Genomic DNA, 244,314 nt, shown 5'->3' on the forward strand with positions numbered 1-244,314 from the left:
TTCACATGATCCCAAAGTCACATTTACAAAACAAGATAAACTCAGATAAATCAGCTTTTAGCTTGTCCCTTTCATCCTGTTTCTTCCTTTTAAATGTTGAGGTTTATTCTTCCATTTTAAATATAAGTAAATATACATTCATCATCCCCCTTAGATAAATGATAGCCTATTACATGCACTTTTCTCCATCTTGCCCTTTGCACTTTATAACATACCTTGGAGATGACTCTGGTAATATAGAGCTTTTACTCATTGCTTTTTAAAAATATATATATTTTTTGGCTGCATCAGGTCTTAGTTGCGGCACGTGGGATCTTTTCGTTGGGGCGTGTGGGCTCCTCGTTGCAGCGCGTGGGTCTGTCTCTAGTTGTGGCGCACACGCTCACCAGTTGCAGCATGAGAGCTCTCTAGTTGTGGCGTGTAGGTTCAGTAGCCCCACAGCATGTGGGATCCCAGTTCCCTGACCAGGGATCGAACCGGCATTGCAAGATGGATTCCCAACCACTGGACCACCAGGGAAGTCCCATTACTCATTTCTTTTTACAGTGGTGTATTCCATTGGGTGGATGTATGGATAGTTCATCCCATCATCCCCTCTAGGTCATTTCCAGTCTCTGTTATTATCATGCATTTCCCACACATCTCTCTTTGGACAAGATTCCTAGAAGTAGAGTTGCTGGTTCAAAGGGCAAATGATCATGCAGATTTGCTACATACTTCCACCATGCCATTATACTATTCTACATTCTCACCAGAGGTGAATAAGAGTGCCTGTTTCTTCACAGCCTCACCAAGAATGAAGGGTCATATTCTATCTCCATGTATATTTTTCCCCAAGCAAAATGGAAGTTTATTTTCTGTCTTGTAAAAGTCCAGAGGTAGGTGGTCCAGGGCAGGCATGATGACTGCTCCACAAAGTCCTCTGGAATTCAGCCTTGTTTTCCCTGGTGGCCTCCATGCCCAATGTCTCACGGTTCAAGATGGCTGACTCAGCTCCAGCCATCACATCTGCATTCCAGGCATAGGAATGATGAAGGGATAGAGAAGGTAGCAAAGAGAGTGCCCTCCGTGTAGTTTTAATTTCCATTTCTCTTATTAGAGCAAGGTTGAGCATGTTTTCAGGGCTAGTGCACTTATTTAATGTGATCTCTTGTCCATTTTTAAATATAGGGTAGTTGATTTTCTTCTTTATTTTTGGGAACTCTATATTAGGTATATTAACCCTTTGTCTGTGATATATATTGCAAGTGTTTTGTCAGACTTGGAGACTGAGGCTTAGAGAGGCCTAGGGGAGTGGGGCTCAGACAGGGGATGGGGATCGCGGTCCCATTTCTCTGCAGAGGAGCTTAGGCCGGCAGCCCCCTCCCTTCCACAATGGACAACGTGGTCCTGCAGCTTCTCGCTGGAGCTGCCAGAGCAGACACCACAGTTCGAACACAACCATGGGTGGCTGGCCTGCCTAACCTTGCCCCCAGCATATTCTCAACCTCGTGCACGCTAATGCCCTTCCCCAGCCCCGCCCACCACGTGTGACTCCACCCCGCCTCTCCCACAAAATGGAACAATCCCACCCCCTCACTCCATGGTTCCACCCACCCGTTGTGAGTAGCCCCGCCCCACCAGCCCCGTTTAAGCCCATCCTCCCAGCTGCACACGACTTCTGCAGAGGTGCGTTCCAGCTGGCCCCACCTGATGGGGTAGCCCTGCCCCAACCCCTCTGGCAGCCAGATTCAAGTCTTCTCCTCGAAGCCCGCATCTATGTGTCCTCCAGCACCGTGCTGACCTCTGAGCCTCACCTTCCCCCTCTATACACTGAACGCAGGAATAGTGTCACCCCAAAACCTGCTCCGGCACGGCCTTGATGTGTGGCCTTAGGCGTGTCACTTCAGCTCTGTGACTTCAGTTTTCCTCTCTGTACAGTGGGTACATTGAGCTCCCTCCTCAAAACCCAGCCCCTCATTTCCCAGCTATGTCAACTTGGGCAAGGACCTTAACTGCTCTGTGCCTTAGTTTACCCACTCATAATGGGCTGTTGGGAGAACTTTGAGGAGGAAGATTGGACTCTCAGTATACAGCTGGCACTCAATAAATGTTTGGAGTTGTTCGCTTAGTTCCTCCAGGTAAGGAGATAAGGAAACAGGCAGTGATTGGAGGAGGTGGTGGCTGAGGGAAACGACAGCAAGTCGGGGGGCCCAGGGCCAGCACTGCAGACCCCAGGTGTTCCCATAGAAACCACGGCCCAGGCAAAGGCATGGAGGCTGGAATATGCTTGGTGCTTTTTTCTTTTCTTTTTTTTCTGCTATGGAGATTTTTTTTTTCTAATTTACTTATTTCATTTATTTTTTATTTTATTTTATTTTATTTTATTTTTATTATTATTTTTTTGCGATACGCGGGCCTCTCACTGCTGCGGCCTCTCCCGTTGTGGAGCACAGGCTCCGGACGCACAGGCCCAACATCCATGGCTCATGGGCCCAGCCGCTCCGCGGCACGTGGGATCTTCCCGGACCGGGGCACAAACCCGTGTCCCCTGCATTGACAGGCGGATTCTTAACCACTGCGCCGCCAGGGAAGACTGGCACTTTTTTCTTTTTACTATTTTTTTGGCTGCGCCGGGTCTTCGTTGTGGCACGTGGGATTTTTTTTTTTTTTTTAGTTGTGGCATGCAGGTTCTTAGTTGCAGCATGTGGGATCTAGTTCCCTGACCAGGGATTGAACCCGAGCACCCTGCATTGGAAGTGTGGAGTCTTAACCACTGGCCCACCAGGGAAGTCCCTGCTTGGGGCTTTTGAGGACGAGATTGTTGAGGCCAGCTGGAGTGGGGAGAGGGGCAGGTGCTAGGCAGCTAAAAGCCAAAGAGGTGTGTGGGCAGCGGGGAGCTAGCGCAGATCCTCCTGTTAGCAGGACACCCTCCCCATGTGGGCCAACCTGAATTGGGTCAGGGAGGAGAAGAATGCATTAAACCTGCAGTTTCATGGGGCACGTGGTGAGGGAGGGGCTGAGAAGCCAAGTCCAGAAGCCGAGTCCTGGCCTGGAGTCTGCCTGGCTCTCCTCACATCTGCCCCCCCAAATACACCTCACGCCAACTCACACCCCAAGCCCCATACAAATTAAGCCATTGGGGAGAGTTGGAAGGGTGGGAAGGGAGCCAGGCCCACGTTCAAACCCCTGCACTGTCCCGCCCCTCCTGGCCTGTGGGCCTGTGGCCATGGCCATTACAGTCCTTGGGCTCAGTTTCTGTATCTGTGGCATGGAGATGATCACGCTGAGCTTGGGAGGTCCAAATACCTCAGAGATGGGGAGGGTCTGGTCAGGTGTTGGTGGGTGTGGGGCGGGGAGGTCCTCTTTAAATGGCTGTAGAATGAGCAAATCCAGTCCACTCAATCTGGCCACTGTTCATTATCAGTAGTAGTTTGGGGATCCCAAAGGCTGACTCCACGTCGAAGACTTGAGGGCCCCTGGATTACTTGGGAGGTGACTTCAGGAAGACCTAGTTGCGGGGTAAAGACCTAAGGTGGGGGGAGTTCTGCAGGCAACGCGGTGGGCAACTGGGGCTCCATCCCACTGAGGACCTCGCGAGACAGGATAGCGCACACCGCAGAGTGGTCTCACCCCAGGGGTGAAGTCACAGTGGCTCGGGCTGCTCTAGTGTCACTGACCTGGCGCTTCCAGCCAGCCCCGCAGGCCCCACTAACACAGCATTCATGTAGTATTAGGTATTATAAGTAATCTAGAGATGATTGAAAGTATACAGGAGGATGTGCATAGCTTATATGCAAATACTATACCATTTTATATAAGGGACTTGAGCATCCACAAATTTTGGTATACAAGGGGGGTCCTGGAACTAATTCCCCCCGTGGATACCAAGGGACAACTGTAAGACATCTTCTCATCCCAAAGACATCCCTTGTCCCCCCACTTCTCTCCACCCCGATGCCCCCACTCAAGGTGCCCCAAGCTCTTCTCAGAGGTCTCAAGCCCTGCTTCCTCCTCCTCTCCCTACTTTGGCTGCAGCAGGCTTCTCCAAATCCTCCTGTGGCCTCCAGCCCACTAGGAATAAAACCCCAACTCCCCACCAAGACCCTGCTCCATCTTGCCCCTCCCAAAGGCCCCGCCCCCAAGTGAGTTCAGGCCACTCTCTGCCTGACTCTGGTTACACTGACATCCACCTCATCCCTACTGCTGGGCCGTTGCACATGCAGCACCCTCTATCAGAAACACCTTCTCCGGGGGACTTCCCTGATGGTCCAGTGGTAAAGAATCCCCCTTCCAATGCAGGGGATGCAGGTTCGATCCCTGGTCGGGGAACTGAGATCCCACATGCCACAGGGCAACTAAGCCAGCACACCACAACTACTGATCACACACACCTCAACTAGAGAGCCCACGCTCCCTGGAGCCCGCATGCCACAACTAGAGAGAAGCCCTCGTGCCGCAATGAAGAGCCTACACGCCGGCAATGAAAGAGTCCTGCATGCTGCAACGAAGACCCGATGCAGGCAAAAAAAAGAAAAGAAAAGATAAGAAACACCTTCTCCGGGACTTCCCTGGTGGTCCAGTGGTTAAGACTCCACGCTCCCGGGGCTTCCCTGGTGGCACAGTGGTTGAGAGTCCGCCTGCCGATGCAGGGGACACGGGTTCGTGCCCCGGTCTGGGAAGATCCCACAGGCCACGGAGCAGCTGGGCCTGTGAGCCATGGCCGCTGAGCCTGCGTGTCCGGAGCCTGTGCTCCGCAACAAGAGAGGCCGCGATAGTGAGAGGCCCGTGTACCGCAAAAAAAAAAAAAAAAAAAAAGACTCCATGCTCCCAATGCAGGGGCCCAGGTTCTATTCCTGGTCAGGGAACTAAGATCCCACATACCACAACTAAGCCCGCGTGCCGCAACTAGAGAATCTGCACGCTGCAGTGAAGACCCAGCACGGCCAAAATAAATAAACTAATTAAAAACAAAAAAAAGAAACACCTCCTGTGCCTGACCCTTTCACCAAGTTCTCCATCCCTTAGCTCCAGCCATCCTCCCAAAGCCTTCCCCAACTCCCCAGCCCAGGTTAGGCCCCCTGATAAAGCTCTCATAGAACTAGTTCCTTTCCTTCCAAATAGCTCCATTTAGAGTTAGACATTTATTTCTCTGACTATATCTTCTGCACTGGATCGTTACTCCATCAGGATAGGCCCAGGTCTCTACTTGTCCCCAGTGGCATCCCAGGCTTAACCCAAGGCTGGCACACGATAGGACTCAATGCATGCTGAATAAATCTCCCCCACCCTCCAGGCCTGGACCTCCCTGTGTATACAGCCCTCTCCATTCTTTCTCTCAGTAAATGTTTATTGAGTAGCGACTGTGTGCCCCACATGATCTGCAGGACTGCAGGCTGGGAAAGGACCTGCAGCCCAGAATCTCAGGCCAGAAGTTCCCTGAATCCCTCTCTCAATGCCATATGTCCCCAAAGCATCCTTTGTCTCAGACCCTCCTCCTTATCCACTCTAGGCCCCCGAGACTGAAGTCCCTGATGCCTCTCACTCCCAAACCCACATTCACTCAGACTTCTGGTCCTGACAATTCTCCTTCCTCAGTTCTCAGCTCCATCCTGCTGGCTGTCCCCACAGCCTCCCGGGTTCCTGCCCAGACCCGGCCCGGGCTCACCCTGGAGGGTCACATCTCCCCAGCACCCTCAAGTGCTAGAAGGGGGCTCTGTCTCAGCCCAGCCCGCCTCAAGGCTGTGCGCAGGCCAGAAGGCCCAGGACGAGGCCAGAGAAGAGGCTGCAGGTTCCTGTTCCACTTGCCCACCTCATCCTAGGGCTGCTTGGCCACAGAGGGAGCCTGTTTTTTGGAGGTCAGAGGCAGGCTGCAGCTCAGTGGTCCCCCAGTCCTGTCCCCCAAGGCCTCCAATTTGTGTCCTTACAGAGTGGAGTGGTGCAGCTTCCATTAGTGGCCTGAGGCTACTACCAGACTGAGTGCTGGCCCGAGTCCCCTCCCTACTGCTCCAGGGCCCTGCACTTTGCCCACGGCATCCCCCTGGCCTGGCCCCCCTCTCCTAGTTCTGGTTGGCCCACTGAGGCAGGGACAAAGGGCATTCCTCTCTCTCATTTCACAGGCAAGGGAATGGAGGCGTCACAGCACACTAGGATTTGAACCCTAAATTCAGGGTCTTCAGCTGTCTTAACCCCTCTATAAGCCCATCACGATAATTCACAAGTGTTGAGTGGCCTCAAAGCAAGGGATATCCTGTCTGTTTCAGGAGCAAGTGCTGAGTGTCCTCAAAGGCTGAGCATGGTTTTGCAAGGGGGGAAGGAGCAAAGGCATTCCACGCGGAGGGCGCTGCATGGGCAAAGGTGTGGTCAGGGAAGGAGCCGGAGGGGTTCTGAGGCCAGGAATTGGCCTGACTTCACTGCACTATAGGGAACAGCCAGAGAGAGAGCTGAGGTGGATTACGGAGGACTTCTGATACCTACAGGAACCATAACCGCTACCAGAATCCACTGAGCATCTACTGCACGCAGGCCGCCTGCTACTGTGCTGTGTGTGTGTGATGACTCCCCATGCTGCCCTTGGAAGCCTGTGCTCGTCCCCACTTTTCACACAGGCGAACCGAGGCTGGGGACACACCGTCCTGCAGCTGGCAAGGGCGGGATGGAGATGGGATCCCACCCCTCAGCCTGCTTCCTTCCTGGTTTTTTTTTTTGCTGGGGGAAGATGTTAATCCAAAGCAACCAGCAGGGAAGCATGTCTGGCTGTCCCCTGGCTGGTAGGGAGACACACAATGGAGAGACACCTCTGCTACCTCCATGCAAGTCCCACCAGGGCTTATGTTGGGTTTTTTAAAAAAAACTGTCCAGAGAATGTAAATGCTGACCAGGGACCAGGAAAAATAACCAAGGGACCCCAGGGCTTGGGTTTTGTGTTTGGGGACCGCGTAGGTATCATCTCAAGCCATGGGAGAGGGTGACTCTTTTCTCTCTGGCCACTGGCCCCTGCTGAGCCCTGCTGCCCAACCACTCAAGACCCAGAGGTCCCTCCCTTGGGCTGAGGCCCCCAACTTGTCACCAAGGACACCTTCTTTCCCTCCCCTTTAACCTTGGGGAGCCACTCCTGGAAAAATTTCTGCCCATCTCCCATACTCTGTGTGATTCAATGCCCACAATTCATTTGGCCTTTGGCCTTTCATAAAGATAGAAATGAGGAAAATACAGACAATCAGGGAGGGCTGAGAACTGTGTGCTCCATCCCCACTCCCTTGGGGTCCTCACCCCCACCCCTTAGCCGGGATGATTCTTTCTGGGTGGATTTTGCTTTTTCTTGCTTCTTGCCTGGCTGGGATTTCTCTCTTGTATATTGTGCCTGACCTTTTTGCTGGACAGGATAGCAACAATTGGGTTGTGACTATTGTTTCCTAAACACTGATTAACAAATCAGTGTTTTTTCGCTGAGGACCTACTGTGTGACCAGCACAGCTAGTGAATGAATGAATGAGTGAGTGAGTGAATGAATGAATGAATGCCAGGGAGTGATGAGAGCTGTGAAGACAAATAAAAGGACCGTTAGATGGGGCACAGGGGCTTGAGTGTGGTAGTGAGGAGAGGCTTACTGGAGGACATTTGAGCAGAGTTTTGGGGACTTCCTGGAAGCCAGAAACCCCAGGCTAGGGCCTTTATTTGTTGGTTGGTTGGTTGGTTGGTTTTGATGTAAAATTCACATAACATCAAATTAACCATTGTAAACTGTACAATCCTGTGGCATTTAGTACATTCATAATGTTGTGCAGCCGTCACCTCTATCCAGTTTCAGAACATTGATGAAAGCATCCCCCAAAAGGAAACCCCATACCTATTAAGCAGTCACTCCCCATGCCCCCTTGGACCCCACTGGGGGCCTCTGATTTTAAGCCACATTTTGCAAAGTAAATGCCTCTCATATTTATGTGCAAATGTCAGATGTTCAAAGAAATGGACACACTCATCCACTGCTGCTGGGAGCAGAGTGAGCTATGGGTATCCCATATGGAAATATAGAAGCTGGTGTGGACCTAAGTATACATAAGAAACCCTGAAAACGTGTGATTCCACTTTTAAGGCTATCTCCAAAAAGCATCCCTCAAGGAAGCAACCTGGATACCCAACCATAGGGGATGAGTTTAGTAAATCACGGAAGAGCCCCCAGCTGGACAATGATGAAGTCTTTCAACACCAGAGGATAGAATGGTACTGATCGGTATGGAAAGTGGGCCTTGACTGACAAATCATGTGTACCGTGTGATTCCATCGTGGCTGAGATAAATAAAGGAAAAAAAAAAGCTAGAGTGAAATAGACGATCATGTTAGCAACAGTGGTTTCTGGGCATTGATTTTAGTTTTAAAATTTCAGGGACTTCCCTGGTGGCGCAGTGGTTAAGAATCCGCCTGCCAATGCAGGGGACACGGGTTTGAGCCCTAGTCCGGGAAGGTCCCACATGCCGCGGAGCAACTAAGCCCATGCGCCACAACTACTGAGCCTGCTCTCTAGAGCCCACGAGCCACAACTACTGAGCCCATGTGCCACAAAGCCTGCGCACCTAGAACCCATGCTCTATAACAAGAGAAGCCAATGCAGTGAGAAACCCGCACACTGCAACGAAGGGTAACCCCACTTCGCCGCAACTAGAGAAAGCCTGCACGCAGCAACGAAGACCCAACACAGCCAAAAATAAATAAATAAATAATTTAATTAATTAAAAAATTTTTTTCATTCACTCTAGATATTTACTGAGTGCCTGGTGTGTGCCAGCCCTCCTTTGCCAGTGTTTTTGTTTTTTTTGTTTTTTTTTTTTGCGGTATGCAAGCATGTGGGATCTTCCTGGACCGGGGCACGAACCCATGTCCCCTGCATCGGCAGGCAGACTCTCAATCACTGCGCCGCCAGGGAAGCCCTGCCAGTGTTTTTTAACTTAACAGTGAGCACCTGGCACATCATAGGTGCATCATAAAAATTCACCCAGGAAATTAAATGCTATAACAAAGGACCTTATTTAGATGATTTATGTCATGCTTGTTTGTGTTTTCTGAAACTGTTTTTATACTGAGCATATTAATTTGGCAATCAGAAGAGAAAACACATAAAGCTAATTCCATTAGAAAACATATGCATGTATGTTTCATGCCCTCCCCCCACCCCTCATCATGGCTGTTTATCTTCCCAGCTGCCTCTCCTTTCCTCCAGTCTGGCTCCCCCTGACTTCTCATTGAGAGTGGAGTTGATACATCCCAGTTCCTAGGGTCTGGGGCTGGGCTGGGCTCCTGGAAAGTGCAATTAAGATGAGATGGAGAGGGAATTCCCTGGCGGTCCAGTGGTTAGGACTTGGCACTTTCGCTGCCGTGGCCTGCGTTCAATCCCTGGTTGGGGAACTAAGATCTGCAAGCCGCAGGATGAGCTGGAGAGATTTCCGGATGGGGGAACTGAGGCTCAGAGAGGTAAGTTGACCTGTTCAATGTCACATAACACATAAGTGTCAGTGGAAGCTGTCTGCCCCCAGAGCTCTTTCTGCTACCTGGAATGGACTCAGGCCAAGCCTGGATTCCTTCCTACCCTGCAGCCGTTTTATTAGGCTTATATGATGGTGGCTTTATTATTGATGGGGGGAGTTGCACCCCACATGGAGTTTGATTTCTCAATGGGCCACTGGCAGAAATCGCTGGTCTTTTCCTTCGTATACATCTCACACTGGTGCTCCTTGTTCCCCAAGAAGCCTCAGCCCCAGGCCTAGGGACACCAAATCAGATACATTTGCTCTCTGCTCCCTGGGATCAGGCCTGAGCCAGGTGCTCTGCCTGGAAAATCTGGAGGGCTGCATGGAGGAGGGGGCACAGAGTTGAGGCTCGGATGAGTAGAAGTGTGCTAGGTTGAGAAGTGGAGGAGGGACTTCCCTGGTGGTGCAGTGGGTAAGAATCTGCCTGCCAATGCAGGCAACACGGGTTCGATCCCTATTCCGGGAAGATCCCACATGCTGTGGAGCAACTAAGCCCGTGTACCACAACTACTGAAGCCCGCGCACCTAGAGCCCGTGCTCCACAACAAGAGAAGCCACCGCAACGAGAAGCCCGCGCACCGCAAGGAAGAGTAGCCCCCATTTGCCACAACTAGAGAAAGCCCGCACACAGCAACGAAGACCCACGCAGCCAAAAATAAATAAATAAAATTATTAAAAAAAAAAAAAGAAGAAGAAGAAGTGGAAGACTAGCTGGGTGGACGTAAGGATGGAGGAGCTGGGGGTGGATCGTGGATGATGCCTGCATCTCTAGGAGGGTAGGTAGATGGATGGGTAGGTGGGTGAATGGTGGGTGGATGGATTGATGGATGGGTGGCTGGATGGATGGACAATGGGGGGGGTGAGTGGATGGGTGGATGGGTGCATAAGACAGAGCAGGCCACTCGGGACCACTGACCACCTGGCCGACCCAGTGGGGGCCCCTCAGCCTCCCTCCCTCTTGCCTCTGCTCTTCTTCTCCCTGGAAGGTGCCCCCCCAGAACAGCAGAGACACCTCAGCCCAGCCACCAGACACATCCTGCCTGGGCCCCAAGGTGCAACGAGAGACCCCAAGATGTGATGAGACTGACACCCCTTCCCCAGACTCTGAGTTCCCCTGGTCTGTCCTCACTTTGGGATTTGTTATAACAAAGAATTAAACGATTTTGAGAAGCGGAGACCCAGAGTTCCAAGTTCCACAGTCCCCCTGCTGGGGTCCCCAAGATGTGACTAAGAGGCTGAGTCCTAGTTGTCCCCACTACACTTATCACACTTGCCACCATTTTGGGAGGTGGGAGGGTCCCCGTGTGTCCCTCTGCTCTTGGGCACGCCCCTTCCCTCTCTCAGACTCAGTCTCTCCAGCTGTAAAAGGTGTCCACGAAAGCTCCCAGCTGGGACCAGCTTCTAAGTTTACTGCTCTGATGTCACAGTCTTAAAGATCTGAATAATTTGCATCTTCCTTTCACGCTGGGTCCTGTAAATCACGCAGGCTACGCTGCTCCCACTGCATCAGTCAACAAGCATTTATGCTGCTCCAGGTGAATGCAAGCCAGGCCAAGCCATGATTCCCCTCTCTGGAAGTGTGTGGCCGCCACTCTCAGGCCTCCCGGCCAGAATAACACAGAGCAAAATTCGAACCCAGGCCTCTGATTGCAGCCTGGAGGTAGTCTCCCCTGTGTACGCGGTTGGTGTCCAACGTGTGACCCTTTCTCTGTCCCTTAGTGGGCCCCCTCCTCCAATCCAGCCCAGGGCAAAGCAGGCTCCTCTGTGACCTCCCTTGGGGCTACAGGATCCACGTGTTCCGGAAACCAGATGTTTCCGTCCTGTTGGAGGCCTGGGATTTCAGTGATAAGACCAGGGCCAGCATCAAGAGCTTTTGAGAGAGAGAAAGAGGAAGGCCAGACAAAGCAGAAAGAGAGTTACTGAGATGAGCTTTCTCCTGGAAGCCCTGGGAGGGATACGTGCTTAGAGCCTGGGACCGTCCCCAAAGATATAATGATAGCGCTAATAACAATGTCATTTGTTTATCAAGCACAGAGCAGGATACCCTCTGTTTCGTGATAAACGAAGAGGCAAGTATTAGAATCGCCCTCCTCAGTGCATTTGCCATGTGGTGTGCTGGTGAATCTTATCGCAACATGTAAAAGCAAATCCTGTCCCTCTCCTGCTCAAAAGCCTCCCATGGCTCCCCAGTTCACATTCTTCACTGGGGCCCAGAAGGTCCCTTCTGACCCAGTCTATGAAGCTCTCTGCCCACACGGCCCCCAACTGTGCCCCCGCACTCACCCTGCTCCAGCCACACCTGCCTCCTCGATGCCGCTCCAAGGGGCTGCGTGTGTTCCCACCTCAGGGCCTTTGCACATGCTGTTCCCCTGAATCCCCACCTCCTCAGAGCAGCCTTTGCCAGCCACCTGTCTTTGCCTGTGGCTCTGCTTGATTTTCTTTCCTTCGCATAATGCTGTCAGAAGCCAGCCTACTCTGTCCTCTGTCATCCATTTTGTCCACCAGGTAGTTGTGAGCGCCCTGAGGGCAGAGCCTCCCACAATGCTGGCACATAGTAGGTACTCAATAAACATGAGTTAACAAATGAAGAGCCCCATCTTAAAGAGGAGGAAACAGGGGATTCTCTGGCAGTCCGGTGGTTAGGACTCCGTGCTCTCTCTGTTGAGGGCCTGGTTTCAATCCCTGGTTGCAGAACAAAGATCCCATCAGCTGCGCGGCGCGACAGAACAAAAAAAAAAAAAAAAAAGGAGGAGGAAACAGAGGCCCCCAGTGCATCCATGGAGATGGGCCGTTGGAACATTTGAGTCTGAGCCCAGATTGTATCAAATCTACCTTCAGGGAAGTGAATGCCCCCCCACCCCCTCCAATGGGTAAATAAGGCTCCAAAGGCAGCACGGAGCAGGGCCTGGCCTGTCAGATCCAGGTTCGAGGCCAAGCTTTTCCACTCGGACATTTTTTAATTTGGGGAAGTGGCCTAATTCCCCTGATCCTCAGTTTCCTCTTCTATAAAAATGAAGTCAGAGGTCAGATCAAGGAGGCAGCCTGTGGGGCCCTGCCATGGGCTGCCACAGCAGGCATCTCTCTCCCTCTTTGTGCCCTCCCACACTGCGCGACAATGGGGCCCCTGAGAGGCCTTTGCCCAAGTCGGGACTCGGAGGGACTCCCAGTCTGGGGTGGCGGCAGAGCCAGACAGAGATACCCCCTCATCATGTAAGGTAAGGGTTGGGGTAGTGGAGGAAGTCTGGGAGGGCTTCCTGGAAGAGGAAGTGTTGGAGCTGGCATTCCATCCATAGGTGGGGTCAAGTGCAAAGGCTCAGAAATGAGGCCGAATGCATAGGTTCAGAGATGGGGTTTAGCAGCTTGGCTGATGGAAATGAGGCGCTTGATTCTCCCTCTGAAACCTAACAAGAGAGCCATAGAAGGTGCTGGAGTAGGAAAGCGAGCAATGCCACCAGTTAAGGGGTCCTGGGGGTGGGAATGCTGGTTTAGGGGCTGGCCAGAGGGGTGAATCCTGACTCTAGCCTGTGCCTGAGGACCAGCAACAACCTCCCCTGGCAGACTGAGGGAGGAGGATGCAGCATCTGAGTCACCCGGTTCCTGCAAGAACATTCGGCACCCAGCAGCCCCACATGGGCTGTCACGAAGCAGGAACACGGCCCCCGGAGCCCCTCCATGCAGACTTCCCCGAGACCTCCTGCTCTCTGTTCCCACAGCTCTTCCTTCAAGGCCACAGAAGGAGAGTAGTAGGAGGAGAGGGCAGGTGAAGGGAAGGCCATGTAGGTTGCTTGGCCAGAATTTGGGAGCTTGGGGGAAGGGGAGATTCCCTGGCTGAGGGTCCTGAGTGTCCTGGGGCTGCCAAAGCCTCTGGACTCTGTCTGGGATTGGGAAACTGAGGCTCAGAGAAAGTCAGGGTCTGCCCCTATTCTGCGCAGTGTATAGATATCTGGTTCTCTCCTAAGAGCTGAAACTCTGGGGAATTCCCTGGCGGTCCAGTGGTTAGGACTCCCCACTCTCAATGTTGAGGGCCTGGGTTCAATCCCTGCTCAGGAAACTAAGATCCCGCAAGCCGCACAGCGCAGCTGGCCCCCGCCAAAAAAAAAAAGAGTCGAAACCTTGTCTGGAGCCTGCAGTGTAAATCTGATCACATCCCTCCCTCTCTGGCTCCAAACTCTCCCACGGCTCCCCAGTACCCTCAATACTTCATTGCCATCCACGAGTTCCCACCTGGCTCCTTTAGCCCTCAGCATCCCCTTAGTCTCCTCCCTCACTCTGTTCTGACCACCCTGGCCTCCCTGCTGTTCCTCCAACACACCTAGCCCATCCCCACCTCGGGGCCTTTGCACATGCTGTGCCTCTGCCCAGAGCACTCTTTGTGACTTATTAACCTCATCTGATCCCCCAGCAAAGGTGCGGAGAGAGGGGATCATGTGCCCAGGAACACACATCAAGTTGGTGTGAGTCAGGATTTATACCCAGGCCTGTCTGACTACCCCCCAATCCAAGCCCTCTCCCACAGATGGTGTCACGTTCAAAACAGGCCTCCAGACCAGTCCACCGTAGAGATGAATGATTCTCAGTCTCTCCAGGTTTTGTCACCCCAGGTGGGTGCAAAGACTCTCAGTCCTTAGGCCCAAACCCGCTGCTCAGGGAGCTCCTGGGCCAACTTGACTCTCAAGTCTCCCACTGTCCCTCCTGATGTGGCCGTGATTTCTCTGCCCCACTTTCTGCCCTTCACATGAGTAGATGGTGGAGCCTTCAAGGGCAACACAGCCAAAAATAATCAGGCCCTGACCTACCTCCCAAAAGTGGGGCAGCCCCGCCCAGCCACCTGGTATCGGGAGGTAATTAGTACATGTGGCAAATGAGGGTAATTAGGTCTGTGGGAACTGAACCATGGATCCAGATTTGAAGTTTGGAGGGGGCTCAAGGGCCGCCTCCCTCAACCCCCAACCTGCCCTGGTCCTGGGAGGTTGAGTCCATAACCCAGTGCCAGACCCCCTGCACCAGCCCCTTCGTGTCTGGGCCTGAGGGGGTCTGGTTCCATTACTTCCTGAGAGCTGTTTGTTTAATGAATTAACCTTGGCCTTGGGGAGAAATTGAATTGGATCTGAATTTTAGGTGGGGTCACTTTCTAGGGAAGAAAAATCACCAATATTAAATCATCAAACTCTCCTCTGCCATGACCCCTATGCATCCACCCCATGCTGGGAGATGCCAAGCCCAAGAGAGGCCTCAGCCCAGCCCTTGAGATACCTTCAGGCTGGGGGAATCAGCGCTGGACACAGACACCCCCTGGGGTCAGTGTTGGGCTACAAGGAGGGAGGGTGTTGGGAAGGGTTCAGCAGAAGAGGAAAGAGGGCTTCTTAGAGAAGTGGGCATTGCGGGTGGGGGTTTGAGGAATGAATAGAAGTTTGCCAGGAGGATAAGGTCTAGTGGCTGGCCCAACTAGCCAGCCTGGGGCAAGAGGGAGTAGGAGAAGGAGAGTGGTTAGAGAGGCACATACAGGGCCCAGAGCTAAAGATTTAGAGGATATCATGCCGGGTTGGACCCATTTCTGTTCTCAAGAGCGCATGCCTGGTTGGGACCCTTCAAACCCTAAAAGAGAAAATCTTAAGAACTTGGCTCAGGGTCGAAACCACATGCCAAGAATAACTATAATGTTTATAACAGCAAGCATTTATTAAACTCCTAGGGTCATATCCTCTTCACGCCAGGACATGTTGGAGCCTTAGAGGAAACCTCAGAAGTGAGCACCATTCTTATGCACATTTTATAGATGGGGAAACTAAAGTGCAGGGAAGAAAAGTGACTTCTTTAAGGTCACCCTGCTGGTAGGAGGCAGGGCTGGGATTCACTCCCTGGCTCACGTGACTCTGGAGGCCACCAAGGACCAAGGTGGGGCCTTGGGACCCCTTCCTTCTGGAAGCATTTACAGAGTTCCTGCTGCAAGTCAGGCCTTGCTCTAGGTGCTGAGACAGAGCCATGGAAGTAGACAGTAACCAAATCATGACCTAAACAGATCTAAGTGGCCACTGTGACTCATGCCATGAGGTTGGGCATGTGGCTTTGGGGAAGAGTGACAGACCCCCCCTGCTCTGGTGGAACAGGAACCCTCCAGGGAGGAGAAACAATATAACTTCAGCCCAAAGGTTGGGTCAGATTTAATTAGGCAGAGGCCAGAGCCTGACCTTTAAGAGCCACTCTGTAAATGCGGCTGCCCTAGAGACGAAAAAGCTGTTCTATTTCTTGCTTGGTTCCTCCTGTGACAGGAAGCTTATTCCCTCATGTCCTTCCTCAGCCCCAAGAGAAAGCTGTTGTTACCAGTCAGCCACCTTGTGTTGGTGGCCTCTGTTCGCCCCTCAAGGACATTTCCAGTAAGACAGGCCCGAGAACCAGGCAGAAGAGGGCTCAGGCTGGGGTGGTAGTGGCAGCTCAGGGCAGCCCCCTACCCATCTATACCCAGGGGACAGTGAGAAGCTGCTGGTGTTGCCTGGATCCTTCCTGCCTCCTCCCACCACCTACAGCCCTGTAAGCATCAGCCCATTCTCCAGGCGAGAAAACTGAGGTCTACACTGGCAAAATCACTCCCTCAGTTTGAACTTGATTAAGACAACTTCAGGTCAGGGCTGCTCAAGGCCAGCCACATCCCTGTCCTTCCTGGAGACCTGAGAGGGGACCCCATTCTCCCTCATGCTGTTGCCTCCTGCCCTCATAAGGGGTAAAGTCTGCCCAGGCTCCTCGTCCAGCCGCCCCCACAGAACAGCCACATGGCCCCAGCTCTACAGCTAGCCAGCACTCAGCACACACCGAGCAGCTTCCAGAAGCCTTGACTCTGCCGGCACCTTTCCAGTTACTGTTTTTTTTAATTTTTAAATTTTCTTTTTTTTTTCGGTAATAAGGAAAAGTCATTCTTTGCACAGAACAGACGGTATTTTCTTTGTTCCCTACAGTGTTCAAGCGTTTTGTGGCTTCGCGCCTGAGAGCGAAGCCAAATCCTTTGCTTATGCAAATGCCGTATGAAGTTAAAGGCAACTGGGGAAACTGAGTCTGCAGCTCTGTTTTCCTAGCTGCAGTGATACTACCTCTCATGCTGAGTGAGCCTGGGCTCCAGGATGGGCCAGCTCTGGCCACAATCGAACAAATAAATAGATCAGGGATCCCACAGAAAGGGATGGGGTGGTGGAACAGGGGCGGGTGATATCCCTTCCGAAACCAGGATAGTTAGAGAAGCTTCCAGGAGGCGAGGGGGCAGTGGAGCTGAGCCTGGAAGGACAAAACAGAATATATGCCTTTGGGAAGGGCATTCTAGGTAGAAAAAACAGCTTGGGCAAAGGCCTGGAGGGAGGAAAACTCAGATCTTGGCCTGGGAGTAAGTTTCCGGAAATGACATGACCTGGGATTCACCTAAAGGTAATTTGAAGGAAGCTACCAGCTCAGATGTGCGATTCTTGTTGGCGGAAACAGACAGACAAGAACAGGGAAAGGACGTGAGGAGAGGAAAAGCAAAAACCTGGCATGTGTGTCAGAGCTTCAGGGAAGTGCAGGGCTTGGTTCTGAGGAGCCCCGGTGCCTCTGCCCATGAACCCGATGGCACTCTGTGACTTTGGAGACACTGTGTGTCTCCAGAGAAAGGGCAGATACAGGACTGAAAAGCGGGCTCCACAGGCAGGGTCAGAGGAGATCCTGGCTCGGCTCTAAAAGGACCCTCTCCCAGCAAGTGTAGGAAGGGGGTGGACTCCCTCTGACCAGAGGTGGCAAACCTGGGCCTGTGGACCTCCAGGCAATTCACCCGTTTGGTGGCAAGTGGACACTGACATTCCCTCCATCTGGATTTGGGGACCCTATAACACAGCAACGATGATCCTAATCCAACCTCATCGGCATTGTTACAGTTGTTTTAGGGGACACAGAAGCCCCGAGGTTGACAGAAGTCCCAACCTGGGGATCAGGGTGAGGTGGGAGAGCAGGCAGGAAGGATTCTGAGCAGGGGACCTGGGATCAAGCCCCATTAAGTGCCTACTGTTTGCCTCTCTCTCATCTACCAGCCCCCTCTCTGCTGAGGTCTCTTTCATTTTCTGGATACAGCCATTGAGAAGCTACTGTGTGCATGCGCCTGGGCCCACCAAGGCAGCAGATGTGCCCTGCCCCTGGACTCCCATCGGGTGAAGAGGAACCTGATTCCCCATCACGGGCAAAAGCAGCAGAGGCCCCGAGGGTCAGGGCCCCCCTTGAAGAGAGGATGAGGCCACATTCTCCTCTGTCCACCCAGGTCTGTCTGTCTGTCTGTCTCCTGTGTCTCTGCCTCTCTCCTCCATCTCTCTGTCTCTAGGTCTGGGTCTCTGTCTCCGCCCTATTCCCTGTCCGCTTCCGCCCCCTTCTTAACCTCTCTTCCCCAATCCTCCCCGCTTCCTCCCTGCTCGCGCCCCTCCTTCTCCCTCTCCCCCCACCTGCCGCCGGCAGGGGGTGCTGCGGTGCGGCCTCGGCGGCCCAGGGAGGCGGGGCGGGCGGCGGCCGCGTCGGGACTCGCCGCGATGGGACCGGAGACGGCGCGGGCGGCGGCGGCGACGGCGCAGACAAAGGCGCGGGCGGTGCGGAGGGCGGCGCGGAGGGCGCGGGCCCCGGAGCCAGCGAGCGAGCGGGGCGCCCGTCTGCGGGGATTCGGCGCCGCGGGGCCGCACCCGCCTAGCGCCCGGACACTTGCGGGGTGCAGAGCCGGCAGGGTGAGCCCGGCCAGCTGAGCCAGCGCTGGGAGCGCGGGGGGCCCCGAAGTTCCAGGGCCGGGGAGAGGGCGCTGGGGGTCCCGAAGTTCCGGATACAGAGGCTGGGGGCAGCTGGGGGATCCCCGAAGTTCCAGGGCTTGAGAGGGCGCGGGGACCCCGAAGTTCCGTTGTCGGGGTCGGGGAGGGGACAGTGCGAGCGGTTCCCGAAGTTCCGGACCCGTCATTGGAGGAGGCTGTGAAGATGTCTCCGATGTTTCGGACCTGGGGTGGAGGGAACCCCGAAATTCAGGACCCGGGGATGGAAGGGTGGCAGGGGCGTCCCCGAAGTTCAGGAGTCAGGAACAGCGCGCAGGATCCCCTAAGCTCTGGACCTGCGGTTGCAGGAGGTAGATAACGTGTCCCCGAAGTTCTGGACCCGGAGTGGGGCGGGGCGTCGCAGGGATCCTGGAAGTTCCAGGGTCGGGGGCGGCACTTCCCGAAGTTGGGGCGCGCATAGGGCACCCTGGTCCTGACCCTGGGAACTCGATCCTGACTGAATATCAGATCCCCTGCACTGGGGCTCCTGGGGTGGGGCTTCGCCCCCGCACGCGATTGTGGATCCCGGACACCGGGCGGAGTCGGGCTCCCCTTTGGAGCCCCGCGGCCGGCAGCGTCCGAGGCGCATGACTCTTGGTGAGTAACTTTTCCCAAAGCCGCAAGTCGCTGCAGGAACATCCGCTGCAGGAACGTCCGGGCAGGAGGGGCCTGAGTTTCTAGGATCCCTGCGCCCCGGAACCCTGGCTCGACCCAGGACTCACCCCCAACCCCGGCCGAAGTCTCTGCCCCTCCCCCACCCAGGGGCTCCGGTTTCAGACCCTGTGACCGGGACAGAAGCTGCCCAGGACAGAGTGGGGGGGCATTCCCCCCTCTGACCACGGAGGTTACCGAGTCCAGGCCTCCCTTCCCTTAGTTTGCCTCCCCCCCTCCCCCAGGTCTCTCGTGGACCTGGATCCCGCCCAGCCCCATGGTACTGGGATTGAGTGGTGATGGGTGGGCACCATGGTAGACCTGTTGAGCCATATCTTGTCTTTTTAACTAGGCTGGAGGCTCCCTGGGGATTTGGACTTTGACTCCAAGGTGTGCCTCTGCCCTACAGTGGAAGCTGAGGGGTCTCTTTGTGGGTCCAGTGGGGGACCCGTCTCCCAGTAGGCACCTGTCAATGCCCCACTTATCGATGGAGGCCCTGCTTTGAGGAGTGATGGACGAAAGTGTCAGGAAGTACTGAACAGGAGTTGGCCACCTTGGCCTCCTCCACCCAGCCCAGAGATTGAGAAGTCTTCACTGGGGGTCCAGTAACCGGGAAGATGTGAGGTATATGCTGGGCTGTTAGATGCCACCTGGCTCCTATCAGAGGCCGTCTCCTGCCCAGGGTGTTGCAAGAGTTTCCTCCCAATGGACAGAGTTGGGGTCTTTTTGCTGAGTGATTCCCTCACTTTTGGATTGAAGTTCTATGAATGGTGTACTTGGAAGTGGGTCCTGGGGCTGGACATGCTTGGCCTCCCACAGCCTGGTCTGGGGAGACACTCACAAACGTCCTGTCCCCCCAGAGGCCAAGCCAGCTGTTCCTACCATCCCCCTGGCTGTCCCTTGGAGCCCACCCAGACAAGCCTGACCAATGTCCACAGCCAGGTGAGCCCCTGCTTCTACCAAAGCTTGGCCTTGAGTCCCCTGGGGGGCCGGTGCCTGGCCCCCGCTGAACACCCTCTCCCCATGCAGGGAGCAGCCCATCTTCAGCACACGGGCGCACGTGTTCCAGATCGACCCGGCCACCAAGCGGAACTGGATCCCCGCGGGCAAACACGCACTCACTGTCTCCTACTTTTACGATGCCACCCGCAACGTCTACCGAATCATCAGCCTTGGGGGTGCCAAGGTCCTGGTGGGGCTTGGGTGGGGTGGCAGGTGCCAAGGATCCTAGGGACAAGCCTGGTTCAGTCGCTTCCTTGCTGTGTGCCTTGGGGGCCGGGCGAGTACCCTGAGTCTTTCTGGGTCTCAGTCTTCCTCCTGAAATGGCTCAGACCAAGGACTTCTGAGGTGCTAATACAAAGCTATATCCCTGGGGGTTTCACATTCACTATTACCAGTCCCATCACCCGGGAACTTTTCTCCCCATCGCCTTCCCCAGGCCATCATCAACAGCACTGTCACCCCCAACATGACATTTACCAAAACGTCCCAGAAGTTCGGGCAGTGGGCGGACGGCCGCGCCAACACCGTCTATGGCCTTGGCTTTGCCTCTGAGCACCATCTGACTCAGGTGGGCCTGCAGGGATGCATGGTGGGAGGAATGAGGCTGGGGCTGGGTCTCCTCTTGGGTGCACTGGGGGACCCTGGACAGATGCTGGGCCTCCATCTTCCCAGCTGCAGGATGGGCCTACAGAATTGGACAAGCCAGTAGCTCCTTCCCAATTTTCTGGTTCACATTCCAGCTCTGTCGGCCACCTGCTCCGATTTCGGACACAGCCTGCCCCTCTCTGGGTGCCTAGGATGGGCTGGGTGCTTCCCCGCACCCCTGGCATTACCTTCTTTATCGCCTTCCTCCACCCTCTGCTGTTTCTTGAGTTCAGTATTGTCTTATCCATTGTTTCCCTGTACGGTTCGTGCTCTCTGAATCCTGTTGAGTTCATGATGCTTTGCTTTGCTTTTCTTCTAGAAGCATTAGTTTTCCTTTCAAATTTAGATCATTGAATTAATTTCTACCGGAGGTTTAAAGTAGGAGTGTTTTTTTCCCACATGAGGATTCAGTTGCTCTTGGGCCATTTTTTGAAAACAACATCTACCCCCCCCAACCCCCAATGAACTGCACTGGCCCCTTTGCACAAATCAACTGGCTGTATGTCTGTAAATATGTTTCTTTAAAAAATTACTTTCAAGCTAAGGAAATTTATTTTAAAATGAAAAAAAAAAAAAGTGTATCCTACCCTAGCTGGAAATGAAAGACAGATTAGCACCCACCTGAGGCTCTCCTTGCTGAAATAAGCCTGACTGAGAGGGAAAGGGGGCCCCTTTCTCAAGGTGGCTCACTGTGATACACCTCCATGAACATCCCCCCCCCATCCTGATACCCACTCTGCTCATTGGGCATCGTTTTCCAAGCCTACTTCCCACTCTTCCAGTTCATGAGAGGAGGGGATGCACTCAATTCTAAAGTTCCTTCCAAAGCGACAGAGCTGCTACTGGGTGGAGCTAATGTGGTGGGACCCTGGGGGAGGGGGCTGGGGGTTTGTTGACTGTCTGTTCCTGCCCCCCATTCCTCAGTTTGCCGAGAAGTTCCAGGAAGTGAAGGAAGCAGCGAGGCTGGCACGGGAGAAATCTCAGGATGGGGGAGAGCTCACCAGTCCAGCCCTGGGGCTCACTGCCCACCAGGTCAGCACTCCCTGTCCCATGCGTGCCAGGAGCTCAACTGATATTGGGGGGGTCTAGGTGCTGTGCCGGTTCCCAGGACCAAATGCTCACAGATGAAGTAAAACTAGATCCATGGCAAGGACCATGGAAGAGGGCTGTGGGTGCCATGGGAGCGTGTCATAGGCTGTCCAAATGTTAGATCAAGGAAGGCCAGAAAACCAGCTCACAGGGCAGAGTTGAAATGTGGAAGTTGAAATGGCTAAGTAGAGCGGCAGAGTAAAAAACTGTCCCTGGGTGTTTTCTCCCACTAACTTATTCGTATCATTTATTTATTTAGTTTAAATATTTATTCTTTATTTTACTTATGTATTTTGGCGGCACCGGGTCTTAGTTGCGGCTCGTGGGATCTTTGCGGCGGCATGCGGGCTTCTTAGTTGCGGCATGCAGACTCTTAGTTGTGGCACGCATGCAGGATCTATTCCCTGACCAGGGATCAAACCCGGGCCCCCTGCGTTGGGAGCACGGAGTCCCACCCGCTGGACCACCAGGGAAGTCCCTCAGCATCATTTACTGACCGCATACTGTGTGCCAGGCCCAGGGCGGGGCACAGGGATTAAGGAGATGAAAAAGTAGGTTGGTCCAGGCAGCAGGTGGATTCATAATGAATTTAGCCTGATGGAGTGTATTTCCTGTAGGATTTTTAAATGGATGTTGAAATTTGGCCCCAGGGAAGGTCATTGCTCTGAGGGAACAGCATGGAGGTTTCAGATTGCTCCCCGCTTTGCAGATTATGAGTATCTCCCGGGGTTTAGGCTAGCCTGCATCAGGTTTGCTCCTGGGGGTTGGTGAGAGCCCAGCGGACAAGGTGGGGGGCAGGGCCCAGAAAGGGGCCATCGGGAGCCATTGGTGGTGGGTGAGGAGGGCAAAGGAGCAGTCAGATCCCAGTGCTGGGAAAGACCTCCTGCCCTCAGTCACGACCCACGTAGCATCAGCCCTCACTGTGCCCTCACTTCTGCCCATGCTCTTAGGTGCCCCCGAGCCCCCTCGTCAGCTCCAACGGCCCCGGCGACGAGAAGCTATTCCGCAGCCAGAGCGCGGACGCTCCCGGCCCCGCTGAGCGCGAGCGGCTCAGAAAGATGCTGTCCGAGGGGTGAGGGGGGTAGGGCGGGGCACAGGGGCGTGGCAGGACGAAGGGTTGGGGAAGAGGGGAGAGGAAGTTCTCAGAAACTATAGGGACTTGTTCAAGCGGCGGGATCTGACACTGGACCCAAGGCCAGTGTGGTAGGAGAGGAGACACCCAGACTATGCCCCTTCCAGAGCCGACCCCGCTCCTGCCTCATCCATTACTCGGGGCTAACTCTGGCCTGTCCACATCTCCCCCGGCTAATTCTAAACCCACGGGTGCCTCCCCACCCACTTTGTGCTGTCCACATCTCCTGGGCTGATCCTGCTTGGCCTTCCGACTGTGTCTCACTGAACTGACACCAAAGCGCCTACTTTGACCCCACCCCCGACAAGACTCCGCCTCCCCGGGACGTCCCCACCCCCTAGTCCCGAGGTACCTTGGCCCCAACCATAACCCCGCCCCCAGCCCGGCACCTCCCTCACCCTGCCTCAGGCCTAGTGAGGCCCCGCCCTGCCCTCTGCCGACTCCAGCGTCCCCGCAGCTCGGTGGGCGAGGTGCAGTGGGAGGCCGAGTTCTTCGCGCTTCAGGACAGTAACAACAAGTTGGCGGGCGCCCTGCGAGAGGCCAACGCCGCCGCCGCCCAGTGGAGGCAGCAGCTGGAGGCCCAGCGCGCAGAGGCCGAGAGGCTGCGACAGCGGGTGAGGAAGCCCCTCCCTCCCAGAGACCCCAAGTGGCCCGGACCACTGTGAAGCCCCGGCCTCCTATCTGTCCTGGGTTCCCTGGCTGGCTGTGTGATCTTGGCAAATCACTTCCCTGAGCCTTAGTTTCTTGTTCTGTAGTATGGGTCTGAAATAATGTCGGCCTCAGAGGGTTGTCAGACCCTAAAGACCCACCTGCCAGAGGCGGGGTGGTGGCCCCAAGCAGAAGGGGTTAGTGCCCAGTCATGGGCTTGGCTGGTCAGGCATATTCCCCAGGGATCAGGAGAGTACAGGCTGGGGCGTCAGGGGCTGACCTTCCTGTCTGCACAGGTGGCTGAGCTGGAGGCCCAGGCTGCCACCGCCGAGCCACCCGCGGTCAGTGAGAAGGAGGGACCGGGCCAGTCGCTGGAGCAGCTGGAGGCACTAGTGCAAACTAAGGACCAGGTGTGTGAGCGTGTCTGTATGCGTTTGTGTTTCCTTGGGCCCTGCCTTCCCTGATCTCCCATGGGGGAGCCAGGACTCTCAGAATGGATTCTGGGAACTTCTCCATTAGGAGATCCAGACGCTGAAGAGCCAGACTGGTGGTCCCCGTGAGGCCCCAGACAGCGCCGAGCGTGAGGAGACACAGCAGAAGGTGCAGGTGTGTGCGGTTGCTGTGAGGCGGGGTGGGGTGACCACCCAAGGCAGCCAGCCTCTGATGTAGGACAGACCTGGCATCTTCCCTACCTAGTGGGTTCTGGACAGCTATGTGCCTCCCTGAGTTTCAGTTTCTTCACCTATAAATGGAGTAGGAAGACATCTAAGGTTGTGAAGGATTTGGACGACCAGGTGCATGGAAGGACGGAATCAGTGGGTGGTTTATAAAACATGGTTATTAGTACAATGTTTCATCTCCTTCCATTCATTCAACAAGCAGTTTTTGAGTCTCTGTTGAATCTTCATTCTTGACCCCATCAAATCCTCACACATTCCCAGCCTGAGGTCAGGAGCTTGCATTTGTACCCAGGTGTGCTGGCCTGGCCCTCACTGTAGACTTTATCTGAGAAACCTTCAAGCATGTCCTGTGAGTCCAGCAGGAGGGAGAAGTTAAAGGAGCTGGTGCCCCCAAAGAGAGAGAGGTTGGGGGAATGCTCCCTGTTGTTTCCTGGGCAGAGTGCACAGCATATGCAAAGGCCCTGAGGTGGGGAGAAAGTACGTTCAAGGAACCACAAGGAAGCCAGCAAGCCTGGGTTGGAATGAGCGAGGAGGGGTATGGATTTCATTCCCAGCATGATGGGTGACGAGGGTCTTGAGCAGAAGAGGAATGTGGTCATTTCAGTGATGTTCCAATCAGGGGACCAGGGAGTGTCTTGGGTAGAGGTGGCAGGGAGGAGGCCAGGAGACAGAGAGGGCTTGGCCCAGAGTGGAGGCTGTGGGGATAGCATTCAGATGCTGGACCCTTGAGACTTGCTGGGGCCCCCAACCCTGCTTGCCCTCTCCCTGCAGGAACTGGAGACCCGAAACGCGGAGCTGGAGCACCAGCTGCGGGCAACAGAGCGCAGCCTGGAGGAGGCACGGGTAGAGCGGGAGCGGGCACGGGCCGAGGTGGGCCGGGCCGCGCAGCTGCTGGACGTCAGGCTGTTTGAGCTGAGCGAGCTGCGGGAGGGCCTGGCCCGCCTGGCCGAGGGCACGCCCTGAGTCCGGCCTCTGGGTCTACGTGGGAGCAGGGGCCTGCGGGAGCTAGTTTTACATGAACGATTCCCGCCTGGGGCACGGGCCAGGCCGCAGGCGGCACAGTGGGCCATTCCCCCGGCAGGGACTGGGGCCCGACTCAGCCTGGGGAGGGCCTGTCCACAGTACTCCAGCCGGCCCTGGCTGTTCACAGCTCACGGGCTGTTTTTGAGCTCTTCATCGTGTAGAATTTCTAGACTCCCCAGGGCATGTGCTGGTGCCCAAATTACATTTCTAAGCGTGGCTGTGTGTGGTGTGTGAGTAGCTAGGTACCTGGTCGCCGTCACTGGACCCGCTGCCCTTGGTCTGTGTAGGGTTTGGTGAGCCACTCAGAGATGAGAGGGAGGCTCAGAAAGCCTCAGGGGCACACCCAGGCCGCATGGCTCTGCTGCCCCATTTTCTTGGGCTCTGCCCATGTTGTCTGGACCAGTTTGGACTAAGGTGGACCCTGGTTAAGGACTCCTCCCACCACTTCACTCTGGCCACAAACCCCAAATACAAGCAGGTGGGCAGGAGGGGAAGGTCCTAGCCCATGGCTGTGTTCACTGGGCATGGGAGGGATCTCACCAAAACATCTGCATTTGCAGAGAAGAGCAGTTGCTATGCCCATTTTCCAGATGAAGAAACCAAGGCCCATATAAGGGGCTTCACCAACCCAAGGTCACTCGGCTGGAATGGTCAGCACTGCAGTTCAAAGCTTTGGGCCTGGCCCCACAGGAAAGGAGACCCGAGGGATGGGGGGGTGGTAAGTGGTGTTCTGGGAGACTTGAGAAGTATAGGCGGTCATACCCTCCTCCCTCTGCCCCTGCTCCCCGAGAGTCAGACTGGGGAAGTCAAAAGACTCATTTATTGAGCATCTCCTGCAACGACACACCTTCGCTCTGGGGCCCCACAGCACCCCCAGGGTGACCCTGGGCTGGGGTCACTGCACGTGGACTTGGGCCCAACCTCATAGCTTTCTTTCCTCCTCTGCAGCCTGCCTCTTGGCCAAGGTTCTGAGGAGGGGCCACCAGGGGCTGCAGGGTGGGGTGGAGGGCTGCGCACCGAACGTGGGTGTCCGTGGGCTCCACTGAGGGGGACTGGGCAGACTAGGAGGAGAGATTATCCTGAGGGGAGGACCCTCCAACCTTCAGCTGGATGAAGGCGTCCCAGGCTGGGCAGACGGGGGCCGTGTGGAACTCAGGCCGGGCCCTGAGCGGGTGCTGGGGACAAGCAGGCCTCAGGCTGGGCCCTGGATGGACACCCCCTGCGGCCAGCCCCGCTGGCCTTCTGCCGCTGCAGTGCCTGCTCCACTTTCTCCTTGAAGCGCCGGTTCTTCTGCTTGATTTTGGCCAGCTCGGCCTTGCGCTTGGCCTCCAGGTCGGGATCCTGGCATGGGGAGGACCGGAAGGTGGCTAAGCTGATCGTCCGTGGGGAAGCTTGTGCCCCACGCCTACGCCACCACCGGCTCAGCCCTCACCTTCCCCTCCAGGATCATCTGCTTCCGCTTATTAATCTCTTTCTTTTCATCAAAGTTGGCTGCCTCCAGTTTCTGGGGGGCGGGAGGGAGAGGCCGTCTTGGGGGTCACCATCTTCCAGGAAGCACCCTGGGCCCCAAGGACCAGCCCCTTCCCCGACACTCACAATCTCACACTCCCTCCGCACCACGTTGACCTGTGTGAGGATCTGTAGCACCTCAGGTTCCTCCACCGAGAACTCCTCCAGCTTCTTCTCTGTGGGGACAGCAGGGTCACAGGGGGGCAGGCACGACATGGAGAGGGATTTCAACTATGTAGTGAGTTCCCTGTGTAGCAGGGCATGCAAGGCCATCCAGGGCCGTAGCAGATAAGGATCAGGTGGGCAAGATCTAAGATTTCAGACCCAAGGAAGGTATAGACTGCTCTTTTTTTGTTGTTAGCAATACTATGAATTTGACTAGGGATTTTTTTTTTTTTCCTGGAAACAGTATCCTTTAAAGTCAAGACATTTCTGAATCTTAGGACAGTCTGTGCAGTGACTGGAGGTGCCCCAGAGGTTCTCAGTCTTGGCTACACATTAAACCACCCAAGGGGGTTTTTCAAACCTGCCCAGGCCCGAGCCCTGGGGCTTCTGACTCATCCACAGGGACCACCCACACACTCTGGTCTGAGAAACCAAAGTCCCTTCCCACCAGATGTGGCTTTCAGCTGCTGAAGGCCATTGCAGAGCTTGTTTCAACAACTGGGCAAAAGAAACTTCTTTGAGGGTTGCATAAGAAGGAAAGCGCAGTTTAAGCCTGCTCACGTGAGCAGGCTAGCGGGTGTCTGATAGGGTTGAGTGGCATCTCACCCAGAAGCACCCGCCTCCCCTCCCCTCTCCTCCTCTGCCCCTCCACTCACTGATCTGCTCCTCGATGGCGTGTACCAGGTGGATGTCATACTGCGTCACCAGCGTGATGGCCTGTCCCTGCCGCCCTGTGGGGACACACCCAGGCTGTGTGCTGGAGGCCAAGACAAAGGGCCAACAGAAGCAGGTCCTGACCAGCAGGCGGCTCAGGGCTCCTCTCAATCAAGGGGAACAGTACAGGAGCTCGGTGGGTGAGTGAGTGACTGGAGATGAATGACGCTCAGGGCGTCAGGGCTCAACCCCCTGCCTGACCTCTGCGTAGTAGGCAGGTCTGTCCCAGGGGAGCTGCAGGACTCCAGGGAGAGGCAGCTCTCCTGCCAGCTTGGCCTTATACAGATGATGTGGCTGATTTCCCATTTCGGTGTGGCCGCCAGGGAGCCCAGGCCACGTTCTGTCAGCAATAAGCCCAGACAGGCTTCAGCTCAGGTCTCTGCACACCACTTTCTCCATTCCCCGTTCCTGTGACAGTGACTAGTGCTGGAACAGCACTGGCAGCTGGCCAGGCCCATGGCCCTCGGAGCAGCCCCAAACAGGTGTCACCTTCTTATTACCCATTGTTGGATGAGGCAGTGGGGGCCCAGAGAGCTGATGTGACCTTCCTGAGGCCACAGGGGAGGAGAGAAGGGCCAGGCCCAGTCTGGCCCCAGAAACCGTCTCTCTGCCCACTCCAGGTGTGAGAAAATCTCCTGGACTCTGCGCCCCTCCTGGGTGGGGCTGGGGAGCAGACACAAGGATGCCTCCTTGGCTCCTAGCCAGAGTCACAGCGAGGGGTTGAACTTGGACACCAAATCCCACAGGGCAGCGTCATACCCACCAGGACTCGTACACCTATTTGCTGCTGGGCATGGATTGGCAGCCCTGACGGGTAAAGGGGCCTGGGGTGAGGCAACAGGGAGTGGTGGGGATGGGGCCAGTGTGTACTGTGTCCCCAGGGGACACTGCTAGTGCTGCTGGGGGTGAGAAGACAGAGCACCCCCACCTACGGTTTTGAAAGGCCGATTCCCCCAACTTGCAAGTGCTTCCTCTAGTGTCTTTCACCTGTGGCCTGTAGCCCTCCTGTGTCCCACCAGCTTGTGACTCTGGCTCCTCGTGGTGTGGGCAGGCAGAAGGGGCGGGTGCCAAAGGCTGCCCCACCCTGTGTGCTCACCTGCACGGGCTGTCCGGCCGACTCGGTGGATGTAGATCTTCGGGAGCCCGGGGGTGTTGTGGTTGATGACCACCTGTACCGTGGGAATGTCCAGGCCCCTGGAGAGAGAGGTCGGTCAGCACCTCTGTCCATGTGGGGAAACTGAGGTTGGGACTCACCCAAGGTCGTTCAGCAGTGAAGCTGAGGCTGCCTGACCCATGCCTGAAGCCAGTCCCTCCCTCTGGCCCTTTTGTGGGGGGCGTCATGGGGAAGGGAGTACCCTGGAGCTGCTCACCGGGAGGCCACATCTGTCGCGATCAGGATCCGGTAGATGCTGGACTTGAACTTGGACAGGGCGGCAAAGCGTTCTTTCTGTGCCGGATTGGGGAGAGAATTGGGGGTGGGGGGGCGGGGTGTGAGGTAGCATCTCAACAAACGTTTGAGCGCTTACTATGTGAGGCCTGGGGACAGGACAGAGGCCAGGACAGTCTCCGCCCTCAAGTGGCTCACAGTCCAGTGAGGGAGATGACCTTGAGGAGGCCAGACTGGGGCAGACAGGTGGCAGGAAGAGTGTTCCAGGCAGAGGAAAGGGCCTGGGCAAAAGCTGGGAGAAGTCCCCAGGGCAAGGCTGGCGGGTGAGGGGATCTGTGGGGCCGCCCAACGCCTCACCTGTTTCATCATGGAATGCAAAGCCACGGTGGGGAAGTTGAATTTGCGCAGCATCATACACAGAATCTGACAGGTCCTGGCAGGAAGGATGTGCTGTCAGCCCATCTAGCGCTAGGGTCCTGGAAAGGTGCTCCTGGCCCTCCCACCCCCCGAGTCCCCAAGTAGGTGGCCCTGCACAGCTGGGGAAGGAGAAGCCGGGCTGCAGTGTCCTGCCCACTGACCCCTCCCCTGGCCTAAGCCAACAAGAGTGGGCCCTACATCCAGACTTTTCTCTTCTGGTGGCCAAGAAATTCTTGGGGGGCAGCAGTCAGAAGGTCTCCTCCACGTGCTGTGGACTGCCCTTCTACGCTGGCTCAGGCTAGGCTACTCTACAGCTCCTTGACGCTCTCCCTGAATGCCTCAAAGGATTTTGAAATCCCTGGGTCTGCGGAGAGGACAGCCCCAGGTGTTGGTGCTGATGTGCCAGGCCTCACTGACATCCTGAGACCACAGCGAATAGGCTGCTCCAGGGCCTTCTCAGCTGCTGCAGGGGTCTCCTGGAGAGAGCCTGAGGCCCTCAGCCCTTCCGGTTAAAGGCAGGTCTGAGGAACCCCAAATCCTGGCTCTGCCTTCAGGAGGGGTGACCTTGGCAAACTGCTTGACCTCTCTGAGCCCCCTTGAGTGCATCCTCTGAAACTGCTGGTCTGAGCAGAGGCCCCGGAGTGCCGAGACCATCTGTATGCCTCATACCTCCAACCTTGGGCCACCTCTCAGGCCTCCGTGAAGGGCTATGGGAGGGGCGCCCGGGGGATGGGAGAGGCAGGCCTGCCCACACTCACTTGCATGTGTTGGTGAAGATAATGATGGACCAGTCCTCGTGCTCGTCCTGGAAGTTCTGGATCAGGTGGACCAGGTAGGCATCCTTGACCTTCTCAGGCACTAGCAGGTAGCGCTGGTCCAGCTGTTCTACTGTGCGCACACTGGGGACAGGCGGGCCTGTTTCCCCTTCTGTTGAATGAGGCCAATAGCCCACCCTGCCCATGGGTAGTAACCTCTGTTGGGTGTGACCCCCACTTGGACTCCCACCTGCCCTGCTCCCCCAGGAGTGTGGCTCTGGACTCACGGGGCCTGAGCCTCCCAGAAGAAGGGCTGATTGGTGGCCAGGCCCTGCAGCTCCCTCAGCGTGTCGGTCAGCGTGGCACTGAAGAGCAGCGTCTGCCTGCGGGCCGGCACAGCCGCCAGGATGGTCTCCAAGTCCATGGTGAAGTCAGTGCAGCCCTGCTCCAACAGCCGGTCCGCCTCATCCATCACCTGTAGTGCCGGCAGCAGGGGGTAGGGATCTAGGGTGAGGGTGCTGGCCGAGTCCTGACTACATGCCTGGGCTCGACCCACCTTCCCCATGGGCCTCCTTCCTGGTCTAAGATGTGGGCCCTAGAGCACTCTCCCTCTAGGTCTTGGAGGCCTTCTCCCTCACCCATCTCAGCTCCAATGTCACCTCCTCAGAGAGGCCCAGCCCCCAACTATCTTTACTAATACAGACCCCCTTTTGTTGGTTCCTGAGCTGTTCTTATCACCATTCCCAGCGTGGTACTGGATGGCCTGTGGGACACACATTTCCCACATGGATGTATCAGGGCCCCAGGCTGACTTACCAGGAAGCGAATCTTCTTTATGCTGAAGGTATTGGAGCTGCGGAGGTGGTCAGCCAGGCGCCCTGGTGTGGCGATGACCACATGTGGTTTCCGGGAGAGCTCCAAGGCCTGGGCCACCATGTCTGTGGGTGGAGGGCGAGAGGTGAGGCTGGGTGGATGGTCTGAGGCTGCAGAGGGTCCATGCCCAGAGCCTCCCTGGGCCCCCCATACCCATGCCGCCGACAATGATGCAGTCTTTCAAGCCCAGAGGCTTCCCCAGGACCCGGAACTGCTCTGCGATCTGGTAGGCCAGCTCCCTGTGGGCATGAAGGGGCCAGCCTGGGTCAGATAGCGGTTTTGTGCTTGCCTCTCATTCCCATCTCCACCCTACGGCCTCCTGCCTGGACCTCTCCTGTTCACACACCCTCCGAGGCTCCCAGTCCCCTTTGGACAAAGGTTCTGATACTGCGTGTTGGAGGCCCCTTGTGGCCCCTACCCTCTCACTAGGCTGGATCCCCAAACAGCCCATGGCTTGTCCCCTACCAGTCCTACCCACACTGGCCTTTCTTCTTCCCACGTCCTCAGCAATGGCCTCAACACCACAGTCATCAAAGCCTGAGACCCAAGTGTCAGTCCCCCCTCCCCCAGGGCTGGTCAGTGTCCAAGTCCTCTCCTCTCTGCCCCCAGCCCCAGCTCCGCCCAGGCCTTTTCTCTGCCTGTGTCCCTACTTCCCGGCCTTCCTGCTTGCCCCTGAGTCAAGCCCTGTGCTCAGAACTTTTCACACACTGTCTTGTTAATTCTTCAGCACCTCTAAGAGGTGGGCATAATTTCTGTCCCCATCTTGCACACATGGAAAGTGCGCTCAGAGAGGTAAAGGTGCTTGCCCGAGAGAACACAGCTGGTTAACTCACCCACGAGGCCTTTGGGGCGCTCACCTGGTGGGTGTCAGGACGAGGCAGAAGATGCCATAGGGATCCTCAGACAGCTTCTGCAAGATGGGCAGGACAAACGCTGCCGTCTTGCCACTGCCTGTCTTGGCACAGCCCAGGCAGTCCCGACCTGGGCAGAGGGCAAAGCAGTGTCACAGGTGTAGACAGGTGTTGTATTGGGCACAGTTTACAGCAGCTAACGTTTAATGAGCAATTACCGTATGCTCAGTACTGGCCTGTGCCCTTCCCGTTCCAGGCATTCTGACAACTTTCCATTTAGAGCAACTGACACATTTTAGAAGGGCGAAGCCATTATAATCTCCATTTAACATAAGGGGAAACAAAGTCTCAAAGATTTTCCCAGGATACACAGACAGTGAGTATCAGGCTGGACTGGAACCCACATCCATCTGACCTGAAATACCTGCTACTAACCACGACCTCGTTTTGACTCCTTCCGGGGTATCAGGGCGTGGGAAACCCAGAATGTCCTCCCCCCCAGTCTGCATCCTATGCTCCCTACTGACTCCTTCATCCTTGTTTATTTAATGCCTCAATTTGTCACATCCTAGGCTTCCTGAAGGCGTCCCTTTAATGGCAAAACTGGGTTGGACCAGAGGAGTGGGGAGAAGAGCAGTCTAGGGACCAGAGCCGTGGATTTACCAGTAATCTTGACAACCTCAGTTTCCATTTGTAAAATGGAGATAGTAATCCAAGCTCTACCGAATTTTCCCAGTGCTATCTATTAGTTTTTCATCAAACCCTCCCAGTGCTCTGAGGCTATAAAAGTTTCAGAGATTACATCACTTGAGTGCGGACACACAGCGAGTCAGCCGTACACCCTAAACGCCGACACTGCCTAGTCTGCCTCCGGAACCCAGGATCGCCCGTAAGGGCCAAGACTGCCCTTCGCCTCACGGGGCCGGCGTGGGCAAAAGCTGCGAGAAGGCAAAGTGAGGTGACAGGAGCGGGGACGCCTCCTGGAGAAGAGGCCTAGCCATACTCACCTTCCAGGATGGCGGGAATGCAGCCGAGCTGCACGGGCGTGGGCTGCTTCAAACCCAGCTGCCGACATTGTTCCACGAGCCAGGATGACAGCCCAAGCTCCGCAAAGCCAGCCATCCTCGCCGCCAGCCCAGTGTAAGCACCAGTGTGAGCCGTGCTTCCGGTGCGTGTTGATGACGTCAGGAAAGCCTTCCAGTTTATTGGGTCTGCCTCCTGCCTGGTCCCACCCTTTGCAGCTCACTGCCATTCCTAGCCTCTACCACATCCTTACCACTCTTTCCCGAATCCCGTTGGCTCTCAGGATCGAATCGAATTACAGATGCCCTGCGAGACGCACTTGCGTCTCCCGCCCCTTTGACTCCCGTTTGAGTCTCCCATTGGCTCATCTCTAGGGATGAACGAGTAAACTACATTTCCCGGCGTGCCCCGCGGTGACTCCCTCCTTCCGGCCGACGTGTCTCTCAGTGGGAGTAGCGGGTGAGCGGCCAGCAATATGGCGCCTCCGGCTCCTTGCTCAGCCTCTGGAGGCTCCGGGGAGGTGGACGAGCTGTTCGACGTGAAGAATGCCTTCTACATTGGCAGCTACCAGCAGTGCATCAACGAGGCGCAGCGGGTGAAGGTGCGGCGGCTGCGGGGCTGGGGGACCTTGGGGGCGGAGGCGGAAGACACTTCCTGGTGGCTGCGGGTCGCGCTCTGGTTTTAAAAACCCTCCCTCTTCGCCTCGCGCCGTTTCATCCCCGCGCCCCCACCACGCCGCCACATCTCTTCAGAGCGCGGTGAAGAATTATCCTTGTCCTATGACCAAACTCAAAGCAGTAACACTTTAACGATACTTCTCACTCTGAGCGCTCTCTCAGACTGAGCCTTGGGAGGCATTTGGGTAAGAGAGGGGTTCATACCGCTATAGTAATAATAACAATGGTAATGATACTACGCTACAGTAGTAATCATTAAGACAGCAACAACAATAATAGTTTCCATCTGTTGAGCACCCACACTGTGCCGCCATGCCCTCAATACCCGTGAAGTAGGGACTGTTGTTTATCCTCATTTTACAGGTGAGAAAAGGGAGGCTCAGGAGAGAAATGGCTTCTCGCTCGTTACCCTGCCCCACTAACCAGGTTATTTCTCCCCAGACTTGCGCATTCATTCATTCACGCATTCCTCATTGAGCATCTGTATGGGCCAGGCAGGATATTAGTGCTGGGCTCAAAGCAGTGACAAAATAGACACAACTCCCAGCTCTCTTGGAAGCCTCAGCTCCCAAGGAGACAGACAGTAAACAAGTAAATAAACAAGATGTCAGGAGGTGGTGCGACGGAGAGTTGTGGGAGTGAGCCTGGCTGTTTGAGAGCTAGAAAATGTAGCCCTTCAAGGCAGGGCCCAGGCAACCAGGCGGTGAGTGGGTGACAGGAGAGGGGGCAGCAGGGCCCACGAGCAGCACCATTTGGGGAGGCACATGGATGGTACTGTCACTTTGAGAGTGAGCCATTGGAGAATTTTTAAGAGCAGTGAACATGACAGGGTCTTTGCCATCCCTCATGGTGTAGTGTCCTGAAGAGAGTAAACAAGTAACCAAGGAAGAGAATACATAGTTTTCAGTTTGAGTCCTCTAGGGGAGAGGGGAGATAAAAAAGTGCTGATCAGAAATGGGGGTGGGGGCTGCTTCACGTGGGAGTGGTCAGATCAGGGCTCTCTGACTGCCATTTTAACCTGTGACCAAACCTTGAGAAGGCTCTAACCCCATAAGTTGCTGCAAAGGTGCTGAGGCAACAGTGAGCTCCATGTAGTCAAGGCATGAGGGTGGTGTGGCAGGAGTGAGGTGAGCACAGTGGCGGAGATGAAGAAGGAGGTGGGCAGAGTGAGGGGCAGGGCCTGAAGGGCCACAGCAGGGGTTTGGATTTTATTCTGAAGGTGTGGGAGGCCATCGGAGCGCCACACAAGGGAGTTGCAGACATCTTCCCAGAGGCAGCCAGAGGGTTGGGAGGAATTTGGATTCTGAAGTAAGGAAGGCTTGCTTTCCCTTCTGGCCTTTGGCAGTGAACCCCATGTCCCTGAGTGTCATCTGCGTAATGGGGGGTAAAACCTCAAACAGACTTCAGTAAGAGATTAGGAATCGTTGAAATAACATGTGCATGACGGTATTAGTTTTCCATTGCCACTGTGACAAATTACCAAACGACAGCTTAAGTCAGGCAGCACACGTTTATTATCTCGCAGCTTCTGTAAGTCAGAAGTCCAACACCACTTCACCAGGCTAAAATCAAGGTGTTGGCCCAGCTGTGTCCTTTTTTGGAGGTCCTGGGGAAGAAGCACCTTCCTAACTTGTTCAAGTTGCTGCCTCTTGGCCAGGGACCACCCTTAGCTCCTGGAGGCTTCTGGATGCTTCTCTCCAGTCCTCAACCCCGCATATCACCCTTCCATCTCAGAACCAGCCACAGGGTTCTCACTTGGAGTCTCTCGAATTTCCCCTTCTTCATTTCTTTCGTCTAAAAGTCCTCTGCTTTTAAGGGTTTCCGTGATTAGACTGGATCCTCCCAGATAACCCAGCATAGTGTCTCCATTTTTAGGGTCCATAATCTTAATCACACCTGTGAAGTCCCTTTCGTGATGTAACGTAAGCTGTTCACAGGCCCCAGGGACTGGTATGGACATCTCTGGGGGACCTTGTCCGTTTGGCGCCATGGTTGTTACATGCCTCCTTGCTGAGGTAGTGTAGATCATGAGAAGATTGAGACAGACCTGGGCTCAGATTCTGTCTCTTCTGTGTTCTCTCTGCACCCCGGGCTGAGTCACTGCACCTCTCTGAGCCTCACTTTCCCCTCCTGTCAAATGGGAACGATGACATTCATCTCAGTAGGGTCCCTGTGAGGTTCAGTGTTATACTCATGATCCGCCGTCTGTCTTCTGTTGTGTGTCTGTTCTGCTTACATTACAGCAATGTGTTCTTTCCGTCTTATTGTATCATAATATGCAAACTTTGCCTCCCTGCTGAAGGAATCAGCATGACCTGCTGTATGTAGAGAGTGATGGAAAACAAAGGAAACCAGATCAGCACTCTTATTTATTTATTTACTTATTTATTGGCTGTGTTGGGTCTTCGTTGCGGTGCGCGGGCTTCTCATTGCGGTGGCTTCTCTTGTTGCAGAGCACGGGCTCTAGGCGCGCAGGCTTCAGTAGTTGTGGCTCGCGGACTTAGTTGCTCTGCGGCATGTGGGATCTTCCCGGACCAGGGAGTGAACCCCATGTCCCCTGCGTTGGCAGGCGGATTTTTAATCCCCAGGGAAGTCCCAACAGTTTTTTTTTTTTATTTTTTTTTATTTATCTTTGGCTGTGTTGGGTCTTCGTTGCTGCACACAGACTTTCTCTAGTTGCGGCGAGCAGGGGCTACTCTTCGTTGTGGTGCGTGGGCTTCTCATTGTGGTGGCTTCTCTTGTTGAGGAGCACGGGCTCTAAGTGCATGGGCTTCAGTAGTTGTGGCATGCAGGCTCTAGAGTGCAGGCTCAGTAGTTGTGGCTTACGGGCTCTAGAGCGCAGGCTCAGTAGTTGTGGCGCACGGGCTTAGTTGCTCCACAGCATGTGGGATCTTCCCGGACCAGGGCTCGAACCCATGTCCCCTGCACTGGCAGGCAGGTTCTTGACCACTGCGCCACCAGGGAAGCCCTCAGCAGTCACTCTTGCTGGAGGCACACTGTGGCCAAACCTCTGAGCTGGGGGAGCTACACCCTCTTTAGCAACGTGGTAAAGATGCACCGGCACCAAACCAAGAGATTCTACCTGACGCATCCAGAAGAGTGGGAGTCCTGTCCCTGCTGGGCCATTAGACGTGATTTGATTCTGGTCCACAGGCCACCTAAACCTTCTTAGGCAGCCTGTACTGGGTTGAATGGTGTCCCTGAAAACATACGTTCACCCGGGACCTGTGAATGTGACTTATTTGGAAAAGAGTCTTTGCAGCTGTAATTCAGTGAAGGATCTCTAGACAAGATCAGCTGGGGTAGACCTTAAATCCAATGACTGGTGTCCTTCTAAGAGAGAGGCTTGAGGCAGACAGAAAAGATGGAGGCAGAGGTGGGGGTGAGGCAGCCACAAGCCAGGGACTACCTGGAGCCACCAGAAGCCGGATGAGGCAAAGAAGGGTCCTCCCAGAGAGCCTATGGAAGGCGCACAGCTCTGCCTGATCTCGGACTTCTGGCCTCCAGAACCATGAGAGAATACGTTTCTGTTTCTTTAAGCACACCCCCCAGCCCAGCTGGTGGTTAGTTATAGCAGCCCCAGCAACCTCAGGCACCACCAGAGGTGGCGCCAGGTAGAACACCTGGTGTGTCTCGGTGCTGGCATCATGATGATGTTTGTTTCCCTACCTGTCAGACATTTCGCAAGTGCCCACAAGATGGCAGGCACTGCACAGGTGTTAGGGATGAAGCAGCTAAGAAAGCCTCCAGGAGCTGACCGTCGACTGTGGTCAGGGGACACTGATGGCCAGTAAGGGGAGGGAACGTGATCCTCCTTGCCAAACCCCATCACCGACTTCCCTTTACAGTACCCCTTGCTCTCAGGTCTGGCTGCACCTCTGAGCTGTTTAAAGGCAGTTTGAGGCCACCTCGGGGTTGGACGTCATTGGTGGGCATAAGCCTCCTGGCTTTTCTGGTTTCTGAGCTCCCAGGTGATTCTGATGAGCTGTCAGGACTGGGGACCAGACCACTCACCTGGTGGCATGCATCACAGTCCCTGGTGTTCCCTGGTCTGTACATCTGTCCTTGTTCTTACACCTCCCAGAAGCTCTTCTCTCTTTGGCTGATTGAGAGGGTCCTGAGCGTCAGTGTGTGGGGTCTCGGTGACCCCCCTTGGCAGTCCTGCAGGGTCAGTGGTGGTGCCTGTTTTACAGAGGGGGCAGCTGAGGCTCAGAGTTGCCTCTGGGACCCTGGTCCCCCACAAGGCATCCCACTGTGTCCCTGCTTCAAAGATAGCAACAGCCAACATTTGTCTCTTTTTTTACTGAGGGTGGTATGGGGACCCCAGGTGGGTTGCCCTCACCAGTGACCACCTCTGAGGGTCATTTCAGAGTCACTCATATAGAGGACACCGTGTTCCAAATCATGGCTGGATCCCCAGCCTGGCCACCAAGGCCAGAGCAAGCTGCTGGGACCCCCAGGCAAAGTTGGCCTGAGTCTGGCTGGGGCCAGGAGCCAGGCTTCTTGTTCGCAGTCTCCCTTGGCCTGGGAGGAGGACACGTTCAGCGCCCTCGCCCCCTTAGGCTGGGAAGAAGGCCTGGGGACTAGGAGTCTGGTTCTCAGCCTCGGGGGAGAGCAGTCCTGGCGTGCTCCCACCGGCGGGGCTCCAGAACATTTGTCCCTGTGCTCTGGCAGCTGGACAGGCTGTTCATTCTCTCTGTGCTTTTCCTCAGGCCCTGTGGTTTAGAGGTTGTTGGAGTAGTGACTCCAAGGTGGCCGGGCCCCCTTCCCCCATGTCACTTTCCTCTCCCAGCCCCCAGGTGGCCTGTCCCAGCACCCTCGTGCCCTCTAGGCTGAGTTGCTCTGTGCCACCCCAGGTGCCACAGGGCCCACAGGAAGTCAGCCAGCACCCTGGGGCGTGGTCCAATCTTCCGAGGAAGGGTCCCTCACCTGCCCGTAGCCTCGTGGGGGCCTCCCTCGCAGTCCCACAGTGAACCCTGTAGGAGGTCACCTCACACCTGCTTCTGGGTTCTGTGTGGTGGCTGGGCTGAGGGAGTGTGGCCCGTGGGCCTCGTCCCTGAGTATAGGGCGGTCCCCAAGGTCTCACCCAGCCTGGCTAGACCCAGACATCGCTATGCTGGGGCAGCCAAGCTGAGCTCTCCCAGAAAGGTCCTCCGAGTGAGGCAGACCTTCATCTCTCCTGTTTGTCACGTTTAAAGAACGTTTTGAAACAAAAGCAGGACAGGAACAAGAGGCATGGAAGTATTCATTACAGAAAGTAAGTCCCTTTCGCATGTCTCCCGCTGGGTCCCATCCCTTCTCCAGTATCCACCATTCATGTCCGGATAGGAATCCTCCCAGGCCTGTTTGCTAGGCTTGTACAAACTTGGGCATCAGGGCGTTCCCATACCTACCCCCACCCCCACCCCTTGCTGTCCTCGGACCACCCATACTGTTGAGCAGCTTCTGTTTTGATCCACTGCACCCTGGGGTCCTTCTGCCTTGACACAAGCAGCCACGTGTCCAGTGGTCAGAAGCGTGGGCTCTGCCCTGGCCCCTGCTGTGTGGCTGGAGCAGTTTCAGCACTTTTGGTGCCCCCATCCCTCACCTGAATGGATGGGGGTGACGGTCGAACCTCCTTTCCCAGGGAGATGTCAGGGTGGCACAGAATGAGGTGCCCAGCACACCGCATGCCCTCAGTGGAGGCTGCTCTCCTGCTGCCTAAGGTCATAGGCAGCTGAGAGCCAGGGCCGGGACTAGGACCCAGACTCCACTGAGAAAGCTGCCCACTTGTGGCCTCTGAGGGCCTGTTGGGCACGTAGCCCCCAAGAGTTCTGACCTGCTTTTCCACAGCCGTCAAGCCTGGAGAGAGATGTGGAAAGGGATGTCTTCCTGTACAGAGCGTACCTGGCACAGGTGAGTGTGGGCCGTTGACCATGACTGCCAACACCCTGGGGAAGGAGAGTAAGGAACAGAGTGTCGGCAGGGGCGGGGACCACGAGCAGCTGGTGTGGCCACCACAAGAAGGTGGCAGTGTCCCTGAGGCCCTGGAGCACCAGGCCAGAGGGCCAATGTTGGGATTTCTTGCTTTTCTTTTTATACTTAATCGATAGATTTCACTTGTTCAGTACAGTTCTGGGTTTACAGAATAACTGAGCAGATGGCAAAGAGAATTCCAAATGCCCACCCCCCACACAGGCATTTTCTCTTATTAACATTTCGGGTTGGCAGGGTGCTTTTGTTACAATCAATGCAGTGATATTGATACTGTTATTAGCCAAAACCCACAGTTTAGACACTAGGTTCTTTTCTTTCTTTTATTTGGGGTATAATTTATTTATAATGTTGTGTTAGTTTCAGGTGTACAGCAAAGTGAATATGTTATACAAATACATATATCCACTTTTTTTTTGGGATTCTTTTCCCATATAGGTCATTACAGAGTACTGAGTAGAGTTCCCTGTGTTGTACAGTAGGTCCTTATTAGTTATCTATTTTGTATACAGTAGCATGTATGTGTCAATCCCAATCTTCCAATTTATCCCTCCTCCCAGACCCCTTACCCAACCCTGGTAACCATAAGTTTATTTTCTACATCTGTAATTCTACTTCAGTTTTGTAGGTAAGTTCATTTGTAGTCTTTTTTTAGATTCCACATATAAGCGATATCTTATGATATTTTTCTTTTTCTGACTTACTTCACTCAGTTTGAGAATCTCTAGGTCCATTCACGTTGCTGCAAATGGCATTATTTTGTTCTTTTTTATGGCTGAGTAATATTCCATTGTATATATGTACCACGTCTTCTTTATCCATTCCTTTGTTGATGGACATTTAGGTTGCTTCCACAGACGCTAGGGTTTTTAAAAAGCAGCATTACCCTGATAATGCAGTAAGACTGCATTCTTCTGTTCTAAAAACAATCTGGACTCTGCAGACAGGATTGAATTGTGCCCCGCCCTGTTCCCACCCCAGACCCACCAGCCTCCCGCCAACCTCGTCCCACAGCCACAGCCATAGACTGCTCTGTTGTGGGTACATGGCTCCACAGATGCCCCCACCTCACATCAGGCCTCGGGTGGCTTCCCAGGTCTGTTTGCATCTTTCCCTCTATGGAGCGTTCTGGAACCTGATGGAACTTCCACCTTGTGGACCAAGCCCCCCTCACCACCCTCCCCCCACCAACCTCCAGGGTGAAGTTGGGGCCCAGACAGTGTGTGTGGTCCCCAGCAGAGTAGGGTGCCCCGGTGCGCCCCAGAATGTCCTTGGATGTGTTCATATATTCGTGTGTGTATGTATATCTTTAAAAGATGAATACATGTCGGTGGCAACGAAAATACTGAAACTACCTAGAAAGAAAGAGTGAAAAATGGGTCCCTGATTCCAGTTCCCCTCCCTGCAGTGACCTCCCTGCTGGGTGTCTGTCGGTGGGGTGCATGTTCTGCTCAATAGAAGCCAGTGCCCAGACCCCCTGCCCCTGGTGACACCACCGCACCCCACCCCCAGAGCTGGCGGGGCCCTCACCCCGTCACTTCACCACCAGGGGCTGAACAGTGAGCTGCCAGGGTCTCCGGCTAGAGCAGTGGACAGCGTGGCACGACAGCTAACGAGTGATGCTGTGCTGGCTTCCACAGCGCACTCCAGCGGGGATGGCACCCGTGGGCTGAGGGGGTCCCTGGGAGTGGTGGACACCGGCCCCTGGTATTGGGGCTCCACCAGGGCAGTGCTAGAGCCAAGAAGCCCTTGTATGTTCTTGGGGTCTGAGAACATATAAACCCCACGGGGAGTTCGGGCGGAGCTGACAGCCTGCTTGTCTTGCCCACAGAGGAAGTACGGCGTGGTCCTGGATGAGATCAAGCCCTCCTCGGCCCCAGAGCTCCAGGCCGTGCGCATGTTTGCTGAGTACCTGGCTAGCGACAGCCGGCGGTGAGGTTGGGTGGGGGGCAGGCCTGGGGCACGGTGGATGGGCCTGGGTGGGCAGAGGATGTCTAGTTGACATCCCTCCTCTGCCCTCTCACCTCTCTGAGCTTCAGTTTCCCTCACTTGCTCAGTGGGAGGCTGTGATGGACCCTGCTTCAAAGGGGGCGGGGGGCTGGGGATCAGAGATGAGGACTTGTGTACAGATACCTAGGGACTGTGAGGGCCTCATTCTTGCCAGGAGGACCTCCCCTGGTACATAAGGGTGGGGACCCTGCAGCCAGTCTTCCAGCCATTGCTGCTCACCCACTGTGCAGGGGAGGGAATGGCAGCCACACTACGCATCGTTGCATCTCCGCCCAGATGGAGGGTGGGAGGGGACAGCAAGTCTTCACCCTGAGCTGGGTGTGTCCACCTGTGCCACAGACCAGCAGTCATCAAACTCCCTCAGGCGATGGCCAGGAGAGGTGGGGTGGTCCGGGCTATGGGGACCTGGAAGTGCTGAGCATCCCAGGACCAGGCCCGCCTGTTACCTGCTGCTCCGTTGGGGTCTGAGACAGCTCACAGTCCAGCCCTGCTGGCCTCAGGTGGTTCCTGCACAGGCAGGTGCATGGGCTGTTCCTTGCTGGCTGGGGTGCTCGCCCTGGTGCACGTGAACTCGGCCTCTGCAGGTGGGGGCCGTGTGGCCCTGCCTCACCTGTGCGTGGAGCACCAGCCTGACGCAGCAGGCCCCGTGGCCCCTCTGCACCTCGGTTTCCCCCGCCCCTCGGAATGGGCTGGTCTTGAGGCCCCCTGGGATTTCGGACGTAAAACACTCCCCAGAGGGCAGCTGGGATGGAAGGCTGGGGCAGCACAGCCCATGACAGGGAGCCACTCTCTTCTGTGAGCCGATTCCCGCCTACCTGTCCCAGCCCCAGGGCCCTTCCACCACCCAGGCCGCCCCTCACAGCACTGTGACGCCTCACAGAGGGGCCCTCCCCCCGATCTCTGCCCTGTGGAACTTAATAGACCAGGATGTGGTCATGACCTTGTTGACAGTACGCTTTCCTCGGAGGCTGCTGCCGCCATCTGTGAGTCCCAAGTGTGGGTACGACTGTCTGCTGTGACCCCCACCTCTGCTCCTTCCTTGTGGAGGGCAGCGCCCTGTGCTTCACCTTCTGTGATCAGGCTCCTTCGTCCACAGACACTTGAAGGATTTACTCAGAGAGGCTTAAGCAGTGGCAGCTGAATGGGGACTCCCAAAAGACATGTCCATGTCCTGACCCCCAGGACCTGTGAACCTGACCTCATTGGAAATGGGGGTCTTTGCAGATGTAAGTGGTTAAGGATCTTGAGATCATCTTGCATATAAGGTGGGCCCTAAATCCGGTGACTGGTATCTTCATAAGAGATGGAAGAGAAGACACAGATGCGGAGGCTGCATGAAGATGGAGGCAGAGATTGGGGTGAAAGAGACACAAGCCAAGGACTGCTGCAGCTCCAGGAGAAAGGACCAGGACCGATCTTCCCTTGGAGGAAGGAACCAATCCCGCCAGCACTTTGATTTTAGACTGCTGGCCTCCAGAACTGGGAGAGAATAAACCCCTGTTGTTTTGATCCCCTCCCTGGTTTGTGGGCTCTGTGACAGCAACCCCAGGACACTAAGACAGGCAGCCTCCTGAGGCCATCCCTTCACCCTCTCTGTGCACGTCTCTAACTGGGGTGACAAACCCCATTCTCCTTTCGGAAGGGGAGGGAGCCCCAGGGCTGCTGTGAGCACTACAGAAAAGAACCCGCAGGAAGCCCACGGCGTGGAGCAGGTGCTCGGGAAAGCAGAGCGGCTCTTGGTGCGTCCATCCTGGCAGTACAAACCACCACCCCATACAGACTGCCCAGCGAGCAGGTGGTGGAGAAAGTGCTGGAGCCCGTAAGGGTAACCACAACGTGTTCCAGGAACAACGTACAGCACCGAGGTTACAAGGACAAGAGCAGGCACCGTGTTCACAGCCTGTGTGCCAGGAACCAGGCAGGAAGCTTTGGGACGTGGCCTTGCGGCTCCTCACGCCAACCCTGTGTGATCCCTGTGCACAGCCCTTCTGTGCAGAGCGGGGAAGGGACTCAGATTTGAAGTCATTTGTCCGTCAGGCACTCTCTGGTGGGCGCAGAGGGAGTAATAGGCACATCCCTGCCCTCCAGGGGCTCTCAGGTACACAGGCACTTGGCCACCAGCCCCCAGCAACCCGCATGAAACGTATACGCTTGTTGAGACTGTGTGTCCCAAGCCACAGCATTTGTCCAGCAGTGACACAGGGCCGGACCCTTGCCTCCCTTCTCTCATTAACCGCTCAGCAGCCCTTTGAAACAAGGAGTTGCAGCTCCTCGTTTCAGTTAAGCAGACCGAGACTCTGGTGTCCTGTGGCGGGTGAGGGCGTCCGGCTGGTCCTCGGGCAAGCCTGAACTCCAGCCTGCTGCCGGCTCCCAGCCCCCAGTCGCGCATGACGTCCACTTGCCGGGAGCAGCCTGCACACCAAGCTCGGGAACCGGGGGGCAGCCACCCTGTCAGTGGGGTGTCGTCCTGCACAGCCGCCCTCAGGACCCAGGCCTGACGCTGACCGAGGTAGATCAGGACCCTCTGCTGAGACCACTGGCCTCCTCGGGAAGTTGGTGACATCGCCAGTGTGAGGTTTACCTGTGTGGCCTCATGTCCCTGTGGAGGTGTCCCCATTGAGCTAGCCTGTCCCTGTGCATGTGGGGCGGCGTGGACACCTCAGCCCCCGAGCACTGAGGGCCAGTGGAGCTCGAGACCTGGATGGTCGTTTATGCTGCTTCGTGGGCAGAGCCGGGCATGGCCCTTCCTGCCCCACACTCCCCATTGGGCCTGGAGCACCCAACCCTACTTCTCCTGGCCTTGGTTTGCGTGTTTATGTGAGGGGTGAGGAGTGCCTGGTGGGGAGATGGCAAGACTGGCACCTAGTGGGGCTTGGCAGAGATAGCTGGGCCTATCCTGCCCTCCGCTGCTTTGTGCCCCAGGGGGCCTGACTCGCCCTCGGTAGGTTCCTACGGGGGAGAGGCCGCCTCCTGCCCCTGTCTCGGGCTCTGAGCAGCTGCATCTCGCAGGGATGGGATCGTGGCCGAGCTGGACCGGGAGATGAGCCGGACCGTGGACGTGACCAACACCACCTTCCTGCTCATGGCTGCCTCCATCTACTTCCACAACCAGAACCCAGATGCGGCCCTGCGCACCCTGCATCAAGGGGATAGCCTGGAGTGGTGAGTGGCTGTCCTGCACTGGGGGAACGGCCAGCATGAGTGGCTCCTCTGGTGTCCAAGCAGCTCAGGGCCTCATCAGCCATCGTCATAGGAACGGCAAGGGGGCTGCTCTGAAAGAGAGGGGCTGGGATGGGGCATGGGCCTCCCATTTAGGCTGCAGCTCTTGTTCTCCGTCCAGGAGACACACTTTTCCGCATGGCTGGGCCATTGCTCTGAGGACACATCACCCGGGGCTGAAAACCCTCTGTTCCCAGGAGCAGAGCAGAAAGCACCTTTGTCTCTGCCTGAGATTTCTGCACCCTCCCTTCTCCCATGAAGGCTTGTGTTTCTCTGCCTTGGGCCCTGGATTTCCATGTCCTCCCTGGGCCCCACGGACCCTCCTCTGAGACCGGCCCTCAGGGCACTCCGGTCCTGGGCACTGGAGCGCCCTGCAGCCTGCTGTCGGCTCCACCCCCACCCCAGGAGGTGGCTCTGGGCTGTGCTGTGTCCGGCTCCCTGCAGCCAGGACTCCAGCCCTGCAGGGTGCAGCCATTCTCCCCCATGAGCGCTCTGGTTTCTGCCTTCCCTTGGTTAGTTGGTCACCACGTGTTCCTTCATATCCGTTGATGTCCCACCTGATCCAGAGAAGGGTTTGCAATAGGCATGTTACACGGCTGGTGAGGCAGTGCACCCCACGAATGTTTCTCATGCTTCTCCTCGGGCTGGTCTGGGTGCTGCGTCACGTTCTGGGGGGAAAACTCGGGAACAAGTGGCCACATCAGTGATCGGTGGTCACAGCTGTCTGGGCTCGAGGCGAGGGGCTGTGGGTGTGGGCGCTGAAAGCACGGAGTAGGTGTTCCCCTGCAGCACTTCATCTGGGACTCTGGAAAGGAGACGGGGGTACAGATGGGATGGCCAGCCACGGGGCGGGCAGGGAGCGGGCCACAAGCCTGGGGACCCCATGGGAGCTCCCGGCCCAAGCACACTCAGCAGAGACAGGTGGGAGTGCAGGGCCTGGGAAGCGATGGGGTGCTCAGCCCAGCGAGCAGCGCCCAGGTCTGGGTTTGGCCCAGCTGGGCTGACAGTCAGCCTCAGAGTTCCCCTCTGTAAGGCGGGGCTGGTGGCCTGAGCACTCAAGGGGAGGTTTCTGGAAGGTGGTGCTTACACAGAATGAGCTCCTGGTGGAGGATAAAGTGGGGTGGGAGTTCACTGACTGCCCGCCCTTCCCACAGCATGGCCATGACGGTGCAGATCCTGCTGAAGCTAGACCGCCTGGACCTCGCCCGGTAAGCCCTTCCCCACCGGGGCTGCTGGGCTGTGGCCTGTGCATGGGGGGGGGGTATCTTAGCAACAGCCAGGCCATGTTGGGACCCTGTGTTCTCCAGCAGCCAGGCCGCTGTCTTCAAGGGTGCATGCGGCATGGGGACCACCCAGAGCGCTACCCCTGGCTCTGCTTATCAGTGACACGAGTGTTTCTCCATTTATTTCATTCTAGTCCATTGGGGTGACTGCACTATTGTTTACCTGCTCGTCTCTGCAGGGTGTTGCCTGGGACAAGGGGCGTCACTGTCTGTGCCTCAGTTTCCTTCTGTGAGGCAGGCAGTGGGGCCCATCTTGCAGGGTTGGGGTGGGCTTTGCAAGCACGCAGAGGCGTGTGCAGCCGTGGATGGGGGGTGGCCAGGCCGGGGCCTGAGGTCCTGGGGCCTCGTGAGCAAGGAATTCGGGCTGGGGTGGGGCACAGTGACTGGCCACTCAGCTACCGGGCACCTCCTGCCTCTCTCCTCTGCCCCCAGGAAGGAGCTGAAGAAAATGCAGGACCAGGACGAGGACGCCACCCTCACCCAGCTGGCCACCGCCTGGGTCAGCCTGGCTGTGGTGAGTACCCGGCTTGTGTGCGGGCACGAGAGACAGGAGTATCCGGGAGCCAGGAGGTGGCGGCGACCCCCTGTGCGCAGCGCTGGCTGCTCCTGTGGGGAGGGTGCAGGTGGGGTTCCACAGACGCACTGGACCTCCTGCTTTCTTGGGGGCTAGTCCCCTGGAGGAGCCCCAGCACGTTTTCCCCCTCTCTCAGGCTTGACCCCTTCTGGCTCCTTGCAGCCGAGAGGCTTGGCCAGAGCCAGAGTGAACAAACTGGGGGTTTATGGAACCGGACTCGGCGTACCTCTGCCTGCACGTACCCCCTCCCGCCCCCCAGCCCGGGTGCACGGAGCCAGCCAGCTGGCAGCGCACCCTCCTCTGGGGCTGGCCCTGCTCTTGGCTGCTGCTCAGCTTGCTCTCTGGGCTCCCAGCACAGGGTTGGTGCCCGTATCCCCCTCACGCTTTCCCCCCTGGAGCCCGCCCCCCACCCCCCCGTGCCTGGGCACCCCTCTCCTGGCAGCAGCCCCGTTTCTGGATTTGGACATTTGGCTTCCTTTCTCTGAGTCGCTCCTTTGTACGGGCCTTTTAAATTGTGCTCCTCGTATGTGTGCATCTGCACATCCCTTTGCAGGGCTGAGTCCTCACCCCACAGTATCCATTCAGTTTATTGGGACAAACCCGAACACCTCTCTCCCATAGCCTAGCAGTCTTTCACAAGCACATCTTGGTCTCAGGTTCCCCTGCAGGTGTGGCGCTGTGTCTTTACCAGGCGGACAGAACCTTCTTATTCAGAATTCGGGCGGTCGGGCTCACGGCTGCTGGAGCAGAGGCCACCCCGATGGGCCATGTGTCCCAGTGGTCCCAGCTCAGACCTTGACCCAGTTGCCCATGCGCTGATTCTCCCTCTTGAAGCCGAGGCTTTCGAGTCTATAAACGTAGGGCTTGGGGAGCCGGGTTTGAGGGGTCTGCATACCGCTTTGGCCCCTTCACAGCACTAGCTGCACAAGGGTCTCTTCGGGGAAGGGGGCGGTGTCCAAAGACTGCCTGCCGTGGGCCGGCTGCACTGGGATTGTCTCCACAAAGTGCTGGGATCCCTCCAGGAGGGAGCAGGCAGGGTAGGGCCGGGCAGCAGGGTGACAAAGCGGTGATGTCAGCTGTCCCCGCAGGGTGGTGAGAAGCTGCAGGACGCCTACTACATCTTCCAGGAGATGGCTGACAAGTGTTCGTCCACCCTGCTGCTGCTCAGTGGGCAGGCAGCCTGCCACATGGCCCAGGGCCGGTGGGAGGCCGCGGAGGGCGTGCTGCAGGAGGCTCTGGACAAGGTATGGGCAGGCGCAGCCCCATCCCAGAAACAGGTGTGCCACAGACCCCATGGCCTGCCTTGTGGCCATGTGGGGATTTTAATGCCATATCAGTTAAAACTCAGGATTGCAAGCGACAGTCCTGATTCTAACTTCTCTTGGAAATGGGAGGATCCCGTCAGCCTGGGCCCCCGTCGGCCTGAGCTGAGCAGACCCACGCTCTGTCTCCTCTTCACTGACACCTTGGCTGCCTGGCCAGGGGCCTTTCGTGGTGATCCCTCACCTGGGTCTGTGTTTGGGAGAGACAGCTCCCGTTTGCTGCCGAGGGGAGAGCAGGCTGCCGACGGGATGTGTCACCTCTGCCCATCCTTGTCGAGCAGAGGGCCTGGAGTGCTGCACTCAGGGCTGCCGCAGTTGTCTTCTCACGGCTGCCATCTGAAACGTTGTTTGATATAATGAGACACTGACACCAGTGGGAAGCTTTCTCCATGCTCGTCTCTGCGAGGGGCCGAGCTATCGTCAGGTTGTTGGCCGAGTGGGACCAGGCTGAGGGGAGTCAGTCGGGTGCTCCTGCTGGCTGGTGTCATCAGGCTGCCCGTGTGGAGTTGCCTCGCCTACCAGAGCGCCCCGTGCTCGTGGGGAGAATGCGGGTCTCTGCAAAGAAGGGCAGCATGGGGTGGAGCCAAATCTGTGCAGGAGGCCTGGGTCCCTGGAGCCCCTCGAGCCTGTGGCGCCCTGCATCCTGAGCGGCATGTCCCTGCCTCGCCCCAGCCAGGGGCTCTGGCTGGGGTTCCTGGCCAAGGCAGCGGCCGAGCTGATTCCCAGAGTTCCCTGTGCCTCAGAGCCCAATATGGGCGGGTGGGGTGAGGTCACCCCCTTGGAGTTTCTAGTAATTTCCCGCAGCTTCCTGCCAATGCCCCTGGGGAGCAGGCAGGGCAGGAGGGGTCTGTCCCACGGTCTCAGGCTTCATTGTAGCAGGAGGAGCAGCTAGCTGGGCTGTGATAGGTTGAGGCCGCCTTGGTCTGGACTCCATTACTTTGAGATTTGTGATAAAAACGCCCCTCCCAAATTGCGACAAGCAAGGGGGCTCTGTGTCAGACTGGTCTGCACATGAAGCAGCACGCTCACTGGGAAAGCAGCCGGTGTGGGGAGGCAGAAGGGAGGGCCCTGAGGTCACTGTCTTGCGGAGCGGCCAGTGGTGGGGGCATGCTGGGTCTTGCAATCCCAGCCCTGCTTGAGATGGGGGCCTGGAGGAGCTGACCCTGCCTGTCTGGTGTCCCCTTGTGTTGCCAGGACAGCGGCCACCCTGAGACCCTGATCAACCTCATCGTCCTGTCCCAGCACCTGGGCAAGCCTCCCGAGGTAGGACCCTCCCCACCCTCAGCCAGGTGCAGAGTGTTTTCCGGCCCTCACGGTGCCAGCCTGGGGTGGGCAGGGGTCTCTGGTGTGGCCCCGGCTCTAGAGGGAGCTTGGGGACTCAGGGTCTGACCTTCAAGATTGGCCTGGCCTTGGGGCAAAAACCTGTTCCCCACGAGTGGGTGCAGCTGAGCTCGGCCCCGGGAAGCTGGCATTGCAAGTACTCTCCCAGGGTCCCCACCCTGGTCGGGGCTGCAGGTCAGCTGCTCTGTGGGTCCTACAGACAAGTGGGCTGAGGCTTGGCTCCCAGGCTGGGACTCAGCCTGTGCCACCTCAGGATTGGGGGCGGACACCAGGACAGAGAAACAGGGCTCCGGGGAGCAATCCTGCTGAGCCTACCTGGTCTGAGGGCGGGGAGGAGGACGCTGGGGCACTGCCCCATTTAGGTGTCTTGCCCAGCCGGCCAGGGGCCTGCCTTGGGGCTTCATGATGGTCTGTCACCAGTTTCTCGAAGAAGAGCCCCCCAGACAGCCTCAGGGCTGGGGTGGTGCAGGACAGATAGGACCACTCTCCCACTCACCGCAGAGACGTCCCCAGACTATCAGTTTTGGAGAAACAGAGCCAGACAGACGCCCCTAGCCCCAATGGTCAGGGCTGAGCCTGGCGGGTAGGGCGAGGCTGGGAGCGAGGGCCCACCTCTGAGGTGTCTCCATACGACGTGCCCAGAACAAATCCATCTCCTTTCCCAGCCCCGTGCTCCCTGACCTGCCTTCCACTCCTGGCCTCCTGCCTCTCCCAGGGCCTGGGTCCCTGCCCAGCCCACATCCCTGAACCTGGTGCATGCTTCACGCATGTACCAAGTGCAGGCTCTGTGCCAGGTGGTGCTCCCCACCTGCCAGGGTCCTCTCGAATTCAGCATGGTTCCAGGGCGGCAGGTTGTGATGGAGAAAATGTGGGGAAACCAGGGCTCTTGCCTGGGTCTGGCCAGGTGGCCCTTGTTTCACCCCACTCCCTACCCTGCAGGTCAGAGCCACCATGGAGTCCCCATATTTAGCTAACCTTGCCTCCCCCACAGGTGACAAACCGCTATCTGTCCCAGCTGAAGGACGCCCACAGGTCCCACCCCTTCATCAAGGAGTACCAGGCCAAGGTGAGCTTGTGCAGGCGGCCCATCTCTGAGCCCTAGACCCCCGAGGCTCTGCCAGGCAAAGCGCAGAACTTGGGGCCTGGCTCACAAGTTCTCCCCTTTCTCTGCCCACCCCCATCCCCCTTCCCCGCCCCCTATTCACGTTGAAGGAAAACGACTTTGACCGGCTGGTGCTGCACTACGCCCCCAGCGCCTGAGACCGGCCCCAGACGCGTTTCTGGAGCTGTGGGGATACAAGGCCAGGGCTGTGCTGCCCTCTCCACCGGGCACTTGCCGTTTGGCCAGAAGCAGAGGCTGGAAGCCCAGCCCAGCCCCCCCTTTTGTCAATAAATGTCTCCACTCCAGGTATCCCCACCGGATCCATGTTTGCTCTAGCCATTTTGAGGGGAGCATGTGGGAACCAAGGCTCAGATGGGAGGGGCCTGGGCACCATCACCCAGGGCTGTTGCTGGGAGGGGGCCCCGGTGACCAGGGTCTGTGAGCAGCAGCTGTAGAGACTCCCCTGCCCTCAAACAGCCACCTCATGTTGCTGAGCTGCAGGTGGCACAGCCATGTCCCCCAAGCCCAGTTGGCATCCAAGGAAACTGCAGCACAGAGAAGTCACAGCCATCACAAGGGACACCAGGATTTGAACACAGGACCCCTGGGTGGTCTGCAGGTGGTGAGGGTGCCAGAGCACTCAGGCTCAGCCAAGTGGGGAGGGTGTGTACCGGGTCCTCACAGGAGCGAACATCAGCCGCCCAGACCCCTGCTCCCTGCTGCCCTGTGGTGAGTCATGAGCCGAGACAGACCCACTGTGGTCGGGGCTGTGGGTGCTGGAGCGCTGCCGTGGCCAAAGCACCGAGCTCCCTGCCCAGAGAGAGAAATGCATAGTGAGCGCCCCTCGATAAGAAGAAGCTAAGGGCTTCCCTGGTGGTGCAGTGGTTAAGAATCTGCCAATGCAGGGGACACGGGTTCAAGCCCCACGACTGAGCCTGCACTCTAGAGTCCGCAAGCCACAAGTACTGAGCCCATGTGCTGCAGCTCCTTGAACCCCGCGTGCCTAGAGCCCGTGCTCCGCAACAACAGAAGCCACCGCAGTGAGAAGCCAGTGCACCGCAAAGAAGAGTAGCCCCGCTCGCCGCAACTAGAGAAAGCCCGCACGCAACAACAAAGACCCACGCAGCCAATCAATCCGTTTATTAAAAAAAAAAGCTAAACAACAGAGGGAGGGAGGGGAATGGCAGAGGCCTCTGGGATGAGGTCACCATTGAGCTGTGTCCACCAAAACAAGAAGGATCTGCCAGGACAGGTTCTGGGGCGACGAGCATCCTGGGCAGTAGGAACAGCCTGTGCAAAGACCCTGAGGCCACACTGGACTCAGTGAGCTGGACAGGGCTCTGTCTCTGGGCCAGTGTCTGGGTAGGGAAAGAAAGATACTTGGGCTCGGAGGTGGCCTTGGGAAACCCTGTGCTTGATTGCCAAGACAAGACAGAGAGCAAGGGACCCCCAGCATCAGGACCCACCCCCAGCCCCTCCCTGCCTGGTGCGGATGCCCCAGGGCAGGGGCATCAGTCAGGGGCAGTGGTGTGTAGGGGGAGTGAGGGCTGAGATGAGCTCCCTGGGGAAGAGGAGGCCTGCCCTTTCAGGTGGGGCAGGGTATGGGTGCCATCCTTGGGACCTCGGCAGCCCCTCACTGAGCCCCTGGTGCCTGGGAGCTGTTTCTCAGCTGCCAGCACCAGGAGCCACTTTCTGTTTCCGCTCTGTACCCACACATTGGCAGCCTCCTATGTGGGCCCTGCCAAAATGAAACTCGAGGCTGGGCTGGGGCTGGTGGTTGGGGGCACCTCTCCCATTACTGATGGGTGCCATAGTGACCAGATAGTGCCTGGGCAGGAGGGCAGAGATGGGTGGTTGGGATGGTACAGGGCTGCCCCACAGGCCCGACTGGACCTATGAGGTCATGTCCAGCAGCCCGGGACCCCTTAGCCCCCGTCTGCTTGCCACGCTGGCTGTGGTATTAGTTAACGGGACAGATGAACCCCTGCCCACATGGAGTGCACATTCAAAAATAATGAGTAAGAGGTACAGCAGGACAGATGGTGACAAGTGCCAAGGAGAAGACTGATGGGGGGATCAGGGAGGTGCAACAAGCAGGTGACATTTGTAGGTAAAGCCTGAAGTTGGTGAAGGAGGAGCCCTGCCAATACCTGGAGGAACAGCATTCTAGGCAGAGGGAACAGCCGGTGAAAGACCCTGAGGCAGGACTGTTTGGGGTGTTGGAGAGCCACCTCCAGCTATGAGGCCAGTGTGGCTGGAACGGAAGGAGAAAGATGGAGAGAGAAGGGCGTGAGGATAGGTTGTGGGTCACAGTGAGGAGATGGGCTTTTACTCTGTGTGATGGGAGCTATGGAGGGCTGTGAGCAGAGGAGGGACAGGTAGGTTTCCTCTGGCCTCTGAGCAGGGTAAGGAGGAGGCCGAGACACTAGGAAGGAGGCACAAGGGTGGCCGAGGGTTGCATAAGGCTGTACAGGTGCAGAGAAGTGGCTGGATTCTGGGAACATTTGAAGGTGGGGAGAATTGGATTGCTGCAGGACAGAGGGTGAGGGAAAGGAGGAGGGATGAGGGCCCCTTTGACCCCCCCTCTCTGTTTTCACCTGTGCACCTGAAGGTCAGGTCAGGCTGGTGGCCATATGGAACCCAGCCTGGCTCCTGCAGGGCACACACTGATTCCCCCCACCTCGGAAGGCTGTGGGAGGACTCCTAGATGGGGAGAAGGGCGGGCACAGGCGTGCGGGAGTCCTGGGGCTGGGATGAGGGCTACCAGTGGCAGGCGAGACGATGTCCCCAAGAGGTGACCGGTGCCTTTGGTGATGGCCATTGGGGGCTTTGGACACAGGTCCTGGTCGGTGTACAGTGGAAGATCATGGGGGGTGGTCCCAATGAAGTGGTGGTCTTGATCCAGCCTGAGTTCCCCCACATGGGCACTCACTCCCTTGGCCTCCCTGAAGGCCTGTGTTAACCCGCTTCAGGGAGGCCTGCCAGGTCCTCAGGGTCACAGAGAGCAGCAGGTGGCCCTCAAGCGGGGGGATGGTGAGGCCTGAGTGTGGGACAGGGCAAGAGAAGCATGCTGGAGGGCCTGGGAAAGAGAGAATCGCTGGTCCTGGGCACGGCTTACTGGTGCTCACCTTGCCCCATGTTGCGGACACAGCCTGGTGGGGTGAAGGAGCCCAGGATGGGCAAGGGCATCCAAGCCAGGACGAGGGATGGGGACACGGGGCCGCTGCGGCCCTACTCGGGTTCAGGTCAGGCGGGCGCCAGGCAGACACCCCCTCCACCCCCCGGTCGCCCCCCTCCCCGCTCCCCCGCGCCTGGGTTTCCTCCACTGGAAAATGAGCCAGATCGCTGGCCCGCCTCCAGGACGCGGCGCGACAACGCCAGGACTTGTACGCCCGAGGTCGCCGCTGCTGCCTCCGGGGTACCCAGCTCCTGCGCGCCCCGGCCCCGCGTCCCTGCGGGGCGGAGCTAGTACTGGCCCCGCCCCTCCGTCCCACGGGCTACGGCCAGCGCGCCCCCGGCCCAACTGCGGCGCGTGACGCGGGGCGCGCGGCTCCGGCGGCCACCGTGGGCGGGCGGAGACTGCCGGGACGACCGGGAGCGGGCGGCATGGCGGCGGCGGGGACCGCGGCGGGTCCGGCGGGGCCTGAGCCCATGCCTAGCTACGCGCAGCTGGTGCAGCGTGGCTGGGGCAGTGCGCTGGCGGCTGCGCGGGGCTGCGCGGACTGCGGCTGGGGGCTGGCGCGCCGCGGCCTGGCCGAGCACGCGCACCTGGCGCCTCCCGAGCTGCTGCTGCTGGCGCTCTGCGCACTCGGCTGGACCGCGCTGCGCTCGGCGGCCACTTCGCGCCTCTTTCGGGTAAGTGCTGCTGGGGGTTGGGACGTGGGGGTCCCGGGCTGGGGTGCCGGGATGTTAGGGAGTCCGGGGCGGGGACCCAGGGCCGCCGCGCGCCCCTTTATGTCTCCGCGGACCAGGGTGACTGGAACGTGGCGAGCCTCAGGCTGGAGGAGCTCGGGACGCGGAATCTTGGGCCGCCGCGTGCCCCTCTGGGCCAGGGCGGGTGGGGTTGCGAGTGGATGTGGGGGTGTGGCCGGGCTGGGGGAAGCCTGGAACGTGGGGACCCTGACAAGGGTAGGATGCTCAAGATGTGGGGGAACAGGTCCGGTCAGTGCGGGACAAGGGGGCCCCGGGCGGTGGGAGGGCCTTGTCTGCTGCGCACTCTTTCGGACCTAGCGGAGCTGGGTATAGAAGAGCGGAGGACACGGGCAGGGAAGGCTCGGCGCACAGTGGCTGCGTGTGCCTTGCGCCTCCGGGTCATTTGGGGCGCGCTCGGAACCGGATCGGTGTCCGGGGTCGGTGCGGCGGCGGGACTGGCTCGTCCGCTGCGACCGGGAAGAGGCAGGAGCTGCCCAGTCGCTGCCGCTCGTCTGTCTGGAGTCAGCGCCACCCTCCGATCAAGGGATGCAAAGGCCTGGGCTCCCTGGCCACGCCGTGTTCGCAGCCTTTGGGGGAGGTGGCACGGCCTGGGTCTGCGAAGCTGGACTGTGCGGGCTCCAAGCGGTCGCCACCGAATTGCTCAGTTTCCGGCGAGCCTGGGAAGGCCACCTCCCCAGCTGGAGAGTGACTGTGGGGTGACATTGGCTCCTGGCCTCCCTCCCATCCTTGGGGAGGGGTCGCTTCTATGGGAGCTTGTTGGAAGGCGTTTGGGCTCCAAGCTTGGCTGTGACTTCCCTGAGGACCAGCTGGGGTCACTCCGCCCGTCTGACTGGAGGTGGCAGGGGGTGCAGGGACAGAGTGCCTGGAGCCAACAAAGGGGCCTTTCTCTGCTGGCTGGGCAGAGGCTGGCCCTTGTTAAGTCAGCGATGGGGTGTTGTCTGGCTGCCATTGTCCCCACTCCCACCCCCATATGACCCACATGGGGGTTAGAGACCCCAGCCACCAAGCTGCTCCAGGGAGGGGGAGGCAGGCATGACTATGGCCCCTCCGTAGGTGAGCCCTGGTCCCAATCTTGCTTTGTTGCTTCCCCCACCTTCCCAGTTTCCAGCTGGGCAGTGGGAGGTCCAGGAAGACGAGGGCCAGAGCCCAGGAGGGGGATATGGTTGCTCTGGGACTACCAGGGTGGAGCAGGCTTCCTCCCCACGTTCCTGAGGGAGCTGGGTGGGGGACAGCAAGGTCACGGGCCCCTCACTTTTAGAATCCCTGGACGTCGGGCACTCACTCCAGTTCGTGGCTCGCCCTTCCCAAGAAACGGGCGGAGGGGCTGCCTCGTTCTCCAAAGCTCATCTTCTTGGCAGTCGTGTGGTTGCCAGGGGTTACCGGAGCTGGCTCTGGCTGTCTCCATGGCGACTGTTGGTGCTCCGGCCCCCTCAGCCTCGCCTAGGGGAGGGGGGCGGGGCTTGGCCGGCAGCTCTGGAGCCCCGCCCCCAGAGAGATTGAGGCTCTGCCCCCAGGACTCCAGGAGCGCTGGGTCCCTGAAATTCCTCCATGCCTCACCGTTGCATGCTCCCCCTTCTCTTGTCCCCTCCCTGCTGTCCCCTCAGGTCCCCCCATCTGCGATGTCCTTTCCTTGACCCTCTTTCTTCCTCTGCCCCATCCTCTCTTCCTTTTCTCCCCTGAGTTCCCATGTCCTCCCCCACCTACCCACCCCATCTTCCCCAGCCCCCGTTCCTCTCTGGTCTCCCCAGTTCCTCCTCTGAGGCACCCCCTCCCCTCAAGTTCCTCCCGCATGGGTATTGCTAGGGTTCCAGCCCCCCATGTTCCCCCGGATGCCCCCATATTCCCCTCCAGTTCACTCCCATTGCCCCTTCCAAGTCTTCTCTTTAATCCTTCTTCCTCTCTGTCATACCTCTAGCTCCCCCTGAGACCCCCCAAGCCCCCCAGTCCCCTGGACTGACCCCACTGGTCTCCCTTGCTTTACACCCACGTGTCCCCCTCCTCCCCTCACAGCCTCCCCTCACGTTTCCGCCCAGGTCTCCCCCATCACTCCCCTCCCCTTGCGGCTGCGGCTGGACAGCTGGGCACTAAGTTTAGCCCTTGGCAGGTACACGTGGGCTCTGGTTACTTTCCAGGAGGCTGTGGGTACCGGGCCCGGCACTGCCTGGCCTGGGGAGTCCCTGGGCCTTGGTTTCCCTACCCTGCAGGAGCGGCCCTTGGCTACCAGTGCTGATGGCCGCCCGCCTTCTCACCCGTAGCCCCTAGCCAAGCGGTGCCGCCTCCAGCCTAGAGATGCCGCCAAGATGCCTGAGAGCGCCTGGAAGTTTCTCTTCTACCTGGGCGCCTGGAGCTACAGCACCTACCTGCTCTTCGGCACTGACTACCCCTTCTTTCACGACCCACCCTCCGTCTTCTATGGTAGGGGACCTGCAGGGATGGGGCAGGTTGGGGGAGGGCCCTGTTCTGAACTCAGAGAAGGGTCCATGGGGGAGCTGGACACTCATCAGACATCCCATGCTGGATGTCTGCTCTGAGACAAGGGCGATGAAGGGGCCCTGGGGCCAGAAAAGGGGGCACCTGTCCCTGTCAGGACTCAGGGAAACATCCTAGAGGAGGGGACCCCTTGTGTGGGCCCAGGCAAGCAGTCCAACACGTGCAAAGGCCCTGGGGCTTGCATGAGCTTGATAATATGGGGACGGGAGGAGGATGGCAGGAGCTTGAGTTTCGTCCTAAATGGGATGGGTTTGTGGATTATAAAAAACCTTCTTCTGGCTGCCATGTGGAGACAGATGAATCTTGGGTAAGGAGGGGAGCTGGGCCCAGGGGTTAGGCAAGGGACCAATGTGGCTTGGACCAGCTTGGCAAGGAGATAAAGGTGGTGAGAAGTGGCTGCATCCATAGATTGGATTCGACGTGGGTGTCATTAAGGCCTGAGCTCTGGGTGGGATGGGCAGGAATTTGACTGCAGTGTCCTCTGTTACCAACCGGCAGGCCGATGTAGAAAACTCAGTCTGCGACGAGGGGTCAGGCTTCTCTACTCTTGTGCTGACCACCCAGACCGTGTATCAGGGACACACATGGACGTGTTTCCTGCCGTGTGATATAAACATCCTGGGAGGGCTCCTGGTGGCACCAGGGAACTGGGCATGGGACCCCTGCACTGCACCTGTCTGTCTTGTGACCATGCTGCCCACATGGCCACTTTTCCCGTGTAACACACGCACATTTCCCGTGTCATAAATCCCTAGAGGGGAGGTTTGAGCTGTCATTCAATTTTCCTTTATGAGAATGAACTGTAATTGAACTCTCTCTCTGTAATTGAAGTTTCGAGCATGGAGTTGCCTCTGGTTCCTGCTTATAAATTATGCTGTGATAGCACACTTGCAAGTTAGCTGCTTCTCTGCAGGCACGCTTACTGAGTACCTACTGTGTACCGGGTGCTGTGCTGACACAACTGTGAGTAGGTCAGAGAAAGCCCCCCACCCCTGTGTTTTGAGGTGACAGATCTGTTAAAGTGAAACAGGAAATCTGTTAACGGTGATAAGTGCAGATGAGGAAACTTGAGTGAGCAGAGGAGCATGGGATGTGGGGTGTCTAGGAGGTGGGGAGGAGGGCATTTTCTACAGGGATGGGGATGGTCCCACCAAAGGTGACTTTTGAGTGGGGACTGGGAGGAACCTGGGGCAGATGGGAAATGCAAAGGCCACTGTCGGACAGACACGCTACTGGCTGATCAGAAGCAGCAAGGAGCCCAGTCAGGTGGGGTGGGAGCAGTGGGGGTCTTTACCATAGGGCCACGAGCAGAGGGGGGACGTTGACAGGACGACCTAAGGGTGGGGCTGAGGGCAGGAGCCGGTGTGCTCTGCCCAGGACAGGGTTGTGGTGGGGAGAGAAGTGGCTGATTTAAGAAATGTTTTGGGGCTTCCCTGGTGGCGCAGTGGTTGAGATTCCACCTGCCGATGCAGGGGACACGGGTTCGTGCCCCGGTCCGGGAGGATCCCACATGCCGCGGAGCAGCTGGGCCTGTGAGCCATGGCCGCTGGGTCTGCGCGTCCAGAGCCTGTGCTCCGCAACGGGAGAGGCCGCAACAGTGAGAGGCCTGCGTACCGCAAAAAAAAAAAAAAAAAGAAATGTTTTGAAAGCAGAATTGATAGGATTCACTGCCAAACCATAGGTGGGTGTGAGAGAGAAGGAGGATGGGGCTGACCCCAGGGTCTAGGGGGCTGAGGGTGGGGCAGGTTTGGGGGAGACCAGGAGCTGGGTGTGGGATGCCCAGATGGCTGATCCTGGAGATCGGGGAGGGGGATGAGGCAGGAGTGACATGGAGAGGCCAGAGCAGCAGGCGGGGTGTGTGTGGAGAGGAGGTTGGAGGTCCACAGACAGAGCCCGGCCCACCTCACCCCACAACGTGCAGGGAGGTACAGACGCAGCCCAGATGGGGAATTATCTGCTGCCCTCTTCCCTCTGCCCCAGATCTGGGGCCCAAAGCTGGAGAGGGGGTGCTCTCCACTGTAGCAGTCTCGTCAGTGTGATAGGTGGAAAAGAGGGTGTCCCGTTTCCATAGAGGGTGCCTCCGTGTCCCTTCCTTCTCAAGAGGGACAGAGACACTTGGCAGGTGTGGGGAGGCCCCCCTCTGCTGACTGCAGCACTGCCACAAGGCTGTGCACGGAACGTGGGGGGAGACCCAGCCAGGAGTGTGAGTTTTGCTACTGAGCCCAATTGGGGAGCCCTGGACGTGTTCAAGTGGGGGATGAGGGATCTGTCAGGTGTCTTTCATTTTTTTTAATTAGGTAAAATTTACATAACATAGAATTAACCATTCTATTTTATTTATTTATTTTTGGCCGCACTGTGCCGCTCGCTGGATCTCAGCTCCCCGACCAGGGATTGGACCCATGCCCCCTGCAATGGAAGCGCGGAGTCCTAGCCACTGGACCGCCAAGGAATTCCCAGAATTAACCATTTTAGCCAGTCACAGAAACACAAATATTGTGTGATTCTACTTATGTGAGGCACCTAGGGTTGTCAAATCCATAGAGACAGAAAGTAGGATGGTGGGTGTCAGGGGCTGGGGAAGGGGGAACAGAGAGGGAGTGTCTAATGGGAACAGAGTTTCAGTTTTACAACATGGAAAAACTTTTAGAGATTGGTTGCACAACAGTGTGAATATACCTAGTGCTACTAAACTTAAAAATGGTTAAGATGGTAAATTTTATGTTATATATATTTTTACCACAACTTTTAAAACTTCACCATTTTAAAGTGAGCAGTTCAGTGGCATTTAGCACATTCACAGTGTTGCACAAGCACCGTGTCTATCTAGTTCCGGCACATTTCCATCATCCCGAAAAGGAGACCCGTCCCCATTAGCAGCTTGCCATCCCCCCTCTCCCAGCCCCTGGCAACCATTAATCCGCTTTCTGTCTCTATGGATTTGCCTGTTCTATAGACATTTCATATACATGGAATCATTGGTATGTGATTGCATGTGCCCGTTTGTGTCTGGCTTCTTTCACTCAGCATAATGTTTTTTTTTTGTTTTTTTGTTTTTTTGTTTTTTTGTTTTTGCCGTACGCGGGCCTCTCACTGCTGTGGCCTCTCCCGTCGCGGAGCACAGGCTCCAGACGCGTAGGCCCAGCAGCCATGGCCCACGAGCCCAGCCGCTCCGCGGCATGTGGGATCCTCCCGGACCGGGGCACGAACCCGTATCCACCGCATCGGCAGGTAGACTCCCAACCACTGCGCCACCAGGGAAGCCCAGCATAATGTTTTTGAGGCTTATTCACATTGTAGTGTGTGTCAAGGCTTCTTTCCTTTTTAGGGCTGCATAATATTCCACATGATGTGGCTACACGAAACGTGGATTTACCACATTTTGTGAACCCAGTCACCTGCTGATGGACATTTGGGCTGTTCCCCTTTTGATGATTGTGACTAGTGCTGCTGTGGACATGAGTACACGGGGGTCTCTTGAGTCCCTGTTTTCAGTTTCCTTGGGCACAGGCCAAGAGTGGTCTTGCCAGGTCATGGGGTCTGTGTATTCACAGCCATCGAGGCTGCTGTGGGGAGAATGGACAGTCGGGAATAGGCTCTGGAGGCCGGGAGAAGCTGGGGCAGCGCTGGGAGGAGTTTACGGTACCTGGACCAGGGTGGGGGCAGTGGGGGCAGGGCAAGTGAGTGGAGGTGGGGACCGAAGAGGGACCCCCAGATAGAGGTCCAAGTGGATCTCCGTTGCAGGCAGGACCAGGGTACAGACGAAGGGCTGTCACTGAGGTGGCAGCATAGGAGGCGTCTAAGGGATAGCTGGCCTCCAGGGGGACTTGAGGGTCTAGCTCCAGATCACTGAGGCTTGGAGGGGGAGGGACAGGAGACCGGGGATGGAGCCCAGGGAGGCCGTTACGGGGGATGGACAAAGAAGGAGCCGCAGACAGCAGGGCACAGTCTGGAGTTCTAGGTCGATTCGGGCAGAGTCCTCGGTGATGGACTGAGGAGGGGAGGTGGAGATGGTGGGGGGAGCGATGTCCCCTGGGAAGGCACGAGGCCTGAGTGCGGGTGGGCGCATGGGCAGGGGCAGGGGCAGGGGGCAGGAGGTGGCCGCAGGAGGGGAGGTGGAGCCGGGCCCGCTCTGCGGGAGAGCCCGCACTCATGGGCGTTGGAAAGTGTGTGATTTCTGCCTCAGCTGCTTGGCCGGCACAGCAAGGCAGGTGGCAGCCTCCATCGGTTTGGGGATTTGCTGGGAGGGCGGCACCCAGGACCGGGTGTCTTGAGCGAGCCTGGTAAGAGAAGACAGGGAAGGGGGCCTGGGGCACAGTTGGAAATTCTGCAAAGGACCAATTTCAGGGTAGGAGCACCTTTTTCTGTAGATCTATAACTGTTCTAAAAAGTAATGCCTATTCATAAACAACGATGGGTGGAGAATGGGTAACAGAAAACCAGTGACCAGAACAGCTGCAGAGATGCGTGGCACGCCCAGCATGCAGAGGACCCATGCGCGGCTTGAGGGAGTGCTCGGGGTCGCCTGCGGGTCCCGGAGGCCCTGCAGGTCCCTGACGGCACGGTCTGGCCCTCCCCAGACTGGAAGACGGGCATGGCGGTACCACGGGACATCGCAGTTGCCTACCTACTACAGGGAAGCTTCTACGGCCATTCCATCTACGCCACGCTGTACCTGGATGCCTGGCGCAAGGACTCAGTGGTCATGCTCATCCACCATGTGGTCACCTTGGTCCTCATTATCTCGTCCTATGCCTTCCGGTGAGTCCAGGAGGGGACAGGAGGGTGGAGGGCACTGGCGTGAGCAGTGGCAAGAGGCTGGCACAGGGCAGAGGCTGATGCCTGGGTGGGGGGTATGGGGGTGTCCGTGGGAGAGGTTTCTGAAGAGAGATTCTGAAGTGATGGGGCAAAACAGGTGCAGAGAGGCACCACCTACCCCCACCCCATCTGTCCCCCTCCAGCTCCTCCTGGATGGCAACCTTGGCTGGGTCACAAAGCAAGTGTTTACTGAACACCTGCCATGTGGCAGGTGCTCCTGGGGGCACAGCCGTGAGCACAGTAGACAAAACGTTATGTTCCAGAGCCCACTGTGGCCACCACACGTGGTCATAGTGCTTCAAGGCGGAGCCTGTGCAAACCACAGCATGCTGTATGTGTAAAAGCCACCCTGATTCCAAGGGTAAAGGAGAGTAAAAATATCTTTCAGTCCCTTTGTTATGTCATTTACATGTTGAATGACGACATTTCGGATATACTGAGTCAATTGGAATATATTATTAAAATTAATTTTACTTCTTCCTATTTACTTTTTTTTTTAAACGCTGCTGATAGAAAATTTAAAACGAAATTGGAATTAGCAGATGCAAACTATTATATATAGGATGGATAAACAACAGGGTCCTACTGTATAGCACAGGGAACTATATTCAATATTCTATGATAAACCATAATGGAAAAGAATATGAAAAAGAATATATATATGTATAACTGAATCACTTTGCTGTACAGCAGAAACTAACACAACATTGTAAAGCAATTATACTCCAATAAAGATATTAAAAAAATAAAAATTGAACATGGAAACTCAAAAAAAAATTTTTTAAAAAGAAAATTTAAAACGACATATACAGCTCATATTCTATTCATTTTTTAAAAATTTATTTTTATTTATTTTATTTATTTATTTTGGCTGTGTTGGGTCTTTGTTGCTGCACGCGGGCTTTCTCTAATTGTGGCTAGTGGGGGCTACTCTTCATTGCAGTGTGCGGGCTTCTCATTGCGGTGGCTTCTCTTGCTGCAGAGCGTGGGCTCTAGGCGCGTGGGCTTCAGTAGTTGCAGCATGTGGGCTCAGTAGTTGTGGCGCACGGGCTTAGTTGCTCTGCGGCATGTGGGATCTTCCCGGACCAGGGATTGAACTGTGTTCCCTGCACTGGCAGGCGGATTCTCAACCACTGCGCCACCAGGGAAGCCCCTCAAATTCTATTCTTGTTGGACTAGCTGTGCCGCCCAGCACAGTAGCTGCTGGCCACAGGTGGTCATGTCAGCTTTAATTAAACTTAAATAAAATCACACATTCTGTACCTCAGCCCAGTATGTGGCTGGTGACTCCTGTATTGGACAATGCAGATTTAGAACATTCCTATCATTCTTGAAAATTTATTAGACAGCCCTGCTCTAGAGGGTAGAATCAGATAACAACCCCCCCACAAAAAAAAACCATGAAAGAAAAGAACTAACAGTCTGTTTGAAGGTGATCACTATGGAAAATTCAAGTCGGAAGATAAGGACTGCAGAGGTGGTGAGGTGAGGTGGTCAGGGGTGACAGGTGAGCCGAGACTGAAAGTTGGTGAAGGAAGCCTCCGGGAACACCAGGGATGTTAGGGGATGAGAACAGCCTGTGACTGTCAGGAGGGCAGAGTGGGCATGAAGACGGTGACAGAGGTGCACAGCCACATCCAGGCTGAACTCAGACACCAAGCAGCTGTGAGGTGGAAGGCTGGATAGGGACGGGGCTCCAGCCTTCGTCAGATCCTGGTGGGGGTGCGGCCTTTCCCAGGCAAGTCTGCAGTTTGCAGCAGTGTTCAGGTTAAATGTACAAACCTGGGAGCATCAGTGAGGCAGTCATGTTGAAAGTGTGGGGTATCTGGACACAGAATGACCCAGGCCTGTGAGCGTCAGGGGTCATGGAGGGTCAGAGGTCACAGAGATGAGGAAGGGTCAGAGAGGGCACTTCCAGGGAGGTTCCTGAGCCTGGGGTGTGGCTGCCACAGGACGGGTGCAGCCTGGGTGTCACTGCTGACCTAGCCCTGTGAAGGGGGGATGGGCAGGGCAGATGGGCCAGGGAGGACAGCTCTGAACAGACCCACGGGAAGCCTGGAGGGGTGGCCAAGGGGGCCTGTGCTTGGGAGCCTGGGTGCGGGTAGGGGTCCCAGGGTAACCAGCCCTCTCTCCTCTCCCGATTTCCTCCTCAGGTACCACAAGGTGGGCATCCTTGTGCTCTTCCTGCATGACATCAGTGACGTACAGCTGGAGTTCACCAAGCTCAATGTCTACTTCAAGTCCCGCGGAGGATCCCACCACCGGCTTCACGCCCTGGCTGCAGACCTGGGCTGCCTCAGCTTCAGCCTCAGCTGGTGAGCCGGCAGGGGAGGAGGCGGGCCTAGTGGAAGGGGAGGGGACCTGGTGGAGGTAGGCAGGGCCAGGCCGGGAAGGAAGTGGGGCTTATGAGAGTGGGTGGAGCCAAGCAGGAAGGAAGTGGGTCCTAGAGAGGCGGGTGGGCAGGGAAGGGGTGGGTCCTGGTGAGGTGGGTGGGGGCTTGGTGAGGTGGGAGGGGCCAGACAGGGCCAGGGAGATGTGGGCGGGGTATGGTGGGACAGCAGAGGGCACGAGTTGGGAATAAGCAAGCTGGGCAGGAAAGGGCAGCACAGGAATGGAGACAGCTGGGCAGGAATGAACAAGGGTGGGATAAAGAGACATGGATGGGTGAGGATGTGCAGGGCAGATGGATGAGTCCAGACGGGACAGGACAGGGACTGGGGGGAAGGGAGGGGCTCCCTTCCCCCTCCCCCTCTCCCTCACAGCCTCCTCGACGCGCCCCTCCCTTCTGCAGGTTCTGGTTCCGCCTCTACTGGTTCCCGCTCAAGGTCCTGTATGCCACGAGCTACTGCAGCCTGCGGTCGGTGCCTGACATCCCCTTCTACTTCTTCTTCAACGCACTCCTGCTGTTGCTCACGCTCATGAACCTCTATTGGTTCCTGGTGAGTTGGCGCTCACAACTCCTCGCCACCCCTTTCTTCTCAGATGCCAGTCCTGTCCCGGTTCCCGTCCCCAAGGGGCGCTCCAGGTGCACGCCCTTCTCACGCACTCCCAGGGAGGAGGGGCATGTTAGGCAACGTGCAAAGGGCCGGTGGCAGGAGCACCCAGCCATCAGGAGGGCAGCGAGGTCGGGGACAGGGCTCTCTTCTCACCTGTGCCTTCCCCTCCCACAGTACATCGTGGCTTTTGCTGCCAAGGTGCTGACGGGCCAGGTGCGCGAGCTGAAGGACGTGCGGGAATATGACACAGCAGAGGCCCTGAGCCCGAAGCCCAGCAAAGCTGAGTGAGTGTGGAGGGGCCCCCGGCCCTAGTTCATTCCTTAACCACGTCCGTCTGATCGAGCGCGCTCTGTGGGTAGGCCCCGGAGACACGGCAGCGGATGAGGCTGATGCCGACGCTGGCCCCCCCCTCCCCGGAGCCTGCATCCAAAAGAGAGACTGCGATAAAGGCATGGACGATGTAGCCACAGAGTTAGATGCTGTCAGGACAGACAGCGAGGAAGGTGGGGGTAGAGAGGTGAGGGGTGAGAATCAGGGTCTCGGTGGTGGGAGCTGTGAGGGCCAAGCCCAGTGCTGAGGAGCAGCTGTTTTCCAGGCCTGACGGCAACCTCTAAGCAGGTGGCAGTGGAAGGGGGCGGTGAGGGGGTGCCATGGGTGGCCCAGGGAGCCCGGGCTCTGTTCGGGCTAATACTCCCTGGTCCAGCGGGGCAACCACTGGTCAGCCAAGCAGGAGATGGGGCCGGGGGTTCGGACCCAGGTGGGAGTTGTAGGGATGACGAGCCAAAGGGGCCTCTTCGACCGTCCTGGAGGTAGGGGCCTCGGGACTGCCAGCCCTGGGATGTGAGCCAGATGGCGCCCAAAGCCCCTGGCCTGGAGGGGCCCCAGGAGTGAACGGAGGCAGGTTGGGATGACCAGCAGGGTCCAAGGTGTGCAGCGCCTCACAGTCAATGTGAGGGGTGGTTGAGCAGCACTGAGATGGGGGCTGCTGAAGGCTCGCAGGGCGCTCCCCAGCAGACCCTCTGATTTGACCCCTGGGAGGTCATCAGTGACCAACCTGGGAAAGATGGTTTCGGGGAAGCAGTGGGCTCAGAGTGCAGTGAGGTGTGGGTCAGAATGGGCAGGGAGGAGGATGAGAGAAGCAGAGATTTTTAAAAAATCTCCTTGAAAGACATGAGAAGGGGAGCAAAGAACTGGGGGGATTGCCAGAGCAGACAAAAAGCCAGCGCCCAGGTTAGAGGGGAGTCAGGAAGGTGAGCAGGGATTGGGGACACAAGAGGGCTGGGCCGCAGGTGAGGTCACCCCAGTGGTCAGATCCCAACTCTGGTGTAGAACTAACCAGACTTGCTTTGGATGTAGGTGAAATAGAAATAAAAAATTCAAAGATGACCCAGGACCTCTGGCTCGAGCTGCCATTTACCGAGATGGGACTCAGGGCAGGACCATGTGCACCGGTGGGGGTAGGGGGTTGGGAGTCTAGTTTTGAGGGTGTCGGATTGTCGATGTCCAGCAAACCTGAGTTGGGAATTGCGCGTAGAGGTCAGTGAGGTCTCACCAAGGAGTCTGACCAACCCTCAGAGGCTTCCAGAAGAAGCAGTGATTAAAGAGAACTCCAGGGGTGAGGTTGGGGAGGCACCTGCTTGGCTAAATCTAAAACTGAAAGACCTTTCTGCTGTAAAACAGTGAACTCCTAGAGATGTCCTTGTAAATGCAGAGCCCAAGGCAAAGAGCAAGCCAGACCACCTAGCTCCACCCTGCTCCCTGCTCTGTCTCCCCCAAGAATGTCCAGCCAGAATGTGAGTTGGGAGGCTGGCGCCTCCAGCCCCAAATGACAGCATTCCCACTAGGATGGCAAAGAACAAACTCCATACAGAAATGACAGGGGACTGGGGACACGCTGCCATGGTTGGCCCCATGGGCACCACCCGCAGAACCTGGTCCCTAAGGATGGCTAGAGTTAGCACAGTTGGGTATAAAACAAGATGGGATAAAAAGCAATGAGAATGTGGAATGTGCCACAAAAGAGCTGGTCAGGACACCTCAAAATCGTCAGGTCATGGAAAACAAGAGACTGAGGAGCTGTCTCAGCTCAGATTGACTGAATGCAATGTGGGATCCTGGACCAGAAAAGGGACATCTGTGGAAAAACTGGTGAAATTCAAATAAAGTCTATGGTTTAGCTCATAGCAATGTTCTAGCATTGGTTTCTTAGTTGTGATAAATGCACTGTGGAGATATAAAATGTTAACGTTCGGGGAGACTTGGGCAAGGGCTACCGTGGAGCTCTTTATGCTATCTCTGCAAATCTAAAATTATTCTAAAATGAAAAGTTTATTAAAAATATAAAAGGCATGAGAGACCATGAAAAACAGCATTGGATGTTAAATATATTTCTTTCCTAGGGCTGCCGTAACAAAGTACCACAAACTAGGGGGCTTAAAACAACGGAGGTTTATTCTCTCACAGTTCTAGAGACCAGAAGTCTGAAATGAAGGTGTCAGCAGAGCCACTCTTGCTCTGAAGGTCTTCCTTGCCTCTTCCAGTTTCTGGGGGTTCCAGATGTTTTTTGGCTTGTGGCTGCATCACTCCAATCTCCATTTCCTGTCTTCAAATGGTCTCTCTGGCTCTTATAAGGACATTTGTCATTGGATTTAGACCACTATGATCTCATCCCAAATTCCTTCACTTAATTACATCTACAAAGACTCTTTTTCCAAATAGAGTCACAGTCACAGTTCTAGAGATTAGGATGTGGACATATCCTTTTAGGGACCACCATTCAACCTATTATAGATGTTAAGTCGCCAACGATTAGATACAGCTGAAAAGAGAATCAGTGAATTGAAAGCTGCGGAGAAATTACCTAGGATGCAGCCTAAACAAATGGAAAATATGACAGCTAGAATAGTAAGAATTATGTGGCTGAGTCCTAATAGGAGAGAGATAGACAGGGAGAGACAACATGAGAAGACATAATGCTGAGAATTTTTCCGGAAAGTGACAAGACATAAATCATAAGCAGGATGAATACAAAGACATCCGGGCCCCAGACACATCATAGTGAAATGTGAAACAGCTACAGAAAAGAAGAGATGACGTACGAAACAGTGACAGACTAACAGCAACGAGGGAAGCTGGAAGACTGGAGTCAGATATCACCTCAAATGCTGAAAGGAAGTAACAAGAAACCGGGACTCTTATACACAAGTTTAAAAACAGTTACTCAAGAGAAAGGAAACCTGTTGGCTTGCATGAGATCCTGCCTGGGTTTGGTCCCCAGCATCCCCACCAAAAAAAAAAAAAAAAAAGGATATCCGCAGGAACGAAAACTAAGGCTTACCATTCACAGATCTTCTCTAGGAGAATATTTCAGAAAACTACCCCAAGAGATAGATCAGCAGAGAAATTGATACATATTTGGGTAAAAAAAATTTTTAACGCCTAATTTGAGAGATTTTAAAAAATTAGAGCTGAAATATTTAATAGTATTGAAACAGGATTGGTGGCTTTACATTTTGCAGGAGGGTAGGGCTTACCTTTGGGCTATATTGAGTATTTATGTTAACACTATTAGGGTGTAGAGGGGAGAATGGAACCAAAAACAGGTACAACAAAGTAAATGCAGGAAAGGAAAGCTAGAAAAAGCAGGGTAAGTAATGCAGAATGAGGGCAGAATCTCAACTCTTGTGCATGCAAATAAACACACATGGAATAATCATGACAATTACGCGACTGGGCTTTTAAATAAATCCACCTCTGACCTGGTCAAAAGACTTCAACTCCAGGATAAAAAGAAGTTGTAAGTAAAAAGACAGGAGGAGAAAGTCAGGTGTAATTTTTGATGTGAAAGGATCTGCATGGTGCAGCCCTAAACTGTGGCGAGATGGGACCACAGGAGTTAAAGTCCACGTTCCTCATCAGGCAGCTCCGAAGCAAGAACAGATGTTCTTTTTAAGCACAGGAACACTTCTCAAAATTGAAAAAAACCAGGGGCAACCTCCGTTGCTCAGAACCAGGATCGTGCAGACCATGTATGATGAAAATGCAGTTAGATTTGAAAACAATGACTGAGAACCACTTTGAAGGACCCCGGAGTGGAGAACAAATCACGTGGCAAAGCAGCACTGAGGCCTTCTTTGCTCCTGCTGGTTCTGAACCCCCTCCATGGGGCCCCTCCTGGACCTCTGTCTTCGGCCCCCTGCAGTGGCCCCTGCACCCTGGTCACGACCTCGGTCTGAAGCCCCCATCGTTCTCTTGGGCTGCTGGGACCGCCATCCATCGGGGGCCCTCACCCCGCTCTGGGTCTGCTGACCTGCGGGAGGCTACCCCACCCCTCCGTACACCGGCTTTCTCCTCCGTGACACTCTCAGCTGCCCCCGCTGTATCTGAAGAGCCATGACCCGCACATCTGGTCCTCGCTGCAGCACTAATGGGGGCCAGGGGTCCTCAGCGATGCCTGGGCAGTGCCTGATCTCCTGAGACTCTTCCTTCTCCTCGGCCACCAACTGTCCTCACCATTGTCCCCTCACCCGATGACTTGGCTTCCATGTCCCCAGGAAAGCAGGGGTAGCCGGATGAGGACATCCACCCTCTAGTGCCGGCTGGCTGCTTTGGTAGATGGTCCGTCTCCCTCTGAGGCCACCGTCCCGGGCCACCGACGTCCACCCCTTTGCCTGCTCAGGGACATTCTGATCAAGAAGAGAAACCTCCTCTCTCCGCTCCGCTTACAGCCCAGCACCCCCTTCTCCTCCCTTCTCGAACCCAGCTCCCTCTGGGGTCTTCCCCCCACCACCCCGAGACCACTCCTGTCCGCTCCACTGATGCTAAACGAATCTGGTGGTCACTCTCCCCCTCCTTTTTTTGAACAGTTTTATTGAGATGGAATTCACACACCATGCAATTTGCCCATTTGCCGTGTAGAAGTCAATGTTTTTAGTCCATTCACAGAGTTGTGAAACCATCACTGCGGTTTTAGAACATTTTTGTCACTCCCGCAAAAGAAACCCCATACCCAACCCAACCTCTCCTTTTGCAATCGCCAGTCTGCCTCTGCTCCCTGCTTCACTTTCTTTCTTTTTTTTTTTTTTAGTATTTATTTATTTACTTGGTTGCACTGGGTCTTAGTTGCGGCTCGCAGTCTCCTTAGTTGCGGCACGTGGGCTCCCGCTTCACTCTTTAGTGCCTTCCTGCTCCGCGTCTGGCCTCCCCCTCTCCCAGGGCCCTTTCACTTAATCCACCCCGACTTCCAAGTTTCTCTCCCAGCTCACAGTGCTCCTCTGAGTGCCATTGTCTGTGTCAGTGTCTGCTTGACATTCCAAGCACCTTCTAAATATCCAGAATCAACCCCCATTCCCACCGCAAACTACCTCTCGTGAACATTTGTCCATCGCACTTGATGGCAACTCAGGGTGAAAACCTTGCAAAACCCTAGGGAGCCCCCCGTCTCTCCCTCTCCTCCTTATCCTCAAGGAAACATCCAGAATCCACCCGAGTCTCTGCCTGCCCACATCCCCCTGCAGCTTCCACCCTCGTCCTGATTTTCTCTTTCCCGCTGTGGTGCACTGAGACGAAAAAGTGTAAATCTGACTCTGCAGAGAGGCCATCTCGCCCTAGTTGGGTACTCCCCTCCCCCACAAATACACTGTTTTTGAGGAGGGAGGGGGCACTTGGAAGCTTGTGCAGAAAAACAAACCAGAATCACCACAGGAAAGCTCTGATAAAGAGGCACAGGGCGGGGGTACGGATCCTTGGAGGTATTAAACCTTCTATAGAAGTATAGGAATTAAAACAGTGGGAACAGAGCTGAGCCCATCAAACTTTAGCAAAGAAGCATCCCGGGAGGGAAGGAAGAACTGTCGATGGGACGCTTGCTTGGTAACCATCTTTATCTCGCATGAGCCCCCAGTGTAAACTCCCAAAGCATCAAAGATGTTGATGCAGAAATGGAAGCTGTGCAATCAAAGAGTCGAAATGAGAGACTGTGCCGTCCAGCAACTGAACTATGAGAAGACTCAAGAAGCTGGGAACCCCACCTCTGCTCTGTCTAAAAGACCAACAGGCAAAGCTGAAGATATAGGACAGATGGGAGGTCCACGGGGGGCTTATCTCTGATCTCCCAGATAAAGGGCTCCCGCGGTGGCAGCGAGAGAAAACAGCAGCCCACGGAGAAGTGGGCCGAGGGCGGGAGGTGTGCTCCCAGGAAGGGGCATCCAGTGGCTCCAGCCCCAGGGAAGAGCAAACTAAAGTGACTGAGACCATCTTCTCCAGGAAAGTCTTTATGTTCTCATATGGAACGGTCTCTGAGCTAGAGTGCTCCACAAACCAAAGGGCTGCAGGGTACAGTAATGCACATACGCTAGTATCTGAGGATACACAGAAGTCAAAGGGTGGTAGATCCCTAGGAGCCGCTCGGTTGAACTGTGAGTTTTCTATGCTTTCTGAGGTCTAGATCGTGAGAATATATTACTGGCTCAGAAAACTTAATACAGTTGTACATAAACTAGACTGTAGAATTCACTTCAGCAGAGACTGATGGACCATGTGCAAAGGCACGAAGAGTTCTCATACGTGGGAATAGGAATGGTCAATGGCCGTGACCGTAAGACTGTGGGGAGATGCTGTCTTGGCATCAGCAGGCTGGCCAGTTAAACAGGACACAACACCGAGCAAGTGATGGCAATAGCGGTGAGGGGCAGGGGTAGACCTGTTGAGTCCAGTAAGGTGGGCCTGGGCAGATCCCCAGGGTGCAGGTCCCCTCCCAGTCGGGACCCCAGAGACCTGCCGCTAACACAGGCAGGGAAGATGGAATTAAGGAGAGCATCAGTGCACATGGGAGCGATCTCGGTGGTGCATTTTTGGAAAATTGAGGTGCAGGAGAAGACATCTTTGTAGACAGTTTGAAATATGCAAACCATGAACGTTGTTTAGACGTTAGGGGTCTTTCTCTGGGATCTTACAGTACTGATTCATTTTAAAACACTACATAACTTGTTTTAAGGACATGGAAGCAAAGAAGGGGCTGTGGCAGGTGTAGACAGAGGGCAGTGGATGGAGAATCATGGGCTGGGAAGCCTTTCCTGGTAGGGCCATTGTAGTTGGGGAGGAGCCTGCCCGGTGGGATAGCCGGGGGCTCTGGCCAGTTCTGCCTCCCTGGGAGAGGAGGAGGATAAAGCGCTGGTCCAGGTCCAGGCGATGGGCTTAAATCAGGCAGAGGTTGGTAGGTGACTTTTGCCCTCCAGCAGCCGCGGGTGGCCCAGGGGGGAGGGGAGAGGAGGGTTTAATTGTGGGAAGGAGCAGGGACCACTTGCCCAGCAGGCAGATGGCAGGGTCTTTTGGCCTTGTGGGCTGGGAGGAAGAATGGGGCGGGGCTGGGAAAAGGAGGGCAAGGAGGGCGGGACGGTGGTGGGAGGCGCTACGTGGTGGCGTGGGGTCCCTAGGCTAACCTGGGCCGGTTCTGGCTCGCAGGAAGCCGCTGAGGAATGGACTGGTTAAGGACAAGCGCTTCTGAACCCCTCGACCCCGGCCCCGCCGCCCAGGACCCAGCCCCACCCAACCTCGCCCTCGGGGACCAGCCACGCGGCTCCCCCATTCGCCCCCTGTACCCTGGCCCTATCAGGCTCCGCCCCCGCCGCAACCCACCCCGCCCTGGCCACTCCCGGAACCCCTGCCCCGCCCCCTCGAGACCCCGCCCCCGTGATTGGTCCCTATTCGACTTCAGGATCGCGGCCACGCCCCCCGAGACCCTGACCTGGCCCAGGTCTTTCCAGGGACCCCGGTCCCGCCCCCAGCCCGCAGGTCCCGGAGCCCAGCAGCCCCTGAGCTCTCGCCCGGCCGCCGCCTGTGACGAAGATGCCACCGCTGTGCCGGCGTCCGGGCCGCCGCGTCCTTCTTCTCCTACTGGCCATGCTTCTGCCCTCGTCACCCCCGGCCCGCGCCCCCGCGCCCCCGGGCCCCGCCGCCGCCCTACTCCAGGCTCTCGGGTTTCCCGACGTGCCCCGGGGCGCCCCCAAGTCCCGGCCTGTACCCCCTGTCATGTGGCGCCTGTTCCGCCGCCGGGACCACCAGGAGGCCAGGGCGGGCCCTCGGAGGACGCCCCTGGGGACTACCCTGCGGCCGTGCCATGTGGAGGAGCTGGGGGTCGCCGGAAACATCGTGCGCCACGTCCCGGACCGCGGTGAGTGGGGTCTGCGCTGGGGGCGTGGGTCTGGGAGGCCGATACCCCGCTGGGCGCCCCGAGCCCGCCACGAGCCTCCAGCGGCGCGTGAGGAAGGCCGGAGAGCCCTGAGGGTCGCCACCCTCCCCGTCCAGCCCGCAAGCAACCTGGGCCTCTGAACTCCCTCAGCTCCTCCGCGTGGCCACCTGCCGGGACAGGGGATGGGGTGGGGGAGTGATCCGAAGGCCAGGCTCCCTTGCACCGAGCAGGGCCCCTTGCTTGCAGCTGAAGCCCTGCCCCCACTCCATCCCACCCCCTCTGCCGCTTCACACCACTTGATGCCTTCCTGCAGATGCCACCCGCCCTAGCATCGCTTCCCCACTAGCCCCATGCGTTCGCTCATTTCCCCCCCCCCCCACCTCCCCACCCCCGCCTATGTCCCCAACGGCGGGCTGGCCGCCCTACACTGGTCGGGGCCTCTTCCTTGCAAGTGACGCCCTGCCCCCACTCCATCTCCCTCACCCACCGCCGCTTCACACCATTTGACGCCTTCTAACAGATGGTGCGACCCCCAGCTCCGGTCGCTCACCTTCCCCCGCTGTCCCCAACCAAGACCCATTCGCGGGCCGGTCGGCACCGAGTGGGGACCCAGCGCCAGCCGAGCCCTCTCCCTTCCTCCCCAGGCGCGGCCGCCCGGCCCCCGGAGCCCGCCTCAGCTGCGGGACAGTGCCCTGAGTGGACCGTCGTCTTCGACCTGTCGGCCGTGGAGCCAGCCGAGCGCCCGAGCCAGGCCCGCCTGGAGCTGCGCTTCGCGGCTGCAGAGGCGACGGCGGGGACGGCGGGCGGCTGGGAGCTGAGCGTGGCGCCGGCGGGCGCGGGCCCCGGGCAGGTGGTGCTCCGCCAGGCGGTGTCCGCCCTGGGAATGCCGGTGCGCGCCGAGCTGCTGGGCGCCGCCTGGGCCCGCAACACCTCGGCGCCGCGCAGCCTCCGCCTGACTCTGGCGCTGCGTCCCCGGGCTCCCGCCGCCTGCGCGAGCCTGGCCGAGGCCTCGCTGCTGCTGGTGACCCTCGACCCGCGCCTGTGCCACCCCTTGGCCCGGCCGCGGCGCGAGGCCGAGCCCGCAGTGGGCGGCGGCCCTGGGGGCGCGTGTCGCGCGCGGCGGCTCTACGTGAGCTTCCGTGAGGTGGGCTGGCACCGCTGGGTCATCGCGCCACGCGGCTTCCTGGCCAACTACTGCCAGGGCAAGTGCGGGCTGCCCGCCGCGCTGTCCGAACCCGGCGGGACGCCCGCGCTCAACCACGCTGTGCTGCGCGCGCTCATGCACGCGGCCGCCCCTAGCGCCGCCGCCGGCCTTCCCTGCTGCGTGCCCGCGCGCCTGTCGCCCATCTCCGTGCTCTTCTTCGACAACAGCGACAACGTGGTACTGCGGCACTACGAAGACATGGTGGTGGATGAGTGCGGCTGCCGCTGACCGGGGGCGGGCGGGAGAGGGCAACAATAAACACTGCGTGGTCCGCTCTGCTGCCTTCTCGGGTCTCGTCACCTGGGAGTGGGGAGGGAAGCAGCTATGTCCATCACCATCGACCACCAGGATGGTGGGTGGAGGTCCTACAAGTGACGCCACCGGCGCAGCCTTCCCAGAACCCATCTCTAGAGGGCCCAACGTCTAATGTACACGGGCCCCAGGAACTGACCCTGCGTAGGCCCAGATTCCCCCACTCCCGTCCCTGCTGCACAGGTTTGGCCCGTCTCAGTTTTGCCATTGAGGTGGCTCCGAATCCCCCACCCCCAACCAGGCAGAACCCCAGACCAAGTGCTCTGCCACCCCCTGTAGTTATCCAGCCCCAGTGTGAATGCAGAGCTGTTTATTAAGATTTTATTGGTGACAAAAGAAGTTAAAACAAATTGACCGAAAATCAAAAAGTTACATTGCCTTGGTACAGATGCTTCTTGATTTGGGGGACTCATAGCAACTGTTGCTAAGGTGGAGAAAAAAGCAAACAGCACAAAGCAGAGGCAAAGCATTCCAAGGAACAGAACAGGGTGGGTGGGTGTCACCCATGGGGACAGTGCACAAGGGGTAATAGCAAAAACCTATCCAAACTCTATGCAGCTACCAAAAGAAGTGGGAACCGAAAGCACTGCAGCAATGGTAATAAATAAGAGGCCTTGCCAGAAGGAAGGTGGCCTGTGTGTCCCCCGTCTCTCCCATGTACCAGCTGGAATCTGGAGGCTTTGGGATAAGGCACATGGGGAGGGGGATGCTGGGGGTCAGGGTCATCAGGGCCTGGATAGGCAGGGTTAGGGTTAGACAGTCCCCAACTAGGTCCCGCCAGGGAGGCTGATCCCCGTCACGGTGTGCGAAGAGCTGGGGGTGACTCCACCAGCAACAATAAATGCAAGTTGCAACCCAGACCCAGGCAGAGGCCCCTTGTACCACGTGATGTGACAACTCCTTCAAGCCCTTCGGCACAGAACCAACTTATTTCAGAAACGTATTCCCTTTCCCCGCCAAAGTTAAAATGACCCCACCTCATCAAAACTGTGCCCGCAGGTAGAAGGGCTCCAAACTAGTCAGGTAGGGTGGGGAACAAGAGGGGATGGGGCATTCAGTGAGCCTAACTGGCCACAGCGACGGTGGGAGCCTCCCTGGGAACGGGGACAGATCCTCCTGGCTGGTGCTTTCCACCAAATCCTCAGGAAGGACCCTGGGGAAGGAGCCACTGGCCAGGGAACTGCCACCTTCCTGCCCTCTGGCCTCACGGCCAGTCCTGCCCGAGGCCCCTCCTGCGGGGCCGAGTCCACGGCACACGGGAAGCGCTTTGCTTCTCGGAGTCCAGCAGAGACCACGGAGTCGCCTGCCCGGCCCGGGACCATGCTCCCTCACTGCCCTGACGTACAGGGAGAAGCTGCTGGAAGCTAAAACTGAAAAAAAAAAAATCCTCCTCCCGTCACAGGTGTTGATCCTAATCTTGAGTTGTTTTGGCATGTTTAAACTTCGTTTCTGGAAGCTTCTCGCATCTCCCAGGTCCACCACTAAGATTTGAGAGACAAATTCAGGAAAGTATATTTTTCAGTACTCCTTTGAAAGAATCTTTAAAAAACAAACAGAAAAACACAAACCACCATATTTTCTTTAAATGAAAACCCTCCTAGAACACAGGCAGTTGTGAGCGCGGCGATATCAGAGCCAGCGTGGACAGAACCCACTCTGAGGGGCTCTCCCGGCACGGCTGCCACCGCAAGGAGCCTGCTCAGCACAGAAACGCGTAGTTTTTCCTGCTAAAACGTAGTCCCCTTTCAATAAAAGAGAAAAAGAAAGAAAAGAACAGAGGAAAGGGCTACTCTGAGATGAGGGTCTTCCTCCCTCCGCCCTGGTCGCAGACCCAGGTGTGGACGCAGCGGGCGAGCGCTGGGCTCCTCGGCGAGCGGGGCTGGCGGGGCTCGCTGGCGGGCGGTCCTCCGTGGCCGCCCCACCTCCCGCTCTCCCTTCTCCGTCTCCTCGCCGCCACGTGCCAGCAGTGGGCGCTCGCTCTGTCTCGGGCTCCTCTCTCCCTCGGGTACTCCTCTCCCTCTCCTGTTGCTCACAGTGGTGCTTCAGTTTTAGCAGTGGAAAACAGGTATCCATTTATTTTTATTTTTTATTACCCAGAATAAGATGCTGATGGACTAAGCCACGTAGCTTAGCTCTTCCGCTGCCACCTGTTGGGGAGGGAGGGAGGGCAAGAGGCTTCAGAGAAAGTGGGAGCCGGGGCAGCTCCCGGGCCTGGCCCAGAAGGCACGGACGGGGCTTTGTCCCCGACTCCACTTGGCACCTGCGTCCTCATGTGTTAAACATGACCTCAGAGGCCGGCCGGGTACCCAGACCAATGACTTCCCACCCGGAGAGAAGGCAGCCAAGAGTTAAGGCTGCTGAGCCTGTGTTGTTCAACAGCGGTACGCCCCTTCTCCCAGCATCACTGCATCCCACTTTCCGGTCACACAGTCAGGAAGGGGCAGAGGAGCAAGCCCCAGGCCTATGCTTGCCCTGCTCAGCCTTGTTACAGATGGAGAACCATGAGGCAGGGCCCTCGCGGGCACCTAGAAGCACCCCGAGGCACCCGTGCACCTAGGAGCTGGGGCCCTCGCCACCCTCACAACCTGCCTCGTCAGGGCGAGGGGTACGTCCACTTCCTGGCTGCCCACCAGGAGCAGCTCTAAGACTCTCTGGAGAGGACCGTGGCACAGACGGTGTGCATGAAGTTCACATCCCCCAGACACTAAGAAGAGGTGCAGGGACCCAGAGTGACAGGTGACAGGATGCACTGGCCCCTCGAGGACTTGAGACTCCCATATTTCCCGAATTTTCCTACAAGTCCAGATCCCAGCGAAGACCTCCTCCAGAGGCCAGCTTGCCTTCTAATACTGGGACAGCCCCGTCACTCCGCCGTGCTGGTATGCCCGCTCCCCCTGGTACGTGGAGTCTTGCGACAGCGCCACATCAATCTGTGACTTAAACTCATCTCCAAGGTAACTGTCCTGGAAGACAAGGTTGGAGAGATGAGCACCCAGTCGAAGGATGCGCACTCACCCTCCCAGGCTTGAGAACCTGCTCTGCGTCCAGCCCATCACCAGCCGCAGGGAATAATCTGGAAACTTATCCTCAAGCCTAAGTGGCAGGAAACCCACACTGGTTACTTCACCATTGGACACACGCTACCCAGGACAGTATTGTGGATGGAATGTTCTAGACCTACATTCCCCCTGCTAAGGTCTTTAGGGGTGAGTGTCACGGGGTCTGCATGTGTGAAGAGGGCTCCCTGGGCTGGTCTGACATTTCTGTGGGTGTGAGACGTCTCAAGTTAAAGTGGCAGAGGGCTCACCTGGGACAGCTCAGGCTGGGAGAGGCCGGGCTGGCTCATCTGGGAGGGCTGGCTCATGGAGATGTAGCCCTGGGTCAGAGCGCCCTGCGAGAAGGGCTGTGACGCCACATCCTGGCTGGCCTGGCTATTGGGGAGATTCGTCTGGCTGGGCCCAGGAAGCCCAAAGCGGTTCTTCTGGCGTCCCCCACGACCAGTCTTGCCTTTTGGGGTGCCCCGGCCTGAAAGACAGCCATCCAGGGTTCCTTGAACGAGGTTCTGAGCCTCACAGACAAGCACTCCTGCTCAAAGCCTGGATGTGAACAAACTCCAAGGCCAAACTGCTTTTCCCCATGGGATGCCACTCAGTGCTCACCTGCGGCTGGCCCATTAGCTTGTCCAAAATACCCCGGTGGCGGCATGGGCGGCATGACCAGGTTGAAGGGGATGGGAATGTTCATGGCAGCCACGTGGCTGGGGCCAGCACTGATCATGCCAATCTGGTCATGGGTCTGGAAGTACATGTTCGAGGGCCGGCCTATAAGACACAAGGTGAACGGCAGGCATCACACTGCATCCAGATGAATCTGTTGCCTGCCCACAGCTGAAATGTCTGTTTGGTCCTGTCACTGCTTTGTCTGCCCCAGCGTTTCTTGGTGCGTCCCTAACAGCAAAGTCACCTGATGCAGAATCTCACAACTCAACCCCCTCCCCCTCCCTGCACCCAATAGCCTCCTTGAGGCTGGTGCCTGGGAAGGCACCTTTTCTCCCAGGGGATTCTGAGAATCACTGGCCCATGGGGATCTGAAAAACTGAAACCACTATGCATTTCTAATTTCTTAAAAAAAACCTTTTATGGCAAATGTTATATTCATATTACATGCTACCACTGCCACCCTGCCACCCCCCGATCAAAAGAAAAAGACCAAGCTTGACAGACGAGCAGATCTCACTGAAAGCAAAAGCCCCCAGGGCAACCTTGGGTGTACCCAGACCCACGGTGGCATCAGGGATGAAGTATGGACCCAGGAAACCCCCAGCCACACGGGGACTCGTCAGATGTGGCGATAAGAGATCTGTTGTTCTTCAAGAACACAATCCCTGGGACTTCCCTGGTGGTACAGTGGTTAAGACTCTGCGCTCCCAGTGCAGGGGGCCCAGGTTCGATCCCAGGTCAGGGAACTAGATCCCACATGCATGCTGCAACTAAGAGCTTGCGTGCTGCAACTAAGGAGCCCGCTTGCCGCAACTAAGGAGTCCGCTTGCCGCAACCAAGACCCAGCGCAACCAAATATAAGTAAATAAATAAATAAATAAATATTTAAACAGACAAAAACAAAAAAACACAATCCCCTGTCTGAGCCCAGGGACAGGGAGAACACTGGGGCAGGGAAAGGGGCCTTGCCAATTTAATGTGGAAAAGGAGCAGCTGGGGTGCGCCTGCCCTCAGGGTGAGTGGCAAGCACATGAGAGGTTTAAGGCCAATGTGAAACTCGGGGAGGTGGCACAGAGTCATGGGTGAGGCAGTCACCCTCCATGCGGGCTGGTGCAGGGAAGGTCCCAGGAGGCAGGAATCTGGGGGATGAATGGGAACCGTCTACAGACTGGCTCAGGCAAGAGTCGTCATCCCAGCAGCAGGATAAGGCTCAGCCTCAGTACATACGGAAGCCTCACACAGGAAAAGCGGGCATGCGCAACCCTGAGGTCTGACAGATGGAGCTGAAGCTTGGGGAAGCCGCGAAACCTGAAATGAGGCGGTGGGTGTGACACCCCCACTGAGAAGGCGAGCGAAGGGCAGGCAGGGTGGGGTGTGAGCACAGGGGCAAACTGGCTGAGCTGCGTGCGGTATTTGTTGAGAAACCGCTGTCCATTGAGCTGTATTATTTTAAAAACATCTGGTTTTTAGAAATGGCCAAAGACCAATTATTTGATTTCTGACAAGGGAAGCTGAGAAAACTCTGTCAAACAGGCTTCTGTGGACCAAGGCTTGGGAGGCCACTCCAGGAGTAACAGGGCTGGAAGCTGTGGGCGTGGGAACGGTCAACAACTGTGGGGCCGGGCCGGTCCCCTGCAGAGACTCACCCTGGCTGCTCCGGTCATAGACCGATCCTGGGATGATGGCCTCCCGGGCATCATACATGGCTGTTGTCATGAAGCGGGCTCCCTGCAAAGGGTTTAGATAAGTGAGGAATTTATCATGTTGACACAAGGAAGAACTTCCAAAGATCTGGTGGCCTGGGAGGTGGCCAGGCTGCACTGAGGACTACCCCGAGGTTTGCCGGCTTTGGGCCTTGTGTGCTTTGGGCCTTGCCTGCCCCTCCTCACCTGACCTGGTCTTTGTTGCCAAACATTTCCGTCTCTGGGCTTCAGCTCAAGCAGCATCCACTCCCTAGGCCCCCAGAGCACCTTGGGTTTGCCAAGTTCCCTAACTGCTTGGGTCTGACCCCTAGGTGCCACCTGTGACGTAGCATCCCATGAAGTCCAAGGCCAGAAAGGCCTCAGAACAGCAGGGAGACCTGGCGTGGGGGGGCTCTGTGGGGACAGACCTGCATGCATGGCTCCTGTTCACACACTGACACTTTCGGCGCACCCTCAGCTCACACTAGTCACGTGTCACACCTGCCATCACTCACTGCCACGTGCCCGGAACACCGGCTTGGGGAGGACGGGGTTCCCAGCAGTCTCCTCCCCGCCTCCCCGCCCCCTGCCCGCGGCCGGCCCTCACCGGGTTGATGGTGTTGACCAGCTTCCTGGGCTTGCTGAACTGCATGAGGCTCTCCCGCAGGTTGTTCAGCGGCCCCTCCACCAGCACCTTCTGCTCCTTGTAGTAGTTCAGCAGGTGGTTCCAGAGTGGCTGCTTGGACAGGGCCTTCGGGTTGCCCACAATAATGACCCCATATCTGCGAGACGTGGGCACAAAGAGCGCCGTGCTTAGGGCTGCACAGTGAGCAGAGCACTACGCAGATCGGTCCAAGGCAAGAGCAAACGAACTCGAAACCCAAGTCCAGAGTAAAAGGTGCCCAGGCAGCTCTCCTGGCACCCCGCCCACCAGGCACCCCTCCTCTTGCCACACAGGAGCCTTGGGTGCCACCCTCGACCTCCCTAACCAGACGCCTGCCCTGCCTGTGCCAGTGCCCGCCGTGAATGCTGGGGACAGGTGGGTAACTGCAAGCAGAGGTGACTTTCACTGGAGCCCACCCTGTAGCTGCCGAGCCTACACCTGGGTTTATTTGAGGGCAGATTTCTGTGGAGCCCAGATGTCAAAACACCTCTGTGGGCCGATGAGCTCAGAGATGAGTCTCCTTGTTTGCAACCACGAGTCAGCCTCCTGGGCACTATGTCGTAAGTGGCCCAGGCAGGCTCCACAGCAGCTTCGGGACCCCTGATGGGCCGGGCATGTAACTCGAGGCCCAAGCTGAGCTGCTAATGGATGCTCACACTCATCAGGCTGTGCTGGGACCACCCCCGCCCCTGCCAAAGCTGGCCACAAAACAAACGGGGTAACAAACGAAAACCAAGGTGCCCTCAGTGGGGAAGGAACCAACATGCGAACGTGAGCCCTGCTTGGGGCTGGTACGATGGTGGCTGTTGTCTGGTGTCACGTGGGGGTAACACGGGGTCCACCTTGCCCTCTGGGTCCCTCACCATTTCAGAAAAGTTTTATTCCAGAACTGAACAAGGCAAATAGGACTAAAACATTAGACTCATGGATTAAACAACTTGACAAGGACACTCCGCTGTTGGGATGGAATTTCCTTCGAGACTGAGGCCACAGAAAGCCACCAGGACACAGAAACAAAGACAACTCATGAGTGAGACGTTCTTTCCGAATTGCTGCTGGAAGCCCTCTGACCACTAGCACTGGCGAAGCCCCTCTACCATGCCCTGTGCCCCAGCCCAGGGTGCAGCTGGGGTATGAGAATTAATAGGAAGAGAACCAGGCACTGAGCAGCCTCTTGGGCCAACCCCTCCCAGCGCCTCAGAAGGACTCCTATGCAAGAGAAGCCACCAGCAAGGCCCAACAGGACTCAGTCCTCCATACCGTGCTCTGGTCAAGGCCACATTAAGTCTCCTGGGGTCGTTTAAAAATCCAATGCCTTGGTGCTCATTCGCCCGCACACAGGAAAGGATGATGAAGTCCTTCTCGCGGCCCTGGAACGCATCCACGCTGGCGATCTCCACCTCCTGCAGGGGCAACGGTCACGGTCAGCCAATAGGCTTCCTTCAAGGACCCCTCAGCCTGGTGTGCTCAGCCTGGTGTTAAGATGCACCATCAAATCCCAGCAATGAGCCTGGGACCTGAAGCCTGCAGAGCCCCTAGGTGCTGGCCACCGGCTCACTGCGCCTCTGCCACAAGGCGGTCAAAGGTCAGTGCCTGGGGTAGGAGCCAGCAGACCGGACTGGGCGCGCGCACCTGGTAGAGCTTGGTGTGCAGGGAGCCACTGAACTGCATGTACTGCACCAGGTAGGAGCGCTGGCCCTCATAGGGCGTGATGATGCCGATCTGGTCTGGCTTGGCGCCCGCCTTCAGCAGCTTCGTGGTGATCTTCTCCACATTTGCAGCCTCCGTCCTAAGAAAATCAGGCTTTCACTTCCCAGGCTCCACCTGTGGGCTCCTGAGACCCCCCCCCCCCCAAGGCTGGAGGCTGTGGGAAGCTCAGGGGCAGTTCCGCCTCCAGCACGACCCTGGGAAGGCCCTGCCCAGTGCGGCCACAGCTGGGCTGCCCATCCTTTACCAAGAGAGTCATGAGGGATAGAAAGGCTCACGCGTGGGCTTATGAAGGATCTGCTCAACATAAAAACATACGCTGAAAAGATGAGATTGGAAGTAGGCTGTTGGTTTAAGTGTCTGAACAGAATAAGGATGAGGGGGACAAGGAAAAGTTTCACCACCACATTAAACAAAACCACAGGTTAGCAGTCACTGGACAAGCCGTCACTGAAGCCAGGAGACGCCACAGATGAATCACTGCTTACCTGTTTAGGTAGGAGGTGCCTGAGCTGGCAATCTCCTCTTGGCCCTGGGTCACGTAGAAGAACATCGGTTTATCCGGTTGGGGCCACTGGAAGTCAAACCCCTTCTTCACACGATCCGCTGTCATCGTAGAGGAGAAAAAAAGAGAATATCCTATCAGAGAAGAAAGTGTAGGCAGTCTGGACTGAGCTAAGGTGGAGAGCTGAGTGGAGGCCATGCCATCCTGGGCAGGCACACGGTGGGGCAGGAAACCGCAGGCTCCAGGCAAAAGACCCAGGTCTGCGGGCCCGGGCCAGGCCACCAAGTACCGAAACTCCCAGGAACACCTGGCACCGTGTCTGGGATGAAGCCGGCTCACTGGCTGAAAAGATCTCACTGGTTAGTGCTTTCTGCAGTCTGTTTAAGAAACCTGTGTCTGGGGGCTTCCCTGATGGCGCAGTGGTTGAGAGTATGCCTGCCGATGCAGGGGACGCGGGTTCGTGCCCCGGTCCGGGAAGATCCCACATGCCGCGGAGCGGCTGGGCCCATGAGCCATGGCCGCTGAGCCTGCACGTCCGGAGCCTGTGCTCCGCAACGGGAGAGGCCACAACAGTGAGAGGCCCGCGTACTGCAAAAAAAACAAAAGAAAAGAAACCTGTGTCTGCCTCAGGGTAACGAAGATATTCTATTTCCTTCCAGAAGCTTTATGATGTACCTTAAGGGACTCATATGCCCCTACAACTGGCTTTTAAGAACGACACTGTTGGGACTTCCCTGGTAGTCCAGCGGTTAAGACTCTGCACTTCCACAACGCAGAGGGTGCAAGTTTGATCCCTGGTTGGGGAACTAAGATCCCAAATGACACGTGGTGTGGTTAAAAAAAAAAAAAAGAATGACACTGTTGAGCTGACCCCATCTTGTCACACACCAGGGCCTGTGGACACATGGGTCTGCCTCTGGACTCTATCCTGGGCACTGTGCCCAGTGTCTCTGCGACTGCAGCTTTACAGTAACTCCTGACATCTCCTAGTATGAGTTGCCACCTTCATCAGGCTCTTCATGTTCGTCTTGGGTGCCTGGTCCTTACAATTTAAAAAAATCAGCTTGTCCTGTCACATACCCCACCCACACCTTTGGGAATTCTGACTGGAGTTGTACCTGATCAACAGATTAGTGTAAGAAAACTGGTATTTTTGCATGAAAATAGCCTAACACTGATGAAGGAAGCTTGACCCATGAGAACACGTTGTATGATCCCTTTTATGTCAAGCTGAAAATGAGGCAAAGCCTCAACCTTTCAAGCGAGGGCAGTGGCTGGCAAGCTTGGTGACCTGCTCACTGCTGGCAAACGCTTAACCACCTGCTGGGGGTAAGGCGAGGGCTAATCTACAGTGCTGGCCAATTTCTGTGGTGTAAACACTCCCACCACCACTGATGTCAGGCTATCCTGAGTCCGTGGGTCTGGGCAGGCACCCGCACTGCCCTGGACAGGGGTCACTTCAAGGCTGCAAGGAGCTGGTCAGGTTGTGCTTTTAGATGCAGGTGCTAGTTACACAGGTGTGTTCACTTAGTGAAAACTCACTAAGCTGAACACTTAGGATCTGGGCACTTTTTTACACTTCAGTAGAGAGTTTAAAAAAATATACTCATGGGCACTGATGGTTCAGCAGTGAACCACCACCACCAACCCCTGCCCTACAGAGCCGACGCCGTGGAGGTAGGTGGAGCAAGGTGGGCAAGGGTGTGAATCACGGTTAAGCGGTGGCTTTCCCAACAAGTGTCAACCGCGTCAGAGAATCACAAACAAGCTCCTCATGGCCTGGCCTTTTCTAGCCCCACCACCCAACAGACCAGCAGCATTCTAAGTGTCAAGACTGCATTGCACAGCAGCCATGGGGCCCCGGCCAGGCACGCACACTTTCGGCCTCAGTCTCCTCACCTATAACGTGGGCTAAACAGGCCGACGTGGTGGGCTGCTGGCATTAATGAGACACTAACTGGTTCTTGAATGAATGCTGGTCTCAGAACCCCTTTACACTCTGAAAAGTTGAGTTCAAACAGCTATTGTTTTTATGGATTACATCTACTGATATTTATTGTATTTTAAAACCCAGAAATCTAAAATATTTTAAAATTCATTTAAAGATAAACATATTAACTTACAAATATTTTTTTATGAAAAATCACTGTATTTTCCACTAAAATATATATTTAGTGAATTTTCGCAACTCACTTCACTATCTGGCTTATTCTACTCCTGTTCCCAGTCTCCCATGAGCCCTTGCAGCATGTGAGGATGGTCACAGATGCACGTGGTTGGAAAAGGGAAGCGTGTTTTATGACCTTTCCTACTACTGTGGAATTCTGCCCAATTCTACAGGAAAGCTGGACGGGAGGTCACCCTGCAGGTCAGTGACGATGGCCTTTCTACTCTGCCCTGCATCTGCATGGCCTTTGACCCCCCAGTGACTTGGGAGCACCCTTGCTGGCCACTGGAATGGCAAGTGCCTGCTCACCCCGTCAAGCAGAGCTTCCAAAGGCTGACGCACCTGACATCTGTCACCACCAAAGATCTCATCAGAAAATCCACGCAGCATTGGGAAGACTTGATCAGCTTATGCTAGGGAACATGGGTTTTCCAAAATTCTAATTTTGGTGTGAATTCTCAGATTTTATCACTGGTGATGAATATTCTCACTTATTTTCCTTGAAGCCACAGGCTCACTTTGGTCACTTTTGGGAAAACGCCTGCTAAATACCCCAGTCTGTATAACCAGTGTGTGAGTCCTTCCTTCAAGCACCTCACACCCCTGCCAAGTTTCTTAGGAGAACGTCCTCTCCCATCACACATAGAATCACAAGAACATGCACTCAGGGATTAGTAAACTGAGTACTCTTTGCTTGTGCACCCAGGCTGGTGCCTGCCACAGGTGCGTGGTGGTGACGACACACAGCAGCCTGGTTGCACCACTGACTCATGCTGAGGTTTCTGCGCCATTAGCGTAAGTGTCAGCACAGCCAAAAGGCACACGATGTCCCAGTGTTACTACAGAAGTAGTCTGGCCTTGGTCGTGCAGAGGTCTTTGAGACCCCCATGGCCCGGACTTTGAGAACCACCGATAGAGGAAGGAGCGGGACAGGCAGTCAGCTCTGCCACCCCCTCTTGTGTGTGTTGTGTGTGATGCGCCAATGGTGGAAATGCTCACATAGTGACTGAATTTTACGAGGACGCAGGCTCCCCCTTGCCCACACCACGAGAATGTCCCACAGTGCACTTTCTGTCCCACTGACCACTGCATCTCTCTGAGGCGTCCCCTACCCACAAGCAGTCACCACGTAAGGCCACTTAAGAAGGAAGTGACAGGAGGTATTGTCTCCCCAGGCCCCCCACTCTGGGCCGAGTATTACCTGCAGTGACACCATTCTGAAGAGAGCCCTCATAGAAGATGTTGGATGGGAAGGCACTGAGCGCAGGATGCATCCGATACTGGACCTGCAGGCGGATGGGACGGATGCCCAGCACCACCAGGCGCTCAAAGAGCGACTGGGACAGCCCGGCCTTGGCCGCCTTCTTGCACATCACCACGGGGCCCAGCTGGCAGTGGTCGCCCACGAGGATCAGCTGTGGTGAAAGGCCCACACAGGTAAGAAGCTCAAGCATGGAACAGCCTAGACGTCCACTCAGGGGACTAAGAGGGCCAGGGTCCATACAACCACCCGGCTATGTGAATTCAAGTGGCAAGATATGGCCTGGGGGTGGGAAAACTGCCCACCACATACATGGAACACGCAAACTTGCACTCAGAACCCACACAAAGGCACTCTGTGCCAAGTCCACCCTTTGAAGACCCCCTCAAAGGGCCTGCTGTGCATCCCTCTGTGCTCTGGCAGGGCATCAAACAGCACTACAGGACACTTAAAAACAAACCCCCAGCACTAAGAATTACACAGAACTGGAACAAGAGAGAATGCACACCAATTTTCAAACAAGACTATAATGGATGGGCTGTGGCCCACCTGCTTGGCTCCAAGGACCACAGGGACCATGCACTCTGGCTCGGTGGCCTGGGTGCTCTCGTCGATTAAAATGGATCGGAACTGCATCTTGGCGAGCCTCGGGTCCCCGGCGCCCACACACGTGCAGCAGATGACATCTGCATTCTGGGGAAGAGAGTGCGCCAGGCATCAGGGCACCTGCACGGCCAATGTTCCCAGATCCCCAAAGCAGGCAGGACGGGACACAGACACCATTCCGGTCCACGCCCTCCTCAACAACTATGGAGATAAGTGGTCCCTCCCTGACAACATCTGTCCAGGGTGCAATGACCCTAACTTTTGAGATCCTAAGTGGTTGGGCTTCACTCCTAAGAAAGAACTTGGCGCCTTGAGACAGCCTCTGAGGGGCAGTGCTAAGCCAAGGGCACCATGCTCATGCTGAGATCCACTTTTGGTTGGTTCATCAGCAAAGAGCAGGAGACAGCGCTCCAGACCTGCCCCCTGCCCCACCGCGGGTACGGACCAGGTTCCCAAGATCCCAGCAGCAGGGAGGCTGGCGGGAAGTGGAATCTACCTCAACAAGATGTCTCTGTGTGATCTCAGAAAAGCATACGGAGGAGGGTATCAGAGTTCTCTCCTCAAATGCAAAAGAACAAACTAACTAAAGGTGCCATCGTGGACTTAACATATCCAAGCAGGTCCTTTAGCCCAAGTGAACAAGACAAACGCCCAAAGGCCCAGGCCAGTTCCCCCGGCAGCAGGGCAGGTGAGTTCACCATGAGCAGCTCCCTCTCGGCAGTGCGCTTCAGGGCCCGGTATCGCTTTTCATCCGCAGACGACAGCTCGCCAGTCTCATCCTTCAGCTGCTGCAGCTTCTGGAGCTCCGGCATGCTGCAGACACAGGGGCACATGAGAGGGAGGCGTGTGCCGCCAGGGCCTGCCCAGGGGAGACACACCTCACTTAAGGCCGGCTACCCGACACCCACCTGTCCATGTTCCTGATCTGGTTGTGCAGGGCCAAGAACGACACCGGGGAATCGATGGCCTCTCGGCTCTTGGCACAGAGCCGCACGACTTTCAGCCCAGTCTGGTGGATCTTCTCAGTCAGCTGATCCACGGCTATGTTGCTTGGAGCACAGACAAGCACGGGCCTTCAACACAATGTGAGCAAATGTCAGTGCTCGCCCAGAGAAAGTCGAATTAGCCAAGACTGTTGTTTTGAATCACAGGCAGTAGAGCCTGCTCAAGCTCTAAGACTAAAGCCGGGAGTGACACGATGCTGAAGGAGCTAAGAGCCAGATGGTCTGGAGCTTCCTGATCTTCACTCTACTCAAGCAACCCACCGCTAGCACCCGAGTCCAACATCCTCACCTCCCGTTTGCACTGTAAAGTCTCTCAAAGCTCCAAGGTGCACGCAGGCACAACACGACCCAGGATGGACCTACCCACTACGGCCTTTACAAGAATGGCAGGTTTGCTTGTTAAAAGCAACCGCAAAGGCCAGATCTAATACAAACGGCATAGAATGCAGCATGCCAGACACCCTGGGCCCCGAAGCCTCCTGGAAGACAGGCCTCCCTCTCTCCCCCACTTGGGCCATGCAGAGCCCTACCCATTGCCTTGCCGAGCCAGGTGGTAGACAATGGTGGCTGAGGTCACCGTCTTTCCTGTGCCCGGTGGGCCCTGGATCAGACTCAGTGGTCTCTGCAGCACAGTCTTCACGGCGTAAACCTTCGGATACAAGTGGCCGTTAGGGGTGCAGGCACGGCGGAGGGCCGCTCACCGGGCAGCCTCTGCAGTCTGGGACCCTCCTGCCCCCGGGGCGGGGGAGAACCTGAGAGTGGTTGAGGTCAGGGAGCCCCTGCGCCGTGAAGCGCTTGGGCAGCTGGCACTTGATGATCACATCCTCCACTTCGTGGCCGAGAAGTTTGTGGTAGATGTAGCCCGACACGGAGGTCTCGTCCACAGCAAAGGTTTTCAACGCACTCTGCATCCTGAAAGGAAAGCTCCAGGTCAGTGGCACGCACCACCGTGGAGCTGCTGTGCAGACCTGCCCCTCCGTGATGAGGAGGAGAAGCACGGAGACGCCGGAGGCAGCAGCCACGCCAAGGGCAGGTGACTGCAAAGTAGATGCAGGGAAGTAGAGGCTGGGAAGGAGGCAGACATACCTGTCGAATGAGGTTGACTTCCACACGAAATCCACCTGGAAGTTATGAGTCACCTCCACGGGTGCACCCACACTGCTCCGAAGCTCAATAGCGATCTCATCGCCATAATCTATGCCGCCGAGTTAAGTCTCATTCTGGTCAAAAGCCTTTCTGAGGAGACCTCACTCTGTTACTGAAGACACAGACCCTCCTCTGCACCAAAGACAGAAAACGCAGCCAGAGACCCATGTTCTCGGTGACAGATTCTGCCCACCGTGTCCGGGGCCAGCGCAGCCAGCACCGTCCTCCTCCTCGTGAGCCCTGGGGCAGCAGCCAGCACCCAGCATGGAGCAGCCAAGCCCAGGGCCCAAGTTCCAGGCCCTGATTGTGAATTTCCGCAGAGCCCTCAGGCACATAGCTCGGAGCACCCTGGCTTCTGCCTAAGCAGCTCTCTTCATCAGTTTTACAGAAACGGTGCCCCCTCAGAGGATACCTGAAGAAAGGGCGTTGCAGCCGCAGCTGTACACACCCTTCCTTCCACCTGAGGCCCCGAGGCTGCTCTCAGCAGTGACTCCCACGCAGGTCTCCTGTGCTCTGGACAAGCTCGTCAGAGACTTGGGCAGACAGTGCCTGTGCCAGCCCTTCTTTACACAAAGGATACTATCAGGGACCTTGATGACGTGGCCGATCCCTTTCCACAGGGGCGCCAGGTCCCCTTTGTACCGCAGGCATATCTCATCCCCTTGCATGAGCCGCATGTCTTACAGGGAAAAGACAGCAAGAAAGTTAAAGTTTTCACATGTGCCACAGACGCTACCATGAAGAGTTCAAATTAAGGGACACTTTACAAGGGTGAAACTAGGAATTTTATGCTACTTATGGTCACAAATATTTTAAAACTTAAAATCACCTCTTAACCAAATTATGACTAAATCCTCATTACCAGAGTCAGTCTTGGGCAAAGTGAAGTAGGCGATTCTCTTCTTGTTAAGGCCCAGGTCCCACCTGACCGTGATGTTATCTTGAGTCTGAGCACATAAAAAATAAGAGCCCTGTTAGCCTGCAACACAGACACAGGCCTGGACTCCTTGTGTCTGGGTTTCCACAGGTGCGTGCCCTATGGCGAGCAGCACCGGACAGCCTGAAACACCAACAAGGGCACATCCAAGAGAGAAGTCATTAGGACCCCGAAACCTGCGCAGGACGACCAGGAGACCCCCACATGATGTCTGTTCTTGGAGGCGGCTTCTCTGTGGGCTGCGGAGGGAGAGAAGGAAGCCGATGGCCGAGGACACATCTTGTGAGCCTCAGGGCTCCTGCTTCCTATGCACAGTCTCCGAGGGACGGGCACAAGGAGTGTCCTCAGTGTGCTGTGGGCTCCTGAGGTCTGACTCTCATGGCTGTGGCAAAGGCTACAAACCCAAATGTAAGGAATTTTTGTTGGATTTAAAATCAGAAAACACCCAGGCGGGTGTCTGGCTTTGAGTGATGGGGCGTCTGCCCACAGGCCTGTCCTCAATCCACGGTTCTGTCTCTCAGGGGCTGGGCCTCCGTCAGCATTTGCAGTCTGCAGAGAAAACCACCCTCCCCAGACCTTAGGAGAGATGCTTTGTTAAAATGACCAAACCCTCCTGCACACACATCACCTGCGACTCTTTCAGTTTCTTATCGTAGTCAGCCTCCAGCTTGACCAGAGGACCGAAAATGTTCTGGTACTGGTAGGCATCCTCATACCGCAGGAGGACATGCTGCGGCTCCTCATCCACTCCCGGCTTCTCGAGGTCCTCCAAGGTGGCAGAAGGATTTTCCTAGAGGACAAGAACGGCACCACGTTCTTCCCTGTTCTCACCTCTACAATGAACTATATGCGAGCTCCCCAGTCAACAGAGGCACAGTCACACCCACCATTTCTCAGAACGAGCTGATGTTGGGCTGATGCGGAGAAGGGCACCCGGTGGTCGGTGGTGTCCACTCCGTAAGGAGAGCCCTCATATCAGGAAGTCCACGTGGCACACAAAGGTGGACACCCAGGTACACAGCCCTGACACACCTATACCATCAGATGGCTGCATTCTCCAACAAAGGCCTAACCCCTGACCTGGGAGAGATTACACTTCTTCCTGGCTGCCAGAAAGATTACTGGCTTCCCTGGCTGTGTAAACAGAAAGGAAGGCCCACGTCCCCATTTCCTCCTGATCCTATGCTGCACCAACAGGAGCAACGCACACTTCCTTGGCAGGGACAAAACAGTATGTGGGCTGTCTGGATACAAACAGGAACAGTGAAGTAATTGTGGCAACTTGAAAATCAAGGTGGAAAGGTTCCTTGCTGGACTGTCCTTCAAAAATATTTTGACTTGCACTTGAAGATAAATTCACATCCTTGATTATATGGGTGCCTAATTAAAATTTCTAGCCTAGTTACTAAAACTTTATCGTAAAATATAAACAGCCAGAACCAGAGATGGGCTTCCCTGGAGAAACAGTCTGTGGGCAGGGCAGGAGTCCTGCGCGCCCCCAGCCTGGTGTCGCCCTGGCTCCGATGTGCCACAGGCCCGACCAGGTTTTATGGAGTACACCTGCAGTCCTGTCTGTCCACTCAGGCCCGGCTCTTCCTGACATGTCCACACACAGTCACCAATGGCCAGTTCCCAACCACTTCCTTCCCACCACCTACCCTTGCCCTCAGCAAGAGAAAAATTCTAACAGCCGGAGCTTTCCTTTCCCAGAGGCCTGGCGGGAGGTACCCGTGGCACCCTCGGTCCTGCTTCCAGAAGGAGCTCGAGGGGCCACTCCAGGTAGAGGCTGCAGAGTCCCCCTCGAGCTCCTTCCGGAACCTCCTGTTTCTGAGACACCACCCCCAGCTCCCCTCTCCACCCCCCGCAACACTTGGTGCTGAGATGGGTGTGCATTCCCAGCAGGCGCTCACCTTCCACAGCTCCTCCAGCTTGTTGATCTGCTGGGCGGTGATCTGCCGCGCCCGCAGCTGCTCCTGCTCAGAAGGGATCTTGACCAGCCAGGACAGGAAGCAACGGTCCTGGATCAGGGGCTGCCACTGCGAGCTGTCCCAGTTAATGTCCTTGAGACTGCTCTGACTGGCACAGGGCTGCCTGCAGAAGCCCCGAGGGTGGGGAGAGCCCAGGTGAGGATGACCTCTAGCCCCCCAAAGACTTACTGCCTTTAACCTCAAAGGGGCGTTTTCCCTACATTTTACTGTATGAGCACATTACCTTTAAATTGTTAGGAATAAATTGTGTGTCCCCACACACTTGAGCTCTGAACTCTTAAAACTCAGAAGAGACTTTGCTTTTACAGAATTGTTTTCGTGATTTAACCAGAACACACCCCAAAAGGGTTACTTGACATTCCCAGCTCTCTAACAAGCCCCAGCCCCCCGAACCTCCTTACACCTCGTCAGTCGGCAGAAACTATTTTAAAGCTCCATGGAGTCAGAGCCATGGAGTGGCTGAGTCTTTGGGGAAGAGGACTGGGGCTGAAAGGCAGTCCCCCAGGGAAATCGCGGCCCTGCCCTCACCTGCATAGCAGCACCACAACCGAGTCAGCCTTGGCAGGGATGAAGCCGAGGAGGAAGACGTTGCGGCAGCCGCAGTTATAACACTCCAGAACCGTTTCCCCCAGGGGCCCATCCTTGTGCAGAGTCACCTCTTTGCATTTTGCCCTCACGAGGTGATTTACAATGTGGCTGAAACCAGGAAATGATAAACAGTTAACACCCAAAGTTTGGCTTTTCACCACTTCCAATTTTCGAGCTCCGTTAAAAGTTCCGGTACCGTTCACGGTCCATTAGCAGGAGTGGTCACACCTCATCCATCTGGCATCCCGGGGGACCAGCCCGCCCCTGAACTGGCTCCCTACGGAGCACAAAAATCAATCCGACTTGAACCATTTTTAAGGAAAACTTTCCTAACACGTTTCACACAGTTCCTGCTTTTTTCTCTCCCCCCCAGTTCCTGCTTTCTTAAATCCAACTTATTGGACCTAAGTGAATCTAACGCTGGGGCCAAGGCTGCTGTCCTGGAGAGGCAGGAGGCTCGCCCCTTTCACTGCTCCTCTGCTCGTTGTAGTTTCTCTCCTGCTCCTTTCAAAGTCACTTCTCATGGCCCCTGTGCCTGCTTCCAGGAGCAACACCCCTCCTCATTTGCTGCAGGCCAGGAAACCTGATAACCAAATGTATTAGAAACCTGAGGACAGTAAAAAATACCGAGTAGTGGGGCTCAGGGCTACTCTCCGGAAGCACAGGGCCAGCCCTGAACGGTCTGAAAGCCCCGCCGCCTCAGCTCTTTTCTTGCTTCCGGTGGCCAGGGCTCTGACGCCTTTCTCATTTCCGGGACACGGCTCACCTAAACCAGGGCCTGGGTGCCCCAGCCACAGAACTCTACCCTCCGCCACGCCAGCCTCATTCAGGGCCCACGGGTGGTGCACGGTTCTGCCTCAAGCCCTCCCAGCCCCCGCAGCGATCTGCAGCCTGGCTGCAGGTTTGTCACACGCTGAGCATGCCTGCCAAGCCTCCAGCCTTCCCTGCTGCCACCCTCACATCACCTTGGGAAACCCCTCCTGTTCAAGCTTCGGCTCAGATGCCAACATCCTAATCCTCTCTGGCCCCACGAAGACTGTCAGATTACCTAACTAATCATCACTGCTCTCCGTACTTCCAAAGCCACCCCTCCCCCCACCCCTGGGCCTTCTACCAGGATCAATGATTTTCTCTTGTCTTTTCTAGGCCCACCTCACTCCATTACACTGGCAGCTTCTTGAAGGCGAGTGGCTGTTCCATCACCTTCAGAGTCTGACCTTGCACAGAACACACAATCTGGCTGGCCGAGTCTGTTTTCTCTTAGAGGCCCTCCGCTCACTTCCCTTATCTTGGCTCTGCTGACCGGAAGCTGGGGTTGCCAGCCAAGGCAAGTTTTATTTAACTGCTTTTCCTGCAGGAGAGGAACTAATGTGAACACGGTAACACTTATAATTACCCAGAAAGTTCAGAAAATGGTATAGCAGTCTCTTCTGGTTATCCTGAAGATGCTTTTCCCTTCAAATCTCTAAAAAACATCAGCTCCCTTTCTTGCCTCACTCAGAACCCCACAATTCGCATTACTAACTCCAAGGTGACACGAGAGCTGACCATTCTGTGTCCTCAGCCACAGCTGCCAAAGGCACAGTAAGGGTACGGGCTCTGTGCAAATAAAGCTGCCTATGGAATTTTGTCACTTTATTTCTATAAAACATGAACCTCAGAGGAAGATGCCGCTTTCTTGCAGGCGACCTGGATCCTTGCCCCACGGAGACTCTGCTCTGCTTCCCTGTGGTAATGGAGTGAGTCGCTGCACATCATGGCAGCCTTGGAGGAGCCACCAGGACCAGACCCATGCCAGTGGTGGAGGCTGAGGAGTCTCACCACTCGAGCTTAGCCAAACGGACTCTCCCCTGGAATCCAAGCACCCTCACAATGCGGGTCTCACCCCAAACACAAAACAAGGGACCTAGTCACAGCTGCTGCTGATCAACAGCAGGAAGGGAAGCCCAGAACCGACGGTCAAGTGAACTTAATTTAATCTGATGATTCAGGATCTGGCCCATATTAGCCTCAGGACTGCTCTGATGAGCTAAGGCCAGAGGGAGCCTTCTCAGGAAGCGGCTCCCATGGATGCCCATTACTGTCTTGGGAACATCCTCCCCAGGCACCCAGTAATGAAGATGAACGGGCATGCCAGGAGCTCATCTTGCAGAAAAATATAAATAAAAACTGGGAAAGAGAATTAGGCCAACCCTACTTGCATAATAAAAAGAACCACAGAGAATAAATCAAGGGTAAATACATTAAGGCATTCACACACCACCATCTGTTTCAAGTTAAACCAGTCACAGAGGAGGGAAAAAACCAGGTTTGTTAGCGTGCTTTTATATTGTGCTTCGCTTCAACATTTCCATAATTTACACACAAATCTGAGCACAGCACTGATTAAAGACACATGCGCGGTTTGATTATCTACCTGCCAGAAGTATTTCCACGTCCATTACAGAACCACTTCTTGCTGGTATTACAGTAAACCACGCAAGCAGGATCGTGTATTCCGCAGTAACTAAAAAAGTCAAAACATCAACAGTTAAAGCTAGAAGACCACTCTCTGGTTTTAATTTGGCAGGATGTAAAATTCTTTCCTCTTACAACATTTTTAAGTTTTTCATTAAACACATACTCAAACCCAATGATCCCACTAACAAAATCCAATCAGTTAACTGCAGAGGCTTCCTGACCCTGTGAACGCAGGGAAGGGTTTAGGGGTGCTGTGGAGACTCCTCAGACAGCAGCAAAGCCCCTTCCAGGGTGAGGTGTGTGTGGGGGGGTGAGAGCAGTAAAAGGTGCCAGGTGAGCCCAACAACGGAGTCCTAAAACCCCCAAGGTGACCTAGTCACTCCCCTTGGCCTCAAGTTTCAGGAACCGTGACTTACAAGCAGGGAAATCGGCATCCTTAGCTCTGGGCACACAGAAGGTAAGCTGAGGCCATGCTGCGTTCACAGTGCCTCCCATGCTCCAGCAGAGGGCGCCCTGCTCCTGGGAACACTCAGCTCAACCCAGCAGCGGAGGGTCCTGGGGTACAGACTGAGCTCAGCTCACAAGGAGCACCTAGGGAGATCCCCCTGGCCTCCCTTTTCTGAAAATCAACACACCAAAAACAAAAATATTGGCTCTCCACAGAGTTCTGTATGTGGATGAAGCCAAGACTCAAGTCTCAAATGAGAATGTCCTCTGGCCAAGAACCTTCCCTTCAACACCTCACGCCAGGGGGCTCTCCCTACTCCACTCCCCACGGACGGCAGGAGTGCGACGGGGTGTGCAGACTTTAACGACCTGCAGCTTCACCAGGACCACTTCACAGGCATATTTGGTACATAACAGGAACGCGAATACATATGTAAAAATGTACTGTAAATGAGAGTGAACAAAGAGCCAACAAAGTAAAAAAGTGTGCCCACCAAGCAGGGAAAAGAGCGGCCCTCTGTCCCGTGATGGGTGCAGACCTCAGAGGGGCAGCATGCCCAAGGGGCAGGCAGAGCTGAGTAGAGGCCCAGGCCCACTGCCCTGCCTGGCGGGGTGCCCTGAGCAAGATCATTTCACCTCCTTTGGTCTCAATTTCCTCATGTGCGTGTAACAAAAAAGCAAGAGTAAGTCCAAACACAAGGGGTGGGTCCTCCTCTAGATAAGAATTCCAAATTTGGTCAACACGCAGGTCTATCCACTGACTACTCACTTCCAATTTTTCAGGAATCTTCCATGCAACAAGGAGGCAGATGTTTTAAAGAAGCCTACAGTGATCTCTTTGTAAGAGAAATCTTAGCTGCTCTATTCACCCTCCAAATGCTCACCCCATGTGATGAGTTCTTTCTGATACGTGAGTGGGGCAGGTACCGGGTAACAACCCAAGGGCCTGAGGAAGGCAGAGAAGGGGAACCTTTCCCCCTCCAGCTGGGAGAATCAGGGATGACAGAGGGTGCTGATCCCATTCGCCTGCCCAGTAATAGGGACTTATGTGTGTATAAAGGCTTGAGCAACCTCCTTATTCCCAAGGACAGTGTTTCCAAGTGTCACAGTCCATGGTCTTAGAGGGGCCTCTGTAAAGTTAGCAAATGCATATAGAATGTGGATGCTCTGGGAGGCGAGTCCTCTCCTCCGCTGAAGGTGCTCACCTGCAGGCATGTATGGGGAGATCCTTCGTGTAATAGGTATCTTCCTCATCTTCTTCGAAGTTCAACTCGGCCAACAACTGGCTAGTCTTGGCCACACTGTCATCCACGGCCCCGTTCTGCAGGATGCCCTCAGGTCCACCGACCTATGGCAGAAGGCAGCGTCACCATGAAAGACTGCAGCTTCCGGGCCTCAGCCCAGGCACATGGCTTCTCCCCATATGAGCAGTCATGGCAACCTTCCCATGAAGCACTGGCCTGCTCTCTACTGTGCAACAGTTCAGCGTCTTCTGATGTGACTTTTCATACTCTCCTCTTCCCTATCAAACCTACCTGGCCAAAAACAGGGCACAGGTGGCTGAGGTCATCCGCCCTGCCACCTGCACACCCAGGCCCAACCCCATCTAGCCATAGCGCCATGACTACAAGCAGGAAGCTGAGGGCCACAAGAAGCAAGATGACTTTTTACAAACCAGATATGGTCCCCCCCCTGCGGACAGCTGCACAAGGGTCCTCCTCCTTTAAAGCCTAAGCACCAGAAGTAAAGGTTGTGACCCCTGCAGATGTGGGAATGCAGTTCTCTCGTTAGTCCACATACTTCCTTCACTGTCAGTTCCCCTCTCCAGAAGGCAGCCCTTCTTAATTATGAATTAGAAATTGAATGTTAGGATAATCTTCCAGTTTCAGGACACAATCTTACTAAATGTACCCTTTATATGTCATAACAGCAAAAACATACAAATAGGCAACTTTAAATAACTAAGCGATGAATTTCACAGGCACCTCTGCTGAGCTCACACATCCATTCACGAGTGCACAGACTCAGCTTGTCCGAGGGAAACAGGTGCTCCTAATGCTGCCCCCGTCGGAACTGCCTCCTCAGACAGCAGCCAACAGTCCCCATCATGGTCCCCACGGGCCACAGCCCACACAAGGCTGGGTCAAGCAGTGGAAGCATCATGCGATGAAAGACGGGAAGGAGTGACAGGAGCCCCAGGGCAGGCACCAGGTTTCTCTGAGCTGTGAGACGGGATCAGACACTAACCTGCCACGCAGAGCTGGGAAACCAAAACCCACACCCACGCCATGCGGGGTCGGCTCAGGCCAGTCCCTGTCCACTGCTCCAGTCACCTATATGGGCCTAAGGACAACGGGTCTCCTGAGGGGGGGGCATCCCAGAAACTCCAAAGGTGCATTCAGGTTGTCAAGGAAGCCAAGAACCCATTACAGGAACACGTGTCTCTGCAATGGTCTCAGCCAGATCAGAACCCCATTTCACCACTTTAATATACTATCTTTTTTTCTTAAGATTTTTTTGATGTGGACCATTTTTAAAGTCTTTATTGAATTTGTTACAATATTGCTTCTGTTTTATGTTCTGTTTTTTTGGCCACCAGGCATGTGGGATCTTAGCTCCCCAACAAGGGATCAAGCCCACACCCTCTGCACTGGAAGGCGAAGTCTTAACCACTGGACCACCAGGGAAGTCCCAACATTTTTTCAGAAGGCAACAATCAGGTTAAATGCAAGAAGACTGTATGCTTTGTTTGGGGGAAGGTTTTTCTTTTTAAATGAAAAATCAGTATTAACTTTTGGATTTTAATGTAATGAAGACAGTATTATTAACATCATCACAAGCACCTCTTTGTAAATCCCTGACCTCCTTTTTAAAAAAATTGTAAGTGGTTCTGTGGCGTTAAGTACATTCACATGGTTGTGCAACCACTACCACCATCCATCTCCAGAACTTTCTCATCTTCTCAAACTGAAACTGTCCATTCCCCCTCCCTCAGCCCCTGGCAACCTCCATTCTACTTTGTTTCTATGAATCTGACTACTGTAGGGACCTCACATAAGTGGAATCATGCGGTATTTGCCCTTTTGTGACTGACGTATTTCACTTAGCATAATGTGCTCAAGGTTCATCTATGTCCTAACTGTGTCAGAATTTCCTCCTTTTTTAAGGCTGAATAATATTCCATTGTATGGACACACAACATTTTGTTTATCCATTCATCAGTCAGTGAATACTTGGGTTGCTTCCACCTTCTGGCTGCTGTGAATGATGCTGCTATGAACATGGAGTACGAGTATCTCTTCAAGTCCCTGTTTTCAATTCTTTGGGGTATATACCCAGAAGTGAAGTTGCTGAATCATATAATTATTCTATGTTTAACTTTTTGAGGAATTGCCATACTGTTTTCCACAGCAGCTACACTATTTTATATTCCCACCCACCAGTAGTGCACAAGGGTCCTAATTTCTCTACATCCTTGCCAACACGTGTGATTTTTCTGTTGGTTGTTGACAGTAGCCATCCTAATGGGTGTGAGGTGGTATCTCACTGTGGTTTTGATTGGATTATAATGATGGATTATAAAAAAAACCTGGATTATAATGATGCTAAATATCTTTTCCTATGCCTGTTGGCCATTTGGGTATCTTCTTTGGAGAAAGGTCTAGTCAAGTACTTTGCCTTTTTTTTTTTTTTTTTTTTTTTTTGCGGTACGCGGGCCTCTCACCGTTGTGGCCTCTCCCGCCGCAGAGCACAGGCTCCGGACGCACAGGCTCAGCGGCCATGGCTCACGGGCCCAGCCACTCCGCAGCATGTGGGATCTTCCCGGACCGGGGCACGAACCCGTGTCCCCTGCATCGGCAGGTGGACTCTCAACCACTGCGCCACCAGGGAAGCCCTACTTTGCCCATTTTTAATCAGGTTGTTAAATTTTTTGTTGTGCTTTGTTTGAAAATATTTTAAACATTTATTTATTTATTTAGGCTGCACTGGGTCTTAGTTGCGGCACATGGGCATGTGGGATCCTTAGGTGCGGCAAGCAGACTTCTTAGCTACAGCATGCGGACTTCTCAGTTGCAGCATGCGGGCAGACTCTTAGTTCCCCGACCAGGGATCGAACCTGGGCCCCCTGCATTGGGAGCATGGAGTCTTACCCACTGGACCACCAGGGAAGTCCCCTTTGTTTGAAATTTTGATAGCAAGTTACTACTTCAAAAAGTTACCTCTCCTTTTGGCAACACTTCTCCTGACACATGCAGCGGCAATACTGGGATGAGGCTGCTGACAAGGGACCAAGACACCTCTCAGTGTGACTGCCTCAGCACACACATGTTTGTTTTCTGAAAGTGTGTGGCCAGATTATGGTACCTGGATTTCACTTCATGGCAGTGAAAGAGCCACATATATCATGCTATAGGGGAGGGCTGAGAGGGTGTGGGCCACAATCTCAGGCTCAGGATGGTATTTACGTTTTTAAATGGTTGGATGAAATACCTAATAGTAGGTATTTGCTTCTTGTCCCACAAAGCCTAGAACGTACTACCTAGCACTTGAAGGAAATGCTTGCTGACATTTCTCCAAAGAAGACATACAGATGGTCAACAGGTACATGACAAAACACTCAATATTTGCTAATTATTAGAGAAATGCAAGCCAAAACTACGAGGTATCACCTCACACCAGTCAGAATGGCCATGATTAAAAAGTCTACGAACAATAAATGCTGGAGAGGGCGTGGAGAAAAAGGAACTCTCCTTTGCTGTTGGTGGGAATGTAAATTGGTGCAGCCACTATGGAGAACAGTATGGAGGTTCCTCAAGAAACTAAAAATAGAACTACCATATGACCCAGCAATCCCACTCCTGGGCATATATCCCAAGAAAACTCTAATTCGAAATGTACATGCACCCCAATGTTCACAGCAGCACTATTTACAACAGCCAAGACATGGAAGGAGCCTAAATGTCCATCGACAGAGGAATGTATAAGAAGATGTGGTACATATACATAAAATGGAATATGACTCAGCCATAAAAAAGAATGAAATAATGTCATTTGCAGCAACATGGATGGACATATCATATTATCATATTAAGTGAAGTCACTTATTAAGTGAAGTCAGACAGAGAAAGACAAATATCACGATATCACTTGCATGTGAAATCTAAAAAAATGAAACAAATGAACTTATTTTCAAAACAGAAATGGACTCACAACTATAGAAAACAAACTTATGGTTACCAAAGGGACTGATGGGGGGATGTTAATTAGGAGTTTGAAATTGACATATACACCCTGCTACTATAAAATCGATAAAACAACAGGGACCTACAGTATAGGGTGCTACATTCAATATCTTGTAATAACCTATAATGGAAAAGAATCTGAAAAAGAATATATATATAACTGAATCATTCTGCTGTATACCTGAAACTAACACAATATTGTAAATTAACTATACTTCAATTTAAAACACGGTTGGGGGACTTCCCTGGTGGTCCAGTGGTTAAGACTCCACGATCCCAATGCAGGGGGCCCAGGTTCGATCCCTGGTCAGGGAACTAAGATCCCATATACCGCAACTAAGATGGCACGCCTTAGAGAAGCCCGTGCCAAAATAAATAAATAAATAAATAATTTTTAAAATAAAATAAAAAATGGTTAATTTAAAAAAAAAAAAAAGAAAATGCTTGCTAACTCCTAGTCTAGAAGAACTCTTAAAATGTCTCATCAGGTTGTATAAACTTTTATGTGTAAAGAAATATCCTTAGTGATATGTGAATCTTTACTTTCCTGAAACATAAAAATTAGTATGTGGAGTAATACGGACACCTGCGTGACACCAGGTGACTTCATTCCACCCACTCCTGCTTCATCCAGGCCTCAGATCCCACACTTCATCTCCCCTCACAGAGGGAAGAGTGAACCAGCAGAGGGCACATCAGGAATGTGTGAGGCTCTTAACAGAGCCTGACCAACCATGTGACGACCCTTTCTCTGCATCACTCATACCCCTTCGGGTTTAATAAGGAGCAGGAAATCTAAGTCCGTTCTAGGACCTGCTCTAGGAACTCTCAAGAGACAATACAATACCGACACAACACAAGGTCAGATGGATTCTCCCTCACCCCCCACTGAAGGCAGGGAGACTAGAGAGAGAGGAGTCCGGATTCCCCAGTAGGCCCTGTAGCTGTGTGGCTGGGGGGGCGTGGGTTTGTCCCTCCTCACAAGTACTTACGCACACCTACACACCACATGCACTTGTCCAACCCCTGCCCAGCCCCACTCCTGCCCAGCTGTGACCTGACCACAACACAGACTTCTATAGCTGGCTTGTTAATTTCTCCCTCTACTTTCTGGAAAGTTTTAAGATAAACATTAACTTCAAAAATACATTTGACCTTAGCAACTATAATTAAATGAGTTAAAGCACTAAACAGTGCCTGGCACAGAGAAGGCCCACAATCCAAGCCAGGCGACGTAATGGAAGAAGGGAGGGGAGTGTCCTTGTCTGGCACAGGACTGAGGTTATCAACCCATCACCTCCAGCCAGGACTCCTGGGTCCTGCTGGGCTCAAGAAGGGAAAGTCCTCCCCGCACCCCTGGCACCAAGCCCATCCCCAGGCACCGTGTCACTGGGTCTAGAAAGCGAAGGAAACAGTTCTCCCTCCACCCCTGCTCTGGACACTCATTATTGAAGTCCATCTATGAGCTGCTGAGCTGATCAAGGTCTTGCAGAGGTTTTCTGCCCAGAGAGTTTCTTACGACCCACTGCAGAACTCAGTGCACCTCAGAACAGCAGGAAGAGAGGCCACTTCATTCCCACAAAGGAAAAGCACATCAGTTCAAAAATTACCACTAACTGTGCTGGTAAGAACTTTTAGACCATAAATTTTTACCCCAAACCTCATAAGCGTCATACCACTCAGCATGAAATAGACATTCCTGTCCCTCAATCCCCGACTATGCCAATGTCCCAGGGCCTTTGCACTCACTATCCCCCTGGCTTCTACACAGATGGCTCCTGGTCCTTCAGTCCCGGTCCACAGGGCACCTCCTAGGGAGGCCTCCCCTGACCCTATCTGAGGGGCACCAGTGGGGCCAGCTCTGCCGGTCCTGCTCCCTGCTCTGACCTCCACACCTAGAACTGAGCCCACACCCCAGGAGGCTCTCACAGTGTTAGCTAAATGAACATATCTTCTCAATCAAAATATAAGGATGAGATGTAAAATGACTCATCATTTATTCTTTTCTTCCACAACTTAAATAAAAAAGAGCGAGTGGGAAATCGCCTTTCCCTCAGGTGACCTGAGGCAGAGAGGAACTACCAGGTCTCTGAGCCCTGCCTCAGGAAAAGGCTAACAGAAGATCCGCTCTCCCTCAGCTTTTGAAAAAGTTTCAAAACTACAGAGAATGAATGACCCACACACCCACCATCTGGATCCACCAGCCACTCACATTTTGCCACATTTGCTCTCTCCCTCTCTTGCTCTGCACACATATGCACACATGTGTTCACACACACACATACTTTTCTGTTCCTGATCCATTTCAGAATCATAGGTCCCAGGACAAGGGCTTTCTCCACACAACCGCAATATAAACATCACACTCGGGAATAATGCTGATGTAATACTGATATCTAATACACATAGACACATTTTCCCAATGTTCTAATAATGTCCTTTACAGTTTTTTAAATCCAAGACCCAGTTAACAATTACACATTATTTGTGATGTAATCTCTTAGCCTTCTTTAATCCATTAGTTTTAACCACAAGAAATTGTTGAGATTTGACCATTTTTGACCTACAATGAAGGGAACTTCACATGGTCCCACCCAACACAGCAGTCCCTGAGCTTTGGGTTAAAGGAGTTCTACCTGCCTCCCTCTTTTCAGTAGACCCTTGTTTTGACCAAATGCCAAGTCCACCCCTGCCGTTCATTTCAAAGCTCAAGAATATCCTCGACCTGTTTGAGGTGTCTGCAGCTCACCCTGTGCTGCCCCTGCCTGCCCAGCTCTGGGGTCAGCCACTCGCAAAGGAGCTCACAGACTGACATGGAATCCACCCACACCTGCAGGGAGAAGCCAGGCTGTGAGGAGAGGTTCAGTCCAGAAGGCAGGACACCTCACAGGACAATGACCTGGACCGGATCCTGGCTCAGTGGCATGAAAAGAAGAAGAGGGAGGGGCTGCCCAGAAGAGCAGGGCTGGAGACGTGACAATCAATCACATTAACACTAGACCTCACAGGGATCCGGACCAGGTAAATAATCTGACTGTGGAGAAAGGGAAGCCCCATGTATTCAATATTAGATGATCCTGAAAAACTACTGTTGGTGCTGTTTGTCTGACCACAGCAGTACGGCTATGAAGGAAAGATGCCCTTTTCATGTTTTTAGAAATGCATTCTAAATAGCATAAGTCTAAATGGTTGAGTATCACTAACTCATATGGCTCAACCTCAGAAGAGTGAAATGACAAGTTGGATTTGCTTTAAAACACTTCAGCAAAGAAAAAGAAAAAAGAGAGAAAAGAAAATCTTCAGAACCATCAAATCAAGAAGACAGATGGGCAGGATTTGCTTTATCTACTTATACACGAGAGAATTCCTAATAAACATTTTTACACAATACAGGTGGACAAGGTGGCTGCCTGGAATCTGTGTTAGCTCTGCAGAGCCATGCACTTGAAAGGAGTGATGGAAGATGAGCACAGACTGTACCAAATGGCTTCTGCCTCGGGATGAGGCAGCAACCCCTCCAGGTTCACTGTCAGCCCTGGCAGCTGAGCTATGCGAGGAGCTAGAGTAGATAGGAAGGTGCTATCCTCAGTCATGACAAAGGGCTACTCACAGCTCAGCAGGCAGCCTGAATCAACTGTACTGTCTAGAAGCCGTCCTGGCAACAGTCCACAGGGATCCTGAGAAACCCGGCTCAGTTGTCCAACTTGCAAGCTGCTAGTGGATCAACACACATAAAAAGGCACAAGGACCCTATGCCAGCCATGGGATCCCAGGACCCGGCATTCCTGTTGTTTATCAGAGGAAGTAGGATTTTGCCCTCAAGGAAAGCTCTTCCGGCAAGAAGAGTTCAAAGACCCCCAAGACTGGGGCCCCATAAGACTTGGAAAAGGGAGCACTAAAGACCCGGCCCGACTCACTGCCCCCTCTGCACCTCCCAGGCCACATTCTGCTCTGGGTCCCACTGAACACAATGGTCATCTTGGCCCTTCTCTGTGAGCTGGACTGTCCTATACCACCAAAAGACCACCCCTACCACGCTAACCACCACAACTGCCCCTCAGTTGAGAGCCACTGCCCACAATCTGCCCCTCCAGCCCCTGCGCACAGCGCTCTGGTGGGGCCTCTCCCTCCTGCAAGGCCTCTCACCCAGCTCTCGGGGCAGCACCTCCAAAGGTCTGCTGACCCCCTACTCACACCTCCCATCCAAGGGGAGCCCTGCCTCAGCCCAGGGGGATCCCGGGCCCTGATGAAAACCATCAGAAAAGAACTCACGCCTGCTCTAGAGGAGTTATGAGGACTCGGGGACAACAGGGTGCTCAGCGCAGTGACGAGCATGTGCCTGAGGAGGAGTGGCCACTGTGGCCACCTGGTACTGTGGTAGTTCACACATGTGCGCACCTGAGGGCACACTTCTGACCCCAGAGCTCTCTGCCTGAGCTCCCCTTCTAGCCTCAGCCAAACTCTGACAGGTCTCCCTGCCACCTAAGGGCCCTTCCTTTCAAGGGAGGTCACGGCACCCCTCAGCAGCAACACAAGGCTCCAGGATCCAGCCCGAGCCCCTCGTCGTGGACAACAGCCCTTTTCCCTCCATGCCAAGCCCTGTGCCCAAGTTGTTCAGGGTGCACTTCCTGAACAACTCAAGGACCACCACTCACAAAGGCTTTTTTCCCTTTCCCTCCTCTGGGCCCTCACTGTCCCCAGGGTCAACTGCAGACTGGGCAGCACCTGCCATTTCTAACAAAGCAGCTGCAGTTGGCAAAGGACTTACTTTGACTCCCAGTGGGAGTCAGCCCTCCCCAAGCACAGCAAGACAGTGAAACAGAAGTACTGAGAGGACGGGCATTGAGAACCAGGCTGAGGAGGTCAGCCTGAGAGTCTGTGCAGAGGGAACAAAACAAAACGTGAACAGACACATGAGGGCTCCCAGGCTCACCACATGAGCAGTGTGGCCAGGCCTCAGCTCCTACCTCTGAACACCAGCACAGAACCTACCTAGCACACGAGGCACCACATCTCCCCAGTGTGTGACCTGGAATGGGAAGCGCGGGGTCACCCGATCTCCCTACCTTAGAGCTTTAACAAGAAACTACCAAGATTAGAAGGAGCAAAAATAGAAGAGGAAAGGAAAGGTGGCATGAAAGAGAACTCAGGACAGTGAGTGACTGTTGGGATGGCTACAGAGCCCAGTAAATTTACCAAAAAAAACACGAAACACTGAATTGAACACTTAAAAACAAGAGGCCTCGGGAACTGCCTGGCGGTCTAGTGGTTAGGACTCCGTGCTTCCAATGCCAGGGGCCCGGGTTCAGTCCCTGGTCGGGGAACTAAGATCCTGCAAGCTGCTTGGCAAAGCCAAAAAAAAAAAAAAAAAAAAAAAGTATGTCTTACCTGCTTATATCTATGACCCAGATCAAGGTGTGTGAAATTGTAAAAATTATAAAAAAACAAACAAACAAGAGGACCCTGGTATATGACCATACCTCAGTAAAGGTATTTATTTTATTATTACTTTTTTTTTGGCTGCACTGGGTCTTCATTGCTCTGCACGGGCTTTCTCTACCTGCGGCGACCGGGGGCTACTCTTCATTGCGGTGCACAGGCTTCTCACTGCAGTGGCTTCCCTTGTTGCGGAGCACGGGCTCTAGGCACGCGGGCTCAGTAGTTGCGGCTCGCGGGCTCTAGAGCACAGGCTCAGTAGTTGTGGCACATGGGCTTAGTTGCTCTGCGGCATGTGGGATCATCCCGGACCAGGGCTCGAACCCGTGTCCCCTGCATTGGCAGGTGGATTCTAAACCACTGCACCACCAGGGAAGCCCAGTAAAGCTATTAGAAAGATGCCTCTCTTTTTTGGTTGTGGGAGCTAGATTGATAGAGACCTTTGTTCTGCTGTTAATATTGGTATTGTATTAGTGTTACCTTTTCCCCCCAATCATGCTGAATCTGGGTAACAAAACTAATTGGGTAAATAGAGTTACGAGTTATTTCGCTTATTAAGCAGTAACTGACACGTAAGCCCTCCCTTTCGGGGGTTTGGAACCAAACGCCAGAAATCCAATAAGAGGAAAGTACAGGTAGAACACATGCCAGAGCTCCTGCGAGGTTAGCAGCATCTCATCTCCAATTTTCTCAAGGCGTACTTATGTCACAGCTGTACTGAGTGTTCACGGAACAAAAAAAGGCTGACTCAAATTTTAAACTCACCACTTTTAGGAACCCCGGAACTCTATGGAACTCACTCCTCACCATAAGCTGAGGGCCAGGAAGCAGAAGATGATCTGTTTACCTGGACAATCAAGGATATGCTGGAACAGCCTTCCCTGACTTCTGAAGGCAGCAGGTTTTGAAGAGTAGGTAGCAGTTCTTTATAATTTTATAAATTGACACACATCAATGTACATAAACACCGGTGAATCCATCAATAAAGGTAACAAACACATCCATCACCCTCAGTCTCCTCATGCCTTTGCCATCCCTCTCTCCTTTCCTCCCCTCCCCACAACCACTGATCTGCCTTCTGTCACTGTAGGTTACCTAGCACTTTCTAGAGTTTTATATGAACAGAATCAAAGAGTATATACTCTTTTTTAAGTGCATCTTTCACTCACTGTAATTATTTGAAGATACATCCATGTTGCTGGCTGTATCAATGGTTCATTTCTTTTTTTTTGTTTGGCAGTGTTCCCAACTCTTAAGATTTTCACCATAATTCCAATGTTTGGAGGAAACACAATAGTAGCAACAGTCAAGGGGAAATATTCCAACTAGGCAGACCAGAAGGTCTGTAATACCAGCTATTATGCAAAGGACTTCCAAAATTACCTTTCCCTGCCCTTTGAGGGGCAGGGGAAGGGGCCAGGAAAGGGTCAAATACCCAAAAGAAAACTGTCCCTTTATCTTAAGGACACCTGTCAGGGCTTTGATAAATATCAGTTTCAAATAATAAACAAGAAAACAAGTGTCATTGGAACCAACTCAGAGCTCAGCAGGAGTCACCTCTGCCTGCCATTCTCCCACCCTGGCCAAGACACACATGTGTTACCTCAACAAACTTTCAGATGAAACCAACTGTGCAAAACTGGCAGTCAAGACTGATATCAAAAGTGGCTACACACCGGAAAGCAGTCTGGCAGCACCCGAAAAAGCAACAGGCAGTTGTTACCATACCACCCACCAATTTCACTGAAGGCTTACGTCCACACAGAAACCTCTACACAGACGTTCACAGCAGCATTTTCCATAACAGCTAAAAACAAAAACAACTCAAATGTCCACCGACAGGTAAGTGGATAAACAAAATGTGGTCTGTCTGTGCTGTGGAATATCATTCAGTCATAATAAGGAATGGAGCAGATACATGCCACAACATAGATGAACCTTGAAAACATGCTCAGTAAAAGAACAAAAGACCACATACTATATGTCTATTTATATGAAATGTCCAGAGTACATAAATCCAGAGATAGAAAGATTAGTGGCTGCCTGGGGTTAGAGAAGGGAGGACTGACAGGCTAAGGGGTGCAGGGCTTCTTTTTATGGTGATGAAAATGTCCTAAAATCGACTGTGGTGGTGGCTGCACAACTCTGAATGTACTGAAGTCACTGAATTGCACACTTTGAATGGGTGAAGTGTATGGTATGTGAATTCTACCTCAGTAAAGCTGTGAAACAAAAGTGGTTGCCCAGCACTTGACAATCCACAGCCACTCATCCAATAACATAAAATCAAAAGGCACTCAGAATAGAAGCCCAGGGACTTCCCTGGTGGCCCAGTGGTTAAGAATCCGCCTGCCAATGCAGGGGACATGGGTTCGAGCCCTGGTCCGGGAAGATCCCACATGCCGCAGAGCAACTAAGCCCGTGAGCCACAACTACTGAGCCTGCGCTCTAGAGCCCGTGAGCCACAACTACTGAGCCCACGTGCCTAGAGCCTGTGCTCCGATACAAGAGAAGCCAACACAATGAGTAGCCCCCACTCACCACAACTAGAGAAAGCCCGCACACAGCAACAAAGACCCAATGCAGCCAAAAATAAATAAGTAAATATATTTATTTATTAATTTAAAAAAAAAAAAAAGAACCCAACTAGAACTCAGAGCTGCTCCAGGCTTGCTGTTTTATAGGCTACAGTTTAAACAGGATTTCCAATAAAACGATTACCTCTCACAACCCTGAGCTGCCACGGGTCATGGCACACTGCTCAACCAAGAGATCTTTATCCTCAGCCTTCCGCACACGCTGGACACAAATTACAGACAGCACTATCTGGTCTATCCATTCATACATGAGTCCAGATTTCACGTATGTTTAAAAGTAACAAAAATATAGCTGTTATCCCCATTTTACAGCTGTGGAAACAGGTCTACAGAGTATGAAACTACAGGCGTTATCATGAGCCTCCAGCGGCTCATTCATTTCTCCATGCAAACTCTCCCCTCTCTCCTACCTTCCCCCACCATATGTAAACAAAACCCAAAAAACATACATATGGTGCACACCTGTTCTCCCTGATGCCCCACCCATCAAGCTTCTATTTTTAAGGAATCTGGGGTTAGCATGAGTCAAATGTTTTCTGCTTCTATTAGGGGCTAAAAGAAAGTCCAGGTGGGTGGTCTACCCACGGGAATGACTCATCCAACTAGAATGTAAGCCCCCTCCTCCAGGACAGGGTTTGAGCTCACTCTGGCTGAGGATGGGTTAGCTCCCCGCACCCTGGCGGTGGATCCTCTTGCTAAGGGACACCTATGACAAGGTGAACCCTATAGCTCCTCCCTGGCTGAGAATTCAGGAAAATAAACCTGAGGGAGGTGCCAGGCACAGGAATGGAATCTGAGATCCACAGGAAGATGGCTACATTCCTGGGGAGCCCAGCCCAAGACCACTGCCAGCCCCTTCTCCCACCCCGGGGCAAGGACCCAGGTCCAGGAAGTGTATGCCTAACACACTCTCGTAACACAAACCCAAATTTAAAATAACTGAGCAGCCTTCGCTAAATGTTCACATTATTAAGAACAAAACTTTCTGACGTGGCAGAACCATTTATATGAAACCCACTACCACGGCCCCATTGGAGGAACAAACTCAAAACCAACTTTTCCAAGGCAGGGCTGTGGAGTTACGTAACAGGTCGATTTCAGCAACAGGCAATGCAAGAAGGAAAAACAAAACGCAAACTGCTTCATGAATAATCTTAAAAGCCAGAGAGTGTGGGGGTTCTCGATTGGATGCAAAAATTCCGTGTCTGCTGGGGAAGCCTCGACCCTCCTCTCGCCAGCATCCCAGGGCCCGGTGAAATATGAACCCGCCGCACAGTGGGCATGAATGGGGGCGGGGGTGCCCCGATGGCTGCGACCACAGGTAAGGGAGTGGGGCAGGGCGGTCGCATCAGCCAGAGGGGGAACCGGAGCAGATCACCCCGGAGCTGGTTTGAGCAGGGCACTGACCCAGCTGGAGGAGAACTCGGGGACAAGTCGCCCCCAACCTGTCCAGAGACGGACCTAGGGCCGCTCACCTCGGACAGGCCCGGAAGAGGACTTGGGACAGATCACGTAAGACCCGGCCTGAGCTAGGTCCTGAGATCACTCGGACGCAACCAGAGCGGAACTTGAAGGAGATCTACCCGGGTCCGGCTGGAGAGCGGAAACTGGGGCAGGTTACTCCGGGCACGTCCTGAGCGGGAGATGCCCGGCCAGGTTACTCCGGACCCGGCCGGGCTGTGGGACCCGAGCAGATCAGCCCGGGCCCGGCTGGAGGGGAAACCGGGGCAGGTCCCCGACCGCCGAGGCCCGGCCCTGGCTTCCGGCGTCGCCATGTGCCGCTCACCTGCGCGTCGAGCTGTCCGGCCGCCGCGCCCGGGCCCGCGCAGACCGGGGCCCCAGCGCCGCCACCTCCGGGGCCGCCGGGGGGCGTCTGCGTCTGGCTGGGGAGAGTGAAGTCGGTAAACTCGAACTCGGAGCCCTGGGTGTCGGCGCCGAGCAGCTCGGCCTCCTCAGTGTCCAGGAAGGTGAGCGTCTGCGAGCTGGGCCCGTACGCCTCCACGCTCATGGTGCCGCCGCGTAGAGCTCTCAGGCCGGCTCCACACCTCACTCGAGCCCGCCGCCGCGCTGAGGCCTAGGCCGCAGGCCTCGGGCTGCCGCCGCCGCCGCTGCGCCCGCGCCCGTGAAACGGATCAAAACGCCCGCCGCAGAGCGAGCAGGGTCGAGAGTCACGCGCGCCAAACCGCCGCCGCTGCCGCCGAGCCTCTCAGCTTCGCCGCTTCCTTCGGAGCCGCCCGCCCTCGCAGCCCTCGGCAGGAACCGCCGCCACCGCTGCCGTCGCCGCCGTGCGCGTGCGCGAGCCCGACGCCGGCGCAGGTGTGCGTGCGCGAGCCCGACGCCGGCGCAGGCGCGCGCACTCCTTGAGGACGCCTCCAACCGCGCCCGGACTCCCGGAGCCTAGCGGGCCGACGGGATGCGCAACGTGCACGCGTGGGGGGCGGGGCTTCCAACTGCCGTCTCAGCAGGCGCTCCAGTACGTGGTCACGCCCCAACCGCTGCTCTGTGGCACTGGGGCAGAGGTTGGTTTCGGACTTGGTCGTCTGTGTCTTTAGAGACGGTGGCAGTGTCTTGGGTTAACTGAGCGCCAACTGAATGCCTTACATAGGTGGAACACCCAGCTGGGGAGGCTTGACCAGGACGGTGCGGTGCGTCCCCATCTCTCGAAGAAGCTCCCTGGGCCTGTTAACCCATCTTTAGAATGGAGGCGCCTGGCACAAAGTAGCTGCTCAGTGTGCATTCGTTGAATAAATGAATGGGGACAGTCCTTACCACAGAGCCTAGCACGCGGAAATGGTGATTGCTGCTGCTCTGGACAATAATATTATTCAGAGGCAGTATATAACAAACCGATTGGGAGTACTTGCTCTGAGTTGAAATCCAGACCTGACCACCTACTGGCTGTGTGGCTTTGTACAAGTGATTTCACCTCTCTGAGCCTAGGGTTTTCTCATCTGGGAAAGGGAAATAATAGCCATTAAGATGGAATGAGGAATAAATGAGCTACTATTTACTCCCTTAAGAAGTATTTATAAAGGAAAGTTCCATGTGGACAGGAGCTGACCATGTGATCATGGGCTTCCCCATGGGAAGAATAATGCCAACACACAGGAGGTGCTCAGTAAAAGTTCAGTTACTAGTTTATGAGCATTAATTTCCTAACTTCTAGCCTCAGTTTCCTTTTTTGTAAAGTGTCTTCGAGAACCTGCCACTTCCCAAGATTCTGGGACTAAATACTTGAAGTCAGCTCACAGGGCTCCTAGTTTGCATGGCTACATTAAAAGTTCCTGATGCTGCATTGTTCCTCATTTTCCAATATTCCTGTCACAACATGATAAGAGTTTCCTTTTTCCTTCTTCACATCTTTTTTGGCTTCCTGTGCACTAAAATGTGGGAATATAAAAAATGAATAATTAGGTCCCCCTCTCCAGGGTGAGAGTTTAAGGGAGAATCCCAACAAGCCAACAGATGCTTTCAATAAAATGCAAAGCCCTCTATGGAAAATATCCAATTGAATTGGTAGAAGCATTTAAGACCAATGTGGGAAAACTTATCAGAGTTTTATTTATTTTTTTTTAATTAATTAATTTTATTTATTTATTTTTGGCTGCGTTGGGTCTTCGTTGCTGTGCACGGGCTTTCTCTTGTTGTGGCGAGTGGGGGCTACTCTTCGTTGCGGTGCGCGGGCTTCTCATTGCAGTGGCTTCTCTTGTTGCAGAGCAAGGCTCTAGGTGCATGGGCTTCAGTAGTTGTGGCACTCTGGCTCAGTAGTTGTGGCTCTCAGGGTCTAGAGCTCAGGCTCAGTAGCTGTGGCACATGGGCTTAGTTGCTCCGTGGCATGTGAGATCTTCCCAGAGAAGGGCTCGAACCCATGTCCCCTGCATTGGCAGATGGATTCTTAACCACTGTACCACCAGGGAAGTCCCCCTTGTCAGAGTTTTAAATGCATGCCCTGCCCTGCATTTGACCTAGCAATTCCATTTCTAAGGATCTCCTCTTATGTCCTACATACACTCACATTTGCAAAACGTTTTAGTGTATTTGATAATACAGTAAAGCATATCTATTTAACACAAAAGAAGTCGGTAATGGAGGAATTGAAAAAAAAGACATGACATATAGAAAGCAAATAGCAAATGGCAGAAATAAGTCTTTATGTGTAATTACACTAACTGTAAATGGATTAAATTCTCCACTTAAAAGACAGAGATTGTCAGAACTGATTTTTTAAAATCATGGTTCAACTATGCTGTCTACAAAAGACTCACTTTAGATTCAAAGACAAAATTGAAAGTAAATGGAGAGAAAAAGACACTCCATGCAAACAGTAACCCAAAGAGAGCTGGACTGGCTATACTAACCTCAGATGTTAAGACAAAAATTGTTACTTGGGACAAAGAACATTATATAATGATAAAAGTTTCAGTCTATCAGGAAGAAATAATGTATTTTGGGTCTCTACCTAACAGTAGAGACCCAAAATACATGAAGCAAAATGTGATAAATTGAAAGGAGAAATAAACAATTCAACAGTAACTATGGTTTACTCTTGAGGAAAGGAGTCTAAGGCCTAGGGAGATGAAAATGTAGAGTGGAGTTGTCATTTAAGACCTACTCACCCAACCTGGGAGGTCCCAAGGATACAACTTTCACCATGATTGTGAGAAATAAATTTGTGAGGGGAACCCCAGCATCCTGGAGGAGCTCTATGATCTCTCTTCTCTGTAGCTCAGAACTTATAACAGTAACTGCTGCCACTGAATTGGGAAACCTAAATGCAATGAGAGTAATTGAATCCCGGGTTGGCACAAGCCAAGTGGTGGCACTCAAACACCAAAGGCAAGGTGGGTGTCATTACCATAATGGACATCAGGGTCAAAGCAGCGATCAGGAAAAAAAAAAAAAAAATCAGGATAGTCTGACTCACAGAGACCTATGGCATTGGCTCGCTGATCATGGTGTTCCTAGAAGTGAAATAGATGGGAAGCCTACTAAGTTCTTATTTGATCTGTTTAAGCAGAAAAGTTCTAGGTCAAGTGAACAAAAGTCTAACTTGAATCATAAAAATAGAGAGTCGCAGCCCCTCAATCAATCCTCAGACTTGATCCAGTTCACAAACCCAGAACATCTTTAAGGAAGATGAGGCTGAGTGCCCTTGAGGAAGGACCCTGGCACACTACCAAAAATTTGTATGTTAACATTTCTCCCAGTCTTCTCCAATGAAACCTATGGCCCTTTACCAGGGTGACTGTGCACTGGGGAAAAGGAAATAATTAGGCCTTTCAGGAATTACTGGACACTGGCTCTGAACCAACACTAATTCTGGGAGACCCGAAACATCATTGTGGTCCATCAATCAGAATAGGGGCTTATGGGGACGTCCCTGGTGGTCCAGTGGTTAAGAATCCACCTTCCAATGCAGGGGACACGGGTTCCATCCCTGGTCAGGGAAATAAGATCCCACATGCTACAGGGCAATTAAGCCCGCACACCACAACTATTGAGCATGCATGCAAGCCACAACTAGAGAGAAGCCCAGCGCGCCTCAATAAAAGATCCTGCCTGCCACAACTTAGACCCGATGCAGCCAAAAAATAAATAAATAAATAACTATTTTTTTAAAAAAACTTAAAACTTAAAAAAAAAAAGAATAGGGGCTTATGGAAGTCAAGTTATCAATGGAGTTTTAGCTGGTCCATTTCACAATGGGTCCAGTGGATCCCTGAACCCATCCTGTGGTATTTCCCCAGTTCTGGAATACATAATTGGAATAGATACACTTAACAGCTGGCAGAATCCTCACATTCATTCCCTGACCTATGGAGTGAGGGCTATTATGGTGGGAAAGGTCAAGTGAAAGCCACTAGAACTGTCTCTAGCTAAGAAAATGGTAAACCAAAAATAATACTGCATTCCTGGAGGGATGGCAGAGATCAGTGCCGACATCAAGGACTTGAAAGGTGCGATTGAATGCACATCCCCATTCAACTCTGCTATTTGGCATGTACTGAGGACAGATGGAGCTTGGAGAATGACAGTGGGTTATCACAAGCTTAAGCAGGTGGTTGACTCCAGTTGCAGCTGCCCTACCAGATGTGGTTTCATTCCTTGAGCAAATAAACACATTCTCGGTACCTGGTATGCAGCTATATAGGTGGCAAGTGCCTTTTTCTCCATCCTTGTCCAAGACCAGAAGTAGTTTGCTTTCAGCTGAAGAGACCAGCTTCACTGGCCTACCTACTACACCTTCACTGGCCTACCTCAGGGGTACATCAACTCTCCAGCCCCATGTCACAATTTAGTTCTCAGAAATCTTGATCACCTTTCCCTTTCACAAGATGTCACACTGGTCCATTATAATGATGACATTATGCTGATTGAACCTAGTGAACAAGAAGTAGCAAACATTATGGACTTACTGGTAAGACATTTGCATGTCAGAGAGTAGGAAACAAATCCAACAAAAATTCAGGGGCCTTCTAGCTCAGTGTAATTTTTAGGGATCCAGAGGTGTGGGGACTGTAGAGGTATCCCTTCTGAGGTGGCTTAAGTTGTTGCATCTGGCCCCATCTGTCACCAAGAAAGGGACACAAAGCCTAGTGGCCTCTTTGGATTGTGGAGGCAACATATTCCTCATTTGGGTGTGTTACTCTGGCCCACTTACCAAGTGACCTGAAAAACTGCTGGTTTTGAGTGAGACCCAGAACAAGAGAGGGCTCTGCAACAGGTCCAGGCTGCTGTGCAAACTGTTCTGCCACTTTGTAAGATCCAGCAGATCAAATGGTGTCAGTGGCAGATAGCGATGCTCTTTGGAGCCTTTGGCAGCCCATGTAGATGAAATGCAGCACAAGCCCTTAGGATTTTGGAGCAAAGCCCTGCCATCCTCTGCAGGTAAATACTTTCCTTTGGGGAAACAGCTTTACGCCTGCTACTGGGCCTTAGTAGAGACTGAACCCTTCACCATGAGCCACCAAGTTACTATGGGATCTGAGCTGCCATCATGAACTGAGCACTGTCTGATCCATCAACCCATAAAACAGGATGTGCACAGCAGCCCATCATCAAATGGAAGGGGTATGTATATAAGATCAGGCCTGGGCTTCCCTGGTGGCCCAGTGGTTAAGAATTCGGCTGACAATGCAGGGGACATGGGTTCGAGCCCTGGTCCAGGAAGATTCCACATGCCATGGAGCAACTAAGCCCGTGCGCCACAACTACTGAGCCTGCAAGCCACAACTACTGAAGCCCGCGCACCTAGACCCCATGCTCCGCAACAAGAGAAGCCACCACAATGAGAAACCTGCGCACCAAAACGAAGAGTAGCCCCCCTGCTCACCGCAACTAGAGAAAGCCCGTGCGCAGCAACGAAGACTGAATGCAGCCAAAAATTAATCAATTAATTAATTTTTAAAATATATATATATCAGGCCCAAACAGACCCTGAAGGCAAAAGTAAGTTACCTGAAAAAATGGGCCAAATGCCCATGGTCCCCACTTTGGTTACACTGCCTTCTCTCTCCCAGCCTGCACCTATGGCCTTATGCAGAGTTTCCTGTGATCAGTTGACAGAGGAAGAGACATCTTGGGCCTGGATTACAGATGGGGCTGCGCAATATGCAGGCACCACCAAAAGTGGACAGCTGTAAAACTACAGCCCCTCTGTGACAGCCCTGAAGGACAGCCACGAAGGGAACTCCCCCCAGTGGGCAGAATTTCAGCCAGTGCACTTAGCTGTTCATTTTGCTTGGAGGGAGAAATGGCCAAATGTATGATTATACACCGATTCATAGGCTGCAGCCAATGGTTTGTTTGGATGGTCAGGGACTTGGAAAGAACGACATTGGAAAACTGGGAACAAGAAAGTCTGGGGAAGACTATGTAGATAGACGTCCTTGAATGGCGGGGGGGGGGGAGGAATGCGAAGATATTTGTGTCCCATGTGATTGCTCACCGAAGGGTGAACCCAACAGAGGAGTATTTTAATAATCGAATGGACAGGATGACCCATTCTGGGAACACCAGTCAGCTTCTTTTCCCAGCCACTCCTGTCACCACCTAATGGACCATGCATGAACAAGTGGCCATGGTGGCAGGAATGGAAGTTATGCGTGGGCTCAGCCACCTGGACTTCCATTCACTAAGGCCAGGCCAGTTATGGCCACTGCCGAATGCCCAATCTGCCGACAACAGAGACCAACCCTGATCCCCCAGTATGGCACCATTGCCTGGCCAGCTACCCAATGGCAGGTTGATCACTTTGGACCACTTCCATCATGGAAGAAGCAGCATTTTGTTTACTGGAATAGATACTTACTCTGGATGTGGAATTGCCTTCTCTGCATGTAATGCTTCTACCAAAACTACCATCTGTGGACTTACAGAATGCCTCGTCCGCCATGATGGTGCTCCACATAGCGTTCTTTTGATCAAGAAACTCGCTGCACAGCAAATGAAGTGTGGCGATGAATTCACTGGTCTTACCATGTTCCCCATCATCCTGAAGCAGCTAGTTTGATAGAGCAATAGAATGGCCATTTGAAGACTCAGTTACAGTGCCAGCAAGGTGGCAGTACCTTGCAGGGCTGAGGAGGCCTCTCCAGGAGGCTGCATGTGGTCTGAGTCTGATAGCCAGGATTCACGGATCCAGGAATCAAGGTGTGGATGTGGGAGTGGCACCTTTCACTATTACCACTAGTGACCCCTTAGCAAAACTTTTGCTTCCTGTCTGCATGACCTTATGCTCTACTGGCCTAGAGGTCTTCATTTCAAGGGGAGGAATGATTAGACCAGGAGAAACAATGATTTCATTGAACTGGAAGTTGAGACAGCCATCTGGCCACTTTGGGTTCCTCATGCCTCTGAATCAACAGGCAAGGAAGGGGGTGACTGTGCTGGCTGAGGTGATGGGTCGTGACGTCCAAGGGGGAAATTAGCCTTCTACTCCACAATGGAGGTAAGGAAAAGCATGTCTCGACCACAGGAGATCCCTGAAGTCATATCTTAGTATTACCATGGTCCTGTGATTAAGGTCAATGGAAAACTACAACAACTCCGTTCAGTTCGGACTGCTAATGGCCCAGACCCTTCAGGAATGAAGTTTGGGGTCACCCTATGAGGTAGAAGACGATGACCACTCAGGTGCTTGCTGAGGGCAAAGGGAATATGGAACAGGTAGTAGAAGAAGGTAGTTAATACCAGCCATGACCACGTGACCAGTTACACAAGTGAGGACTGAAATTGTCATGAGTATTTCTTCTTTTTTTTGCTATGTATGTGTGTGTGTAATATCTATATATTCTTCCTTCTCTTATCCTCTTATCACGGAACATGAGACGTATTGACTTTATAGTACAGTATTTAAGTATTGTTAGCTTTACATTGTAGTATTTAACTTAAAGTTTATCAAGAACAAAAGTAAACATCATCCAAGGACTTTGCATTCTCCTCTAGAGAAAAGGTTAGTGCATTTTCATTGTATACAGGAAAGTTGTATTGTGTTAGGCAAAATTATGACCTGGTTATAATTTTGCCTGACACAATAAGTAACTGCATGACACTTTATTTGAAAATTAAGTATGGTTTAAGTACATGTGTATGATTGCCAAGTTGACAAGGGGTGGACTTACGATGGTTAATTTTGGGTGTCAACTTCACTAGGCCATGGTATCCAGATATTTGGTTAAACGTTATTCTAGATCTCTAGGTATTTTTTAGATGAGATTAACATTGAAATGAGCCAGGCCAAGAAGGACAAATACTGTATGATTCCATTCCTATGAGGTACTGAGAGTAGGCAATTCATAAAGATAGGAAGTAGAATGGTGCTTGACAGGATATGGGGGAGGGGGAATTGCAACAGGGATGGGGTTTCTCTGGGGGATGATGGAAAAGTTCTGGAATGAGATAATGGTGATAACATTGTGAATAGACTAAAAAATCAATGAATTGTCTACTTCTTCTTTTCTTGGGCAGCGCCGCTTGGCTTGTAGGATCTTAGTTCCCTGACCAGGGATTGAACCTGCACCCTTGGCAGTGAAACCATGGAGTCCTAACCACTGGACCGTGAGGGAATTCCCTGAATTGTCTACTTTAAAATTATGAATTTTATGTTATGGGATTTTATCTCAATTTAAAAGTCGCTCCTCATCAACATTTTGGAAGTTTAAAATATGTCCTCAAGGGCTTCCCTGGTGGCGCAGTGGTTGAGAGTCCGCCTGCCGATGCAAGGGACACAGGTTCATGCCCCGGTCCGGGAAGATCCCACATGCCGCGGAGCGGCTGGGCCCGTGAGCCATGGCCGCTGAGCCTGCGCGTCCAGAGCCTGTGCTCCACACGGGAGAGGCCACAACATTGGGAGGCCCGCGTACCACAAAAAAAAAAAAAAAAAAAAAAGTCCTCAAATCCTTTGACACTTTTTTCGATTGCCCTCCCCTTGAGTGTAACTGGACTTAGTGACTTGCAGCTAATGAATAGAAGGCAAAACAGAAGGTGACGGAAGAAACTGCATGATATTGGAGGAATTGAGGTTTCTGCCTTGCCCTCTCCTGGTCACTCACTCAAGGGGACGCAAGCTACCACATCATGAGGACACTCAAGCATTGCTGTGGAGAAGCCTCAGGGAGAAGAACTAAGATCTCTCACCATCAGCCAGCACCTGCTGCCGCCCATCTGTGGCAATGAATCCTACAGCCCCAGGAGAGTTTCCTCTGGCTCCAGCTCTAGCCAATAACTTGACCACAAGCTCCTAAGAGACTCTGAGCCAGATCCACCAGGGCAAGCCACTCCCAAATTCCTGACTTACGGAAACTATGAGATAACAAGGTCTATCTTTTTTAACTACTAACTTTGGGTATAACTTGTTACACAGCAATGGATAACTAACACAGACGTACAAGATATTTAACTTCAGGTTAGTTGGTAAAAGCAAAGGATTCCAAACAACTTACGTGTCCATCACTAGTAACAAATGACTTGCCCCAACCTCAGATTTGGTTGTTACACCCCTAAGGGCAGGACAGCCTCAGCTGTCATGGGCTGGGTGATATCCTGGCTGAGGTGCCTCAGGAGGGAAGCCAGCCCTAGAATGTGGTCTGGAGCAGCTGAGCCCCAAGCCCTTCCATTGCACTTTAGTTCTCCAGCAAAGCTGGAGGCATGGTAGCCAGAATTGCAGACTCATGCCTTATCCCTCCTTTCCCTGTCACCCCAAGACTTTCCTTTCCCTTCCTCTGATGGAGCCCTTTTCAGAGCCAGCATTTGTAACTGAACAGGACCCTGTGGGGCCATCCCAGGACAGACCCCACCTCCCATGTCTTCCGCCTGCGTCTTGTCTGCAGAAAAAACTTTAGCCTCCTAGGCCTTTCCCAAGTTCCAAAGAATAAATTTAATCAGAGAAATGGGAAGATTCAGCTAGAAAGGAAAAGAGTCAAGCAAGACAAAATAATTTCAGGTTAGGCATTAAACAAAGTCAAGGACTTTTAGTTCCTTCTCAAGGGCTATAGATAATATTCTGAGCCATGTCCTTTGAGTTATTTTGCAGATACTGAAACTCGTACCAGGTAGAAGTTAACTGCATGCTGCCCACGAGCACATAGACCCCCAGATCAGCTGGAACCGGAAGATTGATGATGTTGACTCCCAATTACCTCACCACCAGCCGATTAGAAGAAAGTCCATGAGCTGATCACACACCCCACAACTCCCCTCCCTCACTGTCTTTAAAAGCCTTCCCCTGAAAACCATCAGGGAGAGCCTTTTGAGGGAGAGCCTCTAGCTGCCTGTACTCCTTGCTTGGTGCCCTGCAGTAAACGCTGCACTTTCCTTCCCCACAACCTGGTGTCAGTAGATTGGCTTTGCTACAAGTGGACAAGTGGCCCCAAGTTTGGTTTGGTAACACATTGATCATAATTTTGATTAAATTATTGTCAGTGTGATTCTTTGTCGAATGTTCATTATTTTTTTGGAGAGGATGCTGCAGGTCTCCCACCCAGATCTCCTTTACTGGCTGCTGCACCCCTACCCCAGCTGCTGTAAATATTGTCTGCTAACAGCTCACAGCCACCCATCGTGAATTGCCCTCACCCGAACTGCCTCACCAGGGAGGTTATGCCCCCCAAAACACACATCCCCTAGGGAAGCCCACACCAAGGACCAACTGGCATGGGGAACCAGAGGCCAGACCCCTTGCACCAAAGTAGGAACAACTTGGGCTTCTCATGCTCCAGGGTCCCCCCTAGATCAGTGGAGGCTTGACACACCAGTTGAGCCCACTTCCTTGCCTGCTCCTTCCCTAAATTGTCCTGCATCCTTCACTCCCTCACAAGTTTCCCCCAAACTCACACAACCTTGAATCTCCATCTCAGGCTCAGCTTCTAGAGAACCCAACCCAAGGTGAGGCAGAAATCAGTTCTCTGAAGGCAGGAACTGTGTCAGTTTCATTCACTGCTGTATGCACAGGGCCGAACACAAGACTTAGCACACAGTAGGTGCTCAGTAAATGTTTCAGTGGCCAAGTCACGAGCCCATATTACTGCTTGGGGAGAACATGGAGGAGACCTATTACCCATGTTTATAGGTTGAAGGGATAACTAAAAGGATCATCACACTTTTTCAAAATCTTCCATTCTCAGTCACCTCTGGCATGTTTCTCCTGCAAACTCAAGACCCATCAACATCTTCATGTGCTTTGAGCATACAGAGGCCAAGGGCTCCTCAAAAAAAAGGCACGTTGATCTACTTGTTTCTTTTGTTGCTTGTGCTTTGGGTGTCATTTTCAAGAAACCATTGCTAATCCAAGGTCATGGAGATTAACCCTTATGTTTTTTTCTAAGAGTAGTATGATTTTAGCTCTTATATTTATGTCTTTGATCCATTTTGAGTTAATTTTGTGTATGGTGTGAGGTAGGGGTCCAAGTTCATTTTTTTTGTATGTGGCTATCCAGTTGTTCTAGTACCTTTTGCCAAAGAGATTATTCCTTCCCCATTGAATGGTCTTGGTACCTGTTATAAAATGAATGTTTGTGTCCCCCCCTAAATTTGTATACTGAAACCCTAACCTCCAATGTGATGGTATTAGGAAGCAGGGCCTTTGGGAGGTAATTAGGGCTTGATGAGGTCATGAGGGTAGGGCCTTAATAATGGGGATTAGTACCCTTATAAGAAGAGACGCCAGATCGAGCCACAGCAAGCAGGTGGCCCTCTACAAGCCAGGAAGAGAGCTCTCACCAGGAACTGAATTGGCTAGCATCTTGAGTTTGGACTTACAGCCTCCAGAGCTGTGAGAAATAAATGTCTGTTTAAGCCATCCAGTCGGTGGTATTTGTTATAGCAGCCCAAACGGGCTAAGAAAGCATCCTTGTTAAAAATCAACTGATCATGAATGTAAGGCTTTATTTCTGGATTCCCAATTCAATTTTATTGATATATTTGTTTATTCTTATGTTAGTACCATGCTGTCATGATGACTATGGCTTTGGAGTAATTTTCAAAATCAGGAAGTGTGGCTTTCAAAGTTTGCTCGCCTTCCTCAAGGTTGTTGTTTGGGGGGAGAAATGTCTCTTCAAGTCCTTTGCCCTTTGTAAATTGTTATTTATATTTTTACTATTGATGTGTAAGAGTTCTTTTTGGATACTGGATACAAGTCCCTTGTCAGGTATATGATTTGCACGTGTTTTCTCCCATTCTGTGGGTTGTCTTTTTCATTTTCTTGATGGTATCATTTGTGGCACAAAAGTTTTAAATTATGATGAAATCTAAATTATCTATTTTTCCTTTTGTTGCTTTTGTGCTTTTTTCATCATAGCTAAGTAACTGTTGCTTATTCTAAGGTCACAGATATTTATTCCTATATATGATAGACGTCCAACTTTATTCTTTCACATATACATATATATATGTATATATATATATCACAATACATATACATCACAATACATATACAATACATATACCTATACAATACATATACATATACAATACATATATAATATACAATACAATACATATACATATACATCACAATACATATACACTGTAGATATACAATTGTCCCAACACCACTTGTTGAAAAGACAGTTCATTTCCCATTGAATTGTCTTGGCACCCTTGTCAAATGCGTTTTTAGTATGAGTGTGTGCCATGGGACAAACTTAGGCTAAAAAATTTTTCTATGTTTATCTGAAATTCAAATGTACCTGGGTATCCTGCATTTGTATTTGCTGAATCTGGCAACTCTATACTGGCATCTAGTGGGTAGAGGCCAGGGATGCTGCTAAACATCTTACAACGCTCAGGACAGCCCTCCACAAAAAATGAAATCTTATCCACAATGTCTATGGTGCTGAGGTTGAGAAACCCTGGTGTGAAACAAATACAGGGATAGCATCGCTTGACAACCAGCACACCAGCAACTCTGAGAGTAGGTGGGATCTGCCCATTTTTCAGGAGTGGAAACTGAGGCTCAGAGCAGGTGAAGCAAGCATGGGAGGTCGTGGGCAGTGGGGATTCACCTGGATTCTCTTTAAAAATCACCCAGGAGAGGGCTTCCCTGGTGGCGCAGTGGTTGAGAGTCCGCCTGCCGATGCAGGGGACACGGGTTCATGCCCCGGTCCGGGAGGATCCCACATGCCGCGGAGCGGCTGGGCCCGTGAGCCATGGCCGCTGAGCCTGCGCGTCCGGAGCCTGTGCTCCACAACGGGAGAGGCCACAGCAGTGAGAGGCCCGCGTACCGCAAAAAAACAAAAAAATCATCCAGGAGAATCTGTCACCGAAGAGACAAAGAGGCTCTTCAAAGGGGCCTGGGCTACCCCCTATGGATGCAGGCACCACAGATCAATCTCCAAGGATCCCCCCCAGGCCCCGCCCCTACCAGACACTTAGCCTGAGAAGATCCCGGGCACGCCCGGGCATTTGCATCTTAACGCTACCCTAGGAACTCCACTCAATATTCTGTAACAACCTATATGGGAAAAGAATCTGAAAAATAATGGATATATGTATATGTATAAATGGATCACTTTGCTGTATACCTGAAACTAACAAAACATTGTAAATCAACTATACTGTAATATAAAATAAAATTTCAAAAAAGCACATACTAACCCAGAGCGCTTCTTTAGGATGCCATATGGAGAGGATGAAAAATAAAATAATGCTTGGTCTAGCCACATTCTCATCACTGGAGGGTCCATGGCCACTTTTCGTTTACTTGGTTAGTAGTCATTTTTAAAAACCTACAAATGGGGAATTCCCTGGTGGTCCAGTGGTTAGGACTCTGTGCTTTCACTGCCCGGGCCAGGTTCAATTCCTGGTCGGGGAACTAAGATCCCACAAGTCTCACAGTGTAGCCAAAAAAAAAGTTTTTTTTTAAATTACAAATAAAATAAAATAAAAACCTACCAGTCATTAATATTTGCCCCTGCTAGCAGGTTGAATGGTGTCCCTCCAAAAGGTATGTCCAAGGTTTAACCTCTAGAACCTATGAATGTGATCTCATTTGGAAAAAAGGGTCCTTGCAGATGTAATTAAATGAAAGATCTCAAGATGACATCACCATGGATTTAGAGTGAGCCCCAAATCCAAGGACAAGTGTCCTTATGAGAGACAGAAAAGGAGAAACATAGAGGAGAAGGCCATGTGATGACAGAGGCAGAAGCTGGAGTGCTGCAGCGACAGGCTAAGAAATGCCTGGAGCCCACAGAAGCTGGAAGAGGCAAAGAAAGATCCTCCCTTAGAGCCTCCAGAGGGAGCACGGCCCTGCCAACACCTTGATCCTGGACTTCTGACCTCCAGAACCATGAGAGAATAAATTCCTGTTGTTTTAAGCCACCCAGTCTGTGGTAGCTTGTTACAGCAGCCCCAGGACACTAACACCCCCACCAGATGACTCTCATCTCAAAGACCCCCATCCAACCCTTGTACTATATTTTTCATACCTCTATTAATTATTAAAAATACATATACATTTTTATTTGGATTGCTTTTAACTGTATAAAAGGGCATCAAGCTGCCTGTGATCTTGGGGTCACTTACTCTTTCTCGCATGGTGATTCTATTTCTGAGCTGTGGCCATATTGTTACTCATCCACACTTTTTGATGGCTGTATAATATTCCACTACCTCCATTCAGCATTTAGGCAGATTCCAGGCGTGGACACCTCCAACACATCTAGCAATTTCTCTCGAGCATGTTGCAAGGCATGTGAATATTCCACTTGAGGAGGAAGAAACAGCATGGCCACCACACACGCCTGCCCCCCAGCTTTCTATGAGTTCCCCAGGAGCCCCATTCCCACCATGCTGGGTATCATCTCACTGGGTAATTTTTGCCAACCAGCTGGATGCAAAGTGGTATCTCATTGAGGTACTCAGGTTATTCTAATTTTTTAATGCAATTCACACAACGTAAAATTCGCCACTTTGGCTATTCTAAAGTGACATTTAGTACACTCACAATGCTGTGTGAACATCAGCTCTAGTTCCAGAACATTTTCATCACCTCATAAAGGAAACCCTGTACCTTTAATACAACTTTTGAGCAAAACTAAGCAGCTGTTTAACTGGTATTTAATTCTTGTTTGTTTTTCCTATTCAGGAGAAAAAACACAATGTTTGTGTGTATGGGGTGGAGGATCCCTCACTGTAAAAGTAACACATTCTTGATGCTGGAAAAGAAAAAATCAGACAAAACAGAAAAGTAGAAAGAATATAAAACCACCTGGAATCTCACAACTCAGAACACAGTGTGCGCCACGATCCCCACCCCCAGATGGCTAACGTGAAGAAGATTGACACCAGCAAGTGTTGACAAGGATGGGGAGGAACTGAAACTCCTGTCCAGGCCGCTGGAAATGCAAACTGCTGCAGCCACTTGGAAAGGCAGCTTGGCGGTTTCTTCAAAAGTTAACAGAAGTCAGCCTTTCCCCTCCTCAGTATTTAGCCTAGAGAAATGAAAGCAGGTGTTCATAGAAGACCTGGTACATGAATGCTCCCAGCAGTTTTATTTATGAGTAATCGTCCCAAACTGGAAATAACCCAAATGTCCACCATCAAGGGAATGGATGAACACACAGTGGAATACTTCTCAGTAATAAAAAGGTGTGAACTGTTGACACTCCAGCAACAGGGATGCACCTCCAGCCCATTATGCTGAGTGAAAGAATCCAGACGCAAAAGGCTACGTACTGCACGATTCCTTTTATATGCCATTCTAGAAAGTGCAAACTAATGTACACTGACAGAAAACAGGTCAGAGGTTTTAAGGGGAGGGGTGGGAGGAAACATTCAGGGTGATGGTTATGTTCACTATCTTGATGTGGTGACAGTTTCACAGGTGTAGACATACATCAAATGCATCAAATCGTACACATTAAAAATGTGCAGGCAGGGAGATCAGCTCGGTGGTTTGTGACCAGCTAGAGGGGTGGGATAGGGAGGGTGGGACAGAAGGAGATGCAAGAGGGAAGAGATATGGGAACGTATGTATATGTATAACTGATTCACTTTGTTGTAAGCAGAAACTAACACACCATTGTAAAGCAATTATACTCCAATAAAGATGTAAGAAAAAAAAATGCGCAGGTTTTGGTATGTCAATTATTACTGAATACTGCTGTTTTAAAAAGCAATGACAATGACAGTATTATATGAAATATGTGTGTGTGTGTTGTCAGAAAAAAAAAAAACATAAGAAAAGAACTCAGAGTTGGGATTCACAGATACTTGTATGGGTATGTTCATAGCAGCCCTATTTACAATACCCAAAAGGCAGAACTAACCCAAATGTCCATTAGTCGGTGAGTGGATAAACAAAATGTGGTCCATCCAAACAAGAGAATATTAGGGCTTCCCTGGTGGTGCAGTGGTTGAGAGTCCGCCTGCCGATGCAGGGGATGCAGGTTTGTGCCCTGGTCCGGGAAGATCCCACATGCCGCGGAGCGGCTCGGCCTGTGAGCCATGACCGCTGAGCCTGCGCGTCCGGAGCCTGTGCTCCGCAATGGGAGAGGCCACAACAGTGAGAGGCCCGCGTACCACAAAAAAAAAAAAAAGAAAAAAAGAGAGAGAATATTACTCAGCCATAAAAAGGAATGAAGCACTGATTCATGCTACAACACGGATAAAGCTTTTTTTTTTTTTTGGCTGCACTGCACAGCATGTGGGATCTTAGTTCCCTGACCAGGGATCAAACACACGGCCCCTGTGGTGGAAGCATGGAGTCTTAACCAATGGACTGCCAGAGAAATCCCAACACGGATAAACCTTGAAAACATTATGCTGAGTAAAAGAAGCCAGACCCTAAAATGCCACATGTTGCATGATTCTATTTCTATGAAAAGTCCAGAACAAACAAATCCACAGAGACAGAAAGCAGATATTAGAGATTAACTAGGGGGTAGGGGAGGGGGAGATGGGAGTTATTGCTTAATTGGCACTGGGATTCTATTCTGGGAGATGAAAAATTTTGGAAGTAAATAATGGTGATGGTTGCACAACACTTCGTGAATGTACTTAATGCCACTCAATTGTACAGTAAAATGGCGAATTTCATGTTAGGTATATTTTTCCACAAAAGAAGTCTAAAACGATAAAATTCAATTAAAAAGAAAAATACAACAGATGGTTGTGTTGATGGGTTTGGGTTAACTAAAGCAGGTCTGGATTTATATCCCTGTCCTGCTATTGGCTTGCTGTGTAACCTCTCTCAAATGTCTTGACCTCTCTGTGCCTCACCTGTAAAATGAGATTCTAGTGGCCCCAACACCCCACAGTGTGTTGAAGGACTTAGGGCGGTATCTGGACAGCAGCCATCAAGCACTAGTTCTCAGTGTTCTTTATTTTGTCTACATTTTCACAATTCATCATTGAAAATTAAAAAAAAAAATTATTTCAAACCACACCAAAGTCCCCTCGGGCCTCCACCACAGCCCAGGCTGGGTCCCAAGTAGATCTCAGCCAATCCCAGGCCTGTCCCACTCAGTGACTTAACCCAGCATGGGTTGCACTCCGGAATTCACCCGCCAGTCCTGAATTCACAGCTCTGCCCCACGTCCTGGTCCAGCCCCTCCTCAAGTTCCACGCCAGCCTCCAAGTCCAGGGAAATGGCATTCTTCTCTTGTACCAAGAGAGGTCCCTCGAGGGTAAGCAGCGGCCATGGCTGTTGCAGGGAAATTCCATGACTTTGGAAAAAAGGACATTTAGGATCTTAGCTTTCCCCCAGACCAGCTTCTTTGAAACCCCATCTGTCAGGCTCCTGGCTCCCACAGAAGTGGCCCTCGCCAGCCACGCCTTGCTGAGATGTGGGCAGCCCAGGCTGACCGTGGACCCCATTTGGGGCTCTTCCCAGGAACAGTGGGTGCTTGTGGGTTTCTGTGGGCCCCCCTCGCGGCCCCATTCTTGCTTCAAAGGAGGCTCTTGTGGGACATGGATATGTGGCCAAAGCCCCGGCGATGCTGGTGGGGAAAGAAAAATAGGCATGTGTGTATATTTTATAGCTTCCCTCTGCTCTCTGAACAGCCTCTTTGAAGGTGACGATGGGTCACAGCAGGCCTTGGGTTGGGGGGGACAGTGGGTGGCCACCTTGATTCTAATTCAACCACAGGTTGCTTTTGGGGGAGATATGCTGGGGTGTCGGGAGAGGTGGGTTTTGGCCTGGCCTCAAAGCTTGGGTTCCCAAAGAGACTCAAGGCTGCCACTGTGGGTGGCAAGGCTCCAGGAAAGAAGTCAGCCCCCAGGGACCCTCTTCTATTCCCATACGACGCTGCACGCTGGGATATATTTGGGGTGGAATTCACCATGGATGTTTTAGAAGGTGTTGGGCTGGGAAACTAAATAACACCTCCCAGTGGGTCCGACCCAGGTCATTCTCCCCAATTCACAGATAGCTGTGTGGCCTCTCAGAGCAGGGAGATGGATGATACACAGAAGCCATCAGAAATCAGTAACTGGTGTAGTGTGTGAGGAGGGGACAAAAGGATGGGAAGGAAAATGGACCACGCCACACCCTCTAGGAGGGCCACAATCCAAAACGGAAAATAACAAGTGTTGTTCAAGGATGTGGAGGAATCGCAACACTTACGCCCTGCAGCTTGTAAAAACGTGATATGCTGTAGTCGCTGCAGAAAAGTTTGGCGGTTCCTCAAAAAGTTAAACATTGAAATGCCGTGTGATCCAGAAATCTCACTTCTGGGTATATGTGCAAAAGCGTTGAAAGCAGGGTCTCAAAGAGGTGTTTGTACACACATGTTCACAGCAGCGCTAGTCACAATCGCCAAGAGGTGGAAACAATCCAAGTGTCTGATGAATGGATAAACAGAAGGTGGTGCCTCTGTACGGTGGAATATTACTCAGCCATAAAAAGGAATGAAGTTCTGATACATGCTACAATGGGATGAACCTCGAAAATGTTATGCCAAGTGAAAGAAGCCAGACACGAAAGGCCACACAGTATATGATTCCATTTGTACGAAATGTCCAAACAGGCAAATCCATAGACAGAAAGCAGAGTAATGGTTGCCAGGGGCTGGGGGAGGGGGACGGGGAGTGACTGCTTAGTGGGTACAGGGTTTCCTTTTGAGGTGATAAGAATGTTCTGGAACGAGAAAGAGGTGATGGTTGCACACATAGTTAATATACTAAGTGGCAGTTTAAAGGGGTAAATTTTTTGTCATATATTTTACTGCTAGAAAAAGAAAGGAAGGAAGGAAGGAAGGAAGGAAGGAAGGAAGGAAGGAAGGAAGGAAGGGAGAAAGAAAGAAAGAAAGAAAGAAAGAAAGAAAGAAAGAAAGAAAGAAAGAAAGAAAGAAAGAAAGAAAGAAAGAAAGAAAGAAAGAAAGAAAGGAAGAAAGGAAGGAAGGAAGAAAGAAAGGAAGGAAGAAAGAAAGAAAGAAAGAAGGAAAGGAAGAAGGAAAGGAAGGAAGGAAGGAGGGGGAAAGGGAAAGGGAAAGGAAAGGGAAGGAAAAAAGAAGAGAAGAGAGAAGTAAATAGTTCCCTGAGGGGTTGATGGACACCTGGGTGCAGGGCCACTTGCAGGGTCAAATGTGTGACTGCAAATCACTGACCAGATGTGCCCAGAAGATGGGCACAGTATAAAACCCACCAGACCAACTGAAACCGAATCATCACAGATGAGTTAGAGGACACTGCATGAGGTTCCTGCAGCTGCTGTAACAAAGTATCACAAACTAGGGGGTTTAAAACAACAGAAATTTATTCTCTTGCAGTTCTGGAGGCCAGAAGTCCTAAATCAAAGTGTCGGCATAGTCACACTCCATTTGAGGGCTCTAGGGGAGGATCCTTCCTTGTCAATTCCAGCTGCTGGGGGCTCCAGGCGTCCTTGGCTTGTGGCTGCATCACTCTAGTCTCTGTTTTTACATTACCTCCTCCTCTTCTTCTGTCTCTTATAAGGACACTTGTCATTGGATTTAAGGGCCACCCAGATAATCCAGGATGATCTCATCTTGAGATCTTCAACTTAATGACACCTCCAAAGACCCTTATTCCAAATAAGTTCACATTCACAGGTTCCGAGAAGGCATATCTTTGGGGCACCACCATTCTACCCACTAAACTATCGCTTACACTTGCAGAGGGGTATCCAAGACTCCGAGGAGTGAAGCCACTTCCTCAGGGCCCCTCTGGCAGCTTCTCACTCAGACCTGGGCAACATTGAAGTCCCCAGGACGTGAATTCGAGGCCCAGTGACATTCACAAGGCCAGCATGGCCCGCTAGGCCTGCACACCGAGGCTTGAGGCCCAGGAGATCTGAGGAGTTTGTGGACACCAGCAGCCCAGCATCCCGAAGCGAAGGGGTGCAGACTGCCTGGCATCGGCTACCCAGTGCGTGTTCGCCGAGCACCTCTGCGTGCTGGGTGCCCTCACCCCAGGCTGGGCAGAGTCTGGGTATGGAATGCTCAGATGGGCCTGGGGCAGCAGCACTGTGGGTGGTTTAAGGCTGGGGGTTCTGGGTTTGAATCCTGACCCAGCCTCTTCCTGATTTAGGAGGCTGTGTGCACGCTTTCCTCACCCATCAGATGGGGCAAAATCAAATCCTTCAGGTATGAGTCAAGATTCCCCACAGGGGCTTCCCTGGTGGCGCAGTGGTTGAGAGTCCGCCTGCCGATGCAGGGGACACGGGTTCGTGCCCCGGTCCGGGAAGATCCCACATGCCGCGGAGCGGCTGGGCCCGTGAGCCATGGCCGCTGAGCCTGCGCGTCCGGAGCCTGTGCTCCGCAGCGGGAGAGGCCTCAACAGTGAGAGGCCCGCGTACCGCAAAAAAAAAAAAAAAAAAGATTCCCCAGAGAAACAGAACCAGTCGGTTACATATAGATGTATAGAAAGAGATGCTTCTCAACGGAAGAGGCCACAGCAGTGAGAGGCCCGTGTACCGCAAAAAAAAAAAAAAGTCAAATCCAGAGACCCGGGGAGCTGATGGTGGAAGTTCCAGCTGAGTCCCAAAGCTTGAAAACCAAGGTGTTGATGTCTGGGGGCAGGAGAAGATGGAGAGCCCAGCTTAACAGAGAGAGAGCAAATTCACCCTTGCTCCAAGTTTTTGCTTTGTTCAGGTCCTTACTGGAGTGGGTGATGCCCACCCATACTGGTGAGGGTAAACTTCCTTACTCAGTCCTCTGATTCAAATGCTAAGCTCTTTAGAAATGCCCTCACAGATGCAGCTAGAAATAATGTTTTCCCATCTCTCTAGGAACCCCTTAGCCCAGCCAGACTGACACTTGAAATTAACCATCAAGAGGTAAAGGAGGGCTTCCCTGGTGGCGCAGTGGTTGAGAGTCCGCCTGCCGATGCAGGGGACGCGGGTTCGTGCCCCGGTCCGGGAAGATCCCACATGCCGCGGAGCGGCTGGGCCCGTGAGCCATGGCCGCTGAGCCTGCGCGTCCGGAGCCTGTGCTCCGCAACGGGAGAGGCCACAGCAGTGAGAGGCCCGCGTACTGCAAAAAACCCCCCAAAAACCAGAAATCCTCGTGTTTCAGTCCACTCCTGATTGTCCATTGATGGCTCTACCCCAGACCTCCTTGTCTTTGATCTTCCAGATCTTTTTTTAAAAAAAAATTCATTCATTAATTAGTCTGTTTGTTTATTTATTTATTTATTTATTTATGGCTGCATTGGGTCTTTGTTGCTGCACACGCCTTTCTCTAGTTGCGGCGAGAGGGGGCTATTCTTCGTTGCAGTGCGTGGGCTTCTCATTGTTGCGGAGCATGGGCTCTAGGTGCGCGGGCTTCAGTAGTTGTGGCACACGGGCTCAGTAGTTGTGGCACACTGGCTTAGTTGCTCCGCGGCATGTGGGATTTTCCCGGACCAGGGCTCGAACCCACGTCCCCTGCACTGGCAGGTGAATTCTTAACCGCTGTGCCACCAGGGAAGTCCTGATCTTCCAGATCTTTTCCTTCTGGCCCTGGCCCAGGAATCTGTGTATACTCTCACCTCAGGTCACCTCTCCGTCCCACAGAGTGGCTACTCAGGGACTCTCTCACAGCTCTGCCCACGGGGGAGAACACCCCTCCACCATCCTTTGGGGCGACCCCTGCATGAGGCTGTACTGCAGCCATTGGTTCACACCTGTGTGCCAAGCAACCCACCACACAGACCCAAGTGGGAGAGCTAAAATGCCTCTGGGTGTAGGCATGCCAGATTCATCAAGACAAACACACACCCAGAAAAAACTTTTTTTTTTTAAAAAAAAAGGACATTCAGTTAAATTTGAATTTTACATAAGCAGCAAATAATTTTATTTTTATTGTGCTAAAATACACAGCATAAAATTTACCATTCTAGCCGTGTTTAAGTGTATAGTTCAGTAGTGTTAAATACATTATTGCTGTGCAACGGTCACCACCATCCATCTCGAGAACTCTATTCTCTTCCCAAACTGAAATTCTGTGCCCATTAAACACTAACTCACCGTTCCCCCTCCCCCAGCCCTTGGCACCCACCTTTCTACTTCCTGTCTCTGATTACTCTAGGGACCTCATATAAGTGAGATCATACAATGTTTGTCTTTTTGTGTCTGTCTTCTTTCACTTAGCATAATGTCCTCAAGGTTCATCAATGTCTCAGCATTTTCTTCCTTTTAAGGCTGAATAATATTCCATTGTATAGATATACTCCAATTTTATTTATCCATCCACACGTCAATTGCCACTTGGGTTGCTTCTACCTTTTGGCTGTCATGAACAATGCTGCTATGATTATGGGTGTACAAATATCTCTTTGAGTCCCTGCTTTCAATTCTTTGGGGAATGTACACAGAAGTGGAAATGCTGGATCATATCATAATTCTATTTCCAATTTTTTGAGGAATTGTCATACTGTGCACCATTTTACATTCCCACCAACAGTGCACAAGGGTTCCTGTTTCTCCACAACCTCACTAACACTTGTTATTTTGTGTTTTGTTTTGTTTTTTTAATAGTAGTCATTCTAGCGGAGATGAAGTGATATCTCATTGTGGTTTTCTAAAAATATTTATTTATTTATTTGTTTGTTTTTGGCTGCGTTGCGTTTTCGTTGCTGCGCGCAGGCTTTCTCCAGTTGGGGCGAGCAGGGTCTACTCTTTGCTGCGTGCGCGGTCTTATTGCGGTGGCTTCTCTTGTTGCAGAGCACAGGTTCTAGGCGCGTGGGCTTCAGTAGTTGTGGCGCATGGGCTTAGTAGTTGTGGCTCACAGGCTCTAGAGCGCGGGCTCAGTAGTCGTGGCACACGGGCTTAGCTGCTCTGCGGCATGTGGGATCTTCCCAGACCAGGGATCAAACCCGTGTCCCCTGCATTGGCAGGCAGATTCTGAACCACTGCGCCACCAGGGAAGTCCTCATTGTGGTTTTGATTTGCATTTCCTCATGTTGAGCAGCAAATAAATTTTTAGGATAAGTATTTTCCATGTAATATTTTGTACCTACTTATCCTAAAAATTTATTCATTGTTGATCTGAATTCAAATTCAACGGTGCATCCTATATTTTTGTTTGTTTGTTTGTTTTATATAAATTTATTTATTTTATTTATTTATTTTTGGCTGTGTTGGGTCCTCGTTGCTGTGTACAGGCTTTCTCTAGTTGTGGCGAGCAGGGACTACTCTTCATGGGGTGCGCAGGCTTCTCACTGCGGTGGCATCTCTTGCTGCGGAGCACAGGCTCTAGGCGCATGCGGGCTCAGTAGTTGTGGCTCGTGGGCTCTAGACCACAGGCTCAGTAGTTGTGGCGCACGGGCTTAGTTGCTCCGCAGCATGTGGGATCTTCCTGGACCAGGGCTCAAACCCATGTCCCCTGCATTGGCAGGCGGACTCTTAACCACTGTGCCACCCGGGAAGTCCTGTTTGTTTCTTAATTGCAGTAAAATATACATAAAGTTACCGTTTCAATCACTTTTAAGTGTGCAAATTTATTGCCATTTAGTACATTCACCATGTTGTGTAACCACCATCACTATTTAGTTCCAGAACTTTTTCATCACCTCCCCAAACAGAATGGGCATCTGTAGCTTATCGGGCAATCCTAGCCCTGGGGCAAAACTGTAAGTGCATAACCTGTCTATCTTGTGGGAATGTGAACTGTTTCTGGTCCTTCTTTCTAATCAGAATAGAAAAGAATGCATCCGCCAAACCAGCGGCCACAGGCGACATAGCTGAAGCCTCAGGAATAAGCTCTGTCAGGACCACCCCCTCTACACAGCAGCTGGATAGAGCACCCACTTGGTCAGACCTGAGGAAGTCCATGGTCATTCTCCAGGGCCCATCTGGTATCCTCAGAGGCTGACTGGAGGATTTGATTGGAGAATTAAACAGAGGTGCGACAGGGATCCTCCCCTGCGTCCTTTGATGGTGGCGGATCTCTATGGATGTGATCTTGTTTGTGTTTTACGACTTGGCTGCAGGTGGGGACAGATCTAGAGGCTTCTTGTGGCCTTCCCCACTCTTATCCTTCAGGCCTCAACAGTGAGAGGAAGTTCCTCCAACTTCCAAGCATCTCTGTTCTCATCAGCTCTACTTGTTGTATACTTAGGGACCGCTGAGCTGGTCCACTGTGAGCTAGACTTTCTCCAGGACTTTATTCATTATCTGGCCCCCCAGCCCTCTGTCTGCGGGCGGGGTGGTGACTCCCTGGTTTCTGAGTATCAGTGTCAGCTCAGACCCTGTGTCTGAGAGTCCTCAAAATGTCTGGGCATCCAGGTTCTGCAGTGGACGGCCACTTGAGTACAGGACCACAGGTCGCTGTGAGAAAGAGGACTGAGGATTTGTCAAGGAGACAACGTTCCAGAGTCCTCCCTCCTCGCACCTGACCAGCGCTTCAGGCCAGCTCGGGTCTGGGAACTGGGCAAAGGGACTGAGACTCAGCATCCCTTTCCTCTGTTCTTGTGCTTTCAGATCGTGGTTGTTAATGATGCGGTATCCTTGGTAGCTGCCCATCCATCTCACCCCAGGGATATTCTATTAGCCTTATTAATCATCTCCACAGCTCGCTGGGGTCAAGCCCCCTTCCACCTTGCCTGGCTGTATCAGCCAGTTTCTCCCAGAGATGGAGCTATTAGGACATGTGTACATCAAAAGACGTATTGTGAGGAATTGGCTTCTGCAATCATGGGGGCTGGTGAGTTCGAAATCCAGACTGGCAGACTGGGGGTTCAGGCAGGAGCCAAAAAAATTGGTCTCCTTGACCAAACTCAAGCCCAACTCCTCCGACCCCTCTTCTCAGCTAGGCTCCAATCTTGGCCTATAACGACTTGAACTAATGTGGTATCCAATGGCTCAAGGTCACTTCCCTAGGATGACCCTAGCCCTTCTTTTTTTTTTTTTTTCTTTTTTTAATATTTATTTATTTATCTGGCTGTGCCGGGTCTTAGTTGCCGTGTGCAGGATCTTTAGTTGCGGCATGCAGACTCTTTGTTTCCCGACCAGGGATCGAACCCGGGCCCCCTGCTCCCCCCGGGAGTGCAGAGTCTTAACTGCTGGAAGTCCCGACCCCAGCCCCTCTTAAAGTACCTGCCTGAGAAGACTCAGGGCTGCCAAAAGAATTGACCATTTGTTCCAGTCAGCTCTTGGAGATGGTACCCCCGTCTCTCGGCCTTGGTGGGAGGGTGGAGGCCAAACTTTGAGAAGCATCAGTTGGCAAACCTAGATGGGTCTCACGTGGAACAACCCTTCCTTCCTGCTTTTCGTCATTTTCACTTCCCTGCCTCTACGGAGCCCCCCTTCACCCCCCACTTCCATTCCCTCATTCTCCCTTTAGAAAGCCAAATCAAAGTTGAGTTCGCTCCACATTGAATCTTTTTCCTTATGGCAATAGTATGTTATGGATTAAAATCTCCCCTGACCGCTTTATTTCATTTATTTTTTATTGAAGTATAGTCGATTTACAATGTCGTGTTAGTTTCAGGCATACAGCGTAGTGATTCAGGGTGTTTGTTGGCTTTTCTTTCTTTTTTTTTTTTTTGCAAATTATATTACATTACAGGTTATTGCAAGATATTGGGTGTAATTTCCTGTGATATCCAGTACATCCTGCTGCTTATCTATTTTATGTATAGTAGTTAGTATCTGTTAACCTCATACCCCTAATTTGCCCCCAGCCCTGCACCTTTGGTAACCATAAGTTTGTCCTGACCGCTTTAACTAGGGTCTGGCTTTGTTTATCTTGGACAAAGTGGAGTTTCTCCGTCCTTGGGGAAACCTTAGTTTTGCTCATAAATCATCTCAGCTGACTGGATGAGACCCACCCTGATTATTTAGGGTCAATTGGATATGGAAGTGAACCACATCTACAAAATACTCCACTGCTACCCCTAGACTAGGGCTTAAGGGATGACTGGGCACAGTCTAGCCAAGTTGACATGTAAAACTCAACAAGCTGACATGTGAAACCATGGTACTGTCTTAGAATAATTGAGGGTTCTGGCTCTTGGTGGTGAAGTGCTCACCCAACCTCGTACCTGGAGCATCATGCCCACGGCTCTGTGACCACCTGCAGAAGACACCACTACCCAGCTCCCTCTTGGCGCTGGCATCTCTCTCTGACAGCCTTGGGAGATGGCGTGCCCTCTGGGTCCTCCCACGGGACACCATCCTCTGGGATGCTTCCACGTATGCTTCCACTGCCCTCAGCCGCTGCCAGGACAGCTCACCCAGGTAATTCCACGCCTCTCAGCCTGGGCCAGCACTTTCTCCAGGCTTCTAAGAGCCATTTCAGCAACCCAGCTGGCCCATCATCCTCTGAGTCCTTGCCAGGATGTTAAATCCCAAGATTTAACGTGTCCCAAGAAGGTGCCCCCAAGTCAGTGCACTCTCGTTCCTCTGGTCTTACATTCTGGTTCCTGGACAAAACGCCTTCAACAAGAAGCGAAAGCAGGGACTTGAATGGATGCTTGCACACCTGTGCTCACCGCAGCAACATTCACAGAAGGCAAAAGGTAGAAACAACCCAAATGTCCATCGACAGATGACTGGGTAAGCTAAATGTGGTGTAGCCACACAATGGAATATTATTTAGCCTTAAAAAGAAGGAAATTCTGGGGCTTCCCTGGTGGCGCAGTGGTTGAGAGTCCGCCTGCCAATGCAGGGGACACAGGTTCGTGCCCCGGTCCAGGAAGATCCCACATGCCGCGGAGCGGCTGGGCCTGTGAGCCATGGCCGCTGAGCCTGCGCGTCCGGAGCCTGTGCTCCGCAACGGGAGAGGCCACAACAGTGAGAGGCCTGTGTACCGCAAAAAAAAAAAAAGGTTAAGATGGGGACTTCCCTGGCGGTCCAGTGGTTAGGACTCCACGCTTCCACTGCAGGGGGCCCAGGTTCAATCCCTGGTCGGGGAACTGAGATCCTGCAAGCCGCGTGGCACTGCCAAAAAAAATTTTAAAAGAAATGGTTAAGATGTTAAATTTTATGTTATTATACCACAATTAATAAAAAAGAGAGAGAGGGGATAAAATGAGACTTAAGGGAGACAACAACCAAATACGGATGTTGTTTGGAACCTGATTCTAATACACCAACTGTAAAAAGTCATCTTTTGAGACAGCTGGGGAAACTGGGAGATGCATGATGCATCGTGGGTGCCTATGAAAATCCCCATCATTTCTGGAGCCAAGTGGCAGAGAAACGAGAAATGACTCGAGGCCTGGGAGTGCTTTAACATATTTCAGCAAAATAAAGTAAAAATAAATTGAAAATAGCGTAACCTTGAAAACATCATGCTGAGTGGAGGAAACCAGCCACAAAACCCCTCATAATGTAAGGATCCATGTATGTGAAACGTCCACCACAGACAAATCCATAGAGACAGAAATCAGATTAGTGGTTGCCAGGGGCTGGGAGAGGAGATGGGAGTGACTGCTCATGGGGACTGGGTTTCCTCTGGGGGTGATGGGAATGTTCTGGGATTAAATAGAGGTGGTGGCTGCGTAACACTGTGAATATACTAAAAACCACTGAATTGTGCACTTTAAAAAGGGTGCATTAGGGGCTTCCTTGGTGGCGCAGTTGTTAAGAATCTGCCTGCCAATGCAGGGGACACGGGTTCAAGCTCTGGCCTGGGAAGGTCCCACATGCCGCGGAGCAACTAAGCCCATGCGCCACAACTACTGAGCCTGTGCTCTAGAGCCGGCGAGTGACAACTACTGAGCCCGTGAGCCACAACTACTGAAGCCCGCGCGCCTAGAGCCCAAGCTCTGCAACAAGAGAAGCCACCGCAATGAGAAACCCGCGCACCGCAACCAAGAGTAGCCCCCGCTCTGCGTGGGTCAAGGTGGCTTCTAGGGTCTGGACTGTCCAAAGAAGGGTCCGTGTGTTCCTGGTATACCAAACTCAGCACACTGAACCTGGCTTTGCTGCGGAAAACTGGTTTGAGGTTTCTCAAACAGTTCCACATGGAATTTCCAGCAATTTCAGCAATGATCCAGCAATTTCACTCACAGGTGTAGACCCAGGAGAACTGGAAACAGTTGTTCAAACCAAAACTTGTACATGCATGTTCAGAGCAGCACTAGCATGGAGACTAAACAACATGCTACTAAAAAACCAATGGGTTGGGACTTCCCTGGTAGCGCAGTGGTTAAGAATCCACCTGCCAGTGCAGGGGACACGGGTTCGAGCCCTGGTCCGGGAAGATCCCACGTGCCGCGGAGCAGCTAAGCCCGTGAGCCACAACTACTGAAGCCCGGGCGCTTAGAGCCCGTGCTCCACCAAGGAGAAGCCCCCGCACCTCAATGAAGAGTAGCCCCCACTTGCCGCAGCTAGAGAAAGCCCACACGCAGCAACAAAGACCCAATGCAGCCAAAAATAAAATAAATTAATTAAAGAAAAATGTCTAAGGGACATTAAAAAAAAAATGGGTCAACAATGAAATTAAAAATACCTGGAAACAAATGACAATGAAATGACAACCATACGAAATCCACGGGATGAAGCAAAAACAGTTCTTATAGCAAAGTTCATAGTGAAGAGGCCTTCCTCAAAAAACAAGAAAAATCTGAAATAAACAAACTAACCTACCACCTAAAACAATTAGAAAAAGAAGAACAAACAAAACCTAAAGCCAGCAGACAGAAGGAAATAATGAAGATCAAAGAGGAAATAAATAAAATAGAAATTAAAAATTAGAAGAAAATCGATAAAACCAAGAGCTAGTTCTTTGAAAGGGTAAACAAAATTGACAAACCTCTGGCCAGGCTCACCAAGAAGAAAAGAGAGAGGCCCCAGATAAACAAAATAAGAAATGAAAAAGGAGAAATGACAACCGATACCACAGAGATACAAAAAAAATAAGAGAATACTATGCCAACAAACTCGACAAACTAGAAGAAATGGACCAGTTTCTAGAAACATACAGGCCACCAAAACTGAATCAAGAAGCAAGAGATAATTTGAACAGACCGATCACTAGCAGTGAAATAGAATCTGTAATTTGAAAAACTCCCTACAGGGACTTCCCTGGTGGTCCAGTGGTTAAGAATCCATCTTCCAGTGCAGGGGACGCAAGTTGCATCCCTGGTCGGGGAACTAAGATTCCACATGCCACGGGGCAACTAAGCCTGCATGCGCCACAACTAGAGAAAAGCCCGCACACTGCAAAAAAGAGATCCTGCGTGCCGCAACTAAGACCCAACTCAGTCAAAAATAAATAAATGAATAAAATATTTTTAAATATAAAAAATTTACATCTCCCTACAAACAAAAGTCCAGGACCAGCGCAACACTAGTCACAGTTGCCAAAAGTGGTTCAGGGTTTCCCTGGTGGCGCAGTGGTTGAGAGTCCGCCTGCCGATGCAGGGGACACGGGTTCGTGCCCCGGTCCGGGAAGATCCCACATGCCGCGGAGCGGCTGGGCCCATGAGCCATGGCCGCTGAGCCTGCGCGTCCGGAGCCTGTGCTCCGCAACGGGAGAGGCCACAACAGTGAGAGGCCCGCGTACCGCACAAAAAAAAAAAAAAAAAAAAGTGGAAACAACCCAAATGTCCACTAACAAAACATGGTACCACTGTACAGTGGAATATTACACAGCTGTAAAGGGGGATGAAGCTCTGACACACCCTACATCGTGGATGAACTTGGAAACCATTACGCTAAGTGAAAGACGCTAGACACAGAGGCTGCAGATTGTATGACCCTATTTACGTGAAATGTCCAAACAGGCAAATTCACAGAGGTACAGAGCAGACCAGTTGTTGCCAGGGGCTGGAGAGTGGGGTGGGAGTGACTGTCAATGGATAAAGGTTTCTTTCTGGGATGATGAAAAAGTTCCAGAATGAGATAAAGGTGCCGGTTGCACAACATTGTGAATGTTCTAAATTCCACTGAATTGTTCGCTTTAAAATGGTGATTTCTACATTTTGGGAATTTCACCTCAACTAGACAAAAGAAAGGCGTCTTTGGAACTGCTCTGTCTATGTCGATCTCTGCCCCTTTGCTTATTCCCTGCCCCGTCTCAGGCAAGCTGCCACCTTCCCTGCCCACCTTTATAGACCTGTGACCTGGGGGTACTCTAGTGCCCCTTCCCACCTGATTCTGGTCCCCACTCTAGGGCAGGACAGGTCCCACTTGTTCCTGCTGTGTCCCCAGCACCCGAAGGAGACCACATAGTAGGAGCACAGCAGGCGTTTGTTGAATGAATAAATGTTGGAAAATGTATTAGCTCCAGGCTTTATCCTGAGCCTCTATTTTGCTGGAGAATTTCTCCCCAGTCTGGGGGAAGGGGGTGAGGGGGACTTTGCTTGGCTAGGAAATCCCTGCAGAGCCCAGGCCTCTAAGGAAGGTACAGGAGGCAAGCAGGGTCGAAGCCGCTCTGCAGAAGGAACAGCGTCGTGACGAGGCCTTTCCACTCTGCAGTCAGACTCCCAGCCCTGAGAACCATAAAACAGTCCTGCTCGGACTGGAAACATTTTCTTTTAATATATTCCTGGAGGCGTTGGCAGGGCCTGTGAGGAAAATTCCATGGGAATAAGGAGAGAGGTCTTTGGCATCCACGAAGGGCCTGGAAGGGGTCGCCAGGCCTAGGGCCTTGGGGGGACCTTGCTGTTCTTGGGGGAGGCTGAGGGGCCCAGGCAGGGCCAGGTAGCTGTCAGCACGTTATCTGGGTCTGGGAGGCTCCTGCAGACCGACAGACCTCCCCGAGTCCTGTGGTGACGGAGGTGGTGCGTGGCCTCACCAGTCGGAGACAGTTCTCCACAGGAATTCGTATAAAGCAGCTTCGAGATGTTCCCAGCAAACATGAACAACCCACAGGGTGCTGACGTCTGAGGAAGGAACCTCCCGGTGCCCAGCCCAGGGCAATGGGGTCCACACACCTCCCATGGCTCCCTATTGTCCCAGGATGGAATCCCAGTCTGGCCTGTCTAGTTGTATCGCCCTGTGTCCCCTGCCCCCATGTGAGGCGGGCCCCACCACAGCCAGGTCCAGGAACACTGCCTTGTTCTCGTCCCCTCCGGCCTTTGCCCACACTGGCATGTATTGAGGGTGAAGTTCTTGATTATAAATCCTGGGGCATTGCTGGGGGAGGTCAGGGGGACTCAGAGGGGTAGATGTTTCTCAAACCTTGTCATTGGGGCTCGTAGTTGCCTTTGTCCCCTAGAAGACAGGACCCCACCTACTATGGGCTGGGCATGATGGTACATGCTGGGGGTAAAATACAGTTTGTATGAACATACACACAAAGAAGATAATTTCAAAGAGTGAAGAGTGTTTGGAAGAAAGTTGAGTGAAGGTATTTTTGTTCAGGGGTTGGGGAGGCCTCCTGAGGTTGGTGATATTTAAGCTGAGATCTGAAGGACAGGAAAGTACCGTGTAAATGTGGAGAATGAGAATTTCAGACAGAAAGGATGGCTTGTGCAAAGGCCCTGGGGTGGGAAAGGACGTGGCTGTTGGCAGAACAGTGAGGAAGCCAGTGTGACTGGAGCAGAGTGAGAGAAGGAGGAGACAGGCAGGAGGGATGGGATGAGGTCAGATTGTGTGGGGCCTTGCAGGACACAGAGAGGAGGCGGAATTTATTCTGAGAGTAATAGGGAGCCATGGAGGGTGTGGGAGCCAGAGAGGAACACGATCTGATTTATGAATTTGAGACATCCCCTGTGGTTACCCTGGGGAATGGGGGGCAGTGTCCAGGCAGGAGTCAGCGGGGTGGAAACCAGGGCTGGGCTGCTGGGAGGGGCAAAGTGTTTGGATTTGTATGTTTTGGAGGCCGAGGGGACAAGAGCTGCTGACAAACTGAACATGGCGGGGGGTGGGGGCGGGGAGGGAGGAGCCTCAGATGCTGCCCAGGTCTCAGGCCCAGCATGGAATGGATGGTGGGACCATTGCCTGAGACAGAAAGCCTCGGAGAGATGACATCAGGGTACCAACGGCTGTGCCTTGGCCGTGCGGTCAAGGTGTCTGGTTGGAACCACATGCCTGGGCCAGGCTGGTCGAGCTCCAGATGAAACTGTGGACCTTGTGGGCGAAGAGTGGCCTTTGACGTCCAAGCCTGGACCGGGTCCACCAGGGAGAGGCAGGCAGGGGCGTGGCCCGAGCCCTAAAACCCCAAGCTTTGTGTAAGCAGGCAGGGCCCAAGTTTTCCCCATCCGGGTCCTTCTGTTCCAGCTGGAAACTGGGACCAAGTGGAGAAATCCAGATGTGGAGTTGGATGCAGCCCCGAGACCGTGCGGTCTGGGGAGGCCCCGCATCCAGGCGTCCAGTGGGTCCGGCCTCCGTGTGGCCTCTCTGGCCATGGCCCGGCCAGGTGTGGGGGGCAGGACGGTTTCAGCTTTGTGTCTCTGGCTGCAACTGCAAAGTTTAGAAAAATAATCCCAGCGCCGAGGCCTCACCCTTCCCGGTGTCAACCCAAGCTCCGGGTGGAAAAACAGGCCCCGGGCCCCTCGCCAACCCACAGATCTGAGACCCGCCCAGGGACCTGTTTAGGAGCAAGGGCAGGGGTCAGGAGGGCAAAAGACTGGCTCCCAGCATTTCTCTAGACGCGAAAGTTGACTCGGTTTTCCCCCTGGAAAGGGGGGCATTTCTCTGGACTCGCACCCACATTCAGGGTCTCCTGAAGCACCAGCTGTGTGCTCAGCCGCGGGCCACGCACTGGAGACCAACCCCTCAGACAAGCCATGGCCAGCCCTGCCCAGAGGGCCTCCCAGTCCAGCGGGACGGGGTGTGGGGTTCGCTAGACAACAGCTGTCACATTCCTGGGCCTCCGTTTTCCATCTCTGCAATGGGGAGGAAAACAGCCCCCCTTCAGGGAGTCAGCACTATCACCATGACAACCTCCTCATTTCGGACCATTCACGACCCAGCTTGGGGCCCCATGGACAAGATCCCAGCGGTCCCAAATCTTCTAGATCGGGGGCACAAGCCAGCTGTTTAAAATCAGGCGGGGTGGGAACTGGGTTGAATCACTTTCAGGTCTTCTGATCCCAGTCAATAGGAGGAAGTGGTTCCAGTGCGGCTTAAGAAGTGGGGACAGGTGGCGGGGGCGGGGAGAGGGCTGGGGTGTTGCTTAATGGGGACAGAGTTTCAGTTTTTCGAGCTGAAAGTATTCTGGAGATGGATGGCGGGGATGGTTGCCCAACAATCTGGACACACTTCATGCCACCAAACTGTGCACTGATTAAGATGGAAAGTTTTATGTTATGTGTTTTTACCCCAATAAAACATAATTTTTAAGAAAGAAAAAAAAAAGGTGAAGACTGAAATCAGATCTGCCTCTCATATACTGTGTGGCCTGAGCAAATGTCTTGCCCTCTCTGGGCTTCTGTTTGCTCCCTCCCTGCCTCCCTTCCAGCTCTGGTTCATAGTCACAGCTCTGAACTTGATGATTCCCTGTGATTGTGCATTTCCCCCATTTCAACCCTCTGGGGCTTGAAGCGGGGCTGGGGAGCAAGGGAGATGAACGTCAGTTGAGCAGCCTTGAAATGAGTGATGGGGTGAGAAACTAGTGAGTGTGGGCCCCTCTTGCCACCTGCCAGCCATTTGGAAATAACACGCTGGCGACGGCAGCCGTCCCGGGCAAAGCCTGTTTCCTTGTGACGTTCAAGGTTGCCTGGTACCCAGGGGAGGTCAAGAGGCCAGCAGACTAAGGAAGGGCCTTGGCTGGGCCTGGAGCTTCCCCCAGCGGCAGCCTTCCAGGGAAAGCCTGGGCCAGAGCTGGGACCACCACCATTCCTGCAGGCAGAGGGTAACAAGAGGGACCTTGAATGTAGCGTTTGGAGATGGAGGCAGACGATGGAGGCTTGGCATACTGCCAGGGTCACCTCCATTAAAGAAGGTGGTGTCCGGCAACCTGTAATCCAGAATGATCACTAAGGCAGGAGGCAGGTGGCGGATCCAGTCTCCATCATTTGCATCTGGTGGCATCCATCGGGGGGCTTACCCCCTTCCCCACCTCGAGAGGATGACTTAAGCCCCTGGCCTGTCCAATCAAAACCTTCTATCTACAGACCACAGTGACTGGTTTCAGGAAGGGCATGGAACCTGAGCTGGGCCAGTGAGCCTCAGCCCTGAGATCTCTACTGGGCCTAGCAGGGAGAAAGGTGCTCTGCTTCCGCTGGACCATGGGGCTGGAGAAATTTAAGCCTGACCCACCTTTGCCACTCCAAGAAGCAGGAAGAGGGCTGGTCAGGGAGATGCAAATCAGAACCACAAAGAGACATCACCTCACACCCACTAGGATGGCCATAATAAAAAAGAATCTAAAAAACGGCATTGGCAGGGATGCGGAGAAACTGAAACCCTTGCGCATTGCTGGTGGGAGTGTCAAATGTTGCAGCCTCTGTGGAAAACAATGTGGTGGTTGTTCCTCTGAAAGTGAAACATAGTTCATCATCTTATGATCACAAGATCCAGCAATTTCACTCTAGGTATACACCCAATTGAAAACAGGTGTTCAAACAAACACTTGCACACACATGTTCACAGGGTTATTTATTCACAATAGTTAAAAGGTGGAAACAACCCAAATGTCCATCAACTGCTGAACGGATAAACAAAATGATGAACCCTGTAGACATACTGAGTGAGAGAAGCCAGACACAAAAGGACACATGGTGTATGATTCCATTTACATGAAACGTCTAGAACAGGCAAATCCGTAGAGACAGAAAAGCAGATGAGTGGTTACCAGGGGCTGGGGGTAGGGGGAACGGGAGTGACTGGTAAGGGGAACGGGGTTTCCTTTTGGGAGAAGATGAAAATGTTTTCGAACTAGATAGAGGTGATGATCGCATGACATCCCCAATGTACTAAAAACTACTGAACTGTACACTTTAAAATTGTTGAAATTATAAATTTTATGTAACGTGTATTTTATCACAATTTTTTCTTTTTAGAAAAGGGAGAAGACAGCTGACAGAGAGACACAGATCCTGAAGGCATCATTTGGGGGTTCTGGACCCAGCCATAGCTGAAGGGAACCCTGACGCTAAGGTAAGGCAGCAAGGGATGGGCTTTCCATCCCTGTAACCTGGTATTTCAGAAAATCAGCTGCTTCGTCCCCATCATGATGAGAACAGCCCTCACTGAAGGTGCTGGGGGCCTCAGGAGGCTGGAATCCCCTCCCTGACCCTCTGCTTTCCCATCTGTAATATGGGAGGAAGGGAAAGTCCCTCCATGCCAGCAATACGAGGTCCCAGTGTGCACTCATGGTTGATCACGTATGGTCGTGTTTCGTCCCCGTGGCAGCTCTGTGAACAAGGTGCTCTGAGTTCAGCAAAGGGAAGCAATTGCTGAGGCCCGTGCTCCTGCCTTCGACGCTGCGTCACATCTAGAAGCAAATGGCTGGGGCCTCAGGAGGAGGGGGGTTAGGGCTCCCCAGAGGAGGCTCAGCGGGGTGGTGACAAGCTCACTCTTAGCATCCAACAGTCCTGAGTTCGAGTCTCAGCTCTGGCCCTCTGTGATCCCGGGCCAGTGGTGTTCACCTCTGGGCCTCGGTTTCCCCTCTCCAAAACAGACTGGTTATTCTGGGCGTCAGGTGTCGGGTCTGCTGGGTGAATCGTTGCTGTCCTGGGAGAGCTCATTAATACACGGATGTGTCTGGTGGAATCCGAGCTGGGCTATGACTCCTGGTGTTGGGCAGAGGCCAGCGCTGGGGGGCAGCTTACCAGTTTACTGCCATCCGGAGGCAACGCAGCCAGGATACAGCCTCCCCTCCATGCCGTGTTGCTGTTGGCTTTTAAGAGGATATGGATGTAGAAGGAACTTGTTGATTCTTTTTCCACTTGCTGCTGAGCACTCGGCGTCCCGGCGCGCCTGGCCGGAGGCTGGCACTGTTTCCTGGAACCTGGACAGCCTCGCTTGGCCCTGGCCACAGGGACTCGCTGAGTGTTTGGCGGCTGGCTGGCTCCAGGCATCGGCGATGGCGTGGTCCTTCTCTCCCGCGGCTGCCCCAGAGAGCAGGGAGAGAGTACCTCAGAGCTCCCGCGGCCTCTGGGAGCCTCCCTGGACAGGTGCCAACAGGTGAGGGTGGATCAGACAGGGTGATTCTGATGGGATCACCTCTGAGACTCCATCCTGTGGCATCTCATACGTGGGGCTCACCAGTGTTGTGTCTCAGGCTCCCTGGGCTCCTGTGGCTTCCACCATCCCACGGTTCTGTGCTTCTGTTGACTGGCGGCCATATCACCTGCGTCTGTGGGTTTTAGCACTGTGATCCCATGGCCCTAGGATCCCACAGTGCCATGGCTTTAGCATGCTGTGGTCCCATGTCTCCATTAACCCATAATGCTATGACTCTGTCATTCCTTAGTTCTGTGGCTCCTTGTTCTGTGGTCTTGTGACTCTTGGATTCATTGGAACTTCCAGACTTTACTTTTTAAAAATAAATTTATTTATTTGTTTGTTTGTTTTTACTTTTGGTTGTATTGCATCGTCATTGCTGCACACGGGCTTTCTCTAGTTGCGGCGAGCAGGAGCTACTCTCGGTTGTGGTGCGCAGGCTTCTCATTGTCATGGCTTCTCTTGTTGCGGAGCACGGGCTCTAGGGGCGCAGGCTTCAGTAGTTGCAGCACGTGGGCTCAGTAGTTGTGGCGCACGGGCTCAGTTGCTCCGCAGCATGTGGGATCTTCCCAGGCCAGGGCTCGAACCTGTGTCCCTTGGATTGGCAGGCAGATTCTTAACCACTGCGCCACCAGGGAAGCCCCACTTGTGACTTTAGAAAAGGGTAAATCATCTAACCCAGTGGGAAACAGAGTCAAGAAAATTCATGGGGTGGGTGTTGCAATGACCGCCCCTCCACCAGCACTATGTGGGCCAGCAGCAACAGTGGCATCACCCCTTTTCCAGAGGGTTCCATGTGGCTGTCATCGTCCCATAGCTCTCTCGCAGACTATCCCAACAGCTGCTGTAGTCAGTCTCCTTCTGTGGGGTCAGAATAGGGACACACAGGCCAGCCATCCTGGTCCGGCCTGAGGGAGTAAACTTTAAGTTAGGGTAAATAAGGGTCAGCCAGGTAAAGGGCAGAAGGAAGAGTGCTCCAGGTGGAGGGCACAGCCTGTGCAAAGGTCCTAGGGTGGGGAGAAGCCTGAGAGCGGGAGGCACAGGGAGAGGCAGCCAGGGTGGCTAGAGTGAGCCAGGCCAGTTCACTTTCCTTTGTCTCATGTAAGGTAAGGGAGACAGAGACTGGACAGAGGCACCTGCTATGTGCTTCACTTTCACTCTCTGACTGACTTCTCACAATGACCTTTGAATGGGCTTGTCACATAGCTAGAGAGGCCCCAAGGGGGCGTCCATTCATTCATCCATCCATCCTACCATCTGTCTATGATACATCCATCCACCTATCATCCACCCATCCACCCACCCGGCCACGTATCCACCAACCCATCCATCCATCTCCCCACCCATCTGCCTGTGTATCAATCCACTCATTTAGCCGTCCCATCTATTCATCCCTCCATCCCTCCATCCCCTGATCCAGCCAGTCAGCTATCATCTATCCAACCATCCATTCATGTGTCCACCATCCATCTGCCTTCCTTTCTGTGAGTCCGTCCATCCACTCACCCGTTGACCCATCCAACCACCCACCTACCCACTCACTCATCTATCTGTCCATCAATCCACCCATCCATCCATCTACTCACCCATTAACCATCCATCCATCCATCCTTCATTTATTCTAACATGCGTATGATGCTGGAGATATGGTGGGACTCGGTGTGATGAAGGATGCAGCCCCACGGCCATGTAACCCATCTGTGCCCATTCGGTGAGGTCAGAGCTGTGACAGATGATACTCAGGGCACTTTGGAGGCCAGAGGATGCTGCCAACCCAGCTGGGACGAAGAGGAGTGAGTGATGTTAAAGGGGAAGGTGGACCAGGTGGAGTCACAGTCCAACGAAGGGCCTGGAGGGCAGAAAGAGATGGGGCTGGAGAGGCCCGTGAAGCCCGAAATGGTTCACGGCTCTGTCCCGTCCAGCCCTCTCCCCTTCCATCACACTCTCACCCCTCTGCTCCAGCCACACCTGCCTCCCTGCTGAACCTCCCAGACATCAGGCACATCCTCCCCGCAGGCCTTCACCCTTGCTGTGTCCTCTGCCCGGGACACCCCTCATCGGCTGGAACCCGTTCACCGGTTCAGGTCTCGATACTAACATCCCACCGCAGAGTGGCCTCCCTGACCCCTGGGCTCTGTTTCCACAGCCCAGCCAGCCCCTACTTCCATGCAGCTTGGGTGCACTTGTCCACCTTCGAGGCTACCTACCACAGGGCTGAGAGGCTGAGACCACCTCCTTCCCATCCACTGTGCAGCAAGGGGTCAATGCTTGTGCAGTGGATGGAGTTATTTAGTTTTATCCTATTGATCGCTAAGCATTTATTTGGCACATATTGTATGCAGTCCTCCCATTTCGGGGCTGGGGCTCTCCCCTGCCTGGTAGCCTCCCTCTCCCACTGGCCCATTCAAGCCTGGGCCTCTGCCTGCCAGGCGGCCAGTGGGTAAACACACCCCGCCCTCACCCTCGGCCTCCCACCCTTCACTGGCCAGAACAAGGTCCTCCTGTTAATGAGCTGAGGTGGGGGCTGGAGAAGCGGGGAGGAGGAATTGGGGGCAGGGCTCTGGTTCCTGTGATCTCTCCTGCCTACTCACCCACAGAAACCTGAGTGGCGGGACTTCTCCCCGCGGCAAGGCTGTGTGTCTTCCCTCTCTGAGCATCCAGTGCCCAAATAGAGGAGGCACGACGAGCCTGCCACACTGAGCCTCAGTTTGCCCATCTGTAGAGTGGGGAACGTTGGCAACCACCAGCATCAAAAAGTGCTGAATGCGCTTTTCATGGACTAATGTATTTGGGTCTCATGATGAGCCTAAGAAGTTGGGGCTCTCATTGTCCCCATTTCACCTGGATTTTTAGTGCTGCTGGTATAGTGCAGAAAAACTTTTAAGAATTTCCAATTTTCACTTCATTAGACGGAGAGGCAGACCAACAGACAGACAGACTGAGGGAGAGAAGGAAACCACTGCAGTGAGACCGCAGGCAGTCTCTCTCCGTGTAACACAGACACAGGTTTGTTTTGCTGTTACCTACAAAACTCTCACTAAATGCGAGAGGAGAGGAGAAAAGAGCAGGGCAGTCATTTGTCCTGCCACAGTTATCCCTGGAAAAATTATGAAGATAATGGTGGTGTAAAATCATTCTCAGAAATCAGTGCCCATAGAATGACACGTTGTTAAATTCCAGTCGCTTCCTAGTGAAGTCCTTTTTCTCCTAAGGCAACTCCATAGTCCCTTCTCTAAACTGGAGAAGTAAAAATTTACACTATCATAAACTTTTGAAGGTGTCCTCCCCCACCCTGTCCAAAGAAAAGAAACACACACACACACACACACACACACACACACACACAACCGCTGCTGCGAGGCACAGCGACGTTAAGCAACTTGTCTCAAGTTGCACAGCAGAGCTGGGATATGAAACTCAGGGTCCTGGTGCCAGAGACCAAGACCTTCACGGCGGTGTCCTGCTGCCTCCCACGATGATGAGTTCCTGCCTCCTGAGGCTGCGGGGAGACGGGGCAAAAGAGGAGAACCCACAGAAGTGATGTGCAAGGTTTCGAGCACTTGGTACGTGCTCAATAAAATTGTAGTCACTATATTTATTGTTATTTTCTTCTTTTCTTTATCATACCCTTTGGAGAGTCTAAGACCGAATGACAATAGAGTCGAGGCAAATGGAGGGTGGGAGGGGAGGCGGGGCTTGCTGAAAGGCACAGAGCAAGTCAGGGTGGGTCTGCCAGACTCCAGTGCCCAGATGGCATCCTATCTGTCCCCCTATCTGTCCCCCTTCCCACCGCTTGGTCCTTCTGGAGAGATGGGTCCAGTTGGGCCACCCAAGGCAGGCTGGGTCAGGCTCCTCAGCTGCGGATGCAGCAGTGGCTAAGTGGCCTCCCTTGCTGCTCTAATGAATTCCCCAGACCCTGGGCCTGTGGTGGGGCCCGCCCAGGGCAGGGCGGCTGCCTTCCCGACATACTTTCTCTCTGGATTCACAAGGAGAGGCGGCTGGGGGAGCTGGGGGCGCCCACATGTCTCCTGGCCCAGCAGGACTCTGCCAGGAAGGGCTCAGGGGCCCCATCATCAGAGAGGCATCAGCCTCTCTGCCCCAGCCTGGCCAGGTTCCTGGAACTACTGGGTCCAGCATCATGGGAAGGGGGGCTGTTTGGGGCTCCAGCCAAGGGCTCAGGCCAGGAGGTCCTGGGTAGCAGAGTTTTCACAGCTAATGAGGGGCCTGGGCTAGCATTTCTCGTCTGGAATCTGTGGCCAAGGGCAGAGAGTGGGTGGTATGAAGGCCTTAGGGGTCCTGTCTTCTCCTGTTTTAATCCTGGCTGTGTGACCTTGAGCTGTCTCATACCTTCTCTGAGGGAAATGTAAATAAGAACGATCTGAGGTATAAGTGACATAGTGTATAAATTACAGATTATATAATGAGGCTAACACAGGAGGCAGACACGGGGCACGGGTTAGCTCATTCAATCCTCTCAACAGTGATCACTCCCACTTTCTAGGTGAGGAAACCGAGGCACAGAGAAGTCAAGCAACTTGCCTAGGTCACACAGCAAGGCTATGCCCGGCTGACATTCGAACCCAGGCCATGTGGCTCCTGAGTCTGTCCTAAAGTACAGTGGTAGCAGGGGTTACTATTATTAAGAGTAATTACATTACATTAATTATAAGGAATAATAACAATGTTATACTAATCATGGCAGGTGTTCTTTGCAGCCCCAGTGGCCCCCAGGGAAGGAGGAACAGAGCAAAACACAGACGTTTCCAGTCCCCCGGGTGAGGCCATCCCAACTTTCTCTGCCAGAAATATTCTGTCAGGCATCCTAGAAGAATGTCACACAGGCACCAGCCCCTAAGCCCTGCCCAAGAAGAGCAGGGAGGTCTTCCTGAAGGAGTGGGCACCAGAGCCAGAACTTGGAGGATGGAGGAAGGTGTTCGGGATGGTGGGGGACAGCAGGTACAAAGGCCGGAAGGACACCCAGAGTGAGTTCTTGTGTAATGTGAGGCTGCCGAGGTGTGCGTGGGAGGAGGGGGCTGGCTGCTTGGAAGGGGGATTTCAGGGCCGATGGGATCCAGGAGGCAGGAGCATGAAACCAGATTGCCCATGTCTCCAGGCCTCTGTTGTCTGATCTGCAGATTGGGGCATCTTAAGGGCCTCTGCCTTTGCCATTCCCTCTGCCTAGAATGTCCTTCCTTGCATCCCCTCATGGCCGGGCCGTGAACAAGGCCGCGTGTGTCCAAGCCGCAGCCCCATGCCAAGCCTGTGGCGGGGGCCTGGCTTCCATGTGCCCTTGTCCCAGCTGCATGAGGCACACGCAAGCCTACAGCCCTTGCTGGAGCCGTGGTTTTCCCAAGAATTCCAGCACCAACCGGGAGCGGCCCCCAGGTGTGCCGGACGCCAAGGAAAACAGGAGGTGAGCTCACGGCCCTGCCACAGGCATCAGGGCACGGGCCTGTGGTACTTCACTGGAAGTGCCCAGGCTGGGATCGGCTGTTCCTACCCAGCCTCCCCTCCAGACCCACCACTCCTCACTCACCCTCTGTGGCTCCCCATTGCCCTCAGAAGGCAGTGCAAGCCCTGCCCCACTGGTATTACTTCTCCTGAGCCCCAAGATTTCTCTACCCTGAGATCAATCTGTCCATCAGACCAGGCTCATTTTTGCCTCAGGGCCTTTTCACATGCTGTTCCTCTACCTGGAATGCCTTTCCACCATCTCTTTATCTGGCCGTGGCCTCCTCACTTTCCTGGTCCTAGCTCGGTGTTCCCTCCTCCTCCTCTAAGAAGCCTGCCCAGACTCCCCCTGCCACCCCAAGCTGGGTCAGGCACCTTCTTGGAGCTCCTACTGCTGCCTGTGCATCCCCCACCACAGTCCTGGCCCCTTGGGATGATTACATGTAGCTGCTTCCCCACCAACCTGGGTTCCCCACAAGGGAGGGGCCCAGTCCGGCTTGTTCACTCTGTGTCCCCAGCGTCCTGCATAGGACACGGCACACAGTAGGTTCTCAATGCATGTTTGAGAATAATGAATGTGCCTGAAATTTCCCCACCTCCAAGTTCCACATGCTTCACTCTGCCAGAACCGTCCTCACCTTTTTGTCTCTGCTGATCTGAGTCTTCCTTTCCTTTAGGTTTCCTTGCCACCTCCTCCAGGAAGCCCTCAGTGACTTCTCTGCAACCTCCCATGAGAACAAATCTGGCAAGGAACCTACCCTGGCTTCATCCCTGCGCCTCTCAGTGGCCCTAGGCTAGTCACTTCCCGTCTCTGGTCCTCAGTTTCCCTGCCTATAGAATAGAGGCTGCAAATGCTGGAGGGTAGGGGCAAAGAGGGTTAACTCCAGAAAACAGAGGTGTTTTGTAGCTTAAGAGCATGGCTGGGCTGGGAGGATTTTCCTGATTAGCAGTAATTTCTATTTTTATTACAGGCTGTTCCCACAGAGCTGGACTGGAGCTTGGATGGTATGGCAAAGTCTCGACAAACAGAAGCACAGGGCCTCCCCCGCTCACATCTCCTCCAGCCACAGCCCTTTAATTTGCTCACCCTCCTGCTGGGGAGGGACACACACACAGCCCAGTGCACAGATTGGGAGACTGAGTGGGCTCTGGCCCCTGGGCGACCAGGCTGCCCCCCTCCCCTACTCACCAGCTTGAGAACCGCAGAGAGAGATCAGAAAGGGGTTGGGGGAGGAGGTGAGTCCTAACCTTTAGCCACTCTTGACTCAGTTTCCCCAAATGTGAGCTGAGGGGCGCCACTGTGGGGATCACTTCGTTCCCAGCTATGCCCGAGTCTTGGCACGCAACCATCACTCAGATAAGCGAATGAGAGGGCTGGAGGGCGGTCCCGCTTGATTCCCCGCCCCAATAACCCCCCGCACAAGCCCCCCCCCGTGACTCAGTTTCCCCGCCGGATCCGGGTTCAGCCGCGCTGGGCGGGGCCTTGAACGCGGAGGCCAGCGCCGTCTGTTTACCTTGAGGCTGGACGCTGGGCAGGGCCGCGGAGGGCCGTCCCCGGGGCCGGCCGCGCCGCCGGCATAAATAGGACACGCGGGCCTCGTGGGCGGCAGAGAGCGAGCCGCTGTCCAGCTCCCCGCCGCCGTCATGGTCCTCACCGCCGCCCGCGTTCTCTTGCTCACCCTGGCTGCCCTCGGCGTATCGAGCCAGGGGCAGATCCCGCTGGGTAAGCCGCGCCTGACCCCCAAACGGACAGGACTCGCGGGAGGCCTGGGGTCGCGGCTTCTTGGGACTCGGGGACTGTTCGCCGGGGCGTGCGGGGCGGAGAAAGCAGGCAGCGGGGCAGAGGCTCAGGAAATGGGGTGGGCGTCAGGGGTCCCTGCCGCGGCGGTGTGAGGGGTGGTGATGGGGGTCTCCGGTCCCCGACGCCCCACCAGCGCCCCCTGTCAGCGCAGGTGCAGACCTGGGCCCGCAGATGCTACGCGAACTACAGGAGACCAACGCGGCGCTGCAGGATGTGCGGGAACTGCTGCGGCAGCAGGTGCCTGCCGGGGTTGGGGGGACGGGGGTGCCGGTTTGGCGCAGAGAGGCTTGGAAGAGGGGAAGGGGGTCTCGGAGGTAGGGGAGTGTGGAGGAGTGGGGGGAGGACTGGAGAAGGGGATCCTGGTGGAGGTGAAGAGGGCCCAGAGTTATGGAAAAGAGGAAAAAGAGGGGTCCCAGGGAAAGGGGGTTCCGCGGGAGAGGGGTAGGGATCCGTGAGGGGGGAAGGGAATCCCAGGGAAGGAAGAGAGGAGCTAGGAGAGTAGGGATCTCGGGGTAGGGAGTCCGTGGGGAGGGGGCCCGGGCCGAGTGGGTGGGTCTGCGGGAAGGGAGTTTGAGAGAGGGAGAGGGGAGACCCGACGGGGGAGGAGAGGAATGGACCCGCTGACCACACCCCATCCCCCTTGCACCAAAGGTCAAGGAGATCACGTTTCTGAAAAACACGGTGATGGAGTGTGACGCGTGCGGTGAGCACAGCTGGGGCGGCAGAGACTGGGCGGCGGGGGAGTGAGAAGAGATGGGGAGACAGAGACAGAGAGCGAAGGACAGACCGGGAGGAAAAGAGACAGAGAAGATGGAGGCTGACAGAGATGGAGATACTGGATGAGGGATGGAGAGAGAGAAACAGGAAGGGGAGACAGAGACTACGGGAAGGGGAGACCCCAAAAGTGCCAGAAACCTTGCGAGAGATGCTGGGAGGTGGAGAGTCGCGGAGGGAGAAGCAAAAAACGGCCAGGCGCCGAGATCCAGATACTGGAGAGACCTGGCGGGCAGAGCGCTCAGTACGAGGCGGGGTCGCAGAACAACCAGGATCTCACCACGCCCTCAGGGGCCATCCCCCCCAGGCTCCACCCCGGGGCGTGACCCTAACCATTCCCGCCCCACCCCCGCAGGGATGCAACCCGCGCGCACCCCCAGACTGAGCGTGAGGCCCCTAAGCCAGTGCGCGCCCGGCTTCTGCTTCCCCGGCGTGGCTTGTACCGAGACAGCAAGCGGCCCGCGCTGCGGACCCTGCCCCGCAGGCTTCAGCGGCAACGGCTCGCACTGCGCCGATGTCAACGAGGTGCGTCCGTCACCACCGCCCAGACGATCCCCCAACGCGTGACCCCACAGCTCCCCACCGCCCCGACAAACTCCTCATCCGCTGGGGGTGCTCTCCCGGAGAGCCCCCTCATCTCCAGGGGCGCAGGTCCAGACGACCTCCCCACCGCCGGGGGACACCCACCACTACCACCCCCCTCTCCACCTGGGACGCCCATCCCGACGACTTCCTCCGTAGCCGGTGACGTCCGCCTCAACGACCCCCCTCACCGCCGGGAGCCGCCGACCCCAGCCACCCTTCCACCACCGGGGGGCTCCCGCCCCAACAGCCTCCTCACCGCCGGGCACGCACGCCCCGACGACCACTTCCCGCCTCCTCTGGGGACGCCCGCCCTCAAAATGTCTTCCCCCGCCCATGAGCACCCAGCCCACCGGGTCCCAGGAGCAGATCCCCTCAGGCACGCTCTGGTCCCCGCCTGGTCTTGCCCCTTCCCACATCAAGGCAAAGCCGTGTGTGACCCCTGGGACAGTGGCCTCTGCCCCACATGGCACTCCCCGCTCCCCAAGAGCTAGCTGACGGCCCTTGAACTTTACAAGTACAAGCCCAATAAGCCCTGAGAAGCCTCTCTCGGGGAGGCCCAGCTATACGTCCGTCCTCTGACCCTCCGGGGCCCTTCTTTCCGCAGTGCAACGCCCATCCCTGCTTCCCCCACGTCCGCTGCATCAACACCAGTCCGGGCTTCCGCTGCGAGGCTTGCCCGCCGGGGTACAGCGGCCCCACCCACGAGGGCGTGGGGCTGGCCTTCGCCAAGGCCAATAAGCAGGTGAGGGCCGTGGGGGGTTGGGGTGGGGAGCCAGGAGGAGCATGTTGGGGTGGGGGGCATTTTGTTGAGTAAACTCGACCCCCAGCCTCGCAGCCTTTTCCTGCCTCGCTCCAGCGGGAGGGCATAGGGACCGGAGTCTGGGGAACAGAGGAAGTTAAGGGTCCACGTCAGGGATGGTCGGGCTTGGAGGCAAGATGTAGGGGAGGGGTAGGATTCAGAGGAGACGTGAACCGGGTGGGAGGTCTGGGGGTATCTGCGTAGGATCAGTGACCTCTGCCCTCCCTCCCACCCAGGTTTGCACGGACATTAACGAGTGTGAGACCGGGCAGCATAACTGCGTCCCCAACTCCGTATGCGTCAATACCCTGGTAAGGCCTGGGAGGAGAGGGGAAGGACTGAGAGATGGAGGATGGGACGCGAAGTGTCAGGCGTACGCGGGGGGGTGGGGGGGGGGCTGACCTCCTGTGGCCCGGGCTCAGGGCTCCTTCCAGTGCGGCCCGTGCCAGCCCGGCTTCGTGGGAGACCAGGCATCAGGCTGTCGTCGGCGCGCACAGCGCTTCTGCCCCGACGGCACGCCCAGCCCGTGCCACGAGAAGGCCGACTGCGTCCTGGAGCGTGATGGGTCGCGATCCTGCGTGGTGAGTGCGAGCGGGCCAAGGAGGGGCGTACCTTGAGGGTCCGGGGGTGGGGCCACGCCGGAGCACCCACTCACTCCCCCACCCGCAGTGCGGTGTCGGCTGGGCTGGCAACGGGGTCTTCTGCGGCAGCGACACAGATTTGGACGGCTTTCCCGACGAGAAGCTGCGCTGCTCAGAGCGCCAGTGCCGAAAGGTGGGCGGGGTCTGAAGGGCGAGGCCTGGTATGAGGGTGGGCGGGGCTCCCTGGCAGCGCCCCTCATGCCCGCCGCGCCCACCCCTAGGACAACTGCGTGACGGTGCCCAACTCAGGGCAGGAGGACGTGGATCGCGACGGCATCGGAGACGCCTGCGACCCGGATGCCGACGGGGACGGCGTCCTCAACGAGAAGGTGGGGCAAAAGCGGGGGCCTAGGTGAGACTAGATGGGGGCTTGGCTCGAGTGAGGGGTGTGGCCTTAGAGGCTGATCTCACGGGTCCCAGAGGGTTAGGGGATTCCCTGCAGAGGAGGCGGGGCCTCGGAGACGGACAGTCTGGGGAGTGACATTTGCCTTTCTAGGCCTGACTATTCCCAACCGGCCCTGACCTCTAGGACAACTGCCCGCTGGTGCGGAACCCAGACCAGCGCAATGCGGACGGCGACAAGTGGGGCGATGCATGCGACAACTGCCAGTCCCAGAAGAACGACGATCAGAAGGACACAGATAACGACGGCCGAGGCGACGCCTGCGACGACGACATAGACGGCGACCGTGAGCTCTGTGGCAGAGGGGAGAGGAGAGGGAAGGGCTGGCACCAAGGGGCGGGGCTTGGCTGGGCGGGGCTCGGCCTCCTTTGGAAGCCGGAGGGGGTGTGCTCGCCTAGGGCTCCAGGGACCGTGGACCGTGCTCCGGCGGGCAGCAAAATGCAAGCTGGGATATGATGCCGAGGAGAAAAGGAAGGAACTTTTGGAGGAGGGGAAGGTGGTCCCTGTGTGAGATGCTGCAGGGAGGAAATAAGAGGACAGAGACGTGAGCCTGGGGTTTAGGGCTGAGGAGGTACCATTTTTACATCTGGGCAGACACTCGAGGTGGTGCATTCACAGAGCTAGTCCCCTCACCGCCATCCATTCATTTAGTCTCCAGGAGGCTGGTGACTGGGCATGAATACTTGGTTTAACTTTGTTGTTATTGGGAGCCAAAGATGGGGTGGGACTCTGTCCCAAGCTAGCCCCAGGGCTGCACCTGCCCTGCTGAAGTCAGCCTGGCCCCGTCCTAATCTTGGGATCCTGTTCTGTCCTTCTGCTTCCCGCAGGGATCCGCAACGCAGTGGACAACTGCCCCAGGGTGCCCAACTCAGACCAGAAGGACAGTGATGGCGATGGTGTAGGGGATGCCTGTGACAACTGTCCTCAGAAGAGCAACGCAGACCAGGTGAGGGCAGGCCAGACCCCAGCTGGGTCAGACCCCTGGGGTAAGCACCAGGCTGATTAACAAGACTCCAGCCCAGTCCCAGCAGCCTGGGGGGGCGGGGGCGTGTTCCTCCACGTCAGGAAGGACCTTGGCTCTGGAACTGGGGGTGGGCGGGAGGCTTCTGAATTCTTCTGCCCTGATTAAGGACATCTACAACCTTCCCCCGCCCACAGAGGGATGTGGACCACGACTTTGTGGGAGATGCTTGTGACAGCGACCAAGACCAGTAAGGAGGACATCTGGGGCTGAGGTGGGCACCCAGGGTGGGCAGCCCTTGATCCAGCTTTCTGGGGTCTCATTGTCTCTGCCCCACCCACCCACTCTAGGGATGGGGATGGGCACCAGGACTCGCGGGACAACTGCCCCACAGTGCCCAACAGCGCCCAGCAGGACTCAGACCACGATGGCCAGGGTGACGCCTGCGACGACGATGATGACAACGATGGGGTCCCCGACAGTCGGGACAACTGCCGCCTGGTGCCGAACCCGGGCCAGGAAGACGTGGACCGTAAGGCAGGGTGCAGGGCCTGTGGTGGGGATGGGGCTAGTGTGGAGCCACTAGGGTGAGATTTGGGGTGGGCATGGTGGGGCCAGTGGCACGTGTGAGCAGAGCTGGAGACATGGTGTGGGCAGGGCCGGTAGCCTGTGTGGGCGTGGCCAGGCCTGGGGCGGGGCCTGGAGCTGATTCTACTACGGTGGGGGGGCCTCCCATCTCCTCTCAGGGGACGGCGTGGGCGACGCGTGCCAGGGGGACTTTGATGCAGACAAGGTGGTGGACAAGATCGATGTGTGTCCGGAGAACGCTGAGGTCACCCTCACCGACTTCCGGGCCTTCCAGACGGTCGTGCTGGACCCCGAGGGCGACGCGCAGATAGACCCTAACTGGGTGGTGCTCAACCAGGTGCGGGCGGGGCCCAGGCGGGAGGTGGGGGGAGCCCAGGACCGACACAGCGGGTCCTAAGCTAGGGGCGGGGAGCCGAGGCCCACACGGCTGGCCTGAGGCCCTTCTTCCTTTGAACCCCACCAGGGGATGGAGATCGTGCAGACGATGAACAGCGACCCTGGCCTGGGTGTGGGTGAGACATGGGGAGGGGCCAGGCCGTGCAGGGGGCGGGGCTAGGGGAGAGGTGGGACGGGGCGGGCCTGGACTCAGGAAAGGCGGGGCCAGGTTGGGTGGTCTGGGCTCAGGGGTCGGGCGTTCTGGACTCTGGAGGGGCGGGGCCAGGGGGCGGTTCTGGGCCCCGGTGCGGCAGGGGCTAGCGTCCCTTCCTCTCCCCAGGTTACACGGCCTTCAATGGCGTGGACTTCGAAGGCACGTTCCACGTGAACACGGTCACGGATGACGACTACGCGGGTTTCATCTTTGGCTACCAGGACAGCTCCAGCTTCTATGTGGTCATGTGGAAGCAGATGGAGCAGACATACTGGCAGGCAAACCCCTTCCGTGCAGTGGCGGAGCCTGGCATCCAGCTCAAGGTGCTGGGCCCTACCTGAACTCTTGGTCTCAGTGCCAACTCGGAGGCCCCAAACCCTCCCACAGATCCCCAAAGCCTTACAGCCCCCGGCCTCATTCTATGGACCTAGAAGTCTTTCTACCTAGTTCCTCCCACAGGCCCTCAAACACTCCCCCAGGATCCCCCAATCTCTCTGTGAGCCCCCAAACCCTCTCACAGAGCCCCAAACTTTCCCTCAGGTTCCAAATCCTCCTGCAGGCCCCATAGACCCCAGTATTTCACTGAAACCCTAGAATCCCCCAAGTCCTCTAGACTCGAGTTTATCCCACAAACCACTGCTGCCCCTACAGCCTGACTGCAAAGCTCCTCGTGGCCCCCAAGGCTTTCTCATGGGTCTCCCATCCAGGCATACTGGGGCCCCCCACCACTCCTCTATGACTCACAGCTCCTTGCCTGTCTGGGGGCTCTGGTGGCCTGTGTGGTCTCTGACCCCCGCTCCCCTGTTCTCCGGCGTGGCAGGCCGTGAAGTCCTCCACAGGCCCTGGGGAGCAGCTTCGGAATGCACTGTGGCACACGGGGGACACAGAGTCACAGGTGCGGCTGCTGTGGAAGGACCCCCGCAATGTGGGCTGGAAGGACAAGACGTCCTACCGCTGGTTCCTGCAGCACCGGCCCCAAGTGGGCTACATCAGGTGGGAACCCGCCCTCTGCCAGGGGGCCCGGAGTCCCTGCTCTATCCTGGCTCTTGAGGGAAGGAGGGGGGTGCTTCAGGGGGCCTCGGTCCCCTTATCTGTAAAATGGGAATAATATAGGCAGTTAGAAATAACTGTCTGGCCCTAGGGCATGATACCCCTCCCAGGACAGGGGGAGGGGCCAGGCCATGCAGGGAGCTGCTCAGGGGGCAGGGCCAGAGGAGAGGTGAGACATGGGGGAGCCTGGACTCAGAAAAGGCAGGGCCAGTTTGGGTGGTCTGGGCTCAAGGGTCCGGTGGTTCTGGACTCTGCACACAGCAGTAGGGGGGTCTCACTCACTCCTGGTTTCTCAATCCCCACTCTACGCTGCCAGGAAGACCAGGCACTACGCTTAGCACCTACTGTGTGCAGGGCCCTAGATGTCCATCCTCTCACACAGGGAAACTGAGGCTCAGGTCAGGAGCCCCCTCTGCCCTGAGCATGGCCCCGGCAGGGAGACATATGGCCCCCTCTTCTAGAGAGGAGGGGGCCTAGCTCATGGGGCAGGATGCCGACGCTCTGAGAGGGGAGGAGGCACCTGGCCCAGGGCCCCGAATCACAGTCCGTTCCTTCTCCGCAGAGTGAGGTTCTACGAGGGCCCGGAGCTGGTTGCGGACAGCAATGTGGTCCTGGACACGACCATGCGGGGAGGCCGCTTGGGAGTCTTCTGCTTCTCCCAGGAGAACATCATCTGGGCCAACCTGCGCTACCGCTGCAATGGTAAGAGGACCCTGTTGGGGAAGGTGGGGAGTCCATACCGCCCAGCCTCACCCCCCCTCACCTGCTCACCCTCTCTCCACAGACACCATCCCTGAGGACTACGAGGTCCAGAGGCTGCTGCAGGCCTAGGGACACAGGTGAGGACCCGCCACTGGATGACGGCCACCCTCACGGCTGCCCTCACTGTGGGAGGCCATCAGCACCCGGCCCCAAGAGGCAGCTGGCCTGGTGGGGAGGGAGAGGGGCTCAAAGAGGACAAAATAAAGCGTGTGTGTGGCGGAGCAAGCCGGCTGTGGTCTCTGCTACGGGGAGATGGAAGGGTCGAGCCTCTCAGGAGAGGCCAGGGACCCCAAACTCAGGCCTTGGGAGAGTTGGGGGCCTGCCACTCTCTCCCCCCGTGACTGGCTGGGGCCCTAGAAGCCTGACTAGGAGTGTCCGGCCCTGCTACCTCCCACTCACTCTCCTGGGGCGTCTGCCCCAGGATCCTGGGGTGTGTGTGTGAGGGGCTCATGCCTGCGTGTCCGTGTATCTGTGTGTGTGGCCCCTGTGTGGCTCCTGCCTGGTGCACCTGCAACACCCACAGTTCATCCTCCAGAGGGGAGAAGAGGGCAGGAAAAAAGGGGAGGAGGCAGAGATGAAAACATTGTATTTTTATTACGTTTCATTACAAAGGATGCAAAGGTACACAGACGATAGCGTCCACGCCAGAGAGGATGGGCAGGGGCCGGCCGAGTGCGCCCTGAGCGCCCGCCCCCGCCCGCCATGGGCACCCACGCGTGCGGCCCACGGGACATCTACAGCACAATGTACATGCTGGGGGTGGGGGCAGAGCCAGCCTGGGGGAAAGAGGGACATGAGTGGGACAGGGCTTGGACTGGCAGGTTTGCATATATCAGTGCCCAGTCCCTGGAGGGGCAGGGGCAGTTTCCAACGGAGGGCATGGCGGGGTCAGTGGACCTTGACTGCCAAAGCCCTCCCTTCCGGAGTCTGGTAGCAAATGCCACAGCTGTGTCCCCTTGTCCCCGGTTGGCAGGAGGTCAGAAATGACAGGCTGGGCATCGATTACCCCCAAATTCCACAACCCTGCAAGATGGGGGCAACCCAAGTGTCACTGGCTCCTCGGGACAGGGTGTTGGGCACTGGCCAGGAGGGCAGAAGGCAGAGGGAGCTGTCTGGAACCAGTCCCTGACGTCCAGCCCCTGCCTGGGGTGAGCCTCGGGCCCTGAGACCCGTGGGCCTGAGCTAATGACAAGAGGGAACTGAGGCCCGGGTCACAAGGGTCTTGTCTGCCCCCCGGCGCCTTCAGGAGTACCCCAGCGCCTAGGCCTGGGGGAGCAGGTCACCCCACCTCCATTGGGGTAGAACTCTTATCTGTGGCCAGCCACCTGTGGCACACCAACGGTTAGGAGAGGGGCCTGAGCCCCACCCAGCCAGGACCCCCAAAAGCCGAGGAAGCCAAAAAGAGTTGGTTCAGGCCAAGCTGGCCAGGCAGGGCCTGACAAAGGAATGTCCCAAGGACCCCTGTCATAGGATGCGAGACCCCCAGGGGATGGGGGCCCAGGGTCCACGGAGAACTCGGGCAGAAACAGACCTGTCTGCCCACTCACCCCAGGCAGGCCTCCCAGGGTAGGCGAGGTGCCAAAACCTCCCCCAGCTCTTCAGGTCACGTGGGGGGGGGGGCGTGGAGCTCAGGTGGCCACAGCTCCCTCACCTGAAGCGTCACCTGCAGGGGTGGTAGGCCAGGCCCAAGAGCAGCAGGTACCCTTGACCTTGCACCCCTGTGCCCCAACACTACGCCAAGGGCACCCTGAGGACTCTGACTACAGCTCCCTCAGAACCCAGTGAGGGTGACGGGTGCTGCTACTGCTGTGTCAGGGTGGGGGTCTCCTGACCCCACCAGGCCTCACCACACCCAGCCTGCACCCTGGGGTGGGGATGCCTTCTTTGGAAATGCAGAAGACTCAGAATCCAGGTGGGGGCAGGAGTTCGGCAGCAAGTTTGGTTATGAACTAGCTCAGGGTGGGCTGAGATGTGGAGGTCTGGGGAGGGGTGTACCATCCCAGGCGTTCTCAGCTGCCTGGAGGCCTCCAGGTCAACAAAGTTTTCTCTAGGAGAAGGTGATCATGGGGGCTCATTAGGCCCAGGAGGCTGGACAGAGGGGGGGTCACCCCTGCTGCTTGAGTCCCACCCAGCACCTCCATGGGCCTCGTACCTACTCCCGTCCCCTGTGACCAGGCCGTGGCCAGCACCCGGCATGCACGCAGCCCCCAAACTGGACACCCACCCCAGCAGGATGGATGGACGACACGGGACGTCTCGCCCTCCACGCAGGAGTCTCACAGCATCTGACGGACGGACAGATGGACAGCTGTCCTTGCCCGCGCCACTGTGACACACAGGCCTCACGACGGGCCCACTTGGCTGGCCGCCCTCCTGGGAGGTCGGCCGCCTGAAGAAGTCAGGTCAAACACACCTACGACGTCAGAACCCTCCTGCCCAGCCCTCAACACCCACAAGCAGATAACAGCACACAGGCCGCAAAGGCCGGCCAAGCACTCCCAGTGAATGGAGGCGTTGCTGGGGAAAGGGCTGCAAACACACACACCTGCCCTTGCCTTCCAGCCTTGCAGGCCTGGTCCCAGGGAACTCCGTGGACCACACTGGGGTTGGGGGCTGGACCAAACGCAATTAGGGTCCCTTCTGCTGTGTACTTGTCCCCACAGGGAAGCCTCACTGGTTTTTGGATACCGCTGGCCGTGGGCCTCCAAATTTTGCTGAAGGGTCGACCTGCCCCCTGAGCTTTCCACTGAGGGTCTCAGGGGCCCCTGCCCCAGGGGACTGGCGCCTACCCTTCTTGCCCGGAAGAGCGCTGGGGGGAAGCAAGGTGTGCAAGGAAAGCGGGGGGGGGGGGCTGCAGGGTACCCCAAACAGTGCTGCCTGTCTTCCCTCTGCTAAGGGCACGGTGCGGGGGGAGGTCCTCACGGGTACCTGTGACAGGGATGTGACCCCGATGAGACTCCTCCTTCCCCAAGTCAACCCTGGGCACTGCAGGGGGTAATGCTGACAGGCGGAGGGTGGGGACCAGGGGCATGAACTCTCTTCTCTGGGGGACACAGAGACAGGCTGACCCCAGGTCTCATCCTCGGCCCATGGAGCCTCACGGGGGAACAAATTTACCACCCTGGGGGCTCGGAGGACAGAGGGTAAACTGAGGCAGGTGGGGACACGCTGGTTGGCTCACGCTCCCGGAGGAAAGGTTTGCACAGCTGAGGGGGGCTCGGCCACAGCGAGCGGGTCTATATACACGACGCAGGGGCTCCAGCTCACCCCTCACGGCGCAGCTCGTCTGAAATCACAGTATTTTCACGTCACAAGTCAAAGGGCTGATTCCCTTAAGCTGTCCTGTTTCTAAAAGTCTTGGCTACTCGTATTCAATATTTAGTAGAGAAATGATATTTAAGAAAAAACCCCAAATCCCCTGTTGTAGACCCCCAGAGGCCTGCCCAGGCCCAGGAGGGGGCAGTGAACCCTTTGAGGACGCCTGGCCTCTGGCTCCTGGCTGGATCCCCTCCCTGGGAAAGCTCTGCACCTACGCCCCTCATGGGCTGAGGCTGCCGTGTTAATACAGTGTCACCTGTGCTCCTGGCCTAGGGATGCCAGAAACGGGCCATGGGGCTGGACAGTCCCTCCTTCCCTGCCCATCTGCACCAAGAACCCACTGCTGGGCAGATGGGAAATGTGGGCTGACGGGGCTCCCTCACGGGGTCCCCAACTCCTTGTTTGAAAATTGCATCCAGGAAGGTTGCTTGTAATTTTATTAAGGCCATTTTTTAAAAAAAGTTCTACATACAAGTCTAATGGTAATCAAACCCTTCTATGTACATACATGTAGTTTTTCTTTAAAAAAAGAAAGAGTCCTCACTCTTTGCCCCCAGCCCTGGAAAGAAGACGGGCCCTTGACCTGGATGGACTGACACTAAACCTAACTCCAGTCCAGACAACAGCGGCGGAGGCCAAGTGACCGAGGACAGGGGGCTTCCCGTCTGTGGGGCCACGCGGCCACTTGGCCACGTGCTAAGAGCCCGGCCAGGGAACAAGAGAGAGGGATGGTCGCTAGGATCAAATCTGGCTCCCACAGATAGAGGTGGGCGCTCCCAAGACCCCGACGGAGGCGGAAACGCACCAGGCAGGAGGCGCCAGCCCTGCTGGCAGGCGGAGGAGCGAGTAAGAACTCGAGATGCGATGTCGGAGGGAATGAAACGGACGTTCCTATTCCAAAGCAACTGACAGAACACAAAGCCAGCCCTGTCGCCCCCTCGCAGGGCCTGCAGGGCAGACGGATGGCCTCTGGTGCGCCAGTGAGCCCCGATGGATGGTCACCTGGGCCTCCTGAGGCACTCTGAGAAGCACCTGGAAACCAGCCGCTAAAATGCACACTGCTCTTTGCCTCCAAATCCAGCCCTGCCAGGAAGGGCTACGAAAGAGATGGCGGGATGGTGGGAGGGGATGAATGTCGGCTGGACCTCGGGATGGGGGTGCTGAGGACAGGCTCGTCTCCGGGGCATCTCAGAACAGAGGGGCCGCGGCTGCTGCCGCCAGCCACGGGGTCTAGGACAGGTCTGCCCTGAGGACTGGCTGGCACCTTTGGGAAGGCCGGGCAGAGCTGGGTCTTCGAGACCCCTGATGGAAGCCAAGGCTCCTTCCCAGAAGTCCGTTAGGGATCAGAGCAGAGGCCCCTCTGGCCGCTGCTGCCAGCTTCTGCCAGAGTGCCCATCCAGGCCAGCGAGCCCAGCCCAACCTCATGTCCTTCTGTTTTGGGATAACGGAGCAAAAGTAAAAAGGCCGGAGATGCAGCTCAGACCCGGGCAGGCAGCAGACCGCTTCCAGTTAGCTTACAAATATTATAACGGATTTCTAGAATAAAAACATGCTCTCAGGCAAGTGTTGGCTTGAAGGAGTCAGTTATTCATCTACAACCAAAATGTAAATACAAACCGAAAGAAACAAACCAAAAAAATGCCCCGGCCGCCTCCACCCGCCACCCCCCGGCCATTCTTTAAATAATACCAACAGTGACCACGGTACAGAGAAAGAAAGAGGAAACAAGTCGCAAAAACCCCTAGAAATGATCCCCGCCTCCACGTGCATCCCCGACAGGCCTGGGTGGGGATTTCGCAGCAAAGGTGGCCACCGAGGGGCCCAGCTGGGGGTGGCGAGGCGGGGGCGTGGGCTTCCCTACTGGGCCCCGGGGGGGATGCAGCTGCTTCGCATGCTCCGTTCACATGTTCGCATCCCACCTCCGTGGGATGGAGTCTAGTGTTCTGCGTGTGCTCAGAAATATAAAAGACAGCAGTCCAAATAGTGTTTATTTCCGCTTCATGTCCGCCCACCCCCCGCCCCCGGCGCCTTCTCCTTTTGGCGGGGTGGGGCTGGCTCGCTACCTAACCAAGGGCTGGGGGCGCGGGCGGGTGGGGGGACCGGGGACAAAGGAAGGCAGTGAGAGCTGGACAACAGTCGCAAGATGCACCTCATCCCACCACCGTCGCAGAGCACGGCGCCCCCCGAGGCCGGCGGCCCCGCCCAGCACGCTTTCCGCATCTTACATGGGGACGAGAGAGCAGGGAGGGAGGGTCCGCGGGGGCGACGACACGCGGCCTCACGCGGGAGGTGGACAACCGGGGCGGGCGGGCGGGTGGGCTGGGGCGCTTGGCGGCATTGCAAGCTCAGAATCACAAGCTCGGCCGTTTGCGAGGGACGGAGCGCCACCGTCCCCAGGCTTAGGGAGACGCCGTGGGGACCACTGACCGGTGGGGTGACGGAGCCGGGGGCTGGGCGGCCGTGTGCCGGGCGTGCGGCTCACAGACGGTCCATCCGGAAGGTGTCCTCGGTGGCCGGGTCGGCCAGGACCATGTCTGGGTCATTGAGCATGTGCAGTCCGTCCAGGGTCAGGGGGTCAATCTTGAGTTCGTCCAAGGGGAACTGGTTGTCAGAATCGAAGCTGACGTCACCGACCCCGGCCAGCGTGCTGGTCAGTTCTTTAGAGAGGCTGGGAGGGGACTCTCCTGTCACTGGGGGTGGGGGGTACACACAAAAGGCTCAGCTTGGCCCTGACTCCCCGCACCCCGACTCTGCGCCTCCATGGCTCCCATCAGTGCTCAGGCCATACCAGGGAGCTCACCTGAGCAGTGTGTTCCCCAAAGGACATTTGCGATGTCTGGGGACATTTTTAGTTGTCACGACTGGAGGGAACGCTACTGGTATCAGGTGGGTGGAGGCCAGGGATGTTGCTCAACACCCCACAGCACACGGGACGGTCCCAACCCAGATGTCGGGGTACCAGGGCCGGAAAGCCCTGGGATGAGGGCTGCGACACAGCCTTCAGTGTGACCTGGAGGGAGCAGGGGCCTCTCAGGCTCTGCCAGGTTCTGCCAGGCAGTCTGCTCCCTGTGCATCAGGGGCCTCCCTGTGGGTTGGAGGGAAGCCCGGGTTTCCCTGCATAGACCCAGGTTCACACCTGGGCTCCTTCCTCTACTTGTGGTGAGACCCTGGGCCTCAGTTTCCCAATCTGGGAAACAGATATGAAAGTTTCGTTCCTTCTGGGCTGTTGGACAATCACAGAGGCCTGATCCTTCTCACACAACCTCCAAGGCCAAGGCTTCTACACCCAGAGCATCTCCTGCAGACCCTTGGGGCGGGGAGGAGGCACTGGGTCTGCACTCCGGCTGTGGGGAGCTCTGGGCAGGAACCCCTTCCATCCTAGAGATGTCAGTGGGGACTGCTGAGAGGGCCTCGCCCTCAATTCCCCGACAGCCCTGGCTTATGAGGAAACCACCTCCGTCTTTGATAAAACCTAGAACCTTCAGGGGCATGACGAGGGGTGGGGGTGGGGGGCTGCAGCGTCTGAGCTCTGCTGGGAGAAGACTCACTCAACATGCGCGTGCGCAAGCCTGGGTGCCTGGGCACCGTGCTCAGGCCGCTCAGGGAGGCCCGACGCAGCATGCGCGAGCTCTTACGTGTCTGTCAGCTGCACGGGACAAGCCCCAGCAGGCAGGGCCCACCCCACAGTCACATGCGTCCCCGGCATATTCAGCTACTGGGGTTCAGGGCACTGGGCAGGAGGTGAAGGGCTAGGTGAGTGGCCGGTTTCATCCTGTTCTCACTCTTGAGCCTGGGACACCGGACACCTGGTCCAGGGTCCAGTGTGCGTCCCCCCAGCCTGTGTCCTGTAAGCCCAGCAGTGAGCCGAGGTCGGTGGGTTCTGGCCTCCTTGGGCAGGGACACCTCAGCCCCGTCGCTCCTCACCCCGCAGGGCAGGGACTCCATCTCCCCCGGCCTCTCACCTGTGAGGATGATATTGGGGATGCTGCCGTGGCTGGGGAAGCTGAGCTGCTGTGTGTCCGGCAGGCTCCCGTGGCTGCCCGTGAGGCCCATCATGGCCGCCTGTGAGTAGTTGAGTGTCGAGCCCGGGCTGTACAGGCTGCTGGAGCTGATGGCATTCTCTATCATGTTGAACTGCTCCAGCTGGGACAGGAAGCATACAGGTGTGAGGCCAGCCCCCCCGAGCTGGCCACCCTGGGGCCCCGGCCGTGGTTGGCTGGCCGGCCTGCCTGCGACCGCCGGCACCTCCTCCCCTACAGGACGGCCAGCACCCGTGCCAAGGTACACTTGGGGCTGCCAAGCATGAGCCCCTCTGACTTGGGGTCTCCCCGTCTCCGAACCTGCCTGGGCCTGCCGGCTCACGGCCCCCTCAGAGCTTGCTGGATGGATGGATGGATGTTTGGATGGATGGATAAGTGAGTGAGTGAACAGCTCCAGGCTGCAGCCAACCCTTCCCGTGCCCACACGCCCCCAATCCTGGCCTTCACGCAAAGCCACTGCAACCTCCCGGCAAACCCACGTGCACGGCCCACACCGAGGCACCGCTGTAACAGCCACTGCCCGTCCCTACCGGCGTTCACCGCCCACCCTTCCTCCCCGCTCCGCTGGCGGCCTCGTTCTGCGGGCAGGGTGCAAACGCCAGGAGAGGCCAAGCCAAGCCCCTGCCTCCAGGGCCTGGGCCTCTGCAGTCTGGAGACTGGAGAGGCTGAGAAGCTCACGCAGAGGAGCGGGCGGGGTCTGGCGAGCGTCTGCGGTGGGCGCCTGCTCACCTGGTGGGACAGAGCATTGGCCTGCCTGGCCGCCATCTGCTGCTCATAGTATGAGTCCCCAAACACGCCGCCCAGGGTGGAAGAGTGCTGCAGACAGAAGAGAGGCCCACTGTCGTCAGGGTTCCTAAAACCAGGCAGGGGGTGAGGCTGCTATGGGGTTGGGGGGGGTGGTTCTCCCACGGGCTGGCTGCACCCATACCCTTCTCCCAGGACCTCACCACCGGCCTGGGCTGGGAGAGGAGGGAGGCCTCTGGAACTTCCTGGAAGGTGCTCAGGACGTGAGAGGCTGATGACGTCTATCTCAGGGCTCCTGGGAGAGCCCACACCCGCTGGGGTGGAGGGGTGCACCCCTACTCTCAGGATGATTGCTCCTTTCCACCACCTGCTCCTGGGGAGGGGGCCGCTGCCGCCCAACTTCTCCCAAAGTGCCATCCCATCTCCTCTCCTTAAGCTCAGGTGTGGGTGAACCCGCTGTTGTCAGATGGAAGACGAGGGGCCACAGGGACCGGAAACCCCACCTGACAGGCCCCAGAGGAAAGTGTGTGAGTGGGGCAAGGCGGGAGATACTCGGTGTTCAGGGTGGGATGCGTACCTTGTCAGACATGGGAGACGCGGGACAGGCAGCAGGCCACACACACGTGGGCAGGAAGGGTGCACAGAGTGAGCACGGGACAGGTACACGGAAAGCCCCTGCCCACCTGTCCAGCCGCGGCTGCCTGCCTGCCCGCGAGGCCCTGGGGCCTGGGGGATGGCAGGCAGTCCCACTCCTGTTTGCCCAATGCCAGCTGGGGCAGAGGGATGGGGGCTGCCCCTGGGAGAGGAGCAGGGGGCTGGGGATCCTCTGAGGCAGTGGAGATGCCAAGAATAGGACTGTGGAGCTCCCGCCCATTCTTGAGATACTGCCAGGGAGATGGCAGGACAGAGTCTGGCGGGATGTGGAAGGGAGGAAAGGGATGGCCGTGTGTGTCACCAAGTCACACCAGAGGCAACAGACCTGGGGAAATAGATGCCCCGCCCAGGGCCCTCGGCGTCCCCGAGGCTGGGAGCTGTGGCCTGTTTCCTCCTCTGTAGAACAGGGTGGCCCTGCAGAAGTCGCTCCCCTGTGGCTGTTTCCAGGTCAGAGTCTTCACGGACCACAGGCCCTGGACCTCCCCGCTTTGAGCTCTCTATTCTAGAAAGGCCCCCGCGTTCTCTGACAACTGCCAAAGCTTGACTCTCAGGCCTCCATCCCAGAGAGGAGTTGGCCACAAAGCCCCCAGCCGCTCCGGGTGTTCAGTGGACTGACCGCAGAAAGGGACAGCCACTCCGGCTGGTGCGGTGGCTCCTGGGAATGCACGTTCCATTCAGACACCAGGAAAGAGTCAAAAATGCGAAAGGAGTAAGAAGCCAAAAAGACAACGTGGCAAAAAGGCCACATTTGCCCTAAAAATCGCCAGCTTCAGGTGTGGAGAAGGGGGCTGTGAGGTTGCTGGGTTTACCTGCGAAGGGGGCAGATGATGGCCGTGGCTGAGGCTGGGGGCAGGCTGTTCTGGGGCACCTGACCCTGTCCCCATGGCCTTGACCCCAGAGAGGCCCGGCACACACAGGAGACCCCAGATATGGTTTCTCTTGTGAAGCTACCATGAGGGTTTGCCAGAAAGGTCTGCCCAGAATGGAAGGGCTGGGGCTGGAGGGGGCAGCACAAAGGAGCCAATTCTAGCTGCCTAAGGTTCAGGGTGCAGCCGGACACAAGCAACATCCGCTTGGGGCCAAGTGGGGCAAGGCGGCTGCCTCGTGCGTCCAGGGGAGATGCTGCCTGGGCCGGAGAGGCGTGGGGTGACCCCGGCCCATGGGGCTGATGAATATGTCCCCAGAGATCCAGCTGCAGTGGGAAACCATGGTTTGCCCCCAAGCAAGCCCCTGGTTGGGGCCAGACAGCCTGCCGGCCCCGTCCTCACATCTGAGTGAGCAGCCTGCCTCCCTGGCCAGTGCCCAATTGACGGACGGACAAATCAACACAGAGACACGGGCTTGATGAGACAGCGACATGCTTTCCGCTCAGAATGGCCCACTTTGGTGCAGGAGAACCTCTCCTAAGAGCGATCTGCTCCACGCTTAAATTCCTGTCCTGCCTCACGTACACCAGCCCCAGGCAGGGCTGCCCACCTCGGGCAGGCGCCCCCTATCGCTTTCCCTGCCTGGACCAACTTCTCCCACTCCCGCGTCCCCTCGGCACCACATGACGAGACCAGCCACGAGAGCTCAGAGCCGACAGGGATGGACGGAGAGCATGCAGACACCAGGCTGACCCCCCGCCGGCCCCGAGCTCACTGCACCTTCCCTGCCTTCTGTGGGGTGGGGGGCTGCACGCCAACAGTCCCAGCGGGACCCCTGGCTGCCGTGGGTGGTGGAGGGAGCGCCCTGGGAGAGCCCCTCCTGTATCAGTGAGCCATGAGAACAGCCTCAGGTCCCCTGAGGGCTAGGTCTACTGTCCTGACACACAGGGCCTGGCTCGGGGTGCGCTGCTGCGAGCCTGGGAGACGGACAGCGGGGCCTGTCGCCGGGGACAAGGGAGCCCACGTGCTGCCTGGAGGAACAGCTCCTCCCCCTGCCCTACCCGGGAAGTAAGGCCCTATCTTCCCCTAGCTGAGAAGGAGACTTCAGGGTCTTGGGCACTGCAGTAGCTCCTGAGGTTTCTCAGCCTGGGGATGGGGTGGTGGGGTCCTGGGGAGGCTCTGCTGCTACAGCAAGAAGTCTGGGGCCTGGATGTCAGTTTTGCAGGAACCCCTTCTCCCCTGATGGAAGGTTCCAGACAGAATGCACCCATGGATGGAGCAGAGCCAAGAGGGATTCTGAGGAACCTGGAAGGGGTGTGTGTGTGTGTCTGTGTCAGAGATCGGGGGTCCTGTGGTGCCTGGTATGGAGGGAAAACCTGAGTCTGATAGACATGCTCTAGCCCTGCCTGTTGCCTGGGGCAAGCCTCAGTCTCATCTGTGGGAAGAGGACGAAGACACTGGAGGGGCTGCTTCCTGTGCTGGGAGTCTGAAGGCGAGAGACACGCCATCCTAAGGGGCGGAGGGGGCTGAAGAGTCAGAGCCCCATCACAGGCTGGCCGTCACCTCAGCTGCACCCTGACGCGGGGGAGCACACCTCCATCTCCAGAAGCCTGGAAGCAGGAGGCCTCAGGGCGGGCAGACATGGGTGGGGACGGGTGCACGGGCTGCTCGATGCCTGCTCTGAGCCGCACACTGGGCTCGGCATCCCAGCCACGGGGTGAAGAGCTGGGGCGAAGGCGACACCAACGTCGCCGATGCGAATGGGGAGCCCGCCAACCCCACTTGGGGCTTGGCGTGGACCACAGAGGCGCCGAGGGAATGTGACAGCTCCGGGAGAGGGTGCCTTCTCCTTGGCCACTGCCCAGGGTGGCTACCCCTCACCGGTCCCCACCCCGGTGGAGTGAACAAGATGGCGTGGAGTGAACAAGATGGGGTGGAGTGAGACGGGAGGCACAGACGGCGGACAGACAGGTGGATGGGGGACACGTGGGGGGGTGCCAGCTAGGCTGGAGTGGGGGAGGCCGGGGAGGGGAGGCGGCGTCCCTTACTTGCGGGGAGCTCCCGGGGGAGAAGCCTTGATTGGAGACGGGTGAGGTGGGAGACTGGTTGGCTGGGGAGCCAGCGCTAGTACGGTACTGCTGCAGAGCCGGCGCCTGTGACGACAGACAGGTCAGGATGCTCGCGGGGCCCCAGGCCTGGCTTCCCGGGACTGGGTGCTCGCTGCTGACACCCCCGGCAGGGCCCCCATCCCTCAGGTGAGCTGAATACCCAGGGCACCTGCAGGAGGGCACCTAAGCCCAGGGCCTCAAGGGGCCCTACCTCCAAACCCAACTCTGGGAGGGGTGGGGGCATTCTGTCAGAGAGCATGGAACCCAGCCTCACAGAATCGCCCTGGGGGGCTGGGGAGGGGCGGAGGGATCAGTTCTACTCAGCAGGTTTTAGAGCACTCACACGAACGCACACCACACCCACGTACGTGTGCACACAGCCGCACACGTGTGAACACGCACACCCGCAAGGGCAGGGAAGGCCAGGGCCGGTCAGATGCCCTCGGGCTGACAGCCAAGGCCCCCTGGGGCACACTGCAGGGCTCCTGGCGCCCGGTAGTCACTACCACTGGTATTGCTTGGGACAAGTCCGCCGGGTTACGCTGTCCACAGACTTCCAAAGGACGGCCACCTCCTCACTCGAATGACAAAGGGTTTTGGCTTCTTGTCAGACTCCTGGGGGGCAGGAGGAGCTCGGCCAGGACCTGGATTTAGACCCTGCTCTGGTCCTAACCAGTGAGGCCCTGCTGTGTGCCTCTGGGCAAGCTGCCTGACCTCTCTGAGCTTGTTCAGTGAGATCCAGCCGGCCGGCCCAGGGCTCCTTAAGCGCTATGTCTCCTTCATTTCCTCAGCGGCCTGTTCTGAGCAGTTTGGGATGGCGGTTGAGCCCAGATGGGGCAGGGGGCTCGTGCAGGAGGGTGGGGGTGTCAGAGACATCAGCGTGGTCACTTGGCAATGACCAGCTCAGGCCTTCTTCGGGTTGGAAAGAGGAAAACGACCAGAGGGACGTTCTCCTCGCTTGGGTGCATCTACAGAAACTCACAGAGGAGGCGCTGGAACCTGAGCCCTGAGGGAGCCACCACTCCCACGGGAGGCGAGGGGCTGCCCGACAACAGCGCCCTGACCCGAGAGCCTGGCCTGGATAGCCCATGTCTCCTATGTCCCCCCAGGTCTACAGAGAGGCACCGCCATGGCAGGGTGTCATGGAACTGGGTGCCCCAGGCAGCCCCACTGTCAGAGCCACCTCCATACCTGCTGTGTTTCTGCCCAAGGCAAGGCTGGGGTGCAGTCCCATCCAAGGGGACCCCTGAGGTCTGCCCTCTGAGGGATCAGAGCAGCCTGGAAATGTGGGTTTCTACCTGTTGGGTTACCTGCCCGCCCTGGCCAACCCAGGGGGGGCCTGTTCTTCACAGAGCACATGATGTTCTGATGACATTTATCCTGGGGCTGGCAGCCATGGGCCAAGTGAGTGGGGAGGGCTGGCTGGGCCCCAAACGTGGGTCCCTGTTCCTCTGGATGTGGTCAAAGGTAGCTGTGACCACTCCCTTCCCATCAGGGCAACCTGGGTGAAAGTCTGAACAAGCAGGAAGGTTTGGGGTGCAGGGGTCAAAACCTAGCACTTGTTACTCCAAGCCTGGCCCCAGGCAAGGGGGTCCCATTGTCTGAGCTACAGGCCCCCGGCCCAGGGCACTGTGCTGTATGAACCACAGAACTGGCTTCATCCCTTCTTCTTCTCCACGTTCATCTCCATCCCTCTGGCTCTCAGAAGTCCATTCCCGAGGCCCTGAGAGCTCCGTGTTCTCCCTGCCCCCGAGGAAGCCTTGTCTTGGGTGGGAAGGGCTGAGGGGGGCAATCAGGGCCATGGGGGAGGGCTTGGCAGCCAGACGTGGGGTGGCCCGTCCTGGGTGAAGTCTGGGGCACCTGACCCCTGCTTGTGCCTCAGTTTCCCCATCTATACCGGGGTGACAAACTTGGCTTGAGGATTCCAGGGAGAATACCCCACTGAGCTCCCAGCCCCAGGCAGTGTTTGCCTCAGCCCCAACCCCTGGCCAAGTTGGCCTCAAAGCGGAGCCTCAAGGTGGCTGCAGATAAAGCCAGGCACCCTGACACTCCTCCTGCAGGTCTGATGTGGGTCTCCCACAGCCCCTGGGCTCCTCCTGCACAAGCCCCACCCCCCGCCCCCCGCCCCCCGTCAGGCCCCGCCCTGGGCTTACCGAAGCAGTGTCGATCCCCATCGGCGGCTGGCCCGAGTTCTCTGGGGGGGACTGGGGGAGAGAGGATGGTACCGTGACCGCAAGCGGGGGCAGTTGGGGCCCCCGAGTCAGGCTGGCGCTCGGCATCAGGGAGCCGCCCTGGGGGAGGCCGACAGGCACCTGCGGGGGCGGCGGGGGCGGCTGCTGCTGGGACGCAGGCGGCGGCGGGGGCGGGGGCTGAGGCTGAGGCGGCGGCGGCGGCGGCTGCTGAGAGCCCGCCTGGGTGAAGAAGGCGTAGGGCAGCTGCTGCTCCAGAGACAGGGCATCCATGGCCACGGCCTGAACGGAGAGGAGGGCGTCAGGTGGGACACATGCTCAAAGGAGTGGGCCGAGCGGGCTGTGAGCACCTGGCCCCCAGGGGACCCCCATGGCCTGGCGTGATTGACACTGAAGTGAGAGATGAACAGAGGGATGTCCAGACCCTGGACCAGGGAAGCGAAGCGGGCTTCCCCCAGGGCCCACGGAGGACTGGGCTGCAGCTCGGTAGGCCTGCCCCCAGTGAGCCTTTCTCGCTGCACACCCTTCCACACTTGCAGAGACTCAGGATGCTCCGCCCCCATCCCCCGCCTCTCTGAGCTGGAGTTTCCCCACTGTGGGCAGGCACAGGGCACCACACTCTGGTAGCCCAGTGGGGAGCCAGCGCCTAGCCCCTGTGGGGTCCTGCCGGGGAGAAGGAACCCCCTCCCGCCACCCTGCAGCCTGGGCACCAACGGGAGGCTGGAGACGGTGGGGCTGGCGGAGGCTCCTGTGTGGTCACTCGGCACACAGGCCCCTCTTGGAGTGGGAAAGAGGCAAATAACCAGAGGCAAGTTTTCCAGGCTCACGAGTCTGCGCGGACAGTTCCTCAGGCAGGCAGGCAGGCATGGGCTCCTGCCCTCTGAGGGAGGCTGGATATGCCCAGGAGCTACAGGATGTAAACACTTAGCAGAAGGCAGGAAAGGAGTGGCCGGAAGGGAGTTTCCGGAAAGGGAAGGCAGGCCTCAGGGGTGGGGCGTGGCGGGGAGGGGAGAAGAGGCTGGGGCCACGGATGAAGAGACTGAAGACACAGCCGCTAGGAGCCACGCATGGCTCTGTTGGCTCTGTTTGGATCCTGAGCTGAACAAGAACCGTACAAGAGACAGAGACACCGTGGAGAGCCGAGACCAGGCCGGGCATCGAAAGGTATAGAAGAACTACTGTTAATTTCGTTGTGGGTGGATAAGACCGTCGAGGTCATGTTAAAAACCGAAGAAACAATATTATATATTAGGGACTGAAAAGCAGACAAAGTGGACAAATTCCTCAGAACACACAAACTACCGAAACGGACCCAAGAAGGAAAAGGACGATATGGAGTAAGGAGGTGGGATCAGACACCAAAAACTTTCCAGTGAAGGTCCAACAAGACCGCAGCACCTTCACTGGATTCTACCAGATGTTCAAAGAAGAACTAATACCAATGCTTCTCAAACTTTTCAACAAAATAGAAGAGGAGGGAACACTTCCTAACTCGTTCTACGAGCCTGGATTGACTAAAAAAGAGAAGATTCCAATTATGGAAATTGGAAACGAAAGGGGCAACATTACTAACCACTTCACAGAAAGAAAAAGGATTATGAGAGTACTACGAACCACTGTATGCTGGCACGTGGGATAACTGATGAAACGGACCAATTCCTAGACACACACAAAACTACCAAAGAAGCAGACAAAGCAAACATGGTAAATTGGTGGTGGTGGCGGGGGGGGGGGGAACCTTCTCTAAACATTTTGTTTTGGGAAATTGCAACTAGATCTTAAAGAAGAGAACGGCATAATAAAGAATGCCCAGTCACACGGGCACAAGCTAACAGCCATGATGGACACAGGGGAATCCAGGCCACTGATTTCTGCATTCCCCGTGTGTTTGAAAATTTGACAACAAAAAGCAAAAAAAGTGTTGGCAAGATTTTCAGGATTCTGCTCCCTGGAAGGAGCGTGAGGCCTCCCAAAGAGGCAGAGCCGGGCCCCACCTCCCCCGCCCCACTGAGCCCTCGCACCTGAGTGATGGGTGACAGTGGGGAGAGAGTGGGCGACACCTGCTGGGCCTGCTGCCGCCTTGCCTCCGTGCTCAGGGACAGCGGGCTGACGCCGGCCGGGCGGTGCTGCGGCGAGGAGCCAGGTGTGCTCATCCCTGAAAAGAAGGGAGGGTGGGCATGACGCCAGCCACTGGGATCATGGCAGGGGGCACTCACACACCCAGGGTCATTGCTGAGGACAGTCCAATCGCTCACACAGACGCCAGTGGGCACATTCTGATCACCAAACCCGGGATGCCCCCTCTGAGGTCCCGATACCCTGACCTCAGGGTCCCCCAGCTCTGCATGGGCTCCCACCTCCAGTGCTGACCAACACTCTCCCCACAGATCCTGCCATCCCTCCAGGAGGGGCGTGTCCCGCAGGCCCTGCCAATCAGCGCCTCCCCACCTCCGGGCTACCGCGTGATTGGCCCCCAGATGGACATGTGACTAGGCTGGCCAAATGAGACCCTGCCCAGGGGCTTTTGATGGAACTCCAGGAAGGGAGGTCCAGAATTGTGTGAGGAGGCATCCTGGTAACCACAAGGGCAATGAGGGGCAGAGATAGCACCTGAGCCCCAGATCCAGCCACGCTGGCATTTCCCTGGTTTCAGAGACAGTCCCCCTCCTTTTTTTTTTTTTTTTTTTTCCTAAAATGGCTTGGGTTTTGGTTAGCTCCAACCAAATCGGTGCTGCCTGACGCTGCAGTTTCTTCTTGAGCCTCATCGTTCTCCTCACCCCCATTCCGTGAACGTGCCCCTTCCCATAACTGCTCCTTTGGCCAGATCTCCTCTTGGCCCCTGACCTCTGTATCTGGCAGCCCTTCCCCCCACAACACGCACCCACAACCTTCTCCTCCCACCTCATGCACTCGCCATGCTGCAGCACCAACCCCATCAGGATACCTGAGCAAGAAACTCAGTTATTTTATCTTCTTCCTGATGGAGCTTTTGCTGGCGGGGGGGGGGGGCCTCCAAGTCACTCCTTCCCTCACCCTGGCCCCCTCCCCCAGCAATCTGATCCCTGGAGGTGTCTGCTGTGAAGGAGCTAAGTGAGGTCAAGTTCAGTGTGTTGGGGCCTGCCAGATGATCCTGGGGCACTGTGCCAGGGAAGCAATGGGCCCCCTGATGCTGGGGGCAGGAGGGGAGCCCTGGGGGCCTGGCCTGATCACCCCAGACTCAGTTTCTTTGTCCTCTCCAGTTCCCCGCGAGGCCCTCAGGAGGTCGTGAGCAGGCTCCGAGAGAATCTGGCCCGCAGTCAAGGCCAGGTGAAGGTGCCTGACTCACTGGGGGAGCTGGGCCCACCCCGCGGAGGGCACCGGATCAACCCGGTTCCAGCGGGTGAGGCGGCAGGTTCCAGGGCTGGCAAGAACGCACCCAGCATACACTGAGGGGAGATGACGGGCAGCCTTCCCTCTACCCCAGGCAGCTGTTCGCTGGGGCTGTGTCATCTGTGCAAGGCGAGCCCGGTCACGCCTGCACTTCCCCTCGGATGCCCTGGCAGCTCCACTCGGCCGAGCACTGCTGGGGGGGGCCTGGCACCGTCGACGGCTCCTGTAGCGGAGCCCCCGGGGGCCAGTTTCTGCACAGACCTTGGGCCCAGAATCAGGCTGCTGCAAACACAGCGACGTCAAGGGAGCCATCGACAGAGGCCTAGTCAGGAGGAGTCCGGAAGACGCCTGCTGAGAGCACACTGGGAGTCGGGACCCTGCACTGCTCCCTCGTCTTCTCTGAGCATCTGACGCTTCGTGTGTCCGGCGGGCCGAGGAACGCTCCACATGCACGTCGGGAGCAGATGTCGGGGCTCGGTAAGCAGCAGGGGCAGATGCCAAGAGTGGCGGGGACAGAGGGACGACGGGGACGGGAGGGGCCCGCAGCAAACTGGAGTGCTCTAGCCCAGCTTGAGGCACACGACCTCGACCCACCATTGCTGGGCCTGACTCTTCAAGAGAAGCTGGAAGTCCAGGTTTTTACGTGCATATTTGAATGTCAATTCAAAGCATCACACACACAATCGTGTAAGAAAGCCAAAATACACTGGGGGGCTGGATTTGGCCCTTCGGCTGCCGCCTCTGACGTCTGTCCTGAAGACAAGGGAGTTTTTAATCCTCTGCTAGGCTGTAACGTGAGCTCCTGGCCTCACATGGGGCGGCCACCACCCCCTGAGACACCAGTTGGGCCGGGAGGGCTGAGGGATGCCTTGCTGTTCAGTTCCTTTTGACAACCTGGATCAACTTTAGGAAAAGAAGTGGGGCCAGCTGGAAGGGAAGCCTAGCGTGGGCAGGGACAGCTGCCAGGGGAGGGCAGCCCAGGTGGCAGGAGCCCGCCCCAGTGGCATGGAAGTCCTGTGCACGTGGCTAACTGGCCACGGAGCTGTGCAGGGAAGGAGGACCTCAGCCTGCCCACTTCCCGCTTCCGGCGTGCAGCCAGGGAAACGACTTTGGCAAACTTGGAAGGAGATGAGAGGGGCCACTGTCTTCCTGGCGGCGGAGGCCTCCGTCCTCCTCCTCCACCGGCTCCCGTCCTGACTGCAGGGTGGGCCAGGTGGTGTGGGAGGCGGTCTCCATGTGTGCCAGGGGCCGGTGGCTCTGCTTGATTTAAAACACACCCGGAGAGTGAGGCCCCCGCCAGGCGAGCTGCTGGAGCGCGGCAGGTTCGCAAACAACCGAACACATGTCAGACATTACCGGGCCGAAGCTCTGAGCCAGGCAGGCTGGGGTCTGGGCCCCACGCTCGGGGTCTGCACTCGTTCCCGCATCTATGGTTTTCACATGTGTTGTGTTTTCCTGTACTTGTTTAGACTCGGCGCGGGCTGGAGGTGCGAGGCTCCCGGGCGGGCGCCGGGGGGCTGCAGAGGGGGTGGTGCCCTGGAGGCTGCTGCCAAGGCATGAGGAGAAAAACGGGGGCCGGGAAACAGCGACTCTCTGCCGGAGGGCCAGCAGCCCCAGGGCCAACCTTCTGATTTCTTTCCTTGCACAGGCATCTGTGGACGCTGCCCACCCACTGGTGGGAGGGCCACAGATCTGGGGCTCCCCTGGATCTGCTTGTTTTGCCTTCTGGGCCTTCCCTGGAGGGGTGGGTGGGTGAGTGGGGTGCACACGGCCAGGGCCAGTATCCTCTGCCCGATGACTGAGCCTCAGCGGGCACGGGGCCAGGGGCATGGGAAAAAGAACACAGCCTAAATGGCATGAGGCAGAGTGTCTCTCTCCTCTTCACCACTCTGGCCTCTATCTCCTCGCCTAAATACCTAGGGAACGTCTGCACCGCCCTCAACAACCCTCACCTGGCCCTGGCCCGGTCGGCACCAGAGCCGGGAATGACTCCGGGCTCCTTGCTCTCCTTCACTCCCTGAATCAACCTGGCTCCAAGGCTGGCCAATTTCCCCCTGAAATCTCCCTGCAAAGCTCCCAATGGGGCTCTGCCCTGGCCCAGGGGCTGCCGCCCATTCCTCACAGTCAGCTTCTCCCCGGGGCAGTCAGAGGAAGTGTGGCAAACACGAATGTGAGTGTGTGATTCTCTCAGAAAACCCTGCGCGGCGCTGCCCACCACGGTCGGGGCGGAGGTGCCATGGGCGCTGAGCGCTGACCTGTGCTGTGGCTCCAGGACATAGGGAGGGCACAGCGAGGCAGTGCTCTCACCGACCGCCGAGTCTGGACACATGTGGGGACACATGTGAGTCCCCATGGCCCCTCCTGCCCGTCCCACCGCCAGGCTGTTGGGGGCCCGTCCTGTCTCCTCCCTGGGCGCAAACCCACGCCTCCCACAGTCAACGTGGGTAGAGGGGTCAGAGCAAGGGCGTGGGAGATCAAGGCCCAGCCCAGGGGACAGACGAAAGAGCAAAATAGTGACTCAACAGCAGCACGGTGAGTGCAGAAAAGCAACCCAGTGTGAGAGGGGGCAGGGGCGGGGGCATGGGCAGGGAGTCAGGAAGGCCTGCAGAGGGGAGGGGAGGCGGTCTGCGTAGGGAACAGGGTGAGGAGCCTGGAGGAGCGCTGTGTGGGTGGGGTGGCACGTGCAAAGGCCCTACGGTGGTCGGCGGTAAGCCTGTTGGCTGGAGAGGAGTCGGCATGGGCAGCAGGAATTAGGGGGTCCTGCGGGTCTCAAGCTTTCACTAGGGAGGAAACTGAGGTGCTGTGCAAGGTCCTGACCAGAGGAGGGCCATGAGCTGATGGCCCTTCTGGGTGGAGAAGAGGCAGGGGCCGGGCAGGGAGCAGGCAGATGGAGGCCACGCAGGGGAGAGGGTCTGAGTGGAGGAGGACACCTCCAGGGTCCCCGCCTGAGTCATAGAAGGACGGTGCTGCCGGAAGTCCCAAGGAGGAACAGGGTTGGGGCAGCACCGGGGGATACTGGGACAGGCCAGGGGCCCATGAAACGTCCTCAGGGGAGGGGGCCGGGCTGGAGCATCCTAAGCAGGCAGCCACGGTTGGGGGATTGGGGGGTCAGGGTGGGGGGAGTGAGAGAGGTGGGGGAGAGGAACAGATCAGGCCTGTCCCTTGATGAAGGGCATGAGGAAAGCCTGGCACACCCCAACTCTCTGAAGCCCCCAGCTCCCCCTAAGAACCACGGTCCCATCCCTGAGGGCATGAGCTTTCCCAGCCCTGGTCCTCTGCCCAGGCTGTGCCCTCTGCCCAGATGCCTTTCCCCTTGGGTCAGCCTGGCAACCCTGAACCCCAGTGGTGGACTCTGCTCCACCCCCATGCCTGGCATTTTGGACGTGACCCTGCTAAGTCATCATTCAAACACACTTGTCATTCTCACTAGACGGTGACCTCTGTCAGGGAAGGGAGTGTCCCCGCCACCCAGCCCAGCCTTACCCTGGCCGGCACCGCCGATGCCCAGGTGTGTCAGGTTGGCTGCGAGGTTGCCGGTGCTGCTGGAGCTGCTCAGCGCGGGGAAGGTGGGCTCCTCGGGGTCCAGCGGGGTCGGGAGGGGGGAGGGGAAGTGGATGTTGGTCAGGTCAGGCAGGGAGCCCCCCGTGTTGTGGGTGGCAGGGATCAGGGCTGTAGTGTTTTCCTGGTCGGCGGATGGAAAGATGCTGGGGGGAAAGGCCAGACAGAGGGGGCGGTGAGCTCTCGGGGTGGCGGCTGGCCTGTTCTCCCACGAAAGCTGTGGCAGGGGCAGAAGAAGGCTGGTGCAAAAAAATTTGTAGGCGCAAAATGACACCCCATAATTAGGCACTGCCCTGCTGGAGAAACGACTGTCAGCACCTCCAGGGGAACCTCAGGAAGCTGCCTATCCCTGCGGGATGGGGGCCGGGGTGAGGGTCCTCCCACTGCCCAGGAAAAGGGTGTGTCTGAGGGGTGAGTGTGCAGGGGCTAGGACAGGGGCTCTGTCATCTCAGGGAAGGAGGGGTAGCCGTGTCCCCCTGCAGTGGGGCTTGCTGGGTGGCTGCCAGCGGCACAGTGTCCCTCTTGTCAGGATATGTAGCCTCATGAGCGGAGGGGAAGCCCTGGCATCGTCCAAGCAGCCCAGGGTGGCCTTGGGCACACAGGGTGGGCCCTGCTGAGACTTACTTGATTCCAGGGACCTCGCAGGACTTGGGCCTGGACCCCGTCTGAAAGAGAAGACAGCAGAGGCTGAGCTGGCCTCCTCATGTGCACTGCTCCTCCTCACAGCATGGCTTCTCCCCACCAGGGCTAAGAAATGCTCAACAAGAATGGAGTTCATCTGCAGATGAAGAACTCGTGGCCCCATGGCATTGGGGGGGCCTGACCCAGACACACCCAGGGGCAAAACCAAGCGTTGTGTGGAGATGGTCTTTCTACAGCCCCCTCCCAGCTTCAACTCTGTCTACCTGTGGGCACAGCCCAGGGGTGGCGTGGTCCCCTGTGAGAGCAGGCATTGGGGAAGAAGAGGAAGCTTGCCCACTCTTCACATCTGAACCCCCCCCAGGGCTGTACCATGGCTGTTAGCAGCCAGCCGGGGGGCAGGGTTACTGAAAACTCCAGGCTAACACCCTGTGTCACTCCTGAATGGAGGCAGGCAGGGCTCCAGTGGCAGGGGCTGCCTCTGTTCTGCGTGCCTCTGTCCATGGCAAGGAAGGACACCACGTGGAGAAGCCTGAGGAGGCTCAAACCGCATGCCCTAAGTGACACAGAGGGCGCTCCCCACACCCCCTGCTGACCCGCCTTGCAGCGGTGCGGTGCCCCAGAGCTGTGACTCCCACAGGCGACCCTGCTGCTGACGTGCTCCCTGGCCCACGCGGCCCAAGGACAGAGACCGTGGCCGCCCTGGAGACCAGCCCCGGGGAGAGGGTCCCAGAGAAACCCTGTTTCCCCTTCTGTGAACCCAGGACACTATCACCATCCAACAACTGCAGGCTCCAGGCAGGGTCCCCAGACCTGTTCAAGGACAAAGGAGGAAACTCTCTTCCGATGGCAGCAGACATGACTGGACAGAACCTGGCATGCCAGTGGCGGGCTCGGCTGTGTCATGTTCCCTTATTCCTCTCTGCCTCTCGGGCCCTGGGGCAGACACTCCTGGCTGACTGTTACAGGAGCATGGACACACGGGGGGGGGGGGGGGGGGGGGGGGAGTGTGCTAGGCCTGCCTCCCATGCACACACCCAGTGCGGTGGGGTGGGGGAGGCCCGACTGGCATGTGACCAACAGGCATTTAGCCCCTGCAGGGAATGCCGGAGGAACGGGTTTCTACTTGGCCACAGGCTCCTTAATTCCGTGGGTAAACACTCGCTTCATTACCAGATTTTTTTACAAAGCACTTTGACAATGACTTTTTCTAAAGAATCTTTTCAAAAGCATTCCACGAATGTTATGGGATCCTAAGAGATTTCTAAACAGTATTAAAAATTCACCCATAGCCCCCCACCCCACCCCCAACAAATCCAGAGGAATTCCTTTACTGACATCCTCACAGATGCATCGTTTGGAGCGGCAGTTAAAGGAAGTCTTGCCAAGATGCTGGGCTCTGCCACCATCTTCTCATTCCCAGGATGCTGGGGCCGTCCCCCTCCCCAGAGTCACGACGCTAGCCATCTTCACTTTCTTTATGGCAGCACCACATTTGGGCACGTGTAGGGACCCTGCTGTCCTTACTGACGCACTTCTCTGCAACTAGACGTTTCAGTTACTTTTTGACTTTGTTTGGGTTGTTAGAATTTTTAAGTTTCTCCCCCCAAGTTTGAAAATCATATGCGTTCCTTGTGCAAAACTGGAACCTGCAGACGGGGATTAAAAGGCCAGGGCTGGGCTTCCCTGGTGGCGCAGTGGTTGAGAACCTGCCTGCCAATGCAGGGGACGCGGGTTCGAGCCCTGGTCTGGGAAGATCCCACATGCCGCGGAGCAACTGGGCCCGTGAGCCACAGCTACTGAGCCTGCGCGTCTGGAGCCCGTGCTCCGCAACAAGAGAGGCCGCGACAGTGAGAGGCCCGCGCACCGCGATGAGGAGTGGCCCCCCGCTCACCACAACTAGAGAAAGCCCTCGGACAGAAACGAAGACCCAACGCAGCCAAAAATAAATAAATAAATAAATTTATAATTAAAAAAAAAAAAAAAAAGGCCAGGGCTTCCCTGGTGGCTCAGCAGTTGAGAGTCCGCCTGCCGATGCAGGGGACACGGGTTCGTGCCCCGGTCCGGGAGGATCCCACATGCCGCGGAGCGGCTGGGCCCGTGAGCCATGACCGCTGAGCCTGCGCGTCTGGAGCCCTTGCTCCGCAACGGGAGAGGCCGCAACAGTGAGAGGCCCGCGTACGGCAAAAATAATAATAATTAAAAAAAAGGCCAACAGTGCTGCTCACACCTGCACTCGGGTCTCCCCCAGGGCCTGGTCCTGCACGCCCAGGGATCTGTTGGCATCTTTACGTGTCTTGTGCCTTTCTAAACAGCTTTATCCTGCTCTTTCCACATACCAGTTTTATCACAAGTCTCTCATGCCTTTAAAATTCCTTCAAAGATCCCAATTCACACACACAGAGCTTTCCACACGAGGGACTGAGGACAGTTTCCTTATAAATCCCCTACTGTCGAACATTCAGGTTGTTTCCTTTGATTTCAAACGTTCTGAACACATGCCTTTGAGGAACATAGTGCTGTCTGCTCGTTCATCATCTCCCTCCAAGTTCCTGACAGGGTTTCAATTTAAAAAAAAAACATTCAAAATGGCTTTAGTGTTAGTGCATTTTTGTTCTATTCAAATTCGTTGGGGGCTTCCCTGGTGGCGCAGTGGTTGAGAATCTACCTGCTAATGCAGGGGACACGGATTCGAGCCCTGGTCTGGGAAGATCCCACATGCCACGGAGCAACTGGGCCCGTGAGCCACAACTACTAAGCCTGCACGTCTGGAGCCTGTGCTCCGCAACAAGAGAGGCCGCGATAGTGAGAGGCCCGCGCACCGCGATGAAGAGTGGCCCCCGCTTGCCACAACTAGAGAAAGCCCTCCCACAGAAACGAAGACCCAACACAGCAAAAATAAATAAATAAATTAATTAATTTAAAAAAAAATTCGTTGAAATCTGTATTCATGGCACAAATTCTATCTTATCACTAGCCATTTTTGTAGGCTGAACTTGAGAAATTTGTTTCTGGACCTTGAAATAACACAGAAATCCCAATCCAATTGGGAATTCCAAGCAGACTCTGTACTCTAATAAAAGCTGCAATTATTGTGCAAGTGAATGGAAGTTTACGTTTAAGAATGAGGACAGGGAATTCCCTGGAGGTCCAGTGGTTAGGACTCCGTGCTTCTACTGCAGGGGGCACAATTTCAATCCCTGGTTGGGGAACTAAGATCCCGCGTGCTGTACGGTGCAACAGAAAAAAAAAAAAAAAGAATGACGATAAACGATGATAATTACCCAATACTGTGGGTTAGTAGAACGATCACAGGCTAAAAATTAGGAGGTATACGTTCTAAACCCTAAGTGTCTTCACAGCCTTGGGCAAATCACTTAACTTCCCTGGCTTCAATTTCTTTTTTTCTTTTTTCATTGAGGTATAATTCGCATATAATATTATATTCGTTTCAGGTGTACAACATAATAATCCGATATTTGTATATAGTGCAGTGATCACAATAAGTCTAGTTAATAGTTAACATCTATCACTACACATAAAAATATGGAACGCTGTGTGAATCTGCACATCATCCTTGTACAGGGGCCATGTTAATCTTCCCTGCACTGTTCCAATTTTAGTATACATGCTGCCAAAGTGAACATAGATTTTCATTCTTTACATGGTTTTCACCAGTGTAACAGGCCTGCCATTAGTATTCAAGGCTTATGCAACTGGTCAAAACTGAATGAGGTTTAGGCAATTCCCTGGTGGTCCAGTGGTTAGGACTCTGAGTACTCACTGCCAAGGGCCCCGGTTCAATCCCTGGTTGGGGAACTAAGATCCCGCATGCTGTGCAGCACAGCCAAAAAAAACAATGGAATGAGGTTCACACTTCAGGGAAGGCGACACTCCCCCAAGGTGCTATTCCACCATCTTCACGTGGGTTGTGCTAAAAAAGAAAAAAAAAAGATCAAGAAGGAAAACCACTTCCGAAAACCCTTAGGCTCTTACCTTCTTGGTGTCCCATGCCTGCTTGGAAAGGTTCTTGTCCATCTCTGATGTGGTCTCCTCCATTCCAGGGACTGTTAATAGTAAGACTGGGGTGGGGTGGGGTTGGAGAAGAAGGAGAAGCAGAAAAGGAATCTTTGCAGCTGTGCGGTGGCACCAGGAGGGCACTTCCCTGACATACAGAGTCGCGACCGTGATATGAATGAAGCTGCCCCAACAGTGACTTCTGGGGATTGTACTAAAGCAAAAAGGAGTTTCGTTAAAAAAAGAAAGAAAGAAAGAAAGAAAAAGAAAAGTGAAAAAAAAAAAGTCAGAGAACTTGTGACTCATAAAGAAATGAAAATGAAAGCTCTGGAGCTAAGGACGTGTGTCAACTCTGCCTCTCACAGGACCCACTCAGGCCTCGGGCTGCAGAGAACAGCCAAGAATCTCTCCGCATCTCCCATGACTGGTCGCCTCACCCCGTGCACCCCACCTACAGCCCTGTGGACACCTGCCTCCCCCTCTGGGCTGTCAGCACCCAGGGGCTGGGCCCTTCTTGGGCTTTTGGCACCAAGCCACGTAGCTCAACGTAGTCTGAGGTCGATCCAACCATGGTAGCTACGGCTCTGTGAGTTAGCTGCAATGCCAACCAGTCCCAGAGGAGGAAAGGAGGAGAGAGAAGGTCTAAGGGACTGGATGGGCATCGGTCGAGGCCCTGGAACCAGCTGTGCCTGAAGGCCCCTTTCCTTAAAACTTTCAACACTTTTTTTATGAGATCCAATTTCCTGATGCCTGTTGGAGGTTCAGTGCTGCAATAGCGCCACTATGAACATAATTAGAAGGAGGAGGTTAATTCCTCCTTCTAGAAACCTGGACTGGGGGATGGGAGGACAGCCAGGCTAACACCAGACTACGTTACTGCCTGGGGGAGAGGTGATGTGTCCCACCCCCCCCCACCCCCACCAAGGCCAACTGGACTCTGAGCTACCAGGGGTCCTTCCACGGTCACAAAGAGTCCCTGGGGAGGGCGAAGCCCACTCACCCACCCCCAAAGCCCCAAGTTCCTGGCGGACCTCCCTCAGGATAGACAGCGCCCTCTGAATTGCCCCCAGCATCAGGAACAGGAGGGAAGTACCAGGTCCATTCTCGTCACCCCTAGGCATTTGGAATCCTCGCTTTTATTATGGAGACATTCCCTTCTGCAGTCTGGCCTCTGATGCCCAATGAGCTGGAAAGATCACACGAGGAGAGCCCCTGCCCACCAAGGGGTGAAGTTCTGGCTGACCATCCTTCTTCTATCAGCAAAATCTCCCCGGTATGTTTACATACTCACACAGTGAAATGCTACCCAAAAAGTGGTAAACGTTTGGACCTGCAGTGTAAATGATTAACTGTCTGGTTTCAGTGTCCTGGAGCAGATCAGGCCCACATGGGCTTCTAGGGCTGGCCTCATAGCGTCACACTCCCCTCTCTGGGTGACACTGCCCCAGTTTTTAAGATGCCATGTACCTTCCTGGAAGGTCCCAGGGATGCTGCCTCCATACCTGGCTCCAAGGAGGAACTGAGGCCTGGGCACAGATCTGCCCCAGCTGCAGGGGTGTGTGCATGACCCAGCTGGAAAGGAGGCTCTGGACAAGAGTTAGGGAACAGTTAGCCTCTTTGCCACACACTGTTGCCAGGACAGACCCTGTGGACCAAGAGGTTCTGAGCATCACAGCCGGGAAATGATCCAGTGTGAAGCCCTGGATCAAACGATACCTGAAGCTGAACATCTAGCTCCGACTGTTGGTCACGAGCTGATAAATGCCCCTTTCCCCGGGCTTGCTGCTCCCAACATTTGAAAGAATCTGCAAGGCCCCCAGACTGCACGGCCATACCCTGAATCCATAATCAGAAGCCAATCTGAGTTTGCTGGCACTGTTTTCTCTGCCTAGAAAACTCCTACGCACTCCTCAAAATCCAACTCAAATAGCGCCATCTCCAAGTTTCCCTGAACCCCTCCCCTTGTCCCACAGCACCTGCTGAGTCTTCCTTCTCAGGTCTGTCCACCTACATATTTGTGACCTCTGGGAGCACAGCGGTCAGCCACTGGACTTGCCTGACCCCAGGAAAGACACCCATGGGCCCCGTTGATACCTTTTTTCTGGTGCACGTCCTGGGACCCACCCGTAAAAGGCTCTGGCTGGGTGGGCGTCATTGTGCTCTGGTGAAGGGCAGAGTCAGAATTGGTCCTGGGGAGAGGAGAGAGACAGTGAGCCTTGGCCCCAAAGGGGACGAAGGGACAGTCCTGGTTCCACTCTATCTGGGACCCACCCGATGGAACAGGGTGGCAGTCGTGGGTCATTTTTGTGAGCTGCATACCTGAGCAAAAACCCTGGAGAACCACAACAGTGATTTTGGTTTTCGTCTGCAAAGGCTGCAGCAGAGCTGTCCCTTCGTTCCTAACCAGCCCCTGCCCATCCCTGCCCCTTCGATGGCCTTCGCGGCTTTAGGGAAAAGGTAGTGCTTTCCTGTTGAAACCCTGAAGAGAGAGGGCCTGACAGTCCCACAGTGGCCCAGCCTTGGGTGTATGAACCCATCATGGAGTCCCCTACTGGTGACCAATGGCCAAGGAGGGGTCTTGCTCCAACCAGCCCAGTGCTCCCAGGAGTCTGGGAGAGGCTCCACTCTCTGCCCCAATAACACAATCTGCCCCCAGCTGCAGGTGCCTGGAGGGAGGGTCCTCAGAAAAACCCCTCAGCTGCCTAGGAAACCAGGGGCAGCCACGGGGAGCTGGGCAGACACGCAAAGGGCAGGTCCAGCTGCACAGCCAATTCGGGGAAACAGCCACACACCCCCAACGGGGATGTCCCAGACACTGAGAGTGACGTGGAGGAAACTTGGCTCAAGGACAACAGCAGGTTACAGAGGACCGGGCTGCCTCTGACCCAGGGGCCAGCTGAGCTGTGAGGAGCCAGGGGGATCCTGGCTCCCCACCAGCTGTCTGTCCCCGAGCAAGTGTTCTGACCTCTCTGCGTGCTTTCTTATGCCTAAAATGGGGAGGATAACAGCACCAACTCCACAGAGCTCTGTGCGTCTTACATCAGTTAATGTATGTGATGGTTGAAATAGGACCTGGTATATGAACACGTGCTTGGTGGGCATTTAATTATGTTATTTTTAAAATTTATTTATTTATTTTTGGCTGCATTGGGTCTTCATTGTTGGGTCTTAGTTGCTGCGCGCGGGCTTTCCCTAGTTGTGGCGAGCGGGGGCTACTCTTCGTTGCGGTGCGTGGGCTTCTCACTGCGGTGGCTTCTCTTGTTGCAGAGCTTGGGCTCTAGGCGCGCGGGCTTCAGTAGTTGTGGCACGCGGCCTCGGTAGCTGTGGCTGACGGGCTCTAGAGCGCAGGCTCAATAGTTGTGGCTCACGGGCTTAGATGCTCCGTGGCATGTGGGATCTTCCCGGACCAGGGATCAAACCCGTGTCCCCTGCATTGGCAGGCGGATTCTCAACCACTGTGCCACCACGGAAGTCCCTAATTGAATGATATATTTTGTGCTGTGTTTTTTTTTTTAATAGCTTGTTTACTTTGGGTCTTTGTTTACTGAAGTCACCTACATATGTTTCTTTGCGTATGTGTGCTAAAATAAATATAAAACTTGCCTTTTTAACCATTCTTAAGTATACACTTCTATGTCATTAAGTACATTCACACTGGTGTGCAACTATCATCTGTGTTATTGTAGGTATTTATATTAACTATATTATTGTTGTTATCTTAGATCTTCCTAGATGATGGCATTATGGACTTTTTTTTCATCTTCTAGATGCATTTATGTATTTTCCTAATCTTCTAGTAATAAATATATCATACTTTTCCAATCAAATTTTCTATGGCTTTTCAGGAATGTGGGAAACAATCATAATAGAGCATTAAATAAAGCAAATGACAACACTGAATAGTCACTACAATCCCAACTTTGTTTAAAAAAGAAAAGGGAAAAAAAAAGGTCATAAATAGAGGGGGAAAAAAAAGTCATAAATAGAGAGGGAAAAAAAAAATCCCTGAAAGACCCCAAAACTGTGACCTCATTGTTTACAGGGATAGAGCTGATTTCTAGAAACTTCTGGATGCTTCTAAGTTTTGTCATTTTTAAGTGACTGCATATTGGTTTTCCAAGCACGGCCACGATGAAAGTATAGTTTTGTTTCCAATGAGAGGGCTGGGGGTTGGTTCTGGGTCACTGACCTTCTCCAGCTGGTGTCCGCAGGTGGCGAGAGGTACACGGTGCCATATGGGCAGCTGTCCGCGTGAGTATAAGTTAAGGGGATGGTGCTGTCAGCTGAGGCCCTGCCCTGAGCCTCGAGAACCCTGCGCTGGCCAGCCCGAGTAGCCAGGCTGCTGGGAGCCGGCAAACAGCTGGGGCCTCGGGGCGGGGGCCTTTCCTGCCTGGCTGCGAGCAGCCCCCAGGGTGCAGCCCCATCCACCTAGCACTCAGCACTCACCCCCTGCAAGCGCACGTGCAGGCTGCACCCCTTCCAAGAGGGGCCTCAGCCATGAAACGGGGGCCCGTAGGGGGGGCTGCAGGGAGTCTAGTTCAGCTGACCCCGGTCTTGACTCTTAACTTTGGGCTGACGGGGTGACTCCCAGGGCCCGAGGGCTTGGTCTGGTGCCCAGTTGCTCAGGCTCCCCCAGCCCGTGGAAACGAGAACCAGGAAAGAACAGGCTTCTCTGTTCTAGAGAGCCGGGGTTCCCAGGAGCAGCCACTCAGAACGCAGTGGCGGGGGAGCCTGGCTGGTTAAGTACCAAGGGGCAGCCAAGTCGGTGGTGGGGGTGGGATTCCTCACAACCTCTCTGCTTGGCAGAGGTGCAAAGGCAAATTTTGTGTCTTCAGATCAAGTCTCCCTCTGATCTGTGTCTGGCTCAGATCCCCCTCGGCCCCACTGCCTTGGCTCCATACTGCCCCCAGAGGGGTCCACCACCATGGCCCTGACGTGTGGGTGCCCTGCTCACAGCCTTTCTGGGCCCCACTGCCCAGTCAGGCATCTGAGCATACCCTCCCAACTCTCATTTCAGGCTGTGTGCTCCAGTGGCCTACTCTGTGTCACTGTTCCCTGTGCTCCCCTAGCCCCCGCCTGGCTAAAGGCTCCTCAGCTTGCACTGCCTCCTCCAGGAAGTCTTCCAGGGTTGCCATGCAATGGTACCCCCTCTTGGTGGGGCCCGGTAGCCCTGGAGGACTGGAGCGGCCCTGATTCTATCACTGAGCTGGCAGCAGGCAGGTCCATCAGCTGGATGAAGTGGTCCCCGCCCACCCCCTCCTCTGGGAAAAGGATATCTGCCTTCCATGTTTGTCCACTGACAGAGGCCGGCGATGTGGGGAGCCAAGGCGGCCACGCTCCCGGTACACTCTGTCCACTAGCCCATGGTGCCGGGTAGTTCGGCTGGTGTCCAGGCCTGAGGACTGGAAGGGTGTCTGGGGGTGGGGAGGGAGGAGAGGAAGAGACGGAAAAAAAGAGAGAGGAACCCAAACCACGGTTACCAGCTGTGTGGTCCAAGATCTGACCCCAGCTCTGCCCCCAGGATCTCGCCTCAGGGTCCCTCTACAACCCCCCTGCCCAGTTCTGGAGACACCCTCGGCTACTCCAGACGGGCTTCCTTTCCTCCTCGGCCCCTGCCCCCAGCCTCCGAGCACTGTAGGGGTGGCGGCGCGCTGGGGTTCCAGGTGCCGGGGCGGCAGGCGTGCAGTGCAGCTGGCATGCACGGGCCAGGCAGAGCGGCGCAAGCTCGGGGCCCGGAGCCGGCCAGGGTGCCAGGGGTGCAGACGGCCCGAGCACCCCCTCCCAGCCTCGCCAGGTGCAGACAGGCCTCCGCCCTCTCTCTCCGGGCCTGGCCGGCCTCCTCTCCCCACCTACGTCATCCCTGGAGGGGCCTGCCAAGAGACAGCCCCAGGGCTTCCAGCCCAGGACGTCAGGGGCCCACCTGGCCAAGTGCTGGCTCCCTGGAGGCTCCTCGTGGAGCCTGGGGCTGGTCCTGATTGAGACTCGGCCCCCACGCACTCTCCCCCACAGCCTTGTCCCAGCACCACCGGCAGCCAAGTGCAGGCACTTTCCGGAGCCCTGGCCCACAGCTTGACTGGACGGGGCTCCCTTCCAGCACCTGGGGCTGGCATGAGGCCCCCGGTCACGCCCGGCTCCCGCTCCTGGCTCCATGCTCCTGAGGTCCCCAGGAGCCTGCTCTCCACCAGCCCTGGTGCCATGGGCCCCTCACCATCTGACTGGGGTGAGACTGGCAGCCTTAGCTAGCTCTGGAGGCAGCTACCAGCCTCCTACCTGGCCATCTGGCCCTCGGGCCCTTCTGTCTTCTCTGGGCAGCCAGGCAAAAAGCAATTTCCTCCGGAAGAATGCCACTGGCTGGCTCACTGCTCTTCTCCACCTGTCCGAAAACCTCGGCTAGCATTCAGGGCTGACTGCTCTCCCTGGTGTTTGGGGACCCCTGGCGTCCGGGGACCCCGTCTTTCTCTGACCCAGCAAGGACGCTGCCAGCTTGGGTCTTTCTGTGCTTCTGCCTCCAAAAGGCTGTGGGCCTGGGAGATAGCAGTGACCGAGGGAGGGTAGGAACCTCACTGTCCAGGCACAGACACCAGAGGACAGGGGCCGTTCATCTCCTCCCAGAGATGCCTGGAAGCCCAGAGGGGAAACCAAGGCGGCTGAAGCAGAGCCAGAGGCACAGAGAAGCTCGGGCCCAGCCACAGCCCAGCTCGCCAGGCCGAGTTAGGATCCGCGCACACGCATGTGCATGTGTCACAGGAACGAACCATGCAGCGTTGGCACGCATGCTAGGATCCCCCGGGGAAGGGGTCTCTCGACGCGACCATATGCACTTCCCCAGACAAGGGGGTGCAGAGCGAATCTGCTTCCGTTTGGCAGACGGGACACCTCCCGCTGGGCCACGGGGGCGGCCGCACAGGAATACCCAGCGCCCGCACACGTGCCGGGGATGCCGAGGCCTCAGCCCAGGGGCTCATTTACCAGAGAGACAGGAGCCGCTGCCAGAGCCTCCCCCAGATATCCGCTGGGCTGAAAATGCAAAGAACCAAGACTTTGAGACACTCCTGCCTCGCCTGGCCCCCCAGTGGGAAGCCCAACAGGCCCCCATGCACCCTCGGCCCTCGGGGGCTCTACAGTGGCCTCAGGCAGGGCCAAGTTTGGGGATGCCCAGAGAGACACTGTCCTTGACGGAGGAGGGGATGGGGAAACAGAGGAAGAGGGGAGCCAGGGAGGAGAGGAGAAAACCCAAACTAGAAAGGGCCCTGACAAAGAGGTGAGGCTTTTGGAGCATGTGAAGATCAGCATGACAGCCCCATGCATCTATCTGCTCTGATGTGGAGGCCATGTGAGGAGGGCCGTGCTCCAAGAGGCCCTGGGGATTCAGAGCTGAGCCAGCCGGACCCCAGGCAAGCCTGCGGGACCCTGGGCTGGTGCCCTGACACATCCCAGCAGCAGTGTGGGAGGAGTACAGGCTGAGGAATGACTGCGGGGTGGGTGGGGACTGAGCTCCCTGTGGGAGCGACCCAGCTCCACCTGGCCTGTCAACATGCTAACGGACGTGGCTGTTTCTGGGGCTCTGTCCCAGCCATGGGACAAGTGCGTGGCTGTTCGGTGGACCTGTCCCTGCAGGAGTCCAGATATTGTGCTGGGGGGCAGGGGGCCCAGCTATCGGCCCAGCTCCTGGGCCCACCGTGCCCCCACTTCCACCTGCAGACCAGGGTGGAGGGGCGTGGCCCAGGAAAAGAGGCCGGCCCTGCACCAGGCAGGCGGTGGGCCTTATCTGTTCTTATTTATGATAAGGACGTGCGCGGCAGCTATGCGGCCTGCGGGAGCCGTGCTGTGTGGGTCTCTGCCAGAAAACGTTTGCAGACAAGTGGGGTCAGGCTGAGGGGCCTCCTTCTGAGAATTGCTGGGCTTGCGGATTAGTGAAGCGGGACGGAGCCAAGCCCCAGAGGCCCTGAGCAGTTCCCGCTGCCGCACAGCCGGCCAACAGGTGTAGCGGCTGCCGAAACACTCACAGCCAGACCTCGGCCTCTCTGCGGGCTCCGCTGACAGAGGATGGGCAGGGGGGATCCGGGTGAGGCCTGGCCAGGCCATCCCAGGGGAAGGAGTAGGCGGGGGCTGGGTGGGCGGCGGCAATTGTCTGGTGACCCCAGCTGTTCACCGGCTGTCATGCACGCTCTCTTGCTCTGTGGCCAGGGCCCAGACTGCAACACGCTCCAGGTGGGAGGTGGTGTGGGAGAGGAATGGGGGCTCACCTGGAAGGGCAGATCCACGGTGCCGCTCCCAATCTGGTTCACGTTGGGCAGGGACCCGCCATAGTACTGGCCACGGCTTGGGCCCAGCTGCAGGTACTGGGACTTTTGGAGCTGGAGCTGCAAGAGAGAAACCGACAGCTATAGTGTGGGGGGAGCGGAGGGGGGTGGTTCCTGAGCACACCCTGCGGAGCACCATTCCCTAGGGCCCCAAGAAGTGGAGTCAGTGGCACCGGGCACAGAGGGTGTGGCACCCCCATGACTCAGATTCTCAAAGGAGCCATGATTCTCTCCACCAAAACCAGCAGAATCAGAGACCCGAGACGCCCAGGTGGCCCTCCCCAGGCAGGGAAACTCGCCCTGGGGGGTGCTGCCTCCATGAACTTGAGGGGGCGTCGCCAGCTGATTCAGACAATTTGTGAATAAGCAAGAGTATCAAGTGGACCTGGAGCCTGGAGCCTGTGCAAGAGGCCCCTCACCCCCCCAGGGGAACCATTTCTTATCATGCCAAAGGCTGCGTTCCTGGGGTGCGGGCCAGAGGCTGCGAATTTACGCCCGGACACAGGAGAAATTGTCTTTCCACTGGCCTGAATCAGAGAGGCCAGCTCAGAAGTGCAGTGCTGGCTTTCAAAGTGCAGCATGTACGATCCCTCTGACAGCACACACAGGGCGAGAGGGTCTGCCAGACCCCGCCTGAGTTCTAAGGAGTCCTGCCCAAGCCCCCAGGCTCCTTCTGCCTGCCCCGCCAGCCTCACGCATTACAGAGCCTTCGTCTGGGGTGGCTGCATCCCTGCACGGTCCTCTGCCCATCACTCGCGTGGGGATTCGTCCTGCTGGGCCAGGCCTCAGAACCAGGAGTCCGGGGCTCCCTGACCAGCCACGGCTGCCTTGGGGCGGGGCTGGGACCGGGCCTTTCCTCGCTGGAGCATCGATTCCACTTTGCCAGGAATAGCAGATGCTCGTGACCTGGTTGACACCACCGGTGGCCCTAGGCCCTCAGCCAGGTCCCCAAAGCCTGTCAGTCTGCCCAGGCTGGTATGCAGGTGCTGTGACGGAGGGGTGGCAGCTGGGCACCCGGGGAGAGGTGGGTGTCCACTCCAGCCGGCTGGGGCGGTTGCTAGGGTCGACGCTGTGTACACAACAAGACCGGCTCACGTTCCCTCACAAACAGCTCCTGGCAGCACTCCGTTTGCTGTCCGCCCACACCGCCCGGCTCTCCCACGCCAGTCCCGGCTTCCTGGGGGGCCTCCGACACCGGAGGGGGAAGTGAAGCTCGGGAACTGGCTGCTCGCCCGGCCGAGCACCTCACCCAGGTAAACAGCTGTTTCCTGCGAGCTGCGGTGGAGCCAGGAGGGAGATTGACCTTGCTCCATTCCTCCGCGGGTGGTTCTCAGGCATCTGTAGGGTCCGGCCCAGGCTCTGTCTCCAATGGCTGGAGACGCTCACCGTGAACACCCCACTGTGTCCCTCCCTGCGGTTGCACGAGATGAAATAGGCTAGCCCCCGGTCAGGACGGAGGGGGAGGCCAAGTAGGATGGGCGATGGGCACGGGTTACCTTGGACCCGAGACCCGCCTCCCCCCCCAGGCCCTTCTTGTGTCTGAGCCACGTGGCAGGAACTAGCCTTACATCCACCTCTCAAGAACCACCTCTCGAGTACCATGTGGCCCTGGGGAGCTACAGCCCCCTTCTGGGCCTCAGTTTCCCCCTCTCTAGAGTGGGTGGTCCAGGTGAGCGTGTGTGCACAAACGCCGGTTGTGTGAGATACAGGAAGTGCTTATAACACACGTGCTTCTGTCCCAGGCTGAACGGCCAGCTCTGGAAACCGCGGCATTCTGGAAAGTACTCTGCAAAGCTGCCACGTTCCGGCCCAGAGGGAGCCCAGACTGGCGACAGGCTGCTCGTGGCTTGTGCGCTGCTGCAACAGCGGCCCTCTGGCGGAGCCTTTCTTTCCCTTGATCGTTCCCAACCCCCATCCACCGTGCTTTGGGAATGTCAGGCTTTGTGGTGCGGCCTCTGGAGTGGACACAGTGCGGGGCCCCACTCGTCCTTCGGGGGGGACCCCTGTGCTCACCCTTGGTTGTATGTGGGGCTGTGCAGGAGAGTTAACCTGGCCCAGGGCAGTTTGATCTTTGCCCCCAGCTCCTGGGAAGTGAAAGCCCTGCCTGATAAAGAGTGTCTCTGTTTGCCTAGGTCCTCGGGCCACGCTGGGTATCTATGCCAACAGTGTGACTGTGGGTGGAGGTCTCAGGCCAATGCAATACCAGCTCACCCTCTGCAGCAGCTGCAGACAGCAGTCAGCAGAGTCTGCGTGGCGAACCCCAATAAGAACCCAGGACACCAAGGCTTGGGGCACATCCCTGGTTGACAGCCCCCGTGTATGTCATCACACACTGGTGCTGGGAGAAGCAAGCACTGTCCCTGTGATTCCCCGGGAAGGGACAACCTGCAGCTCTGTGTTTGGAAGTCTCCTGGCCGCCGCCCCACGCCAGCTGTGATCTGTGTCCTTTCACTGTAACAGACCCCGCGACCGTATGATGGTTTTCAGTGACTCCTGAGTCCTTCCAGTGAACTGCCGAGCTGAATGTAGTCTTGGGAACCCTCGAATTCTGCAGTTGGTGTCAGATGTGAAGGTGGTCTCAGGGACCCCCTTAACTTTTGCAGGGGCTGACTGCCATCCCAGGCCTGGCCAGGAAACCCCAGGAGTAAGGTCCTGGGGTGAGGAGGTGCCAGCCTGGGCTCCACGCATGGGCCTGATGCCTCAGAGGGTCCACAAGGAGGAGAGCAGAGTGACACCACCAGTCAGGGTCTAACAAGCTGCCTGACGTTGAAGTTCATGCCTCTTCCCGCTGTCAAGCCACAGTCCCTCGTGCATCCCTCCACCCAGTGGTCCTCACTCTGTACCCCCTCGACGGCGCTTCCTACCCTACCCTACCCCCAACTTCGCCATAAACCCGGCATCCAAGCCAGGGTCTAACACTCAGCAGCACCGGCTGGTGGAACAAAGAAACACAGAACACATGAGTGAAGGAATGAATCAATGAATGAACACCACTGCTCCCGCTCTCAGGAGGTGACTTTCACCAGCCAGGTGACAGTCCCATTTGGAGGCCATATAAGAACCTTTCAGGACACCAACACAACTCCTGATGCCCTAAGGAGGCTTGGGCCACCCCTTCCCCTCACCCCATCCTCATGGGTTTTGGCAGAGGCGGGCGCAGACAGGGCAGTGAAGCCTAGACAAGGCCCACCGGCTCAAAGGAGCTGTGACTCCCAGGCTCCCCCTTGCTTTTGGCCTGCGGGTCAGACAGCCTGGGGTCCAAGTCCAGGCTCCCCGACTGTGAGAGTGGACCCCACTCCAGATGCTGAGGGCAGGCAGATGCCCCATCACCCACGCTTTCACGGTGGCCTCCTTGCCTTCTGCTCTCCCCACTCTTCATTTCCTCTGGCCATCTGACCCCAAAGCACCCCGAGTTTGTGACTCCCCCCAGGGCCTCAGCCTGTGACAGCTCCCCCTCCACACCCACCCTGGGTGGGGCCTCCCTGACACCCCACCCAAGGAGCAGGCCCCCCCAAGCCACCTTCACACTGGCCTCTGGCTTTGTCGTTGTTGTTGTTTTTTCCCCCGTTGCGGAGCACAGGTCTCGGACGCGCAGGCTCAGCGGCCATGGCTCACGGGCCCAGCCGCTCCGCGGCATGTGGGACCCTCCCAGACCGGGGCACGAACCCACGTCCCCTGCATCGGCAGGCGGACTCTCAACCACTGCGCCACCAGGGAAGCCCTGCTGTTGTTGTTTTTAATAAAGTTTTCGGTTCACAGAAAAACTGCAAAGATGGCACAGGGAGTTCCGGAATCACCCTGCCCAGCTTCCCCTAAAGCTACCCTCTTCCTTTACTGGGTCAAAAGGAAGAAAAATGATAGCACCACTGACTGACCCAGGCCTTTTCCATATGCCCCTTGGTTTGTCTAGCCACGTTTGCCCCATCCAAAATGCCTGGCCCATGAACCCTGTCCACCATCCCCATCCTGTAACCGCCAGGTGGCGGGCTCCCGAGACTCACGGTCTACTGGTCACAACGTGTCTGGTGCCAGCACTGCATGGGGCCACGCCGGACCCCCAGGAAGTGCTGCTTTATGTCTGGTCTTGCCTCCCACCAGCATCCTGCAGCCCCAGATCTTTCCAGAACAGTCCAGTTCGTGTCTCTCAAATCCTCTTGCTCCCACGTGTGAACCAACCAACCAACGACGTGGCGCCACACCCTAGGGGTCAGAGGTGTTTCAGGGTTGAGGCCGATGGGGACACGACAGATGACCAGGAAGCACAGCATAGACCTTAGGCACCCTCTGAGCCACCCTCCCACCCCAAGTGTTGCAGACGGCACCCCGAGCCCCCGCCACGGGCCACAGAGCCCTTCTCAAGTCTCAGCACGTTTAAGCATCACAACTGCCCTGTCTCAAGTGTCCTGAGGCGACCGTAACAAATTACCACAGACTGGGTGGCTTATGACAACAGGGATTCACTCCCTCACAGCTCAAGAGGTGAGAAGTCCAAAATCAAGGTGTGGACAGGGTTGGTTCCTTCCAGAGGCTCTGAGGGATGGTCCGTCCCAGGCCCCTCCTGGCTTCGCGGGGCGGGGCGGGGGGGGTTCCAAGCGTCCTTGGCTCACAGCTGCCTCACTCCGATCTCCGCCTGTGTCTCTACATGGCCTTCCCCTCTGTGTCTGTGTCTCACATCCCCCTCTCCTTTCTCTTAGAATAATACCTGTCATTGGATTCAGAGCCCATCCTAATTTAGCATTAATCTCATCTTGGGACCCTTAATTACACCTGCAGAGACCCTCCTGCCAAGTAAGGTCATATTCCCAGGTTCCAGGGGTGAGCACATGGACGTATCTTTTTTTTGGGGGTGGGGAGGCGTCATGAGGCATGGGGGATCTTGGTTCCCCAACCAGGGATCGAACCTGTGGCCCCTGCAGTGGAAGTGCAAAGTCTTAACCACTGGATCACCAGGGAAGTCCCCAGGACACGTGTTTTGCGGGGACACAATTCAACCTAAGACAGGCCCTTTGGGGGTTGCCTGGTGGCCTAGTGGTTAGGATTCCAGGCTTTCACTGCGGTGGCCCAGGTTCAATCCCTGGTCGGGGAAGATCCCACAAGCCGTGCAGCGAGGCCAAAAAAAAAAAAAAAAAAAGAAAAGAAAAAAATAGTAATAAGACAGGCCCTTTGAGGAGGTTACCAGCACACTCCGCTTTCCAGGTGGGAAAACTGAGACTCAGTAGGCAAGGGAACTGCCCAGGGCCATCAAGCTCAGAAGTGGCCAAGTGGGGCATAGACTCCACTCCTGGAACCTGACTCTCGCATAACCCTGTGGACCAGCGGGTGGCTGGGACCGCAGAGTGTCCCAGAGGCCACATCACATCACAGATCAGAGCACGCCAGCCCTTCTGGGAGCTTATAGTCAGAGCATCAACCCAACCATTTCGGCTCTGCCAAGGGGGACCCAGCACAAGTCTCACTATAAAAAGCCACTTCAGGTCCTGCTTTCGCCCTGGGCCTCTCGTTTCCACACAGGGTTCCCCCGCCCCGGCCCCTGACACAGCCTGAGTGAGGACTGGCCCTCCCCCCCACATACAAAGTCCTCCCCCACACGACCCCCACTCCCCCTACAGAACTGTGTATAAATGGGTGGCTTCTCCAGCCTCTCCCAACCCCCTTGCTGACAGGACCCCACAGGGACAGAGTTGCCCAGCACAGCGTGCATCCCCAGTCTGTGTCCACATCCCTACTGGGCACACAACCCCCGATCCTGGCACCGTCCAAGGGGCTGGGAGGAGTGGGGGCCACAAGGCCGGGGAAGCACGGGGGCCCGTGGCCCTGGGAAGGCATGGCAGATGCAATCACTTCTCCAGGGCAGCCCCCGTCCTCTGGGACCCCCACAGGATACAGCAAATTCCCATCTGCCAACCCCTCCCAGGCCTTGCTGTCAAGAAGGAGCTGGCCTCGGTCAGGTCCATCAGCAACCACCATGGCAACTGGCCAAGCTTCTAATGAAATTAAGGGGAGTAGCTGAAGGCTGAGCTCTGTCCTGCAAAGCCAGGGCAGGCATGGGGGCCACAGCAGAGCACCAGAGAGGAGCTGTGAGCTCTCAGCAGACCTGTTTCCCCCTCTCACCACGAAGGCCTGCACTGTCTGGCCCTCTGCTCTCCCCTAACCACTGTGCTCTACCAGCTGAGGTAACTGCCTCAGGGCCTTTGCACTGGCCCTCCCTCCTCCACAAGGCTCTTCCCGCTGGGCCAGCCCAACACTGCGCACCTCTCCCCCGCGGGGTCACCTCCTTCCTTCCGCGGCTCACTATCCAAAACCACCCGACCAAGGTCTATCTCCTCCCATTAGACTGTCAGCCCTGCAAGGACCCTGGCACAATGGAGTAGCTTGGCACTCACACGGGGACTGAGAGACCAGATAACAGATGAACATGTGAATGCAGGAACAACTAACTGTTCGATGTGCTCAGAATCCCAGGCAGGGACAATGCTTCTCCTGCGCCCACATGGGACAGCCCACCCCCCGACTCTGGGGAAACTGAGGCCCAAGGAAGAACGGGCAGCTTCCCAAGTACACGAAGAGCCACTCGTGAGAGGGAGGTGGAGAGCAAATCCCATCTCAAGTGCAGGATCCTTCCGGGACCTGAGTGTTGAGCAGGACCCCAGGGGATTCGCACACCCTGGCCTGAGCACGGCCCCTCAGGGCTCCCCTAGGTGGAGTCCTCAGCAGGCTGCCAACAGCAGAGGGGTCACCTTTCGGGGTTATTCCCTGGGAGGGAGAGACCAGGGCTTCATCAGGTTCTCCAAGTATTCCAGCAGCAGTAGGGTCCTGTGGAGGGAGCCCCAGAGAGCCCCTGAAAGGGTCTGATTCTGAGTCACGTGGAGCTGCCAGTGCATTTTCCGGGGCCAGCAGTCCCTGAGAGGTGTGTGCACCCCAGTTAGTCTGGCTGTGTCCCTCCAGGTTCCTTCCAAGGCCTGGCCCCAAGTGCCTGCCAGGTCTTAGCTTGCGCACCAGACGTGAGTTTGGGGAGGGGAGACGGCCCCTCCCAGGCTCCATTCCCAACATCTGTGGGTCGTGCCGTCTCTCCCCACACCTCTCCTGCCCGCTCTGGAAAGGATCGGAAACCTGGGGCTCTGGGGGAGACGGCTGTGCCTGCACAGGTACCCAACCAGGAAGGCCCGGAACCACTCTTCTCCCTTCTTAAACATTTTTTTTCTTTGTTATCAAAATAAAAGTCACACAACATAAAATGAACCCTTTGAGGGGCTTCCCTGGTGGCGCAGTGGTTGAGAGTCCACCTGCCGATGCAGGGGACAAGGGTTCATGCCCCGGTCCAGGAAGATCCCATGTGCCGCGCAGCGGCTGGGCCCGTGAGCCATGGCCGCTGGGCCTGCGCGTCCGGAGCCTGTGCTCCGCAGCAGGAGAGGCCACAACAGTGAGAGGCCAGTGTACCGCAAAAAAAAAAAAATGAACACTTTGAAATTGTACAATTCAGTACCATCTAGTACATTCACAGTGTCGTGGGACCATCACCTCTAGCCAGGTCCAGAACATTCGCATCACCCCAAAAGAGACCCAGCGCTCATTAGCAGTTGCTCCGCATCCCCCCACCCAGAGCCCCGGCAACCACTAACCTGCTTTCTGTATCTGTGGATTTGCCTGTTCTTGATATTTCACAGAAATGGGCTCACACACACTATCTGTCCCTCTGCGTCTGGCTTCTTTCTCTCAGCGTGGTGTTTTTAGAGTTCGTCCACACGGCAGCACGTGTCAGAGCTTCATTCCTTTTTATGTCTGAATAATATTCCACCGCGTGGATGGACCACATTTTGTCCATTCATCTATTAACGCAAGTGTGTTGTCCCACCTTTTGGCGACTGTGACTAGTGCTGCCGTGGATGTGCACGTACAAGCATCTGAGTCCCTGTTTTCAAATCTCTCAGGTATGTACCTCCAAACAGAACTGCTGGATCATATGGTAACCCCATATTTCTCTTGTTGAGGAACTGTCAGACTGTTTCCCACAGCTACTGCACCATTTTCCATTCCCACCAGCAGGGCACGAGGGTCCCAATTGCCCCACATCCTCATCAACACTTGTTAGTGTCTGTTGCTTTGACAGTAGCCATCCTGATGGGTGGGAGGTGGTATCTCATTTCAGTTCTGATTTTCATTTCCCTGATGACTACTGAGGTTGAGCATCTTCTCATGTGCTTATCGGTCACTGTACATCTTCTTTGGAGAAAGGTCTATTCAATTCCTTTGCCTTTTAAAAAAATTGGGTTGTATGTCTTTTTCTTGTTGAGTTATAAGAGTTCTTTATATATTCTGGATCTTAATCCCTTATCAGCTATATGGTTTGCAAATATTTCATTTTCTTGACAGTCTTTTGATGCATCGAAGTTTTAAATGCTGATATGCTCCAATTAATCTATTTTTTTTTTGCTTGTGCTTTTAGTGTCACATCTAAAACTCCATCACCTAACCCAAGTCCAGGAAGATTTACACCTATGCTTCCTTCTAGGAATTTTATAGATTGAGCTCTTACATTTAGGCTTTTGGTACATTTTTAATTCACTGTTGTTGGAAATTCCAGTGGTTAGGACTCTGTGCTTTCATTGCCAAGGGCCTGGGTTCAATCCCTGGTCGGGGAACTAAGATCCTGCGAGCCGTGAGGTGCGGCCAAAAACAGTAATAATTCACTGCTGTTAACTTTGTTGCTGCCCCAGTCCCACCTCACCATGGGCCCCCACGCCAACTGACAGCTCCACAGTGAGGAGAGCCAGGCTGCCCCCACGAAGCGTGCCCGGTACACTGGAGTTTCTCATTACACGTCTACCGAGCATGGAAAGGAATAATGAATGAACTCGGGAATGAATGAAAGCATCACAGGCATGTGGCCGAGCGTGGATTCCAGGCTGAGTCACCCCGGCCCCCGGCCCCCCTGGCCGACTGAGACACTCCCCAGCTGCCTCCTCACTCGTTCCCAAAGTGTAAATACAGAACCAGATACACAAACACCGAGTGCGCCTCGGAATGCCTTTAATCAGGCCCTGCTGCCGCTGCCAAATCCGCATCCCCGGCTGATTCGGAGGGTCCGCTCTGAGCATGTTTTGTTTCCCTCGCTGGTGGCCGTTGTTGAGCACAGACGGTCGGGCTGGGATGTAGGAAGGGTCCCTTGGGGTCTGAGTGCAGCACAGCTGGCTCCTGGGGGGCCTCTCTCCCCTGCCCGCCAGCCAGGCACCCACTCTGGGTGGGGCCTCGAAGCAGCCCTGAGATGGGGAGACATGGCTTCACCTCCGTTTTACAAGGGGGGAAACTGAAGCCCGGGGGGAATGACTGGCTCGCCCTGAGGTCACCTGGGAAACGGGACGGGGCCTCGGTTACAATCCAGGCTCTTTTCCTGGCAAACCTCAATTTCCCGGTGGCCCACAAGGCCCTCCCCTGCCTCCTGCCTCTGGGCCCTTGCACCCACCTCACCCTTTTCTGGAACCTTCCATGGAGCTCCTTCTCATCCTTTGGGTTTCAGCTCAACCATGACAAGAAGCCTACCCTGACCCCTTACTTCCAAAATAACCCTCTGTATTAACTCGGGCCGCTGTAACAAAATACCACAGACTGGGTGGCTTAAGCAGCAGATGTGTACTTCTCAGAGTTTCAGAGGCTGGAGTCTGAGATCAGGGTGCCGGCACAGCCTCTGGTGAGAGCCCTGTTGTTGGCCTGCAGAACGCTGCCTTTTCCCAGTGTCCTCACGTGGCCTTTCCTTGGGGCGCGTTCAGTGAGAAGTCTCTCTCTCCCTCTTATAAGGACACCTGTCCTATCGGATCAGGAACCCTCCCTTATGACCTCAGTTCACCTCAATCACCTCCTGCACGCCCCATCTCCACATAGGGTCACACTGGAGGCTAGGGCTTCCACACAGGAATCTGGGGAACACAGTTCGGTCCACAGCACCCTCGCACGGATAAGCTGCCGGCCTGTGTCTGTCTAGTGGGCCAACAGGCCCTGACAGCTGGGGCCCTGCTTGCCTGGCCTCCATAGGTGCCTCAGGGACCAGCTCCCATCCTGCGGAAGCAACCATCGACAGCTCTATCTGTTGTTCTTGTGGTTTGTTAATATTTATTTAGTTAGTTAGTTATTTCTGTGGCTGCGTCGGGCCTTAGTCACAGTGCATAGGCTCTTCGTTGCGGTACGCGGGCTTCTCTCTAGTCGTCGCGCTCCAGAGCGCACGGGCTCAGTAGTTGCGGCTTGCAGGCTTAGTTGCCCCGCATGGCATGTGGGATCTTAGTTCCCTGACGAGGGATCGAACCCGCGTCCCCTGAATTGGAAGGTGGATTCTTAACCACTGGACCACCAGGGAAGTCCTGTGTTTTGTTTCGTTTTGCTGCACTGCACAGTAGGCAGGATCTCAGTTCCCTGACCAGGGATCGAACCCACACCCCCGGCAGTGGAAGCACGGAGTCCTAACCACTGGACCACCAGGGAATTCCTAACAGCTGTATCTGGAATTGGGAAGCCCAGAACCGCCCCACACCCTGAGTCCTCTGGGAACACCCACAGCTAGCCAGGCCCAGGCGAAGCCCAGGGACCCCAGGACTCCCCCAGCAGGAGCCCCCAGGGTGTAGGGTGGGGTGGCCTGCAAGGATAGGTCTTCTCTGGACCTGTCCCGGGAGTCAGTGAGGCGGAGGTGACAAGTGGTGCGTGCTGCTCCGGGGCTGCCGAAGACAGAGATGTGATGGGTGGACAATCACGGCTGGCGTTTCCAGAATCAGTGGCCTAAATGTAAAGTCATGTGCCTGTTCACCAGGGTCACGGGTGGGGGCCGGGTGGGGGCACGTGCAAGGCAGCACAGAGGAGCAGGAACAGCCCAGGATGAATCGGCTCAGCCACTATACAGGGGCTGCATGCCCACCTGGAACCTCAGGATATGACCTTGTTTGAAAATAGTTTTTGCAGCTGTGATTAGTTCAGGCTCTTGAGATGAGGTCATCCTGGATTTCGGGAGATCCCTAAATCCAATGACTAGTGCTCTCCGAAGAAGAGAACACAGAGACGGACAGGGAGAAGGCCGTGTGACGGTGAAGGCAGAGATCGGAGGATGCAGTTACAGCCAAGGGTTATGAGGAGCCACCAGAGCTGGGAGAGGGGCCTGGGACAGACTCCCACTGAGAGCCCCCAGATGGATCCAACCCCGCACACACCTTGATCTGGGACTTCTCGTCTCCAGAACTATGAGGGAGTAGATTTCCGGGTTTTTTTTTTTTCTTTTTTTTTCTGTTTGTTTTTGGTTTTGTTTTGAATCTGTTTGTTTTTCTGTTTTGTTTTTTTTTTTTGCAGTACGCGGGCCTCTCACTATTGTGGCCTCTCCCGTTGCAGAGCAACAGGATCCGGACGCACAGGCTCAGCAGCCATGGCTCACGGGCCTAGCCGCTCCGCGGCATGTGGGATCTTCCCGGACCGGGGCACGAACCCGTGTTCCCTGCATCAGCAGGCAGACTCTCAACCACTGCGCCACCAGGAAAGCCCTGTTTGGTATTTTTTGATCCTTATATTGTTATTAAATTCTTTTTTTTTCCAAAACAACATTTTTATTGAAGTAGAGTTGATTTACAATGTTGTGTTAGTTTCAGGTGTATAGCAAAGTGATTCAGTTACACAAATATATATATAGCTGTTCTTTTTCAGGTTCTTTTCCATTGTAGGTTATTACAAGATACTGAATATAGTTCCCTGTGCTGTATAGTAGGTCCTTGTTGTTTATTTTATTTTATTTATTTTATTTTTTTGGCTGCATTGGGTCTTCGTTGCTGCGTGTGGGCTTTCTCTAGTTGCGGCGAGCGGGGGCTACTCTTCATCGAGGTGCGCTGGCTTCTCATTGCGGTGGCCTCTGCGGAGCACGGGCTCTAGGCGCGCGGGCTTCAGTAGTTGCAGCGTGCGGGCTTCAGTAGTTGTGGCTCACGGGCTCAGCAGTTGTGGCTCACGGGCTCAGTAGTTGTGGCTCACGGGCTCTAGAGCGCAGGCTCAGTAGTTGTGGTGCATGGGCTTAGTTGCTCTGCGACATGTGGGGTCTTCCTGGACCAGGGCTCAAACCTGTGTCCCCTGCACTGGCAGGCGGATTCTTAACCACTGCACCACCAGGGAAGTCCCTGTTTATCTATTTTATATATAGTAGTGTGTATCTGTTAATCCCAAACTCCTAATTTATCCCTCCCCCTCCCCCTCCCCTCAGGTAACCAGAAGTTTGTTTTCTATATCTGTGAGTCTATTTCTGCTTTGTAAATTCATTTGTATTATTTTTTTTAGACTCCACATATAAGTGATGTCATATGGTATTTGTCTTTCTCTGACTTACTTCACTTAGTATGATAATCTCTAGGTCTATCCTCATTGCTGCAAATGGCATTATTTCATTCTTTTCTATGGCTGAGTAGTATTCCATTGTATAAATATACCACATCTTCTTAATCCAATCATCTGTTAATGGGCACATGGGTTGCTTCCGTGTCTTGGCTATTGTAAATAGTGCTGCTTTGAACATTGGGGTGCGTGTATCTTTTCAAATTAGAGTTTTCATCTTTTCTGGGTATATGCCCAGGAGAGACTTTTGTTGTTTTAAGCCTCCCAGCTTAAGGTACTTTGCTACAGGAGCCCTAGGAAACTAACTCTGGGGGCCCAGAGAGGAGGCAGGGCCACTCAGAGCCAAGCTTGGGGGAGGTGGGGACCCTGAGAATGGATGATTGGGGAAGGCCGATGATGGGGACCCTTAAGGTGATACTCCAGGGTGAAGAAGTAAGGGTCTAGGCAGAGGGAACATTAGGGGCAGAAGTGGAAGCCCAGGAAGAGAGGGAAGACAAGGTCAGGCCAGCTCTGATGGGCAGTTACTGCAGAGTGGGGGGAGGGAAGCACAGGTGCCCAGTCCGTGACAGCACAGGGAGGCAGTGAACGCCCAGCTGGAGACCCAGAGGCTGGTGACACCATAGTGGACTCGCCAGGCGGGGCAGTCTTGGCACACTGGGAGCTGCAGAAGGGCCCCCCCAAGACACGCCCCTGGAAGGTCCTCAAGGCACCCTTCCCCGACACTATGCCAATCCCACCCCAAGGTTCTGGGGGCTGCACTAGGTGGGACAACAGGGACATGGGGTCTTACTGGGCACAGAGCTCCGCGGGAGCTGCACACCTCCCTCTGGCCTGCATCTGGGCACTGCATCCCAGCAGGCTGGGGTGGGATCAAGTGAGCAGGGGCCTCAGCAACGGGACTGCCCCCAACCCCTTCACCACATACTGACTGCAGGGCCACAGCCCGTCACCGTCAGGTTCAGAGGGTGGGAGTCGGCGGGGAGGGTGTGTGCAGCAGCCCAGGAGGGCCCAGTGTTTGCTCTCCTACCCCTGCCCTATACAAGCCCTGACAGGTCCTAGAGAGGTGTGAGGGGCCCCAAGTGGGAAGCAGGGGAGCCATGCTTTGCAAGCCCAAAGGCAAAGCCCAGTGCTGCCAGCAGGGCCAACTGGAGATGCTGTTCCACAGCCTGGCGTGCATGGGAGAGGAGGCCGACTGCCCCACAGGCACAGGATGGCCTGCACACGAGCGCCAGCCCCGACCCCATCTGTCTAGGCAGCAGGTCCCCACAGCGCGGCTGAGCCTCCCCCAAGGCAGGCGGCCGAGCCTAGCACACAGTGAGGCCCCTTCCAAATGGCCAAACGCACCTGGTTTCACCTGTGACCTCAGGAAGCTCTCCCGGCCTCCAGGGGGGCTACTCAGCCCGGGCCCAGCAGGAGGCTCTGGGGGGAGGCCCCGGGGCTGGGGGGCTCGAGGCCAGAGGGGCTTCCAAGAGTGAGGCCAACAGAATAATCAAGTGAACTTCGAAAGCAGGTCAGGCTTGAAGAAGCTACTTGGAGCTGCCCATTTCTACTATGACTGTGTTCTAACGTTACTTGATTTCTGGAGCTGATAAGATCTAGATCTCTGATATGTTTAAGTCCAAACCCCTTAGATGCTGCAGTTCTTTCCCAGTTTTGCTTACCCACAATTCATTCTGTGTAGCTAATTAAGCTGGAGAAGCCTGGGAATAATGTTTGGAACCAGGTTAATAAAGTTCCTTGCCTAGTAACAAAAAAAAAAGATAGAAAAGAAAAGAAAGAGTGGGGTGGTGGTTCAGGACAGTACACACTCCCGACCCCTGGCAGCCTCGCCACGTGGAGAGGCACGGCGGGAAGGGTGCTTCTGTGGGTGCAGGAACCCTGACCCCAGGGCCATCTATGTCCACCCCCCACTCTAGGGCACTATACAAGTTTCCTGGGGCTGCCGTAACAAATGATCACAAACTGGGTGGCTTAAAAAACAGGAATTTATTCCCTCACCGTTCTGGAAACCAGAAGTCTGAAATCAAGGTGTGAGCAGGGTTGGACCCTTCGGGAGGCTCTGAGGGACAATCTGTCCCAGGCCTCTCTCCTGACTGCAGGTGGCTTTCGGCAGTCCATGGTGTTCCTGGGCTTGTAGATGTGTCACCCCGATCTCTGCCTCTGTCTTCACGTGGCCTTCTCCCTATGTGACTCTGTTCTGTCTTCTTGTAAGGACCCCAGGCACTGGATTCGGGGCGCACCCTATTCCAGGATGACCTCACGGTGACCTGATGAGATCTGCAAAGACCCTATTTCCAAATAAGGTCCCATTTGCAGGTTCTGGTTAAACATGAACTTGGGGGAGGGGGGACACTCTTCAACCCATCAGAGTCACCCCATCCTGTGTCCCCTCGAGTCCCACACTAAGAACCATCCCATAATGGCAACATCTCAAAGCTCAAGCCCCAGCCCTGCTCCTGCAGCCCCTGGGCCTCCCGGGCCGTGCTCTCTCCTTCACTTCCTCCGCTGTCACCCAGGGGCTGAGGGGTGAAGCCAGGTCGGCACACAGACCCGCCCAGCACACGTCAGCTACAGAGGAAATGACCCAGACCCTGAGAGGCAGGTGGCCGGCAGCGTCTGCAGAGCCATTTGGCTGCGTCCATTGGGAGCCTAAACGATGTTCCTGCCCTATGACCTGTAATCCCACTTCTGGGAAGCTCTCTTGAGGAAGATGGTCCAAAAGGCAGATTTATGCACAAGGATGTTCCTGCAGCGTCGCAGAGCTGCAGAGCGAGAAGCCCGAGCTGCATGGCAGGATCCTCCAGAGAAGAGCAGGGGACACACGCCTGCCCCCAGGGCTGGAGGTAGACAATGGGGAACCCACCTTCTGTTGCAATTTCTACACCATCTCTGTGGTTGGTCCGTGCAGGCACAGGCTGACCCGGGAGAAGGCTGGGCTCTCCCCTTTCCAAGGACAACCCCAAGTGGGAACAGGAGCTGAAGTGTGCAGGCTGCAGGGTGGCCGGCAGCCCCAGAAATGCCCCATGGGACATGGGAGGAACTCCAGGTCAAAGGAAGGGCCACGGCAAATCGCATAACCAGGGTGACTGGGGCCACCTGGGCTTGAAGCGGGGACCCAACACTCCACGTTCGTCCTCCACAGGCCAGAGACTGACATGAACCCAAAAACAGGCCAACACAATGATCCTGACAGCGAGGGGTTCTGTGAGGGCGGGGGGCTCCCTGGAGGCCATGGGGAGAGATGCCCCAGCTGCATGGAGCAGGGGAAGGGAGGCTGCTTGAGGTGCAGAGGCCCCGCAGAGGTCAGAGGTCAGAGAGGAGGCTCCCCCCCACTCAGGCCAAGGGGCTTGGGGAGTGGTGGGAGCGTGATCTCACAGGCAGACAGTGAGTCACAGATGTCCACCCAGTATACCTGGGGGATGGAGAGAGGCATTCCCAGCTCCGGGCAGGCCCACCAAAAGGGCATGGGAGGTAGGAGGGACAGAGCAGGCGTGCTGGGGTGACACAAGGCAGGGCTGGGTGGGCGACAGGGTCAGAAGCCCCTGACTGACAAGGGCAACGAAGATGGTGACAGCAAGACCCAAACGGCACCTTCCCACATCCCACCAGGTGCCGACCAGGCACCTGACGTGGGTCAGCTCAGGCACATGCGGTGGGTTCACTTATGTCCCTAAAAACTTAAGTCCACATCCTCACCCCAGAAACCTGTGACTCTGACCTGTGACCTAATTTGGAAAGAGGGTCTTTACAGATGTAATTAAGGAAAGTATCTTGGGATGGAGAAATCTTCCTGCGTTATCCAGGTGGGCCCTAAATCCAATGACAAGTGTCCTTATAAGAGACAGAAGAGGAGACACACACAGGGAGAAGGCCACGTGGAGATGAGGCAGAGACTGAGGTGATGCAGTCACACACTAAGGAACGGGGGAGCCCCCAGAAGCTGGAAGAAGCAAGGAAGACTCTGCCCCCAGACTTTCAGAGGGAGCCATGGCCCTGCTGACACCTTGATTTCAGACTTCCGGCCTCCAAAGCTGTGAGAGAATAAACTGCTGTTTGAAGTCCCCCAGTCAGTAGTACTTGTTACAGCAGCCCCAAGACACTCATACCCACAGATCGCCCAAGCCAGGACAGATGCAGCCATCTCCCCTTCCCAGGGGAAGCTGAGGCTGGTGGGCGGGCCCTGAACCCCTCCCCCACGCACAGATGGTGCCCTATTACTTCTCTCTTTTAACTTGAAAACGAAGTTGAACTCCAGCAAGCACAAAGAACTACATACCACACATCCACTCCCTCAGTCTAAGACCTAATAACTGTCACCGCTCCGTCATCTTGGCCTCTCACTTTGCAAAGTGGACAACGGAGCCCTGAGGAGGCCACCAGGGCACCCACATTACCGCCATGCTTCCCACCGGGCGACACTGGACGCCATCACCCTTGACGCACTGACTCACGATCTGCCTTCTGGGGGTTCTGAGAGCACCAGGGCCTCTGAAGGGACAGAGGCTACTTGGGGACCGTCTAGTTCCATCAGGGCCCCACACCCCTCTCACTAACAGGCCCCTCTGAGCATCCAGGTTACGCGGCCCTCTTAGGCACCCCCCGCCCCCAAACAAAGGGCCCAGAGGCAAAAGACACCCAACAGATAAGCACATGCCCGGGCCTTCCAGAGTTCCCCACAAGGTCCTCCGTCCAGCAGGTACCAAGCCCACTACTGGAAACACCAAACCCACCACAGGCATGAATTTCTGACACTTTAAACCTCACGGTGGTGCCACCACACGTCCCCAGAGGTCGGACAGTCCCACAGCTAGAACCGGCGGACAGAGACAGAAGTGGGGAGACTGAAGGTCATATGTAAACACATTTACAAACCGTGGATGGACTGTTCACAACTGCCAAAGGCGGAAACAACGAAACGGACGAAGGGATAGAAAAGATGTGGTCCGGCTATACCATGGAATATTACTCAGTCATAAAAAGGAAAGAAGCACTGACACAGGATACGACGTGGAAGAACCTCGAAAACATCAGGCCGAGTGAAAGAAGCCAGACACAAAAGGCCACACAGTGTAGGATTCCACTTATATGAAATGTCCAGAACGGGTAAATCCACAGAGACAGAAGATTAGGAGTCACCAGGGGCTGCAGGGGGGGTGTAGGAAGTGGCTGCTAATGGGGACGGGGCTTCCCTTGGGGATGATAAAATGTTCCGGAGCTAGACAGACGTGACAGTTGCCCAACACTGTGAATGCACTAAATGTCACTGAATTATTCACTTAAAAACGGTGGATTCTGTGTTGCGTGAGTTTCACCTCAATCTAAAAATTGGTGGCGGCTGGTAATCCTTGGTGTTCCTTGCCTTATGGCTCCATCACGCCAATCTCTGCTTCTACCCTCACACGGCCTTCTTAGAAGGACACCAATCACTGGATTCAGGGCCCACCCAACTCCAGGACAATCTCATCTCAAGATCTTTGACTTAGTCACACCTCCAAAGACCCTTTTTCCAAAGGTCACAGTCACATGTTCCAGGGGTTAGGACTTGGACATACATGTTTGGGGGACACCATTCAACCTACTCCACCAGGTTCGCTGTAAGGCTGACAGCCTGTGTCTGTGCCCACCCTCCTACTCCCCAAACCCGTGGACTGCGGCTCTCCAGCCAAGGGACCATAGGCAAATCTGTAACCTCTCGGCCTCAATTTTCTCATCTGCAGCATGGGGCTGGGAGCGCCTCCCCGGCCGGATGGAGGAGGGGTCGGAATGATTCTCACAGGGAAGCACTGCGGGGTGCCTGGGATGCAGCGAGCCTAGGCAGGGACACCAGGGGCCCGCAGTGCACGTCCACAAACCCCCGGCTCTGTGCCCAGTGAAGACCCCACTCATACTGGGCTGCGCCCCCGTGTGCTTGAATGAAGGCAGGGCAAATCACTGCACCTCTCGGGGAGCTGGGGCCTCACTGAGGGCCAGTGGACCTGCTTGGTGGAGGGTCTGTTGTGGGTTGAATTGTGTCCCCCGAAAATATACATCCATGTCCTAACCTCCGGTACCTGGGAATCTGACCTTATTTGGAGACGGTGTCTTTGCAGATCTCATTAGTTAAAGCGAGGTCGTACCGTAGTAGGGTGGGCCCCAGTCCAGTGACTGGTGTCTTTAGAAGATGAGAAGTGACACAGACACACAAGGGAGAAGGCCACGTGGAGACAGAGGCAGAGACTGGGATGATGCGGCCACAATACAAGGAACATCTGGAGGTACCAGAAACTGGAAGAGGCCAGGAGGGATCCTCCCCTAGAGCCTTTGGAAGGAGCACAGCCCTGCCACACCTTGCTTGGGACTTCTGGCCTCCAGAACCGTGAGAGGAGATGTATTTCTCCTGTTAAGTCACCCAGTTCATGGTCATTTGTTACAGCAGCCACAGGACACCAAGACGGGCCTGAGGACGTACAAGTGCATGCGTGCTGTACACGGGGAGAGGCGGGGGACTCTGAAACTCATAGTTTCTCCACCTTTACTCCGAATACACACCGCTTCTGAAACGTGTGAGCACGTGTCTCTGTTTACAGCTGAAAGAATGGACCCTCTGCAGTTTAATTTTAAATCTCATCACCAACTGGAGAACACAAACCACCAGCTGGGATGCCGGCCACTGGAAACCGGGGCTGCCTCCCAGCAAGCGGCCCCTCGGCCCAGGCACGGAGAGGGAGCCGGACTCAGACGGGCCGTGATGGGTCCTGCGCCTCCCTCTGCCCGGCCCGCCTTGAAAACATCAGACTGAGTTTCTGACAGGTGCCAGATGCAGCAGGGAGCACAGCCTTCCGCACGCCGTAGGGGTCAGCACCTGCCGGCCTCCGTGATCCCCGGCGCCGCGGGGCAGTCTGCCAGCAGCTGCTTCGGGCCGATGCCAAACGAGTGACTTTTAAAAATGGCCTCCACACAGAACTCAGGTCCTGGGTTGAAACCGCCTCTCGCGAGTGGCTCCTTCAATGCTGCCTCCCCCTAGGATGGAAGGGGCCACGGGAAGATAAGACAAAAGCGAGATGCCCTCATTACCACGGGCCCAGAATAGCTTTTATGTTCCATTTTGCAGACATAGCACAACTCTGGAGTTACATATTAACACTGCACGCTGTTTTGTGGTCTGGGAGGCAGGATCCCGGGCCTGCCCAGGCCCACCCTGTGCCCCTCAGGCACTCTCACAGCCCTGCCTGAGCCCCTAAGACCGCCAGCCCCCAGCGGGGCCCTGGGTGGCACCTGCTCCGGGCATGGGGATGGGCAGGGTCAGCCCTAGGGCTGCCTCACTGCCCTCAGACCACAGTCGGCCTGGCAGGGCGGGACCCACTCGGAACTGTCGTGTCCAGTGGACATGTCCCAGGAACCGTCACCAGCCCGGAGCCACGCCACGCCCCCCAAGGAAAAGAAAGCAAAGACAAGGGCTGAGAACGGTGAATGCCAAGGGCTTGTGGGGATGAGCAGCTGGGCAGGGTGACGTGGTGAGGAGACCACGCGAAGGTGAGGCCAGAGAGGGGGCCGGGCCGGGCTGGAGAAGGCCTGAGTGCAGGGCCGAAGAGGCGGGGGCAGGCAGGGGAGCATCCCACGGCTTCCCCTTTCCCTCTTCCCCTTGTTGTTTCTGTGAGCAAGTCCCAGCGGCTCCCCCTCCAGGGTCCCTGTGTGCCCCGTCCACATTCCCAGCCTGGGTCACCTTGCACCAGGATGCCCGCACAACCTCCTCCCCGATCCCCCTGCCCAAAGCCGTCTCCGCACACCGCTGCCAGGAAAGCCTTTCTTTCCTTCTTTAATTAAGTTCAAATTGTGTCACGCTCCTGTTTTAAACACACCAGTAGGTTGCTATCCTATTTAAAATCAAAGCCAACCCCACTTTGGCAGCTCCTGAACAAGTTAAAAAGAGTTACCTCGGGATGTAGCGGTTCCACTCCTTGGTACGTGCCCCAGTGAAATGAAGACCTACATCCACGCTGACACTTGCACACGCGTGTTCACAGCAGCCAAAGAGGTGGAGACAACCCAAGTGGCCATTGATGGGAAAATGGATAGACAAAAAGTGGTCCCTTCACACAATGGAACATCACTCAGCCGTAAAAGGAACAAAGCGCTGACACACGCTGCCATGCGGGTGAGCCTCGAAAACACCATGCCGGGTGACAGCGGCCAGACACCAAGGGCCACGTGCTGTGCGGCTCCAATTAAGGGCAACGCCCAGAACAAGTAAATCCACAGAGACAGCAGATCAGTGGTTGCCGGGGCTGGGGGAGCGGGTGGGGCGTGACTGCTCACGGGCCTGGGGTGTCCTCTTGGCGGGGGGGTGGGAATATTTTGGAACTAGATAGTGGTGGTGGTCACACGACATTGTAAATACACTGAATGCCATTCAGCTGTTCTCTTTACATGGTTACTTTTATTACATGAAATTCACCTCAATGATCAATCAATCAGTGAAAATCGAACCCAACCCTGGGGGGCTGGCTGTGCCTGCCATCTTCTCCCTTGCCCCCCTGCCCCGTCACGCGGCCCCCAGGTGGCCGAGTCCCTCTCCCCCCAGAACCTCTGTCTGTGCGTCCCCTCCTCCTGCCCACGCTCCCCCCAGTTCTGGGAACAGCTGCATCCCGACCTGGGGGTCCCATGCCGAGCCCCCTCCTCCGAGAAGCCCTGATCTGCTCCCTGCCCGGCACTCGGGCCTGCCTCCTCCCCTGGGCCCGGGAGGATGGGAGCAGCGTCTGCAGGCCTCCGAGCCCCCTGGGGTCAAGTGGGGCTGCCGATGAAGAGGGGAGGACCTGGCCACTGGGCTGTGCCAGCCCGCAGTGAATCCAGCCCAGCACGCAGTGTGGGGCTGCAACCCCGATCCTCTTCACGGGCCGCCGAGAAGACGGAGCTGGGCTCCAGGGCACACGTGACCCCGAGGGCCACCGCCCAGAGACCGATAAGGGAGAGGAGCCCTCCCCGTGGCTCCTGACTGAAGCCCACTGGGACCCTGACACCCCAGTCTAGCAGCCTCTTCTCAGCCCCTGTCTCACTCTTGCCAGGATTCCCTCGAAGCTCTCCAAATTCTGACTTCCAACCCAGCGCCCGCCATCCTCACAGAGAGGCTGCACAGACACCACAGGCGAGACACGCACACACCTCACTCACATGTGCGTGCAGAGGCAGGCATGCACGTCTGGGCACACACACTCACACGAATGTGTTCACACACACCCAGTACTGAATGCACACACACGCGTGCGCGCACACACTCACCCACACACTTGTGTGTGCACACGTACGTGTGCTCACTCACTGGTGCACACGCTCACACCCCTCCCACCCGGAAGTGCCTCTCTCAGAGACACCCCCAGAAGCTGAAGAGGCAAAGAAGGAGCCTCCTCTAGAGCCCAAAGAAGGAACCAACCCTGGCAGCATCTTGAGTTTGGACTTCGGGCCTCCGGAACTATGAAACAATAAATTCTTGTTGTTTTAAGCCACTAGGTTTGCGGTCATTTGTTGTGGCAGCCCCAGGAAACTAATAAACACAGTGCTTGAACTGTCCCTGAAGACTCTCAGGGGGCCCTCCCCCAAATCGCCCTCCAGCTGGGTGCAGGGGCACCAGAGCCCAGGGGTAGCAGGAAGGGCCCTGGAAAGGTGCTGAGGGAAGCATGGAGGTGCAGGCAACAGGACGCAGCCAGAGCGGGGAGGCCCCCGAGGTCATCTCCGCCGCTCCGGATGTGGGAATAGCATCCCAGTCCCTAACCCACCATCCCGAAATACAAAAGCTCTGCAGAGGCCCTTCTGGTGAGCGTGGTGCAGGCCGACCAGCAGTAACATGACCAGTGGATGGGAGGCTATTGCTGTTTGCTCACAGAGCATCAGTTTTTCTGCAAATATGTGCCAGGTCCATACTGCGAGGCTGCCCAGACCCCACCGTGTCTGTACACGCACAATGCCATCTTCCTAGAAATAGAGCCAATATGATTCCCAGTGATTTCTGGAGCGCCCTTGACCCCCTGCTGCTCAGTCTTCCTGGGTGTGTGTCACTTGCCTGGTGTCACACTGGAGGCCAGTGGGGGGACTGCATGGGCCCCAGTGAGCACTGCCACTCTGCTGCCTCTGGGTGGGCCTGGGAGTGAGGGAAGGAGTCCAGCACAGGCTGCCCACAGGAGGCACGTGGCTGCTATTTTCAGGGTGGGTTTCCACACTCGCAGGCCAAGCCGCCGGGACAGGGAGTGGACTGTGTGGGTACAGGGCACAGCAAGGCGGGGGACTTGCTGGCAGCCACTGCACAGGCATCCAGGGGCACCTCCTTGGGCATGCAGTTAGATGTGCACAAAGGGGTTCCCTGCTCTGGCCTACACCCCGGGGCTCTGTGCCTGGGCGTGTTATGCAACATCCCTGTGCCTTCACGTCTTCGCACATAAATGGAACATTCCAGATGGACCAGGGCAGGAATCCCAGCCTGCATCGAGCCCCCAGACATTGAGCTAGAAGCAACCAGCGGTGAGCCTCACGGTTACAGGACTGTGTGCAAACAACTCAAACCTCCACAATATAAAATAAGACAATCCCAATAAAATTGGGAGTGAGTGGGGAGGGGAGGTGAAGGACCAGTAAATGGGCACAAAGCCCCAGCTCCCAAGCTGGGATGCAACACAGAACATGGAAAGGGTGGTTTGCAAAACCAGCTGGCTCTTGGAAGATGGTCTGGTGGGTCCTCGAAAAGTGCAACACAGAATTACCACATGACCCAGCAATTCCACTCCTAGGTTACAGACCCAAAGAACAGAGCTCAGGTGTTCAAACAGAAACCTGTACAACCACGTTCATAGCAGCACAAGTCACAATCACCAAAAGGCGGAAACAACACCCACGTCCACTGACTAATGAATGGATAAACAAACTCGATCCATCCATACAATGGAATATTACTCAGCCATAAAAGGGATGAAGCACTGATACATGCTACAACATGGATGAACCTCGAAAACGTCATGCTATGGTACTGGCAGAAAAACAGCTACAAAGTTCAACGGAACAGAATTGAGAGCCCAGAATTAAACCCTCGCATATATGAATAATTAATTTACGACAAAGGAGTAAAGAACATACAACGGAGAAAGGATAGTCTCTTCCATAAATGGTGCTGGGAAAACTGGACAACCACGTGCAAAAAAATGAAACTAGACCACCAACTCACACCATACACAAAAATCAACTCAAAAAGGATTAAAGACTTAACTGTAAGACCTGAAACCATAAAATTACTGGAAGAAAATACAGGCAGTACACTCTGTGACATCAGTCTTAGCAATATTTTTCTAGTATGTCTCTAGATAGGCAAGGAAAACAGAAGCAAAAATAAACAAAAGGGACTACAGGAAACTAAAAAACTTCTGCACAGCAAAGGAAACCAGCCACAAAATGAAAAGACGACCCGCCGATGGGAGAAGATATTTGCAAAACATATATCTGATAAGGGGTTAATATCCAAAATATATAAAGAACTCATATAGCTCAACAACAACAACAAAAAACAAATTTAAAAATGAGCAGCGGAGCAGAATAGACATTTCTCCAAAGAAGACACACAGATGACCAACAGGCCATGAAAAGATGTTCAGCATCACTATTAGGGAAATGCAAAACCACAATGAGATATCAACTCACGCCTGTTAGAATGGTTATTATCAAAAATAATAAGGTGAGGACGTGGGCAAAAGGGAACCCTCGTGCACTGTTGGTGGGAATGTTAAGTTGGTGCAGCCACTATGGAAAACGGTATGGAGGTTCCTAAAAAAAATTAAGAATCGAGGGCTTCCCTGGTGGCACAGTGGTTAAGAATCCACCTGCCAATGCAGGGGACACGGGTTCAAGCCCTGGTCCGGGAAGATCGCACATGCCGCGGAGCAGCTAAGCCTGTGCGCCACAACTACTGAGCCTGTGCTCTAGAGTCCACGAGCCACAACTACTGAGCCCACGCGCTGCATCTACTGAAGCCTGCGTGCCTAGAGCCCACGCTCCGCGACAAGAGAAGCCACCACAATGAGAAGCCCGTGCACCGCAACAAAGAGTAGCCCCAGCTCGCCGCAACTAGAGAAAGCCCACACGCAGCAACGAAGACCCAACGCAGCCAAAAATAATAAATAAATTAAAATAAATAAATTTTAAAAAAAAAGAATCCGCCTGCCAATGCTGGGGACATGGGTTCGAGCCCTGGTCTGGGAAGATCCCACATGCCGCAGAGTAACTAAGCCCGTGTGCCACAACTACTGAGCCCACGTGCCACAACCACTGAAGCCCACGCTCCTACAGCCGGTGCCCCGCAACAAGAGAAGCCACCGCAATGAGAAGCCCACGCACCGCAGCGAAGAGTAGCCCCACTTGCTGCAACTAAAGAAAGCCCAAGTGCAGCAACGAAGACCCAATGAAGCCAAAAAATTTTTAAAATAGCTTTGTTTGGTTTAAAATAAATTAAATTTTTTAAGAAGTCCCCTCTTAAAAAAAAAAGAGGTAGTGTTTGTATACAACAGAATACTACTCAGCCATAAAAAAGAATGACATTTTGTCATTTGCAACAACATGGATGGAACTTGAGGATATTAGGCTAAGGGAAATAATTCAGGTGGAGAAAGACAAATACCCTATGATTTCACTTGTATGTGAAATAGTAAATAAATAAGTAAATAACCAAACAAAACAAAAACAAACATGTAGATACAGAGAACAGAGTAGCGGTTACCAGAGGGGAAGGAGTCGGGGGGCGGAGAGGGTGGAATGGGTAAAGGGGATCAACTGTCGGACAGTAATTAAATTTTTGACAGTGAGCACACTGTAGGGAAGGCAGAAGTAGAAACATAATGTTGTACACATTCAACTTATATAGTGTTATAAACCAATGTTACCTCAATAAAAAATAAATTAAAAAAGAAAACATGACAGAAGCCAGACCCAAAAGGCCACATAATGTGTGATCCCATTTATATGAAATGTCCAGAAGAGGCAAACGCATAGAGACAGAAAGTGGCTGCCGGGGCATGAGGGGAAGGAGGGAGTTGGGGAGTGACTGACTGCTCATGGGGACGGGTCTCCTCTGGGGGTGATGGAAACGTTCTGGAGCTAGACAGAGGGGACGGTTGCACAGCACTGTGAATGTGCTGAATGCCACTGAACTGTGCGCTTTGAGATGGTAAATTTATGTTATGTGACTTGTACCACAATAAAACAACACGTAAGAGAAAGGAAAAGCATTCCCAAGATTCTGGCCAAGCGCGAAGTGCAAGTCAGCATGGAGGTGAGCGGTGGGTGAGACCCGGAGCGACCTGTCCCGAGCCCCTGCTCGCAAGACAACGGCGTGGGTGGGGGACGGTCGCCAAGGACCACGTCCCTGCCCTCAGAGCAGTGTCATCTAACTGGGAAGCCACCACGGCCCCACATGTGTACGCAGAAGAGGAACACAGACTGCCACGTGGCTTCTTGGCCGTGGCACATCCCCTCTTGAGGCAGCCCAGGGTCAACCTGCCAGGCACCCACCCCAGGAGGGGCACAGCCGCCCACGCACTGCCAACCCACAGCGCCTTGGGGTCCATCGGTCCACGTCAGAGCCTGTGATCTGGCAGGCAGGAGCACCGAGGCCGCAGCTGTGGCCTTCTTGAGGTCTAAGAAGCATTTTGAAAAATGCAAACTAGTGGCCAACTTCTAAATTTTTTTGAAATTAACTTAAACATCAGAATTGCTGGCTCCTCCTGTAACACTAAAAGTGCCAACAACTTGGGGCCTGGATTCCTGGCTCGTGATTTATTATCAGCCAGCGCGGGGCCACATTCCCCGCGCTGAGACAAGAGGGCTGCACAGGTCCCCTCACGCCCCATGTGCGAGTCTGGGTTCCAAGAGGGCCGGCAGGCCTGAGGTCGCCCAGCTGGCTGCAGACCCAGGGCTGCCAAGCCCAGCTTGTCCCTGCTGCCCCCGCCTCCAGCTCAGCAGCTGTGTGGACCGACCCAAGGCCTGGAGGGAGGAAGCCCCCACCCCACCCCCAGAAGCAGGCCAAGTGTGGGACAAGAAGGTATGGAGCTAGGATGTTGCATGTGGGCCAAGCAAGGCCCAGAATGCAGGCCTCACCCTGAGCCAAACCCCAAAGAAATCCACTCCTGTCCAGCATTTAACCATGAGCAGCCCCAGCCAGAGTGGACACCAAGAGGTCTGCAAAGCCCTGGGGAGGGGACATGAGCAAAGGCAAGGGGTCAGCAGTCAGGCCCAGCCCCAGGCTGGCTCAAGAGCCAGGGGTTCCTTGGGGAGAGCCCACACTACACTGCCACCCAGAACCCCCACCTGAGGGAACCGCTCAGCACAGCCCAGGAGCCCTGCCACCCTCACTGGCTCCTGTCTTCACCCTCCAGCTGTCCCAGAAAACCCTGTATGTCTGGCCCAGCCGGCGGGGCTAGTGCCCTCCAGGGAGAGTCCACTAGGCATCGCCTGGGGCCAGCAGGACAGGAGGCCCAAGCAGGCAGTTGGACACACGGGGAGCCAGTCACCTGAGGGTGCTGGAAAGGAGGCTGGCAGGGAAGCCAGCAGGGCCGGGGACGAGCTCTGTGGCTCATGTGCTTACCCACCAGCATAAAGAGGTCCTGGGGCGCTCCAGGTTCCAGGCTGGGTGGAGGCTGAGGATTTCTGAGTGAGAGGGGCTGTGCAGAAAACAAGCAGGAAAGGGGGTCGGGGGTGGGGGAGCAGGTGGCAAAGGAGGTGACACTAGAGCTGGGAAGAGCACTCCAGGCAGGCGGCCCAGTGAGTGCAAAGGCCCTGGGGTCAGAGTGAGCATGACAGGCGGAGGGGGACATGGGGGCAGGCCAGGCCACCCATGAGTGGGCAAGGAGCTAGGGGGAGGAGGGCGCAGAGCCTCGCGGGATCTCACTCTGAGTGTGATGAGAAGCTACGAGAAGAATTAAAGCCAGTGACCTAGGCTGCCTTCCCTCGCACAGAGTTCCCATGCTCGGGGGAGGTGGACAGAGGAGCCAGTGTCGCGCTGGCGATGGGGGAGCAGACGGCCCATCCACGGCAGGCAGGGCACAGGGCAGGTGGAGATTAGGCCCCTGAACTCAGCCACCTTCCAGGACGGGGCCCAATACGACACCTGGACAGATGAGTGGCTGCGCAGGCACAAGGAAAAGCACCCGGGGCAGACGGGACCTGGAGACTCACCTGTCCCGGGGACCAAGCGCTCCCAGGCGGCACCCCTGGGTGCACTTCCAGCTTTCCAGCAGGTCCCAGGAGGGTGTTGACAAGCACACCGGCTCACCCCAATTATCATCCATGACCCCTGGCTGGTCCCCAGGCTCTATCTGTCCCTCTCTCGTGCCCATGCAGGTGCTGGCCAGCCTTCCTCCCAATGTCTCCTTCCTTCCCATCCAGACCCCAAGGCGGGGTCTGCTCCCCTGCTCCAGCGGCTGTGCCCCTCACTGCAGGCTTCCTGCCACCACCCTCAGGATGAAGTCCCACGTTCCCGCAGGAGCGTGAGGCCAGGACAGGCGCTCTCAGGATCCTGTGCCCTTGGTCCCCACCTTCTCACGGGCAACCCCCACCCCGCCACACCAAGCCTCTGCAGCTGCTGTGCCCTCTGCCAGGTGCACCCTCGCCCGCCCCCCCCCCAGGCGAACCTCACTCGGGGCACCACAGGGCCCAACATGGCTCCCCCCATGCCCCATCAGGCACCCTCTGCTCCAGACGCAGCTGTAGCCCTGCACCTCCAAGCACCATGAAGGCTCAGAGCAGGCACTGCTGGTCAGGCCTTTGTCGACCGGGGGTGCCTCTCCAGCCTGGTGCCTGTGGCCACCCTTGCGAGGAAAACCCCCCTCTCTCCCCATTACTTCGCTCCTCTCCCAGCCTCCGCCCTGTGGTCCCCTCCCAGCTCCGTCCAACACGGCTCTCTTAAGGACTCAGCCCTCTGCTTCTCACGTGTCACCCCTTCTAGGGCAGCCCCGGATGCCAAGTCAGCCAGCAACTCCAGTGTGCCACCTGGCCCTGCGCTTGGAACGCTCTCCATCATGCTCACAGGAGCCTCCTCCATCTCAGCAGCCCCTCACGAGGCTCTTGACCGCCCAAGTCCTCCACTCCACACCCCCGCTCCTCGTGGCCCTGGCAGATGACACCATGATCTTCCCCACGCGGCAGCCAGAAACCCGGGGGTGGCCCCGTTCTTCCCTCGGGCCTCCCCGCCGTGGCCGGCCTGACGGTCACCTTTCCTCCAACAGCTCCTGAGCCCCACAGATTCCCCTCGCCCCAGATTCCCTCGCCCCACAGTCGTGCCCCAGACAAACCCCTGCCAGGTCTCTGTGCCTCAGGATATGCTGTTCCTTCTCCTCTGTCGCTCCCTACCCACCTCCTGTCCCACCACAGAGCTCTCCACCTCCAGGCAGCCCTCCCAGCTTGGCCCCACCCTCCAGTAACCTCTTCTCCCCTCTAAGTCAGTAGCTCCTCAGGGCAGTCAGCAGATGTGATTCCCTCCACAGGGCACCAACTGTGTGAAGGTACAGTCCTAAGGGTTGTTCATACACTGAGATGGTTAACCCGCTCTACAGAACATCTTAGGAGCAGTGATGGGAAAACTGACAGGGGCCAGTTATGTGTTTTCCCAGGGTCACACAGCTGGCAGGAGAGGAGCAGAACTTCATACTGTTAGGATGGCAACAATACCCGAAGCAACCTACAGAGACAATGCAATCCCTAGCAAAATCCCAACAACAGGGGCTTCCATGGCAGTCCAGTGGCTAAGACCCTGCGCTCCCACTGCAGGGGGCACAGGTTTCGATCCCTGGTTGGGGTAAGATCCTGCATGCCGCACAGCGTGGCCAAAAAAAAAAAAAATTCCAACATTTTTGGCAGAAATAGAAAAATCCACTGTAAAGTTCATATGGAATCTCAAGGGACCCCAAAGAGCCAAGACCATCTTTAAAAAGAAGAACAAAGTTGGAGGACTCATGCTTCCCGATCTCTAAACTTACCACAAAACCACAGCAAACAAGACAGTGTGGTATTGACATAAAGACATATAACACCAACGGAATAGAATACAGAGCCCAGAAATAAACCCTCACATATATGGTCAAATGATTTTTGACAAGGGTGCCAAGACCATTCAAAAAGGAAAGGACACTCTTTTCAACAAATGGTGCTGGGAAAACTGGATCTCCACATGCAAAAGACTGAGGCTAAACCAATACCTTATACCATATATAGAAATTAACTCAACACGGATCCAGACCTAAAGCTAAAACTATAAAACTTTAACTATGTAACTAAAATTATAGAAGCTCAGAAGAAAACAGAGGAAAAACTTCAAAACACTAGATTTGGCAATGACTTCTTGGCTGTGACACCAAAAAGACAGTCAACAAAAGAAAAATATATATAAATTGGGCTTTGTCAAAATTGAAAACATTTGTGTATCAAAGGACACCATCAACAGAGTGAAAAGGCCCCATTCCCATGGAACGTGAGAAAATATTTGCAAATCATGTATCTGATAAGGGATTAACATCCAGAATATATATGGAACTCCTAAACCTCAACAGCAAAAAACAACTCAATTCAAAAATGGGCAAAGTGGGCTTCCCTGGTGGCACAGTGGTTGAGAGTCCACCTGCCGATGCAGGGGACACGGGTTCGTGCCCCGGTCCAGGAAGATCCCACATGCCGCGGAGTGGCTCGGCCCGTGAGCCATGGCTGCTGAGCCTGCGCGTCCGGAGCCTATGCTCCGCAAAGGGAGAGGCCACAACAGTGAGAGGCCCGCGTACCACAAGAAAAAAAAAAAAAATGGGCAAAGTAACACAAAAATACTAATTAGAAAAGATATACGCACCCTTATGTTCATTTCCACACTATTTACAACAGCCAAGATATGGGAACAAACTAAGTGCCCATTGATGGATGAGTGGATAAAGAAAATGTTTTATACATATGTATTTATACATACACACACACACACACACACACACACACACACAGTACAACTCAACCATAAAAAAAGAACGAAGTCCTGCCATTTGAGACAACATAAATGGATATGAGAGTGTTATGCTATGTCAAAGAAGTCAGATGGAAAAAAACAAATACCATATGATTTCACTCATATGTGGAATCTAAAAAAAAAAAAAAGAAGAACAAACAAAATAAAATAAAAACTCATCGATACAGAGAATAGATTAGTGGTTACCAGAGGGAAAAGGGGTTGGGGGTGGACAAAATGGGTGAAGGGGTCAACTGTATGGTGATGCGTGGTAACTAGACTTGTGTTGGTGATCACTCTGCAGTGTACACAGATGTTGAACTACAATGCTGTATGCGTGAAACTTACATTTAAAAAAAAATAAAATGGGCAAAGGACCCAAATAGATATCTCTCCAAAGAAAATATACAAATGGCCAACATGTGCATGAAAAGATGTTCAACATCACTAATCATTAGGGAAATGCAAATCAAAACCACAATGAGATACCACCTCACATCCACAAGGATGGCTATAATCAAAAAGCCATAAAATAAAAAGTACTGGTGAGGATGTGAAAAAATTGGAACCTTTGTGCACTGTTGGCGGGAATGTGCAGCCGCTGTGGAAAACAGTGCGGAGGTTCCTCAAAAAATTAAACACAGGATGGCCACATGATTCAGCAATCCCACTTTTGGGTATACACACCCCCAAAACATGGCAGCAGGGATTCGAACAGATATTTGTACAGCCATGTTCAGACCAGCATTATTCACAACGGCCAAAAGGTGGAAGCAACCCAAGTGTCCAATAAATGGGTAAACAAATGTGGTCCATCCATACAATGAAATATTATTCAAGCTTAAAAAGGAAGGAAATTCTGACATATGCTACACCACAGACAAACCTGGAGGACATTATGCTAAGTGAAATAAGCTAGTCACAAAAGGACAAATATTATGAGTCAGTCCATTTACACGAGGTCCCTAGAGTAGTCAAATTCATAGAGACAGAAGGTGTTTAATATGGGAACAGAGTTTCGGTTTTGCAAGATGAAAAGAGTTCCAGAGATGGATGGTGGGGACGGTAGCACCACAATGTGAATGTACTTAATGCCCCCGAACTTAAAAATCGTTAAGATGGTGAACCATTACGTATATTTTCCCACTTTATTTATTTACTTATTTGGCCACGTCACGCGACTTGCGGGATCCTAGTTCCCTGACCAAGGATCAAACCCGGGCCCGGGCAGTGAAAGTGCTGAGTCCTAACCACTGGACCACCAGGAAATTCCCTCCCACAATTTTTAAAAAGGAAAAATACAAAAAGAAAATTAGCATTTCACTCCTATGGAATTCCTGCCCAAAACACACCACCGTAACGCAATGGCAAGAAGCCAGACAAACCTCCCTGAATGACATTCCACAAAAAGACTGAGCAGTTCTCTTCAAGAGGTGAAGGTCATGGACACTGAGGAAACCCTGAGCATCATGGATTGGAGGAGACTGAGGTGACCCAACGACTAAATGCAACGTGGGAGCCTGGACAGAACCTAGGCCCAAAAAAGGTCACTGAGGGACATCTGGGGAAATCCAAACGCAGACTGGAGTCTAGCTGATAGACCTGTGACAATGCTGCTGTCCTGGTCCTGTGACGCCGTTCATGGTGAGGGGCTATGGAAACTGTACTGTCTTTGCAACTTTTCACTAAATCTAAAACTCTCTCAAAAGAAAAAGTGAAAAGAAATGAATATCCCTCCCCCCAATAAAACTGAACAGACAATTCCTAAACTGTTTCTTGGCACCTGTCACATGTCAAGCCAGGGCACATGGGTGCAAAGTGTAAGACCCTGCCCCATGGGGCACCCTGATGCCCCCCGGCACGAGGCTAAGCGCTTAGGGTGGGCACGTCATCTAATCTGTACAACTCTACACATGGAAAAACTGAGGCACAAGAGGAGGAGTCATTTGGGGGAAGCCGGCAGAGGCAGGGCTTTGAGCCCCAATAATAGCCACTTAGACTTGCAGGGTGGGGGTGTCGCCATGGGGAGGGCTCTTGGGCACAAGTGACTCCCAGAAGGCCCCTGCTACTGACCCTCAGGGCTCTTCCCTCTGCATCTGTTGAGCCAGCAGGGATGAAATTAGCATCTCCTTGGCACCTTGGCTGCTGGGCCCATAAATCACTCCTGAGGCTGTGCATTGATTCTGTGATGGTTTAATGAGCCGCTCCCATCCTAATTACAGCTATCAAAGCCCTCCTGCTTGGGAGGACAGAAGGGATCAAGACAGCACAATGCTCACGGGTACAAAAGGATCCATGGAGGAGGGCCGCAGGAGTTTGTCTCTTCTGAACTTGATCACTGAACTTGATCTCAATGTGAGAGAGGCTCTTTAGCCGGCAGGGCATGGACACAGCAGCCCCCTGGACGTTCCGGCAGGGAGGACAGATCTCGGTCTTTGTGGGGCATGCTCCACCCACCCCCCACCCCGGTGTCCCCAGCCCGAGGACTGGCCAGCCCTGCAGAGCCAGCCCTGGGCACTCTGCCTGGCTGGGCTGACACTTCCTCCCTGAGATTTCCAGGCGAATGACCAGCTGGCATGCACCCACCCACCCTCCGCGCCCAGGTGAGCTGTTGTCAGATGCACGGAGGAAAAGGGAAGTGCTTTGGGTTTTCTGTTTTCAATCCTCATCAAAGTTTTGAGACATAAACAATTTCTTTCATTACTGAAAAAAAAAAAGTGTGGCAGGGTATGTCCCTGCAACCCCAGCTGGCAGGGAAGGGCACACCTCAAAAGCTCTCACAGGGCTTCTCCCATCATGAGCGTCCTTGCGGGAGCAGGGCAACTCAGGAGGGACCACCGAGCTCCCAGGCTGGATCCAGGAACAGAGGCTCAAATGCTCAGCAGCCAACAAGGGAAAAGATCTGTCCTTCACAGCAGAGACTGACCCCTCTGGATAGAATGCCGTGCCCCGGCTTTGGGGTGAAACCCCCGTGACCAGTGGGGTGTCAGGATGGGACCACCTGACAGAGAAGGAAGTTCACATAGGAAATTAGGACTCAAGGTCTCTTCTCTGCTGCAGAAATGCCTTTCCTCATTATGGGGGCCACCAGAGCATAAAGTGAAAGCTATTTAATATAAACCTCCCCCATCCCCACCCTGGGGAATCAGATTCCCGATTCTTGGGTGAAAGAACTTCTGCCAAGTCAGCAAGTCCTGGTCTGTAAGGAGTCAGCGTTCATTCCCTCAGCACCCACCACCCCTTGGGGATGCCTGCCCTGGTTCCCTCCCAGGGGACTATCCACCCCAGACCCCTGCATCCCCTGCCCTCACTCTCCCCAGGCCTGTGCCCATATGGTGGCTGGAGGGATCTTTGCTAAACCTACATCGCACATCACTGCCCTGCTCATAACCTTTCTGGAGCACCCCACCACCCCAGAATCGGACTCTGACCCCTCACGGGGGCCCATGACACATCACCCACGGAGTTCGGCCGGGCCAGGCTCTCCCCAACAACAGGCCTCACATCTCCCAATCCCATGGCTCACCCTTGTGCCTCGGGGCTCAGCCCAAACGCCACCTCCACCAAAGGGCCCCCCTACTCCCATCCCATTTCACTCTCTCAGAGCCATGACTTTGGGGCCAGGGACCAGCTGGCTGCTGGCATGGTTTCCCCACTTGTTCTGCAAGGTATCCCCAGGGCCCAGCACAAAGTAGGTGCTCAATAAATACTGACTGAAGGACTAGACTTTCCAGTCCAAACCCTGGCCACTGCAGGGAGACCTCATTGCGTGGTCCGGTGCTTCCTACGTTCCCCAGCCCAGGGTACCTGCAGGGCCGAACAGGCACCACGCTGCCCCAGGCCCGCCCTCCAGAGCCCACAGGGGTCTGCCAGTCCACTCCAAACCCCTGTATAGTCAATACAAACTCCAAGTTTCTCCCTAAAACTGTTCAGAAAACTGTAGCTCTGGGAAGATCCTACTACCCACCTGGCTCTGTAGCCGCTTGGCACCCGGTACACATTCCCAGATGGAAAACGGGACCCCACGCCAATTCCCACTACTTAAGGGGAGAAGCCTGACTGTGTGGTGGGAGACTGGCCCTTTTAGAGGACACTTGCACCCAGAAGATTCTAAAATGAACTAGAGATAGGCCTGCCCTCAGGGGGGTCACAGTCCAGTATCTGCTTAGTGCCTGTTGAAAACCCACTCTGTGCCTGCTGACTGTCTGCTGTGCCCACTCCATGCCTGCTGCCAAGCGCCTGCTGGGCACCTGCTGGGTACACCCTGTGTGCCTGCTGAATGCTTGCTGTGCACCCACCGATGGTTCACTCTGCGTCTGCTGAGCACCTGCTGGGTATACCGGGTACCTGCTGAATGCCTGCCGTTTGCCCGCCCAGTGCCGCTGAGTACCGCCGTGCGTTCACTGTGCGCACGCCTCCAGAATCCTAGCAGCGGCAAGCACGCATCTACGTGCGAGCCCCATTCCGGACACGCTACCTGGGTTAACCCGTCTATGTCTCACCACAAGCCTGTGAGGCAGACACCACTGTGACCCCCGCTTCACCGAGAGGGAGAAGAGCCCAGAGGGGACTCCCAGGTTTAAACTCACTCAGGAGGAAGCAGGGAGAAGCCCAGCAGCAGGGTCCCAAGCTGGGTACCAGGTGCTACAGGACCCCCTCACCCCAAGCACTTTCTCCCCTCCACGCCCATCTGAGAACCCTGAGGAGGAAGCCCCGGCCGCGCCTCATTTCCATCTGGCAAATAATAAATATTGACTCTCTCTGAATCCTTGGCCCGAGAGGCAAGCAGTGGCTTCCTTGTTTGCGCACCTGGACCCCCAGCCAGCCAGCGGCACCAGAGCCACCCCTGGCCAGGGCAGGGCACACCCACCTCTGCTCTGGGGTAGGGCTGGACATGGTGGAGGGAGGGAGGTGAGGAGAGGGGGTCGGAGACGCCCCAGCCAGAAATGGGGGGCTAATTCATCCTACAAGCTCCAAGATGAGGTGAGACTCTCCCATCCCCACCCCTTTCTCACTGGTTCCCCCACCTCACTCTCCTTCCTGCTCACCTCTGAGTAAACCCTGTCATTATTACCTCTGAAATGTCCCAAATCGGCCTTCCCTCTGTCCTCATCGTGGCAGAGCCCAAGGTGCTACAGTCCCCTCCCTGCTGCAGGGGGTTCAGAGACAGACACGCAGGTGGGGCAGGCACAGGGAGGAATACAATGAACACCTGATTTGCAAAACACCAGGGATGACCGCCACGGTCACCAACAGATGTATATGAATCGAAGCTCAGCCTCCAACAGGGGCCCTTATGGCTGCATTAAGAAAAATGTGGGCCCCAGATTCAGACACAGGGTCGATCCCAGCACCTCCACACACAGCAAACCACCTGACCTGTCACGCCTTGGTCTCTCATCTGTGCACCAGGGGAAGCAACAGGCTCTTTCTTGGGGTGACCGCCACCACTTGCTGGGTGTAGGCACCTGGGCTCTAGCAAGCATGGCCCCTGCCACTCCCGCACCTTCGCGTCACTCACGTCACCGTCCTGCTGGAACCTTCCATGACACCCCATGGCCCACAAACAGGGCCTGGCCTAGGGCCCTCCATCACCCGCCCCGCCTCCCTCCCCAGCCCTCTGCTCGCGCAGTCTATGCTCCTCAAGCCCTTCCCTCCAAGCACAGGGTTCCAGCAGCCTGGAAGGCTCTGCCCCACCCCGACCGGCTGGCCAACTCCCAGAGCCGCATGAGACAGGGGAAAACGTGTGGTGACCTGGGTCTGTCCAAAGGGGTCAAATCCCAGCTCTCCCACCTCGAATGTTCTGTGACATTTGCTCTCTGAGCCGTGGTTTCCCCCTCAGTAAACCCGGGAGGATGCCGTCAGCTGCCTGGGGTGTTGATATGTCGCCAGGCTCAAGGTCTGCACCTCAAGGAACCGGGGGCCTCTACCGACCCCTTCTCGCCCGCACAATCCTGGCACGCGGGGGAGCACAGGAGCAGGGCTTCCCAGCCTCGGCACCCACCGGCATCAGGGGCCTCGTGCACACTGCAGGGTGTGGAGCAGCACCCGCTGGTCTCCGTTCACCAGATGCCAGGAACACCCACCGCCCCAAGTCATGACAACCCAAGATGTCCCCAGACGTTGCCAAATGCCCGCAGAGGCAGAACCAGCCGGGGTGAGCACCCTGGAGCACCCATTTTTAACACTTCCCCACCACTGCACTCGGGCCGGTCTCTCCCCAGGCCAGACCCCACCCCTGACATCCGCATGGCATTTTCCAGAGGGTCCCTGTTTAAAAAGAAATCCCCAGCACCAAGGACTCTGAATCCCAACCCCTGAGGCGCCAGAACCCTGTCTCACGGAACAGCACAGAAGGCAGCCTGTACCACTGAGCTGAAACCAGAAGCTCCCGGAGCCGAGAGCGGCAGAGGAGGCCCAGCACTCAGCCTTCGGGACGCCCGCAACGGCCCAATTCTGACCCAGAGTAACCTAAGTGACCCCGAGCGGGACCAGAAGGCCCACTGCATGGACAAGAGTCACCTGGCACTCTGCCCCCGAGCCAGCCTTGGGGACAGTGACAGCAGAACCCTCCCTGGTGGTACGGACCGACAATTACCACCAGGCCACCAACCAAGGGCCAGACAGCCCACTTACCCCTCTGACGGAGGCCAACCCTATCCCTCCACCTGGCACAGCCCTGGTGACCCCGGTGTCCGGGCCTCCCAGCAAGGCCCACATGGCAGGGTCCTCAGATCCCCACTCAGAACTCAGGTCCCCACCCAGACCTCTAGAAGCAGGATCTTGGGGGAGCCCAGAGTCTGCATCCTTTAGTTCCAAGGTGGTTCAGAGACCCCCAAGAGTGACAGAACCACTGCCCACCATCCTCCCAACCTTCCTTGTTGCTCTTGGTCAGTGGGGCTCAAACTGTGGGTGACAGCCATTGGCCCAGGGCCAGCAAACTCCTGTAAAGAGCCAGATGGTAGATATCTCCACCTCTTTAAGCCATCAGGTCTCTGTGGCAACGACTCAACTGCCACAGACAAGGCATGAATGAATGGGCGTGGCTGTGTTCTAATAAAACTTTATTTACAAAAAAACAGGTGTAGCTGGCTGAGCCCTGGATTACTGGGTTATGAAACCAATTCAGTGGGTCCCTGGCATTTTATAATAAACAGAAGGGAACCAATTATATCAACATTGCACACACACGGGGAGGGCTGGACTCCTTGGAGAAAACTGTTTCAATTGTATGTCTGCTGGTGGCTGCTGTTATGACACGAAACACAAATTTCTAACAGTGGGTCACAGTCAAGGAAATGAGAAGGCGGCCTCGGAACTAAGCCCTCAGCTTCCATGCCTGTCCCTCAGCCAGTGACACCCTCCCCTCACCCAGCCACAGACCCCTCTGGTTCCACACCTACTGCAGGTCCAGCAAGCCCTCCTGGATTCCCCGGAGCAGGTGGGCCCCAGCACCGCACACCCAGAGCACCGGCCACCACCTGGTGAATCAATATGCCCGGCGATTCCACTCCCGGGCATGTGCCCACAAGGTGAAAACAGGGGCTTGTGCAAATACTTGCACACACATGTTCACAGCAGCACCATTCATGACAGTGAGAAAGTGGAAACAGGCCATATACCCATCAACAGGTAACAGATAAACTAAATGTGGTCCATCCGCACAACGGAATATTATTTGGCCACAGAAAGGAATGACACTCTGACACATGCTACGAAGTGGATGAACCTCACAAACATCATGCTGAGTGAAAGAAGCCAAACACAAAAGGCCACATGTTGTATGGACCTGTTTACATGAAATGTCCAGACACGCCAATCCACAGAGACAGAAAGTAGATTAGTGGTTGCCAGGAGATGGGGGAGGGGAGGATAGGGAGTGACTGCTAATGGGGACGGGATCTCCTTCTGGGGTGATGGGAATGTTCTGGAACTAGACCGAGGTGATGGTTGCACAACATTGTGAATGTGCTAAATGCCACCGGAATGTGTATTAAAATGGTTCATTTTATGTGAATTTCACGTCAATTTTTTAAGGCTTTTTTTTTTTCAAAAAAAGGTCACTCCGCATGGTTCCCGGGCTGGCCATGAGCTTCAGGAGGGTTCTCTACACAGGAGCCCGGGCTGGCAGGGCCACTCAGCAGTCCCCTGTGGGAACAGAACCAGGGCTCTCCAAGAAAGCCTCCTTCCAAATGACAACTGGACCAATGAACCCAGAAGCGTGTCCCGTGCCAGCCACAGAGACTTCGGCACCCAGCCTGATCTAGACCATGGCTTTTATGGGAAAAGCGCCATGGGCACCGCACAAAGGTGTGTGTGATGGTGTCCCAAGGCTGCCGCCTCCAAGACGAGGACAATTAGTGACAGGAAATATGGAGCCCAGGGTCTAAGTCATGGGAGAAACAGGGGCGTGGCTGGAGAAACTGAGTCACGTTTCGGAAAAACCAAGGCCCACATGGGGCCAAGCAGGCTCTGGCGAGCTACTGAAGGTTCTAGTTTGTGTTCTTACTTCCTTGTTTCGGACACAGCGCGTGTGCTCATCCCAGAGCTACACGTCAGTTCTGCCTCTTCCCGGCTGGGATGCAGCACTGGGCCTCAGCTTCCCCATGGGCACAATGGCAAAGACGACCCTCCTCTCCGGTAGGAGGGGCTGAGCCACAAGAATGGGGTTGAGTGAAAGCCACACGGTGCCCAGCAGGGGGCAGGACCCGAGAGTGCAAAGGACAGACTTTACCACTGACCACACTCTTGGTCAGCTCCTGACAAGATGCCCCCTCCTGCCCCAGGGCCTTTGCTCTAGCTGGTGTTTCTCAGGCTTGTTCACCATCACCACCAGGCCCAGTACAGAGCGAGAATCCCCAGTTCCTGACAATGGGTGTGTGACGGATCCACTCAAGGCCTCGAGGGGAACATGACCTGCCAGAGAAGGACGCGTGTGCACATCTGCAGACAACCCTCAGGCCCACCGCCCCGAAGCGGGTTCCGCACGGTACCTGGACTCCGCGGGCTCTGTCTCAGCCCAGGAGAGTGTCCGCCAAATGACCGCCAAAGGCGGGGGGGGTGCATAAAACAACACGAATTCATTTCTGCACAGCTCGGGAGGCCAGACATCCAAAATCGAGGTGTCGGCAGGGCCACATTCCCTCTGGAGGCCCTAGGGGAGGACCCTCCCTTGCCTCTTCCAGCTTCTGGGGGCTCCACGCATCCCTGGCTCGTGGCTGCAACACTCCAAGCTCTGCCTCCGTCATACATGGCCTCTCATACGTGAGTCCGGGTCTTCTCTTTTCGTGAGGACGCCAGTCATCTGACCACCCTAAATCCAGGACAACCTCATCCTGAGATCCTTACCCTACTCACAGCTGCAGAGACCTTTTTTTCCAAATAAGGTCAGTCGCAGGTTCTGGGAGCCAGGATGTGGGCATATCTTCTTAGGGGCCCCCATGCAACCTATTATCGGGTGTGGCAGATCACGAGCTGGAGGGCACTGAGACTGCTGGGGCCTTCTGGAGGTGGGGTGCCGTGTACCTCATCCTCTCAACAGAGCAGCTCGGCGAGTCCTGCGTGCGTGTGTGTGTGTTAAGGCTGCAGATGGCACCAGACACTTGAAGCAGCCGGCACAGAGGCAAATGGTGCCAAAGCCCAGGATGGAGGCCAGGACTGGGGGCGGCCTCCACGCTCAGCTAACCCGAGCCCCCGCTGCACGGTGCCTGCGGCCCAGAGGCCCGTTTTCCAACAGCCTGTGCAGAGCCACCCCCGTCACAGGGTAGGGCCGGGAGAGCACCCTCCTTCAGCGCAGTGAGAGCTGGCAGCCCTGGCTGGGCCACCGTGGACTGCTTTGCACGCGGGCTTTTTCTGGCCCAGGTGCTGCTCCCTGGGATGCTCAGTGATCAGTTACAGGCAGAGCCTCCTGTGCCCTGAGCCCCCGGCAAGTGGGCGACGCGCCCCCATCTCTTCCCCTCACCTCCCACATCCGGTCCACCCACACGTCCAGTCATCTCTGCTGGCAAAATCCACCGCTCCGGCCACTGCCACGGCCACCTCCCTGCTCAAGCCACCTTCTCCATTCCCCAACCGGGATGCTACAGCGGCCTCGCACCATCTGCCTGCTTCCCTTCTCACCCCCTTGCCCACTCAGCTCACAGCCATCTTTGTAAGACACGAAGCATCCTTGAATGATTACATGGAGAGTTACCATTTGAGAGTGACCAGCAACTCCACTCCTCGGCATATACACCCAGGGGAAAGGAAGACCCGCATCCACACAAGTCCGCAGCAGCACTAGTCACAGTAGCCAAAAAGGTGGAAACATCCCGAGTGTCCACGGATGAACAAATGGATACGCGAAATGCAGTGTATCCACGCCACGGAGTATTATTCAGCCTTAAAGAGTAATGAAGTAATGGACAGTGGTGGCTACACGACACTGTAAACGTACTTAATACCACTGATCTGTACACTTATCAATGGTTAAGATGGTAAATTAGGGACTTCCCTGGTGGTCCAGTGGGTAAGACTCTGAGCTCCCAATACAGGGGGCCTGGGTTTGATCCCTGGTCAGGGAACTAGATCCCGCATGCCGCAACTAAGAAGTCCGCACGCTGCAACTAAAGATCCCACATGTCGCAACGAAGATCCTGAGCGCCTCATCTAAGACCCGGCACAGCCAAAATAAATAAAATAAATACATAAATGTTAAAAAAAAAGATGGTAAACTGTATGTTTTGTATATTTTACCACAATTCTTAATAAAGAAAGGAAGGACTGATACACCCTACAATATGCATGAACCTCGGAAACATCACGCTGAGCAAAAAAAGTCAGACATAAAAAGCTACGTGTTATATGATTCCATTTATATGAAATGTCCAGAACAGGCAAATCCACAGAGACAGAAAGTAGATGAGTGGTTGCCAGGAGTGTGGGAGGGGGAATGGGGAGTGACTGCTAAGGGGACGGGGTTTCCTTCTGGGGTGATGGAAATGTTCTAAAATTGGTGATGGTTGCACAACTCTGTGAATATGCTAAAAACCACTGGATGGTACACTTTATTTATTTTTTTGGCCGTGCCGCGCGGCTTGAGGGATCTTAGTTCCCCGACCAGGGATTGAACCTGTGCCCCCTGCAGTGGAAACTCGGAGTCTTAACCACTGGACCACCAGGGAAGTCCCTAGATGGTACACTTTTCTTTTTTTTTTTTTTGGCTGCGTTGGGTCTTCGTTGCTGCATGCAGGCTTTCTCTCTAGTTGGGGTGAGTGGAGGCTACTCTTCACTGAGGTGCGCTGGCTTCTCTTGGTGCGGAGCACGGGCTCTAGGCACACGGGCTTCACTAGTTGCGGTGTGTGGGCTCAGTAGTTGTGGCGCGTGGGCTCAGTAGTTGTGGCTCGCGGGCTCTAGAGTGCGTGCTCAGTAGTTGTGGCGCACGGGCTTAGTTGCTCCGCGGCACGTGGGATCTTCCTGGGGCCAGGGCTGTCCCCTACATTGGCAGGCAGATTCTTAACCACTGTGCCACCAGGCAAGTCCCAATACACTTTAAATGAGTGGTTTGAATGTATTGGGAATGATATCTCAATAAAGCTATTACAAAAACAAGCAAAGGATCAGGCCACTGACCATCACAGACCCTCCCAGGGCCCCTCCCTCAGGGGCCAGCCGTATCTCTCCTCTCTCTCTCTCAATATGCCAGCCTCAACCTCGCCAAGCCCTTCCCACCTCGGGGCCTCTGCACCTGCCTCCCTCACAAGGGACACCCTTCCCCAGCATGGGGTGGGGGTGGGGGGCGTGGGGGCCTCTGTCTCACTGTCCAGGTGCCAGCCTCCCGCCCTAGCCAGTCCCAGCACATTGCTTTGCTTCTTCTCTCTGAGAGCATCGGCCTCATTTACCTGTAGCAATTCTCTCCTGTCTCCACTAAAACCATGCCGGCTCCCCAAGAGCATGGCCCTCACATGCCTCATATGCTGCTGGCTCCCCAGTACCTAATACAGTCCCTGGGACGTGCTGGGCAAATAAAAATGTCATTTTGTGGAATAAGCAAGCTACCCTTGCTCACAGATCAGGATTCTGAGACCCAGAGAGGTTAAGAAACCTGCCCGAAGTCACACAGCAGAGCACCACAGCCCTCTCTGCACATCAGGCTGCCCAAGTCTGAGGACGAGAAAGGAGCATTCGTGCACTCACCTCTCTACCCTGCGACCCAAAAGTGGACGTCGCACCCCATCCGCCACCCGAACTAGCCCTTGGGGTACCTGCCCCTGGGTGAAGTGACAGCATGGATCTACTCATCAGGCTCAACACCTGCTGACCGGCCTTTCACAAGGGAAGGCACTGCGGGTGCACCCATCACGACCGAGGGCCGTGCACAGACACACATCGACACGAGTGTCCCCGCTCGCTCCGGGAGTGGGCGTGCTGACCTGTGGAATTCCCCCTGAGAAGAGCAGGTACCAACTGGGCCACGTCCCACCTGTTCTCAGGTGAAACGCTTGTGTCTACCGCAGGCGGAGGCAGCGCAGAAGGCTGCAGCCATGGGAGGGTGAGCAGGAGGAGACGCTGCATCAGGCGGGTTCACTCACCTGCACCAGACACTGTTGATGTACCACGTGCCATGTGCAATAGCCGGAAAAGGCTGGGAAAGAGCTTGCCCATCCTGGTCTCAGGTGCAGGCAAAGCCACCAGCCTGCCCACAGTGGCACAGCCGTATTGGTGGGTGCGGAGTTTTGAACTATCTGCCTGGGTGCAAAGCTCGCACCCCTGCCCACACAGCGTTTCCTTCAAACTGCAGGTATCTCGGCCTTGACACTGCTGACACCTGGGGCCGGATCACTGTCTATGGTGGGAGCCGTCTATGCATCGTGGGGTGCATCCCTGCTCTCTACTCACTAGATGCCAGTAGCAGCCCTTCCCCTAGTCAAGACAACCAAAAATGTCATTGCCAAATGTCCCCTGAGGACAGAATCACCCCCAATAGAGAACACTGCTCTGTCTGTAAAAATCTAGTATAAGTGCACCTCCGCCCAGGGCCCAAGCCCACCCTACCTCCCCAACTCCCGAAGTAAAGGAAGGCAACAGGGCGAGGGAGGAAAGAGATGGGAAACGGTTACCAGGGGCCGAGAGAACTGCTGTCTGCGAATCTTAAAAATCTTTTCTACATCCATCAACCAATGAATGGATAAACAAATGTGGTCCAGCCATACAAAGGAATACTACTCAGCCATAAAAAGGAAAGAAGCTTCCTGATACACGCTACAATGTAGATGAACCTTGAAAACATTAGGCTGAGCGAAAGAAGCCAGACACAAAAGGCCACATCTTGTATGAGTCCATTTATATGACACGTCCAGAACAGGTAAATCCATAAAGACAGAAAACTTGGTGGCTGCCAGGGGCTGGGGGGAGGGGCAGATGAGAAGTGATTGCTAATGGGTGTGGAGTTTCTTTGAGGAATGATGAAAACATTCTGGAATTAGACAGTGGTGATGGTTGCACAACTCTGTAAATGTACTAAAAACCACTGAATTGTACACTTTAAACAAGTGAATTATATGGTACTATCTCAATAAAGTTGATATTTTAAAGATATCTTTTCAACAACAACTCAAAAACAAACAAACAAAAAGACACCAATAATTCATTTCCAACCCTAAAGCAGAAACCAGGCCTTGGATCATGAAGAACTGTCAAGAACCAGTGTGACCCCTTCTTCTTGTCACACCACATACATTTGACACCTACTGCATGCTAGCACACACTACATGCTGCAGACAATCAATAAAGTTGATATTTTAAAGATATCTTTTCAACAACAACTCAAAAACAAACAAACAAAAAGACACCAATAATTCCTTTCCAACCCTAAAGCAGAAACCAGGCCTTGGATCATGAAGAACTGTCAAGAACCAGTGTGACCCCTTCTTCTTGTCACACCACATACATTTGACACCTACTGCATGCTAGCACACACTACATGCTGCAGACAAGATGAAGTGGACACTCCTGCACTCAGAAGCCCTGACGTATGGGCGACACTCAAGCTGCGTGCTTTCATTCATTCATTCATTCACCAACCACATCCTGAGCGAGGCCGCAAGCGGCTGGAGCAGGGACAAGCAGCACCTGGCCGACAGTGAGCACCGGACTGATACAGCTGAACAAATGCACGGAAATGAAGACACACATTCTAGTCTTAAGGTCATCATCTCAAAGAGAAACAAGCAACTAATTAAAAAGTAACGTCACCCCAAGAGCCCACCTGAGGAATCAGAAACTGAGGCTCACGGCATGGAGGTAGGTCTGCCTAGGCCAGTCAGATCGGACGCCAAATCCAGAAACCAGCGGGGTGGGTGTCTGCAGCTCCCACTCAACCCCTCCCCAAGGCCCCAGGGTACAGCACAGGGGTCCCATCGCTCTGCAGGATCGAAGCAGAGATTTACTGCCACCTGTGCAAAGCATGCTCCCCTCCCTGACCCACGAGGAAGGGTTTGCTAGACACACTCCACAAGGGAGGATACCGAGACCCAAGGAGCTTGGCACCTCACGGTGGTCGCCAGAGAGCTGGGGCCCAGAAGAAGGGCCAGGACCCCCAACCCCAGCCACAACCAAGCCCCTGCTCCAGGCCTACAGCGGCTTCCCAGATGAGGTTAGCAGGTAACCGGGCCTGCTCCTGCACACCAAAAGCACCCAGCCATCTGAAGAACTGTCCCTCCATCCTGGTCCTGAGGGGCCAGGGGCCATCTGTGGCCAGCTGTACCTTGTCCTAGTGGGAGGAACATCACCTGGTCCCCACCATATGGGCTGCATGGGGAAGGGGCAGCTGTCTGCACTCCAAGTTCCAAGACAGCCCAATCTGCCTTCCTGATCCCGCCCAGGTCCCCACAGCGGAGGCCAGACCTTTCCCTCAGGTATCCAAAAGGGAGATACCTATCCCATCTCAGCTCTGCAAGTGGGGGTACCTGTCCTTCCCCCAACACTCAGGCAGTGAGTGCACAGGTGACAGTGGTGGAGAGACACCTGTCCCTTCAGGTAGCAATGGTGTGGGGGCAGCTGTCCCCCTCAGGTGCCAATGATATAGGAGCACCTATCCCCCTCCCCAGGTAACAGGGCTGCTTGCAAGCAGCACCCCGTTCACACACCTCAGTATCACTGCCCCAGGTAGCAGTGATATAAAGGCACCTATCCCCCTCAGGTAGCAGTGTGGGGACACCTTTCCCCCCTCAGGTACCAATGATGTAATGGCACCTGTTCCCTCCATGTAGCAATGATGTAGAGACCCCTGCCCCTACAGGTAACAATGATGTAAAGACACCTGTCCCCCACTTCAGGTAGCAATGATGCAGGGACACCTTCACCCCTTCAGGTATCGATGATGTGGGGGCACCTGTCCCGCCCACGACGCCCCAGGGCGTGGGGACACCTGTCCCCACGGGCCGAGCCAAGTCCCGCCCCCGCCGCGCGCGCCCCGCCCCCGCCGCGCGCCCCCCACCCCGTGCACGCGCCAGACACGCGCCCCCTGCCTCCCTCTCCGGCCCAGAGGGGTCGGCGCGGGCAGCCCCCTTACCCGCGCGGCCCGCGTCAGGCTCAGGTCCTTCATGACCTCCTCGAAAGCCGCCGTCTCCTCCGCTTGCTTCTGGTTGTGCAGGGCGATCTTCTCGCTGAATTTCCGCGGATTGTTCGAAGTCGCCATCTTCTCGCCGCCTCCTCCTCCTCCTCCTCCTCCTCCTCCTCCACCTCCTCGCCCCCCCCACTCGCCGGTGCCACCACGCAAGCGCCGGCCGGACCCGCGGGCGGCGGGCAGTGCGCAGGCGCGCCGGCTGTAGTGAGAGCGGCACATGCGCACAGGAGTGGCGCGCGGCGCGCGGGCGATAGCGCATGCGCGCGCCTCGGCGGCGCGCTTAGAGGCCAGAAGGGGAGGCGGGAGAGGGAGGGTGGAGTTTTCGGCGCAGTCGCAGTAAGCCGCCTCCTGGCCCGCTGGACAGCGGTCGTCTGGCTGTTGGGCAAGGGACAGGCTGGGCCGCTGGAGCTCCCAAGAGAGAGACTCCTGGACGCAAACCCTTCCAGGTCACCAAGATGGAGCCAGCACCCATCCCAAGGACAGGTAGCACTCGAGGCTGAGCCTGGGCTCGGACCAGTTCAGCTCAGAGACCAGTTCAGGGCGTTGCTCCTCCATGCATGCATTCATTCATTTATGGAGCGCCTATGTGTGCCAAGCGTACTGGGGGAACGGCGTGAGCAAGCAGACGTGGTCCCTGCCCTCATGGGATGCACAGTCGGGGCGGGGGGATGGAACATAACCCACCAACAAATGACCCGAGAACTTTTCAGATGGAGAGAAATGTGATGTGGAAAATAAAACCAGTGATGGGCCAGGAGGAGAGTGATGTTAGGAAGGGAGGCTCCTACGGCCAACATGGTTTTGGGGGTGCGATCAGTCCCCAGCCCAAAATCCCAATGTCGTCCTTAACACCTTTCTTTCCCTGTTCCTATCCCCTATCCAGTTCCTATTTTCTGGATCCTTAAGCTCGGAGAACTGGAGCTACATAGCTTCAGCCTCCTCTCTGTGAATTTCTCCAGTCCCATTTTGCTCAAGGAAGCCAGCTTTGCCATGGGGTGCTAAAGGACAGGTCCAGAAATCCCACCCAGACCCATCAGTGAAAGGGACAGCAGAGTCTCCCCGATGATGAGGTGGGGGGGGGCAGGTGACCTAGAGAGGCAAGAGGGATTCTGACACCTAGTTGTCTCTCCCCAGACAGAGGGACCCCAACCACCAATGTCAAAGTTTGTATTCAGGAGGCTCCAGGGATTTCGGAGCATGGGTGGGGCAGAAGCCAGGAGGGGCAGCCAGGGGAATTGGGGGCATCTCTAATTGCACAACAAGCACACTTTTTTACCAGGGCGAGGGATGGCTGGAGGGGACACCGATGGAGATCATAGGGGGAAACCAACATTTTCCAAACATGCTTTTATTTACATTTTACAACAGTTTAATGAAAAGTCCACATTAAATACATACACATACATAGATTTTAATTTGGAGTGTCCTGGGCACTGCCACTGCTCTATTTTATCCTTCTTGTTCATATGGTGTTGAGCACTTTATTGGACTTCTAGCCTTTTTGCCTAGCAAGTATCTGCCACCTATCTGGGGTGTCAACAACCAACTACCCTTCAGGGAACCCTTTACAACTTTCAGTCCCTGGTTTGTGGTAGAGCTGGTCTCACCACTCGCTCTCCCCACAGTCTCCCCTTCAAATTGGAAGCCTTGGCCAATCAGCAGAGCCATTGCTCTGACCAGCACGATTGGGTCAGGGCAGGCATGTGACCCAGTTTGCCCAATGAGATGCAAGTCTGGAATTTTTGTTTGAAGCATGGGAAAGAGAAGCACCCTCTTTGCTTGGGTGGCTGATTTGAAGGATAACACAGGTTTGCAGAGCCAAAGGTCACCACTTGAAGAGAGGTGGCCTGGGGAATTCCCTGGTGTTCTAGTGGTTAGGATTCTGTGCTTTCACTGCCATGGCCTGGGTTCAATCCCTGGTTAGGGAACTGTCCTAGAAGTCGCACAGTACGCGTGGACAAAAAAAAAAAAAAGAGAAAGGTGGCCTGAGAGTAAACCCACACAAAGGAAAACAGAACCAAATGTAGGCAAAGACACTCTCAGAATTCCTGCATCCAGCCATACCTGAAGCTAGACACTCCTGCCTTTTCAGTTATATGAGCCAATAATTCATGCTCTTTTTTGCTGAAGTCGATTTGAAGTCCATCTTCTCTCCCTGGCAGGGAGACTGAAGCTTCTGGGAGTCAGGTAAGGGACTGGACATTCTATTTATGTGACTTTTAGTCCCTGCCACCATCCTGAGATTGGAGAGGAAATAGTGACAGAGAGCAGGGACGGCAGCTGCCCATAACAAGTTAAGCGCCAGAGCCAGGACTGGAACTTGGGCCTGACAGCAGAGGTCGGCTTCCTTCTCTACACCAGGTTTTGTCAAGTTTAAATGAGGTTAATATATGTCAAGTGCCTGGCTCATAATAAGTGCTCAAAAAATGCTGGTTACCCAGATCACTTACATAAGGCTGCACTAAGCCGGTTTCTGCACAGAAAGATGGAGGAGAAAAGATTTCAGGGGGAGCAGGGGCCACAGCAAGAGGCTGTGCCCACAGGGCAGAGGTGAGGGGCCAGTGCTCGCCCTACTCACCCCCGTTTACCCCGCACCCCAGCAGCAACTCGATCCATCCTAAACCCTGGTGATGAGTCAGAGGAAGCCACAAGCCTGCTTATTGCACAATGGCCAGACAGTGACCAAAGCCCTCCTCCCACTCCACTGACCCCCAGCCCTGAGAAGGGTGAGGCCAGGGCGTCTGGTGACCCAGGCAGAACCCAGCCCTGACTCTATCACTTTCTCCCTTCATCAAAGGCACCTTCCACCACCCAGTGTGGCCCGGGCAGGACTTCTGGAGCAGCTCATGGTCTTCGTAAAGGGGGTCGGATCTCATGCTCCCTATGACACTCAGAAAAAAATCCAATGGCCCGAAGGGTCCTCACACACCCTGGCCCCTCACTCCAGCCACCCTGGCTTCCTTGCTACTCCACCTCCAGGTCTTTCCATGTGCTGTTTCCTCTGCCCGCACTGCTCTCCCCCCAGATCCTTTCATGGCTGGCACCTTCTCATCTTTCAGACCTCTCCTCTGGCAGACCCACCCTGAGGGCGCTATCTAAAGTGTACCCTTGAATGTTTGTCCCATGATCCAGGAACATCCCACCCTCTGAAGGCAGCTGTGTCTGGAGTACTGTCTGCTCCCCTATAGACTGAGCAGAGATCAGAAGCTGAAAGTATGTTCACCCTTCTCAGACGCTCCGGGGGCTTGAAGTTCCTGTGTGATGCAGAAAGAACACAGACACACCCAATTCCCTACTCCTAAGGCTTGTTCTCTGTTGATGGCTCTGAGCACTTTAGGCCTCATTTTATACTCATCTGTGTTCATTCTGTTTCCCTGGCTCCCCAGAGCTAACACAAGACTAGTCAGAAATGGGGAATTAGGAAGGGTTTGTTAAATGAATATGCCTGGGAAACTCCTATCTATCCCTCAAAACCCACCTCAAATGACCCCTCCTCCAGAAAGCCATTCCTGACCCCAAAGCAGAGCTGTTCCTCCCTCTGGACTCACACAGCCCTGGGTCCTTCTCCAGCCAACCCTGACCCAAAGGGATAAGGAATATCCCATTCTCTCTGTCTCTCTCTCTTTTTTTTTTTTTTTTTTTTTTTTTGGCTGCACTGGGTCTTCATTGCGGAGCGCAGGCTCTTTGTTGTGGCACGTGAGCTTCTCTAGTTGCAGCACACAGACTGTCTAGTTGTGGTGCAGTGTGGGCTCAGTAGTTGCGGCACGCAGGCT

At 55.0% G+C, this 244,314-nt stretch overlaps 8 protein-coding genes across 19 annotated transcripts; 5 read left to right on the top strand and 3 right to left on the bottom strand.

Moving 5' to 3' along the window:
* Positions 1-19,808: 19,808 nt before the first annotated feature.
* On the top strand, positions 19,809-25,228 carry HOMER3 (homer scaffold protein 3). The gene is made up of 9 exons (XM_082835727.1): positions 19,809-19,891; positions 19,979-20,135; positions 20,388-20,519; positions 21,521-21,628; positions 22,636-22,757; positions 23,275-23,431; positions 23,762-23,875; positions 23,985-24,071; positions 24,917-25,228. Exons 1-9 carry the CDS (start codon positions 19,878-19,880, stop codon positions 25,106-25,108), a joined length of 1,083 nt encoding a protein of 360 aa, XP_082691853.1. The 5' UTR covers positions 19,809-19,877; the 3' UTR covers positions 25,109-25,228.
* Positions 25,229-25,977: 749 nt separating this feature from the next.
* On the bottom strand, positions 25,978-32,976 carry DDX49 (DEAD-box helicase 49). Its single transcript, XM_082835717.1, has 13 exons — positions 32,847-32,976; positions 31,846-31,969; positions 31,142-31,227; positions 30,932-31,053; positions 30,403-30,590; positions 30,119-30,259; positions 29,301-29,376; positions 28,927-29,003; positions 28,653-28,750; positions 27,499-27,573; positions 26,765-26,853; positions 26,601-26,672; positions 25,978-26,509 (listed from the first exon to the last, which is right to left on the bottom strand). The coding sequence occupies exons 1-13, from the start codon at positions 32,959-32,961 to the stop codon at positions 26,321-26,323; spliced, it is 1,452 nt and encodes a 483-aa protein (XP_082691843.1). The 5' UTR covers positions 32,962-32,976; the 3' UTR covers positions 25,978-26,320.
* Positions 32,977-33,310: 334 nt separating this feature from the next.
* On the top strand, positions 33,311-50,663 carry COPE (COPI coat complex subunit epsilon). Of its 2 annotated transcripts, XM_082835713.1 has the most exons (10): positions 33,311-33,463; positions 39,372-39,434; positions 41,344-41,444; positions 44,532-44,684; positions 45,896-45,949; positions 46,457-46,538; positions 47,687-47,842; positions 49,115-49,183; positions 50,253-50,327; positions 50,474-50,663. In XM_082835713.1, the coding sequence occupies exons 1-10, from the start codon at positions 33,338-33,340 to the stop codon at positions 50,519-50,521; spliced, it is 927 nt and encodes a 308-aa protein (XP_082691839.1). In that variant the 5' UTR covers positions 33,311-33,337; the 3' UTR covers positions 50,522-50,663. The 2 variants fall into 2 exon arrangements, with proteins under 2 accessions (XP_082691839.1, XP_082691840.1); XM_082835714.1 differs by lacking the exon at positions 49,115-49,183.
* Positions 50,664-53,969: 3,306 nt separating this feature from the next.
* CERS1 (ceramide synthase 1) lies at positions 53,970-72,104 on the top strand (the record flags this gene model as incomplete). 2 transcript variants are annotated; one of them, XM_082835711.1, is made up of 7 exons in its annotated part: positions 53,970-54,218; positions 56,552-56,711; positions 61,367-61,547; positions 63,758-63,919; positions 64,396-64,543; positions 64,775-64,884; positions 72,062-72,104. In XM_082835711.1, the coding sequence occupies 7 exons, from the start codon at positions 53,970-53,972 to the stop codon at positions 72,102-72,104; spliced, it is 1,053 nt and encodes a 350-aa protein (XP_082691837.1). The 2 variants fall into 2 exon arrangements, with proteins under 2 accessions (XP_082691837.1, XP_082691838.1); XM_082835712.1 differs by lacking the exon at positions 72,062-72,104 and having other exon boundaries at positions 63,803-63,919; positions 64,775-64,888.
* A 341-nt stretch (positions 72,105-72,445) lies between these two features.
* Positions 72,446-74,220, top strand: GDF1 (growth differentiation factor 1; the record flags this gene model as incomplete). Its single annotated transcript, XM_082835706.1, has 2 exons — positions 72,446-72,770; positions 73,433-74,220. 2 exons carry the CDS (start codon positions 72,446-72,448, stop codon positions 74,218-74,220), a joined length of 1,113 nt encoding a protein of 370 aa, XP_082691832.1.
* A 423-nt stretch (positions 74,221-74,643) lies between these two features.
* UPF1 (UPF1 RNA helicase and ATPase) lies at positions 74,644-110,720 on the bottom strand. Of its 3 annotated transcripts, none has more exons than XM_082835690.1 (24): positions 110,248-110,720; positions 96,391-96,533; positions 94,695-94,784; positions 92,219-92,386; positions 91,613-91,793; positions 90,331-90,492; positions 89,628-89,712; positions 89,346-89,444; positions 88,706-88,814; positions 88,372-88,531; positions 88,150-88,268; positions 87,524-87,688; positions 87,314-87,428; positions 86,559-86,702; positions 85,950-86,163; positions 82,565-82,682; positions 82,002-82,158; positions 81,630-81,772; positions 80,313-80,487; positions 79,670-79,751; positions 77,964-78,125; positions 77,612-77,829; positions 77,145-77,267; positions 74,644-76,451 (listed from the first exon to the last, which is right to left on the bottom strand). In XM_082835690.1, exons 1-23 carry the CDS (start codon positions 110,467-110,469, stop codon positions 77,148-77,150), a joined length of 3,351 nt encoding a protein of 1,116 aa, XP_082691816.1. In that variant the 5' UTR covers positions 110,470-110,720; the 3' UTR covers positions 74,644-76,451; positions 77,145-77,147. The 3 variants fall into 3 exon arrangements, with proteins under 3 accessions (XP_082691816.1, XP_082691815.1, XP_082691817.1); XM_082835689.1 differs by having other exon boundaries at positions 89,595-89,712; XM_082835691.1 differs by lacking the exons at positions 91,613-91,793; positions 92,219-92,386; positions 94,695-94,784; positions 96,391-96,533 and having other exon boundaries at positions 89,595-89,712.
* Positions 110,721-153,498: 42,778 nt separating this feature from the next.
* Positions 153,499-160,968, top strand: COMP (cartilage oligomeric matrix protein; the record flags this gene model as incomplete). Of its 2 annotated transcripts, none has more annotated exons than XM_082835696.1 (19): positions 153,499-153,577; positions 153,789-153,892; positions 154,307-154,358; positions 154,785-154,954; positions 155,619-155,756; positions 156,050-156,124; positions 156,236-156,394; positions 156,483-156,587; positions 156,676-156,783; positions 156,984-157,143; positions 157,685-157,803; positions 158,016-158,068; positions 158,169-158,350; positions 158,565-158,743; positions 158,870-158,918; positions 159,122-159,318; positions 159,816-159,988; positions 160,608-160,747; positions 160,830-160,968. In XM_082835696.1, the coding sequence occupies 19 exons, from the start codon at positions 153,499-153,501 to the stop codon at positions 160,874-160,876; spliced, it is 2,289 nt and encodes a 762-aa protein (XP_082691822.1). In that variant the 3' UTR covers positions 160,877-160,968. The 2 variants fall into 2 exon arrangements, with proteins under 2 accessions (XP_082691822.1, XP_082691821.1); XM_082835695.1 differs by having other exon boundaries at positions 153,807-153,892.
* Positions 160,969-166,603: 5,635 nt separating this feature from the next.
* On the bottom strand, positions 166,604-240,613 carry CRTC1 (CREB regulated transcription coactivator 1; the record flags this gene model as incomplete). 7 transcript variants are annotated; one of them, XM_082835700.1, is made up of 15 exons in its annotated part: positions 166,604-166,815; positions 168,088-168,268; positions 168,895-168,981; positions 172,478-172,582; positions 174,691-174,741; positions 174,850-175,008; positions 176,748-176,881; positions 181,579-181,799; positions 182,278-182,318; positions 186,289-186,374; positions 188,404-188,498; positions 190,499-190,552; positions 191,563-191,723; positions 194,556-194,672; positions 240,488-240,613. In XM_082835700.1, the coding sequence occupies 15 exons, from the start codon at positions 240,611-240,613 to the stop codon at positions 166,604-166,606; spliced, it is 1,830 nt and encodes a 609-aa protein (XP_082691826.1). The 7 variants fall into 7 exon arrangements, with proteins under 7 accessions (XP_082691826.1, XP_082691823.1, XP_082691829.1 ...); XM_082835697.1 differs by adding an exon at positions 193,279-193,326 and having other exon boundaries at positions 174,691-175,008; XM_082835703.1 differs by lacking the exon at positions 194,556-194,672.
* Positions 240,614-244,314: the final 3,701 nt, after the last annotated feature.

The sequence above is a fragment of the Leucopleurus acutus genome (assembly GCF_964270905.1).
Source record: "Leucopleurus acutus genome assembly, chromosome: 3".
NCBI lineage: Eukaryota > Metazoa > Chordata > Mammalia > Artiodactyla > Delphinidae > Leucopleurus > Leucopleurus acutus.

Bases quoted from the DNA above. Each gene is read 5' to 3' on its own strand.
- UPF1 (XM_082835689.1), bottom strand. From the start codon at position 110,469: ATGAGCGTGGAGGCGTACGGGCCCAGCTCGCAGACGCTCACCTTCCTG. The intron at 89,445-89,594 runs GTGATTTTAAGT...TTTCCCTGTAAG, and splicing joins AGTCATAATTTGGTTAAGAG to ACATGCGGCTCATGCAAGGG. The intron at 77,268-77,611 runs GTGAGCCCTCTG...CTTGTCTTCCAG, and splicing joins CCCAGCCTGAGCTGTCCCAG to GACAGTTACCTTGGAGATGA.
- COPE (XM_082835713.1), top strand. From the start codon at position 33,338: ATGGCGCCTCCGGCTCCTTGCTCAGCCTCTGGAGGCTCCGGGGAGGTG. The intron at 41,445-44,531 runs GTGAGGTTGGGT...TGCATCTCGCAG, and splicing joins CTGGCTAGCGACAGCCGGCG to GGATGGGATCGTGGCCGAGC. The intron at 49,184-50,252 runs GTAGGACCCTCC...CCTCCCCCACAG, and splicing joins ACCTGGGCAAGCCTCCCGAG to GTGACAAACCGCTATCTGTC.
- DDX49 (XM_082835717.1), bottom strand. From the start codon at position 32,961: ATGGCTGGCTTTGCGGAGCTTGGGCTGTCATCCTGGCTCGTGGAACAA. The intron at 31,054-31,141 runs GTATGGGGGGCC...CTCCACCCACAG, and splicing joins CATCATTGTCGGCGGCATGG to ACATGGTGGCCCAGGCCTTG. The intron at 30,260-30,402 runs GTGAGTCCAGAG...GCCTGTCCCCAG, and splicing joins TTCTGGGAGGCTCAGGCCCC to TGTGCGCACAGTAGAACAGC.
- HOMER3 (XM_082835727.1), top strand. The intron at 22,758-23,274 runs GTGAGGGGGGTA...GCGTCCCCGCAG, and splicing joins AGAAAGATGCTGTCCGAGGG to CTCGGTGGGCGAGGTGCAGT. The intron at 23,432-23,761 runs GTGAGGAAGCCC...CTGTCTGCACAG, and splicing joins CCGAGAGGCTGCGACAGCGG to GTGGCTGAGCTGGAGGCCCA.